The sequence below is a fragment of the Odontesthes bonariensis genome, chromosome 9, assembly GCF_027942865.1.
Source record: "Odontesthes bonariensis isolate fOdoBon6 chromosome 9, fOdoBon6.hap1, whole genome shotgun sequence".
NCBI classification, from domain to species: Eukaryota; Metazoa; Chordata; class Actinopteri; order Atheriniformes; family Atherinopsidae; genus Odontesthes; species Odontesthes bonariensis.
This window is the reverse complement of record NC_134514.1, coordinates 7,932,587-8,181,407: the sequence shown is the minus strand read 5'-3', so window position 1 is coordinate 8,181,407 and position 248,821 is coordinate 7,932,587. Positions and strand designations below refer to the sequence as shown.

Sequence of the window (248,821 nt, the reverse complement as noted above, 5' to 3'; positions counted from 1 at the left end):
ATGTCAGACGTGAGGATACACTCATGTGTTGATGAAGATTCTCGGTCATCCAGGTCATGGTAATCATAAGAGCTTGAATAAGGGCAACTGGACTTCTTCTTGGATCTTGAAGACGTTTCACCTCTCATCCAAAAGGCTTTTTCAGTTCTAAACTAGATGGTGGGGAGTATCAGCTTATAAGCAGAGACTGTAACCACCCTCTGTGCCAGTCATATAATATAGTCTTTTGATGAAAGGGAGTCTGAAATGGATGAGCTACATCTGCAGTTCAAAGTGAGACGCTGCAAAGCCAAAGGTTCTTTATTCCAGAATTGTTATTCCTTTCAAAGGCTTGACGAGTGAGCAGCATAGTGACATCTGCTTTGGGAAGACAATCTGTCTGTCTCGTGTTATTCTCATTGTCAGGGTTAGCAGATATAGAAAGTGTACATTCCAGCTTGGAGAGTTTTATTTCTTCATCACCTTTTTGTTTTTTTGCTCTGTGTCAGACTGGTTCTTGTTGTGAAGACTGGAGCAGGGAAAAGCTGCAGTGGAAACACCATCCTGGGTAGAAATGAATTTACTGCAGAGGTCAGTCAGTCCTCAGGTAACACAGAAGCTCCACTCTGCTTTGTGATTTTTATTTTTTAACTTCAGAATTGTTAATATACAAGGTGACCCAGAGGAAAGTAGAGTTGAAAGATGAGACAATTGTGTAAATTATTTGTGCACGTACGTTTTTAAATTGTGTTTTAACTGTCGACAGCCGGCTTTAGGATGTTCATGCATTTGGCAGACGCTTTTATCCAAAGCAACTTACAAATGAGGATAAAACAATACAGCTGACAGCAAAGCTAACAAGAAGGAAAACCAATAGTCAGGCTCAGTCAGAGGTGACGGTGTAGAAATAGTGCAGGCATAAAGGGAAGTACAGGTTAAGTGATACATTAATTGTACGTCATCTGAACAGGGACTTGAACCCTGGACCTTCAGATTAAGTCTGATGCTCTACAGACTGGGGGAAGGGGTTGACCAGCAATAGGAATGGGGCCATGCAAGTTCACTCCCTGCAGCAGGATGGCACATTCCTGCCCCTTCAGCAGTGTTGTGCCAGTTCACAGCTTTTCTGAACTAGTTCAAGTTCAGTTCATACATGCTCAAAGTGAACAGTTCACGTTCAAAGTTCACAATTTTAATTCTGAACTAGTTCAAAGTTCAGTTCATTTGACTTTTTTCGTGAGATATTCAAATAAATACTTTTTTTCACACTACGAGCTAGAAATCACTATATGTTCTTTGAAACTGCTCATTGTAGACATTTGCTCATGACACTGCAATTGTGGGTTTCTTACCAGGTGATGAAACTTGCGGCAGTACAGACAAGGTAGACCAGTTTCAAATTCGAGAAGGATGTTGTTGATGTCCTAACTTGTTTTTGCTGCGCAGGTGGACATATCTTACACAGAAAAGTAAGATTTTTTTTTTTTTTTAATTGCAGCGCGCTCTCTCTCTCTCTCTGTCAAAACCATTTATGTCTGATACATAATTTAAGTGGCACCAGCGAGAATATAGGAGTGAGGAACTTTCTCTCGTTGCGTTTCAAAAGAGAAAACAGATGTCTCTCAGTTTTCAATGGAAAACAAATTCCAACGTTCATTTACAGTGATGTCTGCCGTTCATGACACATAATGTGAACTCATTCACGTTCAAGTTCTTTATTAAAAAATGGGTTGCGTTCAGTTCAACGTTCACGAAAAAATGAGCGTGTTCAATGAACGCGTTCTTTTGAACTCGTTCACGCACAACCCTGCCCTTCAGCCGCCTGTTGTGCCACTGGACCAAAGTTGTTTGATTGACCTCAAACAATTGAAGGGTCGTGTTCTCCATAAGTCCCATTGCCCAGAACCAGTTGGCGGATCTTGCTGTAGTCCCTAAGAATTGGGGTCCACCTTGTTACCGCCTGATGTCCCCCTTTTTTTTGGGGGGGGGGGGGGGAGGGGGGGGCTCCTGTGAATATCGCACAGTTTAACAATGGACTCTACCAGACGGCAACTGTCTGGCCTCTGGGCAGGGGACCCCAGGACACAACGGGTCATGCTGTCAACACCAGGCGTGAATTCAGGTTTTGGTTTTGAGCACCTGTCGTAAGGCGTACCTGGTGCCGCGCAGCGTACGCCACTCTCCGCTGGTCATATGGCAGTAGGTTTTGCCATAGGGCAATTATATTGCTGGCATGCTGGTGCCTCAGCTTTTGCCGACTTTCCATGCGAAGCCCCACCAAGTAGCCAGACTGTCCACTCTGTCCATCCCTGGCACACTGCGCGCATCCACAGCCTGGTAAAATATAACAATGGATCAATGTCAAAAAAAGATACAATATCACAGGGAGACGAAAAACACAATTATCACAATGCAGTTGTCACAAAAAGTCTTGCCATCGGTTGCTCAGGCACCGGTTGCGCTGCTGGGGGTGCAATGGCTGCAGCATCAGACAGCAAGGGTGGTCGAGAGAGGAAGGATGGAGGTGGTTGTGGAGGATGGACCAGAGGTGGCGTAACGGCTCATTGTTGAGGTTGGTCCATATCTGGTGAATGTGGTCCTTGTAGAAGATGGACCATGGGCGGTAACAGTGGCCATCATGGATGATGGAGCAGAAGGAGCTTGGAGATCCGTTGGTCTACAATAGTGTTGGTGATGCCAGGGACACCTTCAAAAATGCAGCACGACATGCGCGCCATGACAATGGGGTAAAGTGGATGTCCATCCTTCGTGCAACCAGATGCCGCATGAAGTGGTAGATGTCCCGCTTCACCAAGTCTGGCCACCCACCAAATCGCTGCTTGAGCATGGTCTGCCCTCCCGACAGCAGTCACGGTCCACATAAAGGACTTGAGGTGGAGCCACACCTGCATCAGCGTAGCTCTGGATGAGGCCAGCTGCCATTCGGTCCAGGGCAGGACCCTCTTGAGCTGTCAGAACACTGATGAGGATCTGGCCCACCTCATTGCCAACAGATATCAGCCACAAAGCTGTCCCCTTTGCAAACCCTGACAGCTTCTTTGTGATCTGTAATCACACAGAAAAGACAGTGAGTGATGCTTAACTATCTATATATGAAACATTACTTTCATATTTTAGGTCTATACTACTACTACTACTACTTTATTTTCAATTATTTTAATATTAAAAATGTAAAAACAGTTACCTTTTTGGTGGAGTCCATCTTCAAGATGCCGCCATATGTGGACGTTATGCTGGCTTTAATGTAGTCCAGCCTGCCCAAGATATCCCTGCCATAAACGGCCAACATCCACCTGTGGGAGGGGATTGTTTCAGGCTCAGGTGGCTCCTGAAACCTCACAGGGAGCAAGCTTGGCTGGGAGGTGAAGTCGGAGCAGGCACCGAGATACCGGCAAACACGCTTCAGCCACTCCTCGATGTTGTTCTCCTGCAGCTGCCTCACCAGGCGAGAAGGGCTGTTTCCCAGGGCCCTCTCCCTCAGGAACCATATGACCCGCATGTCACAGGGATATCTGAATAAAACAAAGGAAAAGAGAGACATAAACATTAAAACCAGCTAATTTCAATTGTGCTTTACATGACAAACATTTGTTACACAAGCTAAATAATCTCAGTATTCTCACTTGCGAGTTACGATCAGCCTAAATTCCAGTCTGTGGGCTCGGTCCAGCTGGTCTAAGATGGCCTTGCTGGTGGAAATAAAGGCCGCTTTGCACCCACTGCACCAGAGCGTCTCTGTTATCATCAAGGCATCCAGAGTAGAAGCCTGTGTGTAAAGAAGCGCTCTGGAGTCGGGCCTTGATGATAAATCAGAGCTGGCTCTGGTGGATCATACCACAGCTTCAGGTCTGTACGAAGCCGATGCTGCTGAAATCCACTTCTGATCCTGTGGGGGTATGGTTTTCATCAACTTTGTGGGAAGCCATCCAGACTCTGAACCCAGAGCAGTCGCCATATCCTCGACAGATTGGACACAGGATCCAGCCGAAGATGAGGCAGCAGAGGGAACACAGATGGAGCTGATCGCAGGGGTGAGAGGAGGCAGCGGCTGACACTTCCTTATGATTTAAAATACACAAACAGAATTACAAGCCAATGTTTGTTTAAAATGTACCATGTTTATGTCATCCAACAATATTAGTGTGAAGAAAAAAAATCCATTAAAGAGTTTCTCACAACTCTAGAAGCAGCTCCTGATGCACAGGAAGCAGAGGTGGCTTCAGACACAGAAGAAAGAGGAAGAGACAGTGGGGAGACGGTGTGAATATGGAGCCTGGGACTGCGGGCAGGCGACGCAGATGCAGCAGAGGGAGGAAGAGACAGGGAAGAAACAGTTGGTATATCCAGCCTGGGATGGGCAGGCGATGGTGTCCTAGATGCTGGGCTTGAATGCGTCCTTGCTACACCCAGGTTTGGCTTCAAAGCTGCACCATGGGACCCACCATACCGCGGCTTTGTTAACTGACAGAAAGAAAAAAATAACAACGTTAAGCATTTTAAAATGTTATAATATATGATAACATAAATTTCTGAAAAGACACTTACCGATGCCAAAGCGGGCTTTACAGGTGCCTTCACAGATGGTTTTCCTGACTGCCCTGGTGTTACAGGTTGTAATGTGGATGTCTCGGGGGCCAAACTAGAAGCCTACAGTTTCACAGAATGGGAAATTAAATTAAAAAAATACACAATATACCATCATACATTAACATAACCATCAACCAATCAATAACCATCAACACTTTTTATACCTTCTTCATATGGAAACCACAATGGCATGTCTGTGTCCCCCCCAACGGAGACGTTTGCCCCCTTTGTTGCAGTGGACACATCTCAATCTGTAACATATGACAGTGAATCATCAGTGAATCAAGCTGGTCCCTCTAAATGTGACATGGCTTTCCTGTGTTTATATACATGTCAAAGTTTACCTTCTGGTACAGGTCATGCCATTTCTTCTTTCGTGGTGGCGGTCTGTTTCCCGCTTCAGAAGGCCAGACCGCCTGTGTAGCAAATCTGCGCTGGCGGGCCATCCATTCATCATCGCTCATAGCCCTCTGCTTCTTTTGATTGGAAGCCATCTTCCAATAGAAAATAAGAGTGTGGCAAAATACAAAGTTTGTCTATTCAGCAGAACTGAGTAGTTAATCTGTTCCATACATTTATTTCACATAGCACATATGCCATCTCAGTGTTTTTGGATGGGGATGGAGGAAGGAATAATGTGGTTTATGTGGGTATGATGTTAGAACACCGTAAAAATAAGATTATTACCAACTAATTTGGTTGCATAAGGTTACAATTTGCCTACATTTACACTTCTCTCCGTACAGACATCAAAACATGAACATGTCCCAGCTCAGGTAAACACGCTAATAAACATCCCCTCCCCCACCTAACATGTTGCAGACTACAGCACAATCACTGCCTCAAATCTTGCGCCCAAATCTATAGGCTACTAATTAACGTTAACTCTATTCTTGGCCTATGTATTGAATGACTGCTGAAATGGACAGGCAAAATTATTTTGCCTCATTTACCTCAGATAAGAACTTGCGCCCAAATCTATAGGCTACTAATTAACGTTAATTCAGACATATAAGGATGGTACGACTTCACCTGTAAGCTAGCTATATTAGCCAACTTAATTTAAGCATAACAATGTATTAATATACATCATGACTGAATGAGTTTGACATTTGGACTTCAGGAGATCGAAAACCCCATACCAGTCAGCCTGCATTGATGGAGGGGAGATAGAGACTGTTCACACCTGCAAATACCTGGGGGTGGTGCTGGATAATAAACTGGAGTGGTCTGCCAACATGGACGTAGTGTACAGGAGGGGCCAGAGCCGTCTCTTTTTCCTGAGACTGCTCCGGTCCTTCAATGTCTGCAGTGATATGATGTGCATGTTTTATCACACTATCATTGAGAGTGCACTGTTCTATGCTGCTGTCTGCTGGGGGAGTTGCACTACAGACAGAAACTGTAGGCGCCTGGACAAACTGGTGAAAAAGGCTGGTTCTGTTGTTGGCAGAAGGCTGGACCCTCTCGGTGCTGTGGTGGAGAAACGGATGAGGAGGAAGTTAGATTCTGTGATGGAGAATAATAAACATCCTCTCCACAGCATCCTGACAGGACAGAGGAGCAGCTGCAGTGAGAGGCTCATCTCTGCGCTGCAGGACTGAGAGGTTCAGAAGGTCCTTTGTTCCCACAGCCATAAGGCTTTATAACAGTGACTGCTGAGTTCTTCTCAAATTGATTGATTGATTTTTATTTATTTGTTTATTTTGCCATTTAGTCATTAGTCAGTAGTATTATAATTGTTGTTAATTTAATCATTGTAAATATTTTTAAAAAAATGTTGAGCTACTTGACGAATTTGAATTTCCCCCATTGGGGGATAAATAAAGTATTTTTCTATTCTTCTATGATGACTGTAACTTTATTTACAACGTTCATTAGAATGAATGAAACTGACCGCTATCCCTCGTACAGGCTAGGACAGGTAATACGTGACCACAACTAAACATAACAACATTGTCGGTTTCTTACCTTAAATAATAGCGTGAAGTGCTTTGAATTTTCAACTTTTTAATTCCTAAACCGCTGTAAACCACTTAACCTCCGGCCTCTGGCGAAGCTCCGTCAGGTAGATACTGGAACGCGATTGGCTCTTCGACTGCGGCGATTTATGGGATTAGGCTTTCTTCATTGGCTGTGAGCAAAGATGGAAAAATGGAAATGGTGAAACGTGATTGGATGTGAATCGACAGTTGCACTTTCTCCCGGCACTGTTACCCAGGCCCTATGAAAGTTTGAGTGACAGCGGACATCTGCAACACGTCCTGTGCCCAAAGCTGTGATGCTGTTTTTTTTTGTTTTTTTTTAAACAAATGCCTTGTGTTGCAGTCACTGAGCATAAAGAAGTAGGCCTCATCTTGAATACAAACTAAACAAAAGAGATGATGGTGGATTTTAGTAGGACCAGCAATCCGCTAAACACTGTCTCCATCCTCGGTGTGGAGGTGGTTGAGGATTACAGATACCTGAGGGTTCACTTGGTCAGCAGACTGGACTGTAAATGCAACACTGAGGCTGTCAACAAGATGGGACATTCAATAAACTAATCCTATATACAGGACTGTCTCAGAAAATTAGAATATTGTGATAAAGTTCTTTATTTTCTGTAATGCAATTAAAAAAACAAATGTCATACATTCTGGATTCATTACAAATCAACTGAAATATTGCAAGCCTTTTATTATTTTAATATTGCTGATTATGGCATACAGCTTAAGAAAACTCAAATATCCTATCTCTAAATCTTAGAATATCATGAAAAAGTATACTAGTAGGGTGTTCAACGAATCACTTGAATCCTCTAATTAACTCGAAACACCTGCAAGGGTTTCCTGAGCCTTGAAAAACACTCAGCTGGGTTCAGTAAACTAAATCACAAGTATGGGGAAGACTGCTGATCTGACTGCTGTCCAGAGGACCATCATTGACACCCTCCATCAGGAGGGTAAGACACAAAAAGAAATTTCTCAAAGAGCAAGCTGTTCACAGAGTGCAGTTTCAAAGCACATCCACAAAAAGTCTGTTGGAAGGGGGAAATGTGGCAGGAAACGCTGCACAACCAAGAGAGATGACCGCAGCCTTAACAGCATTGTGAAGAAGAGTCGCTTCCAGAATTTGGGGGAGCTTCAAAGACAGTGGACTGAAGCTGGAGTCCAGGTATCAAAAGCCACTGTTCACAGACGTGTCCGGGAAATGGGCTACAATAGCCGTATTCCCATGGTCAAGCCACTTCTGAACTCAAGACAACGGAAGAAGCGTCTGACTTGGGCTATGGAAAAGAAGCACTGGACAGTTGCAGAGTGGTCCAAAGTCCTCTTTTCAGACGAAAGCAAGTTTTGTATTTCATTTGGAAGACAAGGCGCCAGAGTCTGGAGAAAGGCTGGAGAGGAGCAAAATCCAAGTTGCTTGAAATCCAGTGTGAAGTTCCCACAGTCAGCGATGGTTTGGGGAGCCATGTCAGCTGCTGGTGTTGGTCCACTGTGTTTCATCAAGCCCAGAGTAAATGCAGCTGTGTACCAAGAGATTTTAGAGCACTACATGCTTCCGTCTGCTGAAAAGCTCTATGGAGATGAGGAATTCATTTTCCAGCATGATCTGGCACCTGCCCACAGTGCCAAAACCACCAGTAACTGGTGTACTGACCATGGCATTACTGTCCTCGATTGGCCTGCCAATTCCCCTGACCTGAACCCCATCGAGAATATGTGGGGTATTGTAAAGAAGAAGCTGAAAGACACCAGACCCAACAATGCTAATGAGCTAAAGGCCGCTATTGAAGCATCCTGGGCATCCATCACACCTCAGCAATGCCACAGGCTGATTGCCTCCATGCCACGCCGCATTGATGCAGTAATCCGTGCAAAAGGATTCCCAACCAAGTATTGAGTGCATTTATGGACATTTTCAAATGTTTGATTTTGTTTTGCTGTTATAAATCTTTTTTTTTTTACTTGGTCTGAGGAACTATTCTAATTTTTTGAGATAGGATATTTGAGTTTTCTTAAGCTGTAAGCCATAATCAGCAATATTAAAATAATAAAAGGCTTGCAATATTTCAGTTGATTTGTAATGAATCCAGAATGTATGGCATTTTTGTTTTTTTAATTGCATTACAGAAAATCAACAACTTTATCACAATATTCTAATTTTCTGAGACAGTCCTGTATATATATCTCTCTCTCTCGCTCTATCTATCTATACTAAGTTGACACGGGTTGGTGCACTAAACACATGCTACAATGTTTAATAATTTTGCATCTTTTAGTAGAAACAGTAAAGAATGAGTGTATATTTCCATCAGAATGCCCAATAAATCTGCTCTCATTCACATATTTTTCTGTTTCTTTTGTCAGACGGCTAAACTGAAAATCAGCCCATTAAGACTACGTGTCAACTCGTGGTCACTTAAAGCATGTCCAGGCTGTTGCTCTGCTCTAATAAAATCCTGATTTTTATAAACGCAGCCTGATCTGAGAAAATCACCCTTCAAGTAACTTAAAGACAACATCTTGGCAGCAATTTCAGCTGTACTTACATGCACCATGATGTCCCACAGAGAAAGTTGGAGGCAGCAGAATGTCATGAATGTTTTCTACAGAGTATCCAGCGCATGTACACTGGAACAGCATGGTGGTCCAGTTAAATGGACGAGTACAACTGTAGCTGGACTTACCTGTGCATGCAACCGTTCTGAATGTCCATGATCAAGATACAAGTATGTAGTATACAGAACAAAAGGCATACATCTCCAGCTGAAAACATGAAACCTGCATACTAGAAATAATGTTCCACTGGGGTGACCAACCCAAGTTGGTTATTAGGTGGAAATTTCTTCAGTGTGCAGACTTCAGGTTTTTAATTTAAGTTTTGTGCAAAGAAAATAAATTAAAATGTAACCTATTTTCAATGCATATTCAAAACTTATTTAAATCTCTTCCAGAAAAACTCTAGTTGTGATAATTTCCTTTAAAATATATATATTTTTTTCTTAAAAAAAAAAAAGGCTAATTGACCATGTGCTTTGTTTTACATTTAAAGCTCATTTAAGATAGCTGTCATTATTAGAAGAAAAAAAAATCAACTTCAATTTTATTTAGAGGTAAACAAGCAAAGTTAACATAATGAGGCGTTTCAAATAGATTTTTTTTTAGTTAAATTGGAGATAAAACTTCTGTTTGATAATTGGCTACAAGGTGTGTTCAATTTGAGACGTTTGCGCATGCGTTAATTGAAACACGTTGGTAACGATGCTAGCTCGCGGTTTTCTGTCACGGGAGTAACGAGTGATGACTGGAGGACGACCTTTAGTGAGTTCATGTTAACTTAATATGTTCTATTGTTCTTTTAGGTAAGAATGACTATTGTGTTAACATTTTAGATAGTAAAATATCGTTGAGTTGGTTTAATTTTTCATCGCGCGTTGTGAATGTTTGACGCAGCAGGGCGGTTGAGGTTAGCTAATTAAGCTAGCAGCGGTTTAATTAACCTCGACAGTTTGAAGGTGCGGACATTTTCAACAGGTCCATGTTTCTCACTGTTTCCCACTGGCTGTATCTTCGTCTAATAAATTGAATGTTAACTGTTAACAGCCTCATTAAGTTTTCTCTCTGAGAGTGTCGGTTAGTTTTAACTGTTGGACTGGTGGTATTAAGGTTTTAGCTAAATACCGTTAACAGTACACGTATTTAAGTTATTGTTGGTGTTTGGGTCAAAGTTGTGGAGCTCCTTAAAATTATTTTACGGTTATTTTATTATAAATAGTTTTTAGTTTGACCACCTACAGCACCAAGCAGGTGCGTTTGGGTATTCGCTGAGTAATTAATTAGGGAGCCGAGCATGAAGCGTGTTAGCTCTCTTCTCCATTAGAGGCCACCGCAGGAGCGTTGTCTGTTCAGTCTGTATCGATAAAACATTATTTTCCCTCAACTGCACACATTCGTTCGACATTATGAAGCTTAACTGAAAGACAATTTACACGCACATATTGACGTAATGCACATATTGTAACTTGTATGTGAGGAAATGTGTTATTTTTCTGGGTTTAAGTTTCGATGCTTCCTATTGGACTACAGCGTACCACGTGACCAGGAAGCGACGCGAAGCCGCATTTGTTGACATTAGTTAATTCAAATAACTTTTTAGGAACAACATCAGCGTAACAGGCGCTACATTATTCATTGTTACTGTTTTAATTGTGACATAAAAATCATTGTATTTGATTTGTTTTGTCAAACCGTGAGTTAGAATAACGTTGCGGAGAATCACTTCGTTTCCTCCGACCCTTCTCTGGTATCGCTTCTCGGCCTTTTGGCTAAGATCAAGTGTAGTATCTGTTCTTATCAGTTTAATATCTGATACGTCCCCTACCCGGGGACCATATATTAAATTGATTTTTGGAACAGGGAGATGGAATAGGGGCTTGCTCCGTCCACTCCACGCATCGACCTGGTATTGCAGTATCTCCAGGAACGGTGCACCCCCCTTACAGTGTGAAAAATAAAGCTGAATTTAGAGAGATACATATGAGATATATAAGTGTGCATGTGGACATGTTTTACATGGTTAAATTATTTAGTTCTACTCTAACTCTACATAACTTTTTGCATTCTTTAACAATATTTGCTTTAAATCTAAAGTATTTCCAACCAAGCTATTTGTCCTCTGCTTTGCTGGGTGTTTAATTTTTGTTTTGATTCTCTTCTCTCTGTGCTTGTATATCTGTCTTTATGTTGCTACTCTTTAAAACTGCATCCAGGAAACTTCTTGTTGCCGTGCCTGGAACAAGCATGTGATCAACATGGAGTGCGTGATGTGATTTTTACTCGTTGGTGGAGCACACATTTTAAAGGTAAATGTGAAAAGTAATAATTAAGATTGAGATTAAAATTTGATTGATTGTGCAGCTCTATACACGGCCACCAACAAACAACCCACTACACACTGGGCTGCAGTTTTGCTTATGTAAGAGAAGTAGATCAGCATAAAGATGCCCGTAGCTCCATTTTTATATTGTTTCAACTTGTTATTACCTTTTTTTTTATTTTTTTTTTTATATATATATATATATACATTTAAAAAATTTTTTTTTATGGTTTTAATTGAACTAAATAGAATATTTAATTGGTAGAATTTTAGGTTCATTAGCTGCAGTGTAGGTGAAAGCATTGTGTGTTTAAAGTTAACATTAGGACCATCTGTAATGAATGGCTCAGAAGTTTAGTTCATGGTTGAATCCTGCAGTTACCTCTGTTCTCCACCAGAGACCGATAGAGCTCTGTAAGCTGGTGTGGTTTTACAGCCTGAAAAAACTGCTACATGACTTTTTCTTTGTTTCAAGATTCAGAAAGCTTTATTTATCCCAAGGGAAATTGCTGTGCAACAGTTAAGTTACAAGAGGAAAAGTACTAAAGTAAAACAAAATAAAGCTAACATAAGTAACTGAATACAATATGCATTCGTCATACATGAAGACATAAAATCTGATGCCACATCATTTGGAACAATTCTTGTGGTTTTGATGTGTATTGTGGTAAGATCCCATTCATAACCATCCAGCCTTGTTCACACTCCACAACAACAGGAGGCAGCAGTAGCAGGGCTGTCAGTATCCCCCCACCAGTGAACAAAGAAACAGGAAGTGGTTGCACAGTTAGCAGACAGAACATGTTATCTGTGTGTTTTTATACTTTATCTGGATGTGAGATGTGAACAAAACAGTTTATGATTGTAGTTAGATTCACTTTGTTTCCCTTGAACTCCCTGTTGGGCTGTTGGTCATTTACAGACAGGCTGATTCATACAAAATGATGTGATGTTCAGTTAGCTTTTTGTGAGCAAGTACAGCAATGCATTATGGGAAACATGAGCCGTCTTTTGTAGGAATAAAGTGTTAATAATCTGTGTCGGTCCACAGATGAGTTTCCTCTGTATTCAGATCTTGTAGAATCCTCCCAGCCTCTGTAGCCTCTGGTTTAGTTAGCTTACAGACTGTTAGCACCATCAGTGTGCTCAGTATGTGTGTGAGTGACTCCCCCCTCAGTGAGCTGTACAACTCATACTTACCTGGCAGGGGAGACACCATGATCAAGAAGGTGGTTCACCCAGGGCGAGGCTCAGCCATTGCACTCCGGCTGTGCTGACCCCTGCGAATTCCCCAAATGTGGGAATCTCGACTGCATAATTTCTGGTAGTGGGGGACTGCGTTCGCGCTCTCCCCTGATCAACTTGTTCAAAGAAAAATATGAGTTCTAACTTAATGGTGCAAGTGAAGTATTGTATTTATTCTGAGATGGGTCAAATAAGTTTGTATCTTTGCTTTTTTCACCCCATGAATTTGGTTATATTGTGTCAAATACAATAAATATCACTTAAAGCACTTCAAAAATATAGTTTAATTAATAATATAGTTTAAGCATTCACGCTGTCCCCTGATCCACTTGTTCAAATGAATCTTAGTTTGGCACTTTTTAGCATTTAATTCAGTTGTCAAAGCACCAAATCACAACAAATGTCACCACAAGGCACTTCAAAGAGACACTTTGTGCTCTTTCAGCTCAGAAGAAGGCTTATTGAGACCCATTCATACACGGAAACGTGTTGAAACCAGAAAAAGTGAAAACCAATATATTCAAGCAAACTTATTTAAAATCAGATGTTGAGTTGATGTACAGCCATAGTCTAAAGTTAAATTATGTTGAAAGTTAAATATAAACCAAATAATTTACTTTTAATTGTACCATTTTCCTCAGAATTTTGTAAATTTTCATGTCAGCAGTTCCAACTTCAATTCTTAATGTCTCACAGTCATCAGCCTTTATCACTTGATGGAAAGAATGTGAAAAACAACTAAAAAGAAACATTAATGATAATGTCACATGTTTGACATTGCACAAATATCCACACCACGATGGTGTACGGGCCTCAGCGCGTACAAAGTGCAAAATCGGTTTGAGGCCTACATGGTGATGGAGACATTGATTATGGGTGAAATGACACACTGTTACCTCTGCAACAGTGTCTATTAAGTCAAGGAGGTGGAGGGAGAGTGTGTGTGAGATAGACTGACTGACCAGGAGCAGTGGGCAGACAGAAGAGCCATGTGGAGTATGTGCAACAGCAGATATGGGAACAAACAAGAAATCAAGTGTAAGTGAACAATAAAAATGAGAACTATATACATGTGCATGTAGGAGTGCAAACAAGAAACTATATACACAAACAACAACAAAGGGACATTAAAGATAAGAAAAAAAAAAGTTCAGACAAGTCAAGATCAGTCACTGGGCCTCAGTATCAGTCATTTCACTCTGAGGCCTGTGACTGTGTCTGATCCTCCCCCCCATGGAGTTCGTCCACAGCCTTTTGAAGTCATTAAATGACTCGAAAACCCTCCCAGACACCCCCTTTGAAGTGGACTTCTTGGTGGTGTCACAGAAGGTTTTTTTTCTTGTACTTTCTGTGGCCTTGTGTGGGTTGGCCACAGGGTGCACAGAGATGCACTTTCATGTCCTTCACAGTGGCCCCAGACAGCTCTAATCTTTCTCTTGTAGATCGTAGACCTGGCTGGAGACACCTGGCTGGCTTGTGGTGCAAGTGAGGGACCTTGAAGTGCGTGGTGAGCAGCAGCTGGGAGAAGCAACGGTGCAGCAGCTGGGAGAAGTAGCGGTCGTGGGGCTGGTGGAACAAAGGCTGTCAGCTGTTGTGTTGCTGAAGCTGCACTGGTGGTGGTTTGGAGGAGCACAGGGCGTGGCTGTGGTGGCGGTGGTGGCAGTGGCGCAGACGCACAGGGCGTGGCTGTGGTGGCGGTGGTGGCAGTGGCGCAGACGCACATGAATGTGATGCAGGTGGAAGTGGGGGTTTGGGCAAGATGGCGTAGGGCTTTCGCACTCGCCTCTGCACAGCCCTCGTCTTCAGTGCCCTGGTCCCTGCCAAAGACGGTGTGATGGCGTATTGAACTTGAGGCCTGTTGGTGTGAGGCGCTTGCTCAGACAGCTCTGGAGCAGGGGCTTGCTGAAATGGCATAGTAATGTAACATAGTGATACAGTACTATTAAGTTATAACACTATTCACATGGCGATCAAATTTAGTGTACCACACTTACTATTTGCAGTAGCCGACATCATTCTCGACCAGCCACTTGAAGCTCTTGCTGGTGTACTTGCCAAAGGTCATCACCAGCTGCCCCAGGACTTGCGCCTCAGTTGGAGAGTGTGTGATGATCTGGCATTTCTTCAAAGCTATAGACAGATAAATAAGGGGGAACAAAATGAAAGTAATCATGCCTAGACAGTAGTGCAGTTGTAAGCACAGGGTTGTGCATGCACTCTTCTCACCCTCTTTGTAAGCCTTGTCTGAGTCTCTCAGCCTACTGTCCACTGTCTCACGGTCCCGTGCATGTGCCTTAAGGAAGTCCTTGGCCTCCTTGGTCATCCCAAGCACACACTGCTGCCTGTCCTTAGGGAAGCTTGTGTCCAGGATGGACAGCACAGGCATCAGTGTGTGTGTGTTTACAGAAGCAAATGGATCCTCTAACACACACACAGCCTGCCTGTATAGTATAACCAGTTGTTTAGTTTACAAGTTAAAGAGGGGAAAAAAGCACAGAGGCTGATACGATTGCATTACTGTAGTTATAAATCTGTATAACTATAGGATATTAATAGTAAATTGTTACATGTAGTAATGGCATGAGACTAGTATAAAAGCTTTGTATTAGAATAGGATGCATATTATTCAGAAATCTGTGTCATACAATACATACCAACTGAGGTAAAATGACTGTACACTGAACATTCTAAATACTGTAGACTCTAACGGCGTGTGGGAATAAGCGTATGTTTTAACTAATTGAAGTGTCAAGTTATATTATAACAGATTAACACAACCAAACGGTACAAAAGCTCTCGTAATTGTGTCTATGTAAGCTTTCATGTCCGTCCGCCTTCATAACGGATACAATGTCGTAGTCGCAAAACAATACGTTGTAAGTCATTGAAGTGGCAACTGCGCAAGGTATTACAATTATATAACAAGTGTAATACAACCAAACAGTACAAAAGCCCTCATAATTGTGACAATGTAAAAGCTTTCGTGTCTGTCCGCCCTCATAAAAATACAATGTAGAGCTCTAGCAGCAAAGCAAGCAGCTAACAAGTTGTTTACCTGCAGCCACTGTTTTCAACCCCAAGTCACGTAACTTTAACACCGCGGCACTTATAAACAAACGACCGCTATCGGCACATTTTTAAACGGCAGTAGTCAACAAAGTAAATCGTAGTTATCTCAACATCCCGTTTGACACCAGCTACAGTAATAACAACAGTTATAGCGTAGCCCGTAGCCTTCAGTTGAATGACATCTGAATCTAGCAAAGTGAGGTAACATTACTGTCAATGGCACTTGGCGTCATTTGTATGACAGGAAAATAATGTACACATTATTATCATTAGACTTAGTGAGAAATAACACTCACAGAAAGGATATATTAAAAGCGATTGAATGATATCTTACCTTAGCTGAAGTTTTCGGTGGTCTCTTGAAGTGCTACGGCAGACTCCCTGCTAAAATCCACTGTTGGCGAAGCTGGTGCTCAACCTATTCACTATAATATTGGCTTTCAATGCTGGTGAAAATGTAAAGATAGCCAAAAAAGTGTGGCCGGTGTTAAATCGCTGTAAAGTTTGGTCGTCTCGTTTGTAATGTCCGCTGATCCGCCGTCTGACAGTTTTAAGCGCTGGCTCAATCCCACCTATCTCCCACTCCCTCCGATTTTCTGATTGGCCGAGCGGTTTCTGCCGCGGTTGCTAGGCTGGCTATAGACAGTTGGCCGCGCCCATTGGTCACAAAACGCCCAAGACAATGTGATTATGTAGACAATATGATTTTTTTCATTGGACAATAGTCTAAATGTCTACATGCGCCTTGGACAATAGTCTAAATGTCTACATGCGCCTTTGCACTTTACTCGTTCGTACCTCTGCGAACTCCCCAAATGTGGGAATCTCGACTGCATAATTTCTGGTCTTTGAGGTGGCGGCTGGCTGCCTGGTGGCGTGGAGGTTGACCAGCCTCTCCTGCTGGCGGATGAAGTCTCTCACTGTTTTTTTTATTTATTTTGGGGAGAAGGATGCCCACTTTACACAGGATGGGGTCCTCCACCAAGACCCGGTGCTGGATCCTCTCATTCGCCTTGAGGATGTTTACCTTCTCAGGGCTGGAGCGAGAGGCCTGAGGGCTGCGCAGCCACATCAGCTTGACCAGCACGTACATCAGCCGGTTGTGCTGCGGGCTGATGTCCTGCTGAGCTGGTGCGTACCTCTTGGCCATCTTTACACGCTGGACCATGGCGGCGTCAGCCAGGTCGTCCCTCTTGGTCCGACAGTAGAGCGTGTTGCTCCAGTGGGTGCGGTAGAGCTGGTGGTACCGCTGTGGATGTTTGTCATGCTCCTCCACCGCGTTCCAGGCCTGAAGGACCCTGTTCCGCTGTGCTGAGGAGCAGCTTCTGCTCTGTCAAGCCGACCTCCAGCAGCGCAGCACAGAAAGCCTCCAGCTTCTGGAACCCGGGCAGAGGACTGTCACTGCAGACGGCGTCCTGTAAAACACAGAAAATTAGGTAAGTGGGTACTTGACAAATTCATGTGAAACAGTATTTTTTTTTTACAAAAAATCTTTTATGAAATTCAAAAGTTCAAATCCTGAATTTTCTTTAACTGCTGGTGTTCAGCAGATATTTTTTCTTTTTTCCACTTTTTCATAAGCTTTTCCAAAGGCCTAGACATAAATTGTCCTGCGGTGTGACATCACATTACAGTAAAATAAAAAATATATATATATATTTTTTTAAGTACAGATTACTTGAATTTGAAGTTTAAGGATCCCTTTCTGTAAACTATCATTAATAATCTGTACATGCACTTATTTATAGCTGTTTTTCAATTCGATTCTTTAAATGTAGCCAGTTTTATTGCTCACACTAATGGAACTTTGTCATAAAATGATATTGTTTTGATGAAAATGCTCCATTTCTTTTTAACTTAAATTATACATTGTTTTTTTTAAAGACACCTCAGCACTGGATTAACTAAACCTTCATAAAAGCTTTTTAATTATATTTGAAGTGATGTCACACCACATGACATGGTGTCACACCACAGGACGAGACACTTGTAGTAGAAATTTATTAAGGTGCTACTAGGCCAATCAGAAATTAATTCTTGGAAATTATGTAACATACAAAAATGTAGTTAAAATCTTTGCTCTTACTATATGATTAATTAATTCATGTATTTTAATACAACTATCACATCAGATTTATAACTAAAGACTAAATCACAAAATCAAGGAATATCAACACATCAACATCTTAAGAACAATTTGAACAGCTTGGACACGTTTGTTTTGATTTCTCACAATACTTTGCAGCTAGAAGTTGAACATCAGCCAGTCAAGGTTTGATAATTTAGCTGCTCTACCACAGGGCTCAGGCTCTGAAATTGCCCCAATGATGTCAGCTCGAGAGTAGTAGATGGAGTCTTCCTTTTCAGGCCACCGAAAAACATTCTTCTGCCTATGCTGTGCCATACAATTAACTTGTATTCCATCCTCATGAATGCTCCAAATTTGGCCCACATATTTCTTGTCATCATATTTGACAATGATGAACTGCCCCACTTTCAGCACATCCTGCTCATCTTCATCCAATGGAGGCACTGAGCTTGCCTCTTGATTTGGAGCTGTACTGTGACATGCCATGGTAACTTTTGTGACCTTGAAGCAGCTGCACACTCTTGGATAGTTGCAGAAACAACTAACTGATCTATGGGAAATCTGTCCCGGTGATGTTGTGAAGATCTGGTGTGTGTTCAGTATTCCTTTGACAGCTGGTAGCACAGGAGGAAGCAGTTTATCAAATTCTTCTATGTCATTTTCTTCTATCCATTTTATCTTAATTTTTGTCTCATCTTTGGTGGACAGCAAGTCAAAAAGGGCCTCTGGAGTTTGCAGATCATTTCCATTAAGGACAAATTTATCCGCCATCCTTTTCACACATGCACCAACTCCATCGGGAGCACCTCTTCCATGGGCTCGTTCACTGTAATTCCATGTGACACTCTTGAATCCCCAATTAAATGGCACAGTACTCATAAAGAAACAGTTTGCCTTGTTTCGATATTGTGTTACAGGGCCATCACTGATAATGTGGAGAGACTGAAACTGTGTGCTATGCTGATTTTGCAGGTCTTCAATGACTGGCTTTACATGAGCCCACACAGCACGCTCATCATGCCTCAGAGATTTTGAGATTGTGGCATAGCTTTCAGATCCTTTTTTAGTGTAAGCTACCACTGTGTGGATGGTTGCCTGTTGCCTATTTCCACCAAAGTGGAAAGCTTGTATTTCTGAATTCAGCTTACAGGCATAATTCTCAGAGAAATCTATGTGTAAAACTAGATCATTTTCCTGCATTTTTTTCTTTTATCTCTCTGAATTTTTCAGCTTGGTGCTTCCAGTTAAACTGATGAGCAGCTATAGATTCCAAGTCATGCTGAAAAGTTTCAGCCAGTTGTTCCACTGTTCCACTCACCTGCTTCTTCACCCAGTTTTTGTACATTTTTTCTCCCACAGTCACCTCTTCCCTCTGCCACTGCTCCCAATTTGTCAGCTCACTTGGTGTGTGTGTGTTGAGTTGCACCTCCTCAAAACAACAGTCAGTACACTCCCTGCACTGTTGATGGTCAGAATTACAAGTAATACAACAAAGTAAATTAGACAGGCTCTTTGTTGAAAGCAAGCCTTTGTGGACCAAACACTCAATGAGCAGGCGCATGTTCTCGTGTTGATAGCATGCACAGGTGTTCCGATCGCTAGCCCTTGCCTCAGTGATATATTTTGGTTTGTATCTTACAAATTGCCTATATGACATTCGGTGCTCAAGCCTACACTTTTGTTGGTATTCAGAGTGGAGCTCCATCAAAGTTTTAGATAGAATACGACGCTGCATTTTGTGTTTCCGCCCCACTGTGTCTTTTTTTCCTGCCAAGAGCCTACTGTTCTCATCCCTGGATAAAAAAGCAATGACTTGACTTTTCTTCTCTGCAGCAGCTCTTTTCTTTAATGGTCTTCTCATATTTTGATGACCTATTTTCCTTTCTTTATTCCACCTATGCTTTTGAACTCTCATTTTACTAAATGCTTTTCTTTCGGCATCCAGGCTTGCTTTAAGTTTCTTGTTTTCTCTTTCCAGCCTCTTCATTTTAGCTCTTAATTTGGATTTGTGAGTTCTCCTGCGTTGATGGATAATGCCTGGGTTAGTAGCTGGCAAACTTGGAGCTGGAGGACTAGTAGCTCGAGAGGATGAAGAATGGGTGTGGCGTAGAGGAGTGCATGCGCATTCATGTGTGTGTTGGTGTGTGTGGTTGTGTGGGGAACCATGAGCAGAAGGTTCAAGAGGTGGACTTAAGGCATCAGCATACTGGTAAGGCATATCTATGCCTTCAGGTGATGGAGGAGTGTCATTTAAAATGGCTGCAAGATCCTTGTCCCTCTTCCTGCTTCTTGCTTTTGCCTTCCTCCATTGCTCACGAAGCTTCTCTTTGTGTTGCTTTGGCAGACAACTTGTATTTTTGTAATTTCCCCTTTTGCCTTTTCATTATATCTGTTGATAAAACAAATAAGACAGTCACATTTTATTTTTATGACAAAATGTTTTAATTAAAAAAGGCCTCACTAACTGCCTGTCCCTGTAATAGCTTATTTACTTTCTGCGTCTATCCCTAAGGATCTCCTCACGCCTGGTTTCATCCTGATTTATTCTTTCACGGTACCTCCTTGTTCTTTCTCTGCTCATTCCTAAGACACAAAAACAGTTTCAAAACAATTCTCAATGACCAATAACTTTCCATATACAACAAACAATAATAACACAGGGGAGCAAATGGCAAAGGACTGAGATACAAATTAGCGTTGAGTTAACTTTGAAATGCTTTAAATTGCAAAATGTATGCTTAAAATTGTACATGGTCCCTTTACAAAATAAAATACAATATAATAAAAATAGTAAAATGCTTAAAACAGCCTAAATTTGAAAAACAACAGGCTTGTAACTAGTAACACAACTGACTTGAGTGTGTCACACTGCAGGACGATGCTGTCACACAACAGGACATTTTTTACAATTGAGGCCATTTTGAATCATTACTATACATTTCTGAGTGTTAGCATTTTACTAGCTAAATGGATTTACAGTTTTTAAACTTATCAGGTGATTTTAAAAAAAAAAAAAAGAAATGTTTTAATATTCTGAAAGTAGAGCCGTCACACAACAGGACTAACAAAAGTGGACATGTTAATGACTTGACACAAAGTATGAAATTTGTAAATTAATAAGAGATTAACACTTACCTTTCAATCTTCAAATGACAATGCAATATTTGAGGGACTTCCTGATTCCTCTTGACAAAAGGACCCCTATAACTGTCTATGAAAATTGCCTGTTTAAAAAACTTCAACATTCATGTCATGCCACAGGACAGCATTTTCATTACAAAAATTAACTTACTGTGATTATTATTATGCAAGTCTTGTGCGTTTTAAACCTTTCTTTTAGCAAAGTGAATATATATATAAATTTAATGCTAAAAGCCTTTTTGAGCATTTATTTTGAGGAATTAATTTGTTTTATATATGTTCATATATCATACTTAATCTATTACAGTCACACCACAGGACTTTTTGCATGTTTACCATGCAATAAAAATAAGATAACACATATTTTTAATCAAAAAGTAAAACAGTTACATTAAACATCCTATTTTGAATTACTAAAATGAGTTATGTGGAGAAAGAACACATTCTAATAAATATTTTTATTTCATTACGGTAAAATCAGGCGTCATGTCAACCACCCAAGTTTTAATGTATACGATGTCTTGTTTTTTCAGTGGGTCACATGTATCGCTGTATTCTCTTCTATCAGTATGTATTGGACTCACAAAGGCAGGAGGGTTGACCGAAGCAGTCTCGCTGCTGGTCAGTCTGTGGGGCTCCACATCAGTGCGGTCCTCCTCCTCGCTCTGGTACGCCTCGTCGGCGTCTGGGTCGACCTCCCCAGGCTGAACGACCTCCTCCACCTGCCCAGGACCGTCGCTGACGATGCCCTCCAGCGAGAACGCCTCCCCCGTGCTTTGGCTGATGAGGTACTCCAGCCTGAGCAGCTCATCGGACTGGACATCAGCCGGGGCCCGGAAGTTGCGCTCCACTGGCTCGCCCAACAGCTGCTGGCAGCGGGAGTTCAGGCGGTCAATGAGCGGCGCAGAGTACACCCGGTACCCGTTTTTTTTTTTTTTTTGTATTTTTCCCCCTTAGATTACCTGGAATCATGTTTGGCAACGATTTATGGAACCCCTCCAGGCTGTTGCTCCCACACAGGCCCTTGTAATACGGGAGGTCCACACCGTTGATGGTGGTGGTGCGGGCAACACGATACATGACCATGCCTGGGGGGTCCTGGATGCACTCCAGGTGTCGCTGCTGGGCTGCCCACATCTCATCAATGGCTGCTGTAAACACACAAACATGTTGAGCTGTAGTCATTTTGCACGTGTGTGTGCGTGTTTGTGTGTGTGAGGTGTTTTTTTTCTTACCAGGGGACTTGAAGAGGCTGACGCCGCTCTCATCAAGCCCTGCTGGACCCTTCAGGTCCTCGATGAGGAGGTGGACCAGGCGAAACGTCTCCTGGGCCCCGAGGGTGACGCGCCGGACATGGTGCTTCAGCTGGTCCCGGGAGACGTCCCCCCGGACCACGTCCTCGTCACTCACCACCTCCATGGTGGCCGGGTCTCTGGCCCTGATGGCAGCGATGAGGAGCTGGAGGTCCTCGCGGTTGTAGGCCAGCACCGCCCCGACCAGCGCGGATTTGAAGGAGGCGTACTTTGAGTGAGCCTCCGTTCACAGAGCGGCGTCAAAGCGGTGGAGCCAGTGGAAAATGTCCAGCCTCACCACCATCCACTCGTCCACCCAGGACTGGAACAGGATCTCCACCGTGGTCGGACCCTGTGCTTTGCAGCAGTGTACAGGATCTGGGGGACGGGCTGGTTTGCGAGGCGGAACCGCTCCATCACCCCACGACACATGGGCCCCAGCTTCTCCACCGACTCCTCGCAGGTGAGCACAAAGCTGACGATCTGGGAGAGCTCGTTGCCGATGCTGGTGAACCACTCAGCCGAGCCCTGGCCCTCCCCAGACAGCTTCTTCACCACCTACAACAAAACAAACAAATACAGTTTAGCTTTGCATAACGTGGTGTTTCCCTGTGAGTATTTGTATGCAACACACTTTTGGTTAACTTGCCTTCTTCGTGGAGTCCATATTCAGCACTGTCCCGAAAGTGGACAGGATCTGGCTCCGATAATCCTGGACGTTGTCCGCCTCAGTCAGAATGCAGTATAGTTACAGAATGCAGTGTAGTTTCCTCTTTGTACAGTATATACTGTCTGACGCGTTTGAGTGACTTCGAGGTGATGTCACTCTCCCGCATCAGCAGCCACTGCTTGACAGAGCTGTGGGCCTCCTGCGCCATCCTCCGCTCCTGCGCATTGCCGGCTTGAGGGTCAGATTGGTGGCGCTTGTACCACTGACACATCTCGAGGAAGGTGAACGACCGGAAACGGCCCATGCCGTAAATGGCCTTGTCCACGTTCCTCTGGAGGTGGCAGGAGATGGGCGGAAAGAGCTGCACATACTGCAGCAGGCTGTCCTTCAGCCACTCCTCGTTTATGGCCCCGCGCTTCTCCGGCTGCCGGCTCTCTTGGAAGTGGCGGTCGACGAGACTGAAATGCGCACACACATCGCTGTTAGTTTCAGTGAAGGGAAAATTGTTCCTGGTTTGCTTTGGTTTTCTTGTAAATGCTTACTACTTGACGTAGCCCACGTCGTTCTCGACCAGTCACTTGAAGGTCGGGACCAGCTGCCCCAAGTACTGGGCCTCAGTCGGCCTCTGTAAGCTGCAGCGCCTCTTTGCTGAAGACGAGACATGTTATGACCTCAGTGAACAGGCAAGCAAAAGCTCTAGTGCACCACATTGTCATTACTTGTAGTATAAATGCAATGCCAAGATGTTTACCTTCCTCAAAGGCAGTCTTGGGGTCCCTCAGCTCGTCGTCCCTTGGACAGACCTGACCCCTCCCCTGCTGGTCCTTGGCTGCCTTGGAGGCTGCAAGAATGCATTGCTGCCTCTCTGCCGGCAGGCTGGTGTCCAGGATGTTTAGGGCTGGCAGCAAAGTATCAATGTCCTGAAATTGGCAACAGACTTTTAGCAATATCATGATCATTATAACCATTGCAATAGTCACTATTATTAGACAAATGGAGGCAAAAGGCATAGCATTGCCACCAGAATTGAAAATATACAATTGGCAAATGTAACATGTATTAAAATTCATACAAAAGAGGTGGATAGGTTTGGTTTTTGCATAAATAATGGCTCTGGGCCAAATCGTAGACGCACTTGAAAGAGTTGCAGCTTGAAAGAGCGCTTGTGTATTGTCGCTGGTGTCACTCGACTTTCATGTTACAACGCTAAAAACGTTATCTGTTGATGTGACATTCACAAAGTAGACAGGAAAACGATATAAATATAGCCACGCTGTATATTTATTTTTGCTAAAATAAACTTTACAGCGTTGATTAAACAAAACGCCCATGGTGCAACGCGAGATATTTACAGCGTACGGTCACCCAGCTTTAACATTACGCTAAAAACCTTGTATTACAAATAAACAGGTGATCTTCTTGATAAATTAGAGCGGTATATCGCTAGAATATGATGGCAGTAGGTAAGTGCAGGCCAAAATCTACCATCGTAGCCTCAAGTTCACTTATAATCTCCATTATTTAGCGATAAGCAAGCTACCTACGTCACTACTTAGTGGCTAACATTACAAGCTAGATCTACTTAAGACTGAATGCCCACATCAACCAAAGAAACCCTTTTATATCAAATAAATGCTGTAGTTGATCTTTTAAAGACCTCATGACACCTACTACAGGATTTGCTGTAGTAACAGAAGCTGAACTTTTTTTAAAAACCACTACCAAAAAAATTATTCTGTTCAAGCAGCTGAAATAGAAATAAACCATCAAGTGTTATGTGATATGCAAAAAAAATTTAAAAAAAACTGCTCCACAAACAGAAAGATAGTTATGGCAGAATAAAGGTGCCATTTACAATGCACAGTCAGACTTGTATGAATGACCGGAAGGAAAATATTGCCAAAAAGCTTGTTTAAATATGCTGCAGTGTTGAGGACCATGTCATGTCTCAACAGGAGGGATGGCAGCAATGATGAATAAGGTTTTTACAACATATGGTTTTACTAATTACTAAAAAAATACACTTTTGTCTAACAGGTCAAATATGTGCAAAACACAATCCACAGGGCAATATAAGACCAAAACGAAGATAATTCCCTAAACCAGACTACCCTGAACATATTTGTATGGATTTCATTGAACTAAATTAATGTGAAGGGAAACGATTCTGCCAAGTGATAATAGAGGATTTTACCAAATGGGCTGAAGTGTTTCCATCTGCACAGGCAGATGCACTCTCAGTAGTAAAGCCTAGATTTGGAGTTCCTGAAAAGATCTACAGCGATAACAGGGCAAACTTTGTAAACAATATTATCTCCCTAATGACGAAGAACTTAAGAAAAGACCTTAGAAACCACTGTGCATATCACCCACAGTCAGCAGAATGGGTGGAAAGACACAGTGGAATAATTAAGTCAAGGTTGAAGGAAATTATAGAAGAAACGGGAAAAATTGGGTTTACTGTTTACCACTAGTAGTCCTAAACATGCACATTACTCCAACTAGCGCAGGATTAACTCCATTTGAGATAATGTAAGACCATTTGTACTCCCACAGCTAAAACATGCATGGTCAAAATGTTAACAAGGAGAGAGATTTCTTCTGCCTGTTCCAGGTGAACCTGTGGAGGAATCTCTGAAGACAGTAAAACCTGAAAACTGGATCCTCATCAAAGTGATAAAGGAAAAGAAAAACTGGTCCAGTCCAAGGGGGAAGGCCCATATCTGGTACTACTTACAACACCTAAAATAGCAGAAAGGACTTCCTGGATTCACTTATCACACTGTAAACTAGTAAGACCACGACCTTCAGAGGAAGGGAAAGATTAGTTACCCACCACCGTTCTCTGAGGCATAAGTCTGACTACAAAGGGGGATTCTCTCAACAGGAGGGGGTTCATCTCAACCTCAGTGAAGAAAACAACGGCTAAAACGAGAACATAGGGTGTGGCTAAAATAAGACAGGAAAAATGGACAGACAACGGCCGTGGCATCCATTCAGGTTACCAGGATTTTGTGGGTTAAGAGGAACCAGCTGTGTATTGTTATTTATTACTCTTATTATAGTATTTCCAATTTTATGGTATGAAGCATGGATTAACAGAAATAAAGATGATGCTGAACAGAGTACCACCACTGCTCCCGTGACACAGCAGGTGCCACACTACCTATAACCTTTATTTAAACTCGAAGGTATGAGGAAACAACCTCATTTACAACATAGCCGAGACAAAAAAGAACTTTTGAAGACACGATCAAAACACAATATTTAGAACATACTGTAAGCTTAACAGAAGTGACAAAGATAGACAGCGAAAACATAGAAGTCTAATTAAAAACAGAAGATTTACAATGATAGAGTTTACCGCCCTCCAGAATTTTGTTGGATTTGAGTAGTAGTAGAATCACATTCAGATAATGATCAGACTTGGCCTTTCTGATTGCTGCTCTACATTAATTTCTAAGCTGCCTAAAAGCAAACCAATGACCTAGATCCCTCGTACGCCCAGCTAGCATCCAAGATTTATTTATTTTTTTAACCCTCACACCTGATTTAAAACGCAACTTAATTTCTGAAAAGGGACATTTTTTTTTCCCCTTTTAAAACAAATGTTAATATTTTTTTTCCACTTTTTTTCATAGGAGCTAAGGAGTAAAAGAAAGAATTTGGCAATCAACACATTGTAATTCAACTGTAACCCAATTCAAGATGAAAAATAATGATCTAATTAATGACATCTGACACAGTGAGAGTGAAGCAACCGGAAATAGAAAAACGAACCACTGATGACGACTTGACTCCACCTCATGATGCCATTTAGCATGTTCATTTACTGCAGCCACAGTCACGCACTGCCATCACCAGAGCGCCCTAAACGAATACTTTTCAACTGTGTAATGTTTGTCACTGTCGCGGTGCATCCCTTTTCTCTTGCACCGTAGTTAGCTTACGAGCTAGCGGTTTCCTCATCCGACCCGAGAGTGCTGCTGCTGGCCGTGAGTTTCTCCCGTGCGCCGCTATGGATGTGCTGTGGATGGTGCCGCTGCTGCTGTTCCCATTCCTGATGTGGACCAGCAGCAGTGGGTTAGGGTAGAAGAAAACCCGAACCAATTCCAAATTACAGAGGTGGATTTCCTCTTCTTCACCAGCTCGTCGGCTTGGCTTTCAGCCATGGCTGTCCATGCGTTTTCTAAGTTTTTACAAACACAACATGGAGGCGTGTAAGAAAGTGTCACGACGCACAGTTCGCTATGATTGGTCGGTTAGGTTAAGGACGCCCTACGTCTGCCGCATCGGCGGGAACCAGCATTAAAAAAATCATTGCGCTGATTGGCAAAGGCGATCTATACGGTTTCTCTACGATTTTATATCGTCAGATCGCGCACGCCTAACCCAACCTCAACCGGAAGCACCTGGGCACGCCAGCCACGTTGTACTGCCTTGGTTGCTATGTCGGAGTACTTCAGTCGTTTACGTTCATATGCTTCACCAGCTGCAGCCTCCCATGGTACAGTTAGTTCCACAATGAATACCAACTTCTGAGAGGTTGACCACAAGACCGGGTCCGGCCTGAGGTTAGTTCTAATGATCTCAGGTGGAAAGATGAGTCTCTGGTCTAAGTCAACCTGCATTCTCCAGTCCCAGGCAGAGTCCAGGAGGGTTGCTTCCACTCGTGGAGATGGATTTGCTGGGAGTTGTCCTGCTCTTATAAAATTGGTTGTGGATGTGGCACTCGGGGAGGGAGGGCATTGGTGGTAGTTCTCCTTCCTTCCAGGGTGATCGCCAATGTTTGTAGAACCTGGTTGTGTCTCCAGGTGTAGTGGCCTTGGGACAAACTGGTTTTGCAGCCAGTGAGGATGTGCCTCAGTGTTGCGGGGGTTTGACAAAGCGCACAAGAAGGATCTTCACCAAACCAATGGTTAAGGTTCTTGGGTGTGGGAAGAACATCATAGGTGGCTCTGATGAAGCTGATTTGGTTTCCTTCCATCTCCCAAAGATTCTTCCATGTGAGCTTACGATGCTCCAGGTTTTCCCAGCTAGTCCATTGGCCCTGTTTGGACTGTGAGACTGCCTTTGCGCATCTGTCTGCCTCTTCTTGTTGCTGCACCTGAGCAACCACCAGCTTTCTCCTCTGGGTTGATGTTGCCTTGTGCCATGTGGGTCGACTTGTCCCAAGTCCAAACCCACCTCTTCCATGCTGCACCTTTCTTACAATGTCTCCATGCCTGAGAGAAGATTTTGGTTGCTGTACGGCCTCAGATGTCTCATGCTGCTGACCCGTTTTGGTCAGGTCACCCTTGTGAAAGAGATCCTGATCTCAATGGGCTTTTATCTGGTTAAATATAAAAATAAAAGATGGGATCCATTTCCTCCCAGCTGCCAGTCTGGGAGCAGCCCCTCGGATCTTCTCATCTTGTGCCTCGGTCAGGGTCATATTCAGCCTCACTTTGGTACATTTTCTAATGCAAAGTGAAATATTCAACGGGGATTATTAGGTCTGGGATATGTCATTTATGAGCTACAACATCAGGTTTTATCAGCTTTTTAATTTTTCTGCAATTACAGAAACAGCTCCCATAGACGTCCATTATAATGAATACAGCATGGCACACACACACACACACACACACACACCAACCACAGGTGAATGAAATTGAAACATGAACTAGAACATGAACATCTAGAAAAATGACTGAGTCACAGTGTCACTGGTTCACGCACATGAGCTACAGCAATGAAAAGTGTGCTCTTTGCAAATTGGGTCTCCACACTTGCCGCACAATGTGGTTGTCTTCTTCTTTTTGCCAGCCTGGCACAAGATGCACCTTTGTCGTGTGGGAGCTGCGGCGCTGGGGGATGCACTGGACCTGTCAAACTGTTTGAAATTACACTGAAACTGACATTGACGAGGTATCCATTCTGGTCGTCCCCCACAGCCTCCTTCACCTCGGATGCCCGCATCTGTGCCCACAAGAAAGCTGCGAGGTACCTGAAGAATCGATACCTCGTCTTAGGATCCTTGGGCGGTGCCCAAGAAGAGAATGAGTGATTAAAAAGTATAGTCTGTATGGGGGTGTGTAGGGCTGTCGCGGTGAGGGAATTCCCACCGCGGTGACTCATAGCCGCTCAACAGCGCGGTATGCGGTGATATCGCATTTTTGTTCATTAGGCTACTTTCCACGACACGCAATGTTAGATGAAAATCGAGCGCATAATCCGTCTTTTTTTCCCAGCGATTCTGACATTTCGCTTTGCCTGTCATTTACTCGCTCACAGACCAACATAGCGGAGATCAAGCAGCGCATGCCCCAGTTCTGCATTGTTGCCAGTGCCACATGGCAAATATCAACATTGTTGCAGACCTGCGCACGTTTCGTTTAGTAATGACGGAGAAAAACGAAGCAGATCAGGGCAGCAGTTGAGCTCACATGTCTGGGATACTTTTTTTTTTTTTTTTTTTTTAAACAGACTGCCGCCGACCAACCAACCCAAGCTGAACTTTAACTGTTTCTGCGAAGTTGTTAGAGTTTATTTCTGGCACGGCACATTTTTTAAATGTTTTTTTTAAAAATAGTTTCACCTACACAGTTTTGTTGAAATGATCAGGTATTTCCCAACAGCAAATGTGCACACCGAGCTGTGGTTCTGTGGAACCTAGTTTATTGTTGATATTAGACGGTCGCATTTACAACGTTAAACATGGATAATAAGGGAAGATTCAAAGCCATAAAGTGTCCGGACTAGGCAGAGGAGTAAAGCCGAGATAAAGGTAGGCCACTGCATTTTATTTTAACTTCTATTGCTACGACACTGAGTAGGCATATTCTTGTAATATCAGCTGCTGAGGGAGAATGAGACCACAACGAGTAGCATGCAGACGCGTGTGCGGTGCCTATATGCAAAGATGACGACAGAAACGCGGCACCTAGCTGTGTTAATGTGTTTCTCCTGCCTTGCGGGGAATATACAATGTATCATTATTACTGTGCTGGCTTAAAAAAAGTATCCCCACTAACCCCCACATACAGAGCATTACAGTAATCCAGCCTAGTGGTCACAAAGGCGTGAATTACTGTTTCAAAGTGTTGCTTTGAAAGAATGGGTTTTATTTTTACAAGCTGCCTCACATGGAAGAAACTCAATTTAACAACCGAATTTACCTGAAAAATGGCAGCACAGAAAAACTGAAGGGTTAAAAACAACAAAAGGATTTCAAGCAGAATGGAAATAAGTGAAAGGTCTTGAAATTTTGGAAATGCCAGCTTAATTGGAACCTTAAATTGAATTGTGAAAGTGACACCTGAAGAGCATTTCAACAGAGATGAACAGTTCTCATGAATAAGGTCATTATTCTCACAAATGTGCAGTAAGAGTGGACCGCCATTTTTGTTAACCCAGTTTTCTCCTGTTTGTGTTATTTTAGGGAGGTAAGATAATTGTATTTTTGGTTTGCATTCTTTTGGTCAGGAAAGTTGACTATATACAAGATAGACCTGTTTTGTTTGTTATTTTGGCCGTGGTCCACGCCGATGTTACTACAGCCTTTGTTGAAAGAGGAATGTTTATGTCAGTGTCAGGCAGTTATTTTCAACCTATACCTTTTGTGCAGTTGTTCAGGTGTAATGGAGAAAAGCTTTATCTCCATGTTTTATTTAGGCTTCCTTTACATTTATATTTAGACATTTCCATATATTTTCATCACTTATTCCTGAAAGCATTTGGTCTTGTTGACATGGCCTACGTTTTATTGGTTAATTTGATTGTTACAATGGTTTGTTCTTATAATAAATTTAGCTTGATTTGAGTTACGTTTATTTTAGTACATTTCCTGACTTTTAATCCGCTGTTTTTATTAAATTTACCAAGTCTTTTTACTAAATGACCTTGGGTCTCCCCCATGATACCTTGAATATGAGATCTTTACTCACCTAATCTGAGGTGTCCCTGCAAACCTTCTAATAAGTTGTGGAAGTGGACCATCTGGCTGTCGGTGAATGAACTCATCCAGTGTCATGTTAAGGGCTTCTCCATTTGTGAAGAGCATGTAGGTGTTTCTCAGCTCCTGTTCTCCGATGACTGTGATCGCGCCTCTACTGCTGTGTTTTGCTCTGTGGTGAATCGATCGATTTTTAACCACCACCAGGAACAGATGAGGAGTGGCGGCTTCAATGAGCTGCTGACAGCGTTTCTTTATCTCCTCCCTTAACTCCTCTGATCCTAATATACCTGGAGTGTCAATCACGTTGATCCTTTGGTCAAACACTTGTCCTGGTACCTCAGAGATTGCAGTTGTTATCTGGTTAAAGTCACTTTTGGACTCAAAAGCTTAATTTCCTAAAATCGTGTTTCCTGAAGCACTTTTACCCACACATGAGTTTCCCAGAAGCATAATGTTGAGGGTTTGATCCATTTTTAAGGAATGTAGAACCTACAGAAGACAACAGAAGGATTCGGGGGAAAGGTCTGTAAAATGAAAACAAATTATTAAACTGTTGGAGTTCATATCATCCTTAATTTTTGTTTAGAAAGAATGACAGGAAGATCTTTAATCCCCCCTTTGAACTTGTTATGTTGCAGTGTTAAATTGTGTCACATGAACATTGTAACAATAATATAAATTGTGGCAAATAGTATTCAGCTCTCTGGCAGGCAGGCAGACGGTGCCAGATTTTTGAAAGCCTTCGAGTGAGTAGATATCCAGCGTTCCTTCTGACTGATCTTGTTCTTGACCACGTTCTGCCCAACAGATTTCCCTGCTCTGCCTCGCCCACGTTGGATTTCTCTGTTCTGGACACAGACCTTGTTTTCGCCTCTCGACCTCCGTCTCCTGCCTACTCCCATGAAAGGATCGTTTGCCTCTGCCTCCCTGGTTCTGACGCTGTTTCTGCCTCCTGGATTCTGAGCTCTGTTCTGCCCCTCCATTGAATCTCAAGGAGAAACTAGACCTCACCTTTGGTCCTCGCCCAACCGATCCCAGAAGGAACGGAAACTCAGCCCACAGTTCCACACGAGCTCCGAAAAGGTTAGTGGCAGTTTCTCAGAACTTTCGATCCCCTTTCTGAACCAATATAAGCCACTAATCTGTTTCTCCGTCCTCAGTGGTTCCTGTCCTTGCTGCTGGAGATTCCTGTCCAGAACTGTTTTATAATAATCTGATTAACACTTCGATTGTTGTCTGCCAGAAATTCTGGGTCCTCCATCCCGATCATTAGATGTCCATTTGTGAAACACAAAGTAGAGGGACAACCAGACTGTAATAGCTCACTGATATAGCTCTCAGCATTTATACTCGCTGTCTTTAGTTGGTCCTTGTTGGATCGGTTCCAAGTCTATTTATTTTCCTGTGTATCCCAGTTCTCTTTTTTTTTTTTTGTGGATTCATTAAAACCTGCTGCTCAGCTGCCAGCTACACTTCTCTTTCCTAGTTCTGCTTTTGGTACTTTTTTCATCTGCCATGTCGTGACAGTCGAGCTGTGTCAGCAGTTTAAAATTTAGGATTTTTTTTTTTTTTTTGCATTTTGAGAGTCTTGAGGAATCGTTTTCAGCCCTGATGAAAACATTAGCAGGATACCTAACCTGCCCTGGGGCACATTAGTAGTTTTCGTGATAAAAGATCAATTCTTGTAAAAGCCTCACCTGACCAATGAATTCTTAAAAAATTAAGATCTGCAGTGAGCGTTTCTGTCTGACTCTTAAAGGCTGATTACACTTTGTGCTCCATAATTTTATTTTTACGATGCCAGGCCCTTTTTTATCAATATTTTTAAGAATTATAAAAGTTTGTCTGTGAAACAACACTAACGTCTCTGCAGGTCTGCAGTTACAGTGTGATTTATCTAATCACTACTTTAATGATTCTGTTCAAGTATTCTACTTTTAGTAACTTTTATTCAACTCAAGTTTTTTCTGAGCAACCCTGTAACATTTATTTCTCTGTTAAGGCCCTGTCACACTGTTGCGTATGAGAGAAGCGTATGAGTTGCGTATGGAAAATTAATAATATAATTTTCATACGCACGAAAAGTCCTTGAAAATAAAGAATGACTAGCGTATGAGTAGCATATGAACTGCGCATGCCCAGCGTACGTTTCAACGCGCCTATATCAGCAGCCTTTCCACATTGCTCCATTATTGCAGTAGACGACGCGCTATCAACATCGAGACATTCATCTCGATCATGCCTCCCAAGAAGCAATCGTCGTTTGCCCGGGCCCTGGGCCGAGGAAAAGGCAAAAAAACACAAGAATCATTCTCACCCAAACCTGCTGAAATGCCTGATGCACCTGCGGCTGATGAGTTACATGCTTCTGAGCGATCAAGATCCCCAACTCCTCCTCCTGACCGCTCCCGTGAATCGTCGGTTGCCTGCCGCCTCCATGAAGGTGTACCGTACAGCTAGCGTATTTATAGCCTCCGCCCGTCTGCCGCCTCCATCTCCGCCAGACGGGCGGAGGCTATAAATACGCTAGCTGTACGGTACACCTTCATGCCAATATATGGCAATTTATGTCCAGCGTTCTCGACCTATCAGTAACGGACCTATATCGTACCTCTAGCGTATTCAGCGTATGCTTAGCGTATGCTTAGCGTATGCTTAGCGTATGCTTAGCGTATGCTTAGCGTATTAACCATACGCACAAAAGTTTTGAGCATGTTCAAAAAATTTTCTGCCTCAGCATATGCCAACGTATGCCAGCGTGCTTGAAACGTATACAACCTATGCCTAACGTTCCCCTGGCGTATGTCAGCGTATGAGTGATCATTTTCATACGCAACTCATATGCTTCTCTCATACGCAACAGTGTGACAGGGCCTTTAACAGCAACACCAAGACGAAGAAAAGGCAGTATGGATCGACCACTAGGTTTGAAACTTTCTGTCATCCTCTTTGAAGTTCTGTCTATTAAACTCATCTGTGTGACTTAACTTGATTTATTTTTATTTTATATATGGAAATGTATGTGCTGAATGAACTGTAGACTTTCAGTCTGCTTCAGGAGGCCCGTCTGTCTCGTCATGAATCCCTCTAGGATCTATCATGTTATTCTCATTGTCAGGGTTAGCAGATATAGAAAGTCTACATTCCAGCTTAGAGTTTTATTTCTTCATCACCTTTTTGTTTTTTTGCTCTGTGTCAGACTGGTTCTTGTTGGGAAGACTGGAGCAGGGAAAAGCTGCAGTGGAAACACCATCCTGGGAAGAGATGAATTCACTGCAGAGGTCAGTCAGTCCTCAGGTAACACAGAAGCTCCACTCTGCTTTGTGATTTTATTTTTTAACTTCAGAACTGTTAATATACAAGGTGAACCAGAGGAAAGTAGAGTTGAAAGATGAGACAATTCTGCAAGTTAGTTGTTCACGTATGTTTTTAAAATGTGTCTAACTGTCGACAGCCGGCTTTATGAAAGTATATATGTGTGTGTTCTGTCAGACATCAGACATCTGAAACTCCCTGTGTCCAAAGCTGTGATGCTGTTTTCTGAACTAATGGTTGATGTGTTGCAGAGTGAACTGTGTGTTTGTTTCCAGTCACCAGGCAGTGCTGTAAACGGGGAGGGAGGGTGTTTGGCCGAGAGGTGAGCATCGTCGACACACCCGGCCTCTTTGACGCATCGTTACCTGAACATGCTGTGAAGCGGGAGATCGCCAAATGTATCAACATGTCGGCCCCGGGTCCCCACGCCATCCTGCTGGTCATCAAGGTGGGACGCTTGACCAACGAGGAGCTTGATGCTGTGAGGCAGGTGGAGGAGATGTTTGGACAGGACGCCTGGAGGTACACCATCATCCTCTTCACTCATGATCAAACTGAGGCAGACGTCCAGAGACGGCTGCAGAAAGCTGGATCAAAGCTGCAGGAGGTCCTCAGGAAGGCGGGAGGCAGATATCACTGCCTGAACAACAGTAAGACCAACCATCGTGGTCAGGTTCTGGACCTGCTGGGGATGGTGGAGAAGATGGTTGATGCCAACGATGGACAGTGCTATACTAACTTAACCTGACTTCTTAAAGTCTCTCTGAATGTTTCTGACACTTTGAGATTAAATTTAGTATGACGAGGATAAGCCTGTCCTCATTTGCTGTCGCCTGTGCACTTTGTTTACTGTCATGTGTTGTTGGTAAATGTCTTGTCCTGTCTTCATCGTGGGATAATTAGGAGCGCAATTTCAATCTCTTTGTATGTCTTGTATATATGAAGAAATTGACAATAAACCTGACTTTAGACTTAAACCGACCGTCTTATATGACATCATAGTGAGAACATTAGTCTGTTAAAGGGCCAATGACGTGTTTTTTCTATGTTTTCCGGCTTATCTGCAGGTTTAACGCAGTTATTACATCGAGTAGTCTTGAACTCTCGACCGCAAGACGTTTTTTTTTTTTTTTAAATCAACCTGGCCGCTTTACTTCCTGGCTTTCCTTATATGGTTATATTCTCCAGGTAGTGTGCCTGAGATAGAGGCGTGTGCATTATCCATCCTGTAAAAGGAAGGTTTTTGCTCCACAAGGGACAAATGAACCACCACCACCTCTGAAAGGACAGGACTTAGTTTTTGTTCTGTAGACCTCTTCAAGAAAATGTGTTTTTGATGGCGAAAGTATCCATTTGTTGCTTCTGCCATCACTCAGAAACACGAAGGCGCTCACATTAGCAACCATAGTCACTCCACATATTGTGTTGACAGAAAAGCCCTTAGCAACTTAGCCTCGGTTGACAATGGGAGCGTCCGTAAGCATCATCACCTTTTGATCTTGGCAGGACATGTTTTCTGCTTCAGCTGCCATTTATCCACACTTCCCACAAACATAGTGTGTTTTTCAAAGTTTCTTCTTTGTTAATGAGTTGTAGCTTTCTAACCAGTATAACTTAGAGGAATTCGACCAATTAGAAGACACTCTCTCCCCCAACTCGTCTTGTTTTCAGTAAGAGACTTCCCTCAAGAAAAAAATCTTCCTCTTTCTGAAATAATTGCAAACTGTGTGTTGTTAGAATTGATGCAGAGCTTATCTACAGCTGCCCAAGATTAAGAATGAAATAAGTGGACATTATCATGGCATGTATATTTTAAAGGTTCAAAGTCCTGCAGCAGCTCTTTAATCTCTGTGATGACACTTAGTGGCACAAACATACACCCTCATACCATTGTTCATCTGTTAAACGGAGACAGCAGGTTAACACAAATCTGTGCCCAGCTCTCACAGTCATGTCTCATCACAGCATATTGGAAGTCGTTGAAAAGAAAGTCATTAAGCATAAAGAAGGGAAACGGGGAATTAAGGAGGAGTGTGAAGAAAAAGAGCAAGTCAGTGGCAAACTTACTCCAGCCTGTGAAGGTTTTTTTTAATATATTTATATATATATATATATATATTTGCTGAAGACGAGACATGTTATGACCTCAGTGAACAGGCAAGCAAAAGCTCTAGTGCACCACATTGTCATTACTTGTAGTATAAATGCAATGCCAAGATGTTTACCCTCCTAAAAGGCAGTCTTGGGGTCCCTCAGCTCGTCGTCCCTCGGGCAGACCTGACCCCTCCCCTGCTGGGCCTTGGCTGCCTCTCTGCCGACAGGCTGGTGTCCAGGATGTTTAGGGCTGGCAGCAAAGTATCCATGTCCTGAAATTGGCAACAGACTTTTAGCAATATCATGATCATTATAACCATTGCAATAGTCACTATTATTAGACAAATGGAGGCAAAAGCCATAGCATTGCCACCAGAATTGAAAATATACAATTGGCAAATGTAACACGTATTATAATTCATCCAAACGAGGTGGATATGTTTTTTTTGCATAAATAATGGCTCCGGGCCAAATCGCAGACGCACTTGAAAGAGTTGCAGCTCGAAAGAGCGCTTGTGCACTGTCGCTGGTGTCACTCGACTTTCATGTTACAACGCTAAAAACGTTATCTGTTGATGTGACATTCACAAAGTAGACAGGAAAACGATATAAATAAAGCCATGCTGTAAATTTTGTTTTGCTAAAAATAAACTTTATAGCGTTGCTAACACCCTACGGTCACCCAGCTTTAACATTACGCTAAAAACCTTGTACTGTATTACAAATAAACAGGTGATCTTCCTGATAAATTACAGAGCTAGAATATGATCGTAGTAACAAACTGTACCTTCGTAGCCTCTCGGTATTTCGCGAGTTGGTTTGGCTTGGTTTCGCGCTGGGGCAGCCTCCAAAACAAAGCCCAAACGTAGCCCGTATTACATTACTGTTGATTGGCATTTAACAACATAATACTTTACTGCACTACTACAAAACAGTTAGATTTCGCACATACCTTTGACGAAGTGGTCACCGCAGACACAGCATTTGCAGATTCAGCTCCTCCAGTCTGTAAACGTAGGTTAGCTATCCACTTTTGGCGGCGTTGTTCTGTGAGTTTTTTCCATTTCTCACCTCTATGGGCGATTACCTTAGGTACTCGATAGTAACCCTTTCCCTTCTCTCGGTTAGACCGATTGCTACATCCAAAAACGGCACAAAACTGAGGCATTTTGGGCAAAAAAAGTGGCAGACAAAGCACTGTTTTCAATGGGCTCCAGCTCCAGTTGCCCACCACTTAGGTTCGCGCGCTTAGAAAATACGGAAGTGACGTCAAGTGAAACCCAGCGATTGGCCTAGAGTCTCTCTGATTGGCCTAGAGTCAACGTGGCGAATTTAGACTCCTCTCTGATTGGCCTAGAGTCTACGTTAAATGTAGACTCTAGGCCAATGACGGGCCGTAACTGTCTACATGAAACGTAGAATCAAACTATTAAAATACAACCAGATTTAAAATGTTAACCAGTTGGTCTTAAAAACAAAAAGTATTCCATAAAGAATAATGGTGAAAAGTATCACAAGTTTAATCCGTAAATAAATGCAGAGACACAGTTTGTAAAAATAGAAAAGGAAGAATTAATTTGTGAAAAATACATAAAACATGTAAAAATATGTGTTAATAATTTGTGTTGAGGCTGTTGAGCATGTTACAACAGCCAAGAGTGGAAAAATAAGTATTTGTACTGTAGTTAAAGTAGTGTTTTAATATTTGGACCATGTTTTATGGATCAGATGTTTATTCATGGTTGAATCCTGCAGTTTTTTTTTCTCCACCAGAGACCGATAGAGCTCTGTAGGCTGTTTTACAGCCTGACAGATGGAACCATAACTTACTTATTTCTTGTTGTATGAAGACATAATTATCAGTTTACAGATGATCAGAAACAACTTGTTGTGGGTTAGATGTGCAGTCAGGCTCAGTCAGAGGTGACGGTGTAGAAATCGTGCAGGCATAAAGGGAAGTACAGGTTAAGTGATACATTAATTGTATGTCAACTGAACAGGGACTTGAACCCTGGACCCTCAGATAAAAAGTCTGATGCTCTACCGACTGAGCTATACAGGCCCTATGAACATGTATCTGAGTGACATCTGACATCTGAAACACTTCCTGTGTCCAAAGCTGTGACGCTGTTTTCTGAACGAATGTCAGTGAGCATAAAGAAGAAGGCTTTCATGGAGGGAAAAGGGAGTTAAGGAGGAGTGTGAAGAAAAAAGGAACAGAGCAAGTCGGTGGAAAACTATTTCCAGCAGAACAGTGTGAGGGATGTGTGGTCAGAGGAAAAGCTCACAGGCTTTGAGATAATGGGGATCAGACAGATGGGAGAGGTTTTTCCAGTTGGTTCAGTTCAGATAAACTCAACATGCTGCTGCCTCTTGTTATAGACCTCACATCCTCCATGTACCAACAGCTCCCTAATTACACCTCAGCACATTTACATGAAACTATAAAACCTATATGAAACTCAACTTTAAAAATGAAAAATCACCTCATCTTGCATACAAACAAAACAAAAGAGATGATTGTGGATTTTAGGAGGACCAGAAGTCAGATAAACTCTGTCTCCATCCTCAGTGTGGAGGTGGTTAAGGAAATGCAACACTGAGGCTGTCTACACGATGGGACATAACAGATTGCACTTCTTGAGAAAGCCAACGTCCTTCAATGTCTGGACCAAAGTGTTGCATATCCTCTGTCTTTGCAGCATCTGTTGGGGCAGCAGCATCCGAGCAGCTGCTCAAAGAAACTGGTCACACTGATAATGAAGGCTGCTTAGTGTTGAAAGAAGAATGTTGCACCAGGTGGTTAAAATGAAGAACAACACAGGCCATCCTCTTCATAACGCTGTGCTTAAACAAAGATGCATAACAACTAAGTTGACACGGGTTGGTGCAATAAATGCATGAAAGACAAAGTTTAATATTTTTGCATCTTTTAATAAACAGTAAATAATGAGTAAAGAAAATCACCCTTCAAGTAACTTAAAGACAACATCTTGGCGGCGATTTCAGCTGCATTTACATGCACCATGATGTCCCACAGAGAAAGTTGGAGGCAGCAGAATGGCATGAATGTTTTCTACAGAGTATCCAGTGCATGTACACTGGAACAGCATGGTGGTCCAGTTAAATGGACGAGTACAACTGTAACGGTAGCTGGACTTACCTGTGCATGCAACCGTTCTGAATGTCCATGATCAAGATAAAAGTATGTTAGTATACAGAACAAAAGGCATACATCTCCAGCTGAAAACATGAAACCTGCATACTAGAAATAATGTTCAAATTTCATCAAATATCCTCAAAACCAATTGTTCTCAGTGTGCAGACTTCAGGATTTTGTTTTAAGTTTTGTCCAAATAAAATAGATGTAACCTCTCTTCAATGCATATTTGGCAAATGCATATTCAGAACTTAGTTAAATCTCTTCCAGAAAAGCTATTGTTTTGATCATTTTATTTAAAATAAAGATTTATTCTTTAAAAAAAAAAAGAAAACTAATTGACCATGTGCTTTGTTTTACATTTAAAACTCATTTAAGCCAGCTGTCATTGTCAGTTAAAAAAAACCCAAAAAAACACCATTAATGAATTTTAGTTATAGCGGTAAACAAGCAAAGTTAACATATCAAAAGGTTTCAAATATATTTTTATGTTAAATTGGAGATAAAACTTCTTATTTTGATAGTTAGCTACACAGGGTTCAAAATAAGACTTTTGCGCATGCGCAAATTGAAACACGTTGGTAACGATGCTAGCTCGCGGTTTTCTGTCACGGGAGTAACGAGTGATGACTGGAGGACGGCCTTTAGTGAGTTCATGTTTACTTAATATCTTTTCTTTTAGATGATAACGACTAGTGTGTTAACATTTTAAAATTTGTTGTATTGAAAATATTGTTGAGTTTCACTTTTCGTCGGGCGTTGCGAATGTTTGACGCAGCAGGGCGGTTGAGGTTAACTAATTAAGCTAGCAGCGGTTTAATTAAAGCTGCAGTCTGCAAGATTTGTTGTTGTCATACGTAAAGTCCTACTTTTTGGCATTTTAAGAGTTTACATGATCTATCAGAACGCTTGAAGTTGAAAACGGTGACCTCCGTAGTCGCAAAATGCAAGAAATGCTTATTTTTGTAACCGAAAAATAAAAAGTTATTCAACTTCCTGTCCCGCCCCTTCAAAACACATGAGAACTCAGATGCGCCTACACGACTCCTCATTCATCAACTCACCTGTCATTTGCGATCATGGAAGACACAGTAAGTAGACTAGCCCGTAATGAAGTTCAATAGTCCAGATAAATAAGCGTGGGGACGAGCCTACCTTGTATCGCGCGTGCACAATCGATGATTGACAGGCAGCAGAGCCCAGCTCGTAACCTGATTGGTTACCTTTTACCGGTCCGGTCTGCAATTTTGTAAACAAACCTGCTGGCTTTGGAGGGACCTAGCGGGACATATAGGGGACCTAGAGAACTCATTTTTTTTGTATTGGGGTATTTAATGTACTACTTTCAGAATCCCCGGACAGTTCCAGGCATTATGCTTGAAAAAGAGTTGCAGACTGCAGCTTTAACCTCGACGGTTTGAAGGTGCGGACATTTTCAACAGGTCCATGTTTCTCACTGTTGGCCACTGGCTGAATTTTCGTCTAATTAAATTGAATGTTAAGTTATTGTCTGAACAGCTTCATTAAGTTTGCCTTCTGAGAGTGTCGGTTAGTTTTAACTGTTGGACTGGTGGTATTAAGGTTTTAGCTAATTGCCGTTAACAGTACATGTATAAGTTATCGTTGGTGTTTGGGTCAAAGTTGTGGAGCTCCTTAAAAATTATTTTGCGGTTATTTTATTAAAAGTAGTTTTCACTTTGACCGCCTACAGTACCGAGCAGGTGCGTTTTGGGTATTCGCTGAGTAATTAATTAGGGAGCCGAGCATGAAGCGTGTTAGCTCTCTTCTCCATTAGAGGCCACCGCAGGAGCGTTGTCTGTTCAGTCTGTATCGAAAAAACATCATTTTCCCTGAACTGCATTCATTCGTTCGACATTATGAAGCTTAACTGAAAGACTATTTCCACGCAAATATTAACGTCATGCACATATTTTAACTTGTGTGTGAGGAAAATGTTATTTTCTGTATTTAAGTTTCGGTGCTTCCTATTGGACTAAAGCGTACCACGTGACCAGGAAGCGACGAGAAGCCGCATTTGTTGACATTAGTTTATTCAAATAACTCTATAGTAACAACATCAGCGTAACAGGCAGTACATTATTCATTGTTACTGTTTGTATTGTGACATAAATAAATTTGTATTTGATTTGTTTTGTCAAACCGTGAGTTAGAATAACGTTGCGGAGAATCACTTCGTTTCCTCCGACCCTTTTCTGGTATCGCTTCTCGGCCTTTTGGCTAAGATCAAGTGTAGTATCTGTTCTTATCAGTTTAATATCTGATACGTCCCCTACCCGGGGACCATATATTAAATTGATTTTTGGAACAGGGAGATGGAATAGGGGCTTGCTCCGTCCACTCCACGCATCGACCTGGTATTGCAGTATCTCCAGGAACGGTGCACCCCCCCATACAGTGTGAAAAATAAAGCTGAATTTAGAAAGATTGACATGAGATATTTCAGTGTGCATGTTTTACATGTTTAAATAATTTAGTTCTACTCTAACTCTACATAACCTTTTGCATTCTTTAACAATATTTGCTTGAAATCTAAAGTATTTCCAACCAAGCTATTTGTCCTCTGCTTTGCTGGGCGTTTAATTTTTGTTTTGATCCTCTTCTCTCGGTGCTTGTATATCTGTCTTTATGTTGCTACTCTTCCAAACTTCATCCTTGTTGCCGTGCCTGGAACAAGCATGTGATCAACATGGAGTGCGTGATGTGATTTTTACTCGTTGGTGGAGCACACATTTTAAAGGTAAATGTGAAAAGTCAGAATTAAGATTGAGATTAAAATTTGATTGATTGTGCAGCTCTATACACGGCCACCAACAAACAACCCACTACACACTGGGCTGCAGTTTTGCTTATGTAAGATGCCAGATTCAAACAAGAGAAGTAGATCAGCATAAAAATGCCCCGTAGCTCCATTTTTATATTGTTTCAACTTGTTTTTGCTGTCTTTTTAAACTATATTTTTACTGGTTTTAATTGAACTGAATGGAATATTTCATTGGCAGTATATTAGGTTCATTAGCCGCAGTGTAGGTGAAAGCATTGTGTATTTAAAGTTAACATTAGGACCATCTGTAATGAATGGATCAGAAGTTTAGTTCATGGTTGAATCCTGCAGTTACCTCTGTTCTCCACCAGAGACCGATAGAGCTCTGTAAGCTGGTGTGCTTTTACAGCCTGAAGAAACAGCTACGTGACTTTTTCTTTGTTTCTTCATACATAAAATCAGATGCCAAATCATTTGGAACAATTCTTGTGGTTTTGATGTGTATTGTGGTAAGATCCCATTCATAACCATCCAGCCTTGTTCACACTCCACAACAACAGGAGGCAGCAGCAGCAGGGCTGTCAGTATCCCCCCACCAGTGAACAAAGAAACAGGAAGTGGTTGCACAGTTAGCAGACAGAACATGTTATCTGTGTGTTTTTATACTTTATCTGGATGTGAGATGTGAACAAAACAGTTTATGATTGTAGTTTGATTCACTTAGTTTCACTTGAACTCCCTGTTGGGCTGTTGGTCATTTACAGACAGGCTGATTTATACAAAATGATGTGATGTTCAGTTAGCTTTTTGTGAGCAAGTACAGCAATGCATCATGGGAAACGGGAGCCGTCTTTTGTAGGAATAAAATGTTAATAATCTGTGTGTGTCCACAGATGAGTTTCCTCTGTATTCAGATCTTGTAGAATCCTCCCAGCCTCTGTAGCCTCTGGGTTAGTTAGCTTACAGACTGTTAGCACCATCAGTGTGCTCAGTATGTGTGTGAGTGACTCCCCCCTCAGTGAGCTGTACAACTCATACTTACCTGGCAGGGGAGACACCATGATCAAGAAGGTGGTTCACCCAGGGCGAGGCTCAGCCATTGCACTCCGGCTGTGCTGACCCCTGCGAATTCCCCAAATGTGGGAATCTCGACTGCATAATTTCTGGTAGTGGGGGACTGCGTTCGCGCTCTCCCCTGATCAACTTGTTCAAAGATAAATATCTTGCCCTTCTATTAGTAGGTTGTCACACATGCACATTCAAAATAAGAGTATCCAGTCACTGAGGTGCTTTATATATTGGTTTGTCTTTATTTAAGTTATTTTATTTTCCAAATAACTATTCAGACACATTTATACACAAGTACAACATCTCTGTACTTGAAAGACTGCGATATGAGACTGCTCCTTCTGGTGTAGTCTGCTCTAATCTTACAAAGCCACTAATATTTCTGTAAGATGCTGAATTAAAATGCAACAACACCCCCAACTTTGAAGCTTTAACAATGAGCTCACTGCTCTGTAGTTCATTGTCTCTGCAGAAATCAACACAGATGAGTGGAAGGTCTTCTGTGAAAGAGTCCTCTGTTTAAACTCGGCTTCACAGCCCGAGTGTAATGCAGAGTTAAAAAAACATTAACTCGTATTCAGATAATTGTCATTGAAATAACTGCAGTTAAAGATTTCATAATTTATCTAAACTTATTCTATAAAGAATAACAGCTGTTTAATGAAGGTAAATGCAGAAATGTAAATGGAAAATAAATGTGTGTGTTACTTTTAGGCTCTCTAAACAAAGACCACACAGGAGGACAGATGTGACATGCTCACAGTTGGAGGCAGAAATTAAACAAGATGGCTCCATTAATAGATTGTAATCTGTCAGTCTGTCATCTGTCATACTGTGGAAATGGGATATTTCTGCTGAGTTCCCCTCAGTTTTCATACATGTAAGTGGATATGATTATGCTAACATTATTACAGTTTTGTCCAATTATTGTGATTACATCATTGACTAATTGTTACACTTCTGTTTTACTCAGAGTACCTTTTTCCTTTTTTTCAGACACTGAAACGGATGCGAAGAGTGAAAATCCTCACAGAAATCTTATGTGGACGTACACAAGGTGAGTAGGTGGTCGCTCAGTGAGTCCAGGAGACATTTTCTGTGATATGAAAGTGTCCACGTGTGCCAGAAAACCACAGACAGTGTATCCACTTGTGATAAGATTACATAGGATACATGTTTATAGAGTGTAAACAGCCTGTTGGTTGGGTTCAACAAATGTCAGAATTCATTCAGTTGTTTCCTCTAATGTAGTTACACCCTGACAAACAGAGTGCACAATGGCCCTCATTTATCAAACTTGCATAAGACGAAAAACATGCGTAGGTCGTGTGTACGTTCTTTTCTGCGCAAAGGTTGGCATTTATCAAATCCATCGTGAGCGCAGGAAAGATGAAATCGCCACGACAGGTCTGAAGCAGTGTACGCACTTTTCCATTTTGACTTGCGGTGACTGCAATAGCATACATAAACAGCAGCGTCACTAGTGCGTGCCTCAGGAGTCGCAACAAATCTCTAGGTTAAAATTACAGACTTATCACTTCAAAGAAGGCCCATGTTTTATTTGACTTCAACATAAATATAAACATAAACGCAAATTAAATAAATTAAACAAGTACAACTCCGTAATTGGAAGAGTGATGGCTCATTATTCAACCGCCTATTTAAGAGGTGATTCTAGCGGCGCGGTAATGGCGAAACGATGGCAGATCTGGCTTTGTTGGAGGACCTGAACGCGCGCATCAGGCGCGAGAGAATGTTCCGGGACCGGCAGGATTTCTTTCGGGAAAATGATGAGTGGCTTATGAGCCGTACAGGAGAGGCGCTTTAACACTGCGCATAGTACGCGTGCCACTGTGGAGAGGTGTACAGGGCTCCTAAAGGGCAGGTGGATCTGTCTCTCGGCTGCGGGGGGAACCCTTCTATATACGCCCGAAAAGGTATGCAATATTATTATTGCATGCGGAGTGCCATTTCCAGATGTACATCCAGAGGACCCCGTACCCAGAGATCCCTACCACCAGCCTGCACAGCCAAGAGCGCTCAGGAGGAGAGAGGAACTGATTCAGCGATTCTGACTTTTGGTAAGCATTCTGTTATTCAAGGAAAAAAGACGTAGCTCCGATCAGGCCAGCCACCCTCTCCTCCAAGGCACTCAAATCCAAACCTGGATCGGACCCCCCCCCGCCCCCCCCGTTTGTGACATGCTGCGTCGGAGAGCTCTGCGACCTTCTTTGGTGGCAAATTTCATATCGGACCACTTCTTCCTGATCTTATTGGAGAAAAAGTAAAACATCGTTCAATTTTAGATTTCATTTAATCTGGAGTTTATCACATTTTATTGACCATCACAGTAGGGGAAAATGCATACCTCGTCCGGTCTGCGATTTACAGCGTTGACAGCGTTTCTTTGCCGCCTTTCGTCTATCCATGTCGCAAATTCTAGAGGTGCGGCCTTTTGTAGAAGGCGTGGTTAGGATCATTACGATGGATTTCAGCCGCCGGATTTATCAGCAGCCGCTCGGTTTTACGATGGGATTGGTGTGGTACGCATGTTCTGTAAATCTCACTTGAGCCTCTGCGTACGACGAGTTCTCCGCTCATATCAACGATGCTTTCTACGACGGCTTGATAAATGAGGGCCAATGTGTATGAAATGAATAGCATGTATGCAGCGTTTCTCAGGTAGTAAATACTATTTATGTACATATTTAGGCTACATATGACATTTCTCCATCAAAATTCTGCTGTTCACATCCACAGTCGTCTTATTGGAGCACCTATAGTCACTTCTGTCTCCTCCCACATCACTTTAAATCACTGATTGGTGCGTTGAAATATTTTTTTTATTTAATAACAGATTTATAAAGTATGTTTTGAGGCTTTTTATTAAAAAAATTATCATTTTCTGTATTGCTTCACTGGTACAATTTTTTCCTATCTTTCAACATCAGTTAATTATCTTAAATAGATATATTAAAGTCTTTACTTTCGTTGAAATACTTCAGTATTTTTTCATAAATTAGATTAACAGTCATGTGGCCAGTTTACTATGAACATTAAACTGCAGTGTATGTGAAAGCATTGTGTATTTAAAGTTAACATTAGGACCATCTGAAATGACTGGATCAGAAGTTTAGTTCATGGTTGAATCCTGCAGTTACCTCTGTTCTCCACCAGAGACCGATAGAGCTCTGTAAGCTGGTGTGCTTTTACAGCCTGAAGAAACATCTAAGTTTTTCTTTGTTTATTCAGACATTAAGACATAAAATCAGATGCCACATTATTTGGAACAATTCTTGTGGTTTTGATGTGTATTGTGGTAAGATCCCATTCATAACCATCCAGCCTTGTTTAAACTCCACAACAACAGGAGGCAGCAGCAGCAGGGCTGTCAGTATCCCCCCACCAGTGAACAAAGAAACAGGAAGTGGTTGCACAGTTAGCAGACAGAACATGTTATCTGTGTGTTTTTATACTTTATCTGGATGTGAGATGTGAACAAAACAGTTTATGATTGTAGTTAGATTCACTGAGTTTCCCTTGAACTCCCTGTTGGGCTGTTGCTCATTTACAGACAGGCTGATTCATACAAAATGATGTGATGTTCAGTTAGCTTTTTGTGAGCAAGTACAGCAATGCATTATGGGAAACATGAGCCGTCTTTTGTAGGAACAAAATGTTAATAATCTGTGTGTGTCCACAGATGAGTTTCCTCTGTATTCAGATCTTGTAGAATCCTCCCAGCCTCTGTAGCCTCTGGGTTAGTTAGCTTACAGACTGTTAGCACCATCAGTGTGCTCAGTATGTGTGTGAGTGACTCCCCCCTCAGTGAGCTGTACAACTCATACTTACCTGGCAGGGGAGACACCATGATCAAGAAGGTGGTTCACCCAGGGCGAGGCTCAGCCATTGCACTCCGGCTGTGCTGACCCCTGCGAATTCCCCAAATGTGGGAATCTCGACTGCATAATTTCTGGTAGTGGGGGACTGCGTTCGCGCTCTCCCCTGATCAACTTGTTCAAAGAAAAATATGAGTTCTAACTTAATGGTGCAAGTTCAGTATTGTATTTTTTTCTGAGATGGGTCAAATAAGTTTGTATCTTTGCTTTTTTTCACTCCATGAATTTGGTTATATTGTGTCAAATACAATAAATATCACCTTAAAGCACTTAAAAATATAGTTTAATTAATAATATAGTTTAAGCATTCACGCTGTCCCCTGATCCACTTGTTCAAATTAATCTTATTTTGGCACTTTTAGTATTTAATTCGGTTGTCAAAGCACCAAATCACAACAAATGTCACCACAAGGCACTTCATAGAGACACTCTTTGAAAACCAATATATTCAAACTTATTTAAAATCAGATGTTTAGTTGATATACAGCCATCATGTAAAGTTAAATCATGTTAAATATAAACCAAATAATTGACTTTAATTGTACCATTTTCTTCAGAATTTTGTACATTTTCATGTCAGCAGTTCTTAATGTCTCAGTCATCAGCCTTTATCACTTAATGGAAAGAATGTGCTTAAACAACTAAAAAGAAACATTAATGATAATGTCACATGTTTGACATTTCACAAATATCCACACCACGATGGTGTACCTGGGATCATGTCGGGTAAAGCTTTGTGGAGTCTATCCTGGAGTGAGACACATCCACCTTATTCATGTCAGTAAGTAAAGTTTATTTATAAAGCATCTTTCTCAGATAACAAAATAAAAACAATTAAAGACAATAAAATGTATTAAAACTAATTAAAAACTAATGTAAAGCTGCTTTTAAAGATTAAACGATTGGTAAAAACAAGGGAAGTGCATCCCATAGTTGAAGGCAACATAGTAGAGTCCAGTTTGAACAAATCAGAAATATATCGAGGAGCTTTACCATATTTGATTCTAAGAGATGATAAAATCAGAGTCTTGTGTGATCGTCTGTCAGTTCCAGTTAAAGATAAAAAGTAAAGTGTTGAAATAAAAGCATCTATAACTGTCCTGTTCTGACTTTGCCACCAGCTATTTGAACTTTGAACTATTCCTACAAGTGAAAAAAGCAGTTAGTTTGGGGCGACGGTCTGAAGACAGCGACTGGGCAGCAACGCCTTCATTTCTTAGTGTGGAGAGGAGCCTAAAGAGCCAGTTTGTTGCCTGGTTTGTGAGCCACTCTGTCGGGGGCAGTGATCAGACTTTCTGTCTTATCTGACCTGTTGACCATTGTTTGACGTCTGGCCAGCACCTCGTTAAATGTGACAGTTTGTAAATTTTTATCTTTATGGCATCAGATATTAATTTAACTTGTGTGTCCTAGTGGAAGAATGTGTGGTTGCTGTAATTACACATGACAAACAGACATTAATGTTCAGTTAGTGTTTCACATGATTAGCATTCATGTCGTATTGACTCTTTGTGTGTCAGGTGTCTTCATCCAGCCCAGCAGGACCTTTCAGATCCTCCATGGCCAGGTGGAGGGAGGACGTCAGGCTGGCACGGTGCAGGAGGCAGCTGCTCACTGGACACAGACGCGGTCTTTGAGGTGGCGGCTGGCGTGGAGGTTGAGCAGCCTCTCCTCACAGTCTTTGTGTTTATTTTGGGGAGAGGGATGCTGCTTTGCAAAGGATGGGGTCCTACACCAAGACCCGGTGCTGGATCCTCTCATAGGCCTTGAGGATGTAACATTTAGCAAAAGCTCAACTTCTTCGTCAGTCCACACAAAATTGTCTGATATCTTCTTTGCCATTTTGTTTACTGTAGGCCTACTTCGCGCGCTAGGAGTGAACAGGTAGAAAGACTTGGTCTTGGTAGTGTTGCCACCTAGCCATCTGGCGTGTTTACTGCATCGATAAATATGAAACGTCACACACATTTGCGTTTCCGTATGCACGCAGAGTTTCACCCTAAAACGCTCGTCTAAATGCAGATTTAAAAGTGAAAACGAAACGCCACTTTAGGGTTTTGGTTTCAGATCGTTTCCGTGTAAAGGTGGCCTCAGTGAAGGGGAAACTGTTCCTGGTTTGCTTTGGTTTTCTTGTAAATGCTTACTACTTGACGTAGCCCACGTCGTTCTCGACCAGCCACTTGAAGGTCCGGCCGGTGTAGCAGCCAAAGGTCGGGACCAGCTGCCCCAAGTACTGGGCCTCAGTCGGCCTCTGTAAGCTGCAGCGCCTCTTTGCTGAAGACGAGACATGTTATGACCTCAGTGAACAGGCAAGCGAAAGCTCTAGTGCACCACATTGTCATTACTTGTAGTATAAATGCAATGCCAAGATGTTTACCTTCCTCAAAGGCAGTCTTGGGGTCCCTCGGACAGACCTGACCTCTCCCCTGCTGGTCCTTGGCTGCCTCTCTGCCGGCAGGCTGGTGTCCAGGATGTTTAGGGCTGGCAGCAAAGTATCCATGTCCTGAAATCGGCAACAGACTTTTAGCAATATCATGATCATTATAACCATTGCAATAGTCACTATTATTAGATGTGGTTATGTGTTTTTTTTTTTTTTTTTTTTTTTTTTTTTGCATAAATAATGACTCCGGGCCTAATCGTAGACGCACTTGAAAGAGTTGCAGCTTGAAAGAGCGCTTGTGCATTGTCGCTGGTGTCACTCGACTTTCATGTTACAACGCTAAAAACGTTATCTGTTGATGTGACATTCACAAAGTAGACAGGAAAATGATATAAATATAGCCATGCTGTATATTTATTTTGCTAAAAATAAACTATAGCGTTGATTAAACAAAACGCCCATGGTGCAACGCGGAGATATTTACAGCGTACGGTCACCCAGCTTTAACATCACGCTAAAAACCTTGTATTACAAATAAACAGGTGATCTTCTTGATAAATTAGAGCGGTATATCGCTAGAATATGATCGTAGTCGGTAAATGCGGGCCAAAATCTACCTTCGTAGCCTCAAGTTCACTTATAATCTCATTACATTACAAGCTAGATCTAGTTAAGACTGAATGCCCACATCAACCAAATAAACCCTTTTTATATCAAATAAATGCTGTAGTTGATCTTTTAAAGTGTCCACGTGGCTGAAATGCAGATAATTCTGTCCCACACAGTGATGTGCCAAATTGTGTTCACATTGTGACGACCCCGCCGCTCCACTAGTTGTCCCTGTTCTCTTTATTGCTTCTTCCCTTCTGCAGAGGAAGGCGGAGTGCTCGTCAGACTGATTGAGCCACACCTGGGGCTTGTGCTTCAAAAGCTCCCCTCTTGCTAGTTTCGATCCCTCCTGACAACTGACTTCCACGTTTCTTTAGTTTAGATTATTTTGTAAATAAAAGTTATTTTTGGAAACTTTCGTCTTTCTCCCATTTTTGTTGCAGCCTTAGAGCCGGGCTGTGACAACATTCATTTATAAATCAGTTTCCCAACGTCACCTCTAAGTGTCGCCAAAGAATCAACAGCTGTAGAAAAGTGCGTACAGCCCTGAAGCTGGCGTGAGGCACCGCACATTTCCAGTCATTTCGCGCTTGATACATCTCATCGTTGACGTGAAAACGTGCGTACGCCACTTTTTCTGTGCTTACCTTTGTACACGAGGCCCCCGGTCCCCGGTCTCCTGCAGGTTGTCGGCCTCAGTCAGCGGGGCAATTTAATTAAAAATTTTTCCCACTTTTTTTTTTTTTTTGGATTCGTTCATGACAGGTAAATACATCATGTCAATTCTTAAACACTTTTACATTTTCTTACATAAGAATTACAAACTTAAAGGTGATAGAGAATGGTTGAATGGGGCATTAATCTTTGTTCTGTGATGTGATATGTAACCCAAAAAAAATTGGTTGGGTCTGTAATGGCTCAGAACCTCCCTAAAAGGCTCTCTGAAACAGCTGTTACTATGATGGGTTTAGAATGCGTCTTTTTCCCTTATTGGCGTCGTTTCAGAGCTTATCTGGCAACCTCATTATGAAATGCAGGTAGGTGTTGGCGCTATTCGGTTGCCGATGCTTGATTGGCTGCTCTTGCTCTCACTGAAAACAGAGCTATAGAGTAATACACTGACTGAAAAAAAAGCTCATCAGAATCAGAATTCGTTTTATTGCCATTGTTAGTGAACAGTGTTCACTAACTAGGAATTTGCTGCGGCGTAAGGTGCAAACATGTAACATAGGATATAATAATAAAAAATATATGAATATAAAATGTACGAGGTGTGTACAACGATACACAGTATCCAATATACAGAGCAACAACAGTGCAGCTTCATTAGTGCAATTTTAATGACGGTAAAGTGACTGGGGCAGGTTATGAGGTGATTATGAAGTGTTCATAAGTCCAACTGCAAGGGGGAAAAACTGTTTTTGTGACGGGAGGTTCTGGTCCGAAAGGACCGAAGCCTCCTGCCCGAGGGGAGTGGTGCAAATAGAGAAGGGTCAGCTGTGATCCGACCTGCTCGCCCCATAGTCCTGGAGACGTGCACGTCATGGATAGATGCAGCCGATCACCTTCTCAGCGGAGCGCACAACTCGCTGCAGTCTGTCCCTGTCGGAACTGACCATGAAGCCTGCTCGGAATCGTGCAAGGTTTGTGAAACTGTACTCCGTGAAATGCGCAGCGCAAAGGAAAAGTCGGCGGTTGGGGATGCTGTTAAAAATAAATAAAAGCCATTGATCGCGAACACTGCTTTCCGGGGGAAGAATATGTAACGATCGTAGTCCGCTTTCACAGCCTTGGAAGGCGCACCTGTTCCTGTTTCTCGGCGAAGGGGCGTGTCTGAAACAGGGTGGATTTGGGTGCGGGGGGGATTGCTGAAAAAGTGACGTCACTTTTTCACAAAAACGGATTGGGGGATATTCAAAAAAGGGGAGTACTTGAAACAGAGGTTCTGACACTTGCTGGCACTTCGTGTGTACTCCCCACAGCGGGGAGACTCAGGACTAACACCAAAAACGGGAAAGACGATTTTGATTCTCTATCCCCTTTAATATTATTCAACAAAATGTCAAACAGAGGCTTTACTCATGTTATTTATACATATTTTGTAAGGATTTTGGTATTTTCCACACTTAGTCTGTCTAGTTTTACATACCTTGTCTCAACATCTTTCAACATACTTAAAAAGTTTTTGGTTAAATCAAAATCCAAGTTTAAGTGTGAAACCTCTTACAATATGAGATCATAAGCAGATTCTAATTGTTAAAAGGTTGATGTCCGAATAGATAATGTAAACAGTACCAAAAATATGTGCATTTGCAATAATAAAAACAATATAATAGTAATGAAAATTAAGTTGTAAAGACGGTGATGTTTTTTTGTTTTTAACCCATGTGTGCATTGGCCTAATATATTTCCTGTGTAAAGTAGTCAAAATACTTCAAGTGAATAAAAAGTTTTTGTAAGTCAGGTGTTCTCAAGTCTCTCGCCAAGACTAAACCTAATATAAATTCTGACCTTAGAGCTACACAATCCTCCTATAGGACAGTAAAAACTGATCAATTGTAGGTTCAGTGAATATAATCTACTGCAATGTGATTTTAAGAATTATTTCAATTTCATAACTATTTTCTTCAAATAAAATGACTATTTAAACAATGTTGTAAAACACAAAATGAACTATTATAGAATTTTTATTTTAATCTTTTCTCTTAGGTCTCTAGTTGGTCTTAAATTCTTTGTTTTTATAACTCTTTACGACACTTGTTCTGTATAATCATCATAATCGGCTTGTCAATCAACTCTCTGTAAACCACACTGCTGTATAGATAAAGTTTGATTATCACGTGGTTATGCTTTTTCTTTGGTCTAAAACTAACTTTTTACAGATTAGGCAACACTATGGAGACAGTACCTTAAGACAATGGCAGAGTCTTCTGACATACTGGTGAAAAGTATGTCACATTTGGCCAACAGCTGATGGGTTATTCCATCTGCCTGTTCACAGCAGCTCATAGTTTGCTGTGGCTAGTTTATTGGCTAATCGCTCATTTTAAAGTCTTTCACGTTAGCAAGTGGCTAACCGGTCCAGGTGCGTTTTCAGATGCCGGATGAAGTTCGATGTAGTTGAACCATTATCTTGTATCTTTGTGCCGCACTCTTTGCACACCGCTGACTTGTCGCACTCGCCATTGTCATACTGAATATGCGCGCTTCACACATGGCGCATGCGTGCCGTCGGTGTTTACATCTGAATCGGTCATAGATCGTACACAAACAAGACGAATGACGGCTAAAAAGCGAGAATAAAATAACATGAAATGACGGTTATTCACGAGTCTGAAGTCACAGTTTAGTGTGACTTAAGTTCAGCTCGAGTCCGAGTTCCCAGCTAAGGTGCGAGTGTATATACATATATTGCTGTTAAAATGCAAATTCATACAGCTAGAGCTTACAGTAAGACCTCCAAAATATCTATTTTTTCTGAATAAGGTAATTAATATTTGGTTTCTATAGAAATGTAACTTTAAGTGCAGGCAGGCAGGCAGCCTTGCAAGTCAGCGCCCTTAAAAACCGACTAGCAATTAAGTGAAACCATCATCTTAATTGATATAACTAGGTGGAGAGGGATCTAACCTGGGTAAGCCTCTCACATTCCCAGGATAGTTAATGCTCCCAGCGTTTACCCCAGTCCAAAACTATCTACTCCTGAACGCCCATCATTCTCCTTTAGTGGCACTATAAAGAGCACATGCAATGGATCCGACTAACCTCTGGCCGCCTTCAGCTCCACCTGAACACCAACTCTGTGCCCGATTCCCTCATTTTATCCATCACCACTGTCTTCCTTTTCACTCTAAATTACACACACCTGCCAGTTATCAGCCTCTTTCTACTGCAGTAAAGATGTAAGTCTCACCCAATCACACCAGTTTCTGTTGGCCCACTACCATGTGACTCGCATTAAGTTATTTAAGCACAAGATTCTCGACTAAACTTTAAAAAAAAAAAAAAAAAAATCAGAATGTAAAAAATAATTCACAATTTTATTTTTTTTATTTTTTTTTACCGATTTTACACAATAAAGAGCGAATAAATACGATGTGTTTTGCCATAATGGAGGAAAGAACTAAAATTCAGTTTTATTGAGAGATTTTGCTAATTGATGGGGATTTTTAGTGCACGTACCATTCAAATGAATAGATTATCTCCCAAGAAAAAACACGGCGTTTAAGTCCAAAAATATATTTTTCAAATTTTTTTTTTAACTTCCAACTTTGTTTATAGATTAATTAATGAATTCTTGACAAAAATATCTGTTTCGCCCACTGGCTGGTACCACAACCGTCTGTTTTGATTGACTGTCTGGTGGATCCTAATGTCCACAGTCAGTTAAGTCAGCTGTAGACTTAGTTTGTGCCACTTTAGACACAAGTTTGAACTCTCTCCTGTTATCAGCTGTTATTATCTCCTGATAACTTGTACAAAGAAAAGTTAGTGGTATTTATTAAGTGAGATTAATTCTCCATAGAGATTCTTATTTATTGACTTCAATAATTTCTTAGAAATGATTAACCTTGTAGCACCCACAGTTGCAGATATGCAACAAGCTTTTTATTTATTTACATAATTTATTTACATTATATTTTTATTTACATTACATTATTTGATTTTTTTTTTAAATTTACATACATTATTTACATTCATGTGTAATATTTTTTTACATTACATTTTATGTAAAAATGGGTGGGAATAAACCAATATTTTTGGTTTATTGGCAGTTGCATATCTGCAACTGTGGGTGCTACAAGGTTAAAGCTATTAGATGTAGTGAACCAGTTTTAATTTGAAGGTGTCACCGGATGTGGCGATTGTTGTAACTTGACTGCTCTCCTTGGTTAAAAAAAATTGGGCCTGGAAAGTGTGTGTGAGATTGCAGATGGGAGCGGGAGATATTTAACTTGCATTTAGCTGCTTAATCGTACACGTTTAACATATTAATTGCAGTTTTTTCGGATACCAGCTCGCATATCAAACTAATTCAAACGACTGTGCGGTGTTCAGATGGCGGCTGTGAGCAGTATGAGCAGGATGTATGGGCTCTGTTACAATGCAGTCCGTCAAACGGCAGGACTTAAAGCATCGAGGCTGCTTCAACGAAGAGCCTTCAGAGTCTGTGTAAGTCATAACGGTCATAACGGTTTTACTGACTTCAACAGAAAGCTAAGAAACGTTTTAAGGTCGTTTTAGCTACAAAGGTTATTGGATGAAGTCTAAGTTTGGCCAGGCTAAAAGCAAGGGCAGTGGAAATATTACCCGAATGTGACAAAGTACAAGAAACAGTACAAGCACAAGAAAAAGCGATGATTAAGTGGAACTTAATCAAACGTTCGCCCAGAAGTCAAAGATTCACAAGAACGCGTTGTTTGACTTATTCAGTTATCGCGATGTGTTGTTAGCCAGCTGGCTATGCTAACTACCTCTCAGAAAGAAACGTACTTTTAATTATATTCGGCCTCTTCAGAGCCGCCATGTCAAATCAAAACTGATGTCCCAGTGTGTTTCTCATATGTCTGCAAATGGTTAAGTTGAACTTATAAGTGAAACGTCAGCTTAATTCAAAAGGCAAACGTTGTGTTGTGACTCTGAAGCTGACAAGTTAGCCAGCCGGCTAAAGGTTTAGCTAGCTTCATTCCTATTGGTCAATGAAAGGGGCGTTGAGGACGAAACCGGTGTGCTAACCATTTTGTTCTTTACACCAACAGATTACACAACAGTGCAGTGATGATTATGGTCGTATTTAGCTCAAGTAGAAAAAGTTTGAGTGAACTGTGTTTACATGGAAGAGAATGTAGTTTGTGGTGCTGTTAAAACTTTGTTCTGTAGCTTTATATTAGCCTCGCTGTTTTAAAATGAGGTGATCAAAATAAACATTTCACCACAAACTGTAGCCTTAAAAAAATTACTTTTGACTTAGCGGGTTTGTAAATTAGTTTAAACACTCAGATTACTAGTCCGCTGGTTTATAGTTTTTTTGTTTTGTTTATTGTTTGTTTTGTGTGTAAATAAATGTCTTTAATAGTTGAAATGTTAAACTATACGATTCATGCTGGCTTTAGTTTTAGTGGTATTATTTCAACTAATGCATTAGTTGTGTGATAAATCAGGATGTTTTTGTAGTGATGCACATTTAAAAGAAGAAGAAAAAAGTGCTAAATTTTCATTCGACACAGCATCTCTCCTGTTAAAACATTCCAACATGCAGATTGAATCTGTTCCGTTGCCGAGTGTTTGTATGGGGTTCCATCTGAGCCAAAAATATGCTCACGTGTCATGTATTGTAAGGTGGTTACAGAGGTCACTTCCCCAGCTGCTGTTATGATAAAGAGTCACCGACTGCCAAGGTAGTTGTACCCCCCCATAACTTGAGTATTGATAAAATAAGGTTCTGTATGTGCAAAATAAAAGACTTTATGGTGGGGTAGCGTCTGTGCTTTATAGAGAGGGGATACAAATGAAGGCAGACTGAGAAATCCAGCCCCTGTCCACCTCCATCTTTGATTAAAAAATATTCATTGGAGTTATTGAACATGATCTAAAGCATAAGCTGGATTTCTCTGTCTTCTAGAATGTATATCTTCATCTAACTTTAACAAACAAAACTTGTAAATTGAGTTATTTCGATTTGGGGAATAAAAAGCATGTAAAAAATCAAACATCTGATGATATGTTACAATCTCGGCTATACAGACAAATCCAGGGAAAGTAGCTTACAGAGCGATTGTCTGAGCGTTTCAGTACGCCTTCTCAATTGGTTCAAATGAACGAAGTTCAAGAACACGTTCAGAAAATAAAAGCGTGTATATTGCTTCTCACAGATAAAACAACAAACCTCAAACAATTCATTAAAGGGCAGAAATGAGCGTTTATTTCAGTTTACATGGAGAAAACTAAGCATAATACTGTGGATCCATCTCCACTGAGTGAAGAAGTGACCACTCAAACTACCCGAGACACTACAACAGGGTGGCCGCGGGTCCTTAAAAAGTCTTTAAAAGTCGTAAATCAATTTTCCTGAAAGATAAGACCTTAAAAAGTATTAAATTGTCTTAAATTCAGATTGCATGGGTCTTAAATATTTGTGTATTTTTCTTTTCGCTCTAAAGGAACAGTATTTTTTTTTAAAATATATTTACTTGATTTTATAAGCATTTGTTCATGGGACTTAAATGTTCTGAAAATATTGTAATAAATTTAATTTAGGACAGTGATGACATTTTTGTGATCTTTTCGCATGACACACATTTAGCCGATGTTCTTAAACTTAACCGTCATTTGTCATTTTACCGTTTTACTGTCAGTGTGTTTACTTGGAAATACTTTTCCATCGTACGTTTGGTCTTAAATTTCATTTAGAAGTGGTATTAAAAGGTCTTAAAAAGTCTTAAATTTAACTTGTTTATACCTGTATACACCCTGCTACAAGAATTTAAACATCAGAATAATACTTAAAATTGATTTATTGATTAAAAGTGTCCTTTCTTATAGGTGTCACTGAATTGGAGTTTAGCCCGTCGAATGTCGGGTCATCCTATCACTACGTGAATGAGGAAGTGTGCAAATTCAAAAGAGAACTGGAATATTTCACAGATGGAAACCGCATCAGGAAGACATTTATAACGACATTCAAAATGACACGTCAACATGCTGATTACAGAAGTATAAACTAAGGTTGAATCGGCACAGCCAGATGTTTTACCGGGTTAGCAATCTACAAACTATGTAGTTGTCAAAGTCGCTTGGTCCCAACTGAAGTGCTGTGCAGAGTCTCATAAACACGTCTGAGTGTTTTGCTGCATCCTCTGTGAACACAAACGGTGAGCATGGGCGCATACTTTTGGCACAAATGGAACCCCGCAATTTTGAAGTGGATGCTACTGAAACTGGAAAAGTGCAACAGCTTCAGGAAAAACCTCCGAAATGCTGGAAAAGTTTCCTCTGAGCACTTAACCGCGCTTTGTGTCATTTCATTATGGTAAAGACCGATGCATTCAGCTTAAATGCAAAAGGCTTAATGTAAGTAGATGTGATAAAGTGTTGTAATCGGCCAGTTACTAAGAAAGTCCCAAAGGAGAACATCCGCCCTGCAGATGTATTTATGTACAGACTCAACAAAGATCTCATAAACATTGTAAATCACAATATAACCATAATCTCGACTGTTTTTAAAAAACAGTACTCCGATGAAATCGTTCATCGTGAGTGACATCATGCAGAAAGTCCCATTCAGAACACCTGCTTTGTTCTTTTTGTTTAGTATTTAATTGGATGTTATAATAAATAGAAACATGAATCCTCCTTTGTGGCTTTTCCCGCACAGGCCCTATCGTCTCATTAATAAATAACGCTTGCGTTCGATCCTTCAGGCCGTGCAGCAGCAGCAGCCCTTTGACTCGCAGGAAAAACCACAGTTCCCCGGAGCCTCGGCAGAGTATGTTGACCAGCTGGAGTTCATCGAGCCCAATGTGATCTCTGGGATCCCGGTGTACAGAGTGATGGACAGGCAGGGGAACATCATCAACCCCTCCCAGGACCCCCAGGTACAGCCAGCCTGCCCGTGCCCCCCATAATGAAACGTGTCACTGTGACCTCCTGCACTGACAGTAAAGTTTGTGGGTGTGTCTTCATTGGTCAGCTCTCCAAAGAGACGGTCTTGAACTTTTATCAGAAGATGACGCTGCTGAACACGATGGACCGCATTCTCTATGAGTCTCAGAGACAGGTACGTCTTTCTGCTCGCATTTCCTGCTTTAATCAGCTCAAATATGACGTCAAAGAGTGACGACTTGTTCCTGTTACAGGGTCGAATCTCCTTCTATATGACCAATTATGGTGAAGAGGGGACACATATTGGCAGCGCAGCTGCTCTTGAGCCAAGTGACATTGTTTTTGGTCAATATAGAGAAGCTGGTAAGGATCAATCTGCAGGCTGGCTTTGATTGGTTAAATAGATTCAATTTGTTACTCGTAATAACATTAAAGCATAAAGTTATTGCTTCAAACTAGTAGCCAACATTTTCAAACAAAGAATATAACATTTGTTGTTATCTTATATTCAACACAATATTTTAATTATACATGTTAGCTGATAAATGGTCTTTTGTTTTCTGTACAGTGACCGTTAGTGTGTCTCATCTTGTGAGTAATAATTTCTTTGTGGCCCAACAGGAGTGTTGATGTACCGCGGTTTTCCTCTTGATCTCTTCATGGCTCAATGTTACGCCAACGTGGACGACCTGGGGAAGGGCCGGCAGATGCCCGTCCACTACGGCTCCAAAGACCTGAATTTCGTAACCATCTCCTCTCCTCTGGCCACGCAGATTCCTCAGGGTGAGCTGCACGTTGTCCGTCTTTCAGGACTTCCATGCAGGTGGAAGTCTGCGGCGTGTTCATTCGTGCCTGTGTTTTGTCTCAGCCGCTGGAGCTGCATACGCCGTCAAGAGAGAAAACATGAACCGTGCCGTCATCTGTTATTTCGGGGAGGGAGCGGCCAGCGAAGGGGACGCGCACGCCGGCTTCAACTTCTCAGCCACCCTGGAGTGCCCATTGATCTTCTTCTGCCGCAACAACGGCTACGCCATCTCCACCCCCACCAACGAGCAGTACAGAGGAGACGGCATCGGTAAGCCCGGCTGTCGTCTTCTGTTAAAACCATTTGAGCTCTGCGGCTCACACCCTTTCATCCTCTTCTCGAACAGCCGCTCGTGGTCCAGGTTACGGCATGCTGTCCATCCGTGTGGATGGTAACGACGTGTTCGCCGTGTACAACGCTACGAAAGAAGCGCGGCGCCGAGCCGTAGCTGAAAACCAGCCTTTCCTTATTGAGGCCATGACTTACAGGTCAGTGAAGACGCTGCTGGCGGTTCTCCATCATAACTTATTCATCACTGAGACTTTGTAGAAATTAAACTGGGTCTTTTTCTCCGTGTAGATATATCCGCAGGAAGTAAAGTAGCTTGAAATCCCTAAAGTGAAGATGTATTATACATCATTTACATTCAAAAGGTGTAAAAGGAGTCATTAATGGCGTCATTAATGGTCAGAAACTCCAGCTTTAAAGGGATAGTTCGCCTCTTTTGACATGAAGCTGTATGACATCCCATACTAGTAATATTATTTATGAACATCTTCTTACCCCCCGCTGCGTCCTGTGAGCTGAGTTACAGCCTCTTTTTGGCGGTGACGTAAGTAGTCCGGCTAGTTGGCTGGGGCTTCACAAATAAAGCGTTTTGCTTCTGAAAAGAATATGCATTCAAAAGAGTAATACATTTGCATCACAAAATCTTATCTTCCGAAGAAGTTACACCTCACAATCGCTTGGCACTAGGTTGCAGCATCAATGCGCGCTGCCGACAGCTGCGCCTGTTTCTCGGTGTTTACTGCTCGGAAAGTTAACGTAATCATGTCTGACTACGACTCCGATGATGAAGACATCCCTTTTACCACAGAGCTAAAGGGATATCTTTATGAACCAGAATATACAGACGCCGAACTTCACCAGAGGGAGTTAGAACGGGCAGAGAGAGAGAGGAGGGACAGAGAGGTGGTCCCAGCTGAAGCTGGAGCCACAGCTGTGAGACACAGGGTGACCCACAAATGGTGGGGCACTTGTTCGAAGCGCCCAGTGATGCCAACGGAGGTGGAGAGCTGGCCTGGGTCGCTTCTTCCAGTTAATTTTGGGAACGTGCAAAAAGGTCCAGCATTCAGGATTGCGGGGAAGTCTTTATGATTTGTGATGCAGACAGAAGCTGGTACACCGGCCTCTTCATCATTTGAAAGGTCTTGCATCTGGGGCATGATGAGTTCCCATTCGTGGCAGCAGTAGCGCTCCACCTCCGTTGGCATTACTGGGCGCTTCGAACAATCCATTTCCTTGTCAGTGGTGGACAAAAATAAAATAGTTGCACCTTGAAAGTAACATAAAGAGAGTTTAAGAAGTAGCTCAAAGTCTCTTTAATTTGCAGTAATGACACTCGAGGGAATCTGGTTCCCTCCCACCTTTTGATGGGATTTACTGATCTCGAACAAATTTTCTTCCTTTGGAGACTCGTAGATTTATCCAATTTCTCTTGTTTGTGTTTTTAATTGAGATAACTTTGAATTAAAAGAAGACAATGATAGTTAAAATGAATCTCATTGGAAGACGGAAGAAGCTGTAAAATACTAATCTAATAATAACAAGTCAACAAACGATATGTTTGCCGTATTTAACATGTCGATCATTAGACTTTCAGCTCATCAGGTGACCTGTTTAGATATTTATGGAAGTTCATCCAATATGATAGCTTTGTGATAAATATAAGGGGGTTATAGATTACATTTTTGGGGATATTAACAATTTATATGAGATTTTCTATACTTAAAGTCCAACTAGAAGTAATCACGGTCAGATTTTTGTTATTTGAGGACATTGTGCTTTTAGAAATGAGGTTTTAGGGAATCAGATTAATGATTCTATAAGTTGATATTGACTCCTAAGAAATGGGGCTGTTGATTTAATCTGATGGTAGAAGTTTACCGCTGGTATCACACCAATGAGATTCTGTACTCTAACAGAAGAGATCTGGTGAGAGTCTTGTAAAGGAGGCCTCAGAGTAAATGTATGGAAATGTGTGTTTGAATAACAAAACACTTTGAATGGGATATTTAAAAGGATTGTTCATGTAAATGTTCTCACGCTGAAATATTTTCGACACGAAGAGTCAACTTAGTAAAAAACGATCTCGTCCTTTTCTCAGGATCGGCCACCACAGCACCAGCGACGACAGCTCGGCGTACCGTTCGGTGGACGAGGTGAACTACTGGGACAAGCAGGACCATCCCATCTCCAGGCTGAGGCACTACATGACCACGCGAGGCTGGTGGAGCGAAGACGACGAGAGGAGCTGGCGGAAACAATCCCGCAAGACCGTGATGGAGGCGTTCGAGACGGCCGAGAGGCGCCTGAAGCCCAACCCCGAGTTGATGTTCACTGACGTGTACCAAGAGATGACGCCCAGCCTGAACAAGCAGAAAGATTCCCTGTGGAGGCACATGCAGCAGTACAAAGAGCACTATCCTCTGGATCTGTTCGATAAATAAATGCACCGATTTGGTGAACAAATACTGGATCGGATGAGGACCGAGAGTCACTGTTGCACACACACGAAATGTGTTCATAAGATGGAGGTTTGATGTGTTGTTTCATTCTGCACAAAATCTTTCAAATGTATTCAGTTTCTATGGGATTCTGGTGCCTTAAGTCAACAGGAAATGCCACATTCACACTTGTAGATTAGAAAACATAACGATTAACTGAGCGATAGGACCTGGAGGTGTGACCCACTTTGTTCCTTTTCAGTGGTATGTAATCGGTGTCATTGAGGTGACTGTTTTAACTGTTTTAATCCTTCCTTGTATCAGTACACCCAAATTTTAGATGGGTTGGTTTGCTGAAATGTTGTTACACAAAATTCCAAGTACGAGAACTGAACATCTGTTCAGCTCGGTTGATGTGTGGAAAATAAACTGTGGAGCATTTGTCGTCATCGTGAATTTTTATTTGGATAAATGCAAAATGGGTGATAAACTTCCTCCTAATTTTTCTGCATAAATCTAACAAATAGCAAGAGAGACACTCGGGTGGCAACTGACACAATATTTGGAGTTTAAAATAAGGATATTATTGTGATAATAACGACTTGTAAATATATAAAATGCACCAAACCAGACAAAGCGGTGAAGTTTTGCTCTGCGTTTCTTTCTGCTTCATTTGTGAGTCTTTGGTCAAAACAGCCTCGAGTGCAACTCATCCTGCCGCAGGACAACGATCTGCAGGCGGAGTTCAGCGTCCCGTTTGCTAGTGCAGGTCAACAAGTCAGCAAGGGGCTGCTGATGCCCCTCCACATCCTCTTTATGTGCTGCGGCGAGCGTTGGTGAAGCAGAAGATGCTCTTTGTGTACGCACAGGTTCTCACGATCCTGCTCCTTGACGTCAAAGGTCTGAAACCTCTGGTGGGCTTCAGGGGAAACCTCTAGCGCTTTAGTGCACAGCCCCATGTACACGTCATCGATGGGGAAGAAGGGAATGACCCGTGAAATGAAATACAGGGGCTGCAGCAACGACCCAGAGATGACGAAGCCTCCGCCACCAGCATACGGAGGATAGGGGCCGTCGTAGAAGCTGGGGGGAATGTAGTACTTGCTTTTAGGGTCCCTGAGGGGGCTTGCTGAGCTTATTACGTGTCCAACGTACAACTGAGATGCCTTTGAAGCATCCAGAGTCTGCAGGTAAGTGAGCAACGCGGCCGTGTTGACAAAAACGTCATCGTCCCCACTAAAGACGAAGGAGGCCTGAGGGCAGTGTTTCACCGTCCATTTAAGAAGCATGTTCATTTTGAGGGTGAGGTTCAGCAGGGTGTCCTGGAAGTCCCACTGCAGCAGGTCTTTGTAGAGCGCGGCTTCATGTGACAGCAGTCTGCTGAGGTCGGGGTCATCCTGCGAGGAAGCACCAAGGAGGAACACGATCCGCACTCTCAGTCCATGTTGATAGACCCCCTCTCGCCCCCAGGTCTCCCTCACAGCCTGTCTCTGCTCAAAGTTCGGAGGGATTGATTTGATGGCAAAAAGCAGGAAGGTCTGGTTGTTCCCTCCTTTGCCACCGGAGCTGCACCGGTCGGGCTGACTGATCAGGATCGGGGGGGACCTGCAGTTCATGCCCTGCAAAAAAGCCTGAAACAAGACCGGGTAGGAGTTGAAGTCGTGAACGTTGATTCGAAGAAGGTCTTGGTTCTCCTGCCTGCAGACAGGCCACGGGTACTCGTTCCTGAGCGGGTTTTCACCCTCATCCAAACTCCTCAGGGCGGAAAACAGCAGCCGGTTCCAATACGCTCCATTTTTAGGGATGACCCGTCTCAGCTCATCGGAAATAGAGATACCGTGCACGTTTAAGTCAGTCGTAGTAAAGCCTTCCGGCGTGGATGGATGTTTAACATCACTGTCCTGAGCGTGGAGGTCGAGCTGCTTCGGGGGTTTCTCTGAGGCGACCCTGAGAGTGTTTGCCGTCTGGAGGTGTAGGGTCGAATAAAAGAAAATCAAAAATAAAGAAACTAGAAGAATCATTGCACTGAAGGTTTGAATACGTCTCATTGGCTTGAGGTAAGTAAACAAAGCTGCGTGCAGTTTTGTTCCAGAAACGGATCATGTATCAGGAGAGATGATCGATGGGTTGTTCTCGGGTTACGCGCTCTCTGCCAGGAGGCGACGCAGCGGTTGTACCTGCCGACAGAAAGTTAGAAAACACCGACAGGTGACTTTAATGGAAATCAACAGTCGTCTTGAGCAGAGATTAAATAGAAACTGACTAATTCTGACAGGTCTAACCTTGATGCATCTAATTATAGATTATCTGATTAAAAAGAACAAAAACATACTTCTTGTTAAAGGAGACTGAGGCACAGATGACTTTACATTCTTCCCCTTTTGTCACAAGCAGCAGAGATAAAAGAGAGAAACATGAAGAGCAATAATTTCTGTCTAATAATAGCATAACCGGCAGCCACAAACTGAACAAAGGTCACAGGAGTGCCATTATTTTATTATCTATTGTCAATGTTTTGCAGTGTAGTGTGCACATTTAGTTAACTTTCTTTGGGTTTTCTCCAGTAAAGTAGTTCTTAATGCACACAAAGTTGGTATATTTTAGTTTGAGTTACCGTGCTCTGGACGGGTTGCTGCTGGAGTTGCGTGCTAAAGTGATTTGCTCATGTTTCCCTCATGTCTCAGTTTGATAAGTCACTTGGTGCCGAGTTAAAATTTGTTATGTCGGCCTTGACAATGTCCTGTTAACAACTGAGGTGCTTAGAGACCTCAATGTTTCCAACATCCAGGGGTCAAAGTCCACAGATTATTTCTGAGAATCAGTGAAGGACTCCAAAAGGGTTTGTTTCATACCGATGCCCCGTTGGAAGGTCCAGTAAAACGCACCGATAGCTTCACATTATTTAACTGAATGATGTTGACCGAAGGCTTTTCATAAAAGTCAGCAGGTCTAAATCCCAGCCTAACACAATCTTGAGAGTTCTCCCAGTGTTGAACTACTGTACATGCTTTGTAGTTTATCAGCTGTCATTTAACATTTCATAACATTAATTTATTAATGGATAACACAGTAAACCCACAATGTTAAAAAACAATTAATTTAAGATTAAGATGCTCTAAAACGGTGGTTTCATCAAATAACCCTGATCAATAACACTTCAAAATGTGAAGAATTTAATTTAATTTGATCCAAATTGTGCTTTATTCTTTTCGTAAACGAAAGGAACTTTTAACTAATCTTTTTTTGCTTAAACATGTATATGTTTCAGCTTTATCTGGCGGTTTGTTTTTGGTCTTTCATCTCATGCTCTACAACACCAAAGCGAATTCCTTGTTCATGATAACTATATTTTCCATTTATTTCTCATCATTCCCATCTTTGTAGATAAGTTAGTAGAAGTAGATGGTATCTGAGTATTTCAGCACATCTTGAAAAACGTGGAGTCTGATGATAGAATTAAGTTATATTACTTTTAAACCAAATCAGTTAAAATAAAATCCAGTTGACGAGTTCAATGGGCCTGAGAGTTTAAATATGTCATAGAAACTGTATCACTAATAAAACTCAAACCAGAAGTCCCTTTAAAATGCAAAACTGATCCAAATTTAGTGGTTGTAAACAGCTTAGTAAGTCACATCAGCTTAAACTACTGATAAAAAGCAAATGTGCTCCTTCAATAAAACAAATGAACGCATTTTGCAACATTGCGGGTTACTTAGTCTTGCGGGAAAGTTGCCACCAGTCCAACTCTACTGGGAATCACTGGTAAATAACCAGCTCCCCACGGTACAATTAAGACAATCGACTGAGTGCAAATAACATGAGGAAAATCCCGAGGTGCGCCGCTGATTAAACCGTGTCACAGTAGGTGAGGAACACACCTGCGCTCAGTGAACTCAGGTGACAGAAAAACGTAGAATCTGACATCTCCGCCGAGTTTTGAGTCATTTTTTAAAGGCTCGAGGTGTCGTTTACATTTAATTTACCTGCATAAATGTAACAAATAGTAAGAGAGACACTTGGGTGGCAACTGACACAACATTTGGAGTTTAAAATAAGGATATTATTGTGATGATAACGACTTGTAAAAACAATAAAATGCGGTGAAGTTTACCTGAAGCGCGAGGGGAACAAACTCTTTCCGCGGGGGCTCGACAGGTGAGAAAAGCCGCATCATTCGCTTATTTCCTCAAGCAGTGAACACAGAGGGCACACACGCACCTGAGCACAAACACACGCAGGTGGAGGCCACGCCCAGGATGCTGCACCGACACTTTATTCAAACGTTTGACAGGAAGACATCACAAAATGATTTAAGACCAAGTGTCTGACAGAATCACCAGGATGCATGAACACAGTGTTCAGATCAGTAAAGCTTATTTTTATTTGACATATTGCATCTCTCGCTGGGCATAAAAATAGATTTTACTCAGCCTAGTTACAAAGATTTAGACAATAATAAGAAAAAAAAACCCACTTCTACACAGTGGAAAACTCTAAATTCCTCATCCAGTCCAAAGCAGGCAAAGTGTTCACAAAGAGGACGTCACTGTTCATCTTCTTCTCTGGAGTAAAAGCACTTTCAACGCAAGTGAGAAAAACAATTAGTAATTCATCATTAATGCTTCTAAAAGCATTTTCATCATTAGTTATCTTATCAAATGTAGCCGTCCACATCCTGAGAGCAGCGTAAGGCAGAGGTGGTATTTGCTGAGGGGTAAATAACCTCAGAGGGTTTTGGCCTTTCTGCTCAGAGAGGAGCTCTGCAGCTGAGATGAAGTGCGGTTCCTCTGATACGACCTACAGAGCTCCCGAACCAAAACCCAAGCTGACAGTGTGGCTCATCATCCGCATTTTGGTTACTTTAGTTTATTCGAAAACACTTTCTGGAAAAGACAAGCGTCATAACTCAAATTCTTGGCAAGTTTCCATCATCTAGGAATGAAAATAAAATGAAAAACCGCTATAACACACGTCTGCTTCTACGAGTATCTGGTACCGCAGCCCAGTGTGACCAATAATGGGCCGATACCTGTAGCATAAGAAGATAGAACAAACATACGGTGTGCAGAGTGCACTCAGGGAAGTAGTGTTCATACCGAGGGTGGGGGGACTTTAAAGGAGGAACATTTGGAGTGGATTTAAAGGCAAGAAGAATACTGCAAACGGCAGGAAAGAACCAGATTCTAAAGGGTCAAAAATCTAGAAATGCTGTTAGAATGGAAACGAGAGGGTCAAGGCAAAAAGGAGGATGCAGGGATCGAAGAAGAGATGGGACGCTAATCAGCGGAGGTCGCTCTCATCGTCCTGTATGGTTTTCTTGATGCGGAGAAGCATGGTGGTGAGCCACTGGTCCAACCGAGAAATGGTGTCGAATTCTTTCACCTGGAAATATTCATAAAATCACCCCAAAATGTCAGAAAATTATTACAAAATAACCTAAAAGTGTGGAGCAGTTAGGAGGAAGCAGAAACCAGTCATTCTCATTCATGCTGTTATTTTGTGGGGCCTGAAAACTTTGGGAATCCCATCTTCACTGTTGGAAATGTGCAGAAGAAGAAGAGCTTTGGTTTCCGAGCAGGAAACACTGCTGCTGACAGGAAACTATCCACTTACCGAATCAGTATAGGCCTCCACATTCTGTTCTTCATATGCATCTAGAAGTTTCTGGTTAAATAAAATAAAATAAAAAAACACCTATTAAAGCGCTGGAACACGTTGTAGTCTGTACGATTACAAAAACAAACTATTTTAAGTTCTTATAAACCAAAGTTTTATTCACAGAAAACACAATTAATGTTAAAAGTGACTTCGATTTGATGGCAGCAACACGTCAAAGATAAGATGCAACAAAAGGCTGAAGAATTAACGGCTGGGGGAACAAAAGAGCACCTGAGAGAGGCAGAGTCACTCTGCCTCAGATTAATGTTCCTCAGTGTCAAATTCAGAGAATGTTGAGACATCTCTGTGAGCTCTGCATTAAAAACCGAAGTGATTCTGTCATTAAATCCTACTGCATGGGCTCAGGAACACTTCCAGAAATCCCCGTCTGTGAACACAGCGCACTGCAACATCCACAGATGCAGGTTAGAGCTCTGCCATGCAGAGAAGAAGCCAGATGTGAACACGCAGCCGTCTTCTCTGGACCAAAGCTCGTTTAAAATCGACTTACAAAGTGGAAAATGTTCGGCTTGTTATCGGCTCACAGGATCAAAGCATCTCTGATGGTATCGGGGGTGTTTTAGTGTTTATGGAACTGGAAACCTGCACATCTGGAAAGGCTCCATCAATGCTGAGAGGTTTTAGAGCAACACATGCTCCCATCCAGATGACATGTTTGTCAGGGAAGGCCTTCCGTATTTCAGCAGGACAGCATTAAACATCCTGCTGCATCTATTCCAACAGCTTGGCTTCGCAGTAGAAGAGTGACCCGCCCGCAGTCCAGACCTTCCACCTTTAAGACCCAGGACTGCTGAGCAGCTGGGATCCTAAATCAGGCAAGAATGGGACAACCGTCCTTTCCAGGGGGTCCAACATCTGGCCTCCTCAGATCCCAGATGTTTACAGACTGTTGTTAAAAGGAGAGTGGATGCTACACAGTGGGAAACATGTTTTTAGAGCATGTTGCTGCCATCAAATTCAAGATGAGCTCGTATTTTTTAATGAAATAGTAAAATGTCTCACTTTGAACATTCAACATGTAAAATGTGGGTTTTTTCACAAATCACTGGATGTTTTTTAATTAAAAACAACAACAAAGATCGAGTGGAAGAAAACAGAAAGCAAGTTTAATCTCTGGACTGAACTTTTCTCCATCTCAGACGGGCCGTTTTGGTTCCGTTTAAAGGAGAACTGCGGTATTTTCAACATTAAGCCTCTTTTCTGAGTCGTCTGAAATGTTTTAGAACCCCCCTCACCGCTTTTTTAGATGTTTACTGCTGTCTCCGGTATTTGCCTAATTTTGATTCATCTCAACCTGCTTCAGAATGGCAAGTCATGTGCATGTCCAAAAAGGTCCGTAAAAGCACCATAAACGTCCGTTTTCAAAATCATCAACTCACCGGAGTGGTTACTGGTGTGCACTGGTAATCCATATCACATTTCGTTGTGAAAAGTTGCTTCTGTCGTGTTTTATTTGGCAGCTCGTTCATGCTCAAACTATTTTCTTTGCGGTGGCGGAGTAATATCAACGAACATCCAGTACAAAATGTCAAATAAAACACGACAGAAGCAACTTTTATCAACGAAATTTGATATGGATTACCAGTGCACACCAGTAACCACTCCGGTGAGTTGATGATTTTGAAAACGGACGTTTATGGTGTTTTTACGGACCTTTTTGGACATGCACATGACTTGCCGTTCTGAAGCAGGCTGAGAAGAATCAAAATTAGGCAAATACCGGAGACAGCAGTAAACATTAAAAAAGCGGTGAGGGGGGTTCTGAAACATTGCAGACGACTCAGAAAAGAGGCTTAATGTTGAAAATACCGCAGTTCTCCTTTAAGGATTTGTGGAGCTCAAATGAAACCAAAGCTTACCTTCAGGAGCTTGCACTCTCGAGCGTCTGAAAAAGCTGGAAACATTTCTTCATACTTCTGCACTGCGAGCTGAGAGACAACAGAGGAATATTAAAGCAGCAGCTCAGGTTACGCGCGCTCTGCAGAAGACAGCGGTTACACCTCACGGGTTACCTTTGCATTCAGCATGTCTACACAGAAGTGACACAGCGCTGCTTTGAAGAAGTGATCCTTAGCACTGTACTTCAGCAGCGTACTGTCCATGGCGTGGGTTCCCACCTAAAAACATCAAATAAAGCTTATGTTTGTGCTACTGCTGTGGTCCGACGGTGTGTTAACGAGCAGGATCTCACCTGTTCGTAGATCTCTATAGCTTTAGGGTACTGCTCCAGCTGAGCTGCGTAGGTTGCTACTTTCAGAAGGCACTTGTTCGCTGAACTAAAAAGAAAAATCATTAAATCAAAAGCACAAATGTCAAATAAAAATATATTAATAAAAAACAGAACTTTCTAAAAGCTGAAAGGAAAACATCCAATCCAGCTTAATTTATAAAACACTTTAAAATAACCACAGTGGACCAAAGAAGACATAATAAATAAGTAATAAAAGACCTAATAAGTAGAAGAAAACATAATAAATAAGTAATAAAAGACCTAATAAGTAGAAGAAAACATAATAAATAAGTAATAAAAGACCTAATAAGTAGAAGAAAACATAATAAATAAGTAATAAAAGACCTAATAAGTAGAAGAAAACATAATAAATAAGTAATAAAAGACCTAATAAGTAGAAGAAAACATAATAAATAAGTAATAAAAGACCTAATAAGTAGAAGAAAACATAATAAATAAGTAATAAAAGACTTAATAAGTAGAAGAAGACATAATAAATAAGTAATAAAAGACTTAATAAGTAGAAGAAAACATAAATAAATAAGTAATAAAAGACTTAATAAGTAGAAGAAGACATAATAAATAAGTAATAAAACACCTAATAAGTAGAAGAAGACATAATAAATAAGTAATAAAAGACCTAATAAGTAGAAGAAAACATAATAAATAAGTAATAAAAGACCTAATAAGTAGAAGAAAACATAATAAATAAGTAATAAAAGACCTAATAAGTAGAAGAAAACATAATAAATAAGTAATAAAAGACTTAATAAGTAGAAGAAGACATAATAAATAAGTAATAAAACACCTAATAAGTAAAAGACATAATAAATAAGTAATAAAAGACCTAATAAGTAGAAGAAGACATAATAAATAAGTAATAAAAGACCTAATAAGTAGAAGAAAAAATAATAAATAAGTAATAAAAGACCTAATAAGTAGAAGAAGACATAATAAATAAGTAATAAAAGACTTAATAAGTAGAAGAAGACATAATAAATAAGTAATAAAAGACCTAATAAGTAAAAGACATAATAAATAAGTAATAAAAGACCTAATAAGTAAAAGACATAATAAATAAGTAATAAAAGACCTAATAAGTAGAAGAAAACATAATAAATAAGTAATAGAAGACCTAATAAGTAGAAGAAGACATAATAAATAAGTAATAAAAGACCTAATAAGTAGAAGAAGACATAATAGATAAGTAATAAAATATACAATAAAATAAGAATGAGATAGTCAACAACTCAAATGGTGTCAAAGACCAAGGAGAAGAGACTTAAAAGCAAACACAGAAGAGGCGTATCTAATGTGCAAAGGCAGCTCGTTTCCCACTAACGCACTGAAGCTGCACACTAAGCGCAGCTAAAGCTCGGCCCCGAACATTCGGGAGCAGCCGATCAGCTGGCCTGAGAGAACGAGTGGGTGTATAAGGGCAAAGCAGCTCAGAGCGGTCGGGTGGAGCAACACCACTGAGAGCTTTAACAGCAAATCAGAAGACTTTAACATGAACCCTAAAATGTATGTGCGGCCAGTGGAGCGAGGCTGAAATGGGGGAAAGATGCTCACATTTTCTCCTGTCGTGCAGCAGCATTTTGAACCGTTTGAGGCAGAGTAATGGAGGAAACACTAACCCCAACATAAATTGCATCACACTAATCTAGCCGAGTTGTGACAAAGGCGTGGATTACTGTCTCAGAATGCTGCTCAGACAGAAAAGGGCTTTATTTAACGACTGCTCTGATCTGACTGTCAAGCTTAAAGGAGAATTCCGGCCATTTAACAAACATATCCCATCTGTTGGAGACCCAGGGAAGTTGGCCAAAGGGAAAACCGTGAGAAATTTTCATGCCTGCTGTGCAAATTTGTCCAATTGCGCTGATTTCCATGAAAGTGGGCTCTATCGGGCAAGCTTTTAACCTTTCCTGAGGCTCTTAACGTGTATCAAAATACTTTTGACCGAATTGGCCGTGGTGTCAGTAGCAATACAATTAAACCCAGGGGCTAACCATACCGTTAGCTAGCACAGACATGATACATTTTGAGATTTCAAAAACAGCGCACCTACCTCTCTCAGCTTCCGTGTTCGACAGATATTCACAATAAGGAAATAAGGTGTCTTTTTTTTCCAATACCTCCCAAGCCTTGTGACCTAGTGAGTGTAGTACCAACCACACACACCTTTTTGTACACCAATTGAATGCACACTCTATTTTATATTCATTTCTGTCGAATAAAACCAACTTCACCACGGTCTGTAGCGGCAGCTGCAGCAGCAACATTTCCGGAAAGGTACTGGCTTGATTAAAGTCATTCTGGACTCTATATCCGACCACATGAAGACCTCGGGACACTTCGGTTTGGCTTTAGGGACCCTCTACTCACTACCATGTAAGTGTTATGTTGTTTGGAGCTGTAGAAGAGGTATAAAAATAGCGTTTCGTAGCGGCGATACGATATGCCCTCATCACTTCCAGGCTAACGACTTTTGGCTAAAAACGGTCAAATCGAAATTCTCAAAACACATCCGAATGACATGATTTTGATGTCAACTCAACGTATGTACTCCCAACATCCCGTAAATTGGTCTAAAGTGCATTTTACTCCGGATTATCCCTTTAACAGCCATCCAGGCCTTTTTGTCATCTGCCTAACAGTTGAATGAAATGAGAAGAGGAGGGGGCCTAAAACTGATCCCTGGGGGACCCCACAAGAGAGGGGAGATGAGGAAGCTAACACAGAATGTTGGCTCCGCCCAGTAGGATCTGAACCCCTCCAGTGCTCCACCCCCATTACTACACCACAGCATTGCTCATTCAAAACAGTTACCTTGTGGATTCTTCGCCTTTGTAATAATCCGCTGCCTGCTCATAATGAGCTATGGCCTGAAACAGAAATTACACAAAAAAAAAAGAGTCATAAATCATAAACAGAAAGTCACCAAAATCATGCTTAACAAGATTTAATGTGACAGTTCAAAGGAAAAACAAAGAGTTACATAAAACACATTAAGCTGTTTTTGTTTAACCGACCTTGTCGATGTCCACCATCTCTGTCTCATATATCTCAGCAATAGTGATGTGATGTTTGGCTGCAATGGTGAAACGCCCCTAAAAACATAAACAACAGATAGAAAGCCAACAGATCAGATGCAACACGTAAAGTTGTTTCACATTGAAAGCAAAGAACTCCGGGTTAAACACTCACCATATCGGTGTAGATCTCGATAGCTCGGTTTAGGCAGTTTATGGCCTCTGTTGAGAGAAAACAAGCCATCGCTATTATTCTATAAATGTTTAAAAAAAAAACACGAACGAGGTAACAACAACTTAGTTCAATGTCAGACTTCTGTGCCTAAAAGATTGTTTCCATTTTTTTGAGCTGTAATAAACATTTAAAATCAAAGAAAGAAAGAAAAAGTTAGATTTTACACTATATTTACAGTATTTTCTCCTCTCTACCTCGACGTCAGGCAAACCTTTCCAAAGCGCAGCTGAATTTCTAACCATGATGTCTCCAAAGTGTGAGCTACTGGTGTATGGCTGCCTCTGTCCGTTAGTGTTTTAACATGTGGAACTAAAACTAAACCTTTAAACATTCAATTTAAAGCAGAGGGAAAGCAGCAACAAAGCAGCGTTCAGAGAAGTAAACGGGTGCTGCGAGGTACAGCTTGTGGCTTTAAAGAGAGAGATACAGCTTTAGAGGACTGTCTGACTACGCAATAAAGCTGCTAAAATATCATAAATATAGAAAGGACTTCAACTGATATTGATCCTTTTTAGTTGGGACTTTTTTTTTAGGCGAATAAGGAAGTTTTACTGTACAACATAACATTTCTGAGTACAGTCTTCTCCAAACTGGGAACATGACGACTACAATTAAAACTAATACACTGACTGTATGATAGAAAGAAACGCTGCATGTACAGTATAAACGAGGAATGGTGTGTGAATAGATACATGTGAAGTGAAAGCAGTCTATCTACCTAATTTAGATTCTTATCATGCTATATATATATATATATATATATAGAGAGCGAGCCTGGATAGGAGCCTGAAGATGAAGGCAGAATATTAAAGAAGATTACCAGGTATCAAGAGCAGTGAGTAACAGAACAGATGCCCTGATCTGCATGTCAGGGATCAGTCTGGAAAAAATCAGACCCAACTCAAATGCCTTAAACCCACAGATGAACAGTGGCAATTCAGGACCACAACCTTAAAAAGGAAACCAACTGTGTGTAACCACACTGGTGCTACCAAAAAAGAAAAGTGTTAAAATGATATTAATCATTATTAGTTTTAAATCATCCTTTTTTACTTCCAGTTCCTAAAGCCTTTCCCAAAATACTCCACAAGAGGTGTCACAGCAAACCATGAAACAGCTGTGAAATAAGGGGGCACCACTGGTTAAATACCCCCACAGATAATAAGTGGTGATTACCTTGTGGATCTGCTTTTTTGAAGGCGTTTCCAGCATCTATGAGGTTAGTTGCTGCATCATGTTTGCTCTGCATTTGCAGGTGAAGATGAGCGGCTTGGGAGAATGCATTTCCTGCAGCTGGAAAGAAAATGTTGCACGCTGAAGGAGTGAAAGTATTTCCATTATAAAACAAGGTAAGAGGGGAATCATTGGACACTTACCACACCAGTTTTTGGCCATTTTGTACATGTTGGCAGCCCTCACGTACATGTCACAGGCCTCTTCCAACTTGGAGGAGCCCCTGTGTGAAGAAAAAGGATGTTATTAAACACCTTGAGACAGTGACCCATGTCAAAGTGTAATCGCTGTCGCTGAATAGAATATCAGGAGCACAGTTTTGGATGAGTGGACACGGTTTTTCCATCATTTGTCAAATTGTAATGATGTTAATAAACAACCACTTTTAAACTTTGTTATTGTAGTCATGGCCAGTTTTACTGGTTTGTAGAGGCTAATTGTAGGTTTAACGTAATCTGATCCAACTCACAGATCTGTTTTAGGTTGCAGCTGTAAACAAATGTGATTGACACGTGATCTGCACCGATTGATTTTGCCAATAGGTGGCGCTACAGTGAAGAAACCCGTACGAGTGTTTTAACGCTTACAATTTCACCTCAAATGTTGCCGTTTGAATTCAATCCAAATCAGACCCCAATACAGTAGTTTATTACCGTATCCAGTCCAGGCAGAGTAGCAGGTGGAGGCATGTAACCTGTCCCAGCTTAATGCTGCAATCAGCAACATTTCACGGTACTTTATCGTTTCCAGACGTGTTCACCAGTAATACGGCAACATCTAACCTTACATTTATGGATAAACCGCAGCGTTGGACACACAAACACAACACGGATCACGACAGCTTAATAAAAGAGTTGTAGTGATGACATGTTATATCTGATGGTAACCTTCCGCATAGCTGGCCCTCAGCTTGACAGAACTAGCTCAGCTAGCTAACGTTAGCTAACTGACACACTCACCCAAACATCGCCCCGAAAAAGGACTGAGACGACTTCATTTTCTTATCCGCCTCGGCCACTAAGGCCTTCGCTTCCTTTTCTTTCCCGCTATTGTCCATTTTCACGTGTGTTGATTCTGAGGAGGAACGAATGATAGCAAAAGTTTAAAAAAAACCCTGCTAACCAGTGCTAGCAGCGTTTGTCACATCACCAGCAGCAGAGCAACCGTCTCCCCTGTCACGTGACAGAGGAGAAAGGAAACAAGTCTGCTGCGTTCATGTCTCCTCGTAAATAACTACACTTCCAAGATGTTACAAACAATTACCACCAGCCAAGTCTGTATGTAAGGTTGTTACACTACGAACTAAATTACAATCAACTAAACATGGATAATTTACGATGTATAGAGTTAAAAAAAAAATTTAAAAAAAACGCAAAAAACTTTTGAGTTGCATAATTTGTGAGTTTGACTTCAATAAAAACCATATTTAAGAGACCACACGAATGCGTCTCAAAATAAACTGGTGGCCTGCAGAAAATAATGTGGATTTGTACGGAAGAATATTAGGGCCAGGCATAAGAAAAAATAATAATATTTTGCCTGTCGAAATTAAAAAAAAAAAATTGTATTTTGCCTGTCAAGAAAAAAGTAGCCATGTCGAGAATAAAATAATCGACATGTCGAGAATAAAATAATCGACATGTCGAGAATAAAATAATCGATGTGTCGAGAATAAAATCGAAATGTCGAGAATAAAATAATCGACATGTCGAGAATAAAATCGAAATGTCGAGAATAAAGTTGAATTTTCGAGAAAAAGTCAACTCCTCTGGTCCATCATCTAATTACTTTATTTTCGACATTTCGACTTTATTCTCGACATGTCGACTTTATTCTCGACAGGCAAAATATAAATATTTTTTATTATGCCTGGCCCTAATACTCTTCCGTAGATTTATGCGCTGGTCTTAACTAGTTATGTTACATTTGGCAATAAACTATAAAAATATTTTCCCTCAATTACTGGTGAAATCTCATAAACATCACACCACTACAAGTATGTGTGCTATCTATTATTCAAGATGCTCTGTTGTTAATACACACAAAGAATAAACTATTACAATTGTAGTAGTGGTCACTAAAATCTCACCCTACACAAGACTTTAAAAATATAAAACTGTGCAAGTAGATACCAAGTTTTAGTCAAGTAAACAGGAAACTGAACATCTCTTGAGGGACTATGGGGGTTAAACTTTCTGACTTCCTCTTCACAGTCCATATTTTGTGAATCCAAGGCCTGGGACAGTGTAGCTGAGTACTGCTGTGATTGCAAAGCATTTCCTTGATTATCTAACACTCCATTATTTTGTTGGTTGTGATGCCTTTGAATGTAAATAATATTTCGAAACGTTATGGAATCTATCTTATTTTGTTTAAACTTTATTCAACAAGTAAAATGTAACTCTTGAGAATTAAAATCTGTTTTGAGGGAGTATCCTGGCCAAGACAGGTCGCAGCGCTATGAGCAGAATGCATATAATTCATGTACAACAATATACAGAACGTCTAACAGCATGGAAAACTATAAAATATCAAACTATACTTAAAAAAAGGTAATTGTGAGTCATCACAGGTCTGACACAGGCAGTTATAGTCAGCCATAACATTCATAGCAAACAGTTGCTTTGGGTTTGTTCTTTGAAACCAGTTCCCTCAGGCTCAGCTGTTAGGAGAATACTTAAATTCCCTTTTCCCCAAGTCAGAATGGGCTCCAGGGATGTTTAGAGAGAATAAGCCTTGAGAGCAAAGGTAATACCTTCCTATATGTATATTCATCCTGCCGTTCCATTCTAAATTGCTTCAGATAAATCAAATAAATAAGACCAATCAGATTAATTAAACAATCACAATCTAGCTGTATTGTTTCTTAAACACAGTCAGATATTTCATTGCTAACAGAGCAAAAACTGTAAACATTTACAATTACGCAACCGTCTCTCTTTCATGCAGATTTTAACCAATGTTATAACTTGACAGACATTATGAGCTTTTTTCTTTTGTTTTTCTTGTTATTAATAATTAAGTTGCTGGCTGCTTAAAGCTCAGTGATGGTTTGAGTTTGTGGTTATTTTACATTATTTTGAAAATAAAACGTTTTACTTTTTTATGGTGGTTTACTTTTTTGGGTTCTATTTATTTTTTTTAGTTAGGATGAATGTTTACCATAATCTGTAGGTTTTTGTGGTATTTCATCGCTACCCACTGCAAACTTGTCATTTTACACTCTTACATTCTAGCTTCAAAACAAAGAGCAGCATATGAAACTGGGGAAGGTAGACAAGGCTGTAACGCTATAACGTTAGGGAAAGTTCAAGCCTGGGAAACATACGTTACGATAATGTACACATATTTTAATCAGGCAAAACGGAAGTCTCCTGTTTCCTGGCTGTAGTTGGGTCCTGAACAGCAGCCCGTGCGAGGCTGTCCTGGAGACCCCGCGCTGCCTGCACCTCTATCGTCTCGGGTGAGTTTGTTACAATGTAGCAATTTCTCTATTAATCCGAATAACTGTAACAAAGCTGCAATATGAGCTAACTGCGGAGAAGCCGCAAATTGCACCGCGATCGCAATCGAAACGCCACACTGCCGCACGACCCGGCAAACATGTTCATTTTCCAGCGAATTCCCAAGCATACCCCCCTCATCCAAGAGTATTCCAACATTAACTCATATTTTGCTTGCAATTAGCGATAGCTAGCTACGCAGTTGCGTTTACACTTCTGAGCAGACGATGCCGCTTTGTCTTGGCTGAGTTGTGACACCGCTTGGCAACATGAGTGTTAAAATTGTGACACTCGGTGGTTTGTTTTGAATGTCAAAGGCTCAAGCTAGCTGTACGTCTCAATATTGTTGATAGCTGGGTTAGCGGGTTAGCTTTCCAGGCTAACGAAAGTCAACCCAGATGCATCAAAATGACTGGAAATAGAGGTGAAACCGGGTGTTTAAATCAAACCTTTATTTAATTTTGAGGTTTAAGTCAGCTATGTGGCTGTCAGATGTTATGCGTGGCGAGTAATTGGTAAAATACGCCTGCAAAGCTTTTTGAAAACACCAGCTAGCATGTAGCAATCCGTTTGCAGTCTCCATTCATATCCTGCGCACTGGTTCTGCTCTAACCGAGCAATGGCTACGATCCGCTACCTCCTCAAAGCGGCGACCGGGTTTCCTTCATAACTGTCGGTAAATATGTCTGCATGAAAGTGGAGGAAATTTGCTGTGTTCGTGTCGTAACAGGCGATATGAACTGTTGTTGTTACTTGTGGTGAACTCTGCGAGAGCCCACACGAAATCTTTCGAGACGGTGCGAAAACCGCGCGTTTTCAGTTTGTTGTTTTCTTGCTGTTTCTCGGTGTTTTGCAAATGTAAGTTCAGCCTGATCTTTGGATGACTTCATGACCGCATCAGGTTTGTTAAAAATTATTATTTGGTGTGTAAATGAGAAGATGACATGTTGGAAATCATAATGAAAATGGGCTGATGTGTTGAGCTGTAAACCTTGCGGTCATTATTTTACATATATGCATATGTATATATATTTTATATGTATATGTAAATATACATATGTATGTGTGTGTGTGTGTGTGTGTGTGTAGTTGTTGTTTTCTTCTTATACGACCTACAGATTTCTGCCGGCAGTAGGTGATGTTATGTTACTAGTCATTACTTTCAATGTGAACGTTAAAAAAAAAAAAAACAAGCAAGTTTTTTTTAAAGTTTTTTTTATATATCTTGTCATCAGTTGTTAGTTTTTCTATATTTAATGTGTGATAAATGTTATTTGGACAGTTATTTGATTACAAAACTATTTTAGATCAACATATGAAAGGGTCCCTTTAAAGAACAAACATTTTTGGAACTGATGGCGCTGTAATTAAAAATCGTACTTAAAATCTACTTTATATGTAACTTAGACGCTTGTGATACAGAAGACTTGGAAGTAGAAATCTTAAAACAAGAAATGTAAACATTTGTTGTCTTTTTTTGTGGTTTTCTTTAGTTTTATGTGTCGTAGAGAATCAACACAGCAAAAATTATCCCCTTAAATGATTGTCCTCCATAGAAAATGTTTCACAATAGATACTAGTTGATCACTATTGGCTTTTCAGTGGTTGATGACTGTTATTGTCTTCATTATTATATTTTCCTGCTCGTGGTACAATTTAGTAATCATTTCTCTTATTTGTATTTCTTTAAATTTGTCCTCAATGTCACACTGACACAGTTGCCTGCTGAAAGAATCCAATGAATATTTAAATTTTTGACAACAAAATGGTTGTTAATAATGCATAACCATATGATATTAATCATTCTAAGACAAAGAAGCATTCGGAAAACATCTGGAAGTTAAACGGTACCTTTAGTTGTGCTCAATTCCTGTTAGAATAAAACTAGAAATTTAAAATAAAAACAATTCTAACCACGTGATGTTGCTATGATAACCGTATAATAGAAGTATAACTGTACACATACTTTAAAAAGCTTTTTTTTTTATCATCAACAGTTGTCATGGATGATGAAGACGGCAGGTGCCTTCTAGATGTAATTTGGTAAGTCAGCTCTGACACAGTGAAAGATCAGTTTGATACTTTAACGAACTGTTCAGTCGTCTCTCGTTTTGATTCTAAATCACATTGTTTTCTCCTACAGTGACCCGGAAGCTCTCAATGACTTTCTTCATGGATCTGAGACCCATGTAAGTAATAAAGGGGATAAAGAGTGAAAGAAGTTTGCGTTTGTATTAGAGGTGCTTCTTGTTCATGTTTTGATTTTGGTGCTTGCGTGATTCCCTACTACAGTCACTTTCGGGTCACATGTCGACGCACACTAAAACCTGCATCCCTCACTGCTCTCATTTACTCTTTTATGGCTTTCTCTGCTTAATTAGTGTCTTTGCTTTTGGACTGCATTGTAACGCTTATTCACAAAATGAGAAATGCTAATACTAACGCCTCCCGACTCCTCCCGAGTTATTCCTATCATTTTGATCCTCTGTCGCTTATCTCTTTACCGTTTCTTTACGTTTTGGGTTCTCTAAACTCTGCCCTTTCCTTGTCCTCCTCTGTTTTGATGGTCTGTATGTTTCTCTGTCCTGGTTACTTTTGCCTGCTGGTTTGGGTGCCTTTGGTTTCTGTCTGTCCTATCCTTGGTGGGTGTGTCTGTAGTTGGACACTGACGACCTTTTGGATGGTTCGAGTGACCCCTCCAGCTCGTTCTTCTCTACCACTGGGGTGAGTAAAATCCCCCAATCTTCTTCCTGCTGCTGTCTATCCATCTATGTTGCATGCATCTCTAAATCCCCTCCCTTTCCACTAACATGTTTTCACTTGATGAGGTTTGATTTGCAGCCATTCGACAAAACGTTTTGGTGGGCTTTTCATGTCTGTTTCTGCGTTAATTCAGTTGCAGTCCTTGCCACATCTAATCATCATCATTCATACATCTCCTGGCTTCACTTCTTTCCTCTTCTGCTGTGCTTGAAGGGACACGTTCCAGAGGTCCAGCCTGCTGTCCAGCTGTCGGCCAATGAGTCAGCAGGCTTGCCCAGGGTCAGTGTTGACCTGGACTTCCTTGAGGATGATGACATCCTGGGTGGATCCCCAAGTGGAGAAGGTGGGAGCAATGGCATTGGGACAAATCACGAGCCATGCGACATCCTGCAACAGAGCTTGGCTGAGGCCAACATCACAGAGCAAAGCTTACAGGAGGCAGACGCTGAGCTGGACCTGGGCTCCTTTGGGATTCCAGGCCTCACACAGGTGGTTCAGGCAATGCCTGATCCCAGCCTGGCTGGGGTTGGAGGCACAGCTGTTGGTGTAGGCATTGGAGTTGGGGGAACAGCAGCGATTTTCCCTGGGTCAGCCCAGAGCACTACGGCGACGCCTCCGAATGCCACAGCTGACATGCTGGGGTCGGTACTTGCTCAGCAGGGCCTTCAGCTCCAACCCCAAGTCATGAACAAGGCCATCAGTGTTCAGCCATTTATGCAGCAAGTTGGCCTGGGAAATGTGACGCTTCAACCCATTTCAAGTCTCCAAGCTCTTTCTAATGGGAGTCAGTCTGGACATTTGGGTATTGGACAGATTCAGGTTGTGGGTCAGCCTACAGTCATGATCAATCAGTCTGGGCAGCAAATACTGGCTAAAGCTATGGGTGGATACCAGCTGCACCAGTCTGGGTCAGAGGTATCAGGTGCTGCTTCTCAGACAGGGCTTGGAGGTTCAGGAGGTGGACTTCTGATCCAAGGCAACAAAGCCACTTTGGGATCTCCAGCTGTAAATGGACCAGCTGTTTGTGTCAGCAGCACAAACAGCAGCAGTGGTGGTACAATGACTGCTCCAGCTGGGCTTGTGGGCTTTGGAAGCACCCCTCTAAGTTCAGGAGTGGGACCCCAGACGCAAACTCAAGGCCAAATCATGCAGAACGTGATCATCCAACGCACACCAACGCCCATTCAGCCTAAACCTCCCCAGGGGGGAGCCATTCAACCCAAACTCTTCAAGCAGCAGCAGCAGCAGCAGCAGCCAGCACCCCAGGCCTTGCAAAACGATGCCCACAAGGCTCTTGGGCTGCAACAACTTCCAGTTTCTGCTGCTCAGAATGTAGCCTTCCTGACAGGAAAGCCAGGCTCCAACGTCGTCCTGAGTACTCAAGCTACAACGCAAAGCCCTCAGTTTCAACAAACCCTATTCAAGCAACAAACGGCACAACCATCTGGCAAGCCCCTGAGTGTACACTTGTTAAACCAACCAAACAGCATCGTTATTCCATCTCAGACTGTTCTTCAAGGTCAGAACCACCAGTTTCTGCTGCCTCAGCTGCAGGCGGGTGGGCAGATCCTGACCCAGCACCCTGGGGGCCACATCATAACAAGTCAGGGTCCTGGTGGACAGCTCATCGCAAACCAGATTTTGACTGCAAATCAGAACATCAACTTGGGTCAGGTGCTGACGTCGCAGGGCCATCCTGGGGCCGCCCACATTCTCTCTGGATCCATCCAGCTCCAGTCTGGCCAGATGGGCACGCCCACCCTCTTTCAGATGCCTGTTGCCTCTTTAGCTCAGACTCAAAGTCAGACACAGACACACACTGTCTCAGGTCATGCCCAGACAGTTATACAGGGCATGCCCATCCAGAACTCCCTGACCATGCTGAGTCAGGTGGAGGGACTGAGCCCCGCTGTCAGCCTTCAGCAAGCCCTGCAGCCCCAGCCGGGTGGAGTCCCCAGCAGTACAGGTGCAGCAACAATGGCTCAAGGCCAGCCTGGAGAGACTGTTGCTGTGCTGGGAAGCTCCACAGACCAGGCTGCTCATCCCACTCAACAACTTGTACCACAGTCCTCCATCCTTACAATGCAGCCAGCTGCCACTGTGTCCACTGCTTCCACAGTACCCTGCTCTTCTCCGTCCATGTCCGTGTCTACCTCCTCCTCTGTCACAGCGGTGGGGCTGGTCCCCCCTCAGGCTCAGCACAGTCCAGGGAGGCTACTGTTCACCAACCAGGGCTCCAGCATGATCCTGAGCCAGGAGTCTCTGCAGATGTTCCTACAACAGGTCAGTGTACCTCTATTAGCATTTTTTTGCTTCTCTTGTGTTAACATTGTCTTAAAAAATGAATAACATGCATGGAGTGATATCTTGGTTTGACCTCTTTGGTTTACTATTTTACTCCCCATTCCCTCCAAACCCCTTCCTCCCTCCCCTCCCTCCCCTCCTCATCCTAAAATGGTAATTGTACTATCAGGAGCAGCACCACCAAACAGAGAATGAGTCAACCCCCTCTGTGGGCGTACCAGCGTCTGTAATCGTCAGCAGCAACAGCATCACTACTGCGGCCCCCGCTGTCCATGACAGCCAATTAACTGACTCTTGGGTGGGTCAGAGCCACAGCCCTTCCCCTGGCCCCTCCCACATGACATCTGTGGTAAAGGTAGAAATGCCCCTTTATGTTGAGCCCCACCCACTTGCTGCTGCCGCTGCTGCCACGACAATGTTAGGTTTTCTTACCTTTCCCCATCACGCATTGCTTCCACAGCTCTCACATACGCTGCGCAAAAAGTGCTAAAATGATTCCTTTGCTTGCGGCATCTGTGCTTTTCTGACATTGCTTCATTACTTGTTATGGCATGATCATTCCAGTTGTCCACACCTTTTGTTTGTCAGCCACTGTCATTTGGATTTTTTTTTTCTTTATGAACCCCTGTGGAATTTGGGACTGGTAATCGGGTGCCTTTAAATGCCTGTCTGTCTGATTTCATGTGGTTTTCATCCATTCTGTGTGTTTTGCAACAGCATACACAAAACACGCTCCTCCTTAACTGAAGAAATGTTTGAAGTCCTCGGTGCACCTCTGCACTAACTGCTTGGTCAAATTCAGTCAACTCACCTTCATCTCCTGCATTACTGACAGATGACTAATCGATCAATCTCTCCTCGCTATCTTGCACTTCCCATTTCGACTCATTTTACACTGTCATCGCTCTCTTTAATCCTTAGTTTGACCAATGCAATGTCCCCCAAAACAAGAATTACACGGCCCCCTGACCCTCCTCCTCAAAGTCTCCAGATCACCCTCTAATTTACCATCACACTCCCACAGATCTTGCTTTTGTCAACACTATTTCCTTGTGGCTCACGAAATAATCATTGCTGACTTTAATGAATAATCCGCCTCAGAAACTCTAGAAAAAAAAACAATCAGTGAGCTTCTACTACTTTTAAATCAGCGCCTTTTAGATTTTTAAATCTAACACTTTGCTTTTGTTTTGTTTGTTGTTTGAGCTGTGTCTGTGTAACCTGGGGTTGGGCGATACTTTTAATAAAAGTCTATTCACCTTTTGGAGGGGGATTTTACCCTTAAACAAATGCATTTTTTCAAGCCAAAATGTATGAAATTTACTCTAAATGAAATTGTTAAGAAGCCATGTCGCCCAGCCCTGTTAAGTCTTGGATCCTGTACTTGAAACATATTTATTAGAATATGTATGCCTGCAAAACTTTAAATGTGTGTGGTTTTATGCCTCTTGTGTTGTTGAAATATTCGCATTCTTCAAACAACAACTGCAAACTGATGTTTTGTGATTCCATTTCAGGCCTCAGGTGGATCTCAGCAGCCTCTAAAGATCCAGAGCATGTCCCCCTCGCCGGCTTTGACCACTCATGCCACAACACCCCCGGTGGCAGAAAGTCCTCAGCCTTCCCAGTCTCCTCTCACTCTGAGCCAGCAGATCCAGTCACCGCACCATCAGCAGCAGTCACGTCCTCCCTCTCAGCCTCAGCCCCAGTCTCAAACTCCCTCGCGCTCATGCACACCCTCATCTCACCCTCAACTCTTCATTGTCCACAACCAAATCGCAGAGTCCCCCAAACCTGCTCCGCAAGGTCAGCCGCAGCAGACACCACCCCAACAGGCGCACATTCAAGTTCAACTTCAACCTTTGCCACGGCCGGCCTCGCAGCCCGCTCCCTTTCAACAGGAAATGCCTCCAGTGTCGCAGTCACCCAAGCCTCTTCCTGCACCACCTGCACAGCACCAGTTTACTGCGCCTCCTGTTGGTGCTTGTGCTACTTCTGTAGTGAAAACCCAGGTTCCCATTCAGGGCCTTACAGCAGGGCAGCAACACCATCTGCAAGTAGTAGGAGCACAAATTCAGACCCTGTCATCCATCAATCAGCCCTCGCCGCAACAGAAGCAGCTGCTGGAGAAGCTACACCAGGTACCGTGCACGTTTCACTGCTCTTATTGAAGTTGTGTTGGAGAATTTGCATGCGGTAGACGATTTTGCCTGTTAAATCACCTTCAGTACTTTGGCTTTGTATGCCGCTTTTTCACCCTGTGCAGTAGGGGTGGGTAGTGGCAAAGAAGTCACGATTTGATTCGAATCACGATTCACATGCCACGATGCGATACTATCACGATGCATCACGATACTTGAATTATTGCGATGCATTGTGATATTTTCACTGAACATACTTAAAAAAAAAAAATACAGCCATTACCAGTGGCTGACTGGCTGTGTATGATCTGGATAGTGTCTTCGATTGATGCATAACTCAAAGCAAATCAATTCATAACTGTATTTATTGAAACAACTTTTGGAGGTATTGCCATTAAAACAAATATTACTATTACTGGACACACTCATCACAAAAAGTGCATAGGATTTATAAAACTTAGAATAACAAAATAGGGATGATCAGTACAGACAAAAAAAAAAAAGTGCATAGGCTTTATACAACTGTAAAAAAATAAAATAAATATTGCAAACATCCCTTGCAGCTAAATGCATCTATTGCATGTGTCCTATCATTAAAGGCATAAAAAGCCCCCCCCCCCCAAAAAAAAAAAAATAAAAGTCGATACTTGGCGTAAAGAATCGATGCAGTAGATCCCGAAAATTAGAATTACGATGCATCGTTATGACGATTATTTTGCACACCCCTACTGTGCAGGTTGTTTTTTTTAAATATATTTTTATTACTGGTGTAGAAGGAAATAGATGTGGTTTATATAGAGAGTTGCTAATTTTCTTAATGTTTGATTTAGTTAATTGTTTTTAAAATAATGCAAAACAGCTGACAGGTCACCTCTTTCCATAGTGAGTCAATTTTTTTTTCAGTATTCTTTTTACATTCTTATTGAAAGCTTGAGTTAAATGCTTTATGATCAACTTATGGGTGTAAATTGGGGGTCCAAAAAGGCTTCAAAAGCAACATTGTCTTGGATGTGTTCTTCAGGTCCAGCAGAACATCATGCTACAGGCCAAATCTCATCCTCAAGCCACCAGTCAGTTCAGTTCACAGCAAGATGTGCCTGTTGAGAAAGTGGTGATTGCATCATCAGCCAGCACCGATTCACCGGTTCAGCTTCCCTCAATCCTACAGCCAACATCGGTGCTCGTCAAAACTCCCGTTACAGGTTGGACACCGATTACAGCCAGTGATGCAAAACAAGAGGCCCGAGAATAAGACTTTCCCCTTTTTAATCATTTTTTTTCTTTCTTATTTTAGCAACAAGTGACTTACAGATATTCTCAGGAGGCCAAGGGCCAGCTGGAGCAATGGTAAATCAGCCTGTCACTCCTGCCAGCCTTACCCAGCCTGCACAGGTAGGTAACATTACAGAGCCAGTCCGTTCAAAGGTGTGTCTTGTCGAGCTATTATGCCTTTCCCCACTGTTCAGTACAAAATTCAAAGCAGTCGTTTAAAAAAATCTATATTTTTGTGTATTTTCAGTATGTAGTAAGTGAATTTCTTTCTAAATTTCTCTACAGGTTCAGCCAAAGCCAGGAGTGATCAGCTCGGTTGGAGGGATGACCCTGGGGAAAGGTGGGATTAAGATACAAGTTTTAGGAGCTCCTCTGACTCAAATGCCTGCTCCTCAGCCCCCAGTTCCGGTCCAACCTCAGGTAAAGGGGCCGTCGCTCCCTGTTAGTCGGACACTGAAAGATTCCCTCTGATATTTGAGCTTTTAAGTTTTAACCGGTATTTTTCATCTGTTTGCTCCCCTGACAGATAACTACAGTGAATATGCCTTTCAGTGCAGAGCCCAGTAAAGAGGCCAGGTAAGCGTGTTCTTAGGACTTATTTCTGCCATTTTTCTTTAGTATTTTCTTTAAAACTAGTTTTGTGTACCCGCTCCTCGCTGCAGGATGCTAGAACAGCTAAGGAAACATCAGGGTTCAGTGCTTCACCCCAACTACAGTGCCCCTTTCCACTCGTTTGAGGACACACTGCACAGACTGCTGCCTTACCATCTCTACCAGGGAACTGCCAACTCCTCTCAAGATTATCAGAGAGGTAACGCGCCGCACACTTTCCTGGGCTGCAGACACACTGTTTAGTTCACGTTGCACAGTCTTCATAAACATTTGGGCTCGTTGCAGTGGATGATGAATTTGAGAGGGTCTCCTGCCAGCTGCTAAAAAGGACCCAGGCCATGGTGGATAAATATCGTTACTTACTCTTTGCAGAGTCGAAAGTAAGTTTATAAACTAACATTTTCACTGTGAGCGTCATTGTTATCCTCTTTGTCCTGAATTGATTTTGAACTGAATATTTTGGGCATTTAAACATGAGCAGAGACTTGGCCCCTCGGCAGAGATGGTGATGATCGACAGGATGTTCATTCAGGAGGAGAAGATTGCTTTGAATCAGGACAGGGTCCTGGCCAAGGAGAGACCAGGTACCCCGGCGCTGTCTGTGGCTTCACATTTTTGTGGTTGTCTTGGTATAAAGTCGGTGTTTGGTAATGATATTTACTGTTTATGTCCTTGCAGAGGAGTTTGTGGCAAGTGTACGAATGTTGGAGAGTGTAGTTTCATCCCAACAAGAATCGTCATCTGCTGAGCTTCCATCATTGAGTGGAGGTGCTTCTACTGCTGCCCCTGCTCCAGCACCTACAGCTCCTGCCTCAGCCCCGCCTCCAAACATTACCCCAAACCCTCCTCCTCCTGCACCTCTGCCTGCACCTGCACCTGCACCAGCTCCTGCTCCACCTCCACCTCCTGCCCCTGCCCCGCCCTCCCTTTCCCCTTTCCCCTCTACCAAACTGGTCATAAAGCAGGGTGGAAGCGGTGCGTCCGTGTCCTGGTCGACCAGCTGTCCTCCGGCTGCGCCGGTCAAGCCAGTGGCAGAATCCATCAGCCAGAGCTCCACCTTCAATCGCGCTCCAGCAGCTCCATCCTCTTTCCCCTCTCCGACCTCAAACTCTCAAGCAGCTGATGATGACGACGCCCTCCCGCAGCGAACCAGCAAACCGCCCATGAAGACCTACGAGGCGCGCAGGAGAATTGGCTTGAAGCTAAAGATCAAGCAGGATCAGACGGGTTTCAGCAAGGTGGTGCACAACACCGCCTTGGACCCGGTGCACACACCACAACCTCAGCTGAGCAGTCAGTCCACGTCCCAGCCTCAGGCTCATCCTCAGTCCGAAGCTGCTCTGCCCCATGCAAAGTCCCACCCTTCATCCTCTCTTCCTTCCACCGTCATCAGAACTCAGTCCCCCGTATGCACTCCTTCCTCTGGCTTCTCAGTGGCTACAGCAACCACTCAATCTACCCCACCACCGAGAGGTAATGTCCCCCCTAGTACAGCCCCATCATCCTCCACCTCCGCCTCTTCTTACACTTGGTCGTCATCCACCTCCTCATCCTCCGCTCAGATGAACGGGACGTTGGATCACCACAGCTTGGGTGGGGTGAAACACAACCCCGCCTCCACTGCCACTCCCTCTCAGACAACCTGCCGCCTGCCCCTTCGGAAAACCTACCGGGAAAACGTTAGTCCGAGGGTCAGACCTGGCGTCCCAGGTGGAGGAGATGAAAGTTTGTCCTACCCCAGAGCCACGCCATCACCCCCAAGGCATGACGCCTCAACGCCTCCCTCTGAGCGGACAGTGATAGCCAGTGTGAAGGTAGAGAAAAGAGACAGGGAGGCCTTAAACACTCACACAGAGCTGAGCCACGAAACCGGCCATTTAGGGAGTACAATGCAGGGGCTGGACAAAATGAATGAAATGTTTCACCGTAGTATCAAAACCACACCACACCATCATCTCCCACTGCTTCGAGACAGAGAGGGGGCAAAGGATAGAGGGGAGGAGCACACAGACCAAGAGACAGATGTAAGTAAATACAAGAGATCGAGTGGAAAGAATAAACATAGGACAGGAGGGACATTCAGAATGGACCAGCATGCCCCCGGGCCTCCCTCTCCAGAGTCCTCCTTTACACGTGACTCTTTGCTTCCTGCCAAACGCTGCAAGTCAGACTCTCCTGACATGGATAACGCCAGCTTCTCCAGCTGCAGCCCTCCGGATGACTCTCTGAATGAGCACCTTCAGTGCGCCATAGACAGCATCCTAAACCTGCAGCAGGAGCCCCCTGCCCGCGGGCATCACATAAAGGGGGGCAACAGCAGGTCCCACCAACACCAAAGTCAGCGCCCGGGAGATTTGGCAGCCTCGTCCCACAGACCTTCAGTCCCGCCCCCCTCCTCTGCTTCTTCGTCGTCCTCCTTGGCCCAGCACCCTCAGGTCGGTGGCCGTGGCCACAATGGCAGCCTGGTGCCCCAGACTCAAAGCAGATAACAGCCCCTCAGCCCCAGGCTGGACTGACAAGGGGTAACTAAAAGATGGATTAGGAGGCAGGGAAGGAGGCACTGTGAAAACAGTATCACTGTACTGCTCTGCCAAGCTGCGTTGGCTTTGTTTGTCTATTTGAATTGTCCAGACATTTCTTTGTCATTTACAGTCTAAAGTATCCCTTTTGGTGGCATAAGTGTGGTAAAACAGTGAATTACAGACTTGAATATGCCCTGACATTTTTTGATATATTCTCTCAAACACACACATTGAGTGAAAAGATGAAATTGTCAGAGGTTGTTCTCAAATTCTATCTTTCTTTTTCACTTTTCTTTCTTCCTTTTTTTTTATTTCTTTCAGTATTTCTACATTCCTTTCATGTGGCCTGAGCACCAGTCTCTACCCACAATGGTTCATATTGGTTACGGTTTAAATTGTGTCCCACTGAGCGTCAGGCAGCTTGTTTAAACAGTTACATACTGTAAAAGGTTACCATACATATAGTGTTCTTGTACCTTGCATATTTGACTCTTATCACAAAGATAGTGCTGCTCTACAGATACAAACAGCCCATGTTAAATGCATTAAAACTCTTTCTCTGGACTACTTTCTGTATGTAGTTGAGGTAAACCCGAAGCCTCATTTACACTAGACTCGAGGAGCTCTTTTTCTTTTATTGAGTAGCCTCAGCCTCCATCATGGCTGCATTTCATACCAGCGTCATCTAATATTAAGTAAAACACGTTGAGAAAATACATTTTTTGGCTGCTCTCTGATACTGTAACACCATGATGTCAGGATGTCGATGAACTTGTAAGGAAACTGAGTTGTTTTCAGCTCCCAATGTCAAACTTTTCTAGGTTTTTGTTTTCAGATCACACACACACACACACACACACACACACACACACACACACCTGCCCTGTTGTTGCTTAGGATGCCACATGACGACATTATGCATTTCAGTCAGCAGGGGTCAGGCCAGTTTTCACTGCTTTCCTGTGAACTTCAGTCTGTTTTCTTCAGCTCTCTGCCGCTGTATCCCTGCCTCCTGTGACTTTAGTCTCTTTTAGGCCTGGTGGACAATTCAAACACAGCACAAGCATCGAAATGGAAAAAAAAAGGAACAATAATAATGTACAAAAAAGACCGGAAGAGAATTTGAAGTATAGTATTACAGATTAATTTTTGTATTGTATTTATTGTGTATAATGACACTTTTTAAAAAGAAATGTACATTTAGTAAAACTGTAAATTAAACCTTGCTTCTTTTATGAAACGATTTGAGTTCTCTGATCTTTTCCTGCAGTTTAGACAGTGATTCCTTGCCTTGAGGGCACATTCCTCTGGATGACTAATGATGACCAACAGTGCTGTATGATAGTCAGGAGGGGATGGTGTAAATGGTGGCCACGGTGGGTGTGTTCTCCAGCAGGCAGCCAGCAGGTGGTGCTTGAAAGTGGAGCTGTTTTGTATGTTTCGTTGCCCAGAGGGTTCAAAACATTTGGGAGGAGCAACAGAGTTTTAAATGGGAGGGAAAATACAGTCACATCTGTAAATATCTGGCATGTTTAATGATAATAATTAAAAAACAAACTTGGATAAGATTGAGGAATGCAGCATAGCGGTCATATGATTTGAAATATGCACGAGGCTGGTTTGCCATTTTAAAAAGGGAACAACTCCAACCAAATTATTTATTCACAACACCCCTCCTCTAGGTCCACGCCCTCCAGCCTCAGCTCAGCTCATCCCTGCCCTGTGCACAGTGTTACTGCTGCCTACAGTATCGCCAGGCATCCCTTCAACAGGAGGTCTGTTAAACTAAAAGAAGCAAGCAAGCAAGGAGAGAGAAGAATTAACCTCAGTGTGGTGCACTTGTATTCCTTCCAGTGCAGACTGAAGACCCTTGCCAGATTTGGAGCTCATCTGAAATGTATTAAGCCCCGGAGAAAAAGGATCCTCTGTAATCTAGCTGTGTTGACGCTCCACAGAGGGCTCCTATTTGCTGCCAGAGGTACACCCATACATGTAGCAGCGGCTCCTCCAAGAAGTTTTTGTGTCCTTGTGTCAAAATATTTTCCAGCCTTCCAGAGAGCAAGATTGGAGAAGGAGTGAACAAGGTGCTTTGCGGAGGACTCCACAATATCTTGGTAAATATTCCATTTCAAACTCTGAAAACGGCTAGAATGATAACAGCATCATTGCATTATTGCTAGAATGTAACTCTGTTATATTTGTGATTGTGTTTTCTGAGAGAAAACTGAGCTGAAGTTGTTTGTAACGATCGTAGCTGATGAATCAATGTCGTAGGAAACTTTCAACATTTTTCTACATTTTAAAGTATGATTCCTCTAATTCTTGTTCCAATAGCTAAAACATTTCTTTCCTTGTTTTATATCCAAACCTCTGTTGCAATTGTGGCGCACAAACCCACAAGGCATTTTCCACCATCCTTTAAATTGATCCCAGAGTCTTAAGCAAACCCCTGACTCACGCAGGAATCCCATAAATCAACTTTTATTCCTTTAGCTTTGCTGGCACAGAACTTTTGTTTGTGATGGAAACGTTTAATGTCTCTCTAAGCTTCGCCATTTTGACAAGAACTCATTCTTACACTGATCTTGTGACATGTCAGGACTGTGCTGCCTATTCTCCTCTGGGCAGACTTTTTTGAACTCAGTTCAAATGGTGTTTTGCAAAAGCAGCTCTCCACAGATGAGTTATCATCTACTGACACGTTTCTCACCTTTCTGCTTTTGTGTTAGTCTGCTGCTGAGCGTTAAACCTTATATGGTCCACAGTGATTCAAAAAAAGACTATTACTCAAGGGTCTAATTTGTTTTTCCATCTAAAGGCTACCCTCCAAACGTCATTTCCTCACATGAACAAGCAGTGCATGTATTTCATGTTCCACTGAGAGGAACTGCAGGGGATAAAAGGAATGTCTTACTCATTTCACTGCAAAGAAATGAGCTGTGCCTGTGCAAATCCTGACGCGGGGTTGGGTTTGCAAGTTTTCCAGCATGAACACCAACTTTTTCCAGGCGTAGACTGACAATGCTTGGCAGACTCCTGTGGGCTGAAGTTTTTGCTTTAGATTCCACATCCTTACTCTAAATTGTGGCAGGCTTTGATCACCAGCTGCGGGAACACAAAGATCTCTTTCACTATGTTGATTATCTCCTATTTGTTTTAACCTTAACCTGCTCTTTTTTCCTGTCCACATTTCAGGGGCTAAAGGTTGCCAGCGTGGAGGCTACTTTAAAGTAAAAACACCCCACTTCAAACAAAGCCTCAGCCCTATCATTCCACTCGGTGTGCGCAGAAGACATCTCAAGGACAAGCGAGGAGCCCTCGCATAAATACAGGAAGCACCCGAAGGTTAAGCCACAGGAAATACAGCACCAAAAAACAGACATAACTGACAGTAGTTTTTGAAAGAGGCTTGATATTATCTCATTAGTTAATCATAATGTCACGCTGGGGACGGAAAAATGTGAAGAAGGCGCCTGAGGTGATCCGCACTGTGACAGAAGGGCTGAAGTCTCTGTATCGTAAGAAGCTGCTGCCTCTGGAGCAGTATTATGGTTTCCATGACTTCCACTCTGCCGGTCTAGAGGATGCAGATTTTGACAACAAGCCCATGGTCCTGGTTGTGGGACAGTACTCCACTGGCAAGACGACGTTCATCAAGTACGACCACACAGCTACGCAGCATTCATTTCATCACTCGCGGATTTGATTTAATTGCTAAATTTTTAATCAATTCAACCAGAAATACAAAAATAAAAACCTTGTGCATGTGGCTGACAGGTATCTACTGGAGCAGGATATTCCTGGGAGCAGGGTGGGTCCTGAACCCACCACTGACTGCTTCACTGCCATCATGCATGGGGAGGTGGAGGGAGTCATCCCAGGGAATGCCCTCATTGTGGACCCTAACAAGCCTTTCCGCAAGCTCAACCCGTTTGGAAACACCTTCCTCAACAGGTGAGAGCATTGCTTTTACTCTCAGGGTGTTGTGTAATGTTTCCACTGAGGGTGCCAGTTAGATATCAGCATACACGGACTGTGGGAGAGCCAAAGGAGGGAAAACAGGGAAGGACGCTGAAAGTTTATGGAAACTGTTTTAGCTCTTTGGAATTTCAAGTGCTCGTGCCAAATTTCATGAGTTAGGAGGCACTTGCCTTATTTGTGGAGAAATGGGAGGAAGGGAGCGATATCACCCGAGATGGTGATGAAAGCTAACGGACTCAGACATGAACCGCAGTGTACACAAGTTCAAAGATGAGGTCAGAGGGCTCTGCAGGCAAAAAAAAAAGAAGAAGAGTATGACACTGTATTTACTGAGTGGGCTGTTAGATATTTGCGCATGTTTTTCCGCTGCTGTAAACCACGACAGGGGTCTTGTGTTTTGCACAAGCCCATTGGGGCCAGAAGAAGCGACATGAAAGTACAGTCCTCCTGTTAAGTGGTCACCATCCGATGCAAGTTTTCCAGCAGGCTCCCCGTTTCCATCAGCAGGGCGTGTTTGTTAACACATTTGCGTCTCCCCTTTTGCGTTGACTTCCTGTTCTGGGAACCGGTCGGCTCGTTAAGCTCTTAAACTTCAGGAAGTAGTGTTGTTGTTCTAAGCCACACATCGTTAGCAGGCCTTATTGTTTGATTCTGGCAGTAATGGTCATTTTCCCTCAGGAAGCCCAGAACACTGCAAGGTCTGCTTGCACACAATGGCCTTCAGTGGGGGAGTGGATGTGTTGAGATGTGCAAAAAATCCAATCTGCTGCTTAGATAACGCCGGCTTTTTAGATAAAAGTTGATTATTTCCACTTAATTTAAGACTATTTCCATCCTCCATGTGACTGTTTCAACCAAAAATGACACTTATCAACTTTGACACGACTCTTATCCCGCCTGTTGATTGATATTCCAGATTCCAGTGTGCCCAGATGCCCAACCAGGTCCTGGAGAGTATCAGTATTATCGACACACCGGGAATCTTATCCGGGGCCAAGCAGAGAGTGAGCCGAGGTGAGCGAAGCAACAAAGGTAAGGAGAGGGCATGGGGGGGGCTGCAGAGACACACAACCCTGATCATCAGCTCACCAACTCATCTCCTTGGCACGCCTGGCTAACTCATGGGGCCAGTTTGTTCTGCAACAATAACACTTGGCAGAAGGGCAATAAACGTCTCTGCAGTACATGGAGCAACCATAAACTGTAATCAGGACCAGAGACAGTAAAAGAATTCTGTCAGCACATCTGGAGGAATGTACTGTTGAGAAATAACTACCCTCATCATCATCATCATCATCATCGATGTCATCTCACAGCAATTCTCTATTTAACCAAGTAACCCATTAATTAAAAAGGTCTGCATGAGCATCTAACAAGTTTAAAAAGTCGGAACATCCAAATCATTGAAAACACATTTCTTTATTTTCTGTCGGTGGTGACTGTGGAGATGCTTTTAGTTTTACTGGCTTAGACTTCAAAACATCCAGCTTCAAAAAACAGAAAGAAAAAACGGAGGTAAAGGGAATGTTGTTTGTGGTTCTGGTAGAAATGAAAACGGGCCTTTTCAAAAATTCTGCAGGTTTTTGGGAACTGTGACCCAGTTTCTCTGATCCTGTTGAAAATGAAACAAATATCTACCTTTCTATGGCAGGAAAATGAGAAAATATATTTAGTTTGGCCATTTGAGCGAACTGGCCCTTTTAGTATGGATTCTAATATGGATAATATGGACTTTATTAGGTTACTGGATCAAAATATCTTTAAACTTAATGTGTAAAAGCGGAGCTGTTGTGAATTAGGAAGGAAGGAAGGATTTGTGTCTGTGTTGACCTTCTCTCCTCTCCTACCCTTTATTTTACACTGTGTGTGCTGCAAACTTAGCTTTTTGTGTTTTTTTTTGTGTTAGTTATCTCTCCGTGCTCTGCTCAAACAGGCTATGACTTCCCAGCTGTGCTGCGCTGGTTTGCAGAGCGCGTGGACCGCATCATCCTGCTGTTTGACGCTCATAAGCTGGAGATATCCGATGAGTTCTCCGAAGCCATCGGTGCCCTGAAAGGCAACGAGGACAAGCTGCGTGTGGTGCTGAACAAAGCAGACATGGTGGGCACCCAGCAGCTGATGCGAGTGTACGGCGCTCTGATGTGGTCTCTGGGGAAGGTGTTCGGCACCCCGGAGGTCCTGCGGGTCTACATCGGCTCCTTCTGGTCAGAGCCGCTGCTAGTTGCAGACAACCGTAAGCTGTTTGAGTTGGAGGAGGAGGATCTGTTTGCTGACATCCAAAACCTTCCTCGCAATGCGGCTTTACGCAAACTCAACGACCTGGTCAAGAGGGCCCGCCTGGTCAGGGTGGGTAGCTGAGACTGATGTGTTTGGGACACCCTCATGCGGTTGTATTCATTGACAGGATGACATTACTTTGCTCAGTTCGTGTGAGGGAAATAATGAAAACATCTTTTACTCCAGGTCCATGCTCACATCATCAGCTATCTGAAGCAGGAGATGCCTTCTGTCTTCAGGAAGGACAATAAAAAGAAGAATCTGATCTACCAGCTGCCTGTTATTTTCTCCAAGATCCAGCTGCAGCACAACATTTCTGCTGGTGACTTTCCAGATTGTGCTAAGATGCAGGTCAGTGCGAGGCATTATTCTTCTTCCCTGTGGCCCAAGACTTTCGGTTACATTTATTCAATTCCAGATTGGATTAGAAAACAACTGGTTTATTTTTAACAACTGTGTTATTGTTCCATTTTTAAAGGAGCAACTGATGGTTCATGATTTCTCCAAGTTCAAGTCCCTGAAGCCAAATCTGATGGCGGCCTTGGACGAGTTGCTCGCCTCTGACATCGCCAAACTGATGCCCCTCCTGCGGCAAGAGGAGCTGGAGGCGGGCGATCAACCGGGTGTGCAGGGCGGCGCCTTCATGGGCACCCGGGTCGGACCCTTCTCAGAGGGCGACCCCTTCGCAGAGGTGAACGGGGAGGGATGTGAGGAGGAGGAAGACTGGGTGGTGACCAAAGACAAGCCCAAATACGATGAAATCTTCTACAACCTCGCCCCCGACGAGGGGAAGCTGAGCGGCACCAAGGCTAAGGACTGGATGGTGAGCTCCCGCCTGCCCAACTCTGTGCTGGGTCGTATTTGGAAGCTGTCAGACGTCGACCGCGACGGCATGCTGGATGATGAGGAATTTGCCCTGGCCAGCCATCTGATTGAGGTCAAGCTGGACGGCCACGGTCTACCACCGGAGCTGCCCAACCGTCTGATCCCACCCTCCAAACGCAGACAGAAGGGTTCTGACGCATAGACAGAGTCCACCTGCTCGCACACTCATGCTACTGTTTGTATTTGCTCTTATTTCTCCCTGACCCACAAGAAAACGTTGTACGTACAGCTTTTTCTCTGAGACTGATAATACTCTTGCACAATTAGATATGCTGTATTTAAGTGTGGTATCACTTTAACAAGGGCTTTCTGCTAAAGACCGCTGCTGCTTCTTCTCTTTGGCTCCTCACGTTTGCTTTCTTTATGATGAGCTTTTAAAAAGTTTGGCCTATCTACTTGTGTTTGCTGAGCAGAAGAGAGGAAAGGTTGCCACCCTCTTAAGGGGGGCAGTTTTCCACGCCGCTGTATTGAAACCTTTACATTTAGCATCCCATCAGCGCTTGGACTTTATTGATCTTGGAGTTAATTTGCTCAGTTGGACCAAGCCTTTTTTTTTCACGTTTGGTCGTTCCAGTCAAAGACCTCCTCAGCTCAACTGACGTGTTTATAGTATTTTCTACTTAAAGTTAGCCTGGGAATTCCCATGCTGCTTTGCGCGCGATTTCATTCTCACTGCAAAGTCAGCCTGGAAACCACCGCCCTTATTTTTGCCTGAGTTTGGGAACCAATCACAGAACGGGGGGAGGGGCAGCAAGACGATGACGATGTCTATGCGCTACACCGAAACTTGTAGAGTGTTAATCCAACATGGCAGCGGACACAACGTTACTGTTCGATTCAGCCTTAGAAAAGTGTTTTAAGTAGCTTAGAGCGCAACTTTACTTTTATTTTACTGTTTTTTCTTCTTCTTCCTCGTCGAATTTCTGTCATCATCTGGTATAAGTGATACAATTGGCTATGAATCGCGCGCAAAGCAGCATGGGAAGAACCAGACGCCATTTGATAGACATTTGTAGTGCCCAATAAACGACTCTAGGCATTCGTAAACCACGCCTCAAATACGAGAAAATGCACACCTAGTTCCCAGACCACCATCTCATCGAGATGTGGACGCGTCAGCCAGGCTAACTTAAAGTAGCATCACAACCCTAATAACCCGAATGCATTTCACTCTGATGCTTTACATGCCACCATTTTGTGCATACTTTATATATTATTTTTGTAATTTCTCTTGTTGTTTTGTATGTGTAGGAGCAAGACCTCAGTTGCATAAGAGAACATAACATGCCAAGATGAACTTTTCAAACTAGACAGAATGACTGACATATTACTGACTACTGTACACAGCTCCACAAACTGATCGTATGTTTACTGTTTTTTGTAACCAAATAAAATTCCCTGACTGTGATTCGTCTCTTCAGCAAACTTTTTGTTGTGTCGTATGAAACAAAAACTAAAACTAAGAGCCGAGTGCGGCTCATTTAGGACTTCATTTAACAAGATTTTCTCTTTTCTATCGAGCTCTCTTGGTCTCTTGGTGACAGACCAGATAAACAGTGACTCACTCTCTCCCCTGCCAAGTCCCCATACCACCATTTTCCGAGGCTCCCTCTCACTCCTGCCATCTGAAACCTTTTTTTTAAGTCTCTCTCTCTCACACACACACACACACATATGCAATCTCTTTGTTCCCTCTTGTCCCAGTTTAGTCTCGCGGTTACGTTCTCATGAGACTCTCTCTACATATTGTGTGGTTTTTGCGTAAACTGCGGCATGAGCCTGAATGTGTGTCCCATGTACAGCTGCGTGCGTTTCAAGGTTTCCTTAAAAAGGGGTGGCCTCGGCGCCTCCTTGTTCCACTCCTCCATGGAAAGAAACACAAATGAGAAACAGAGGCAATCCAGCCCTTTCCTTTCCTCCCTGCTCTCAAGCTTACAGTGACTCACATGTGAAGAATGTGGTGGGCCGGCCCAGGAGTTATTAATATCTCCTTTCCTAGGGTCCGCTAAGTTTCCTCAGGATCTAAACACTGTACCTTTATGAAAGACTCTAACACCATCCCTCTGTTCGGAGGCTCCCCTGAGCAGTACCTGCAGGACACCGCACCCCCTCCTGCATAAATGAGACAGAAAAGCAGAGGTAACGCGTGAAGAGAGTCTACATTCAGTGAACAGACTTTAAGAACCTATAGCTTCTAATTTGTGCATCTTAAAGTCACTTCTAACAACGCCATTTTAGAGAGGAGAACGAAAAAAAAAAACCATGGCAGTATGAACAATGCCCACCTGTTACATAATTAGGCAACGCTTAGTAGTAAATCACTTTAAAAATTTGCCAAAGCGACGGGAAGGGAGCGTGCGAGCAGGCCCAGATTACAGCAGATGACCCCGGGAACATCAGAGATCCCCAACAACCAAGCTTACTCAACAAAACTGGGGTCTCCTCGTACGTCACTGGGTGTTTATGTGGGGAATTCCTCACAAGGAAACTTTAGGTGAAAACGGAGGCCATCAGCTCTGCAGAGGGGTGACATCTGGTGGATGCTGGATTCCAGGTTGTCTTGCAGCATGTTGCAGTTTTGAGCTCTAGATGGCAGACTGGCACACATTAAAGGATGTGAAAATGAAGCCCTGTATGAGAAGAAATATCGCTTGCTGATCAATCGGTTCTGTCTTCTGAGCCTTCATATGAGCCACAATTAATAAGATGTAACACGCACATCTGGATATCACGAGGAGAGTCAATTCAGACCCACAAATCCTTTCAATTTCTGAAGCAAAACATCATAATCACAATGATCAATATAACGAATGCAATTTATATCATATAAACGTCATAATTTATTTTTATCTTTTCAGTGTGATTCTCCATTAAAGGAGAACTGCGGTATTTTCAACATTAAGCCTCTTTTCTGAGTCGTCTGCAATGTTTTAGAACCCCCCTCACCGCTTTTTTGATGTTTACTGCTGTCTCCGGTATTTTCCTAATTTTGATTCTTCTCAACCTGCTTCAGAACGGCAAGTCATGTGCATGTAACAAAAAGGTCCGTAAAAGCACCATAAACGTCCGTTTTCAAAATCATCAACTCACCGGAGTGGTTACTGGAGTGCACTGGTAATCCATATCATATTTCGTTGCGAAAAGTTGCTTCTGTCATGTTTTATTTGACATTTTGTACTGGATGTTCGTTGATATTACTCCGCCACCGCGAAGAAAATAGTGCGAGCATGAACGAGCTGCCAAATAAAACACGACAGAAGCAACTTTTCGCCACAAAATCTGATATGGATTACCAGTGCACACCAGTAACCACTCCGGTGAGTTGATTATTTTGAAAACGGACGTTTATGGTGCTTTTACGGACCTTTTTGGACATGCACATGACTTGCCATTCTGAAGCAGGTTGAGAAGAATCAAAATTAAGCAAATACCGGAGACAGCAGTAAACATCAAAAAAGCGGTGAGGGGGGTTCTGAAACATTGCAGACGACTCAGAAAAGAGGCTTAATGTTGAAAATACCGCAGTTATCCTTTAATTTACTCCAGATTATTCCTAAATTCTCACACTGTTAATAGCTGAACCTTGTATGTCCAACAATATTATTTTTAGGGAAATAAATACAGAAACTTGTGCTCGTATAATAAGTTCATGAGGTCAGTGCTTACCTGCAGCTCTGTGGTGTTTGGTGTCACATTAAAGGAGCGGGTGGGATGAAAATGAGGTTTTTTAGGATTGAAAAGGATTTTACGTTCAGTTGGAAGCCACTTTTCATCGGTTCGATATTTGTAGAATTCACTTACACTGAAATAAAATATCTGCTCATTCTCATGCATCTTTATGTACATATTGCATCTTCATTCGGTTTTTCTCTACCTCAACTTTTTAATTATCTTTTTGTTTCAATACATTTTTGTTACTTGTATTTCCATCTCTATTTCTACAATGTTTACAGCATTTCTACTTCATATCTGGCAACGACGACAGCCTAATTTTGCTTTGGGATGAATAAAGTCAGCCGTTTATCCATCTAAAATACGAAGATGACCTTTACTTTTCTGTACTTATGCATGTAAAAATAAATAAAGAGCAAGCGCTAAACACCATCAAGCCGATATGAGATGTGCTAAAAAACATCAGCTAAAATGGACATTTTCACTTCCACCTAATCCAAACCGCTGTTACTATCAGCCGTATAACAATGAGTCACCGACTCTGATCCTGCTGAACCTGCTCTTAAAAATTCTCAACAACTCGACTAAATTTGATGCACCAGAAAAGAAACACATCAACTCAGCAACTATTTTAGTCCCAGTGATAACCGGCAGAAGCAGAATGTTGTTTAAAGCACTGGTTAAAGATAAAATGGCTGACTTGTAATTCATTCTGTGCATCTTTGCTGAGCTTTAGCGAGTTTAGAATCACTGGCACTTCAGACATTGTCAAATAATTGGTTGATATGTACTGTTGATGATAAATAAATGAGTAAAAACAGCAATAGAGAACTTTCTAATTTATTTTTCGTCCCAAAACTCAACAAACTGTGTCAAAAATATCTTGGTTTAATCCTTAAATGAATCACAGTGACTCAAACAGTTCAAAGCGACCATATAGTCCTTTTAAGAAACAATATGTAGTTGTATCAAAAGAAAACTCATACGTGTGTGTATGAAATATCTCTCAGTTCAGATACCCACTCCACAAATGGCACATTCACTGAAAGAAAATAACATCTGATTTACTGTAGAAGAGAAAAAAGAAAAATCTAATTCAATAACTGACAGAGAATCTGAAATATTTTCCCAACAAAAGATTTTGGGAACTTCTGAAGTGCTTAAAAATTAAAGTGGTTTTTTATGTCTTTCATTTGCTTCATCATGTCGCCAATTTGCTGTCCCTGCTCCTTGAGGACGTCCTGAACGACCCTCTTCTGGTGGGCGTTGAGTGAGACCGTCGTCCTGGCCGCAGGCGCATCCTTGTCCACTTGCGTCTTCTGGTATTCCGTCTTCATTTTCACCTGCCTGATGCAGTTGTCCAGGTGTTTCAGTTGGTCGCTCATGGTCTGCAGCTCCTTTTTCATATCCTTTTCGCTGTTTGACAGTATGGGCAGCTGGCTTTGCAGGCTGCACAGAACCTTTTTCACCCTGTTCATAATGGCTTCCTGACGATACTTAGCATCTTCATACTTGTCAGCCAATCTCTCCGCCGCCTCTCTTAAACTCTTCTTCTCCTCCCTGCACAGAGTCAACTCTTCCAGCTGCTTGTTCTTCTGGCCTGTGAGTAGTTTTACCCTCCTCTGCATCTCTTCGCGGGCCATGTCCTGCTTCAGAATGTACTCCTCACGGAAGACCTGCGTGGCTCTGCTGAGGAGCTGCAGACACTCTGGAGGAGGCGGCGACGTGTTCTTGTCCCCGGCCTTGAGAACGAGAGGATTGGTGGAGCTCCGTGCCAGTATGTTGCGAATGTGCTGCTCGAAGGAGTCTTCGGCCAGCCCGCGCAGAGGAGAGCTAGCGAAGCTCGGGCCTGGGTGGGAACAGAGCAGTGGAGGGGAGGGAGGCCGAATGGAGCTCAGCAGGGGCAATATGATACACTCGTAGGTGCTGGTGATGCAGACCATGGTGGCACCCAAGGAAAGGTCGGACACTATCAAAAAGCCAAGAACGGGAGCTGACTGACTGGTCTGCAGCGGTCTGGTGCACACAATGTGCTCAACAATGCAGCGCTTCTCAGCTGCCAGCTCCTGGAGACTGTCTTTGTCCTCCTCGTTGGACTGAAGGAAGTTCTGCAGCTTATTGACCCAGATCAGCCCCACGCTGTGCACGCCTGCCTCATGGGTGCAGTGAAACCTGTGCTGACACAGAGGGTCTCTGTGCAGTCTGATCGGACAGGTGAAATCGAACTCCTGAGGCTCCTCGTCATCCCCCGTGGCCACTTTGAGCGTGAGCTCGAGCTCAACGCATTCAAACACGTAGAGAGCCGGCGCCGCGTCGGTGCCCCGGATCCACTTCTCCACCGCCCCGGACTCTTCCTCCTCGTCAGACTCCAGCACCACACAGTGGTACAGGGTGCCCGCCTCTGTGGCGATGACCAGGATGCTGGGAACACAGGGCAGGCACAGGATGGCACAGGCATCATAGCCATAGTTATCCTCCGCTGCAGGATACATGGGGAGGGGGCCGGTGGGTTTACTTAGGCTCGCACCATTCGCCAGGCACGTGTAGCTCACGTAGGTCTCACCGTTTTCATAGAGGATGTAAAGAGGGTACACCAGCTGTCCTTTGGACCTCTGTGCCGCCAGCTGCCGAGGAGGGGGCGAAACTGGCCCGAAGTCAAACGCCACAGCTATTTCTCCAAGAGATGCCGCATAGGATCGGACCGGGGGGTGGACGCTGTCATCATCCGACTGCGACACCGGCAGGACTTTGGCCGGCGTCTGGGGCGACTTCAAGCCGTAAAATCTAATCGTGTTGTCGGATGTGAGCAGAACCAGGTGGGGCTCATCGGTCTCGCTGGGGTACCAGGCAGCCTGGCGCAGGTTCACGGACGGTGAGCTGGTGAAAAAGCGCTCCGCCAGTGGGACGGTTCTGCAGTTGATTGTGTCCCGTCCGCCCTCGAACTCGGACTTTTTGCCCCACCGCTGAGGCAGCTCCAGAACCGAGACGCCCCGCTGCCCGACGAGCGCGACGTGGTGCTGCGTTGGGCTCAACAACACCTGCCACACTTCGAACAGAGGAGGGTTGATGCACAGCAACGTCTGATACTTCCCGCTACTTTGACTCTCGTTTGAGTTCAACTGTCGCAAGTTGGTCGTGTAAAACACGCGGTCTACGTCGTCCCACACGAAAAAGTCCCCGCCTAAACAAAACGTTAGGTTTTTAGTGATCCCTCTCTCGTTTGCTTTGGATTCCAAATCCAGCTTCTCTCTTATTATTTTGAAAACAGCATGGTTTGATAAGTCATTTAGCCATCGCTCTTCGCCGAACGCCGCCATCTTGATCAACTGTCGAATCTCTGAGGAAGCAATCCATGGCAACACAAGAGTTTTACGACAGCAGTTTAACGTATTACGGTGGCCGGTGTCGTACATTTTGCAGAATCACCATGGCGTTGAAAGAGACTGCTGGGCTGTACGAGACGCTCAAAGCGGAGTGGAACAAGAAAAACCCAAACCTGAGCAAATGTGGAGAACTTCTGACTAAGCTTAAGGTAGAGTAATATATCTGTTTGTCCCCTTTTTGATCGTATAACTTGAATCAGGAATTATTTCCACTTGAAAACACTAGCGCTACTAGCAAACGAAGCTAAGCTTGCTAACTCAGTGTAGCTAGGCCAGCGCTCTGTGTACAGTATTTGTTAACGTTAGGAGAACTTTGGGTACTAATAGTGGTTTTCATTTTAGTATAATTGAAAGTTTCTATACTAGTTTAAAAATACCAACTGTGGGTAAGTGTTTAGGTTAATATATTCGTATATTAATTTTTATAATTTCTTTTTGGACAGTCAGGAAACAAGTCAGTTATTGTTGCTAACGTCAGTTTAACCTAAATAATTAAACAAGAAGTAAATATGACATTTATATTACTTCTAAACTCGAATGTTTGCGGTTGAGAAGTTAACGATAACTTCGGCTGAATCGTGTATATATATATATATATATATATTTGACATTTCTAACCGTTATGACATAATTAAAAGTTAAAAGTTTCATAGAAATTACAAAATTATTTTTACAGGTTTCATTACTGGAGCTGAATTTTTTGCCTACTGGTGGACCAGCGCTCACCAAGCAGCAGCTCATTTTAGCTCGTAAGTACAAGGAAACCATTCAATTTCAATTAGCTGTTTGTCAAATAAAACTGATATCCCCTGTGTCTGTTTTAGGTGATGTCCTTGAGATCGGAGCCTTGTGGAGCATCCTCAAGAAGGACATCCCATCCTTTGAGAGATACATGGCCCAGCTGAAATGTTACTACTTTGACTACAAGTAAAATTCCTTTTCTCTCTTTCGCAACATGACAGTTTGTTACACAATATTGGCTTGGTTACTCTAACACTTGTTTAAAAAAACCTTTTTCATTAAGGGATGAACTGCCTGAAGCTGCCTACATGCACCAGTTACTTGGACTGAACCTGCTCTTCCTGCTCTCACAGAACCGCCTGTCTGAGTTTCACACAGAACTTGAGAGACTGAGTGCACGAGATATTCAGACCAATGTATATATCAGGCATCCAGTTTCTTTAGAGCAGGTATTGTAATTTTCTCTCGTACGGAATATATACACATCTTTCATCTACAATTATCTGTTATTTGTGATACTTTGTGGTACACGTGTCTGATCAGGTGCTTATTATTTTGAATTATCACTCTTAAAAAGTCGGTTTAGATTACCAAATAACTCTGATTAATGTTGTTACAGCAGTAGGAATGGGTTGCAGGTTGTTGCGGCTTGACTACTCAGGGAGGGAATCCTGTGTTGCAGCTTTGTTTTGATGTAGTGGCGCTCTGGAATTACTATCATTATCGTTTACTTTTAATGAATATTACTATAATGTTATATATATGTCTGCAATATTTGCACCTAACTTCTTGTTAGAATTACCCAACCAGCTACTTCTTAGTATCTCCATTAATACGAATACAGCATTTAGGAGATAATACTTTATACTTTATTCTGCTGACCTGTATTACTACTATCCTGTCACTCTGTAATGTTGAATATAAGTCCAAATATACGCAGTATTGATGTCAGCACAAACATGTTTACGGATATGGAGCCTCATCTACCATTATTTATGTGCTGTAAACAAAGCACTGATATTTCCTCTATATGCTTTTGCTGTGAACGGACACATGCAGAGAAAGTTCACACCTATTTCTCTGCATTCTTCTTCAGACTATTAGGCAAGGCAAGTTTATTTATAGAGCACAATTCGTACACAAGGCAATTCAAAGTGCTTTACAGCTACATAAAATCACAAGAAGGCAATAAAATCATTCCAAAAAACATAAAAAATAATTCATTAAATTAAAAGTGAAGAGTGCAGATAAAATACTTTCAGGTGTCATATGCACAGCTAAATAGAACTGTTTTCAGCCTGGATTTAAACATTGTCAGAGTTGAGGCCTGTCTCACATCTTCTGGAAGGCTGTTCCAGATGTTAGGGGCATAAAACTGAAACGCAGCCTCACTTTGTTTAGTCCTGACTCTGGGCACCAGCAGGTGACCCCTCCCTGAGGTTCTCAGAGCCCGAGTTGGTTCATCTGGCTTTAACATGTCAGAGATGTACTTTGGCGCTTGACCATGAAGAGACTTGTACACAAGCAGAGCTGTTTTAAAGTCTATTCTCTGAGCAACAGGAAGCCAGTGCAGAGACCTGAGCACTGGACTAATATGGTCGTATTTCCTGGCTCTAGTCAGGACTCGAGCAGCAGCGTTCTGGATGTACTGCAGCTGTCTTACAGCTATTACTGGTGTTGATGTGTACAAAAGGGTTGTGGTTGTAATAGTTTTAGTCTGACTTTGGCCTGAGGTTGGCAGATATGCTCTATGTGTGTTTATGCTCTTATCTGGTACAATTGTCTATCAAAAATATTTCCTCAGATTCATGCTTGCTAAAACTGTGTCACTGATCATTTCTTTGTTTGAAAAAAATTAAAAAATAATTCTTGCTATTTCAGTACTTGATGGAGGGAAGCTACAACAAGGTATTTCTTGCCAAAGGCAACATCCCTGCTGAGAGCTACACCTTTTTTATAGATATTCTGCTTGACACGATTCGGTAAGGATCAGTACTATAGTTTGTGAACTATAATCAATAGACTGGTTTTGTTTGTTCAGTTTTATTTCCATGTTAGAATATCTATGTTTTATGTCTTATATAACACTATTGCCATGGAAAATATTGGCTAAAGCATGCATTGCAAAAGCAAATTGAAGACGATAAATAAGAACTACTCCTCAAACATTGAGAAGATGTTTGGAGTCGGGTAACAGCACATCAACAAAGCAGTTGGCTCATGCTGTCCTTGTTCTCTCACTTGGATGAAAGTAAAAACATGTCCTTCCATCAAAATTAAGATATCACGCTGTGTTTTTCTTTCTTTCTTTCTTTTTAAGATAACTTGAGTTTGAACTCCCATTTATTATTCTTTTGCAGTGATGAGATTGCAGGTTGCATAGAGAAAGCGTATGAACAGATCCAGTTCAGTGAAGCGACCCGAGTGCTCTTCTTCAGCTCCCCAAAGAAGATGACGGAGTATGCCAAAAAGGTAAGTGTGTCCTCATTAATAAGCCAAATGGAAGTTACAAGGTTAGTGATGAACTGATTCATTTAGAGTTTTACATTTTAAGTCACATTTCACTTTGTGGATTCATCATATTTGTGAGATTTGAAGAGCTTGTAGTTTGTAGGTACAGTGTATGAAATTCCAGGACTGTAAAATATGAAATGTCAGGACTTAAATGGTAAAAACTTTCTAAATTCAAGGCATTAAATGGAGAAATGGCCAGACAACCAAAGCTGACTGTTCGTCTCATTTCATTTCAGAGAGGCTGGACTCAGAGCGCAGATGGCTATTACTCTTTTACCAGTCAGCAGCAGCGGACAGAAGAAGTGACCATCCCCTCCACGGAGTTGGCACAACAGGTCATTGAATACGCACGACAGCTGGAAATGATTGTGTAATCCGCCTCCAGGAACACTCAACCCTGTACAGACACACTCAGACAAACACGCCACCGAGCCAGCACACATCCAGTCAGCTCAAACTGTTTCTCGAAGGGATGTGACTTCATTTATTGCCAGAGTGGTTGATTTATTCCCCAAACATGAAAAATCAATCAACATTTATTCCTCTGATTTTCTTAAAAGTACCTGCAGGTCTTTGTGTTTTTTTTCCCTTTTTTTTTTTTATATAAATAAGGACATCTGTCTTTATTGACTACATTTCAGGGTTTCAGTGGTAATTGTTTCCTTCAAATTGCCTCTGTTAAACATTCAAATGTATCTTTTTATCATACATCATACAGATTGGCCTCACTCGTACATTAAGAAAAGTTAAACTTATCAGCACGTGACTTCAGTGTCTGTCAACTCAACATTTTTTGTATACAAAGTTTACTCGCAGAGCAATTGCAGAAATGTTTTTGCCTTGCTTTGTATCCCAAACTGAAAGAATTGCCATTAAAGTTTGCCGGTGTTTTTAGGTCGTAAAGCCACTCCCTCCCTTGATTGTTTGTTAATCACTTGATCTTATAACACAATTCTTTGTCTGCAATAAATGATTCAGAAAATGAGACTTTTTAGTTGCTGTTTCTTTCTTTTTCTTTACAACTCTAGCCTTCCCCTAGGAAACAAGCCAGTTTCAGTTGCTTAATATTGTCTAAATTGTAATTATTATTGCTAAAACTATTTTAAAAGACTATCTTCCTTCCACCGGAGTCTCTCAAACTCTCAGGAGGATCATGCAGGTAGTTGAACATCCATCAAATCTGCTGCCGTGAATGTTTCAGTTCTTATCTGATGATGTGGACACGGACAAAATGCATGTTTGCATTATTGAGGCAACCTGTTGCTCTTTACCCTCTTGAAGTACTGTTATGTTCATTCATAAAACAAAGGACAATATCTTAAAATGCTGAGAAAAACACTGAAATAGGGGAGGGTGATTTTATTCCAGCAGTTATACTGTTTTATAAAAACGTTTCTATATATAATGTGCTAAGAAATCAACTCACCTTCATTCTGTCTGAGCCAAGGTGTCTTTGTAGAGCACCTGTGCTGGTGTGAAGACCGAGGGGAACATAAAACATATTTCAACTATGCAAAGCAGTCCTGCTGCGAAGTGAAATGTGACTATTCAGTTATGGAGCGCCTGATTTGGAGAGCAGGTTTTAAAGGAGATTCATGCTATTGAGTCATTTTTACAGCTGATGCATGGTGTGGGATGTATTATACTGGGGCACCATCCTGTAAAATATTCAGTCTTGTGAATGTGTCGTCCATATTTACTGCCTTTAACAGAAGGAGCATCCTCATCAGCAGTGCTTCACAGCATTCACTATGTTCCCTTAAGAACTATTAGTCCTCGATCAGTGCCGGTTGAGATTTCCAGGCACTTCTTGATTTACCAGATGAAGTCAGTCTCTTGGTCAGATGTTCTTATATACTTTCCATTAAGCTCTACAGCAACACACTCTTAATGGGTAGTCTGGCAAAAACAAGGAAAGAATTTATTATTTTCAAACTCCATTAGGAGATAAACATGTAGTGGCTTGAAATGGTAATTGTATTTCTAAAGATAACAAGACTGGCTCATCTTTAATTGCTTTTGTAAATACCACAATACCTGCTTTAAAGTACAAAATATCCCTTAAAGAGAAGACGTTTGTAATCTGATTGTATAATTATATTGGTGTTACATTTGAAAAATCATACATAATGACCTGATACCCTTTGAGGTAGAAGAATAGAAAAATACTTTATTTATCCCCCAATGGGGGAAATTCAAATTCGTCAAGTAGCTCAACATTTTTTTTAAATATTTACAATGATTGAATTAACAACAATAAAACAACAATAATAATTCTACTACTAACTAAATAATAATAAATGACTAGATGTCTGAGTTGTTGTTTTTTTTTTTTTAATGAAATAGTTCATATTTTTTCAAATTTGGATGAAAGTAGAAGCTAACTTTGCAAACTTACGCCAACTACAACTTTAATCAGGACAAAGTACGGCAAAGTTTGAGCTTGTTTGCCCACAAAATGAATAAATATTAGATAAAATAATAATAATAATAATAAAGTTTGGTAGATGCTTGAGAATATTCCGAGAGATAATCAAAGATATTATCTACGTGATTTGTTAAGTTAGCTAACGTAAACATAATTTTCTGAAGCTAATGTTAGCTCCCGTTAGCCATTTCTAACCATTAAAGTTAGCAAAAAAAAAACAACAACCGTCAAGCTTAATTCACACGTCAGTATTAACTTGCCTGTTAACATAAGTTATGCTTCACGTGAAAGTTTATTGCACTTTAAAGTGTATTAACGTTTCCACACTTGATACATTTCTGTATATATCTGACCTAAAACAATATCTAAGTGCCTAAATTAGATAAGAGAAGTTAAACTGGAAAACCTCTGAATAAAGTACGTGAATAATCTGATTTTAGTATCCAATGTGACTTATTGTGTAATATTAACTACCACAAAACATTTCCAGTAACTGCCAGTCAGTCCTGAACATAAGATTAATACTTTTACAGAGCAGATTGGATGTTGGGTTTTCTTATATTAATTACATCCTACAGATTCTTCCACAACATTTCTATAGGACTGAGGTCAGGACTTTGACTTGACTATTCATAAACCTTAACTTTAGTGTTTTTTAACCTCTATTTGGCCGAGTGCTGAGGGTTGTTTCCTTGCTACACGATCCACTTTCTCTTTAAATTGAGGTGCAGAACAGATGACAGTAAATTATAAAATTCGCTGGTATAATCCAGAATTCGTTACTCATAAATGACAACAAGCTGTGCAGGCCCAAACCATAATACCACCAGGTTTCACAGATGGTATGAGGTTTAGTTGCTCAGAAATGACCTTTTATGTTTCAGTGACCTATTTTTCCATTAACAAGGTAATTCCTAGAGTTATACTTGGCATATCTACAGCAGATGAACAGGATCTGAAAGTGATGTCCTTAAGAAAGAGGAAAACATCCAGCAAAGACCTGACACAGGAGCTGAGAGATGCATCTGGACCTTCAGCTGATCCATCTGCTGTTGGCCCAAGCCTCATCAGAAATGGGCTCCATGGAAGGGTGGCTGTCAGGAAGCCGTTCTTAAGGAAGGGAAACAGGGAGAAAAGGCTGAGCTGTGCCAAAGGACACAAGAAGTGGGCTGAAAATCAGTGGCAGCAGGTCTGATGGAGGGATGAATCCTCCCCAGAGCCCGGAGCTCAACATTACTGAAGCAGTGTGGGATCATGTTGGCAGAGAACGGAACAAAAGGCAGCCCACATCCAAAGAAGAGCTTTGGGATGTCCTTCAAGAAGCCTGGAGAACTATTCCTGAAGACTCCTTAAAGAAAGGACGGAAAGCTCGTCTGAGAGGGTTCAGGCTGTGCTGGAGAATAAAGGTGCTCAGAGCATATTGATTTTGGAGCTCGTTAAAAGTGTACAAACTCTGTTTTTTTTTTTTTTTACCCAATATATGGTATTTCCATTTATTTTTTCCAGCTTCCCCGGCAGTATATAAAGAAATGATGGGTGGCTCAAGACTTTAGCGCATAACTAACTTGGCGCAGCCGCAGTATAACGCGCAATTGAAAGGCTTTTAGGGAACAGTTGCTGTCCGTGGTGCTGAAGCGGCTTGAGTTTGCTGTAGATGGGAAGAGATAAAGATTTTTCCTTAATTTGATTTGCAACTGACTGTTTTACACTGTAAAATAATATATAAAGTACGTGTAGTGGTAAAAATGCTATTTCTTACGGCTGAAAAAAATCTTCAATTGATGCATTTAAACGTACAAAGTAGAGCAACTCTATGAGAATTCTACCTTTACACAGACAATCTTTCCCCAGTATTTATGAAAGGATGAGGCAGAGGTCATTGATGGTTTTCCCGGATTTTCATTCACCACCTACAGGAACGAATGTAACAGGACCTTAGCACGCATTTCAATGATTTAAACTCGCATGGGTACACCGACAAACCCTATGGCCCACCTAAAGCCGCGATGCTGTCAATGATTAGTGCGGATGTGCTGGCACAGGGCAGGTGGAGTGAGAGGAGGAATAAGGGAGGGAGGGAGAGAGGGAGGATGCTGCCAGCGGAAAATGGCTGCTGCAACCTCAAGCCTATCCTGATACACCGAAACGACATCAAGGTGGAGAGAAAGTGAGCCGGAGGAAGAGAGAGGAAGATTAGAAAAATGAGAGCAGATGGAGAGAGGATGTGTATGAGTCTGAGTGTTTCCTGAAAGGAGGATAAAAAGAGGGAGAGAGGAGACCCTGGGGTGGGCTGCTGCAAGCGGCGGGCAACACCGAGCCATGGAGGGCGAGTAAGTCCTTACATTTTCATTTTTAACACTGCACATATATATTCAGCAATCTGCCAGAACGGATAGAAAGAACGCCGCCACCATCAGTGTTACACCAATCCAGTAACATGGACTGTTATCACAGTCGGTGCTCTACAGCTTAGCAGGCTGCCGAGAATAAAAACACCATTACGTAGTCTTGAATCAACAGCATACACCCCATTTCCGATATATCCATGCCAATATGTGATAAATGTAAAGCCACATCCATGTGGAGCAGTGCTTTTAGATGACTGGCACTCAGTATGCACGCACAGAATTAAGAATGGACACGGACACACGTATTTGAAAACACCTGGAACATTGCAACAATTCAAATGCGTGGTTAGCGATTGGTAAAAACAATCACGAAATCAGTCAGTGTGTAAAATGTATGGGGGGGTGGAGGGGGGGAGCGAAATATGGCGAGTTTGAGGCCAGCATCGCGTCATTCAGGACAAGGCTACAGTAAAATGAGGGAGGGATGGAGGCGTTGTGATTTTTATCAACGTGTCTCGGGGTTTCATTATGATTTTTAAAGCCAAACTTTATGAATGAAATGTGATTTTTCTCTCCCTCTCTCGCTCTCCCTCTTCCTCACCCCTCCTCTCCTTCTTCCCTTTTCTAATCGGCCCCCTCCCCCCATTTCTCGTTTCCTCTCCATCCTCTCACCCACTCGTTCTTTTCTTTTCTTTTTTCCTCTCACCTCTTCCCCATATTTTCCTTCTTCTCCACGCGCGGTTTCATTGTATTAAGGCCCTAAAACTCATTCCGGTGAAATACAGAACGCGCACTGCGAAGTCACATCCAGTCTCGTTCCGTCCCATTCATAAAAAATATATAACATATTATTGGGGTGTGTTAATGAGTGCGCGCAGCAGGGGCGGAATGGAGAAAAGAGGGAAATAATTGCAATAATAGAGATCCAGTGTGATGAGAAAATAATTTTTTTTTAAAAAGGATGCTGCTGTGCATGCATTACATGCACATGCCGAAATGCGGGGCTGAATCATGCAGCCGACGAGAAATGCAGCATGTTTTATTTCTATTTTGGCAAGAATGCCGGGGCCTCTGATGGCGAATGGGTGCGTTCATTGATACGTCTATGTGGGAAACACTCATTCTTCCTCCCTCCTCCCATTTGGCTATTTCTCTCCTTCTCAACGTTGGCTTTCTTTCTATCAAATTGCTCCGTTGTTCCATAACTCTCAGCCCATATAGCTCAAACCTTCCAGCCATGCTGATTTTAATTATTATTTTTTTTTAACTTACTCTTAGCGGAATAACGCGTCAAATTTACCTCTGTCACGTGAGAAATCGCCTTGAATATAAGTGCATGATAGGCCTGTGAGCTGTCATGTTGCAGCGCTTCCAGGCCAGGCTGTCAGCTTTGTGCTCTTTGTGTGAATCTCACCATGTTGCACTTCCATTCACACAAAAAAGCCCAGCTCAAAGAACTGGATTCCTCCCGGCTGAATGACTGTGTGACTTACATGTGTGTGTTTGTCATGACGTTGTTTAATCTTGGTTTCCCCTGACAGTGTGCGTGTTCGTGCCGTGGTGATGACACGCGATGACTCCAGTGGCGGCTGGGTGCAACTTGGAGGTGGCGGCCTCAGTCATGTGGTCATATGTAAGGGGCGGAGTCAGGACGGCAGGGGGCGGAGGGAATACATCATACGCGGAGAACGGCTGCGAGATCGAGCAGTGAGTGTGTGCGTGTGTTATGGCTGTCTTTAGTGCCACGTTGCTTGTCAACACCACCTAAAGACTGTAGTTATGTAGGAGGGGTGGCGTTACAGCAGGAAGAGCCTCATCTATGCTCATCTTCTCTCCTCCCATGCGGATGTCTGTGTGTTCAGCCGGTGTTGGAGTGTGCTGTGCAGAGGGGCTTAGTGTACAACAAGGTGAATCCCATCTTCCATCACTGGCGAGTAGAGGACCGAAAGTTTGGCCTCACATTCCAGAGTCCCGCCGATGCCATCTCCTTTGAGAACGGGCTGCAGGCTGTCATAGACAAGCTCGACAGAGGTAGACAAACACAACCCAGAAACCAATCTCACTGCTCTGTTGATACTGGTTTTAGAATCCCCTCTTCTCATGTTATCAAGGCTCCGACTCGCCCTCGTCCTCTACCCCAGAAGAGGCCGACACTGAGGATGACGGACAAGCTGTGAGTATCTGAGCAGCTTCAGCATTTACTCATGCAGTCTTTTCTTTTTTTTTTAAACACGTGGGGTGACATTTAACCTGTCAGTCCCATACAGGAAGCGAGTCTTCATCCAACAGCAGAAAGGAGATGCTTCCCAAACCCATCACCATAGTGACAAGCGAGTCCTCGTCGACCTGTTTCGTGCGGCCGGAGGAGTTTAGCTTTGGATCCAGCCATGCTGTCACCACTCACACACCTGCCCAGGTAGGGTTAGGGTTACCCCAACAACCTTCTACTCCAATTACACACGTCAGGATTTCATTATCAACTTATTTCTTGTGAGGGGTTCCCACCAAAAGTAGTTTAATTTTTATAAAATGTAAATCCAGATCTACAGATGAGTCGTTTTTTTAAAATCAGAATAATCTGCTGGCGTCCTACAGGGCGACATTTAGTCAATATTTCGGTTCTCTCTCTCTGTTGTAGTGGAAAAGAAAACCTTCTGTATCCGCTGCCACAGCACACGCTGTTCCCGACTCACTTTGTAATCCTACACCCTCTCCACAGATCCACACCAGGCCGGGACAGCACCAGCTCTCACAAATGACAACCGTGTTGAATCCCCCCGCGCCTCCGCCCCCACCCCCTGCTCCACCCACTCCTCCTGTGGGCCCCCCAGCCTCCTCACCTCTGTCCCCCCTGTCGCCCACGATTTCGCTGCTGGAAGAGGGAGACCTGCGCAGTGTGGACCCCTGCAAAGATCTGTGGGGCTCTCGAGGTTATGAGGACTACAGACGCGCCGGGGCAACAAGGACTATGGTTGGGGGGCTGACGGGGGGTGTGGTTGTTGGAGGCGGAGGGAGCCTGCAGGACAAGTCGGAGCTGTGCGTGGTTCGCTTCGAGAAGGAGCTGGCAGGCGTGGGGACCGCCGGCTGCGAGGTGACCGTGAGCCTGGACAGTAAAGCCTCCCAGCGTCTGTCCTCGTCGTCGCCCACCTGCGTGTCGATGCCCAACGCCGTGTCGGGGGTGTCATCAGGCGCCGGCTCGCCCCAGGAGACGGGCAAAGGCTCGCCCTCTCCCTGCTGCATCCACACCTCGCTGGCCACGCCTCGTTCGCGGACTCGTAAGAGAGGAGGAGGGGCCAGCGGCGGCGGCGACCCGGGGGTCATTTCTCCTGACGACGACAGTCCGTGCCCTCAGGCCTCATCCTCGTGCTCGTCTCGCTGCGTGTACTGCCGCTCCGTTTTCAGCGCCTCGGAGAACGGGCGGGGCCGCTGCAGGGACGCCCCGGACCCGGCGCTGCACTGCCTGCGCCAGTGGACCTGTGTGTGGTGCGCAGAGAGTCTGCTCTACCACTGCATGTCGGACTCTGAGGGAGAGTTCTGGGAGCCTTGTTCTTGTGACGACTCTTTGGGGGGTCACCCGCACCCCCTTTGCTGTGCCCGCTGGTTGGCCCTCGTGGCCCTGTCGCTCTTCGTGCCCTGCATGTGCTGCTACCTGCCTTTGCGCGCCTGCCTGCGATGTGGGGAGAGGTGTGGCTGCTGTGGGGGAAAGCACAAAGCGGTCCGATGAGGCCAGGCTACGGGGTGGGAGGGGCTCCCTGGACCGAGGGGGTTCGGGTATCAAGAGACGAGGGCATCTGTGGGGATGGAGGAGGCATTTAGCAGGTGGAACAGAGCTCTCAGCAGAACCAGACCTCTGACGTGGCCCCCCGAAGCCCCATAGCCTTCCGCTGCATTCAGCTCTTTCTCTTTCCAACCTGGGGCCTTCCTCACTGGTCCATGCCTGCTGCCGGTGCGCTGCACTCAGACCAGGCTCTGTGGGAGTCACCTGGAGCCTCCATGGTGGATTTACTGAGGGACGGCTGATCTAGAGTTAGCTGTATCACAGAAAGAGGGTGGCAGAGGCAACAATGATGTGTACACTGTTTCAAATGTCCGTTTGTTTCGTTTTTTATTTAGAAGGAAAATCTAAAAAAAAAAAAAAAAAAAAAAAAAAGAAGATGTTTATATATATGATTGTTATAATTTTAATTGGTATATTTTATTAAATGTAAAACACATTCACAGAATCCCCAAATGGCACACACATTCACGTTATTCACAGACATGAGATCTTTGGGGAAGTTATTTGTTTCATGTTGGCCTGTTTGTCGGTCAGATGAACAGATGTCACCCTTTACCTCTAATTTTACCTCAGATGTTAACTCAAACCTTGGTTACGTTAGGAAAAAAGGGAGGAGAGGACGGCTTAGAGCGAGCAAAGCCAAAGTGTGTGCAGCCTTCAAGAATCAAGCATCTGAGACCACAAGTATTGTCTAATTGTTAAAGTACCACAGTGAGAGACAGGTCACCGAATGCAGAGACAATTAATGTTTAGGGAAGTTGCAATGACAACCACAAAGACTTAAAAGTCACATTGTGACTCGTAATGGTCCTTTGTAACCAAACTTATTTTTGTTTTTTCTGGAAAAAGAAAAACAGAGAATGTGTGTCCAGCAGTAAACACTCTCACTTTGCACATACCCCCCCCCCATTTTTCCATCTATTTTTAAAATGAATCATAAAAACATCAAACACCACCACTGTACTTGTTGAATCAGACAAGGTGCTTGAAACTGAGGCCTCTGAGTGAGTCTATTCTATCTAATATACACAGTGACCGTACACCCCAAAGAACAGGAAACCCCCCCCCCCCCGATAACCAACCGGGTGATGCGTCGAAGCCTTTAACGGAGACGCCACCAAAAAAAAAATTAAGTGCAATGAACAATGTATTAAAAGAGTATTTTTGTACCAGTTGCTCGAGTCGGGAATGAAATGGAAACGTGTTGGAACTGGAAAGTGTAGTGTGTTCCTGTGTTGGATATCAAGCAGCTCTAATTGTGACTGTTGAACCTGTGACGAGCAAAGAGACGCAGAAACCTGAGAAAGATGAAAGCAGGCAGCTCAGTGGTGCCCCAGCTGTGTTGGCTGGGTGTTGCTTAGAGTAGAAAATCAAGACGCTGCCGTTTTTAATGTTGCCCGAGACGTTTCAGCAGGGTCTGAAACAACCCTTAAAAGTTTTTAATCCTCCCGAGATTTTGTTTCTAAACATGTTTGCAGCTAAGATTAAAGACAAAATTCACCCCAGAATATTCTTTTGAATACTTCTGCTGATGTACCTCGGATTTCGGTGTCATTTTCCTAATCTGTGGATTGTTTTTTCTCCACTTTCAGTGAAAAGCAGATGAAAAAGGATTTTAAGTCACAGCTCCGACATATATTAACAAACATCTTAAACACAAAACGTTGCCGTTTCCCTCCACATATATCACAGAAAAGGAAAAGGCAGAGACACTTGTTTCTCCACAGAAAGTTGCATCATGCCAAAAACTTGGTGCACGGCGATGACGTGAAGCTGAAGAAGGTTAATACAGTATTTTGGGCTGATATTGCTTCAGCTTTCACGGCCTCTTCATCTACACAAACTGGCCAAAGAAAAGCAACCGACTTCAACCTTGTTTCTTGTGAGATGCTTAAAGATTTAATAAAGAAATGAATGAATTCTGGGCACACGGTGATTATAAAAGCAGGTGGAAGTGGACACGTGGATCAAAATCAAGGACAGGACATTCACAGATATCCAAAACTAACGAGCATCACAGATTTTACCATCACAGCTGGTAACATCGTGGTTAAATTACGGCAGAATGAACCTTTCAGAAGCTTCATCGTATTATTTACGTTTTAGTTTTAGCCAAGAACTTCTATCCAAAGTGACTTAAAGGGAGTGAACAGGCAGCAGGGTTCAGACACGACACGACACGGGACACGAGGACGTCGTCTTCTCCTCCAGCCGACCAACAACGTTGGTCCACTTGAAAACACAAAGATGAAAAAAAACAAAAAACTTTGTCTCAACGGCAGGAAACTCAAACTCAGTTGGTCACCAGACTGCCATCCCCTGGACCTAAATTAACCGTTTCTACGACACACACGGAAACGCGTTGACGTGCGCACACACAAACTAGAGACAGGCGTTCACTCGACGGTGCAGATATACAGAACTAGTAAAGCCATTGCACACAATTTGCTACTTCTGGTTCAGAAACGGTGTTGGAGATCATGCGATCACAACTGCAGGCCCATTCTTACATCTTAATAAATGTGCCTTTTGATTTGAGTAATCAATAACTTATGATTTCCAAGTAACTCTGTATTAAGTACTACTTACTTTTTTTGGTTATTGATTTCTGCCAATGTGCATATTTTCACATGTACGTATTTATTAGTTTCAAAGTAATTAATGAGATATTACCTGTTTATTTATTTATTGAGATATTTATTCTGACTCTTTATTTTTTTGAGACAGGTTTTTATCTTCTGTGCTGTCTTACTTCTGACTTTGTGCCAATGTGCTGCTTTGAGGTGTTACATATCGTGGGTTTGTATCATTATTAAACCCTCACTCTATATTTTAAATCTGTGTTTTCTTCTCTCCGACGTCATTAATTCACTGTGCCTTTTCCCAAACGCTGTTTGAAAGTATTCCCCAGTGCCATTTAAGGAATTGAAAATAGATTCGTTCTATAAATGGTTCTTTTGTTATTTCTTGCCTCTGAAAAATAACTATTTTGGGAAAGTAGTTTTTTGTTTTCTTCTGGAAAAAAAGGCTTCTATTAGATGAAGTTCATGTCCACATGTACAAAAGGGAAGAAAAGGAGGACAAATGTGTTGCACTAAAGAGATTTACTCCACAAACGCAGCCTCAGGACTGCTGTGCTCCAGGTGCTGCGCTCAGTTACCTGGCTGAATACATGTGCTGCCTTTTATGTTTGAGGATTTCAGTGGAGGTCAGGTTCAGGTCTTCATTACAGATGTCACAGTGATAAACTCTGGTGAGACTAGACACCGAGGAGGAGCCCGGCTTTCCACCGTCTGCTTCTGAAATCCAACAAAAAAAAAAAATCCCCCCCACAGTTAGCCTTGATTTCTTAATGAAAGGTGCACGTGTTAAAGTCACCTTTAAAGAAATGATGATCCAAATATGAATTTCCTGACCTTCCTCTGGCTGCTGCTTTTCTTCAGCGGGCCTGCAGGAAGCTTCGTGGTGCATGCGCTCCAGCGGGGTCAGAGGCATGTAGAGGTCACAGTTAGGACAAGTCCAGAAAGCGCGTAAACATTCACTGTAGAGATCCTTTGAATCCTGCAGTTTGAGTCAAACGAACAGTTAAAACTTGTTAGAACTTGTTTTATTGTCTGTTTACATCTATTGTTCAGTTGTTTTCATTAAACTGAGCTTTTACTTGGATGAACTGGTAAAAAAAAAAATGTGGAAAAGCACTGAAATCTCTGATTACTTTTAGATTTCACCAACAGCGTAACCCAGCGAGTTGATATCTAAGGCAAGCAAAAGGCGACCCCACTCCAGTTCCTGTAATTCCCTTATAAATAGGCCTACTACTTTAGCCGCTTTTGGACAGAGCCGTTCTAAGAACGCAGTTATCCGAACTGTCCTACTCGAATTTCGTTCTGATAACTGTCCTTCTGTTTCAGTCTGCATTCGCACATGAGTCGGGACCTGATGGGGACTGATGCGCCGCGCGCAGCCGTCTGCGTCAGTGACGTGTTACTTTAGCGCCACATTCAACAACAAAACAGAACCCGGTAAAAGTAAGGAGAGAAGAAAAAACACCACCAAGAAGCTAATATGGAGAGCGGGGAGGCCACCGTGTTCATGGTCTGCATGATGGTGATATTAATCATGGACGATCACATCAGGCGTCTAATATCGAGGCTGGAAATGCTCACAGAGAGAGTCAGGAGATACTTTTTCATTTCATGAAGGAAGGAAGGAGAGCAGAGCGCCGCAGACAAATGAGACCAGTGTAAGTTTAACTTATTAAACACCCGCCGGTTGTGTCTGTGTCGTATGAGGAAACATTTCAGCCGTGATAGCATGACATGGGGCGTAGCTACCGACCACCACACACCTCCGTCAGATCGTTCTACAGAACCATGAAAAGACCCGACCTCGGAGAAGGAGCTAAATAGTTATAGGAACTCAGGGAGAAAGCCCCGAGTTCCTGTATGTCCGAACACGGGAGAAAACGGCCCCGAGGATTAAAAGGTTATTAGAACTGCCAAAGGTTCCTACAGTCCGAAAGCGGCTAATGGTTCAGCCTCCAACTTCCCAACGACGCCATCTAGCTGTGCAGGTGACAACTATCAAGCTGTTGTCGTCATCATGCAATGCACTTTCCCTGGCTGTGTGAGAATTTAGTCCAACCAAAACATCTAATATCTGCAGCGTGTGCTCGTGATTTCACATCCAAGTAGTTTGGTTCAGTTAAAAAAAACTGATCTGAAGTCTGTTAGTCGGCGTCTTTAGCCGAGACTTTTTAGTTTTCCTCATTCAGTTTGAACAAAGATCTGCTTTACTTTGGCTTTAAGATGATGCTTTTCTGACAAACTCACGGTCAGACAGTTGTAGGTGAAGAAGTTGGTCACACGCAGGCCTCCTTTGATGGGGTCTGGTTTGGCCTCCACTCCTGGACACAGTGGGTTTAGACCCGGGGCCTCGGTCTCACACTGAGGGCCGACGTACAGGTTCTGGGTCTGGAAAGCTGCGAGTCTCCGTAAGCTGTAACTAACCTTAAAGGGTCGGGGAACAGGTACAGAGAAAGTGGATTTCAAGCTGAAACAATCAAGGTGAAAAGGGCTTTCTCAATCTTTAACTAGTAGGTATGACCAAGCGCTAGTATTCTAACTGAAACCAGATTCAAGATTTTTGTTTATTTCTTTTCCATTCAGAGTGTTTCGGATCTCTTTTAATCACTCCCTGAGTAAAAAAAAAAAAAAAAGCTCCCCAAAGCCAGAAAAGAAACACATTTTTGCTAAACTTTTACATATAAAATGTTTAATACATCTGGATGATATGTCACTCTGGTTGTGTTGGAGGGCTCTGCCGCTAAGTGCTCGCTCAGAGGGAGTTGCTGGGTTTCTGTATGTTGGAACTAGATAAACTAAATGGAACCAAATTAAAACCCCTCAGAATATATACGGCGTAAATGAGTCAGTACTAGTCAGGCTCTGTCAGAGGTGAAAGTGTAGAAACAGAGTGCAGGCATAGAGGGAAGTACAGGGTAAGTGCTCGGGTAATGCGTAATGCCAGCTCATGAAAATCTGCAAAGTTCAAGAAAACCAACAGATTGCATCTCACAAAAAAGGTACATGAAGATGGGTGTGATGGACTCTAACCACCCTGCATGTGTACCTCTGTGTAGAGCAGGAAGCGGACCAGCTCTCCGCCCAGCTTCTCCGTGTCTCTGCGGGACATCCCCTGGACTGTGGGGTCCAGCTGGGTCTGCAGCAGCCGCTCCCACTCAGACCTGAGGGTGAGGGCTGTGGACAGAATCCTCAGGGCCTCCCCCGGCTCCTTCAGCTCCAGCTCCAACCAGCCGTCCACCACCAGCCGCGTACAGTCTGCGTTGGTGTCCACAGAGTTTGCAACCAGCATCACAGCCTAGAGACAAATTCAGGATCAGAGGATCAATATTACCCCAGCAGTGATGGTGACGCATAATGACTTAAACTTGTTAACAACCACTCCTCTAATAACTTCTCTAATAACCCATCGCCTCCACCCTCACTTACTGTCCCTATGCGATTCATAATTGGCAAAACCATTACGTGACTCTGTACCTTCACCATCTGTAAACGTTCAAAAAGGGGAATGATGTGGGAGCAGGGATGTCCCACATCTGTTACTAACCTGCAGGGCTGGGACCCGCACGCAGTTGGACAAATATGGCCTGTTGGTCTCCAACAGAGTGACAAAGGCTAGCAGCTGGTGTCTGCTGCTGTCCTTCCTATCAGGTCCTGCAGGCAGGAAGCAGCGAGATGGGATGAAAGATGTACAATAATCAGAGTGGACTGGGGGGGGGGACACTGCAGTGGAACTGGGGCACATTTTAGGGGAATGTTTTTAGTTCAATTCAATGTATTTTTGAAAACAAACAGAATGGCCACTGTTCTTTAAGTGCAAAATGAGCTGAATTAAAATGCTGATTTTGAAAAGTAATCACAAATAAACTGAGATAATGATTTTTTTTAAATCTTAAAATGATCTCTATAAAGGCAGTGCTCACCAACTGCATAATAACTCGCTGCACCGTGGAGTTAAACTGGTAGATTTTTATCAAACCTTGTCTTCAAGTGTAATTTGAAGTCATTTTTGTGTTTTAACACTGTTGAGCTACAAGTTTAAAATAAAAATGGTTCCGTCCAATTAACTGAAAGGGATTGTACAATTAGTCTTAAAGGAGAACTCCGGTATTTTCAACATTAAGCCTCTTTTCTGAGTCGTCTGCAATGTTTTAGAACCCCCCTCACCGCTTTTTTGATGTTTACTGCTGTCTCCGGTATTTGCCTAATTTTGATTCTTCTCAACCTGCTTCAGAATGGCAAGTCATGCGCATGTCCTAAAAGGTCCGTAAAAGCACCATAAACGTCCGTTTTCAAAATAATCAACTCACCGGAGTGGTTACTGGTGTGCACTGGTAATCCATATCAAATTTCGTTGCGAAAAGTTGCTTCTGTCGTGTTTTATTTGACATTTTGTACTGGATGTCCGTTGATATTACTCCGCCACCGCTAAGAAAATAGTGCGAGCATGAACGAGCTGCCAAATAAAACACGACACATCACAACAACGGACGTTTATGGAGCTTTTACGGACCTTTTTGGACATGCACATGACTTGCCATTCTGAAGCAGGTTGAGAAGAATCAAAATTAGGCAAATACCGGAGACAGCAGTAAACATCAAAAAAGCGGTGAGGGGGGTTCTAAAACATTGCAGACGACTCAGAAAAGAGGCTTAATGTTGAAAATACCGCAGTTCCCCTTTAACAATGGCCTCATTCTTAACTAATATCTGAACTGATAAAGTATCTTTTTGAAGAGGCTTGTAGTCCTTCTAAAGGAGGTTTACCCATCTCTCTGTTCTCATCCTCCGGCACATGCAACACCTCTGGATCACTTGCGAACACACTGGTCGGGTGGATCACCACTCCCTGCTTATTCCTCGTGTGAAACACCTTCAAAGAGGAAAAAAAAATTTTTTTTCACCCCTTGTTTTCAGTCACATTTCATATAAACAATAGATTTCCCTGATGGAGACGCCCGACCTGCTCGGAGTCTTTGCGGGTGGAGTTGTGCTCGTCGGGCAGAGCCAGCTGAGGGTAGAGGCCCCTGCACAGCAGCAGCTTCAGCAAAGCCTGCTGGCGGGAGGACAAGTCCTGGCTGACGTTGACCGCCTCCTGCAGCTCCGACACGTTGTGACGCAATTTGAACTTCACCTCCTATTTCAGGACAGATTGAACCACAGAAAGTTCACTTAAGAGTCAGATGGTCTAAAACTTACACAAAGACACGAACATGCAACCTAACCGACAGCAACTAAGCTCAGTTTTAAACTAATTTAACTGAATTTATATATTCATGAACATCAGGGAAAAGAGTTTATGTTGAAAAAAAATGTTTTTATTCCATGGGTCCTTCTGAGTCTGAGAATTAATCAGGAAAACCCTAAGTTTTATGATACCTTGCTGTATCTGATGCCACGCTGCACTCTGACTTCACCTGAATGTCCACGTTCTGTCCCGGTCCCTCCTTGTTCTTCTTGCCTTTGCCTGTTGTCTCGGTGTCGGATCCCGAGGAAAACTCTCCATCCTGGCCCTCTTCCAGCCTCAGGACTTTACGTTTGCTCCCCTCCTGCTGCTCGTGATCCCTCTTCAGCTGATGGAGCTTCTTCCTCTCAGTCAACCTCCCCCTGCGATGCCAGCGGTCACCACCAGAGGGAGCACTGTCCTCTGATTCCAGGAGGCCATGGCTCCTCAACAAGTCCTAAAAACAAACAGAACATCTATGAAAAATGTAACAAAAAGTAAATTTTCAGTGCATGAGCTGTTGCGTCAGGAGGAGCCTGCCTTGAACTGTCTGCGTAGGTTGACCATCTCATACAGTCGCTGCTCCTCCAGGCCTCTCCTCCTGCACCACTTCCTTGAGGCCCCACCTCTTTCTCCTTTTACCTGTGCAGTTCAAGTCTTAAATGTTACAATATAAGATCCATTTTACATTAAAAAAAAGCCACTGTCATGTTATGTTTTCCCTTACTGACCTCCACCCATGCATTGAAGGTGTTGAGGAGAGTAAAGGGGTCTCCTTGGTTGCTGTGCAGGGGCTGGCGGGCGGTGGCACAGTCTGGGTTGTGCTGTGAGCTGCGTAGGAACGGTGACTGAACACTGAGGGCGGCTGCTACGGTCAAAACGGGCTCCACTAAGTTGAACACAGAGCCGAGCACCAGCATCTTTCCTGAGACAAAGCAAACACGCACACGGCCTAAAACTAACTGCTGGAGGAACATGGGAGCACCGTCAATGTGCACAGGTCCTGATCCACACCGCAGTTCTTTATGTTTCTTCTAATCTTTTAAAGTTCTCCAGGCTTTCTGAAGGTCTTTATAAGTTTTTCTTTGGACATCGGCTGGTTTTTCACTCATTTTCAGTCCTGTCTTTTTACCTGACCATTTTCAGAGGAATGTGGGTTTTTTTTATTGTCAAGAAACCTCCACGCTGACCTATGAATCATTCAAGCATCAAAAAGGCTCCCAACTCAAGGGACGCACCAGTATTGTGTCGACACATAACAGACAACTTAGCAAAGAACCGATTTTAAATTGGATCTTTAGGCACTTTGTTACCAGCAGCCTGTCACAAAGACACATAATTTGTTCCCATTTCTTTAGTTTCCTCTAGGGCCGGCACGGTATATGTATTCGTGCCGAACCGTCACGGTTCGGGGGTCACGGTTCGGCACGCGCATTGCCACGCAGAATACACACGGTACGGAAGTTTAATATTGATCTGAACGCGGAACTGTTATTTTGCAAGAGTTTCCTTCAGGACCCATTTAAACACTGCCACATGCAAGCTCTGATTGGTCCGTAGAGATATATATGCATGCCTGGATTGGTCTAGATAGCAAACTCCACCTTCAAATACAAACTGTACTCTGTGGGAAGGTACCGCTGTTGGGCTGATGTTGCGAGAGAGAGCTAACAATGGCGAGTGGCTAAGAATAGGAGACCCACCATCATCATTTAAGTCAGTGGTGTGGGATAACTTCGGGTTCCCTGTGAGTTATAATAGCGATGGAGAGCGAGTGGTTGACAAAACAAAGACGGTCTGTCGTCGTTGTTCGACACCTGTTCATTACGTGAGTGGGAACACATCAAATATGTTAACACATATCAAGCGACACCACCCAGAAATCCCTATCACCGGGACGAGAAGAAAAGTGTCCAATTAGCCTACAGCTCATGTTCACTGAGCTATGTGAATGTAAAAGGGCACTTGTGTATTGTATGTTAAAATACCTAGAAAGGCCATGTGTGGCACTGTTGCACCTATCAATATACTCCTTTCTTGTTTATCAATGTAGGCCTACGACAATGTGGTGCTTGTTCACTTGTTTTACAGAAAGTTCTAGCTATCTCAGCTGGGAATTTAAATAATAAAAAGCTGCCTTTGAGGATAGCCTTTTGGTTGTGTTTTTTTTTCTGCACTGTACCGAAAATGTACCGAACCGTAGGGTCCAAACCGAGGTACGTACCGAACCGTGAGTTTTTTGTACCGTTCCACCCCTAGTTTCCTCTATGAAAAACAGCAAAGATAACACAGTCTGACAGACAGAAAACAGGATTTCTGCAGCAACAAGCTGATTCCCAAAGAGCTGTTAGCTGAAAACTTGGCATATCTCAGCATGGTGTGCAGTGTGTCCTTAAAACATTTGAGGAAACTGGACAAGTGGAGGACAAAAGAAGAAGTGTCAGGCCTAAAGAACTATCTACAGCAGATGAACAGGATCTGAAAGTGATGTCCTTAAGAAAGAGGAAAAACTCCAGCAAAGACCTGACACAGGAGCTGAGAGATGCATCTGGACCTTCAGCTGATCCATCTGCTGTTGGCCCAAGCCTCATCAGAAATGGGCTCCATGGAAGGGTGGCTGTCAGGAAGCCGTTCTTAAGGAAGGGAAACAGGGAGAAAAGGCTGAGCTGTGCCAAAGGACACAAGAAGTGGGCTGAAAATCAGTGGCAGCAGGTCTGATGGAGGGATGAATCCTCCCCAGAGCCCGGAGCTCAACATTACTGAAGCAGTGTGGGATCATGTTGGCAGAGAACGGAACAAAAGGCAGCCCACATCCAAAGAAGAGCTTTGGGATGTTCTTCAAGAAGCCTGGAGAACTATTCCTGAAGACTCCTTAAAGAAAGGACAGAAAGCTGGTCTGAGAGGGTTCAGGCTGTGCTGGAGGAGAAAGGAGCTCAGAGCAGATATTCACTTTAAAGCTCATCAGAGCTGTATAAACTGTGTAAAGCTGAATTTCCATTTATGTTTGCACAGGTTTGAACAAATCCCTGCTCCTACTTCCTGTTTTCTTGTTAATATACAAAGAAATGACAGGTTGGCTCACAACCTTTTCCCAGTATGTCATCAGACGAGGCCTGAAACTGTTGACGGGCTTGTTAAAAGTTAACATGTTATTCTAAAGTACTTAAATGTATTCTTATGGGCGCCTCTTGAAAAAAATAACCAGAAAAACAACTGAAGAACAAGTTTCAATAAAACAGTCTTACCTATGACCACATCAACAGGCAGCTTTGCCAGCAAACTGCCAATAGAGGTCAGCTCACCACGGCTGTCGAGTGCTCCCTGTTCCTTCAGATAAGTAACTGCAGTCTGGATGCTAGCAGCTGGAGGTGGATCAATAAAGACAAAAGAAAGTGGATCTCCAAGATCCATGCTCTTCATCTGTGGAACAAAGCTACCATTTTAATATTGGAAACAGAAAGTTAAAGCGGAAAACTCTGCTGTGATCTACAGAATGTTCCCACCTGAAGAATGAGGGAGTCCAGAGCCACTCTGTGGATTTCAGGCACAGGATACGGTGCGAAGGCATCGTAGTCCGACTCGGCGTACAGGCGGTAACACACACCTGGTCCCGTGCGACCGGCTCGACCTTTTCTCTGCTCAGAGCTGGCTCGGCTGATCCAGAACTCTTGTAGACGCTGCATCTTTGCCTTAGGATCAAAACTCATTTCCTTCACCTTTCCTATGAAAGAAAAAACAGATTTAATGGTATTTTTTCAATTTCTTTTATCATATATTTTTACAACTAGCATCTCTGCGTCCCAAATACCAGAATCACTGGAACATTTGAGATATCCACTTGTTCATCCTGCAGGTTTAAATGAATGGACTTGTTGGTAGGTCTAACAAACTGCAGATGTATGCATAGTTCCATACCTGAGTCAACAACAAAGCGCACCCCATCTATTGTAACAGAGGTCTCAGCAATATTGGTAGAGATGATGCACTTTCTCACACCAGGAGGAGCAATATCAAACACCTGAGGAACAAAATCCTAAGTTAGAGGAACTGATATTTCATACCCACTACATCTAATTCAACCTTTATATGTCTGTTTTAATCCAGTCAAAGACAACTGTGCCTTGTCCTGCTGAGCAAGCGAGAGCGTGCTGTGCAGTGGTAAGACTATCCAGCGACGGGTGTGAGTGGCATAAATCTGACAGGCCTCCTGGATGGTGGAGATCTCCGCCACACCACTGAGGAAGACGAGCAGGTCTCCACGCTCCTCTGGAGGGTAACGCTGATCGATGCCCTGCAGGATGCGCAGGTACGGTCGGGGATCCAGTTTCTCTGAGCGTGAGGGCTGCTCCTCAGCTGGAATGGGCTGGTACGTCACCTTAGCGACAGAGACAACAATAAAAGAAAATCTAAAGTTCTCAAACACTAAGAAAATCAACAAATGTTACTTCTACAGCTTAATCATCTTATTTAATGTCTTCGTTTTAAATTGGAACTGACCATTTAAAACTTGTAAAAAGAAATCAACCACTAGAACAAGAATAATACCATCAGTTTCTGTCCCTTTGTGTAATTTCTTATCAACAAGAACACTTAATACACATCTTATACATGCCACACTTATATAAGCCACAACACAAATTTGCACAATATCTTTGTTATGTTATTTTGTTTATATGTAAGCTCCATGTTTCGGTAAAGTGAAGCAGTTGGACAAAACCTGCATTCGTATTTGTGGCAGCAGGCCAGAACATTTAAGGTTTAAACAAATCTTTCTATAGAAAAAACAGTAGTTTTCAGTAGTTGCAGTTACGCCTCAGTACCGTTGTATCTCTACATCGATCGGATAAGTAACTCTTGAACACTAATCGCCCATATTTACACGTGTGATTACTTTTGTCCTCTGCTTACCTGAATGGGAAACAGCCTGCCAGGTACCTGCAGAACAGGAGCACTATTAAAGTATTCAGAGAAGAGTTTGATGTTGATGGTGGCCGACATGAGGATGAGGCGCAGGTCTGGGCGGTCAGCCAGCAGAGAGCGTAGGACCCCAAGGAGGAAGTCACAGTGTAGGTGTCTCTCATGGACCTCGTCTACGATCATGACTTGGTACTGAGCCAGCGTCTTGTCCTGTTGGATCTGCCGGAGCAGCAGCCCCTCAGTCAGGAAGATCAGTTTAGTGGCTGTGGTCCGAGTGGTCTCAAAGCGGATTTGGTACCCCACCTGAAGATTAGGAAAACAGTTTGTTAGTGCTAAGATATTTTCCATAAATATGTATCTAACGCATTTGAATTTCTCTGAGCAGTTGGCTTTGCTGTGTGCTTTGATCATCCATGACAAACCTTTGAGCCGTACTGGTTCAGGCTCTCAAAGCTGACTCTCTTTGCGAGGGATATGCATGCAATACGCCGGGGCTGAGTGCAGGAGATGTGGCTGAAGCCAGCTGAAAGAAGATACTGAGGTACTTGGGTGGATTTACCACAGCCTGTGTCCCCTGCCACCACCACCACTGGGTTAAGTCGCACCAGTTCCACGATCCGATCCCGGTACTGGAAGATAGGCAGGTTTTTCTGATCCCGGCGAAGCTTGGCCAGCTTTCCAAAGCTCTGTTTCTGACTGAAGTCCAGAAAGTGCAGGAGAGCCAGGCGGCAGTCTGAGATCTCCTGAGTTCCTGGCCCCGAGGATCTCCGACTGCTTCTATGATCTGATTTTTTCAGACGCTCCTCTATGTCCCCGGTGCACACGGATACGTTAATCCGGTAGCGAGCATCATACACTGTAGGAAGACCTAGATCCACCGCTGCAGCACTTGTCCTTCTCCGCTCTTTCTCCTCCACTCTCTCCTCTTTTCGGCCTGCACCAGGCATCTCCCTCTTTATTTTAAATCTCTGAAAGCGGTCAAAGAAGGCCCAGAACTCTTTGTGTTCGGTGCTGCCGGCCTGGATGTAGTCGTGCTTACGGAAAAATATCTCATCAAGCTGAGCTCGGCAATGCGGCCTGTCCCAGTCCCAGCTCCGGCTGTCTCTCCTCCTGTCTGAGTCCATATTTACTCAAAGTACTGTTACCCACCTCCACCACAGGCAAACCGATTCAGTTTACTACTCATAAATAAATAAAAAAACTTATATAAACGGCTTTACAAACATGCAGTAGCTTCATCAACCCCTTTATAGATCAGCTAACACGATTCTGTCCATTTCAAACCAAAGTTTTGTGTTAGTCCATAATATCTTCATAAACTTCTGATACTGAGACCCCTTCACAGTAATATGTAAAAAGATTAAGAAATAAAAAAAACTGCTCAAGAAAAAATGCACAAGGAAATCGCAAATGCAGCGAAAAATGGGGGAATCATAATATGATAGGACCGCTTCCGGTCCGTTCTTTGAAATCGTCCGTCGCCGCAAACACCCGCTATTAAAACTAGTCAAGTAAATAAATAACTCGTTTGTTTCAAATATCTTACTACGGTTATTTAGTAAAATAGATTTTTTAAAATTAGAATATTTAAGTGATGTTCATATGACACACCGCACCATTTAATGTGAATGTTTTCATGGTCACGTTACTGTTTTACGATGCGTCTGAGTTGCAAAACACAACAATCATAGACAATAAATAAACCGACAAATAAAGTCCCTACAGAAATCTAAAAAACCCCACCAAACCTGACAACACAGTATATGACAAAGATAGATCAATAACTTGTTAAACTTTTATTTTCTAATAAATGCTTTAAACATTGTTCATTGTCGTATATTAACTTGTATTATGCTCCCTTTAGGTCAGATATTGCAGAACTTTAACATCAATTATCACAGTTATGCAGACGATACACAACTTTATGTGTCTCTGTCACCGGACGACTGCAGCCCAGCAGACGTACTGTGTCAGTGTCTGGAGGAAGTAAACACCTGGATGAGAGAGAATTTTCTACAATTAAATGAAGACAAAACTGAGATCATTCTGTTTGGTAGCAAAGAGAAGAGGGTCAGCGTTGGTAAATATCTTGAGACTCGGGACCTTACAATCACTGACCAAGTTCGTAACCTCTGAGTGTTGATAGACTCAGATCTGACTTTCAGCAGCCACATCAAAGCTGTCACCAAGGCAGCTTTTTACCACCTCAGAAACATCAACAGAATTAAAGGTTTCCTCTCCCAAACAGACCAGGAGAAACTCATCCATGCATTCATCTCCAGCAGACTCCATCACTGTAATGCTCTTTTAACTGGACTTCCCAAAAAGAGCATTAAACATCTGCAGCTCATCCAGAACGCTGCTTCTGGAGTTTTAACCCGGACTAAGAGATCTGAACACATCACAGCAGCTTTAAAATCTTTACACTGGCTTCCAGTCAGTTACAGAATAGATTTTAAAAGCCTGCTGATGGTTTACAAATCCCAGAACGGTTCAGGCCCAAAATACATCTGTGATATGTTCAGAGAATATAAACCCAGCAGAGCTCTTAGATCCAAGGACTCAGGTCAGCTGGTCCAGTCCAGAGTCCAGACTAAACATGGAGAAGCAGCATTTAGCTGTTATGCTGCAAACAAGTGGAACAAACTGCCAGTGGAGATTAAATTTTCACCAAATGGAGACATTTTTAAATCCAGGTTAAAGACATTTCTGTTCTTATGTGTCTATGCATGAAATCTGCACGATATCTTTGAATTTATCTGGACTGTTGCTTGTTTTAAATTCATTTAAATTATTTTATTTGTTTCTCTTTATATTCTTTTATATGTTTTAATGCTTCTTACACTCCCTGCTGCAATGCTTTTATTTTATGTGAAGCACTTTGAACTGTTTGTACATGAAATTTGCAATATAATTAAATTTGATTTGATTTGATTTGATTTTCTAAAATGCCAAAGTTTCGGATTAGGTGTTATTTTATGTATGTTTCCTGAAATCAGTTGGTGTTAAGCTTTATTTTTTTTTTAAATTTTTAAATCTTTTATTTATCACAAACCATCAGCTGGGTCAGGACCACGACAAGCACAACTTTCTGGCATCTGAAACACGAAGCAGATCGTGCTCAGTCTCTCCATAAAGTCTGCTTTTATCTTGAACATCCTGTTGCTTAAATTCAATAATGAATATAGTTTTAATTACATCAAATCTGGAAAGTGGCTGAAAAGCAAATTCATTGTGAAAGAAATGTAGATGCATGCTTATGTTGAAGGTTAATAAAATATTTTATTTAAAGACATCTGCTATACAAGACACATTTACATCTACTTTCGACTAAACTGTGGAGCCTGTTACCAGCATTTTACAGTTTCATGCTCAAAATGGGCAGTTCATAGGTGTGGAAATAAAATGGCATCCATGTTGTTAACTCTTCAAAAAGTGAACAATCGGATAACTTATTTGTCAGGGATGTCTGTTGGACTTAAGATACCGATCCATAGGAGGTAAGATGGAATGAGCTTGCAGTCATTTTTGCTTGTAAATTGACATATTTCAGAAAAAGACAACAATAAACAGCTGTGAAAAATTCTAAAAACATCAGCACATTAAAGAGGGCAAGAGAGTAAAAATCCACATTTCATTTGTGTACTCATGTAACAATCACACCTTGAAACTACTTCCTGTGTAGCATATAAAGTTCTCCATCAAAATATGGTAAAAACAAATAAAGTTATGTACATTAAAATTGTTTCATCAACCCCATCGTCACAAAAATCACAGTGGGTCTAAAAAGTGTAGCAGTTGCTGTTGAAGCCCTCAGGGCAGTCTCCACCCGGCATCGATTGCATCATTGGTCCGAGTGGTGTTGTACTCGAGCAATAATCTGTACAGTGGCAACATGTCATCAGTCTTAGTTTTTGACTTTATCTTTGGGCTCGTTTGAGCACTTCACAGTGGACTTTACACTCCCGTCTTTTCTTTGATCCAGCCTCGGAATTTGGTGACTGTCGTGTAGATGCCTGGTTTGTTTCTGCGAGCGCAGCCGTCACCCCAACTCACCACTCCTGCCAGGAACATACCCTTTTTACCTGGACTGGATAGAGGGCCGCCAGAGTCTCCCTGAAACATCCAGACAAACAAGGACACACGGTAAGCCACGGTATGAAGGCTATGTGGAGCATAATTAATAATTCTCATTATTTCCTTCTTTATCTGCAGCTCATTTAACCTTTTCATCAAACTTCCCGTTCTACTTCTTTTCTCCATTATTAAAGGTACATTTTCAAGAAACCATGTTTTCAATCACACTGTAAATCAAATAGAGAGCAAATAACTGGTCAAAGTATCATTTTAAAAGTATTCATTTTTTAAATTTTAGTATTAATTTATTCCTAAAAAAAAAAAAAAGGCAGAGTTTTTGCTCACTGACCTGGTGGCAAACGCTCAAATAAAACGAGCCACTTTGACAATAGTAATGCATTATTATGTCTTATTTAGTGACCTTAAAAAATATCTATATCATAACTATCAGGCCACTCCAAATGCTTCTGTTTGTTTTTCCTTTATTAGTCTTTTGTGGATACTGAGGACTACTTTAAGTTTCCCTCTTTTGACTGAAAGCATGACATTTACATCCAGAGTTTACTGGTGTTTAGCTGCATCTATTCTTCCCTCTTTTTGTGCAACGTTGCTGGTTATCACACAGCCTCAAAGCGAACATTTTCCATCTTCATGCTTAAACGTCTGGAAAGTGCGGATCTTTTTCCCAAACTTGCATTTGGTAACAGTAGGGTGACCATACGTCCGTATTTCCCGGGACATGTCCGTATTTCACTTCCTGTCCCGGGCGTCCCGTGAAATACGGACATGTCCCGGGAAATACGGACGTATGGTCACCCTAGGTAACAGAGACTTAGTTTAAACGTCAGCTTGACACAGACAACTCAAGACGCTTCTTACTATATTTCAGATAGTCTTTAATTGTATCAGGACATGTGGTAATCAGGGGTCCACATGAAGAAATTATTGTTAAACTTGTGAAAACGTTTAGTTTTGGATTGACTGCACTCATGCAAGCATGAGCAGTTTCATCTCAGAGGCAATCTTTCTGCAGCACAGTATCAAATACTTGAAGTAATTAATTAAATCAACACTATATTAATATTACACTAATATTACAGTATAACATTACACTTTTTTTTCCATCTACAAACATCTAATTGATATCGGCACACATATGTTGTCACTATAAATGAAGTCTTAATGAGGATTAATTATTTAAAGTTAAAAAATAGGACCAGATGGAAGGCTGGATCATGGTAACTGTGTAAAACTGCACAGTCAGCAACGTTCCCACAGAAAACAAAAAGACAGAAACGGAGAAAAGAAAAAGATGTACAGAAGGAAAAAGTTATAATAAAGAAGAAAAGAGAGCGAGGGCCTGCCAGCTGGAAACCGGCCTTTTATGTGATTTAAACTTTTTGCTTGGGACTGTGCTTTCCCCGACACTTTGCTCATATGTGTCACTAAGCGTGTTTTTAATCGAGGCGGCTGAAGCTCAGGAGGAAAAGTGGTTGTCTGCAAAGCTCAATCAGACGGGAGCTAGTTTCTTTCCATTAGTCCAGTCCACACGTCAAAGAGTCTTCGTTGCCTGTGATGTCCTTTATTGCCCATGTGTTCATTGGTGTGTGTGTGTGTGTGTGTGTGACAATTTATAAATAAAAAAAAAAATAAAAGACCAGAAAAGTGTTGTACAAACGCAGCTCATTCACCACCCGTCATGGCGCTCCTGCACCAGATTTTGTCATGACTGAGGTTACCTTATGTTAGCGTGACTCTGGGCTGTTTGTCACACTGGAAAAAATGCCCCTCTAAAAATAAGTAAAAAAACAACAAATAAAAGACGTTTTTGCTTGAAATAAGCAAAAAAAATCTGCCAGTGGAACTAGTGAAAATCGGCTTGTCAAGATTTCTTGAAATAAAATGTGATATTTGGGACTTTTGAGTTAAAAGTGATCTTGAAAATAGTTTAAAAACCTCTTCAAATGAAAAAAAAAAAGCTTGTTTCATGTGAAATATGACTCAAAACAATTTGTTTTCAAGACTCTTTCACTTAACAAGATATTCAAGATGTATTGTATTAAAACAAGTCCCTATATCTGGCTGAAATGGTACTTGTTAGGCAGTTGTGTCTCATATCAAGTGTAATGAGATACTCAATGAGACAAATATACTTGGTAAGATTTTTTCCAGTGCAGTTCTTCTCTGCTGGCTAATATATTCTAATCGATATTTGAAATGTTGAGTGGCAGGTGGTAGGTCAAGAGGCTAGAAGAGGGCAGGCTGCAGACTGAATAATAAGCTTAATATCATTGTGCATAAATGAGGCCATTACAGACCCAGTTTGTAACAGTGTGTCAGCTAAATCTTCCCGCAGCTCTCCAGAGGTTTTGCTTTTGTTCTCCTCACAGCAGCTGTTGGGTCAAAGTTTTATTTACTTATTTATTTCTTGCTTTGTCTTACCTTCTAGAGTTTCCATTACCTAGACAGCTTTAATGATGACATATAGTCACAAAAAAGGTATTTACCCACAGTTCCCATAATTTTCTAAACTGTTTTGCGAATTTTTCTTTTGTAAAATCCAAATATAAAAGAGAGAAAAAGAGTAAAAGATAAAATGGATTGAGAGAAAAATAAAGACAAAAGGAAGAGACTGAAGGGCTCATACCTGACAAGCATCCACTCCTCCACTCAGCACTCCAGCACACAGCATCCGGGATGTGATCGCCCCGCCCATTAAGTCGTTACACACAGAGTGGTTTATGATTCGGACCTGGGCCTTTTGGAGGGCTGTTGCAGCATTTCCTGAAACCCAAACACACACAGTGGAGGTCACCATCCCACCCATCTTTAGCTCTAAAAGCCACGTCATCACGTTGGGATGCAGCTGTTATATAAAGCTTATTGTGGATGAATCAGATTACAGACACTACAGTTTCAGTATGGGCTGGTCAACATATAAATACATGAAATCCAAACTAAACCAGGCTGTTTTCACACATTTAAATTCAAACAGAGGAAATACATGTTCTATCATTTGCGTGTACTCACCTCCTTCTCGTGTGGCGCCCCACCCTGTGATCCACACAGTCTCACTAGCTGGAAAATCATGCTGGGACGATGGCAGGCAGATGGGCCTGATGTGGTCAGAGTACGCGACGGGACTGTCCAGCTCCATCAGGGCGATGTCATTGTCAAAGGTGAAGGAGTTGTAATTTGGGTGGGGAATGATCCGTATCAGGTTCCTCTTCACGACGTGACTCGCTGTCTGCCGCTGGATGTGAAGGCCGAGGTAAGCCTCCCAAGTGCCGGGCTGCGAATATCTGAAGACGAGCACAACAAAACAGCTTTATTCTGTTTTTTTATTAGATTATCTCTAATAAAAAACAGGCACATTATGTAGCAGTTTATTGTTACAGCTGATTTTAGTGATGACTCAAACTGCTCGGATAGTTTTAAAAACACTTATTAAAGTTACAGGTTGTGATTAAAGTCCAAATGAAAAAAGTTACTGATCAAATAAATAGAATATAGCATTATAATCATTATAATGATGCATTATAATGATTATAATTCATTATAATGATGCATTATAATGATTAAGCATTATAATGATGAAAATAACTTAAAAAAATACATCAGGGATTATAAATAAAAAAAAAAAAAAAAAAACAGCTTTTTTTCCTTCCAAGACAAGAAAACGAGCACTTTTAGTTAGAATAAACATATATTCATCAAAAAATGATGAAAGTAACTCTCAGCAGGAATACACTGGCAGAGAACCTTAATGTCAGTTTATTGTTGCGCTCCGAGAACATCAGAGAAATACAAATGTTGTGTTCTCAACTCACATGAATCGGAGAAATCTGATGGGTTCAGAAAAATAAAGAATAAAAAGAACTGCAACTTATCTTAGATTACAACCCCCAAGACTTCATTTGGGCCCAAGTTTTTGTTTTATTTGACTCCAAAAGACGTGAAAGATTAAGAAGTGTTTTTTTAAAGTGTGCCACAAATAATTGAATAACTTGAATCAACTTCATGTCTCATGATGCTCGACTCCAAACAATCAACAACCACAACAACTTCAAGCTAAGTCAAAAGGAAATAAATATAAAAGTTCAACACACTTAAGATGTTACCCTGTTGTTTCAGTGGAGTTATAGTTTGGTTTAAAGCGCTTTGTGACTTGTTTAGGATAAGAGACCCAAAGTCTCAGACTTGCTTTGACTTGGAGCTTGAACTGAAAGACTTTAATCTTGTTTGAATCATCACATATTTTGACTACAAGTCCTGATTTGTCACATTACTGGCATGAAAATGGATGAAGTAAGACTCTTTACCTCGTCTTGGGGTCATCTTGCACACAGTGGGCAGCGGTGACCAGCCATTTTGGACCGATGATGGTCGCTCCACACACGTGGCCGAAATTTTTGACATGGAGGCTGACCTGCCACGGAAACTCTCCTTCTTCCGCATTCTCTCCGCCCACAATACGCGAGGTTCTGAACATCCTCATCCCACAGTCTGCAAATCAAACAGTCAATGACAGGATGGGCTTCATGAAGCTCGATGGAGTTCGAACCCGTTGGGTTGGACGAGCTCAACATGTAGTTTATCTTGTGACCTACCGCAGTTCTCCTCATCAGATCCGTCTTCACAGTCCTTATTCTCGTCACACTCTGGGTTCACTTTACTGATGCATTTATCGTTTTTACATCTGTATGTCGTATCGCTGCAGAGCACGTCAGAGCCTAATAAGGCAGGAGGAAAAAAACAATCAATAACCACTTCTAAATCTGTGTTTGAGTCCATATAGATACTTCTTCTTCTCATTTATAGACACACACCAGTTCTGTTACAATCGTCTTAGAATAGAATCAGATATTTTTGTAGACTGGGGGAAATCTGCTCTTACTTCCTTCACAGTTGAGCTCGTCGGAGCCGTCCCCGCAGTCGTCCCTTCCATCGCAGTGCTTCTTCTCAGACACACATTTGTTATTCTTGCAGGTCATCTCTCCAGCTTTACATCCACCTTAAAAGCAAAAGAAACAGCTCTTAGAAAGCCGACTGAATAGACTGTTGGAATAGACAGTCGGGAATATTTACGGTATGTTAAAGTGTTTAAAAGGGTCTGTGTAAATGTGATAGTAATAAGATGTCAAATGTGAAACGGGACATAGAGTGAATTGTGTATATGTGTAGCGAAGGGGAGTAGAGTTGCACCGCCGGGACTCGAACCCCGGCCTTCTGGGTACTAAACTGGGGCTCTGACCACTACACCAAAGAGCCAGGCTCATTGGCGTGACAGTCAGAACACACCCACAACCCTAGTGATGGTCACTCCATCACAATATGTTTGTATAAAATGGTTAATGGAAAATAAAAAGTTCTAAAAAAAAAAAAAAAAAAGAAAGCCGACTGAAAAACCTGCTCGTATTAAGAAAAAAAAACTAAAATAAAATCAGTCAGTGGACCTTACCACAGTCCATCTCATCCGTGCTGTCACCGCAGTCATCCACGCCATCACATTTCCAGAACTTGGGCTTACACAATCCATTTCTACAGTTGATACTCTTTGAACTGCACTCTGGAGGAGGAAACCATCACAGAAAGTTCTTATGATATAGATAGATAGATAGATACTTTATTGATCCCGAAGGAAATTCAAGCATCCAGTAGCAGACATAATAAAGCAATAAAAATGTTTATACAATTATAAACCCTTTAAAAACAATCTAATAATTTAAAAAAACAATTTAAAAAAAACAGTTTAAAAATATAAAGTGACCAGTGAAGTAAGACGAAAGTGAAATATAGTGACCAGTGAAATTCAGAAGGAAACGTTCACTGAGAGCTGAAGAGGGATATGAACAACACGTGGGTAAACGGTACTTACTGCATCCCATCTCATCGCTCATGTCTCCACAATCATTCCAGCCGTCGCACCTCAGCTCAGAATTGATGCAGTTTTGATTATTGCACTGGAACTCTTTCGGACAAGCTGTGGATGACGCCATTAACATGAGAAACTCTGTCCCGGTGGCCACCAACAACCTGCGACACACGGATGTACTCACGGTCTGTGACGTCGATGGCCTCGAACTCTGCAGTGAAACCTCTGTCCACGTACGAGTCGTCAGAGTAAAACGTCACGCTCATTTTGTTGGTTTTGCTGGTTTCAGTAAGTGTTTCAGAGAATTCTCCACACAGCCTGAGGATGAGATGCACAAGCACTGATGCAGCTGCTCGCTTATGTGACCCCCATCGCTCTTTTTATTTCAAACATTTAAAAAAGCACCAAACTCTCTACAGTGACCTGACCCAGTATGAACCTTCCAGACCCCTCAGGGCTTCTGGATCCGGTCTTCTATCAGTTCCCAGAGTCAGAACCAGACATGGAGAAGCTGCATTCAGCTTCTATGCTCCACATGTCTGGAACAAACTCCCAGAAAGCCTCAGATCAGCTGAAACACTCAGTGTGTTTAAGACACACCTATTTTCAGCTGCATTTGAATAAAGCTCCAAATCTGAAGCTTGAGTTACAAAACTTAATCACATTTTAACTCCTGATTTGATCTATTGTTCTTATTTCTTTCTTTTTTGTTTGAAATTTAAATTATGCTTTTTATTTCTACTGTTTTCATGTATCTGTAAAGCACTTTGAATCGCCTTGTAGTTGAATTGTGCTGTACAGATAAACCTGCCTTGCTTTACTTACTTCTTATTGTTGATTTCCACGTAGTCTTTGCGGCAGTTCTTGCCGGTTTCCTGCCCAGGCTCAGCCAAGAGGAACTTTTTAAAGGTCACCTTCACCACCTTATCATTGTTGACCTTAAACAAAGAAAGTCAGGTAAAAGCTGTGCGGCATTGCAGCACGTGAAGCACCTGTGTAGCTGTCATCGAAGTCAGAATAAATAAATAAATAGTAGATTAATAAATATTAGGTTAAAACATACAGAGTTCATGAATACATACATTTGTAGTAATAGTAGTTTAATATTAAAAGCATCATTTCATATAAATTGTTTGTTTTGATATGGGGAACAAGTCTTAATTAAGGGGGAACCAAGGTTGCTGCCGCGGGTTGACGGGTGTTACTTTTGAGGGTCGCTACCTGTAACATTCTGGACCAAGCTAGCAGGCAGACACCTTGCTGATTTCTCTGCCTAAGATCATCAATAATTAAGGAAGACTGGATAAAGTGCATAGTTCATTGAAGGACTGAAGATTTCTAATTTTCTCTCAAGGGAAAGCGGCCAATGAGGTACATTTATGTTTGTTACTGTTATGTTTGTAAGACTGTAAAGATGTTAGTGACGAATTTCTGTTGAATCATGTAACAGTCGTATTATCCTTTGATGTCTTTACGTGGGAGTAATTTGGTTTATTTTCTTTTCTGTCTGTATGTCTAACAGTTCTCACGGCACACTATCATGCTCCTTGTGTGATTAAAGCCCGTAACTAAAAGAACAACTTGGTTTCGTGATTTCGACTTGAGAGGGAATTACAACCTGAGCTCATCAGCAATGCCGACGTCTCACCTGGATCGACCACTGACAGGTGGTTTGAGGAGGATAGTAGTTTGGGAAGTTTGGCGACGAAAAGCTGCCTTTCTGACCCGACAGCTGGCCACCGCAGCTCATTTCTGTAAAAGAAATTTCACCAACAATAAACATTTACATCAAAACAAACAAAAAAAAGCTTACGTCATCTCTCACCAGTCCTTAACTTTACCTCCACGTCGAATTTGTGAGACTTTTGCTCGAAAACCTGGGTAGTTCTTATGTTGGTTTGTGACCATCGTCACCAGCATGACGTTTCCAGAGGACAGAAAAGTCAGGGGTTCACTGGGAGAAGAATACCCACACATCCTGCAGAAAACACACGTTTACAGCAGCCACCATTTAATAACTGATTCAATCTGAACATTATCTGAGAATCAGCTGCTAGTTAATACCATAGAACAAGCTACTTTTAACAGTAATGAGTTAAATAAGAGACAATTAAATTATCCTCTTGGAAAGCAGTTTGTTGCATCATCTGTGGTTGCTAAAAAAAGTTTCCTGAGACTCTTAACCTTTCGACAAGAATGCCACCAAAGATTTTATCATGTAGTTCCTCCTTCAGGGATGCTGTGACATTCTAACATTTTCAGCCGAGTTTGTTCCAGACTTTGGTTAAAGTGCTACTCCTCTAACATTAGGTTAAGATTTCCCTTTTATGTCACAGCATCTGACCAGCAGAGGGCATCACATACAAGATTAAAACCAAGGAAAAACCAGCACAGTTTGTCCTCAAGGATAAACTCACTCTTCCATAACTCTGCTCTCGATGGCCACCAGGGAGTCGTAGATTTTGACAAAGTCATTCTTGCAGTCCTCTTCCAGATTTATGGTATCAAAGTCAAGCTTGATGACGTAGCCGGGGTCTGCGCGCAGCTCCCACTGGATGAAGGTGTTGGGCGGATACGGGCTGTCGGGGAAGCCGGGGGACTGGATCTGCCCAATGTAATTAGTCCTTGTGTGTTCTGAGAACCTAAGAAATTCTGAGGCAGAAACAGTGGCGCTTAGAATAATGAACATTCAGCTTTGTAAATCACACGTTTATCAGCAAACTCTGCTGATAACAACTGTACAGTCAGTCAAGAAAATATCTGTTTTTAATAAAATGACCAGACTACATGTTTATCTTGTAAGACAGATGAGCTGCTGTGGTTTTAGTCATAATATCTGAACACATCACAGCAACTTTAAAATCTTTACTCTGGCTTCCAGTCAGTCACAGAATAGATTTTAAAAGCCTACTGATGGTTTCCATCTGTGATCTGTTCAGAGAATATAAAGCCAGCAGAGCTCTTAGATCCAAGGACTCAGGTCAGCTGGTCCAGTCCAGAGTCCAGACTAAACATGGAGAAGCAGCATTTAGCTGTTATGCTGCAAACAAGTGGAACAAACTGCCAGTGGAGATTAAACTTTCACCAAATGGAGACATTTTTAAATCCAGGTTAAAAACATTTCTGTTCTCATGTGTCTATGCATGAAATCTGCACGCTATCTTTGAACTTATCTGGACTGTTGCTTGTTTTTAAATTCATTTAAATTATTTTATTTGTTTCTCTTTATATTCTTTTATGTATTTTTAATGCTTCTTCCACTCCCTGCTGAAATGCTTTTATTTTATGTGAAGCACTTTGAATTGTTTGTATATGAAATGTGCTATATAAATAAATTTGATTTGACAATGATGAATCCTCTTCTTGGCCCTGGTAACATGCTTTATAGCTAATGACGCATGTCACAAGCTCCATGTGATTGTTTCGTTGTTACTGCTGTTTTCCAGGCATGTAGAGTATTTGTTGAAGGTATTTCTGTTCAAAAGATAAAAGCAAACCAAACACTTACTGTTGAAAGACGACTGCACTATTCGGGAATCAAGCGCTGCGAAATGAAACAAAGAACACAGACAGAACTTAACAAAAGAGAAAAACAACCACACAAGGTGTGGTTACTGATTTTGCAACAAGCAAAACTGCAGAACTGGTATGAAGTCTACCTGAAGACATCATGTCTGTAAGGACCAGGGAGTTAGACGGTCTCTTCAATGCACGTTTCTCTTTTTCTACCAGAGTTTCCAGCGAAGACATAATTTTGTCAACAGCTGCCTCTTGGCCCACGGGGACTGTGAACTCAGACAGGTAGTAGGCAATAACGCTGCCTTCACTAGGAGCAGAAGGATAAACACTAAGTCACCATGTTCAAAATGTATTTTACAGGCATGTATGCTGATAAATCTGGCTTCTGTTTAGACATACAAAACGACTATGCCCTTCAAAAAGCATCAAAAAGCTCCTGTTGTGTGCAACAACAGGAGCAAAGACATGGCACCGAGTTCCTCCCAACCTCTCTGCCGTACCTGAAAGCCTGAACTGTAGAGCCAAAATAGTATTTGGCCAGCAGTGGACTTTTGGTGTAGATGGCTTTAAGCTGAAAGAGATTACAGAAATATATAAGATATAACATGAATGACGGCTGCATAGAAAAAAAAACTAAAATAACAAGGAGTGTGTTGTGAAAAGCAGGCAGGAGGAGCAGTCTTACCTGTTGAATCACCTGCTTCGCCAGCGCCTGAAACTCGGAGGAGTTGGAGTTCTCGTAGGCGTTTTCAAACGCTTGGTTGGTGATCCGCATGGAGCCGCTGTACATTCTTTTGACCCGCACATCTTTACGGACTTGAAGAAAACAGACACAGAGACTGAACATAAACTCCTCAGTTTTCTCAGACTGTCACAGTGGCAGGTTTGCCGTTACTAACTTTTGGTTACCATTTTTTCTTCCATCTTTGAGCTGCGAAGTTGTAAACTCTGAACTATCAATGGTTCCTCTTAAAGAATGTTGTCTCTACAATGACTGCACAAACCTTTACTTTATCTTTGACTATTTAGATGCAAGTCTAACGTACAACAAACAACAAATTCCAACAAATGGAGGATTACAGATTGGTAGAGATGGTTCGTCTGCAGGTGTTTTAAAAAATATATATTTCTATTTTGTAAACAAAAGCCAGTCAACTTGCATATGAAAGGTGAAAGCAGGTTGATAAAATAATGTGGGGACATATTTCTGGTTGCATATCTACGTTTGTCACTGATTACGTCACTTCAGCATTAGCAATAAGCTTTTTTCCTTATTGTCCAACTAAAGCACAAACATTCACTTATTAAAGGAGTAGCTGCTTACAGTGGAAATGCCAGACCAGCAGTCCGGTCATAAGGGCAATAACAGCAGCAAATATCACCACGCCGACCACAGCGCCAGCCTTCCCCGGACCCTTTTTCTTCTCAAACTTTTTGTTATCGGATGCTGGCAGGAACTGCACAGAGGATTCCCACTGTTTGTCCTGGAAGACAGGCGGTTAAATTCATGAAAGAAAGATCAATACGTTTACGCATACGTTGAAGACATTTAGCTTTAAAGGTCAGTCTTCCTTACTGACAGCTGATTTGGTTCAAAGAGAGAATAAAAGCAGCTGTTTTAGTACACAAACGTCAGGAAATGTGCGACATTGTTCTGGAATATGAAAAAACACTTTAAGATAAGAAACAAAAAAAGATAGGACAGTTTCAGGCTCTGGTACTGTTAATGAATTAGGAAGGAACTTCATGAGTCACAGCTCTGCAGTTACCTTTGAAAGGTTAAACATAGAGGGAGAGGGTGTGTGTGTGTGTGTGTACAAAGGTTTCACCATATAAAATCCTGTCAAACCAGCTTGGAGCAAACATACTGACAGACAACAAGTTCCTGAATGTTTACTGTAGCACATAATAAGACTAAAAAAACCCTCCACAGCTTCACAGGCTATTGAACACATGAATAAAATGTTTGTGATAACATTGAATCTCACAGTTTTAAGGTTACAAGGTGTTTACCGAGGAGTACGCACAGTACAAAACTACGTCACCGCTTACTGTTTTAGAAAACGAGGTCAACCCTTTCTATCTCTGTGAATCTGGTACAGAACGACAAGAATGCACGTCTCCTCACAGGGCACGACTCACACCTGTATATTTAAAGAGCCGGCTTTACATTTGGTGTGTTGAATTCTGATTTTTAGGGTTCATTTCAGAGCCAGTGGAGCAGATATTCTCTCCAATCTTCCAATAGACATCTACTTTATTCTAAATTATATTTTGCAGATGGAAAAGAAAAAAAAACCTCACTGCCTGGGGAGGTTTGTAATAAATCAATAGGAAGCAGAGTGAGCACAGAGAGAGGCAGAAAACCTAACATCACACCCCATTTCATTAAGAACAATCAGAGGTTTAACTGGTCTGCTAATCCCTCTGAGAAGAGAAAACAGCTGAATTATTTTAATCCTATCCTCAGAATGTCAAATATAAATTTGCTGGTCTTCAAAAGAAGCCTGCTTTTTATTCTCACGGACAGCATTAATGTAAATATCAACACACAATCATACTATTATTAAAATGGCACCGAGATGTTGCATAACAACGTCTGATGCTGACTCCCACAGAGATCCACTGTGCCCCAGAGGGCAAATCCTCTGAAACCGAAGGACAGTTTTTATATTCAACTTCGTGCCGTCATGCTGTGGAGAAACTTCAGTTGTGTGTTCTTCTAAAGAAAAGCAAACAAGTCACAACAGGGTGGAGGAACCTAGAGGAATTCAGGCGGCGGCTCAACAGCATCTGGCTGCCTGTTAGAAAAATCACTGCTGGAAAAGCACTTTTTGTTTGGGTTGGTTTGGAGGCGGGCAGTGAATGCAGCTGCAGATCATGTTTTCATTGTTCTTGATTCTTGGAAAACGGTTACGAGACAGGACCGAGGAATGTGCAACCTCCCTGTCGCCTGGGCATGTTTTCTCTGCCTCACCTAAATATAAGCACCTAGATCCGAGATATGTTTCCTGGAACCATCTCACTGTATGCAGGTAAGAAACTTTATCTGATTGATAATGACGAAAGCCTCAGGAGACAAGAATCAAGAGATGATTAGGACGAATAGCCAAGTTAAACTCTTCCCAGTCCAGATCCTGAAGGCTTGTGAAAGCCTTTTCCACACACGTTTGTCTTAAAGTGAAAGAAAAGCCCTGATCAAGTCAAATGCTTTCTGTGTGTTTACATTGAAAACACAACCGACCTTTATGTCTGTCCACTTTGCTGAGGTTTAACATCCAATTAAACACCCGATCAACACCTAAAGAGGAGGAAGAGGAAGTAGTACCGCCACCTGTCGCCACTCACCACTTTTGGGGTGTATCTCAGTCCACTGTCCATGTGGTCCATTAAAGATCAGACCTGGAGCAGGCCGATAAAAAGACGATAATAATAATAATAATAATAAAAAAACCTCCAAAGAGCAGAGCTACCCCCCTTCTGCACGCCGCTCCTGTTCTCGGGATGATTTTGTTTTTCAGAGGTGAACCTGCAGGCCTGGCAGCCAGCAGATGAGTCCTGGTTCTTTCAGTTAACCTGAGAGCAAAAGTCCGAATAAAAAACGGCTTGAAAACGAAGCGAAGCGTCTGATACTGTACTTTACAAAACCAGACTCCAGTCGAAGTGTTGGTGAGTATCTATCCTAGCAGCACGAAGGAGGAGACTTTCTTCCGGGACCCGCAGTTTCTGCGGGCGTGTCTCCACCCCATATACACCTGCAGCCACTTCCTGTTTACCTGCCAGGTGAGAACAAAGGTGAACTAAACCAAGCAAAACAAAACGCACAGAGCAATTAACTCGACTGTAATGCAACCATCAGGAGAATTGAACCTTCTATGTAATGCAACTCTTTGTAGGATAAATATTCAGACAGTTCAGGTAAACTTTTCCATTAAAGACAAGGCGGCATCATCTACTGATCCTCTGCATTTCAGCGGACAAAGTTTTAAAAAACACAAAAAAGGTTTTTACTCAGTCAGTAAGGGATGCGGTGACGGTCTTACGCAGCTCATATTCAGTATCAGTCAGGTGATCATAACCCGCTGAATCTGAAACGATGATGACTCATTCATGTCTCACCTCCATTTTGTTTCTCCATATTCCACTGTGAGGCATCAGTTTCACTTTAAGAAAAAACGGTCTTCCTCTGAAAGGTTTAGAGAAACCCTGTATATGTTAAACTCATGCCATCACAGAGATGAACAGATGATTAATCAGTGGGATGCACAGAAAACTGGTGACGTTTACCTTTTCATATTCCTTCAGAGCACTTCTGACAGGATTTCTGTTTGATTAATGGAGAAAACAATCCGCTGATTAACACAGAACTACAGTTAGGGTTTGTTGCCCCCGGATAAATACATTTTACCTAAAAATCATCATTTGTCATTAATACTCGTGTAATTATAATGTATATAATCAATAACCTTACAACAGTCAACGGTGACATCTTTTTATAGTGAGTACTGTAAGTGCTGTTGAATTTATGTTAAAAATAATATTTCACGATTTCATCTTGTTGAATAATTTAGATTGTGTTATTTAAGTAAATTCATATGTGTGTTATAAAATGGTTTAATTTCATGACGTATTTAATTTTGTTTATCGGTGCAGTGGTGTTTTGGCCCGGAACCAATGTTTATTACCTGTGTGTTGCCGCGGCAGATTTAATTTGAAACTTAGGCTGTGTTCGAAACCGCCTACTTCTCCTACTAGTCCTACTTTTTTAAGTTCCCGGATGTACACTAGATGCATACTAGATTCGCCGAAATGTTGAGTATTCACACAGATTCTATAATATGATATTATATTCTATAACATGAGGTTACTTGTCACACTCAAACTACCCAAGATGCAACGCAACGTGACGTTGCCCATCGCCATTTGAACGGTCAAATTCCGTTAACGGGACGAGAGCAGTCAAAACGGCATAACCGGAAGTGCGTTGCTCACTGCGGCTAGCTTTAGTAGCGCCGAATTTGTGGGAACAAAATTGTAAATAGCTGGTATTTTGTCAGATTTTCAACACCTTGGGGGTCTAAATAACTACTTTCTCGCCTGAAAATGTTTCAAATGTTGCTAAAGTTATATATTTACAGAGTTTATAGCTTAAGCGAAATCAGCTTTTCAGGCTGGCTAATTTCGGCTCGGGCAGGAGTGGAGTGCACTGTGTGTAAACGTTCTGCATACTGTCTGATCGATGAGTACCGGTATGCCGTTTTCAAGTATGTAGTATGTAGTAGGCGGTTTCGAACACAGCCTTACTGTTAAGCGTGGCTGAAGACATCAAGAACCTCTCTCACAGCAAGCGGCTAATGAGGTATTTTTTGTGTGTAAATGAAGCATTTTGTTTATGTTTATAATTCGTGACATTGTTTCTTTGTTGCGAACCATATATGTATGTTTGTACCGGCAGTTCTCACGGCGTGAATTGGAGAATAAATGCCAGTAAGAACCACGATCCGTGTTTGCGTTGTGACGAGAGCTACAAGTACTTTAAAGCGATACTTCGGAGTAGATTCACCCTAGGGTCATTTGAACCGTGACATCCAGCCAAGTACCCCACCCGCAGTTTTTTCGATATTGGCTGAACATCAGCTGAGTTACTGAGTTATCCCGAATAGCTTCGTACAAGGGTTAATGGAACCTGGCAGTATCTCCAAAATTACCACACTAAAATCACATGCCATGACACCAAACTTCTACAGTAGTACAAATATGGTCTGTACTCACAAAACGATGCATTTGTAAGTTTGAAAATAGTCCAGGAGTTTATTATTATCAACACAAGCCTGATAGCTTTTCTGCTGCTAAAGCTGCGGCGACGTCATTTCTGGGAGATGGGAGCTTCAAAGTAAGATGAGGGTTGATCTACTACTGTAGACAACAAAGGATATGCTATATTCTACATGTTTTTTTTTTAATGAATTTTTATGTTGTAGAGTTGTGAAATTATTTTATCAATGGAGAAATTGAGCAGCCTTGCTTTGTTGTCTACAGTAGTAGATCAACCCTCATCTTATTTTGAAGCTCCCAGCTCCCAGAAGTGACGTCGACGCAGCTTTAGCAGCAGAAAAGCTATCAGGCTTGTGTTGATAATAATAAACTCCTGGACTATTTTCAAACTTCCAAATGCATCGTTTTGTGAGTACAAACCATATTTGTACTACTGTAGAAGTTTGGTGTCATGGCATGTGATTTTAGTGTGGTAATTTTGGAGATACGGACCAGGATCCATTAACCCTTGTACGAAGCTATTTGGGATAACTCAGTAACTCAGCTGATGTTCAGCCAACATCTAAAAAACTGCGGGTGGGCTACTTGGCTGGATATCACGGTTCAAATGACCCCAGGTTGAATCTACTCCGGAGTATCGCTTTAACTGTAGAGACTTGAAGTATATTTTCTGACATTACTACTTTTTGAAGCAGGACTTTACTTGCAGTATCACAATGATACGTTAATTTTTGGATGTGAATACTTCTTCCACTGCTGAAGTCTCCTGTCATATTGAACTATATTTTAAGATTTTATGTCAAAATCAGGCAATGAAAGATCGTGAGAGGTACTGATTTTCCCGAGGTTCTGTACAATATCATGCAAAATTCAGAAGCCCAAATTTCTTTCTATTTTTCCTCCAAGCAGCCTGACTTTCTTCTAATCTAAAGTGGTCTTGATCAATAGTTCTTCAGGCTTTCTGAACGTCTGTCAAGGTTTTTCTTTGTAAATTGGCTGCTTTTTCACTCATTTTCAATCCACTCCTTGAACATATTTTCAAAGGAATGTGTTTTTTTTTTTGTTTGTTTCGTTGGGCCACTTAATGCTGACCTATGAATGATTCAAGCATTAAAACTCAAGGGAGACCAGCAAAGACCTGACACAGGAGCTGAGAGATGCATCTGGACCTTCAGCTGATCCATCTGCTGTTGGCCCAAGCCTCATCAGAAATGGGCTCCATGGAAGGGTGGCTGTCAGGAAGCCGTTCTTAAGGAAGGGAAACAGGGAGAAAAGGCTGAGCTGTGCCAAAGGACACAAGAAGTGGGCTGAAAATCAGTGGCAGCAGGTCTGATGGAGGGATGAATCCTCCCCAGAGCCCGGAGCTCAACATTATTGAAGCAGTGTGGGATCATGTTGGCAGAGAACGCAACAAAAGGCAGCCCACATCCAAAGAAGAGCTTTGGGATGTCCTTCAAGAAGCCTGGAGAACTATTCCTGAAGACTCCTTAAAGAAAGGACAGAAAGCTGGTCTGAGAGGGTTCAGGCTGTGTTTGAGGAGAAAGGAGCTCAGAGCAGACATTCACTTTAAAGGTTGTGAGAGCTGTTCACGACTTCTTATTCCAGCAATATAAATTTATAAAAATATACTAATTAACATTTTTTTCAGCCCAATTTTAGTCCCACTCAAAAAAAAAAAAAAAAGAGATAAAACCCGACACATCCATTTGTAAGTTGTGAGTTTATTGATGTGTATCCCCCTTGTAACCATAAATCTGTTGCTCATTTGTGTTGATCAAATTTTTAAATCATTAATATGCATATTACATTAGTCCCCTCCCACAATCAAGCAGGCAGTTACAAGATCGAAGCTGTTTGGGTGCATAGTGAGACAGTCACATACAGAGATACTGTCACAGGAAGAGAAAAAAATAGAAAACAAGAAAACAAACTTAAAAATATATATCATATTATTTCATATAACAATGCACACCGCAGGTAATCCTCTGAGGAAAAAAAGCCATGATTGCAACATCAACTATACAGGCATACAAAGACAATACTAAGATAGAGAGAAAAGGGTTCTAGGATTTACTTGTGTCACTCTCTACCTGTAAAAATACTCGTCGGCTTTTTGTATTTCAGAAACCAGCTCTTCAAGCCTCGTTTTTCTGGGTCTCTGTCTGCCTGCACAGCCCTCCAGCTCCAGTTACACACAGGTGGCTTTGATCCAGGGCTGGCTCAAGCCTTTCAGGGAACAAACGCATCCCCCCAAAACTCCACAGCCAAATATTAATTTGATTCTCACAAATCAAACCAGTAGTTTTAGTACCAAACAACTTTGTCCACTGTTTGGGCTTCCCAGCAATCTGTTTAAAAGTTAATTTAGGGGTAAAATCCATCTTTGGGCCAGCCCTGTATTGATCTATCAGACTGCTGAATTAAGGTAAATCCAACTGGAACATGGTTACACATTATTCCCAAATATGTTTTTAAGTAGTTTTACTGGTTCTTGGTTTTTGTTTTGGATAATGTGTGCAAAAAAAAAAGTAAGAAATATCCCCCTTTGAATAAAAAAAGGCAGTTGGGATCCTACATTAAAATCAAAGCCTTAAGGGAACCTGTCATAATCACAACATGGAAAAGAGCTTCCACAATACATTCAGCGATGTAAACACATGGCAATCTACTGATTTGTACAGTTTCCTTCCTGATAAAAGGTTGTGTTTGTCTGTGTCGGAGGACATAAATGGTCACATTCACTTCAGTAAGTGAGATGATGTTTGAGCTGGGGGCCTGTGCACGTCTTCACCCTCCCTGACCACCAAGCTGAGAACCCTAAACCAACTCATAACCTCTTTCCTGGGAGAAAAGTGGAATAAAAACATCTAATCTCATATACATTTATATATATATATATATATATTCAAATTGTATATGTATAATTTGTCTTTTATCGTAACAAAGAGGAGAAAGGAAATAATTAATGATTCAATTTTTTTTCTCATTTGTTTCACTAAACATTTTAATTGGTACAAAGAACCTTCATATACAAGCAATCTATCGAGATTAAAAAGAACAAATTAAAACACCAATTCTTTTTAAGAAACCCATCAGAAACTGCATCAACGACACCTGTATGATGGAACACAAAAGCGTAGCGCCGGTTTCATGACGGCTACTCGAAAACATTAGTTTGATTTGCCTTTCACTTAAAAAAAAAAAAAAGAAAGAAAAATGGCAGAAGAAATGTTATACATCTTGATCCGTATTGATAATTACAGAAAAATCTGCAGGATCACATTTCCAGATACATCACCTGCTTAAAAGAAACATGATCATAAGAGAGCTCTATAGTACAACAGTAGCAGTAGTAGAAGTAGTGGTAGTACTTAAGGATTGCTTTGAACAAACCAGTAAATGGAGTTTGGATGTATGCAAATGATTTTAACAATAGCATCATGTGTTATTGGTCAGTAGTATGTTCCCCCTCTGCTGTCCTCTGTCCGGCTCCACAGCGCCCCCCTGCAGGCTCTGATTAGATCTGCATCTGCTCCAGGTATTTGTAGGTGGGGTTTTCGTAGCCGTGGTTCTGCATCTTGTTGAGGTGTCGCTCCTCTGGTGTCAACATGGGGTCGACCTGCGAGGACAGACCACGCTCATTAACAAGGACGCTACGAACGCAAGCTTCTCCAAAGAGGCCGCAACACGCTGACTCAGCTAAATGCAAATGCTGCATGAGCAAGAATCTAATTTGCCTCACATTAACTCCTGCTCCATCTACATAAGAGCCCATAATCTAATATAATGTTGACACTTGTGAGTCGGTGGGCAGCAGTTCATCGAGAGCACGACTGCGTGTACATTTCATCGTCTCACATAACAGGTGGCTTACCTCCACGATGCCGTGACTGATGGTGCCGTACTGCCTTTTCCTCAAAAGAACCAGGCTGATCACAATCACAGTTGCTATGGCCACCGCGATCACCAGCAGGCCAATCAGTGCACTGCTGCCAAAGCTGAAGTCCTCTCCCAGGGGGCGGTAGGACTCCTAACAGGCAGAACAAGCAGGAGGAGGATACAGAGAGCAGTGAGACCAGACAAAAAGAGATTCTGTTTGGCTGGCAGAGACAAAGACCTGTTAGTCGATGCGACCACCCAGTCACCCAAACATGAAAATGACATTTTAAAAAGAAATTTCATCACTTTCCATTATAACCAAAGATGAACTACTGTTCGAAATCAACTTTTATTCTTTCGGAAACCATCTTCTTGTGTTTGCTGCTACTTTTGTAACGAGCACCTGAGCTGCATAGAGAGAGAGCTTCACACCAAAGATTTCCAATCCCTCCTGCCGCCGTTTCCGTTCGATCGGACACACATTTGTTCGCAGTGATCGCTGTTAATTAGATCCTTTTTTTTTTTTTTTTAAAGGAAAGTTTTGTTGGCACTGCTTCCTCCAATCAATGCAGCGTGATCAATAAAGTAGTTCTTGCTGGAAGCTGTGTTCTCAAAGCTCAGCAGCAAAGGAGGTGAATAAATTGTTATCATGATCAATAGTAATAACGGAAAGATATGAGACTTGTGCAGGTATTTCAACTTAATACTTTAGTTTATTTAAAAGGAAAAATGACTCGGATGGATTTCCTTTGCTCTGTGAAGGAACTGGGTTTTGATTTGCAAATCTGAGACGGTGAAAAATATCAGGTTTACAGATCAAAGTTCCTTTAAGTTGCTTTGAAGTGGGGAGATAAATTGACTGGAGGAGCTTTGATGCACAGTGTATCAGAAACACCTTTCCTTATGGCGGGGAGCTGCATGACACAATTCATCTGTAAAGTGTGCACACATTCATGCAACATGTCCGTGTGGAGGGTTGTGTAACATCTCAGCCAGTTCAGTTCACACCGATCTGCTGCAACATTAAAACCACCGACGGCTGAGGTGAATAAAATGGATCGTGCTCTGCAGGGAAACCAGGTGCTGCCATTAATGTGGATGCTACGCTCATACAGACCACTCCCCTAATGCTAAAAATGATATACAATCCATGGCATTAGTGGCCTCAAAGAGCTGGACCCACCCTGAGAGTCACATTCTGGACTCATTTGGGCAACTTTTGGCTCCGTTACGGCAACGAGAAGTGTTATGTTGGCCATGCACGACCAAAAAGTCATGCAGTGGGCCTGATTTGGGTTACAGCAAATTTTATATGGGCGAAAACGTCACAAACCAACTGACACAGGTTACGGCAAATGTTGTGAAGACCGGATGTGGCCCCAAGCCCCCCCCCCCAAAAGAGATTAACGGCTTAATTTGCAGGATGTACGACGATGAACATGGAAGTAATAACAATGCCAGCCACCCTCTGCACAGTCATCAGCAACCAGAGGAGCCTGTTCAGTGAGAGGCTGCTCCCTCCCAGGTGCAGGACCAACAGACTGAAGAACTCCTTTGTCCCTCAGGCCATCAGGTAACACTAACCACCTCACATCACAGTAAATAGTTTTGTTTTTCTTTATTCAACAGCAATACCTATTTATTTATCAAAAATGGTCATCTTATGTGCAATAATCTGCCAAACACAGTGCAATAACTTCATTTAATTTAACTTCACTAAATACCTGGTCAATTATCCACTGTTACTTCTATATTTTCTAAGAGTGTATATTTTGTTATCTAATTTTTGTATTTTTATATATATATTCTATTTCTTTTTACCCTCTGTGTGCCGACTCTTTCCTATTGTATCGTATAAGCTGCTGGAGACTGAAGGGAGTCATCCCAAAGGGATCAATAAAGTTGAGTCTAAGTCTAATAACGAAGGTTAGAATTAGCCCCTTATATCATTTCCTGATTTGCACACGCTTTCAGCTCTTCCATTTAATTTTAACCCCTCCAAACAGAGATGTGAGCAGAGGAGGCAGGAGGACATCGTTTTAACTAAATTAACCGCCTTGCGTCAGAGCTGCCACTTTAAACAGATGTTGGTTAACAACGACATGTGAGAAAAACTTTGTTGTATTGTTTTGTTGCAACACACAGCTGTATTTATTCTCTTCTGTCGGATCAGTGTTAAATCTGTTTGTAAAAATGTACATATTTAGTTTTAATTAAGCTTACTGTGTATGACTAATATGCCATCCCTTCTTTTCAGAAGTGGCAGATGCTGAACAACCTCTGCTAAAGATACATCTGTGTATCTATAGCTCCTCTGGTAAGGCCTTACTCTCCTCTAGGTGCATTTTAGAAATTGAGACATCCTTAAAAATATTTGGGGGCGAGTGATTTGTGGGTCACAGGCAGGAAGGAAGAGGAGGAAGCTAAATTTAGACACAGGAGATTAACCTCCAGTTGATGCTAAGATAATGCCAGAGGAAGTGACAGCTGGTATTTAAGGCTCCTAAATAAAGGATGTTGGACATCCGGTCACATTTGTCTCAATGACGCCACTTTGAATCATCTCTATATTGCATCTTACATGCGTGTTGGATTCATTTGTGAGGACGGGCCGAACCGAGGCTCTAAACAAACGCAGGATGGGTGAAGTAGCCATCAGAAACAACGTGCACACACATAAATGAAAGCAAGTATATTCTTGGTCCATTTCAACGTTGTAATTTCAATCCAAATGTGAGCCAAAGAAAAACCGCATAATGTTTAGATCACAGTTGGGCCAAAAATTCTTTAATATATGGGAAGCCAAAATGCAAACCCCAACAGGTCGGAGCTGTGGTTTTAATGTTGCATCTGATCGGTGAGCACACACCGGCCTCCACTCGTCCTCAGCACGTAGCCTGGCACATATGACACAATCTGATCATATGTGGACACTCTAACCGAGCTTTCTCAGTTTGTGTGGATTCACATTCATCGTATGAACTGAGACTTTCAATGTGTACATTCAGATACATTCACATAACAAACATGCACCCATGCAGATATAACCAAAATGTTTTTAGCCTGAACAGAAAACTTTGAAAGAAAACATAATAGAGGGGATAAGGGGGTCTGTTCCAACACAGCGTCTTTGCACACTCCCACACTCCCTCCTTCTGTCACCTTCTCCCCACTACTGGTAACTACAGTTCCCCCAAGAGCCCTGTGGAGGGCGCCGCTATACTCACCAGCTCATCATCATGCATAACGCTGACTCTCTCTGCACTGTAAACCACTTCTTTAACATCCAGAGACTCATCAATCACCTGTCAACACAGACAGGGGAGCCCGGGTTACACTCACCGCAATGTGTGTGTGTGTGTGTGTGTGTGTGTGTGTGTGTGAAATCGTCCGTGTTTGAGACAGACAGAGAGGAAGGTAGGCTGGTGGAAAGAGTGAGGAAGTGAATGTGCAGCGAGGTAAACTGGAAGGATTATGTGTGTTTGGGTGATGACACACTTGAAGCTGTCTTGTACAAACTGGAAGGAGAGTGGGAGGGGGTTGCAGGCATCAAAAACACACTTTCTCCTTGACACACATGAACATTTTTTTCTAAACAGACTGTCCGCCTCTCATTACAGAGGGCTCTAAGTCTGTGAGTGGAAGCGGGTGTGTTCAGGAGGCAGAAGCTAAATCTGCTGTTTGTAGAGACAGAGCAGTCCTCAGTGGATTTCTCACACATTTCAGGTTTCGCACCCATCTGTTGTTTTTACCCTCAGACTGCTCTGTCTTAGAAAACCAGCATCACCAAAATGAAAAAAATGCATGCACTTAAAAAACAAAAAACAAAAAAAACCCTGCACGGCACACGAATACACAGCTTTGCACTTGGCGTTGGATTAGCATGCAACAAACAGGATACATTCAGCAGCCAAGCGTCGTTTGAAAATCCGTGAGGACGGCTGATGAGTCTGGCAAAGAAAAGTAACATGCGATGACTGCCGAACAAAGCGTGGAGCTGAATTGCGTGAGGGTCAGTTGGCAGAAGCCACACACAGACACTCGAATAGCCCACAGTGAGACAGCTGTAACTATGACAACATAGTTACTGGAATAATCCATCACATTAAAAGCTGAACTTAAGAACACGATGTGAAAGCGCTGTGTGTACTCCTCATTAGTTTGAATCATGAGCACAAGTGTTCCAGACTGAAGTCGCAGCTATCTGTCAGTATCTGCAGAATTTCTGTTGTTTAGCTTTAATAAAGCTGCTCTCAGTTCACACGTTAAGCCAGTCGGAAGCAGAAAATCACAAGGAGGACTTACCACATTTTCGCCCATCTTGGGTTTGCTGTTGATGATTCTCTCCTCAGCGCCTATCAGACCGTCTAAACCAGCCATGGCGGAGCCTGGAGGAGGCGAAGGAGCTCGGTCAGTAACAGCAGATTAGCACAAAATAACATAAAAACGGACGAACGGGGATGGTGGTGTTGGTGGTGGACAGCTGCACAGAGATATCCAGCTCCTGTCCTCATCCCATCAGTCTCCACAGTGCACTGGGGACAACAAAGCCCTTTCTTCTGCTCAGCACAGTGTGAGCACTGTGAACGTAACTCCGACCTGCGACAAAGGCCCTCTCAAAGTGGAGTTTTGCATATTGTTGAGAAATCTCTGTAAATATCTACATCCATGCATTCACCCAAAGAAATGAAACCCCATCCTGGTAGTTCTTTATAGACACATCTTCCAATATGACTATCAGGCTGTATTTTTTTCTGACAAGCAGAGCAGTGTACCATCATCTTATGGCAGATCAGATTAGATGAACCCATTCAGAATCAAAGCTTTGTTCACAACAGCCTTCTAAAACCTGAGGAAACATTAATTTCTCAACCTCAAAAAATCATTTGAGGGGTTAAACCTTCAGCTTTATTGTTAATGATGGACCTTGCCTTCATGTTTATCAATATTTTCTAAAAATTAGAATATTGTGTCTTGAAAATATTGATACTAAGTATGCGTCACCTCAGGTTTAAAAGATCGTAACGGGTTAATACAACTGCCCTTTGGATTAAATGACGAACAATGATGTGCGTTTATGGGCCTCACTCAGCAGAAGTGATGTCAGACCGCAGGGTGCATGTGGTGTTTCAGTGAGCCATAACGGCACACTGACCTCTATCAACACAATGAGAGCACTCATTTAGGTAGGTGTTAAAACAATTAAGTCTTTAAACTGATTTTTTTTTCAACTAATCAGTGAAGTCATTTATCAACCAAATGTGCCAAATGCAAACTAATAATATTGTCATCCGTTTTTCTGGCTCATTTTCTCTCAACCTTTTCAATCAACCATTACATAATGTAGATTCACAGCAGTTAGTGGGAGGCGTCTCTGGAAACGAGTAAGATGAAAGTGGTTTAGGACAAATTACAGCAATTTATTTTGTGTTGTGGGTCAGCAGCAGAAACACTGAGCCTCAGACGGGGTCGTTTCACAGCTCCTATCGGGAAAAGGACGATTGATGAGGAGAGCAAGCATGTGGTCGGTGGGATAATTACGTAAGGTGTTTTGACAAATGCACTGAGGACAGGATGACAGCCAACACTCGACTGAATTTTCTCTCCGACGGAGGAGAACTATCGCTTAAAAACTTGGAAGCTACTGGCTTTTCTATTAAGCATGAGGTGATAATCCTATTATGATGAAAGGCATAAGAAAAGTCACAAAAAAGCAGATAATTAACTCGAGAGAGACAGAGAAAAGATCCAAAGGGAGAGGAAAAGCAGAACAGTGGAACAAAGCAGTAGATGGAAATGGTTTGGAAGGTTGGAGGGTGGCAGGAAAACAAGACGCAACACAGGCACCAACCTTTCTTGAAGGCACGTGGGGAGTCTGATAGATCACCTTGGTGTTAGAAATGAGCAACAGAAAAAAAGAAAAGGAAAGAGAGAAGAGAGAAAACTTAAGTAAGAAGAAGAAATGCAGGATTATCAAGCTGTGTTAATTGATTAGTGAAAAAAGTTCAGCAGGAAAGAGTCTGAAAAGAAATTTGAGAGCCCAACTCAAAGAACAAGGGAGCCATTTCAGAGCTGGCTGGATCTGTCCGAGCACTCTGGGCTGCTGGCATGTACATTAAATGTTCCTTCGGGATTTAATTGTAATTTGCCTTTCATGTCGCTGGCAGCATTGCATCCATCATATTTTCTTTCTCCTTAAGAATTCAGTCTTTTGTTTGGCACAAATGTGATGAAGAAAAGCACCATAACTGCTCATTTTTCCCTCAAGCTTTTGGCTCCAGTTGAGCTTTATCTGAACTGTAGTGCTGTGTTGAAGGCTTGGCCTCAGGGAAATGTGCAGGCACAGATAAGTTCCACCCCATGGCTCCACAGCACGTTCACATCAACGTACAAGTTGAAAACTATTCTTTCTCGTTGTGTGCAGCGGCTCTGGCGTGCCCCGTCACCAGTGTCTTTCAGACAGATTTATGTGTATGACCAATTGTTCTGCACACAGCCACAGTGTTGTTCACGATGCTGCCCGTGAATACGTGTGAGGTCACAGCTGCTCACCCTCTGGCTCTGAGCGAGACCCCAGGGATGTGACCTGGATGGGCCGGTAGGGCTTTTCCTCCGAGATGGGGACTTCCACGCTCTCCTCGGACGACACGGTGACATCTGGCTGCGATTCAGAGATGGACGACAGGAACTGGTCCATGTCAGCTTTCTGCTCCTGAAGCAGCTCGTCTGCAGAGAATGAGAAACAACAGTTAGAGACACCCGCCGCATGCCAACATCAGCCAACATCAGCCAACACAGCACGTGGCAGCTGAGCGCTAAAATGTTAACATTCTGAGAGACGCCTGCTCCTGTTGCTGCTAATGACCAATTAGTACTTTTCTGAAAGCTATTTCCATGTAAATCTACACATTTCCCAAAAGAACGCAGTGCGATGAAAGCTTTGACCCACTTCTGTCATTACACTAGCTCCACTTTCATGAAGCAGAGGAGAAAAAATTGTACAAATGTACAGGACATCTTGAAATAGGTACTGGACACAGCTGACTTAAATTGTACCAGTAGATGTGCACTCATCCCACTGGGTATAACTAAAAATTAGGGCTGGTGAGCAGAAATCACATAAAAGCAGAGAGAGGAGACTGTATAATTTTTTTTTACTACAAATTTAGCCTGAAGAAGAGCGAATACTCCTTCTCAGGCTCTGAAAGACTGTTTAAAGTATTCACTTGTATTTTCTGTCTTTCATGGTCTTCATGAGATACAGAAAAATAAGAAAAAAAATCCCTGTGAATCAGAGAAAATGGGATATATTGGACTTATCTGTCCATCACAGTTTTCACTTATTCTTATTTTACTACACAATCATCCCACTCTCACCGCTGGGCTACCGGGGTTTGCCGACTGAAAACCACTCACCAATTTCATCCTGAATCTCGTCGGCCACATACGGTACTTTGTAGAGCAGAGATAGACTCTGGTTCATCCTCTCCTCGATCACCCGCAGATGCGTCATCACCTGTCATTGGAAAACAGAAAAACCGGGTGTCAAAGTAAACTAAATCCTGATATATTCAGATTTATTTGTCTTCAAGTTAAATGATAAATCTAAGATCCTTAAGCCGGTGGTACTGCTTTCTAATTAAAAACACAATGAGAGAAATGAACCATTGCTTCATGCTTCATGTGAAATAGAAATAACTACAAATCAGTGCTTTTATAAAATCAGTATAGCCCATAATTTTCCCTTAGTCTAATTAATCCGGACACAAGAGAAACACTTTATTCTCTGCCTGAGTCTAAAGACTCGTTCATTTCATTATTTTAAACAGAGCTGTCAGAGAAGTGCTTTTTCTGGGACAGAACACATTCATTAGGATGAACTCAGACTCGCTCAGCCATCAAACAAGTTGCTGCATGTAATATTCCACTCAGTTTAGAGGCTGTGAACTGCCTCGACAGGATCCACTGCCTGTCAGCCACAGTCATCACCACCACCTCACAGTCTGACAAAAACACGCGCAAAAAAAGAAAAGACACAAAAGTTTCTGTCTGTTCTGTTTTTTACCTGATGGTGTGATAGTTAGAGGAGAAATATTTCCGTATTTAAGCAGCCAAAATGGTTGGCAGAATATGAAAAACTGCCTCTAACAAAGCTGATCGGCTCTTGGCAGGTAACTGGTGTTTATTTCCCACTTTGACGGTTGAGGGTTTTAATCTTCCCGCACACGACTGCAGTGCACCACAAACAGCAACAGATGGCAATAATGCACCTCTCCCACTGGAGGTGTGCTGCAGCCCCTGTGGCTGCTTCCTGTCCACATCTGACAAACAATCCTCATTACATAAAAACCACATATCTCAGTGCTGGAACAGCAACTCTGATGCATCAAGCGAACACGCTGAAGCTAGAAAAGTGAAGCTGGTGGAACAACCTTTTTAATGCAAGTCACAGGCTGCCTCTTAAACTGGTCCCTTTAAAGCTCTTCTAGGTCACGTGTCAAATCCACTGAAAAACTGAAAATGTAGATCTGAACTTGGTGCAGGATTGGCTGACACTCGAGACAAATAAACAGCACAGACTGGCTTCTCATGACCGAGGTTCACCTCCTAGATCCCGTGATATGTCTACAAAGAAACCCTCCAGTCCTCCCCACTCCCCCTCCTCCGGCTCTGGGTTGTTTCATCCGCCTGCTGTGTTATCTGTAATGGTGGAAGAAAACTCTAAATGGTGTCGAAGGGCACTGTCACACACATAGGCAGGTGCATCCAACAAGAGCTTCCAGGCAAATCCCTGTGCAGCACAGAGCTCAGAGTCCAGCGTTACACAAGAACTGCTCGATGTTAATGTTCAGCTGAGGCTTAAGTGAATGAAACAGTCGCCCTGCCTGCATCAGACAAGCCTGCTTCCTCCTGGGCTTTAAACTCAGAGAGAGGCACGCTTTCTCTACCGCCTACACACTTACAAACAGGGCAGATTGGCATGGATTTTAAAGTGGCGAGGCTTTCAAATAAACTGACGCAGCCTCTGTATGGAGTGCCTTTAATGTCAAAAGCTTGAACCAGTCTGAGCTGAAACAATACACATGGCACAAATCCAGTTTGGTTCATTTTTGTTGGCAGGTTCTTGAAAGTGATCTGTGCTTCTTACTATTGCAATTTAAATGTTTTTCACTCTTGATTAGACAAAACAAGCTAAAAGATACACTTTGGGAGCTGGCTGTTTTCATTGTGTTCGAATGAGGTGAATTTCAGTTCGGGAACTCCAGGTTAAAAACACCGACCTGCGACTTCATCTGAGCGGCCTTTTCAGGATCCACAGCCAGAACGTGCCGGTAGTGGCGGATGGTGTGCTGGCGGTCTTTGTTCTCGGCACGGACGTACCTTCTGAGGGCTTGCAGGATGCGGTGGGGCTGAAGAGGACAGGGGGTGTTGGTACAGTGTGACCATGTTAGTTTAATATTTACACTTTTAATAAAGTGTTATGCAATGTTCCAGACAGAAGTTTCTTCTTTGATGTGATACAAAGCGATTGCACGACTCTGGGTGAAAGTGATGCTTATTTCTCATGTCATCTGTTTTGTCACACCCGGTTTCTTTTTTTTTAAATCTTGAACAATTAACCAAACTGACCAAACTCACTTTGACCTTTAGTCGTAAAAACAAACGAGGGAAATTCTACCTCCAAACCTTTGAGCAGGAGAATTAAAAGAAGGTTGTTGCAAAGCAACCCACTGCACAGAACGATGATATTTTATTTATGACTGACTTAAACCATCACCACATACAGTGGCCAATATCTGTGTTTGAAGTATAAATAAGGAAGGATAAAACCAAAAATGACTGCTTCTCTTTATGGTAATGTGTGGTCGACCAGCACAGCGCCAGACGGCGTGCTAGCTAAAGGATCAAAAGACAATTAGATAAAAGGAATAAAAAAAATAAAAAAATGAGGGGATTACAGCTGTGGGTTCAAATGTGCTTATCAAGGATTTTGAGATGTGTTTGTTTGGTTTTTTTGCCTTGGTGCAGTAATTCCTTCTCCTGATGATGAACTGAAAGTTAACAGAGGGTCTTTTGACAGGATATGAAATTAGCCACAGGCCATATGTGGTGTAAAGCTTAGTGTGGTCTGACAGAGATGCGTGTCTGTGAATTTGTTCCAGGCGAGGAGAAAGAAACAGGTGGAGGCAGTGGAGGAGATTAAGGATGTTTGTGTGTGCCGTCTCACCCTGGGGGGGTCAGCCTGCTGGGCAGCCAGGTAGTTCTCCAGGGCCAGACGGCGCCGGTCATTCAGCATGGCCTCCACTCGGGCAAGGTGCGTCTCCACCAGCTGCTGCTTCTCGCTGGCTGCCTCCTCCTCAAGGGACTCCACCATTGCTTGGAAGTGCTTTAAACACATTCATAAACACATAAATATGAATATATATAAATATATACACACCTTAAACTGTGTGGCAATCATCCAACTTCTATTTAAATAAAAACACAGCTCTCAGTTTCAGGCTTGTCACCGTCCAGGCTTTTCAGGGGAGTTAGGAACTCATTTAGACATCTCCCCACTCAGACAGTGCCTTAATTTAGCCTGAGAGCAGTAAAGATAGAGCAGCCAGTGAAAGGGATATTTAATGGAGCAGGGACCGTGAGGCCTGTAAGCCGTCATATCTCATCCAAACTAAGGGACAAAGGGGGATTCCCTGGAGGACGGATGAGTGTCTTACCTGAACCAACGTCTGCCTCTCAGCCTTGGGCAGGTTCTTAGCCTGGTGATCAGCCTCTTCCCACTCTTTTCGTACCTGGAGAAGGAAATGAAGTGAGATGGAAAAGTCTTATTGCATCTGTCAACGCAAAGTGAGCCAGAAAACTGAAGACAGTCGTTTTTGCAAATGGTGGAAAACATTTAATTGAAAACAAAGACGGGAGAGACTTAAAGCACAACCACACTTCCTGCTCCTGCTCTCTCTCAGACAGATGAAACTTTATATGATTTTATTGCAACGATGGCAAAACAGTCCACAAAATGCACCAAATTTGCTGATAGACTAATCTTACTTATGGCCTATCTAATTAGTGTCCCTACCCTCTCCATGCGGTTGCGGTGTCTGATCTCCAGCTGCTCCTTGGCTCTCTGGAAGCGACTGTGCTCCTTGTCGTCAGCGGGGGTCTCAAAGTAGATGTCCACATCATCAGTGGGCTGAGGAGTCGGAGGCAGAGCTGCCAATTCAGAAACAGATGGTGGGTGGTCAGGGATGCAAACTGGCAATTAGGTTGAAACAGACAGACAGACAGGCGGAGCGGCTGATCCGAGCAGACACAGGTAGGCAGCATGACGAGGACAAACTGGGCACAAAGAGAAAGAGAGCTGAGAGCTGATTGAAGCTGAACCAAAATCCTCACAGAAGCTTTCCTCTCACTGGCGCTCTTCCACTTCGAGTAAGTCTGATAAGTATGAGAGAATCTGACAGTCTTTCTCTTCAAATTTCTTTTCGTCAGCTTTCTGCTGACAGGTTACGTCTCCGACACTAATGGAAACATCTCCGTGTTTGACAGCCGGGTCAGCGGCGGCGGGGCCAGAGGGCTCCGTTCTGGGTTCCTCGGCGTGCAGTCACACAGGACTGCCTGCCTGCATCGCTCAAACTTGCAAAAACAATAACGCTCCGGGCTCGCAAACAGGAGGAGGCCTCATTTCCCACGTCACCATCAAAAAGGCCCGTTTAAAAGATAAACCTACAGTCTACTGTAAATGTTACGGTTTCAGCTGGTTGTGAATATGAACTACATCTAATGAGATGAAAAGTGAATCACTGCAAGATGACGAAAAACAAAGCAAAACAAAAAGGAGGTGCAAAATCACATGTGTTGGGTTTCCAGTAAAACCAGTGAAGAAAACAGGTTGTTTTTAATATAGAAACTAAGACAAATGGCAAAAGGAAACACAGAGAAGCAAACAAAAGAAGACTGGGAACTTTGGAAAGTCTGTTTCAAGTACGCATGCGTGAAGGTGAAGACAAATAAGAAAAAGAACACAAGTTATGCAAAACTACATTAAATTTGGCTCAGTAGTGGGTCTGATAATGAGCTTCCGTTCACTTTATAATACTTTTACTAAATATGCTTTTCAACATAAGCATTTTAACAAAAGAGGAAAAAACTTAAAGATTACACATTATGGTAATATATTCATACACACACACATATACTGTATATGTGTGTGTGTGTGTATGAATAACACTCGCAGGAGAGAGAAAACTCCCATAAAAACATGTGTACATTATTATTATATCTGGAATTTGATGGGAGGGTAAGTAAAGCCTTTAATCTCAGCTTTATAAACACAATTCTTATTAGACTCAGAAGTTTAATGTTCAGCTGTAACTGAATCAACCTACATTTGACCAGACAACTTAAAAAAAATCTTATTCTAACACATTTTTCTTTACTTAAGCTGCTAAAGAAAAATTAAGACCCTAACCAGAATTTTTATCTACAATGACAAAAAAAGTGCTTTCTGCTTTATGTCTTAATCCATAACTAGTTATGTTTTCTTCAACTAAAACCTGTTAATTTAATTTAATTCATTTTTCTTGTTTTTGCAATAATTACTATTTTAACAGCTCTGATTTTGAGATTTAATGGACCAGCGAGTTTAGAAAATACTAAATATTACAATAAACTGCTTCACAAGCAGCTTTGGAAGTATGGAAATAAATACCAGACAACATTACTGATAAATACGTTGCTGAAGCTGCTAATTCATTCATACGCTGAATCAAACAAATAAATAACAACTCATCTAATCTAATTTGAACTTATACAGAAAGACTTGATTGAATAATATAAAGTAAATACTTTTAGCTGTTGGAGTGACTTGACAATTTTTGTCTTTAGCTTTGGGAATTTAATCTTTAAAAAAATGACGAAAACAACTATTAATTGTTGCAACGGACACATCAGTGAACAAATGAAACAAAAGCTACTAATTTGGAGTGAATTCAGCTGCTGTGGCTGATGTGGTGGAGATGACATGACGACATCTACAGGGAACTGATCAGTGATAGCTGTAGACTGCATAACAGGTGTTCTTCTTTCAGGTCAGTCACAGATTAAACCTCTGTGATCCGAGGTGCTATCAGCAGGGAGCCTGCAGCAAAGACACGGACAGATAGAGGGAGAGGTGCAGTCACACGGGCCTCCGTCACGTCAGACTTACTCAGGCGTTTGCACACGGCCATGCAGTACTCCTCTGAGTCGAAATTGTTGCGGTTGCCGGCACAGCCTCCGTATATGAAGCGCACACACTTCCTCTGGTTTTTGTCGAAGTGCCAGCGAGGCATGGAGGCGCGACAGGGGCCGGTCTCAGCCTCCAGGGTGCACACCGCTGCCAGGGGACAGCTTGTTAAATCATCCGGCCACTAGGGGCAGCACTTTATTCCGGTCTCAGTTAAAAAAAAACAACTTATGAAAACAACCAGCAGATGCATATCATCCTGTCTAGATCTACAAATATGATTAAACTGAATGCTGGAGAGGCTGTTTTGAGGATGATAAGTAGGATTTACCAGCAGTTAGGCTAAAAATAAGGTGGGTTGATCCGTCTTTTTACTCTGATAAGGGAGAACAGTACATCAGGGTGTGTGTTGTGAGATTAAAGGGTAAAAACTGATAGATATCCTTATCTATTTACAGATAAAGGAGGATAACATCATAAAAACACATAACAAACCTTTGACTTCCTCTAAAATCTTGTCCTCATCCTGGTTCTCTGACACTTTACTGCTGTCTTTCTTCTCATCCTCATCCTCCTTATCTGCCTCCTCATCCTCGTACACATAGTGGTACTCCTCCTCATCTTCCTCCTCCTCATCTTCGTCGTCATCGTCCACCAGCTCCTCCTTCTGTGTGGGCTGCTCGTCAGCTGGTGTCTCGCTGTGGAAGAAAGGCGGTGGTTGAGTAAAGCGGTAGGAAGCCACAGCTCAGCGTCACTAAACTTTAATTCACCCGATATTGCTCACCTGTCCTCTACTGCCTCATCCTCACCCAGGTCGACCTCCTCGTCCTCTACCTGCTCCTCTTCGTCATCCTCCTGGGAGGGCAGGGAAGGCGGGGTGGAGTCCACGCTGTGAGAGGAGGGGCAGCAGACGTACTCTGTGCCGTGGAACTTGTCAATGCCGCAGGGCAGCAGCATGCCGTAGCCGTGCAGCACCATGGAGCTCCTGGCACAAGCCTGAGAGAGTTTCACCAAGGAAAGACGGAAGTGCAGTCCATCAATAGCTATATTTCAAGAATAATTTACCCTAACTCATCTATTCTCAATTCCTTATGTAAGTCTAACAAATAAGTCAATAATGATGGACAAATTCATTCATTGAGCCTTCACATATTCAACATATATTTAGTTCTAAAAATAGCCACCCTTCTTTTCAAGAAATACACCGAGCCTCTGACTTTGTCCAAAATCACAAATCACTCACTATACACTGAACAACCATAAGACTGTGACCACCGGGGGTGACCACTCTGAAAAATGTTAAGTAGTAGCATCCATGTGGATGTCAAGATGCAGTTTTTCCCCGCAGGACACTGCATTTTCACAATGTGAGCAGTGTTCCTCACTTTACCCATCAGTGGTTTTAATGCTGCGTACTACAGGGTGACTGACATTTTGCAGTGCTGTCAGGATGCACTGGGAGAATTTATTTACCCTATATACTGTCAAAAGTAGCGTGTAATTGATGGTCCCCACCCCTGCAAATGTCGACCATAATACCCTATGCTAAGAGAAAGGTGGCTCATGATCGGGTCGGCCAAAACCTGCCAAACAAATGTGAGAAGTATCAAAAGATATGTTAAAATGTGTTTTACCAGTTTCCCAGCAACATAAATTATGGATTTATATTGTGATTATATTAAAAGAGTAAGGATTTTATATAATAATAAGCGTATTTGTTTTCAAATATTTGATTTGTCTTGAGGCATGATGGTGATCAGCCTACAATACAGTCCTCTGCAGAGTAGCCAATAGGGATTAACAAATAAGAGAGTCACTAAGTTGACATGAAACCAGGCAAAACCAAATTACAGCACAAGTCCAACCTTCCCCCACTCCCTCTTCCAGTCCACCTGCTGTCAAAGACAGGCCAACAATGCCCCAAATACCCTTTGGTAAAAAAAAAAAAAAAAAGAAGAAAAAAAGCATGTACCCATGTTAGTCTAATAAAATCCTGACCTCATCTGAGAAAATCCGCCTTCAGTTAACTTAAAGACAGCATCTGTACAGTTAATTCACCTGTTCTTCCAGAGAAAGTTGAATGGCTTAAACATTTATGCAGATAGTCCACTGCGTCGGACATACAGTCAATAACTCCCAAGCATGTAAACTCAGACAAGTGAGGCTTTGTCATGTCACCTTAAACACAAAATTCTTATAATTAAAAAATAGAATTGAGCTATTTCAGCTATATTAGTGTGAGTTAAATGTATTTTTTGTCTCAATTTATCCTGAATATCAATTCAATATGACCTGAAAATGACAAAATACAAGTTTTTACGGTTTGGAGTTTTAATCTAGATCAGGGGTGGCCAACCGGTCAGAGACTAAGAGCCGCATTTTTTAAGGTGTTACCACAAAGAGCCACATTATTTTTGAAAAATGACCGAATTATCTCCGTGCCATCCGTCTGTTCTTGACTCTTAACTCTCGTCTCGGTCACGTGACGCATCAATGCTGATATTAAACCCACGAACCGAGCAAAATGAGTCAAAAACAGACGTGTTTGGAAAGCTTCTTCCCAGCGAGGAGACGGAAGAAGAGGCTGTGACCACTAAGAAAAAGAAAGCTGCATTTTGAAGGCATGTTTAAGCGTTACCATAGCGACCAGAGAGCGTTAGGAGGCAGAGAGGATGTTACGTCAGGAGGACGCTGCTAATAAAGTTACACACAAGTACACAGTGGATTCAAGTTTATTATTATATTTACTAAATACCACAGAGTCTGTGTTATTTTATTTTGTAGTATTGTAACGACCCAGAATTAAGGTAAAAGCACACGGACTGGCTTGTTTCCTCCTCTCCCTGTCAATCACTGGACCGCAGGTCATGTCACTCAGGTGTGGGCTGGTGATTGGGGGAGAGGAGTGGGCGTGGGCCAGTCTGTGTGCAGGTCTGGTGCTCTCCTGGGGTTGGGTTGCGGAGCAGGACTGAGAGTCACCCGTGTTCTTTGATTGTACTGCTAGTGTAAAACTTAATAAAGAGCAGTTCGGCAACCGCCGGTCTCAGAGCCTCCGTGAAGTCATTTCAGTATTTATCCGCCACACCTGAAAGGCCGGTCTGTGAAAACATTATTTGACATTAAACCGGTCCATCGAGCAAAAAAGGTTGGAGACCGTTGCCGTATTGAACTCAAACGAAGCGGAAAATTATTATTTTTTTTATATGAATGTAAGAGCCGCATGAAACCAGACAAAGAGCCGCGGGTTGGCCACCCCTGATCTATGGGATGAAAATGATAACAGAGAAGAAATCCCTGTTTCAATATTATCTTTAATTTCAATAATCTTGGTTGTGCACAGAGTAGGAGAAGCATGTCCGTCCTTCAGAGCTGTTTCACTGTCGTACACTGACAGATGATTCATTCGTCACACCTCCACAAAGTCACGCTGCCCTTTCATTGACCTGCTATTCTCTAACAGTGCTTCCCCTCATATGGCAGCTAAGTGGTATCAGATACAAGCTCAGTTTGATGGCTGCTGAGAAACTCCACTGGAGCAGTTGGGGATTAGGCTCCCTGCTTAGGAACATCTTAGTGGCAGGTGTTGAGGGACGCACATCGTTTTCCCACCGGTGTGAGTTAGCAACGCTTTTGTTTCACACTGCAGCTCGCTGGCACCTCTGGACGTCTCAGCGACGGCCGCAGATGATGATACTCGTGCTCAGACATGTTTAATATGTGGAGGAGGCGAGCTTTCATCAAGCTGCTGCTCTCACTGTCGTGGTCAGAGTGGCCCCCTAAGGCCCGGCTCTGGAGCTGCCCACGGGGGATTAGCTGCATTACAGCCACAACACTAATCTGATTAGAAGCTGAAATGTGAGGGCTCCCAGTCGTCCTGTGATCAGAGGACCTCAGAGACTCAGATAGACAGGTGGAACGATATTTAAGAGGGAACATTTGTGAAAAGTAATAAAAAGTATGACCAGTATGGCAGAAATAAGGGTTTAAAATTGAATGTTTCTACGCTGCAAAAAGTTAAATCTAAGTAAGAAGAAATATCTTAGATCAAAGGGACATATGCTTATTTTTTGTCCGATAAGATAGTTCTTCTTAGTAAGCAGTTTTTATGTTAGACTGCTTCACTTGTTTTAAGTGTTTCTGTCCTTAATTATCTAAATAAGATATTACAGCTTGTTACTGAGATGTTATGACCTGTTTTGAGTAAGTACATGCTTGAAGCTAGAATATCGACAGTTTCAAAGCTGGTTTCAAGAAATACAAGGCCTAGTGCATACCACTATGTCAAGATAATGGCTCTAGCATTTACTTAATTCAAGAATATTTTTCAATATATTGAGAAAATAGGCCTGTGTATTTAATTAGAATCAAGAAAAATGTACTTGTTATTAGTTAAATTACACTAATTATAAGATATTTGTGGGTTAATTGAGATTAGATATTTTTCCTTGTTTTGAAAAAACTTGACAAGCCACATTTTCTTGTTCCATTGGCAGATAATTTTGCTATTTTTAAGCAAAATACATTTTTGTACTTTTTTCCCTTGCTTTTGAAAGCTGGCTTTTTGCAGTGTAACTTCCACTTCAGACTGACGTGCATCCTCCTACTGTTTCCTCTGAAGTAATTCCGTCCTTACCTCTTTGGCAACGCTGTGCCACTGCTGGTGGCTGACGCACATGTCCATACGCTCCTTGTGGAAGAACTTGCACTTGTCTGGGACCAGAAGAACGTCGCTCACAAACTCGCCCACTGTAGAAAAAAAAAAATCACATGGATCAATATGTCCGTTAGTCACGCCACCAATCTGTCCCCCACAGAATAAAAAATAAATAAGCTGTTCCTCTACAACACTGCCAGAGTTAGAAGCAATAAATCACTTGATGGGACTAAAAAAGGAATAGCAGATGAGATGAGCAAAAAAAGGGAAAGCTTTAATAATTCATCGCTGCCTGGTCCTTTTCGTTTCATTACAGCGCTACAACAGAGCAGGCGTTTGACACTTGAACACCTGTGTGAGCACAGGGGGGTTCATCCACGCTCTACTGAAGCTTCAGTAGCTCAAAGAAAATCGGGTTTCACACTGCGACTCCTTTAAGGTATTCAAAACTCCTCTCGCGACTCAATGATATCATTTGCTTGATGATTTAAATTCAGAGATGTTTTATTCATGGAGCGAGTTGACAGAAAGCAGATCTGGGGGAAATAAATGGTTTGAACGGCGTCTTGTGACTTCCTATGAATAGTTTTCGGGTTGAAAACGACAAAGATCTAAATGTGGTGCGGGGTTGATGAGGGAGATTAAAAGGGGCTGTGACTGATGGTTGGCTGGCAGCGTGACACGGTGCTCAGGTAGAAATACCTCCATCAGAAACAGATCGAAAGCCAGGTGGAGGAGAGAGGAACAAAGAGGAAAAGGAGGGTTGGATAGTTTTAGAGCAAAGTCCAGGCTGAGATCAGAGAGGGTGGAATGAAAACACACAGATGAGAGTTTAGAGGTTTCACGGCGAAGGCTGGGAGCTGCCATGCAACTGCTCATTTAGTGGTTGGCCATAAGTTGGGCCTGAGGCTGCGCGGCTGGAGCACAGGCGAGGCGGGCGGGCAGGCAGAGGGTAAAAAAGCAGTGTTTTGGAAAATGAGAGGGTAGGATAGGAAGAAGAGAGAGCTGGAAATAGCAGAGGACTCAACAGCTGCTTCTCATCTCCGCCCAGGAGGTACAGTGACAGTAACACCCCCACCCCCCACAGACCCAACGTCTGTCTGCTCTGTGACCAACCCTGCTGAAAAAACACCACACAGTCCAACGTTATCAGCTCAAAAACAACAGATTCATTAATTAACCCAATAATCGTGTAATCTGTTATTGACTGCGCTTATCGTCTTGTGTTATTTTAGTAGATTTGGTTTTGAAATCTAAAAACAGGGACTGTAGTTTCAATCCTATTCCGTTTATTGTTTTTAAATGTCTACTTTCAGTTTTTTGGGCTTTTATTTGACTTTGGATTTGTGGGTGGACAGGAGAGGTGGCAGAAGGAGTGGGGGGCGCCTGCTCACCCAGCTGAGCTAAACGCCACCCGATTGCTCTCCTATTTCTAATTCAGATCATTTTATCACAGCAGTATTTCTTCCTCATTAAATTTCCACCTGATGATGTTCATTATGCTGCACAGAAATTGCTCCCAAGTGACTGACAATAATATACTTACAGAATAACCCAATTTTGACTGCATAAATATAATCACATCACTTTAACAAAGGACATTCTGTTGTATGTGATATTTGAGTTCATTTTGTCTTGCACATCTATTTTTCCTTTAAATGCACGACTTTGTTTAGCAGTAAAGTAATTTTACATTCATTTACAGCTGCTAAGATTAAAATGAAACAAGCATTTTAACCCTCAGCTCCATTTCCTGCACACTGGACGCTTCCGTCCATCTCGTCCACTCACACGCTGACATTCCTTTAGTTGTGAGGCAGAAACCATCTGCAGTGGCACTGCGGCGGGTGATGGATGTAGGTGTTTGGACAGCAGCTGCGCCTCATTCACAGCAAGCAAATCCCACACCGTGTATCCCTGTGCATGTGTGTGTGTGTGTGTGTGTGTGTGTGAGTGCATGGACTCCCCTTTCTCTGTGACTCCACCTTTTCCATTCACCCACCTCCCTTAACCTTCCATCTATCAGATAACCTTGCCAACACCATCAAATACGCAGACTTTTGGAACTGCAAGCGTCTGATGCATGTGAAGGTAAGAATACAAGCAATGCACCTCGGATTCCTTCAGCTCTGCGGCACAACTATTGCGTTTCATTGGCTCTCCGGAGTAAACCTGCTGCTATCAGTCAAATCATTAGAATATCTCTAGAAAAGATTTCCAAGATCAGAATGATTAAAAAATACTAACGCTCCTGACCTTGATAAATATTAAAAGTGGTAAAAAATGAATGAAAAACACCAACAACGCTGAGTTCTCTCAGTGTAGCGAACCTTTTGTTTACATTTGAATGATGGATTGTGCAGAAATCTGATCCGCTGCCATGCCGTTAGGATTATTTGGAGTAGGTATGAATAAAACCAGGAGGTAGCTGGAGGTCAGTGTTGCATAATGGAAACAGCATTAGACTTTAAATCCTGGTATTAAATTCCTGCTCATACAGAGAACTCTTTCATTTATTTATTTTAGTAAATATTTATCACTTTTACACTTCATTTTTCACTGTCCATTTTTAAAACCCATCTTAAAACCCATTTTTATTCCCTTGCTTTTTACCCAGCATGAGACTGTTTCTTTTGTTGTTTGATTGTTTTTAATATGGTTATTGTTTATTATTGTGTTTACATTGTTCTTATGTTTTATGCCTTATATTTCGTGTTGTTATTCATGTACAGCACTTTGTTTCAGCCACGGCTGTTTTAAAGGGCTTTATAAATAAAGTTGAGTTGAGTTTTAACCCCGATTCTAATTATTTTCCTCAGACTGAGCACTACCTAACCTTCACATAAGCTACATTTGTGGTAAAAAAAAAATGCTGACAATGTTCAATTTAACTTAAAAGCCTCAGTGCTGAACTTTTCCAGAGAGGTGAAAGGAATGCAAACATCCAGAGGCGTGGTGCTCCGAAACAAGCCTGAATTTGTTATCAACTTATTCACTCAGCACATCTGATGATAGCAGGATTTGTCACAGAGTGCCTTGCCCTTTATTGAACCCACAGACTTAGTCAACAGGAAAAGTAAGAAAATGCTAAAAATACTTTGTTCCTCAAAAGTTTCTGAAGTGGAAAGTCGCTCAAAGGAGAAGAAGACAGTTAGGAGTACAGCAGACTGTGACCAGCAGCAATAAAATATAAAGAATTATACAATAAAATGCAGATTCTCTTTTATAAAGACTTACACATCTGTATGTATTTACCCACAGATAATACTGTCTTTGAGCACATGTTCTTTTGGGCAAGAGGCTGCTGCAATCTGTGTTTCCCAATCATTTAATCACTCTTTGGAGACAGTCTGCACATGAACCAACACCCTCGCACACACACAATAATGAAATAATCCAGTGGTGTTTCACAAAGACATCACACTACAGGAATTAGAGAGCCATGGAACAAGAGTCACATTCATTCGCAAAGCCATTGTTTGGTGTGAGGAAACATGGAGGGATTGTGGCTCTGCATGAAGAGATGAGCTCTTTCCTTAGCACCTGCATTATTCATCTAAACCTATTAACTTGACATGGGTGCACGTTTGGCCCTATTAATCATGTCCTCCAAGCTCCAGCCCACCTCCCTTTGATATATTTCATCTCTTTTTCATTTGACTATAATTACTCTACAGTGATGAATATAAGGCAGAACGTCTGATGTCCATTTCTCTAGTAGATTAGGTGAACATCTTAAATAATGAATAATTCACAGGTGCTTGTCATCGCGTTTGATGTGAAAGAGAAGCCTGACAAATAATGGAGAGACATGGTGTTTCATGGCGTAGGATCAGAGCCCTCCAACTAAGCCCCTAACATGCTCCATTACATAATTAAGCAGAAGCCCTCCTTCTTGCCAACACCTTATGTTTATCTCTCCTTCTCCATCTGTCTCCTCTGTTCTCTCAGTTCAGACTCCTCATTTGCAACCCAGCAGAGCGGCAGAGGCCACTGTAATTTGACAGGGCACGAGAGCAAAGACCTTCAACGAAAAATGACAGAAAATGCGCAGGAGCCAGCAATAATGCCACTTAATTAGTCTGGGGGAGGTAAATGGGATTATTCTAATTGAATGGGAGTCATGTCACTGTAGCTGAACTATAAAAAGAGGTCTTGGGTTGTTGAAGGAGGCGGCATTCGGCGAACAGGTGTGGGAGGCAGAGAGATCATCCAAAAAGCCTTCAAGTTTCCTATATGTTATGTTTCAGATTCATCTTAGATTGGATTTATGGGGGAAGTTTACACCGACACTGTGGCTTTCTGGTGAAAAAAAAAAAAAAAAAAAGGGACATTTTGGGGACCGGTTTTGCCTTCTCATCCGTTCTCTTAGCTCAGCTACCAAGTAGTTACTCGAGTTGTGCGTTTGCTATCCAGTGAGTTTCCCCCAAACCTCCTCTTCTCTACATTTGCCAGAAATGCTCTTGAATGGTAGCCCATTTCACAGTCCAGTGCAGCTGCTAATGGCTTTTTCATCCAAGAAACCGGCACAGCTCAATCAGCAAGAGGCTTCTGGACTAACGAAGGGGTCCAGAGAGTGATTTTCCCTCCTCATATAGCTGGACAAATGCGAGACTAAGCTTTGTTTCAGCACTCCATTTCTCCTGTTATTGCAGTCCTCAGAGAAACAAGGAGCGAGTTGTGTTTTTGTAAGTCAGGGGTAAAGAGGCTCGCGGCCCTACAACGTAGGAAGCTGTATGTGACATTCCATAAAGCAGAATATTACCATGTTGCCACTGCTGATAACAGTGATGTTGCGGGGCACATAGGAGGGAGGAAGCCGTTTGTGACAGAGCAGGCGAATGGAGAAAAGAGGAGTAATAAAGCAGCTTCCCTACAGATCCCTCTGCTGCTGACCCTGTGTGTCTGTGGGAGTTTATGGCCACGGTTGAGGGGGAAAATAAGATTGTGCTTTATTGCTCAACAAGCCTCCCCAGCAATAATAATGCTCAATCTAAAGCTCAAGGCCAGAATTAGTCACCTAATTCAGATTCCAATATTACTCCGTGTCACCTCTGCCTTAGGCTAAGATGACCTCAAAATCTCTTCTTTCTCTGCATTGAATAAGGAGAAAACCTGATTTTAAGGCCCCCTAGTAACTATCTAAGTGTGTTTTTTCTTCCATCTTTCAAACAAGTAATCCTCACAAACTTACCTAAGCATTTGTAAGGCACCACGATGTGGGCGTGGCCTTTGCACACCTTCTTCTCCCTCCTGCACCAGTTCTCAATGCGAATTGGCTGGTTGGCTTCCACCACGTTTGTGATTTGAAGCTCTGGGTACATCTGTTGGAAAAAGAAGCAGCAGAGTGCGTATTAAACAACAATGACTGAGTTTTATCTGTGTGTGTGTGTGTGTGTGTGTGTGTGTGTGTGTGTGTTGGTTGGAGAAGGAGGGTGCGCTAAGTGGAGCTTCAATAGGATCCTTTAATCCGTGCTTTATACCCTCTAGATGCCATCTGCTCAACTGTGAAAGAGCACCCAATTTATGCTTTCCCCAAATGCCATCAAAATGTCATCAGGAAATGAAACTGAAGTTTTTGAGGAAGGCTGCTTGAAAATGTGCTTCCCCTTTTGAAAAGCTGCATACTAACCGTGACTGTATCACCAGCAGCCTCCTGGGTTTGCAGATACGAGGGAGGAACCAGTAAGTAAGAGTGAGGATATCCTTATTGTGGAAAAACATGTCCTTAATTTTAGAGGCAGCCAAGAAAATAACAGGCAGAGGTTCTGGTAATTGAAACACCAGCCACCATACTGTAAATAATATCCATCTGCCAGGAAGAGCTCAATTGCCTCTGATGACAAATCACAGTGAAATGAAAAGAGACTTTTTCTACCTTGCTAGCTAATGTCTATCAAAACAAGACAGACTTATTCAACCTGTAAACATACTTACTTGAAATAAAATGTATCATAACAGTGTGAAAGTGATGAAATTACAGACTAAAACAGAGAAAGAGATGCAAAGTATACTTTTACTGCGTCCAATTAATAGTAATGTAGCAATAAAATGAATAATGCAACATGATGTAAAGCCATGGCCAGCAGTAAACTGAATAAAAACCAGCTGTTCTGATGTTCACTAATTAGGACACAATATCTTGCTTGTTTAATCCATTGTTTCTTATTTATCCTCAGACAAAATACTTGTTTTGATCTTCTCGTCTAACTCTCGGCAAAACAGCGAACACTGCAGTATAATAGTGTCCAAACGTCATGATTCACCCTGATTTCTTCATATTTCCTTCCAAGCAGCCAGACTTCCTCGGAATCTTTTTAAATGGCCTTGAGAAATAGTTCTTCAGGCTTTCTGAAGGTCTTTCAAATATTTTTTTTTGGATATTGGCTGATTTTTCTCTCATTATCAGTCCTGTCCTTGAACTATTTTCAGAGATATCTCAAGATAATATGTTACTAGCAGCCTGTCACAAAAACGGATAAATTATTTCCATTTCTTTAGCTGCATGTGTGAAAAACAGCAAAAATAACACAGTCTGACAGACAGAAAACAGGATTTCTGCAGCAACAAGGTGATTCCCAAAGAGCTGTTAGCTGAAAACTTGGCATATCTCAGCATGGTGTGCAGTGTGTCCTTAAAACATTTGAGGAAACTGGACAAATGGAGGACAGAAGAAGAAGTGTCAGGCCTAAAGAACTATCTACAGCAGATGAACAGGATCTGAAAGTGATGTCCTTAAGAAAGAGGAAAAACTCCAGCAAAGACCTGACACAGGAGCTGAGAGATGCATCTGGACCTTCAGCTGATCCATCTGCTGTTGGCCCAAGCCTCATCAGAAATGGGCTCCATGGAAGGGTGGCTGTCAGGAAGCCGTTCTTAAGGAAGGGAAACAGGGAGAAAAGGCTGAGCTGTGCCAAAGGACACAAGAAGTGGGCTGAAAATCAGTGGCAGCAGGTCTGATGGAGGGATGAATCCTCCCCAGAGCCCGGAGCTCAACATTACTGAAGCAGTGTGGGATCATGTTGGCAGAGAACGGAACAAAAGGCAGCCCACATCCAAAGAAGAGCTTTGGGATGTCCTTCAAGAAGCCTGGAGAACTATTCCTGAAGACTCCTTAAAGAAAGGACAGAAAGCTGGTCTGATTTCAACACATCTACTCCGACAGGACGGAGATGTGTCACTGTGACTCACCTCCTGACAGTACTGCAGCACACCCTCTTTGGTTCCTATGCAGCTCTTTGTTCCAGACGGGTCGGGCTCCCAGCGGCCAGTTTGAATGTTGACGTGCATGTTGAGTTTTCCACAAAACATGGCCACCTGGGGTTCGGCCACAGCAAACCCTGTGCCTGCATTGGCAGCTAGAGCCTGCAAAAGGACAAAGAGAAAGAGAGATATGAGTGTTGATGCACTCAGTCATTTTACAGCTCATGAAAACTGTGAAATATTCCATCTGACGGACTTGAGTAAATGTCCGCCCTGCCTGCTTTTTCACAAACACCTCTCTGTTACGGGTAATCAGGGCACATAAAGCAGATTCTGCTCTTGTGCTGCAACAGATAACCATACAAGATGTGATGGGGGCAACATCAGTACTGCTCAATGTGGCAGCTGCAGCAGCTGAATGCTGCAGTGCTGAGAGAGCAGAGGGATTCAGACAGGAGACAAATTAAATGCACAGAGGGAATGTTTGGCTAGGCTGAGGGTGAAAGGAGTGGAGTTTTGATTGGATTTGTGTACAAGCCTTTTTTTTTCCCTTTTGCTCTGATGCCCACTGAGTGACTGCAGAAAAAACAGCAGTCCGTCATGCCTCAGAAAACAGGACATTCCTACTTTAGGGCAGAGGTTTGTTTGTGCATAAAAGTCTTTCCACAAAGGATACAACATTTATTCTTCAAAGGAAACAATGAGGCTGAATCTTTCTACTGTCAGCTCAGCTGTGCAGACACGTAAAAACAACAAGACAGGTCCAATGTAATAAAAATGTTTGTTGTCTAAGGATTTATAAACACATTTCCATCTCTTCCTACCAGAATCTTCCATCTTTGCTCACCTCCTCCCCCAACCTTTGAACCTGAGAGGAAATCTGCTATCTTTGCAACGTCCTCCCTGTCATTATTTACTGAGCAATGCGGTCCCTCCCACTGCAATCAGGAAGAATGAACACTGGGTCTTCAAGTCCTTCGCTGCTCTTTATAGAGAGCGTACGCATTCAAAACTACTGTGTAATCAGCTTTCACATGACTTGCTTTCAAATGACTCGGTGATGTGCTACCATCAGCTCCTGACTGAGACAATAAGTCACGGCCTGATGCTGGGGGAAGCACAACATGGGGATCTCTCATTATCCGGTGAGGCGATGCATTTCTGTATTCCAAACCATCTCAAAACACCCACTAGGGAGCCGCTAGACAGGAAGTGGAATGGAACTGATCCCCTCTTGATTGTCATAATGTTATCAGACTGAATAAACGGGCCTCAGGCCCAGAGAGAGAGATCAAGGGAATGAACAAGAGCTGTCGGACAGATGTCTGACCATTTGCTGGGTCCTCAGCGCAGACAGAGGTGTCCTCTGTAGCGACGAGCCAAGGACGAAACAGCCGAAGAGGGAGAGTTGAGCAACGTTGTGCTGGACAAAGCTCTCCGCTTAATTCTGCGCAGGCTCGCGTGCTGACAATAGGTGCAGAACAGAGCAGAGCGAGGACAAAACAAGTGCTGTGTAATCAGCAGTTGGCTGTAGTGTGATGAGCTGCAGAGCCAGCCAGAGCTGAGTCTGCACGCACACATATTCTGAGTCCAGCTTTAGCCACATTCTCTCACACACACACACAATTTGAAGATTTTCATCTACAGACACAAGTAAACCAAGAGGCAACAACCTCCCCTCTGTCTTTAATCTACACAGATCCTTTTTTTTTGTGTCGGATATGTCATACAAGTGCAAACACTGATTGATTTCTTTTTATTCTAAACTGAACCTTAGAAAAGACGGTTCTCTCAGATAGAAAATTCTGCATTTAAAAGGAATCCAATTAAATGTCAAATAAACAGTCTTGTTTTCTCTCTTCGCTTTGTGCCAGAAGAAAGAGCAACAATGGAGGTAGCGACAGCCTTACCACAACCTTAACATTAAAAAAAACAAGCATGGGGCAGTCCCAATACCCCTTTAACTCCCTCTTTGTCCAGGGATGGCTTTAGTTCTTCCAAGTGCAACAAAAGAGGGGGAGGCAGAGTGCAGGAAGTTAATACCGCTGCCTTTAATCTGGAGTCACATGCCTGTTTAGCTGTTGAGAAAAGAGCCGCTCTGGGCCAGACTTGAACAAAGAGAAATGCCATGTGAGGGCATCGGAGTGCTTAAGGAGTCAGATGTAGAGGGAGTTAGGCGGAGCAGCTTGTTCAATCAGCCCTGTCCAATCATGAGAGTTACCTGAACCAGAGGAATGACCGCAGGAGATATAATCGCCTTTGTTCTTGGACAGCATGTTACGAGTTTTGGTGTCATGCAGCCTCACCAAAATTTCATTTCCAGATCAGTCAAGTAGACAACTTGAATGTCAGTGCTCTTTTTTCCATTCATCCATGACGGGCTGGGCTTGCTGTCCAGTGACAGGCAGCGAAGTCGAATAAAGAAAAAGGGTGCAGAATAAGCACAAACTAGACCAACCTGGGTATATTTTTAACTGTGATTTAATGCAATGAAGTAAGTAATTAAAGTCGCGTTTGTTTTAGATTGTAATCACCTTGATAAATGTACCGTTGTGTTTTTAGAGCTTAGAAAGAGCAATTTACATCTATCAACATGCTGCACGTAAGAATGGCCACATTACCGGTGTTAAAGGTACATGGAAGAAAAGTTAAGGTTAGGCAAAGGGAGAAAACATGACTAAAGACTGGTGTAGTTATCCCAAAGGGAAAACACTGATAAAGAACTAAAGAGTTGGTGGTGGGTTGATGGTATACAAGTTATTTGCCATCACCAACTGGACCATGAGATATCAGTTGCTTTAAAGGTCTCTGAGCTGCCAAAAACACAAGGTTTCAACAAGGATCCACAACAAACGTTGTGTCCTCAGCTGAATACTTTTTGAGTTTTCTGTTTTATTTACTTGTTGTTCCCATTGTTTGCTTGTTATCGTATTTCTGTACCGAGCTGTTGCTTTTGTACCTCGGGGCAACCGTACAAACTACATGAAATAACAGTAACTTGCCATCATATTAACAAAAATGACATTGATGGTGGCCCTCGAGGATCACTGATCTACCAGTTCAGTCGGTCGATGGAGCTGCTGATTGTTCGATTGATCCCAATGAAAACCAACAACCTAAAACACAATTTAGGACTCAAGCAGCCACTAGTGTTACTTTAGCTTAGAAGGAATTGAGATTTTAAGATGCAGGAAGGCTGAGTGAGAATGCCCTAAAACCTGCAAGTTGAGTCATCAACGACGTTTTGTCAGGAGGAGAAAAAAGGGTCAAAATATGGATTTTAATAAAAGCGTTTTAAGATGCTCAAGAAGATATTTTCATCCCTTTTTGCTGTTATTATATACCACCATCATGATGACAAAGGTTCAATAAAAGCACCTAAATAACTTATGACTTATGAGACAGAATGGGCTCAGGTTTCCGTCTCTACTGCAGCGACACACAAACAAATACTAAATGGAAAATTTATCACCACACCTAATAAGCAGGCCTCCTCATCTCTCATTACTGACTCACTGTGAGATGTAATCTCATGTGTAAGTGTGAACACCTGCTGCTGTGTGTAGGCTTATCTACAGAGGGGGAAACAAAAGACTGAGAGTGGGAGTGGAAGTTGGGAAAAGGGAGAGGCACCGAGACGGAGGCCAGCTCGGGCAAACATGGTGAATGGCAACAGCAGCAGGGAACATGCGCCGATTGGTTTGGAATATCATTCTCAAATAAAATGCAGACTGAAACGCAATAAAGAAAGTCGAGAGGAGAGAAAGGGGAGACCGGCCCTGCTCCCACAGACACTTGTCAAAAGCTGCGTGGGCTGAGGATCATTTAGCTCGTTTTCACTCTTTACTGCAAACACACCGGCATGCTGCTGCATTCCCAGTCTGCCTCAAACACACAAACATGTTTATTAGGGCTGCTCGGTGCGGCCTGAGCCAAGTTTGGCCTAAAACAAGCAGAGCCACAAAAAGGGCTCGTTGTAAAATAACAAATGGAGCACCAGATGTAGCAAACACCCCATTTTACCCTTGTAAGGGATAAAAATACTATCCGAGTCCGATTCTATACTCTGTCGCCCTTTCTTGTGTTAAAGGTGACCTGGTAATGCTTTAGGCAGAAGAATGATGATCCGGACTGTAATTAATTGTAATTTTATTAAACTTGTTAACTTTCTCTTTATAGAGCTTTGAAATTCATTTTGTTGCCTATTAGCATTTTATAACTAATCTAATCTGAACTGAACTGTATAGTTTTATTGTATATGCCACATATTTCTAAGTTTCTGTCATTGTTACAACCTTTTTAATGTCACATATCTTCTGAAAAGAATTGTAAGAATGTAAGAAAAAAAGTCCCAGTTTTGCAGGATAGTACGACAATGAAAGTGGGGGGAAATGGAAGTGAATGTGTTTGCAGAAAAACTGCTGTGAAAAAGCTCTGAATTCCAGGAAGTGAAGCCTGATATCTGCAACAATGCTGACTGGATGCAAACCAGCAAAAATACGAAACCAAGAAAAAGCAACAGAGACCTCCAGGAAAAAAGGCTAGTTTTCCTTAATGAGGTTTCTATGGCGGAGGTCAGCTATTATATGACCTACCGCACAGCATCTGGGCAAGGTTCAAACCCTTCTAATCCAATTTGTGTGTGTATATAAACAAGTGTGTGAGTGTGTGTGTGTGTGTGTGTGTGTGTGTGTGTGTGTGTGTGTGGTTTCAGGTTGACCACTCAGGGCAGATTAATCAGCAGCGCGTGAGCTCAGGACACACACCGAGAGGATGGGGTGAAAGGGGAAAGGAATACGTTAGAGACACAATGCTTAAAACAGCAGGATCCGAGCCCAACCAACTGATGATCCTCCAGCAGAAACACACAGGTTGTGACGTAAAATCCCCCCAAAAACAAGCGGAACACAACATTTCTCTGTGAGCAGACAGGCTAATGAACGTGGTGGCGCCCGGCTGACATTTCTGACACATTTTCTGGTAAATTGCCCATGGTGCATATAAAAACAGCCACACTGCAATCAGCTCCAGTGTCAACCGGTCTATAAAACTCGCAGACCTCGCTGAGCGGTGGCAACCGGTCTAATTTTGGCAGAGGTATGGTGAAGCCGTGCTCGCAGTAAAAGCAGCTCCAGAGTGAGGCACCAGTCAGGATTCGTGGGCTCCCAACATACTTAAAGTCCATGTGACTGCAGAGAAATGCCTGGCATCAATAATCCACCTAATCCTTCCCTGTGGTGACTTAAGTCTTAAACAAGATGTAGTTGTGAGAAAGTTGTGAGAAGAAGTAGGGGAGTACGAGCTAAACGCACAACAATCAGGCAACGCTGATCTCTTATTGCTTTCAACATAAAGTGCTAATGAGAAAACAGCGTTTACTGTAATCATTACATAACGCGTTTACGTGAAGTTAAAGCTATTATATCCTTATATTAGCTTTTATAATAGCTTTTATATCACTGCTTTTAGCGGAGCATGTGCTCTTTTACTGCATCCTGTGTTTGTTTCCTCACAGTGTAGCAAACGATATAATTAAATTTACCTCTTAACAACACAACCACACGATGCATGCAGAGGGGGATAAGCCACTGATTAATCTGATCGATGAATATGTCGCCAGGTGCTCATAAATCTTGTCTCGAAACATTTAAATACCCCCATGAGAAGGAGACATTTTAATGCTGGCACTGGTGCAGTGGGATGTCACGAAATGGAGCTCAGCTTTCATCATTTTCTCACACCGACTGAAAAGTAGACATTTTCCAGACACAGCACTGCATTTTGGTTCACTTTCTATCAATTGTGGAGAAGAATCAATACGAAATAAGGAGAACGAATCAGGGCTGCTTATTCAGATTATGAGTTTACTGCGAACAAACGAAATATTGAGACATATAAAATAAAAGTTGATTTAATTTGACAGTAAGAAAACATCAAACTGCTCTGTTCATTAGTGGTCAACAGATGTGGTTTCTAATGTGCATTCTGTAACGGGGAATGGTGATCATCAAACTTTATTTGTATGGCACCTTTCAAACTAATTAAATGCAATTTAAAGGCACTTTAAAAAGATGGATTAAGAACACAGAAGAAGTTAAAGTTAGCTGCATTCAACAATAATAAAAAATGTCAGGAAGTTATGATAAAGGATGAATCAGATGAAACAATCAATAAACCAATTACAGTACAACTGCAGAAAGATAATAAATAAAGAAGAAATTAAAAAAACAAAAACATTTTACCATAATAAGAAGAATAAACAGGTTTTTAGCAAACCTTTTATAACGTTTAGTCAGTGATATTTTTGGGATTTTCTTTCTTTCGCATCTGATCAAATCTAATTATCTAATCAACTTCTACTAAATAAGTGTTCTCAAGTAATCAAAAACATTGTTTCATGGCAGCCACACTGACGAGGCTTCCTGCACTGCTCTCTGGCCTCTCGTAGTAATCAGCAGCCAATGCTGATTATCCCTTAAAGGGCCGATCAATCAGCCCGACGATTAATTGGTCTTTCTGTGTGATTGTTGCATTTATGGACTCGTTTTGCCTCATCAAATCATCTACGTCTCAGAAAACTTTTCCCATGATGAATTTTGCCCTCTGATGCTCTGAATCGGATGTTACAGACAACGGAAGAAGCATCCGAATGCGTTTCTCTGCTTGGAAACATCAGATTTCTGTAAAATATGGCAAACATGCCCAAAGCCGAACAGCCAAAAAGTCTGGCTGCATTTCTCTAGAAAAGATCCCTGAACTGCAACAAATGTTTCAAAGAAGCTGCTGACGTGCTGGTCAGTCACAGGAGCTCATTCAGCCAGAGACTCTTTCCACCTCGGAGCACCACAGGAAATCATTTCTACCTGTGGCTATCAAGCTCTGTAACTCCTCCCTATGACAGTCTTACTTTGAACCGACTGGGCAATAATTAATAAGTTATCATGTACACACACATAAACACAACATAAACACAAAGTAAATAGTATATATGTATATGTATGTACTTAGTTGATCTATTTTTCTTGTTATTGTTATACATTTTTCCCATTTCCACTTCCATAATCACTATGTAGATGTATAACTGTGTTCTTTTTAATGTGTGCATTCCTAGCCTTCATATTAACACCGTTACACCGTCAAAGAATTTACCCATAAGGATTAATAAAGTATATCTGAATCTGAACATGTTGTTCAATAAAACCTGGTTTACTCACTCAAAGGTTTGTGGCTTAACGTTACAATAAGGAAAGGAAAGAAAGTATAATTTAGTAAAATCAGAGGTGGAATCTACATCACATGTTATAAAGGTATTTCCATAACATACAAGCATCTCTTGGCTTGTATTCAGACGAGCTCTGTCTCTTCAAATTTGTAAGTTGAGTATAAATAAATCTTTCAGATATGTAATGATGTCTCATGCTTCATGTTTTCGTACAACGATTACTGCGAATCATGTCAGCAATATACTGTACAAATGTGTGCAGCCACACGTACTTTTGACAAATTTGGCTAACTTAAGACCGCTGGAGGAGGCACTAAGTGAAGAGCCGTTTGAGAGCCGGCTCTTTTTGGTGAGCCGAGCCAAATGATCTGGCTCTCTGAAAGGAGCTGGAATTAACATCACCAGAAGCTAATCAGGAGACATTTCCAGACAAAGTAAACAAGGTCATTTTTCTGCAAAAGAAATGTTAAGATTGATTTAGCTTTGTATTTTCTATCATTTTAATTTGCTAGCTGTTGTTCATTTATTTATGTTTGTCTATTTGTGTGGGAAAATAGTCGAAAACATTTTTAGGACTGAACATCTTGCTTCTTTTCAAGCACAGATTTACCTCAACAACAATAAAAAAAAATATTGTCAAATGTCACATTATGACATTTTGACATGAAATAGGACAAGCACAGTTCAATTTATGATGGGCTGCATTCCATTTAGTGGAAGTTCTACCCCTAACTACCACGTGCAGGTGCAGAAGTGGAATGCAGCCCTCAATATATACTGTTTATCAAACGTTTTCCTGATTTCTTGTAGCCATCGATTAAGGCTTCATGTTGGCACTGGTATACCTAACCACAATGACAAGCTCACAGCTCAAAAGCAGGAACACTCAGGTGGCGATTAAAAGTACCCAGAGCCCAAATCAATTCTCCTGCACTCAGCATTAGTGATAAAGGTGAGAAAGCAACCCCCACAGCCGCAGACTGCTCTGTGTGCTGCTCCTGGTGGGTGATACAGAAGGATCTGCTGTCACACCACCAGATTTGAGAGCAGCTTGTATTGTGTAATGATGCAAAAAGGCTGTAAATAGCTTATGTCTTCTTTTGAGAATGCCACTTACATGTTTCTTACGTTAGCTGTCAACATGCCAAACGAGGCTGTGTGGCACTGTGTGGCACCGATCCTCCAGTCGGGAAGCTGTGGGAAGGCCGTGGCCTGAGGCACCGACACCATCACAACTCAAACATCTCAACAGCAGATAGCAGATGACAGAGTGGAGGGTGATCAGTGACACGCTGACATTTTCCTCCTGACCAAACACCTCCGCCACCTCCCACCTTTTGGAAGAGTAGCGCGAAAAACCAGAATAATTAAAAGAAAGAAGGTGTCATGTTCTTAGAATTTGAATCAAAAGGGCAACCCCCTCACTGCAATGCAAACGAGCTTCCGTGTCAGGGCGAAGTGGCCTTTTGTCTTCCCCAGCTGAAGTATCACGAGACTACTCTGGAGTTGCCCTTTGAGTCACTTCTCCAAACTCGCAGAGTGAAAAATGCACCCGCAGTCTGGAGAACAGTAGATTCCAGTAAATGCCACTTTCTAAACATAAAACCCAGAGTGGTGAAATTTACAGTTTCACATAAAACGATGTGTGGGATTCTTTCTCCGTTGACCAAAGAAACACCACTCAGTGTCAGTGTCTATTTCCTTTAAGGAAAAACAGCCTCTTGCGTCAAGTTATGTGTGTAAATCAGTATTTTTTCCCCCCATTTAATGTTGAAAGTACAGAAAAACTGGGCAAAAAGTTGTGTTTCTGAGTGCGTCTTTGAGTTCGGTTGACACGACGATGCTCCTCAGGGAGCTGAGCATCATGTTTCTGTTCACCAGCGGTCACCTCTGCATGGCTCATTAACCTCATTGCCAGACAGGAGAGAACCGAACTGTCACGGGGGAGCAGAAAAACACTGTCGCCACATCCTCCAAAACTCCCACCCTGGAAGACAGTGATGTGGCCATGACAACGGTACCAGGCCCAGCTCAGACTGCGGGCGTATTTGTAATCCTCTCCAGGCCTGATAGTGCCACTGACTGAGCGGTGTCTTATTTTCCATCAGCTTTACATTGCAGGTCTAGAAGAAATTTAAAACAGATGCAGGGATTTGAACTCCAACAAAAAAGAAAAAAGAAAAAGATTGACTTTAATATTTCGTTGGACCCCTTTTAGTTTAGATTCCGGCTCACGTGTCCACGTCCTTATTTTAATGAGCTCATCAGTGTTAATTTCGTCAACCAGGACGATGACGAAAATATTTCGTTAACGCCCCTTTTTCCCGTGACGATGACGCACAAAATTGCTTCCAGAAAATAAAAATATGACGAGAATAAAAAATGATTTTCGTTAACGAGACTAAGACAAGACGAAATTTACAAGACATGGACGAATGGACATTAAAAAATGTAATTGTTTATAATTAATTTGTAATTTTTAATTGTTAATATAAGTGTTTCTTGAACTTCATAGAAGATTACGCGCTGTTGCCCTGTTTGTCCCTGCACGGCGCCTGTCCCACAGTGCCTCGCGCGGCTCAATCAGTGGTAGTTCAGTTGAGTTTAGGCCCTTCCCATGTCAAGTAACATAGCCGATAGCTAGCTATAACTTAACCGTAGCAGGGCTCAGTAATACGGGGTTTGTTTACCATGCAATACACACCCCAAAGCTGTAGGGGGAGCTCCGTAGAAAATAGGCGACAGTCTAGCCAGACTGTCGTAAACCCACCAGAGGCAATTTACGGTTTATTTTTCAAGACACTGGCAGAGAGTTGGAGAAGACGACGGAGGTTCGCGATGCCTTCAAAGGTATGTAGTAAAAGTAATTATCAAAGCAGTATAAAAGCAAAGAATGAATTGTAAACCATATGTGCATGTTTGTCTTGTACTATATCATTGTATGCTCGGCTCAGAGCCCTTTACGACCTGCTGTGAAGCAGTAGTTCTCGGCTCTCGTGTGTCGTGAGACTTCCAGAGCTAAACAAAGCACGCGGCGCCACAGGCAAAGTTGCAAGCGCTGTTTCGGGCTAGGGCCACCAGATGGAGATGGAAATGTCACCGTTTTCATCGGAACGGGTCAGCCAAGCAAACTGATGATTGCCAAGCAATTTTATGACCATGAAAAAGTTGCATAACATGTCTTTAACTTTGCAATCCAGTCATGGCGTCGGGCTTGGATACCGGTATGCGGTTTGTTGGAGCTGGGCAGTGTGATATATGTAAAAAAGAGAATTAGTGTGTGGAGAAGTTCTATTCTGCACAGTGTTGACTAAAATGACTAAAATTTGACTAAGACTAAAATTGATTTTCGACATTGTGACGAAGACTAAAACTAAATTAACAAAAGCTGACGAAATTAACACTCATGAGATGTTACAGCATTTATTTCCTTCGAGAGCTGAGATAATTTTTCTGCCGAGATCTTTTATTAACAAAATAAGCGTGGGACCGCTGCGTAGCTCTCAAAGGGTCTGGACTCCGTGTTGGCTTCTCCATGTGTGAAAATCACTCTTTCGTGATCTGAGCTTGAGGAATCCCGACACTGCCATCTTGGAATATCAGAGAAGACAAAGATGCATTGATGGAAAAATCTAGTGATCCAGTTTATTCAGGCAATGCAAATAATTTTTTGATTAACAGAACGTTGGTGAAACAAATTCAGATCATACAGCCGCCCCTAAAGGTTTGTATGGTGGGCACAAGACATGATGGGTACAGGGTAAATCTGGACTCATAAGCCCACGTGACCTTTATCTATTGCTTTAGAGTCCAATCGTTATGCTATATGTCGTCTTTTTTTTATTGATAAGTGGTTTTCCTAAGGTCTTTTTACTTGTGTTAACAAACCAGCTTTGGATCGCCTTCAGACTGTGCTGCGTTAAAAGCTTTAACTGGCAATCACCTGCTGTTTGTGGCCGGAGTTTTCCCAGATATAACATCCCAGAAATGAGCAGAGATCAAAGCCATTCCAGTGGAAGAATTCTCTCATGGATGACCAGCGCAGTGTTTGTTGTCATTGTGTTTTTCCTCTTAAGCCAACAGCTGTGGTTTCTGGTTAGGACAGTAATTTCTCTTGAATGATAACATGCCACTAAACCTTCAAGGTTTTAATAGCGCATTGGACCATTTTGAACCCATCTTTTGTAGTTTAAGCAGTTTTGTTTGTTTTCTTTGCTTGATGCAGACCAATAAGTGAACCTTTCTTAGACAGAGACGATCATGGGAGATGTCCTCAACACGATTGTTGGATTGAGAAGCATCAGTTAGGGTTAAATAACCTGTTATTACACGGCAGTGACTTTTTATTTTCTAACAAAAGTAATAAAAATTACAAGAGAATTATGCAATTATTGCAAACAACTGCTCTGCAAATGATCTTTGCTATGTTTTAGTGAGTTCACTTGCTTGCGAGAGAAAAAAGGAGCTTTCATGAAAAGTTCAATAAGTTATGGTTTAACTATTTTTTTTGTAATTATTCACCGATGTTAATCATTTCCTTGTGCCTCGGTTGAAATAATGCTGTAATGCTGAAATGCTCAGTGAAGGGAGGTGAACGGTGCCGTTTGTAATTAAGCTCCAACTTTAAGTTGCACAATTTGCTGGTTACAGTCTGTTGTGATTGAGGGGCGCAGGTCTGCCTGTGTGTCGGGGGGAGATAACATGGCCTCTCTCCAGCTTACAGCAAACGGACGTGAATGACGACTTGTTCAAATGGCCCGTCTCTATGGAAACCATCTACAAAAGCATCCCAGCTATTCACACAGAGGAACACTGAGGCTGCAGAGGAAAAAGAGGGGGAGAGGGAAAAAAAAGAGAGAGGGGGGAAACAGATTGTAGAAGTGGAACAGGACAGTGTGAGGGGAGGGGGAGGAAGACAAAAGTGGGGAGATAGATCATCAGGAGCCCACAGCGACAGAACAGGGGAGAGGAAGAGAAAAAAAGATTAAAGGAGGAAAAAGAAATAATGGAGAAAAAGGGAATGAGGCCACATTATGAGAGTCTGGCATATGAGACTGTAGCTGAGAGGACGACACTCACAATAACAGTTGCTCTGCTTGGTTTGTTGCATTCAGCATCATCATGTGTCCTGGCACACAAACACAGGAATGACCCTCAGCTCTGTAGGTTTGCACGCATTTTCCTTAACACACACACAGCAGACATACAGTACACAAAGCCACGTCTGTACTCAGCAGACAAACCCCCCCCCCCCCCAAAAAAAAAAAAAACTGCCTATTGCCATGGCAGAGTGCGTCAGCGTGCTCAGAAATGTCACTCCCCATTACAAGCAAACAGTGCACCGACCACTGCTGCTGCTGCTTCTGAAATATTTACCAGACAGTTCAAGTTCTGGGAGAAATGCAGATCAGTGAATACTGTATGAAAACTAACCACTGATATGTTAAGACAAGTTAGGGCCACATACTCTGTGGTTGTAGTTCAGGAGGTAGATCAAGACACCAGCCTCAGATCCTTAAGTTCTGTCCCCTTATGCCTGGAAAAAATAAGACTCAACACCAAAAGGCCTTTGGATAAAAACGCTGCACACACCTCAGCAGTGTAAACCTCAGTTTCTGACGCATTAAGAGAGCTTCTTTAAAAGGTTTGTAGAGAGAATAGTAACACGGTGAACTCTAAAGTTCAGTGAATTTGCATATATAAACTCAGTTTTGCAGAGATACGGTATCCCTTCTCTAATAGGTATGAAGGAGGATCGGTCATCTAGCCATGCAAACGGCATGTGATGTTTCGGCTGAAGGGCAAGACGACCCGTACTCCCTGATCCCTAAAAGAGAAGAGGCGCCCAACCTCTGCAAAGCAGAAGGATAGAGCCAAGGGGAAGAACTGAGATTGGGCAACAATCACATGAGATGAATATGAAAGATGAGCAACGAGCAAGCACCAACCGGGACTTCCCTTAAGTTTTTAGTTGTAGGTTTAAAGAAAGTAAAGTGTACAAGCCTGTGTAATGAGACCTACACAAAGACCATGAATAAGGAACTTTACAGGCTTTGTGCAGCAAGACACTTCCACTATAGTGGGAGTAGCTGTAGTTTCCAGTCATGTGAAATAAGAAATGCTTTGGTGCTCATACTAAAGGGTTACAGCTGCTCCAAAGGAGGAGCGTTCCTCCGCATTTCTAATATAAGCAACATAACCCGAGGTGTGTTCATTATCACAGCAATGACTGCCTAGCTCTGGGTGTTAAGCCACAGGTTCAATTCCTTTGGGAATCACAGTTTCTTCTGTTACTGTCACAGAAGAGGAATTTATAGAAATGAATTTCAATATAAAGTCCAGGAAAGACATCCAGCAGCTAATGGCTTTAGGTTGTTTTGAGTAAATTAAAGTAAACCTCACTTGGAGCTCTTTAACAGCTGCACCATTAGTGACTCGTCTTATCACTCAGTTTGTGGGACATTTTTTCTTTTTTCTTTCTTTCATGCACTAACATGCATAAACAGCCACAAAATAGAAAATGTGTCTTTCTTCATGTTAAAAATCACACAAATTAAAAACAAAGACACTCCTCAAAACCTAGGTTGGTTAGAAAAGGTGCCAGGAATGATGTGGATGAAAATAAGTGAAACTGAAGTTCTTTGTCTGTCATTTCAAAATCCCTTCAGCTGTCGAAGTGAGGGCAGGATTTAATGGAATTGGAAAGAGATCTCAGGTAGTCCAAGTTTCATTCATGTGGTTATCATTAGCAGACAGTTTTCAGGTTTTACTCGGTGCTGTTGTCTTATTTTTTCAGTTAATTTCAGTCATTTTGTGAATATGAACGCGTCGCAGCAGGGACTCTGTTAGCGTTTCAACACGTCACATTTGTTTTTGTTCCAGCCTGAAAATACATCTCCTCCAGATGAACTCAATCAATCGATGTTATCATCTTATTACTCACACTTTCTTTCACAGTCTTTCTAACAGGACCGCATCTCGAGAAAACTGTTGAAAAACTGCCACCTCTGCCCTCCGTACGCAGGCTGCTTGTTATCCTTGCCTGGTAATTATTCCGTGTGTTATTTTAAGTGGCTGTGGACACGAGCTCGCTAAAAGCCTGTAAATGTAGGTGAGTGGAGAAATACTGGGGCAAAAGAAGAGCAAAACACTGTTAATTACAGCGAGGTGTTTTTCTTTCCCAACACTTTCACCGGAGAGGAGTGTCTGTGATTTTTATAAGCAGCTCCAGTCGTGGGACAGGTGGGGATTGCACTGGCTAAAATAGCACACTTAGAGAGAGAAATAAACACCTGAAATTACAAGGAAATTGCTTTTTGTCAAGTGATATCCTAATTAAAAGCATATTACTTTTTAAGAGCTTTTATGCAATTGAGGGGGATTGAAACGAAAAGACAGATTTAAAGTTAGAACACTCAATTTTCTTCAAAATGAAAAGTACAATCAAGAGACTGATTGAAATAATTCGATAACCTGCTTATGTGGGGTTTGATCTACTTTCATGTGAAATTAGGTATTTAAAATGACTCAAATGTGCATGGTGTGCTGTCACAGTGGGTTCACACTGCGAGTAACCTGGTTTTATGTGGGTTGCACAAGAGCCTGGCGAAATCTGTGTCACGCATCCAGATTTGGGCTCAGAAACATAAGCAGCGCATGTAGAAAAATCATTTCTCCCAATAACTAATCAAGAAATCTACTGTGACACTCCTATCTTTATCAGATCTTTGTCAAACTTGGGGAATGTATTGCTGAGGATGGGGGATGAGGTTTAGATGAGGGGTTGGCTCATTCTGGAGATAGGAGAACATAACCTGACCTGTGGCCTCACAGATTTTGAGATTTTTACAGTGCAAAATATACAAGGAGGTGCACTTTTTAATCAAGTAATGGGGCATTCAGAGCAAATTGATGAGCTGCTTCATGTACAGATGACATTATGGACATGAATCCAGGAAATCTGTGCAACAGATCCATGACTCTGATGGCTAATAGGCATGAAAATATGGCCCTGGCCCCATCATCCCTCCCTTTATGTTATGCCCTTTCTAATATAAAGGACAGGGCCTTTAATCCGAATGTGAAGGGTGTGTTTTGTCATGCTGGACTAATGTCAGTCTGAACGTGGCCAAAGCGGTGTGCAGCAGCAGGGACGCGAGCCCTGACCTGTTTGCAAGCTGCGACATGACGAACCAAGTCTGAGCTGCGTCTGCTGAGAAGGGAGTTAGAGTTCAAAGTTCTTGCGTCGTCTGCACAGTAAACTCTAAGTTAAACTGATTAACGTCTTTGTGAGAGACTTCCTGGAAATTTGAGTTCCTGTGACTTTTATAAGTATCTGTTTTTACACAGAGAAAAACCAACGAACCCATTAACTGTTGCAAAGTGCACTTCATGTATTTATGATGTAGCAAGTGAAGGGCAGCCATCCGTATGAACAGCTCCACCACTCATAACCGCAGAACAAAGGTCTTCGCTTCTCCTCATTCAAAGCTCCACACAGTCTTTCTCTCAGACGGGCCGTGGTGTCAATACTGTGTGCTGTCACCATCTTTCTCTGTGCTGTTATCTGCAGCAGACAGACAGAAACAGAGCTGCTGCTTGTGAACATGCGCTCAGAGCCTGACGGTCGACATCAGGAAGCCTGCTGCACCCTGTGTGTGATTTTTCTTTTATCCTGACAGCAGAGGCTGCCTGTGAAGCTGGAAGCAGGGCAGAGCAGGAGGGGCCCGGAGAGCCATTTCCCCCACAGCACACTTATGACACAGATTTCACACAGGATGTTTCAACCTGGTTTCACTTCTCAAACACAATCACACAGTGCCTTGAGGGTCATTCACAGCAATCATAAAAATTGTATTTGGCTGTCCCAGCCTACCTGGTTAGATCAGGTGGCTGAGAGGTTTCTGTCTGGCTGAGGAGCAGCAGGCCAGAAGCACGGGGGTGAAGGGAATGAAGGCAAGGCAGCAAATTTAGTTTGAGTCTACATCGTGAGAGCTATTTGGGGGGGGGGGGGAATCACAGTTTTATTATTACTCCAAGAAGTGTCAACATATCCTGTGAAAAAGTAACACAGAGGAAACCCGGGAGGTTAGAGTTAAGTAGAAATGGCTGTGAGAGGTTCAAACAAACATCCAGAAACGAATAAACTGTGTCCAGCAGTACTTTTGTCCAGAAGTATAAACACATTTCGGACACAGGCCATCAACATCTTGTTCTCTTGTTCTCTCTAAACTAGCAAATGGAAACAGAAGCTACGACTCTGTAGAGATGGATTTTACAAACATACTGACACGTCCCTCCGGCAACAGCAAAAAAGACAAACTTATGCATGAAAAAAATACTAACAGGCCTGAGAACATTTTGACAATGTAGTTTGTCTAAGGTAATGTGTACGTATTAATGGTAGTGTGTAAAGAGCATGTAGAGCTGTCAAATGTTGTCTGGCCGTACTTCATCACATCAGGCCTGACTTGCTCTAAAAATGTGTGTATTGAGGTTCTATATTATGTGAGGTATGCAAGCCTTTGCTGCACATTCCTCCTATAAACATACCTGCTTCTGTGCATACAGATCATTTACACAACCGACCCCTGATTTAATGCAGAACCAACAGGCACCATCCTGATTTGCATTTAGAATAAATGAGGATGAAACCAGCCTCGTACTAACAGATATGTGCAAGGATATATAAAATTGGCTCGCATGTCCATTTAAAGTGTCAATTCATCCCTTTTTAATATCCCTCATTCAGAATTGTTTACATTTGTTTATCTCAGTTAAGAAAAGTGCTGCTTCAGTCTGTGTCATCCATCAAACACAATTGTTTATTATGTGAATTTTGTATTAAAAACAAAGCTGAAAAAGATTAAGTGCTGATGTCTAAAAATGAAGAGGGTCCGAGGGAAGGCAGGAGAATAAAAGATGGACTCTGCTATCTAGATCACTGAATTACCTCAATAATGCTCCTCTCCTGTGTCGGCTCATAAAGAAGAGCAACAAGTTGTCACAACAGCTGAAAGAGATAAATAAAAATAGCACAAGCCTCTAATAAAGTGTTGATTCCTGTTTAATATCTGCAGTTCTGACTGAGGCATTTCTAGAATGCTAATTAAATTTGATAGATTATCATCAAATGTCTTACAGATATACAACCAAACAAGCCCAAAAAATCTGGGTGTGAGCTGCCGTGTGCAGAGAAGGTTTGTGTGAGAAATAGCTGATAAGTGCCTATGCTGCGGCGATAAGGAGATAATTACACACAGGGCTTTATCCACAGCTTGTTGTCTGGCAAAGCCAAGCAGGTGCATGATTGCATAAATAGGTCGGTGGAGTTTGAACTATTTCTTCCAGGATTTTTGTGCTAATGACACTGAAGACTCGGGTCAGTTTTCAGGTGAATATTTTAGCAGCAGCATCACAGGTCTGAGCACGCCGGTGTCTTCTGCAGAGCTGCATTCTTCCCCTCTGGCCACTAAAACCTCTCAGTGTGAGCAATCTATTCAATCCTGCACCTCCCTCCTTTCATCTTTATTCACTCTGAGCACTCGGGGCAGCTCTGTACGAAGCCATTTCCTGTTGCCTCGGCTGTCTCGATGCATTCACTTCTCCACCTGCTCATCTGTCTCTCAGCCTGTCTCATTGTCTCTCTGATCCTTGTGAGCCGGCGACCCTCTCGGAACCTCTCTATCCAGGCTTATAGTCCACGTGGTGTGGAGCGGATTACATTCTTGACATCACTGTGCCAGATGTTTATGACTAAAATAGACCCAACAACAAGCCTCACCTTTAAGTCAAACAAAGCATTTAGCTTTGACTTGATTCTGTGCTTAGGCTCGAGTAGTTTCCTCTGTCCTTCCACCAAGAGATTCAGCTCCAAGCTCTTTCCACTGAGCCAGTATGGTGATCAAATACCCGACGCAACGCCCACTGTAACATACACATTAGCATGATTAAATTGGCCACTGCCTGCCCATTTATTAAAAGCCTCTCTATGCTGGGTGGGAGGTCTATTTAGCCGGTGAATTGAGTGGGAGAGAGGATTGTGCTGTGAGTGTAGAAGTGTCACAAGTGTGTCTGAGCCTGACATCACCCGGGCAGAGAAGTTAATGAGGGTTGGAGGGGTGTTTCTGAGACTGTGCTGACTTAATTTCTGCCGATGTGATGGAGGGAGAGCGTATCGACAGGCAGGAAAATGCGGTGGGCTCTGGCAGAGATTTAAGACTTAGGCGATTGTTGGACGGAGCTCCGTTTGTTTTGAACTACGCGCTTGTGTTTTGCACAGGCCACTTTATGTGGACACAGACTCTCACCCCACTTTGTACTGCACTCTCAGCAGTTTAAAAGAGGAGGATTAGACACAGGAGTGTGCCTCAGTCTCTCGTCTTGTTGGAGAGCACAGGCGTCTAATCTCCCATGCTGAGGAGCGGGGATTTGGAAGAAATGACCTGTGCTCAATTCTCCATCTCGTCCTTCTCTTCCTCTTATATCCTAAAGTTGAGTGAAAACATACTGCTGCATCCTTTCGTCACTCCCACTTGTGCGTTTTTCATTTTCCTGCCGGATGACTCCACGCTCATCAGCATGCAGCACCACACAGCTGCTCCTCAGGACCAGGCAGGCTGGCAGACAGGCGGGCTGACTTGTCAATAAAGGAACCACGGTAACAGGCCACCTCCGCGAGGCCTCCAGCCCTGTCACTGACATCTCTCTCAGCCACCTGAACTCCCGCGGTTAATGAGCACGTAATTGTTGAGCAAGCAAAAGAGGAACTGGCAACGCGATGAAGCAAAAGTGGCCACGAGGTGAGAAATGTAATAGAGAGGTAGTATATTGAGAGGAGATGGAGGTGAGAGGAGCACAAGGACAGACTGTTCCAGTGCACCAAGTAAAACATAAAATAGCCAATCTGTGCTGCCATATGTGGTGCAGAACAATCAGTGGCGAGAGAAGAAGGGAGGAAGAACACGGTGTCTAAATCAGAGGAGCGGTGGGGGGAACTGCGGTGGGAGGTGACATTGAAAGCGTGCAGTTTCAAGGACAACATGGAAATATCACATAGAGTCGCTACAAGACAGAGATGAGTTGTGGTGGGGCCACGCTGGAGCAGGAGAAGAGTCTGCAGGAGATAGAAGGAGATCAAGGACGCAGAGCGGTGTTTCCAAATGATCCGACAACATGAGATGAGAGCAGGTGGCAGATTTACCGTTTACCGAAAGAGGAGAAAGTTGACCTGACCGGTTTGACTTTGAAGCCACAACTTCTGATCACATGTTCGGATTCTATATCACAAAAACACAGCAAGCTGAAAGACACTGTGGTAAATTGTCCACCATTTTAGTTTATTAGCATACATATTTCTGCTGTGCAGATTACCCTGTTAGTGTCACCCAGGAGTGGTCGGATTTGCTTAATCTTCCTGGAACAAAAACCCTCATACACTCTGAAACTCAGATTTAGTGGAAATTTCCAGGTTGAGTCTGAATTATTGTGGGTTGTTTGGCCAGCAGTGCCTAAAATCAATTTATTTAGAAGATTGTATTAAGATTATACTTAATCTTCGACATATCAGCTGGAAAGATAAAAACAATTTTTAATTAACTTCGCATCACCATTCACTACAGTGAACTTTTATTCAACCAGGAGATAAAAACTCTTAAGGAAGGTCATTTTCAGTCAAGATAAGCAGTTGAGCTCAAATAACACAAGACAATATATACAGTACATGCAAATATATGATTCAAAGGAGCTCTAAAATATGACAATTTTAAACTTCAATTGTGAAATTAAAAAAAAAAATTCTGACATATTTCCTCCCAGTATGTTTCAAATTAGCTTCAATTCCTTGAAATAAATTGGCTTCTTTAGATTCGGGGTTGCAGCTGATTCCAAACAGGAAACCCTTCACATTTAAATGCCTTCATCCTAATGCAGCACTGACACTGATGATGGATCAAAGGAATATTTGTTTTGGAACAGAAATATTAACTTCCTGGACTTATTTGAATGATTCCGGTCCGTAGATAAGTTGGAAGCAGACCAAGAATAGCTTTATAAGGGAAAATATTCCTGTGGGAGGACAAAGCTGACCATCCAACCCGAGCAGACACATGCACAGCAATGTGAGAAGGTTTTAAGGTTTGATTTGAACCTCAGAGCTCCATCACAAATAATCCAATGCAGACAGAAAAGTCATGGCAACAAGTTTCCTTTTTTGCCTCAAAGGAAAGAAAAGATTTTAAGATCTTACTGACTCAGTCTCAGATTCAGGTTTAATTTTGCATTTGAGAACACGATGAGTTTTGTTTTACTGGCATTCAAAACAAGTTTCAAGTCACACAATGTTTGCTGAATGGTATTAAAAGCTCATATCACCATCTGCTCAGCTGTGATAAGTACTCTGCGACATGTGCTGCACAAACTACTGAGGGGATTAAAAACACTCTGCTCAACAAACTTCACGTTACCCCAAACATCTTCTTTTTACATTCATTATTACAGTCAGTGTTAGAATATCAATGATCACAATGTTGCTGGAAAGTTTGTGAAACTTTTCCAAATGTCTGGTTTCCTGTGTAAACATGGCCCACAGAAAAAAAAGCATCATGTATTCAGTAATCTATTGAGGAAAATGGTCTACTGATCTGGGATTCAGATCTAATGTATTGTGCAGCATCATCGATCACACAAAGCAGATTTCTGAGGACCTCATAAAATGAGTCCTTGGTGTTCATCAGGCTGGAAAAGGTTATGATCCACCAATCCACAGCGAGACAGTTTGAGTCATGAAGGAAATTCCCCAGCAGAGTTCAACCAACTGAAATCATTCCAAGAACAAGGTGTGTAAGAGTCTGTGAGGTCATAGAAAATCCACGGTTACTTATAACCAACTAAAGGTTTCGCTCATATTGGCTACTATTCATGTGCTGACCACCAACATCGCTTTGGGACTAAGTGGTTCAAATAGCAGGGCTGAAAGGGAAAGCTACATTTCATTTTCTGCTTCTGGAGAAAGGAAAACCCTCCCAGCATAAGAACTGAATCTGTAGCATCATGGTTAGGACACGTCTCGATGCATCTGGGCCAGGGAAGACAACTATCATTAATGGAACAATGAAATCTGAAATATAGCAGTGAAATCTAAAGGAAAATGTGAACCGAGTCTCAGGTTTTAATAAAGTACAGTTAGCAAAGAATGATATTAATGTTTTCCAAAGCAGTTTGTAGGATGAGACTCACCGACACCCCAGAGCTGAGGAATGGGCGAAAGAATCCTCACAGATCATTACGATGTCATTCTTTTTCATATATTTAATAAAAAGAAGACGAATCTTTTTTAAATTTCTGCAACTGGACCACTATATGTCACCTCCAGTCACTGGATATCCGTTATTTTTAAATTGAAAAGCACAACTTCACACAGATCCAGACAAGAGGGAAAAGAAAACTGATGACCAGCAAATATTTCAACACCTCTTTATATAATTCATTAAAACACGACTGTTTTCATCCAAACGTGCGTCACAGGACCATTTTCAGCCTTGAAAACTGTCAGACAGCCCCCATCAAATTTGCATGTCCTCAACACTCATCAGGAGGGATTTTTTAAATTAGATTTTCAACTGAAGAACAAATTTTTGTGAATATATTCAAGGTTTAAAATTTTCATCACCATCTTGCTGAAGATGGATTTAATGGCAGGGACTGACAGAAAGCCACTGAGCATGACTCTGCTTCCTGTACGCACTCCCACGACCACCCATGATGATTTTAAATGAATCTGTGCTCTGATTGCAGAGCTGGCGGCTCCTTTCCTCCCCCCTGCAGAAAGTGAGCAGTGGAGCAGAGACAACCCTCTTCTCTGATTTGGCCTGCGATGCTCCAGGCATGACAACGGCAGCAATTCTTTCTGGGGAAACATGGATGATGGATGTAACGTAGATATGCTTATCTGCCGTTAAGCCCTGCCCTGCCCTCCCTTGGCCTCTCAGCAGGGGGAGGGCAGAAGAGTTTCTATCAGATTAGTGAAGAATATAAGACGAGTGGGACATGCTGAGGCCAACAGCTAATCAGTTATGTCTACATGTAGAAGACACGGACTTCCCAGCAGGAGCATCCATCTCAAAGCCAGTCCAGTAGACTTCTTCCATCAGTCAATGGTCTGACCTTGCTCCCCCACCTCCTGTTTGGCTCCCTACAGTGTGCAGCAGGAGTCAGACCCCTCTGCAGCTTCCTCCTTCTCGTCAGGAGGATATTCCTGTATCCAAACTGGCACCATGACACCAACTATGTGTCAGCCCATCAGCTCCCAGCTCCTAAATAACAGCACAGTGACGATTAATATGAAACACAGGGGCGATATGTGATGAACAGTGGAGGGTAGGTGAGGAATGAAAGGGGCGAAGTCCTGCTCACAAGGCTCTATAATTAGTCGAGGATGATCAAATGACTTTTAATGGGTTTGTCTGAAAACAGCAGACTATTTCAGATTTACGCTGGGAGCCATATTCACATCTCATCAGGCTAATGGAATTCTCTGGAGTGCTTTTATCGCAGATAAAAACGCTGATAGAGGTGTGTGCAGCTGCAGCATTCATTAGCTGCTTTTTTGTGACAAAAAAAAAGAAGCAAAAAAAGCACAATGTTCTGACAGTATTGCGCAAAATTGGAAGAGGCTGAAACAAAAAGTGAATTTACAGACCTTCGACTCATCCTCTCAAAGCTCTGAATTTGTGGTTTGATGCACGATCGTTGTGGCTTTAAGAGTGAGTAGATGTGAGACAGGGCGTGTAATAATTTCTTGTGACAGATAAGTAACCCCTACTGGTCACTAGGATAATATGAGGGTCATAGCTGAGCACTGCCAGATCAGAATGTCAAACATGCTGCCTACAATCAGGCTTTGAACATGATTAATGTACAGAAAGAGTGCAGTGAGGTGCTTGAAGGGTGCAGAAACTATTAGTTGATTGACTTGAAAGCAGCTCAACAGAAAATTAGGTATTAATCTTGAATTAATAAAGCCAAATTTAACCTGTTTTTATTATCAATTTGACTATTGATTTATCATAAACACCCTGCTTCTTAAAGACAAGTAATAATGCAGAAATGGCTCCTTTAAATGTGATCATTTCTGCTCATTTAAATTCCTGCAGGATGGAAAGTTTCTTTATTCGATCTCAGGGAAATTATGTACCGCATGCTCCTCTTTGTTTATTGGCGACTTTTCACTGCAGCAGCATTCAAGCTCCATTAATTTTTCACATTCCATCATTTCAGACCGTGGAGATTCACTTTTGTTTTTTCATCACATGAAATCATATGATGCACGAACATAATTTATTGTATCTGTGAGGGCAGGGAGCAGATCTGCAGCTTGGCTTTGGGTCTCCATCCTGCATGAGCACCTATAATTGAACTAAACATGGTGCTGGAAGGAATGGGCTTAAAGATGATTAGGGAGTAGAGCTCAAAGGAAACATTTTCTTCTATTAACGTACATAAACACTGTTTTTGCCTCAGAGAACCAGCTTTTCTCCCTTTCCTTTGAGAGTGAAATCTCGCCTCGTTGTTTCCATGTCCCAAGTGGACCGTCCTACGCGGCTACTGTTTGTCCTTGGCCACCTTCTCCTTGAGAAAATGCTGTATCAGACAGGCTGCTAACAGGGCCATCACACAGTCTGAACACCGACAGCAGCACAGGCCTCTCTCTGGGGGTATACAGTTACACTGCAATGCTTCTATCTCTTACTGCACTGACATTTTCATCCCTCCTCTCCTGAGGAACCAAAATAAAAAAAAGATGATAAAAACGAAAGACACAACATGAAGTCCAAGTTGCCCTTGGTAGCCTGGAAGATACCGATTCTACAACAGGAACGGAGGTAAAGAGGGGAGTGATGTGGAGGAAGCTCAGCAGGCATTCAGACGGACAGGGAGGCAACTGGAACTAACATGTTGTGTTTTCACTGGCAGAGGATGGCGTATTTGTTCAACGTTGCTCAGCAAAACAGAAAATGCTGGCCAGTCATGCGGCTTATCAAGACAAGAGAACCATCTCATTCCTCACTCAACCACAAAACCACAGGCCTCTGCTTTTCTACATCTGAATGAAGATAAGTCAGAGCGGACAACCTAATCAAACAGGACTTCTCGTGCATTTCAAATCCTTACAAACAACAAAAGAACAGACTCTCTGTCAGCAATCGTCCTAAATGACAAGACATGTCCAAGATGACACAAAGGTGGAAAACATTAGAAGGCCCTCTAGTATACTGCATGTACATCCAGAGAAAACAGACAGATATATGCAAGACAGACAGATAAAAAAAGTTTTTAAAAAAACTATAACAGGTGCTGAAAAAAGTCACATTAGTAATAAACTGCCTGATTTAAATAAGCTTATTTAAAAAGAAACACAAAAATAAGCTGAAAATGGGTTGAAAGGAGTATAAAGAATGAACCCGGAATAAACGATGTTCTTTTATTATCTGGAAACTGCAGGAAGCAATCTCAGGCACAACTGCCTGCCTCCATCTCATTCCATGTTGTGTTACCTGTAGTTAAAATATATATATATGCAAATCAGAGCAAAGGCCTCACCCGGGCCCGAGTGTGACTCACTGGTCTTCCAAAACGAGATCTTACACACATGGAAAAACCCAGGAGGGAACATCAGTGGAAGTCTTGCTCACATATGGACAAAGAGGAACCGAAGACGAGACAGGCGGGGCCACGAGCCCAGATACAAGTGCACTGTAACTCATAGATAGCACAGCAGATATTTTATTCATAGGAAGAAAATTTGAGGCAGCAAGAGTGACTCACAGAGCCACAGGGACTCTCTCTCCACACACACACACACACACACACACACACACACACACACACACACACACACACACACACACACACACACACACACACACACACACACACACACACAGCGAGCAGGGGGTTGACAGGGTTTAACCCACCTACACTGACAAACAGAAAGCACATTAAAAAATAAAGTCTGCAATGGCAGGGCTCCTTTTAAAGGGATTAAAGAGGACACGTTTCTCTATTGAATTTGCCACAGTGCGTCTTTATTTTCAGTGCTATCAGAGGAAAGGAGCTGCTCACAGCACAATAAAGGACCATGTTTGCACTTCAGGCTATGCATTCCTGAGCATAAAAACGGACAAAGGAAAGTGCTGCACAGCCGTGCTGTTGGAAACGCACCGGCTCAGGTACAGCAGCATTCACCTTGGCTGCATGCACACGGGGAGGATTGACACGGCTGTGCAGATTGTCCTACATATGATGCAACTTATGAGATGTGCAGTCATGGGAGTGCTGATCTGAACTCACTCACTCCGTCCAAGTACCCGCTGCTTTGGATCTCTCACCGAGAAAATAACGACTAAATATGTGATGAGCTGTGAGAGGATCCACAAAACACATTCGTACACAGACACACAAGCAGTTCAAAGGGGAAAAAAAGGAGACGACTCCCTTCACATTGGATAATTAGAGTGCAGGCAGAGCCTGAAAGACAAAGCCCGGCATCGTGAGAACAAGGCTCGCCTGATGAGGCCTCTCTATTTAAATCCTCGGGATGAGCCGAGAGTGTGTCTGTCGATGGAATCACTCCAGGAGACATGCACGAGCTTGGAGGAAGAAACAGCCGAGGCAGTTTAGGGAGGAGACGGAGGGATGGATGGAGACAGAAATCTACCGAGTGGCAGGAAGGTATCTTTGAGGGAATGAAAGCTCAGAGATTAAAGGCTTAGATTCAATCAGACATCCCTTCCTACTGTTAGTCACAGAGCACAGATCTGACTTTAGTGTGGAGCAAACACCACTGATGTTACACATAGGTGAGTCACTGAGTTCTGTGCCACTTTGAAGTCAGTTTGCCTCTGCAGGGTGTGGAAATGAGGGTTTGTCTGAGTGAGTGGGTGGGTGGGTGACGTGAGAGAGAGAGTGTGTGTGTGTGGCAGGGCTCTGGGATTAGTACCGTTCTCTTCGCAGATCTATAAGCACCCAGTATTTCTTGTTGCTAAGAGGATTCACGAGATACGGGGCAGTCCCAACAACTCAAAGCAAGGTTTTAGCCTCTAATCTACAAATTCAAGGGCAGACTCAGGCGGATTCTCTGCAGATGAAGCGCACGTTCACTCCTTCAACACGGCTGAACCTGAAAGTCAGAAGGCAATCTTTGCAGCTGGAGAGAAAAGAAACAGCCGGCGGGAGGTTTGGACTGTGCTCCTAAACTCACAAGGATATGTTAAGAGATCTTTATCAAATTCAAGTGCTGCTGATTGTTTGTTTTTTTTTACCTCCACGAGTGAAGCGTTCCCTCCTTTCTGGATCACCCCTGCGAGTTTACAACACCTTGGGTTGTCTCAGGCTATTCAGGGGCACACAAAAGGCCCTCAGAATCAATTCAACACCTCCATCAAGCCCACCCCAATAAACACAACCAGTTGTTCACCATCACCCAACGTATCCAGAGCAAATACAAACATAAAAGCACACAGCAGCACGCCTTCATATCAATGCTCGCCGACAAGCTCACACGCAGAGAAGCACACACACGGACTTTGGATGATGACAGGAAAAATGCTGCTGCAACAGGGCTGCAACCGAGGAGCATTAAGCTCAACACCAGTTTCTTTGCTGCACAGATCTTTCACAATTATCCGGCCGCTCTGCTACAGCCGCTCTGCTACAGCCGCTCTGTCTGCAGCGTGTTTACAAGAAGACTAGAAGACCAAAGTTCCTCCATCCGCATGAGTTAACGCTGCAGTCTCTACCATACGAGCTCAGTCATGCCTCGAATTTAGACACATGTTGATATAATTGGCACTTCAATTCAGCTGGAGGGAAATGACCATATTTAAAATGTATTACCCTAACAAAAATGATGTGGTGTTGCAAAACACTTTTTCATGGTTGTGATAATTTCTGCTGCTTGAGCCAGCAGAGATAATAAACAATGCACCGTATGCATGAACTGATCCAGATATTCTGTACTCTATTAATCCAGTGGGAGCCATATCAGCGAATGCCTCGAAGTGATGCAACTCTCTGGGTAGACCTTTTTGTGGTTCCAGCACACGCCTCATTTTCAAATTATCTCCAGCAGAGATCCAGCTGCTCACTTTGGATTTTCCATGAGTGAGTGAAATTGAAATGAAAGCCTTGATTGTTTTTTTTATCCATATGAAATGGTCTCTTCTGTGGCCACTGCTGCCTGCAGCGCCTGTGACACAGATGCTCAGACGACAGGGCTAAAGCCCAGCTGAAGAAACAAAAGCTCAGAATCTGGTGCTCTCACAGGTATCTGATAAAACAAAAATGTTTACACAGCTGAAGTAGCTGGCTAATCTCAAACCGCTTGGAAAATAAAGAGGAACTACAAGAGCAGGGACGGTTACAAAGACATGAGGAACAATGGAAGGTGGACTCCCACCAGCTCTTAAACTCAAGCTCAATGACCAGGGTTGCAACAAATCCACCACAGAAGTCTACACAAAGTCGCACATTCACTGGCAAAAATCAACAATCTGTAGTTACTGTGCTGAAAGTAAGACAATCATGCAGTTTTGGCTTCATTTCTGTCATGTCTAAGAAAGGAAAACTTTCAAATTTAACATGATGTTAAGGTAAAAACTTAAATCAATTAAAGATTAGATTAAATCATGAAGTTAAATCACCAATATTGGGATTTGAGCTTTTCAGTTCCCAACAAATACACGTGGGTATCGGTTAAGTATCAATCCAGAATAAAACCTTCTGCTTCTTGCTGTCAGTGTATTTGCAGACAAAGAAGGCAGATGATGAATATCCACACTTTGTATGTGGGGTCTTACAAGAAGTGCCCAACAAAGAAAAAGACCCCGTCCTTCAGCCATCGATTCATCCACGGCGGGAAACCTCAAAGTGCTCCTCACAGTCAGGATGCACAGCAGACACCATAAATTTCTCAATTTAATCTGGGTGAATGATCAGGGAAAATTCATTGATCTCCCCCATTAATCATCTCAGGAGGGTCCGTAAAGTATCGACCAGCAGGTCTGTGCGGCTCTGGAGGCTGATTGAGGAGGAAATCATTTCACAGGGGACAAGCCTTTTGTACAGAATGCAGCAGCACAGATTTTTGTTGGGGACATAATAACCATTATTTCCCTCCACACAATGCCAGCCAATACTGCCTCAAAATGGCCGAGGTTTTTTTTATTTTTTTATTGCAAACGCAGAGTGGGGGGAAAACATTCCCTGATAAGTAGTTACTTTGCACGGCACAGCGCGGTGCCAGGAGGAGACGTCTCATTAAAAATGTTTTGTCGTGGTTAAGCTGAAACACTTGGGTTTACCCTCTGGGGAGTGTGTGAGGCTGTGGGGCTTCTTTGCTCTGAAAATGGGTGCATTGTTATCCAATGACACACATGTGTGTGACACCGCAGGCATCAGAGTCCAGGAACAATAACTCTTAAGCCAGCGAGAAAATAGGCCATCAGGTAGGTTGACTGTCTGACTGGGCGTGTTTTAGGATTTGGAAACCAAGAAACCAGCTGTTGAATGCTATTTCAGTCGTTCTAAATGCATTATGGACTACAAGCTAATTAAAATGAGACCCACTACTAAGCAGGGACTGTCTGGTGTAAAAGGAGGCCATCCTGTTGAGACAGGAAAAGCCCCAATTTGAGTGCGTAGATGAAGGATTTCCTCTTCTAAATGATGTCCAGCAGGTTGCACACATTTGGTGATCCATTGCAGAGGTTCTGTGTGTCCCCAAAGGCCTGACTAAGCGCCAGTTGTCTTTCCTCTGATCTCTGCAGCAAACCCTGCTATAATTCAAGCTTACAGGACACTCTGGCTGCCTCACTGTAAAAACTCAACAACAAACTGCAATCACAGCTCAAGAGTGAGGTGTACAATGACCTGGAATCAAGCGGATTAATATTTAACTAGATCTAATATGTCTGATAATATTTTATGCGTTTAAAGCTGTGTGGAGGCAATTATACCCTACAGACACTCAATGAAATGATCAGTTCCGCTTGTTAGTGGGAATCTTGGCAGCAGACTGATCAATACATTTCACATGAGGCGACATAAATCATTCCTCAGGAAATCAGAGCTGAGCCGAGAGTGCCTCACGGGAAGAGAAGACCAATAATGAGGTCTAAAAACATTTGCCTTTCCATTAGAAACCACTCTGATGATGAGAGTTAAGGTAAGAATGACCTGCCACACAATAAATCTGAAACATTTCACAACGCCTACCTCAATATAGCCGGCCAACGCTGGAACCACAATGCCCAAAACGAGGACAGATACCGCCGGGACTGAACCCATCTTCCAGGAGCTCCGGATCTGCTGCTGTAAATAACTTATATCCTCTCTGCTATCTGCGCGAGCTGACGTCCAGGAGAATGAGCAGCAAACCAAGTCCGGGCAACAACTTCAGAGTCGATCACGGAGAGCTGCGGCGCTTGTTTGCTTCACAGAGCTCGACAGAGAAAGGTTGGAAGGGACTGAGTGTCGGGCTCCTGTGGAAATGTGGACTGTGGCGCGGCTGCTCTGCCTCAGCTGCCTCCTCCCTCCTCTGCCTCATCCGATCCGAGCTGCAGCAGAGCGCCGCCAGGCGTCCGTCCACAGACGCACCGGTGCGGGGGATATTTACACATGCAACACTGAAAGCAGTAGCTGATGGGCACCTGGAAGGCAATGCATTTGCGATTTCTTTTATTTTGTGTCAGTACGTGATTCTGCTCCCCCAGGCAGGTTTATTAGAGGGTTAGGGTTTGGTATTTATGGATTTTGGTATGTTGGTGGGGTTGTAGTTGATGTTTTGCTCAGATTCTTGTTTATTATTTGCCTTTTTCTTGGTGTTATGTTGTGATTATCATCATTGCTTTGCTTTTTGTTCTTTCCTCTGGTTTATTTATCCTTTGGTTAGTCTCCTCTGTGTTTTGGTTCAGTTTCTGTTTGAGCCATGAAGCCCTTTTTGTGTGTATTTCAGTCTTCTGTGTTTGATTCTGCTATATTCTCGTTTTTGGCAGAAGGGTTTGTATTCTGTTTGCGTCCTGTTTAGTTTTTAGCTTTCTTTAGTTTAGTGTCGTCATGTTCATGTTTCTCCTGAGTTTGTACTCCATGTATACTCTGTTTATTTTCTAATTCCTTTCAGCCTTTGGTTTAGTGTAATTTCTCATTTACTTGTCTTCCACCCCTAGATATCCCTTCCCCGGTTGTCTTGGCGTCTCCATGCATACCTGTTTACTGTTAACCCCTAACCTCCCAGTATTTATAGCTCTCTGGTCCTCAGTCAGTTGATAGTTTGCTGTTGTTGCTACCCCCATGGTGACACAGTCTGGTTACTTCCTTGAGTCTTTAGTTTGTTAGGCTGTTTACAGTTTCTTGTGTGATCTCATCATTCCTTATTTGGTTTTGTTTATTAAAGACTTTTTTGATTCTTGATCAATGCATCTATCTGTCTGACAGTCTACTTATGCTCTGTGACATGACCCTTTTGTTGTGAAAGGGTTTTAAGGTCCATGTTGATATTAATCCATGCTAACATAACAGAGAAATACTACTCCACTGTTAAAAATCCCTCACAGCTTTACCAGCAAATGTCCCAAAATCTTTGATGTTCCTATTTTTTTAACGACCCTAAAAAGCAATAATGATAAGAATCTAAATGCTTTTAATCTAAAAACATGTTGAGATGTCAGTTCTTGGTAAAAGTATCAACATTTACTCCCTTTTAGTTTACTCCAATAAACACCTCAATCAAGTGGGAGACGTGTACAATTTTTTACCAAAAAGTAAAGAAGGAGATTAAAGGTTTAAAGCCCAATACCTTTACTTTTTAATATACTTTCCCTCTGATTATGATTGATCATAATATACTGAATGACTGTAATGTTTTAAAAGTACAGCATGCTGATGAGGACACATCACCCCTTAGAATATCTTTGCATATCACATAGTTTCAACTGCTCAAACATATTCAAGCTCAAGACATTACATCAAGTTTCTTCTTGATCACTGAAGTGTGAATGCCAGGTTTATATTAATAACTGTGTAGTGTAACTTTGTGGTATAGCTTCCATTAGTTCGGTAAAAGACCTGAATAAGGCTTCTGCTTAAATGAAATGTTTTACAGTCTGTGTGCAGAAACTAACAGGAAACTCATCTGATTATTCATTTCACTCTGTTTTTTGGACTTTTTGGACTTATAAATTGCACGGGCTGAATGTGCATGTTGGATAAGCAAAGATGACCAGCATTGGAAGAAAAATTCATATCTCAATTATAGAAAAAGTGTTTCTATTTCAGACTGCAGAAGAGACGAAGATTACACGGTCTTTGTTCAGCTAGTTACATAAATATGGTCATTACATGAACTCTCTCACAATTAATTAAACTCAATTAAACTTCTGTGATTTGAATTTTGTCTTGCAGGAGTGTAATTTTCTCTGATTACACATTAAAAGGAAAACTTCATGTTAATTTGATCTTTGCTTCAGGCAGCGTACTCAGAGTATCTATTCAACATTAGTCATTCAATGTTTTTAAAACTAGCTGAATCTCATCTTTGGAAGTGGAAGTTTTCCCCCCAGATCACCTGAGGAAAGTGATTTTGCTTTAGGTTTTATCTAGAAACAAATTCTTGTTTTTATTTACATTTTTTGTTTATTCATTTATTTATTTTCAGCAAATATGAAACCAGCCGATTGGAAAAAGTTCTTTTCAGTCTCCACTGATGAGGGCGGAGGCTTCTAACAGTTCTGAAATCATGACTTATCACGACAGGTGACCAGACCTTTGCTGTTCGCGCCTCCCATCTTTGGAACTCTCTGTCTAATGAGTTCAGACGAGTCCTCTATAAAATCCATTCTCAAAATTCCCTTTTATACAAATGTACCTTTTTAACTACTTGTTTCATATTTTGCTTTTGCTTTGATTATCTGCACCACCTGTAAGATACTCTGTAATGTCATTTTGTAAAGTTTCTCTGAATAAAAGTATTAAATATTATTATTATTATCCCCAACCACCACCACAAGTCACTGCAGATATGGTACATTGTAAATGTGCCTGGTGTTGTGGTGACAGTGTGCTTGGAATTCTGCCTAAAGTGTCTCATTAGATCAGATAATCTTTTTCGTCAAGCTTTGGTGGTCCATTAAATCCCAGATTCAAAACTCTAAGTAGTTGTTGCATCATGCATTTTACACAGCTTCCTCCAGCTGCTCCATCATAAAGGCTGATGATGGAGGGCTGTTAAGTTGGACGTCCTTTTGTTATCCCCGCAGAGGACTTCCAAAGCTCTTTTATGGTGAGCACTGAGGGGTTTGTCACATCAATGACCAAAGACCCTTTGCTCAGTTTCTCAGTCTGGCAATTTTACCCTCAAAGCTTTCAATCTGCTTTCATAGTTTTACCTCACAGATTGTCATTGGAAATTATTGGACCTCACACATGTGCAAGCCTTTATAAACTACATCAAATAAATTCAGGTGGTGCACGGTGGTGTGATGGTTAGCACCATCACCTCACAGCAAGAGGGTTCCTGGTTCAAATCCTAGCTGGGGCCTTTATGTGTGGAGTTTGCATGTTTTCCCCGTGTATGGTTTCCTCCCAACGTCCAAAAACATGCATGTCAGGTTAATTGGTGACTAAATTGTCCCTAGGAGTGAGTGTGTGTGGTTGTGTGTCTCGTTTGTCTCTGTGTGGCCCTGTGAATCGGACTACTCAATTCCATTCAAGTCCAAAAGCAAATGGGTTAAAACTCTGTATAATAAATCCAGTTTAAATACATTTACAAAGATGGATAGAACCACATCTATTTTTTGTTATTGTTGACTATTTAGAGTTGAATGGAGAAGAAAAAATGGGATTTCTTCTGTTTGAAATCAAATTTACAAGACACACACAAATTCAATAGCAATACGTAGCATTGAATGCAGAGTTGATTGATTCCGTGGATGTAAGTGAAAGTTATTTATTCAGTTGATTTTAAAGCTTTTTTTTTTTTTTCAATCTGTATCTGTCCTGGGCTGCACGGTGGTGTGGGGGCTCGCACCATCGCCTCAAAGGAAGGAGGGTTCCTGGTTTGAATCCCACCTGGGGCTGTTCTGTGTGGAGTATGCATGTTCTCCCCATGAATGTGTGGGTTATCTTCCTCTGACCTTCCCAAAAACATGCATGTGTAGTTAACTGATGATCTAAATTGACCCTAGGAGGGAGTGTGAGGGCATGGTCGTTTGTTTCTGTGAGGCTCTGTGTTGAATTGACGACCTTTTGAGATGAGATGAGATTCAACTTTATTGTCATTACTCATGTAGCATAACAAAAAGTAGGTTTTGGCATCTCACCAGAAGTGCAAATAGCAGCAATAAAAGTGCATTTTTACAGATGAATAATTACAGATGAATGAAATACAGTGCAATGAAATACAAATAAATATACGGTGTATATTATATATATATATTTATATATATAATATATATGGTGTACCCCTGGACGGTGGGGGGGGGGGGGGGGGGTACATCCCCAATGGCAGCTGGGATAGACTCCAGGCCACCTGTGATCATGAATTGGATTAAGCTGGTATAAAATGGATGGATGCATGTGTACAGTAAAGGTAAAAAAAAAAAAAGAAAAGAAAGCAGAGCTGTCTCCTTAAAACGTGATTGTTTGGCTCCCTTTAGTGGTCACAGTGAAAAACAGGAACTCAACTTCTCAAAGATCATTAATGATTTCCAGCTTTTTCGTTATCATTGACCAAATACTGAACAAACCTAAACAGACGAAGAAAAGCAACAGCTTTATTTGCAGACTATTAATAAGTAATAATATCTGTATTATTTTTACTCAAGAGTATACACTCGTAGATTATAACGTATACATTTTGTATTTTTGCAATATATTGTTTTTTGTTTATTTATTTTAAAAACATAAATACATCAAATATCATAACATTAAGATTGGTGTCTTTGTCCGCCATGTTTGACTTATTTTGTAAATATCCACCGGAAGTGTGAGTAAACTCGTTCAGAAGAACACACAACAACAGGTTGTATTCGATTGGACGACCACAGAGTCTCATTTTTCTGATTGGCTGTAAATGTGGCAACTTCTTTTGTAGAATGGACAGCAACATCGTCGTGTACATCACATTAAAATATTACATTACATAAACAGACTGAGTAAGTAAACCGTTACGCTAAAACACAGTTTTAAAATAGAATGCATAGCTTTTGCGCCAAAGGGAATAATCACCAATCGGAGCCCACGCTCCTGCGTGTTACTAGGCAGATTATGTTAATATATGCAATGCAGCCATCTCTGCAGCTACCATTCTGAGGTAAGAACAACTTGTACGTTTTCTACAAAATTTAAGAATACCAGGGTTTGAATAGCGACTAGTACTGTTTCTTAACTGTCCTTTGGTCACGATGTTAGTGTAAATTAAATGTATGGGTCGTTTTGTCGCATATATGTCGGTAGAAAATATATTTATTTTCTGTAGGTCTCTTTGGATGTAGCCGTTGTTGTTAGTCCCACCCAAAATGGAGCCCGTTCTTCCTTGTTCACAGTAGACTTGAAGGGCTGGGCTCAACTAGAAATGGGGGACGGGTGGGTCTATCCAAATAATTCGGATATGTAGCGCTTCATTATCGGTATTGTTAAAAATTGCAAAATGTGGCTCTTCTTCTACGATGTGACAAGTTGAGTTGGCCTCACCGTGCGGCCTCACAGTGGGACTACACGGCCGTATTGCTAATGTTGCGGTGCAGTAAATGCCCGGGTTTCTACAGCGCTCGTTTTTGTGGTATGGTCCGGTTGGGACTGAGAACCTGCGGGGTTAAAATAGGGGGGGAACGATTTTCTTATTGATTATACCATCTAGGATTTCGGAACGAGTGTACAGAATCGTGATTCTTCGTCTCGGCTTTTGTGCCGGCGTGCGGTTCTGTTCAGGCGTCGTTCTCCAGGCGGCCTCCTGAGCGTACCGGCTTTTGCCTCGTACCCCCGCTGAGAGTCCTGTGTGACCGCTCTGTGCACGAAGTGACATGCTGGTTTATTTTGGCTTGCGTGTCCCGTCAGCCGAGTGAAACTCTACAGTTTAATGCATAAATCTCAGCTTCAGATGACTTCGGTGCCGCTCAGCTCAGAGATTGGCTGCCGCAGTGCCTCATTGTTGCCACATAAGCCCAGTAATAAACTATGTCATTGATAAAAGAGAGTGATAGTAGAGGCGTCCATTCTCACATTTTCTTTATATCCACAACTCTACTGAAAAGTGTTCGTGTTAATCCATTATTTGCATCTATAATTTGTGTCGGGTACTAATACCGTCATAACAACTCATGTTATTATAATGAAAATGACTTAAATGATCTTATCTCTGTGCCTCCCAGGCATCATTAGCTGTCTCAGGAGAGAATTGACGTGGCTGGAGGCAGACTTGGCGCCCTGCTGTCATGGAGACGAAGCAGGAACCATCGGCTGTGTGGAGTCAGACTGTTAACAATGATTCAAGCAACGCCACACAGGTCTACATTCCTGATTGAACTGTATTTGAACGATTAGGTTGAAAGTGATAATTTAGGCTAAACTTGACCTGAAACTTGCTTTTTCCATTGACCATTTTTGCTGCTAAGTAAAGTAATTGTGCACTGAAGTTTCAGTGAATACTAAAGAGTTGTACCTCCTAAAAGGCGATTAGTTACCCACTAAAATTGGGAAAGGATGTAATGATGCTGCACGTGGCTCACAGCCTTTGTGTTATGTATGCTCATGTTTCAGGTGCATTTTGAAGGCAACGCTGTGGCCCAGATAGTGTACAGTGGAGATCAGGCGGACAGGGGAGAGCAGCAGGTGGTTTACACAGCAGACGGAAACTCCTATACTTCAGTCGAATCCGCAGAGCACACACTAGTCTACATACACCCTGCAGATGGGACTCAGGTAAAGTTCTGCTTTAGAGGGTTTCTGTTAAACATTCAGAATCCATTCATCACCAGAACAACATGCTCTGATGTGCAGGTGGAGCTCAGGGTTTAAAACTAGCTCCCTGCTTACATGAGACTAAATGACCTATTGGACAAAAAACGTTAAAAACCTTGTTCTTTCAGACTGTATTTGCTGATCAGCCACAGGTGGCTTACATTCAGCAGGACGGCACAACTCAGCAGGTAGGTTTAACAGGCATTTCCATATTGCTAGCTCACTGTGTGCCACATTGTTTTTATTATATGACCCGCAAAGCATACTGAATCTCACCTGCAGGTCACAGTTCTGCTGCCTGGTGGACAAAACGTGAATGCCGCCAATCTGCATGTTCTCAGTAATGTAGCAGACGCCCCACAAGCCCTCCTGGAGCCAGTTTCCCAGGTGAGGACACGCTGTTTTTGTGCGATATGGCAGTCATCTATGTTTTCTCTTAATGTATATTTTAGTTTTCTGTACAAATACCAGAGGTTTAGAATTTGTCATGGTTGTTCTCAAAAAGATAAACCGAACATTGACTTTGTAAAAACCCCCACATACAGGAGCAGCTGTCTGTGTCCAACTCGCTCACGGCCATGGCTGACATCACAGACCCTCCCACCAGCCCGCTCGGGGCCACGGACTCCACAGACGACTCTGACGAAGATGAGGATGAAGACTCAGAGATGGATGACTGGGAGCTGCGGCAGCCTCAATCATTCAACCCTCACAACCTTTGTGAGTAAAGTTCAGTGCAACTGAACATGTTGGGTAAAAATCCAATCAAAAGTGGCACATATGTCATGTTTTTTACGGTCAAAGAAACAGTTCCTCACCAACAATGTAAAGTCAAATACTATTATTCTGGCAGACTTCAATCATTTGGATTTGGACCTTTATGTCTATCCGTGTTACGTAACCATCTTAACATCTTGAGGCGCGTAACTGATTGCATTTGTCTCAGGGTGCGAGGAGTGTAACAACGCCAACCCCTCCGTCTGTCTGACACACGGTCCTCTGCATCCCATCCCCAACCGGCCGGTGATGTCAAAGGCGAGGGCCAGCCTGCCTTTAGTCCTCTACATCGACCGCTTCCTCGGTGGGGTGTTCTCCAAGAGACGCATCCCAAAGCGCACACAGTTCGGTCCTGTGGAGGGGCCACTGGTTCCACAGAGTGACCTGCAGGACCACTACATTCACCTGAAAGTAAGTCAGCACTGTGCAATGCTAATTTCTGTTTGATTGTTGACTGTTTCAAACTGATATTCTTTATTACCAGAAGCCTTGTACCTTCCCTGTTTGTTGGATACCATGAAAGTTTCAGGAAGTAACAGCTTAAAATTCAAACTGTTACATTAAAGTTACTTGAATTTTAATTGCATTGTCTTTAAAAACCCTTTTTGGGAATTAAATATTTTACAGGAAAGAAATGAGTAACTTTCAACTGGATCCCATCATCGTAACCAATAAGCGCATTTACGTGACTCTCGACCTCTAAAATGCATGTATGAATGTGTAAAAACGCACAAAATTGAGCTTCTTAAAACCAGACTAACACACCCGGACAATGCAGTGGGGATGTATAAAATAAGCCGAGGTTCCATCATTTTGCTACGTGTCAACTCCCGATCGCTTAAATCATTTCCAGACTGTCACCCTGCTCTCAATCAATCAATCAAACTTTATTTATATAGCCCTTTACAACAGCCAACTGGTACTCAAAGTGCTTTACAACAGGATAAAAACAACAATACATAAAACAAAACATAAAACACGATTCAGAAATGGTAAAGTGCTAAAAGTGCTGCAGGGCATTAAACGCCTTCCACGAGTGCAATAAAATGAATTGAATAAAATTTGTTTTAATTTAATTAAGATAATTAAAAAAGAGGGGATAGAATGAGCATAGTGGCCCTAATCAGAGTTCGAACGCCAGTCTAAAAAGGTCGGTCTTAAGCTTCGATTTAAAAAGGCCGAGATCATAAAATCATAAAATCCTGATTTTTATAACTGAAGCATCAGCTGAGTAAATAATTATTTGAATAGCTTAAAGATGACGTCTGTGCAGTGAATTTGGCTATGCTTGCAGGTACTGTGATTTCCTCCAGAGATGGAAAGAAGCAGCAGAATTTTTTTGTCCACAGCTTCGTGGTGTCGGACATGCTTTGGTTTCGAACTCCATTCTGCTTCCATGCGTGTATATTTGGACAAGGACAGCGGCCCAATTGAATGACCAGGTAACCATAGCTCGAAATAACTGTTCATGTAACCGTGCCGTATGTCTTAGGTGTGCATGCTGGATGCAGAGAAGGCCGGAGAGAAGTCTAATGACATGTGGCTGGACCTCTCTGATGAAGACAGCTGCAACTGGATGATGTTTGTGAGACCTGCTCAGAATCACCTGGAGCAGAACTTAGTGGCCTATCAGTACGGCTCAGAAATATTTTACACGACCATCAAGAACATCCAGCCGAAGCAAGAGCTGAAGGTCAGTGAGCGTTGCTTTAAATTGTCTCGTGTCTGCTTCTTAAAGTGGTACATTCCAGTCAAACTGGAGCCAACAAAGACTAAAATGTTTTTTTCTTTTTGTTTTTTTTGCAGGTGTGGTATGCGGCCTCATATGCCGAGTTTGTAAATCATAAGATCCACGATGTTACAGAAGAGGAGAGGAAAGGTAAGCACTTCATGTTTACTTTGTCTGCTATCAACACTGTCCATACTATACTACACTACAGTCTAATATAGTGTTTAGTAGCTGTGGTTGTTCCTGGTTCTCACTTTCTCTTGTTTTTTGTTCAGTGCTCCGGGAACAGGAGAAGAACTGGCCTTGTTATGAGTGTAACCGCCGCTTTGTGAGCTCAGAGCAGCTGCAGCTGCATCTCAACATGCACGATGACAAGTTAAGCTCTGTTACAAGGTTGAAACATTTTTCACCACCTCAGTTCATGTTGTAGGTTTTTATTTCCACCACATTCATGTAATCCGTTTGTTGTCTTTCTGCTCCCAGATCCAGGGGCCGAGGCCGAGGAAGGGGCCGGAAGAGATTTGGGACAGGAAGAAGACCTGGGCGGCCGCCTAAATTTATACGTTTAGATCCACCAATTGATGCCAGTGTGGACAAGACAACAGTTAGGGAACATTAATTTGTGCTGTATTGGCTTAAGGATTAGGGGGGGGATTACAATTTTCTAATTACCTTTTTTTTATTTAGGAAATGCTGGAATTGACAGAGAAGCCGCTTGAGGAACGGGTGGAAGGAGCTCAGAACGGGCTGAAGGAGGTGGAGATGGAGACGGATGGGGAGGCTGGGACTGAGGCTGAGGGTCAGCTCGAACCTCCTGCTGGGGAACCGGTCCCAGAGTCCATAATGCCACCCTCCATTACAGACCTTCCTGTTTTATTAAAGGAGGATCCGGCACAGAGCAGCCAATCAGATGCCCACCTCACATCGCAGGAAATGCGTCGTGCAAAGAGAATACGGGTAAGACTGGAGACGTGATGTTTTTCTGCTGAAGAGAGGCTGTATTTGGTGTCATCGTGCTTTACAACGGTGTGTCTCTCTTCTTCAATGCATGCTTTCCTCACAGATGGACGTACAGGTAGGAAAACCTCGAGGATGTTAGGAAGGCAGAGAGTTTAATGATTTCTTTTGTGCTGTGCAAATGTTGATGTGTGATCATGGATCCTCTGACACACTATATTGCATCTATTGATTTTTTTTCCTTGTGTCTCTTCAGATAAATTGCCATTAAACATGTTGTGGTTTTCTCCTAGTGAATCTCTCTCCATTTTCCATTTCAGAATGCGGCGCTGCAGCACCTCTTCATCAGGAAAAGTTTTCGTCCTTTTAAATGCACCCACTGTGGCAAAGCCTTCCGGGAAAAAGACAAGCTGGATCAGCACCTGCGTGTCCACGGCCGAGACGCCTACGCCTTTTCCTGCCACATTTGCAGCAAAAGCTTCGTGAGTGACTCGGCCCTGGAGGAGCATCTTCTGGTGCACACAGAGAACCGCTCCTACTCTTGTCTTTTATGCCCAGAAACATTCGAAAGGCTAGAACTGCTGAAAGACCACGTCGAGGTGCATTCTGTGGACGGCTGCTTTACTTGTCCCTCCTGCAAGAAGACGTTTAGTGACTTCATCCAGGTTAGCGGTTACTGTCCTAACAACTGCAGTAGTGACGAGCTTGTGTGTGAATGACGGCTTCCTTTGCAGGTTGCAGAGCTGAAACACAGCAGAGAGGGAGAGGGGAGGAACCGTGAAGTTTTATTGATTTAGGTTCTCCCATGAAGATATGTTGACGAAAAGAGGAGTTGGAGTTCACACGACTAAGTCCAGAAAGCTTGATCTTTGAGTCGTTTTAGGAAATATGTTCATATATAAATCTTCTCCTCCTTAGGTGAAGAAACATATTCGCTGCTTTCATTCAGAGAAGATCTTTCAGTGTCCAGACTGTGAAAAGGCCTTCTGCCGACCAGACAAGCTGCGTTTACACATGTTGCGCCACTCGGACCGAAAGGACTTTCTGTGCTCTACATGTGGCAAACAGTTCAAGGTAAGATGACTTTGGATAACAGGCATTGTGTTACTTAATAGGGTTGTGAATTCTCACGTGACTTTTATTCTCCTTTGCAATTCAGAGGAAAGATAAGCTGCGGGAGCATATGCAGCGCATGCACAATCCAGATAGAGAAGCCAAGAAGGCTGACCGTATCCATCGATCCAAAGCCCTCAAAATGAAGGTCCCCACCACCGACTTTGAGAGCTTTGTGTTCAAATGCAGGGCGTGCATGATGGGATTTCGGCGCAGGGGAATGCTGGTGAGCTTCAGCTCTCATATTTTTATTGGATATTGAATTCCAGGAGACTTAGGCTGCTTTTCTGGTTGCAGGTTAATCATTTGTCCAAGCGTCATCCAGAGATGCGTATTGATGACGTGCCTGAGCTAACGCTGCCAATCATCAAACCCAACAGAGATTACTTCTGCCAATATTGTGACAAGGTTGGTGTTTCTTTCCTCCTTCTGTCCTCTTGAGTTTGGGTGCAGTGTTGGTGTGAAAATTCATGCCTCGCATTGATCTTCTGCTTCCTTTCAAACTTCAGACAACATGTTTATTTAACCAATTTCTGTTTCTGCAGGTGTACAAGAGTGCTAGTAAAAGGAAAGCTCACATACTGAAAAACCATCCCGGGGCAGAACTGCCTCCCAGCATCCGGAAGTTGCGTCCAGCTGCTCCTGGCGAGCCTGACCCCATGTTGAGCACGCACACCCAGCTTACTGGTACCATCGCAACAGCACCGGTCTGCTGCCCTCACTGTGCCAAACAGTACAGCAGCAAGGTAAGTGGAACTTTATTAAAACGAGGAATCTCCTCATTCAGCTTTTTTTTGGTAATAATTTGCATAAAAAAGATCGTGTTCTCACCGTGTTCCTGTTTCTCAGACTAAGATGGTGCAGCACATCAGAAAAAAACATCCAGAGTTCGCCCAGCTGGCCAACACCATCCAGGCTCCTCTGACCACAGCTGTAATCAGTAGCGCTCCTGCAGTCATCAGTGCAGACGGTACCACCGCTGAGGCTGTAGTGGTAAGAACGCATGCCTAAAAATGACTCAAATATTCTTTAAAGATGAAAAACACATTGGCGTCAAATCAGAAATGACAGATAATTGTCTCAGTGGACTAAAAGGATATTATATTTGTCGTAGAAACGAGCATATACAACCTTTTGGAAGGTCCTCTAATCAGAGGTGGGTAGAGCAGCCAAAAATTGTACTCAAGTAAAAGTACTGTTACTACAGAATATTATGACTCAAGTAAAAGTAAAAAGTAGTCATCCAAATAATTACTTGAGTAAGAGTAAAAAAGTGCTCAGTGAAAAAACTACTCAAGTACTGAGTAAATGTTGAGTAACGTCTGATTTATTTGTTAACACAAGCATTCAATCAGACAGACAAAAATACTAAATAATCATCTTTAGGCAAATTAGAGTTCATCCAATCAATAAAATTAATTAAAATTAATTAATTAATTACAAAATAGCTTAAATCAAAATAATCCTGGTAAATTCAAGTACTTCAATAAAAAATAAAAGAGACTTAGGAAATGTTTAAAACATATGTAACCTAAAAAACAAACATTCACCTATCCATGGGGGGAAAAACGAGTTTAGGAAACTTACCGCTACATGTTTCCTCAAGTTAGATGTTGAGTTTCTGCTGAAGTGTGCGTTTGTTTTGGTTGACACAGAAGACACATAATGTGGCTGCTGTTTCTCACTCTTTGTAAGGTAAACATGCTTTCAGTATGAGGCCTTGTCTGCGTCTTCATTTCCCACCGTTGGTTCTGACATTTTTCATCTGTTTCTTTGTTTGTTTGCTACGACTGCTAATGCTAAAGCTAACCCGTCCCGCCGCTGAGATTGAGTATGGTCACGTGACCAGACTGCACGGCTGCGTCTGATTGGTGGAACACAGTCAGGTGGTAGAGCCTTTGGCGGAAGTCTCTCTCTCTGTCAGAATAAAACATTAAAATGAGGCGTACGCGGGGGGATAAAAATAATGAGGTGTAGAATACCAAAGAGGGAAGAAGAAAAGTAACCAGCTCATTGTAGCCTAATGTAGCGGAGTAAGAGGACAGTTTCTGCTGCACACATCTACTCAAGTAAAAGTAAAAAGTATAGAGATTTAAAACTACTCCGAGAAGTATAATGTTTTCAAAAACTTACTCAAATAAATGTAACGGGGTAAATGTAACTCGTTACTACCCACCTCTGCCTCTAATATACAACAAATATTATATCTGTATGATATTAACTGTGTTATGTATTTCCCTTTCTGCACAGACCACAGACCTGCTGACCCAGGCCATGACAGAACTTTCTCAAACACTGACCTCAGACTACCGAACAGCACAGGGAGACTACCAGAGAATCCAGTATATCCCCGTCTCTCAGGCAGGAGGCAGCCTGTCCCAGCCGCAGCACATTCAGCTCCAGGTGGTCCAGGTCGCTCCGGTAAGCTCCTCAGAGCGCAGAGTCTCTGCTGAAAGGAGTGTTTGAGTTAGTATGACACTTTTTAGCAGTTCTTTAAAAACTTTAACGTTTGTTATGTTGCTTTACGTCCATTTCCCAGGCTACCTCCCCACATTCCCAGGCCCCAACAGTAGATGTGAGCCAGCTCCATGACCCTCATGGTTACAGCCAGCACTCCATCCAGGTACAACACATCCAGGTCTCTGAGTCCTCAGGCACCGGACAAGGGGCCACACAGGTAAACCCGTGACTTTTGGTTTAGGCTGATGAGTAATTTCAGAGGCCATTGGTTAGTGTTTAAACTTTATAGGAGGTGAAGAACCTCTACACACTGGTGAATCCCTGCAGTCTTGATAATGGAGAACTTAAAAAGCATCCTCTCTCCCTCTTTCAGGGTACCAGTCAGCCTCTTAGCCCCACCTCTCAGCAGCCCAGTCAGGAGCTGAGCCCCTCTCAGCTGACCCCCGTCACTTTAGCCCAGAGCCACACCCTCCAAGCAAACAGCACCCAGCAGCAGGGCGCTGTGCAGCACGCTTATATTCCTGGAAACTGGAACTACCGTGGCTACCGTGAGTCCTACATCACTCTCATATCCAGTCAGGCCGTGTGTCTTCTGATGGTTCTATGCTGTATGATTAGTGGACAGGTTTACATGTCAACTTCTTACTGTTCCAGCATCTGAGATCCAAATGATGGCTCTACCTCATGCTCAGTATGTGATAGCTGAAACTAGCACCCCTGTGTCTGGAGTCAGCAGTAACCAGGTGAAAACGGTGAGTGGATGCAGAGCGGAGTGAATATTTTATTTATTTATTTCTTTATTTATTTTTACCTCTGTGTAGCATCCCCTCTTCTTTTTTTTTTTTTTTCTTTTTTTTTTAAACCCTTGTCCTGTCCAGCATTATGGCAGCAGAATTGTAATCTGAATACCGTTTATGCTAAACACATTTGCTATGCCAAAGGAAGCTTTATGAATGTAAAGCTCCCCTCGATGCCTATCAACTCCTAATTTTTATTTATTAATTTTTGTTACAATATTTAACATGATGTGATAATAGTGCCGAACCGGACCGGGGGACAGAGAGAGAGAGAGAGAGCGAAGAAGAGAAAAAAAGAACAGAAACATAAAGAGACAAACATAAAAAAAACAATGAAAAATCAGACAACCAGCTGCTACCCCTGTAAAAACAAAAGTGAAGACAATTCACGGCTTTCGTGGGGAATCCAACCTTAGAAGCACCAGTGAATATTCACCTAACAGTGAATATTTGTTAGGTGGAAATAACTAATGTTTTGGGGGGTTTCGGAGCTCCCCGTCTCCCTGTAGATTAATGCAGAGTGAGAACAATGTAGATGTTAGGTTCTGAACGTAGCAGCGATCCAGTGCAACTGGAGTTGAGTTGTTTTTTTTGTTATCCACATAAAAAAAACATATCTCCTGTAGCTTAGTACAAGATATAAAATCATCATTTTACCTTTATTATTTACCGGTTTAGGTGTTCAGCACATCGATCTGTGAACAATGTCTGTTTTTGTTCAGTAGAAAAAATTTGAAGGCAAACATAGAGTGCAGATGACCTGCTGTGCCATCATGTAATCCTGCACATTTCATTTTTTTTTACATGTAACTTCAAGCCTGGAAAAAGTTCCCTGTGACATCCTGCAGTTGATGCAGGGAAACGGCCTAAAACTTGAGATCTGCATCTAATGCATAGTGTAGTTGTACGGTTTTATTAAACTAACTACTTTAATCTAATAACTCCCACCGTAAAGGGTGTTCTGAACTGATGAAACAGTGTCACACTCAAGCTCAGACCTCCGATCACTGTATTTTTCGTGGTTAATTTTTGTATAAGCATTTATGCTTTACATGCTATGCTGACTAGCACCTATACAGTAACCGTGGCGTTCGCCAGGTAATCAACTGAAAATGACACAAGTATAAAACAAAACCACGACATTGATTACACGGACATATTAGCCACTGTATAATCCGCATACATGAACATATTTATGGTATTTAACGCAAGTTTTAATCACTTTTTATACATATATCTTAACTCACCAGCTCAGCTTCACCAGTCAAAACAACGACATCCATAAAAAGGAAAATCCGGCAAGTTACTACATCCGCTCCAAATAAAATGAAATCACCACAAATGTAACAAATGGTAGAAAATAAACCAACATGTTTGGGGAGAAAAACGGGAGAACTTCACACGGTAGTGTTCCTGTTAGAGCAAATACATGCCAAATGGAAGAATCAATAAACTGGTTAAGGACGTGCTGCAATCCAGAAACATGCATTTATCAGTAAAGGGCAACGGTGTGATACCAGTTTTTACCTCCATTTTTAAGGCTTTGTGCACCATTTAAAAAAATAAAATAAAAATAGTGCTGCATGTCATGCGTGTGGCCATGCTTGCTAAGCATGCTGAGACACATTTTCCCTTGGGGACCGCTGCTTCGTAGGGACTTCAGTAAACTTTCATCTTATTGATAACAGAGCCCGATCCAGCACTTGTGAGCCACAGTTTTAAAAATACCGATTTTAGAGACCCGTCCTCATCGTTGCCAGGTTTACATTGTAGTCAACAGACAAAGAGAGACGAGAGCTTCTGTTTTGTAACTTGTAACGCTGTCGTCCCTCCAGACGCACTACGTTATCTCCGAGGGTCAGAGTGAGCTGGAGACCAAACAGACCGCCCCCCAGAGCGCAACCCAGGCCCAGAGTGAACATCTGGAGCAACCTGCGAATCAGCAAGCCACCACACAGTACATCATCACCACAACCACCAACGGCAGCGGCACCAGTGAAGTTCACATCACAAAACCATGAACTGTTCAGTGATGAGCTTTGCAAGTCCAGCGCAGATCTACAGACTGATCATGCACGAAACTCCCCCCCGCGCCCCACCCGGCAGCTTGTACGCACATGAATGAGTACGCCATCAAATCCACAAGGGTATAGATTTGAGTAGCCTAGCAAGCCAGACCCGTACAGCAAAAAGCTGCACATGGCCCCGGAGCAAATTCCATTTGCGGCCGCTAGGGGCGTCTAGATTTCTAGGCTAAGATTTGTGTGCTTTCAGAGAGGAAATGGATCAGCACAGTTTTATGTGTCTGGGTATTGAATGAGCTGTTGCTTTGCAGGCTACCAGAACTTTGTGAGAAAAATAAAATCAGTCGACAGAAAAATGTGAAGTTTTTATTCTGAGCAGAATTATATGAATATTAAAAAAGATGAACTGAACACTAGTTTTGAATACATGCACTGGAGACTAGAACTAGAGAATAGAATTTTCTAAAATACTTTCCTTAAAATTGCTTATTGATGTAGTAATGATGGAAAGCTGAGTCCCACAGCTTCGGATGTCAGTTTGGCATTTTTGTTATGTTACATTTAAGTATTGTATTTGTAAATTACTTGAAAATGTGGAGAAATACAGTATAAAATGTCAAAAAAACGGGTCATGATCTTGTCTACTGCACACCATCTGTTGTATCTTATGATTCATTGATGCTGATATGCGATGTTGTCTCCCTCCATCAGTTAATGTGCATTAATTCACAAGTTGGAGTCTCGTGAGTTCATAAAATTCAGAGTGAGCTATTTCAATATTGAAATCGTTGTGTTTGTTGCCACCGCAGTCAACTCCATTCTTCAAAGTCGCTGAATAGTAACCAGGTCACCTGCTTTGCATTAGGGATCCTATAGTAAAGGTCATGGAGACTTTCTGTTTTTAGGATTGTTTTACTTATTAAAACCCATAAAGACTGAAGTGTGCCAGAGGACTAAACCGCTCTCTGCATCTTAAAGGTTCTGTTTCATTTCAAGAGCTGCGAGTTGGTGGGAAATGTGTTTTGTTTCATCAAACCATACCTAACATGATGTTAAAAGTACATCATCACAGCAAGAAAATTATAACGTTGGAAGTTCGGGGGGAAAAAAAAGAAGAAAAAAGCAAGTCTTTGTCTAATGCTGTTCCCGACGTCAAACTTTGAACAAGGCTGTATTTTAGCGCTGTAAAACCTTCCAATCATCATATCTACCAAAACTATATATTTACGGTATACATTTTAAATTTCAAAATCAGTTACGAACTCTGAAAGCTCACAGATGCACTAAAGCTAAAAGTTTCATGATGCCCAGGATCAGATAAACTTGAAGTAAAAACAATAAAATGCTGCTTATATCCTTCCAGTGACTAATTATTTATCAATCAGTAACTAGGTGTCACTCAATTAGAAATGAAAAAAAACCTGTTTTTAAGATAAAACTTGGATATTAATGAACTGGGGCCGGATTCACAAAACTATTCTTAAGATAAATCTTAGGAAGATTCTTTAGAAAAAAACTAGGAAGTTCCAAAGATTTATCATAAGTGAAATTCCTCAATATTTTCGTAAGAACAATGGCATTTCTTAGGAAATTCGTATTTTTTATGACTTAGGAACTTCTTAAATTGGTAGAGACAACAAGGTGAGTAATCAATTAATGTGTAGGCCTCTACATAGTCATTAAAAGTCAGTCAGTGTGTACATTATAGTCATTAATAAATAATCCACACTATACGACTAGCGTAATGAAATGACTGTGATCCAAATGTCATGAAATGACTGATTAAATTATTAACTTAAATAGACCTTGGCCTCATGATCTATGGTCAACATATCTCAGTGCTGTGGGCTACATTCAATAGCCTATATACTAAACACAGTGCTAAGGCCCATTGTAAATAATAGCTAACTGTAAGTTGGAGCCTAATGTATATAACCTACCCAATATAATTAATAAAACATACACAAAAACATTGGTAACAAACTTACATAACATAAGTTTAAACAAAGGTTCTCTCTTTTTTGTAGAAATGTGTTAAAATAAATAATATTAGAGGCTTACCTTTTTTCTGTTGCTGTGTTAAGATGTGGTGAAGGGTTGTCTTAAAGTTAAGAGGAAAACTAAGAAGAATCTTAAGAACTAAGCTTTCAAGAATATTAATTATTCTTAACATCGTTCTTAAGACAAAAGATAACATGAAAGTTAAGAAAAAACTTAAGAATTTTATTTGTGAATATGGAATGTTCTTAGCTTTTTTCTTATGACAAAAGTTAAGATAAAAGTACCAGTTAAGAACTTTTTTTTTTTCTTAAGAATGCTTTGTGAATCCGGCCCCTGGACAGTAAGTGCGATTTTTGTTTGGATTTGGTGCATTAAACCAAATTGAACATGAATGACATCAGTAAGAGAGAAAAAAGATTTGTTTTTAATGTTCACAAGCAGAACAATAAAAAAGACATTCATTCATATACCCATTCATAGCAACAGCATTAGGCCATTCTAATTATTCTAATCAATTTATAGATTAATAGACTTTCCCAATTAATCCATGGTTTTTAGAAGACGGGAACTCTTATCTAAAAAGAAAGAGTTTCTCTTTATGTGAATGAATATTGTAGAATATACACAAGTAACCTAGAATTGCTTTAGATAAAGTCCAATGATGTAAAGTAGGCTACCTAAAAACTAAAAAATCCAACAGTGTTTTTCGTTTTGTTGAGAGATTAACAGCCGATTTAAAACAACAACAACAAAACGTTTTAAATCCTTGTAATTGTAAGTAATGTTTGGGAGAAAAACGTAGATTCCATTAGGCAGAAAGATTCTCAGGAAGAGGTAAAGACAGAAACAATTAAGCTAATCATAGTTAACAAGTACGGAAAGCCGTTTCCGCCACTTAATTAAAAAAAATTAAGATGTATATAAATGATGAGATACTAAGTCAAAATTTTGAGATAGTATCACATCATTTTGACAGTTGAAAAGCAGTTTAAAATGTGGTCTAAAAATTATATTTAACCGATTAAAGTGTCAGTGGAAACTTACTGTATGACATTTGTTGATATAACAGGAAAAATGATCAAGATGATAGCTGGTGTCAGTTAATTCTGACAGTTAAAACATTTTCTAAAGAATGTAATTTAGTTAACTGACACTAACCTGAACTCACTCGCTGAGGTTATGTAAAGTTTTTAATTAAGGTATTTATAATGAATGCAGTATTGTAATAAAAAACATTCTCCTAAGCAGGCTACAGTTACAGACACGTTAAAATGCCAAACAACTGGCTGGCTTGTGATGATTGTTATTTGTATAACTTGCCTCAGACAAATGTCTAAAATAGTCTACAATTCATCTCAAAAATAAAACGTTCCCAATTGAAATGAATGGATGGTTCAGAGCTAGAGTGTAACTGACGTTCAATAGAGTTGGGAATGCTGAAAAATTCTTTCTCTAAATGCTAAATGTGATCTTGATTTCCAGAGAAAACCAAACTTAACTCACCTGTGTGATAACATATTTTACACCAGAAACACAAATGTCACCCTGATGTGTGCGGGAAGGACTTGTGGTACTCGTGGTAGTAAAACTTTTTCATCAGGAGTTACCGTTTCTTTTCCAATTGGAGGTTTTCAAGGCAAAGTTTGAGTGAATTTTCAGTTTGAGCCAGATTACAGTGTTGCATTTGCTCTCACCAATCACCTTGGCAACCCAAATGATATCCAGAACAGCTGGGGTTTACACCATAGACATATAAAGATGTATATATATATATATATCTTTATAATGTCTGTGGTTTTATCTGATTAGATTCAGATTAACTTTTCAGCAAATGGCAACGGACAGGCAGTTGTAGCAATCCCACATGAAGAAGCGTAATGATTCCACTCATATATGTACTTTAAAGAAAAAAAAAAAAGATCAAATGACATAATGCATGCCTAAAAGCTGCTTTAAAACCTTTATGGATTACAGGATGGGAACACAGTTATGCACAAAACAAAGAGGGAGCTCCCAGCTCAGTGTGCACTGCAAGTAAGACTCTGCAATCCCAGAGATCCTCATGCATGTGCTGCATCTTTGAAGAATTCTTTCATGTAAAAAAATCTTTCACAAAGAAAATCCACATAGTTTTTGTATTGGTTTCCTTTAAAGTTCAGGGTTTTCATCTTAGTCGCAGAGATGTGTTCCATTACTGTCATTTTAAAACCCATCGCCAATGGAACGGGTTTAGCCTCAACTCCCATTTAGTCCCGTTTGTTTGTTGTTACATAAGATGAAATACGATAGTAGTTAACATATCATTATCTATCACAATTAAACCTTTAATTTCCAGTAGTGGAGGGTTTCGAGGTGTGTTTTGAGTTTATTGTGCTGCTGCAGTTTGGAAACCAGGGGGTGTAGAGTGTCTCTAAAGAATGGAGAGCTACTTTCTTTGGTCAAAGCATGTGTCCAACTCCAGAGGACAGGTTTGATTGTAGAAAAGCAGAGGTGTAAATGTAAATAAGAACCAAGCAGTACACTGATTACCACACCTTTTTAACCTCATATTTAACAGGAAAATGTACAAAGACAACGAAAAAAACATGTTAAAAAACTGTGTTTATGCTGATTCTGGCAACATGCTTCGAAACATTAGGTGCACGTGCATGTTTACTCCAGCTGAAGACCTAAAAACACGTACCTGTTTACACATTTTCTGGATTGTTCCACTACAGACGCTACAGCATCTCCTTTTCCATGGTGGTGCGAGGAGACATTCTTTTTACCACAGTTTGACAAGAAACAACAATATTAATCAGTAACAGAGAGAATGCATCTTTTCATAAATCCTATAGAATCAGTGATCTCTGAAACTGCCCCCAAAGTACCCCCAATCCTCTCTACCAATCGTAAAATTATAGAGGGAAAAACCAAATGATTATAACAGTCAGGGCAGGAGCAGTGCACTTCCAGTTTTTAAAGCAAATGTTGATTAATTAAAGGTACTACTAATGAATTAGAGGTATAACTGGGTCCTAAGTCTTTAACCTTCTATGGATAAACTAATCGATGGAGAGATTGAAGACTTTATTTCTTGTTGATGTGGGAACAGATGCTGCTTGGGTCCAGTGGACCTGATCAGCTTTAGTGGGTCTTAACTCGTTGTTATTCTTGATGTTATTCTCGCTCTAATTGCTAGATGGCAGCATGACCTCAGAGAGCTGAAATGAGGTCCACAGCATTTTAAACTGCGATTGTTACCCGTTCCAGGTGAATGGAAGTGCCAGCCCAAACCATGTGCTAATGGTTCAAGTCAGTGGCCTGACTTCTGGTTGTTAACTTTCAGCCTTGAAGGAAAACATTCATGCTGCATGGTTTATAACTCGATGCTGAGATTGCTCAAAGTTTGTGACTGTGGGAGGGGCTGCTGCTGGCTCGGGGGGGGGGGCTGGGTGGAGCAAGGTTTGTTATCTACACTGTTGTAATGAGTGTGTTTAACACATTCCTGTATGAGTGGAATGTTGGAAAAGGAAAAAGGCACTACCTTAATAAAACAAATCTTCCAGTAGAACCAGTTAAACAAGCTTGTCATGTTGCAGGCCTCGTCATATTTTGAGTGGACGGACTTTGTTCATTTCATGGCTCTGCTGCAGTTTCAGCCACCATGTTTGTATCGGTGTTGCTGCCATTCTTTGGTTAACAGCCGAAAGGTCAGAGGGTAGCTGGACAGGGTAAGATGGGGGACTGGGACTGGGCCAGTAAATGGATGGAGGATGTGTGGGAGGACAGGAAGGGAGAACCTGCCGCGAGGAACCCACAGCAGCAGAGGTAGGCAGACGCTTGTATATTTCAACAGACAGCCATTCGTTTCAATCAGCTTCTCAGTGGCAGGTGGCTGATTATGTGCTGCTGCAGGGAGGAGAAGCTTGTGTTTAATGATGGATTTACAGCAAATGTTTTCCTGCTCTATTGGGTAGATATCTGTCAGCACCGGTAATGGTAGAGCTCAGTTTAGCGTTACAAATAGGCTGAAAGTTCTGAGGTGACTCTCAAATAATTTAAGGATTAACCTCTTTGGCTCAGCTGGACATGACGGCTCGTCCGTCATTGTAAAAGCACGTTGTGTGGCTAAACTTTATTTAAAGGGATAGTTCGCCTCTTTTGACATGAAGCTGTAAAAACATGTCTTAGATTTTAGTCAACGTCTGACTGATGTGATATTGAATTACCTAACTGTAGTGCTGATTTCCAGGGACAGTTTTCACAAGAATCACAGTGCAATTTTACTTATAAGCTTTCCTTTAAAAACAACTGGTGTTTCCTTTTAATCCTTAGTTTAATCCAATTGGTTGTTGTCTCTTTCTTATAATTGATTTCAGTCCAAATCAAACCCCAGAAGAAGGTCAACCTCCACACAAATTTTGGTCCCAGGCTCTGAGGACTTTGCGACCCTGGTACTGTTTCGCTCCTGTTGGTGTAGTGTGGTCAGTCTGCCAGCTGGAGGCGCTGCTGCACCCCTCACTGTCTCCGGTGAATGTGTGCTCCGGGCTGCTGTTAGTGTGTCTGCTGTCGATTGTTCTGGTGGGCTGCATCCATGCCCCGAAGTGTTGCCTGTGGCCAAGACAGACCCAGGTGAGCACAGCTGCATGAGCTGAGCACCTGAAGAAGCCTTCTGCTTTATTTCATCGCGTTATGTTTATTCGGTGTATTTGCTTTAATTTAAGGAGGAGACGCCACAGAGGAAACAGCAGGAGGCTGTGGCTGAAAGCAGGAATAACCAGTATTCATGGTGACGCATAATGATTTCCCCAGTTTGATTTTCTTCATCTGATTTTAACTGCAGAGAGAAAATAAACTTGTTTATTTTAACATATTAAAATATTTCAGAATGTTGTTTTTGCAAAAATAAATTTACAAAGAAGCTTTCAAATCTTATTTCTCCAGCATGTCCTTGACTAGGAAGTGGGACCTCCATGTTCCTCTGGCTCTGGCTCTGGCCGACAGCCTGCTGCTGTGTGTTCTCCAGGAGCCCCTGCCAGACCCCAGCGTGCCCCACATCCAGGCTCACCTCTGCAGACTGGAGGTAAAATGGAGAAAACCGCCTTAAAGAAAGAAAATACAGCCTCCAGTAAAATTCCTGTTTGCATGTAGGTCAGTTTGAAGTCTTTGGTGGTAATATTAGAAAGATTCGGCGTTGCTCTCAGGAATAAACAGATACTGTGGCCGCAGGCAACACATACAATAACAGATCTGCTGCTTTCTGAATTAACGAGGCTGCCAGAGGAGATGAATTTAAATGTTTTAAATTGTTTCTTTCTTTTCTGTCAACAAACCACAACATTAACCCCACCATCCCAATCATCTTCTTCCCCCTGAAGGCTGTGGCTCACACACTTGAGAAAGCTAACATTGGATCGGTGGTGATGCCAGAGGAGGTGGAGCGAGGCACCACGCTTACAGTCAGACTGAAGCTCATCAGCACCTATCTGCAGCAGAGGTGAGGTCCGGCCTCCAAAGGACACGCCGTCTGCTGTAATTCAGCGAGATTAACGTCACATGCTCCCCTCTGACAGGGTGGAATCCCTGCGTACTCTGGTCCAGGTGCAGGGGGATTTTGAGGCCAGTGTGAAGGACATGCTTCGGGGCATGGAAAGCCTCTGGGCTCAGCTGGAGAAGCTGCACACTGGGGTCACGCTAACCAGACAGGAGGGCCAATGCCACAGAGACCTGGCTTTGGCCCGGACAGGTGCAGAGGTAAGCAGGTATGAATGCCTGTCTACAGATGGGCCAAGAATCCTGTCCAGCATACAATTAAAGTGATTTATTTCAGTTGAGTTTTATTTCAAGCGACAGTTGTGTTTTCCATGACTTTACCAGCTGTTTAAAACACTGTGTGTGTGTGTGTGAAAGACTTTATTTGCAGTCTTGGATCACTACAGGAACAGACTTCAGTCCTGCCAGGATCATCTGAAAGACAGCACACAGCTACTACAGGTAAAGTTCTAACTCCTGTTAGATACGATTCTTTAATTGAAAGCTCAAGAACAGACCGGAGTCATTCAAGTGAAAATGAAGTCTTTATTTCTGGCAACAAATGAAGTATTTCAGCGCTGGACTCGGTATGACAGAACTCTCGCAGGAATCCGTCAGACAGAGTCTCGATTTCCGGTAACATTTTGTATTTGTATGTCTCATTGTTTCACACGTTGGATCCCTTATTGATCAAATATGATTGGATACTAGTAGGTTCTTCGTCATAAGCCAAATAATGTCTCTGAGTAACCCAAACAATGTGTGTGTGCTTCTGCACCTGGTTTCTCAGGGTTCCCTGTTTTGTCTGGGTCAGTCTCAGTTAAGGTCATGTCTCGTGTCCATCCTGGATCACTTTAGGTCATGGAGAATACAGTCATAAGGTCTACGAACAAAGCCCATTTTAACACTCCTCTGATATTTTGCTGCTCTCCTCATTCTGAAACGGCTCTGTCCTGTTCTGCAGGAGTTAACCTGGAGTTACACTCATATCAGCAACAGTGTGGGCGGCAGCAGCGAGTCCGTCTGGCCGGAGCTTCTGCTTCAGTCCAACATTGAGCAGGTACTTTAAAACGCTGCTCTGTCGTTTAAATACGACCAGACAGCCGCGAGCACTGAAAACATCTCTGTCCCTGCAGTTTGACCAGGTTCAGGAGAATTTCAGCTCCCTGGAGCAGCAGACCGCTACGTTCCAGGCTCACCTGGAGGGTCTTGGAAAAGGAAATCAGGGCAGACATGTTGGGTCCCTCGCAGGCAGTGATGTAGGCCATTCAAACTCAGCCTCTCCACAGACTTCCCTGCATGTTAGTGATGCGTCGCCGGAGAGGTCGACCTCTGAGGACTCTCCTCTGACGCTGCGTGAGAGGTCGGCGCTGCAGCTCTCCTCCACCTTTGGACGCCTGCGCCTCTCTAGAAAGAAGAAGTGATTTTGATCACCCAAAAAGGTGTCTCACACACAAAGTTTGAGGTATTTTCAAATGTTGATCATTTGCTGGTTGCCTCAGAATTGAGTATTTATTGTTTCTGATTGTGATATTTAGTGCACTGCCTCACAGTCCCCACTTTAATCACTTTTAAAATATTGTTTTTCATCCTCCCTCTTTGATCACGGTGTTGGTCATTTAAGTCATTCTCACCTGTGTTTACCTGCCCGAATGAGCATGTTGTGATAATGTGGCTGTTTTTTTTTTTAATTGCCTGGGAATAAGATTCAAGGCTACATTGTAGGTGCTGGGAAACTTATATCTGAGACCCCCTTCCTCTGTTCAGAGATGATTTTTCCAGTTGAACATGACATCAAACCATCTGTCTTCTCTATCATTCCTGTCTTCAAAGTGTCTCCCATCTCCTTAAGATGTGTTTGAGCTCCTAAATCTTGACCTGAGGAGCTGGATCTCCTGTGTTGTGCCATGTGCTTGTGACATGGTTGTTTAGCTTCTCCTGTATAAAAACGTCCGTACGGTCCTCATGAATCCTCTGAGAATCTACCCCAACGCATTCCTCTTCATTGGCTTTTGAGAAGGCGAGAAGATTATTTCAAACACAAGGGGGCACACTTTTACCAGTCATTAAAGAATCAGCAGCTTTTGTTTTAACCTCCTGACCGTGTCCTTCTCTCTTCTCTGCATTGTAAATATGTGATTAGAGGTTGGAGTAGTCTGCATAAAAGTGTCTAAAAAGTATCTGAATGAGTCGTATTTTTCAGGTGTTTTCAATTTTTAAAGAAACCTTTTACAACGTTTCATACTTGAAGGGAAAATAAAGTAACAGTGGATATTTGATGATATATCTTTTTGAGGATCTCTTATTTGCATTGAAGTCTTTTTGTCAGTCTGTGATTTTAAGGAGTTTTATGTTTCTGTGCTGCAGAAATAGGTTATAGGTTAAGAAATCCACTTTTTTTCCTCTTCCAAAATGATTTTCCATCCTCTTTTTTTTTGTGCTTCTGTCAGACTAAGTGACTCCAACAGCCTGAATATTTCAAAGCAGGGATTTCAAGTTTAGGGCAAAGTGGGGGAGAAAAAGGTAGACGGGGGCAGTGGAGGTCAACGCCAGAAGCGTTTCTGTTATTACTAAAAACTGAGCAGCTCTCTTGACCTTTTTGAAAGGCATGAATGTCTTTGATCCGTATTCAATTACCCCGCAGCACCACATCATCAACATGCTTGTCCACATAGTTTGCTCAACCAGATTTCTGACTTTTCAGTCCGAAGTATTAAAGAGTTGAAGAGGGAATCTGATCATTAATGGCAGCCGTTAAGCGCCAGTTGTGGGCATGCCATCGATGTCATTTGACCATGGCCTTGCCTGCCATCTGCCAGATCACGCATCTGTCTGATTCCCTCACATTGTGGAAGTGATTGGGAGAGGTGGGGCAGACTCCTGAGGGATCTGGGATGAAAGGAATGCGAGCTGAACACTGCGGGATCCGAAATGTCAAAACACCAAAGACACATGCGCTCCATGTCCGCACGCTGTTTGTGGAGGGATGTGTTTTCTGTAATTTGAATAGAGGAATGATCTGTTGTGACATGCCCTACGAATATTTAACTTTCTCCAAAAATCAGTCAGGAAAACACAGGAGTGTGGAAGCCTCAACAACGGCGAGCACGTTCAACAGTCCAAAGACGAAGAAAAACATTTCTGATCTGATTTGATAAACGAGTAGCGAGAACAGTTGATTCCGTCGGACCTGGAGGGGAAGCAGCATGTCACTATAAAACAAGCTCTGCTTCACGAGCTACTAGAGAATATCCTGGGCCTGTCCACATGAACCCTTGCCTCACCTTGCTGGTATGTGATGTCATGACCAGCAGAGGGACGGAGGCTGGGGGGGGGGCAGATGGCGTCGGCTATCGGCTTGCTGTGAACGTACAACTGAGCAAACGAAATTACCACGGACTTTGTTTAGCTACACTAAAAACTTGATGACTGGCTTCCTCGTGGGCCACTCTGGTCCAGCAGAGAGGCTATTTCAAAGCTAGCTCAAGTGTGTGTTGTTTGAGAAAATATGGTTCGTGGCAGAGGTCAATCCCTCGCTTTATCCTGACAATTACTCAAGATCAGGTTTCACCTACGTACACATAGCACACATTTGTGCTGATCCCTCCTCTGATGGCACCATGCAGCCGTTTAAGTGACTGCTATCGGATATAAACAAACTCAAGACCTGGTCACAAAACTTTCTTGGGAGCACAGTTAGATAAACAGTTTAAAATCCACTTTTAAATCCCATTAGGGTTTAAAATCTCTTTTCCTTGGAGACTTACAAAACTAAAGGTTTCAGACGAAAACACACAAAGTAAATGTGAAACATTTGATCCAATAAAACGCATTTATGTATGGCTTTACACAGCATGTGATCCAGTTTTTAAATAACATCAGTGGCATTTAACCCTTGTGTGGTGTTCATATTGTTGTTACTCAGCCAGTGTTTGTGGGTCTGGTGGACCCCTAGCATTTTGTGGTTTTTAATGCCTCACAATCAAGTATTTTATGTTAAAAAACTCAACAGATGTTTACTTCATCCCAATTACAAGCAGTATAAACAGTATATATGGTTAATATTTGCCCTTTACCTTTGTTAGATCACATTTATAACTTATTATTTAAAACGTAATAAATAAAATCAATTAAAATCAAGATATGATTGGAAACAAATTCACAAGTGAAGCAAGGTTTTTCAAAACTACTGACTTTTATTTCTTTGAACTCAGAAAATTAACCCATTCAGGTGCACAACACAACCTGAACACATGAACACATAGAGTAAACACATCAGTCAAGACAACACATGAGCCCCATTGAACACATGGCCTTTAGCCACTAGCCTATACGACACATGAGGGGCAGAGTTTTACTGTGTGTGTGTTGCAGATATACTTTTTGCACTTGATGCATGTATATTGTGTTTTTCTGTCCATCTTGGGTCCGCACACTTCGCACCGCTTCTTCTTGTTGCTGGTGTTCACAACCTAGAATAATGAAAAGATCAGGAATTTTTCTAACACCTCTCTCTCTCTCACAAGACATGAGTGCCAGACATGTACTGCAACAGCATAACACACTTACTTCAGCTTCTGCAGATTGTGGTTCTGTAGGTTGGGTGGACAGGGCACCAGCATTCTCCTCCTGAATCCTCCTCAGGATGGCTGCAGAGGCTGGGGTTCTGGGGACATGTTGTCTTTCCTCAATTTGTGGTCTCACCAATGCTTTTCCCAGATCCTCGAGAAAGAGGCGTCTCTTCTGGAGCTTCCCTCTGTTCCACTCTGGGTTAAGTGCCATCCAAATGACAAAGGCGTTGTTTGCTGAGATGTCCAACATGTCAAAGAATATCACCAGTGGCCAGCGTAGAGTCCTCCGTTTGCAGCTGTAGGCCGTCACCAGCTTGTCCATGTTGTCTACCTCTCCTTTTGTGGCATTATAATCCATGATGATCTCTGGTTTGTGATGTTCCTGGTCACAGATTCTTCCATCCCCGTGCAGTGTACTCATGAGTACCACATTCTTGTCTTTCTTTGGCACATAGGATACCAGGGATGTGTCAGCCGTGTAGGCAAACATGGAAGACTTGACAGGCCTGTTCTTTGTAGTCAGCAGTTGAGGTGGGAGCTCTGACTTGTTTTTCCGTATTGTTCCCACCATGGTCAGCTTCTTCTTTAGGAGCTCCTGTCCCAGCTTGTGCGAGGTAAAAAAATTGTCGCATGTGATGTTGTGTCCACTGAGTCCCTGAGACATGTCCAGGACAACTCTCATTCCTTGGTTTTTCTCGGGTGCTCCTCCATCAGGTTTCCCTATGTAGACTTGTAAGTTCCAAGCATATGAGGAAGTGGAAACCTCTTCTTGGGAATCCTCTCCCTCTACATCATCATCAAAACCTTCTCTATCTTCCAAAATCACTTCCAAGGCCCTCTGCGCAGAGATCCTTTTGGCCATCTTGATCGGTTGTGATAAGAAACCACACTGGCAAAGCTATATTTATAGTGTCCCGCCTCCAATTTGTAGCAGATAGAGTGGGAGAAAATAAAGATTCCCGCAAGACAGAGGGTCAAATGTGCGGGAAAACAAGAGTAGATGCTTGATGTGTTGAGTGTTGATGCTTGAATTTTGCAAAAATGTTGCAAACTTGTGTGGGAACCGCAGGTGCAGAAACTCTCTCTGTCACTCACACGCACGCACGCACACACGCACACACACACACACACACACACACACACACACTAACAGCAGGCCCAGACAGGAGGTGGACAGAGTGTAGGTACACAGAACATAAATTTCCACACTTCTTTTAGCCCTTGGTACAGTGGACCCGAACATCTTATATGTAATAGAAATGTGTAGGGGGGGTGTACGGTGTGTGGTCATTAAAAATTTATTCTGATATATGTTCTTCACAGAAAATGAGCCAAGGCCAGTGAGTCTGAGTTTTAAAAATTAATTAATTGTATCATTTTTCTTTTGATAAAAAATGAAAACGGGTCCCACAGACCCGAACACCACACAAGGGTTAATGAGATAAGATCACTGTATCAAATCACACGGTATGGTTAGAGTGGTAAAAAAGTAACACCAACTCATGGATTTACATTATTTTCTAGGTTCTGTCATCATAATTACAACCATTTCTCAGAAGATTCCTCACACTCTTTCAGAAATGAGACTTTAGTTGTTGTTTTCAGGACTATGTGAATAAAATAATCACAAATGATCTAGAGATTAAACTTTCACCAAATGTAGACATTTCTAAATCCAGGTTAAAAACATTTATTTTCTCATGTGTCTATGCATGATATCTGCACATTATCTTTTAAGTTATCTGGACTGTTGCTTGTTTTTAAATTCATTATATGTTCTTTTATGTATTTTTAACGCTTTTATTTTATGTAAAGCACTTTGAATTGTTTTGTACAAGAAATGTGCTATATTTATTTAAAAAAAAATTATCTTGAAAGAATGCAATTTTTTTTACTGGCTGTGATAGTTGTATCTGTACAGCACATTTAATTAGACTTAAACTCAATGACAACTAACAAAATGTAAAAAATATGGGCAAAACACATGAAAAATAGTTTTTTAACCCTAATCACTCAATTGACTTATGAATGATGTTTATTGACCAAAGTGAGGGGCTGAGATGGTCTGCAGACAGGATTAGAACATGTAGCTCTTCAGGTGAAAGTTTTGCATCTAGGTTGAAAATCAAAACGTTTACTGACAGGATGAGTCTCCTTCATAACTGTGAGTTAGTAAGTTTAAGTTGGGTAAAGCAGAGTGGCTTGAATAAAAGGGAAGGGATGACTGATTTGAAGAGAACTCCAGTCTTTAGGAGAAAAGAAGTTAACGGAGTCGTCTTCCTGACGCAAAGAGGAAAAAGGAACAAGTTTACCCAAACCGATCGCCACTGAGCATAAGACAAAACCTGTTGGGCCAAACTTTACCACATGTGAGCGGACGAACTAGCACCAAGCAAAGAACAGACCCAGGCTTAAGAGCAGGAGGCGATCGGCCATCACAGGTGAGTTGCTTAAATAATCAGCCACTCCAGGAGCCACGAGCCATGTAGGATTACTGGGACGGTAAAAGTCTGAATTAAAAGTCTTTAAAGTCTAAACTGAATCTATAAAAGTGTGGGTAAATAGAAGAAGGATTGGAGAAACTATTGATAATCAAATGTCCATCAGCTGTAAGGTAGAAGTGGGATTATAGGTTGCCATGGCGATACGCCACATTCTATCTGACTCGAACTCAAATTCACCAAATTTTGTGTAGAAGTACTGCTCCTTCAAGAAAAACTGTGAATCCTAAAGACATGCAGTGTCCACAGTGAGCAGCTCAAGGCTTTCCTGCACTTATCGCTTTGACGTTTGTTCTCATGGAGTAAAAATGTATGAACGTTTTTAACAGTTAAATACAGCGACAGTTGGTGTTATCGCCCAAAGGTCCGCTCACTTTGCATTGGAGTCGATGAAGCAGCTGGGCTTTTTATTGTCATTTGGACACCTGAAGCACAAATAGTTTAAGTCTGATGGCTTCCAGAGTTAAATTATTGGAAGAAAAGACACATTGTGGAGGAAAAATATTCAGCTTGAGTGAAGATTAGGCGCTGGCATGAGGCGTTTTGGTATCTGATCCACATTTTCAGGTCAAATGTTGTTATTGGACGGAAAAAATGTGGAAGAATAACTATTTTTTGGTAACAACTGATAGCGGGATTGAACTTTAAAGAGCCACCAATAAACAAAACGAACATAGATAAAAGCAGAAGTAAAATAATTACTTGATATGGCTGAATTTTAAGAAAAAAATCCAAATTTTCTTTTATAGTAGGATTGTGTTCACCTGCTACAAATGTGGGTAAACCTTAGGCATAATCCAAAAATATAAATAGGAAAAGATAATTTTTTATTAGGGCTGTAACATACGCAGGAAGTTACATATTTAATATGGTTGAGATGCAGCAAAATGTTCCAGAGAAAAGACTAAAGTTTGAAGTTAAAACCTGACATGTGTCTGTTTGTTTCAACACTAAATGAAAGCATCACATAGCTGCAGGCTTATTTTTTCTTATTTTACTTCTGATGATGGAGCTGTGCTGTAAGTTGATTTCAAGACTTTGTAAAAAAAGTGATCACATACTGCATGTATGGCTGCTATTAAAGGGCTGGACGCAGAGAACGGAGGGCTGTGCCACTTCTGAAATGAGGCTGTTGGAACGGACAGCTGCACATTGAGACAAAACATCAAAACACCAGTCACAGATGTACGCAATTAGCAACATGGTAGACATTTGGGGAGCAAAAGGTCCATAAACTCGCAACTTATTATGGTTGATCTAACATGGCTGGAGGGAAGCCTGAACTCAACAAGTTAATGGGCTTTTAGTTCGGCTTCAAACATTCCACCATCCAGACTTTAATGTCAAAGAAGGCTTAACTCCTCTTAAAATCTTTCTCAGACCTTTAATGGCAGTTCTCTATTCTGACAGAAATATCATCCCAGTCAGTCTGTGTGCACGTGCATGTGTGTGAGAATGGGGGTGTGTGTGTGCACGCTGACACAATTAGTCCGGGGGGAGGAAGCGAGCACCACGCTCAACATGTTTCCAATCATTAGGAAATGTTAAGCTTCCTGTTTGTGTAAATATTGTCTTTCTTTGTTTTCCAAGAGAGCGGGGAAAAATAATCAAGCGTGACCTCTGTGCCCTCCTGTTTTTCTATCACACTGATGCAGCTCACCTTCTGTGTTAACACCGCTGAGGCCAGAGGTGGAAGCCAGTCCTGAGCCGTCACCGGGAGCTGGGAGGGGCTCAGAGAGTCAGGAACGGGTGGGCTTTCCAGGGGCCACGAGCACCAGCTGCGAACAGTGCAAACTGCATTCAGGTCAAACTGTGGGCGCTAACATCACCCCGTCTCTAATTAATAATCATTCACTGTAGTTGCTTGGTGAATTTTGGAACCTGACTTATGCAACACGTGAAAAGATAAGTGTCACAATGAGTTAAATCAAGTTGAAAATCTCACAAACATATAGGCACATTCCACATGCAGCTGTCCACAGCTTTAAATATTACACGATAAAACGTTCAGCCTTTGGCTTTTTGGAACGATGCTGTTATATCCTCGGCAAACATTACATCACCTGTCTTTTATCTTCCATTTATCTTTTATCAGTGTTGCCAAAAGAACTGACATTTTGATTTCTTAGCATTCCTCTCTAAGGAAAAGGTTTTTCTTTTTGGAAATGATCTGAAGCATCTGCAGATTAGAAGGTTTAAACGATGGATTTCCTGCCTTTCGTTGCTGCATAAATTCTTGATTGTAAAGCTTTTCTTATCCTGAGTGACTCTGTTTATGGAATAATTCTGGGTTGGGTAGAATTTTTTAAATTTTGGGCCATATTTTGTTGCGGTGAAAATGTCAGGATCACCAAGTAAACGTAGGAGTTTTTAAACGTTTTTATAATCCACTGTTTTATCTCAAAATAGCTTAATCAATGTATATGTACTGTAGATGTTTCCTTTTTTTTAGATTCAGGTTAAAGGGTCACAGAACACAGCAATGAAACAGAAAATACAATAACATCTCATAAAAACAGTAAAACAAAGCTCCTTGACAAAAAGACTAAACCAAGAACAACTTTTTTATAAAAATGTAACCAAATAACCGAGTTTTTATTGTGATGTGAGCCAAATAAACCACAGAAATGTCCTAATTTTGATACCGTGATGTGCTACACTTATTGTTTTACACTTTTTGGAACATCTTTTGGATTTTGGGTATTAAACTCATCTTCTTTTGACTCAACAACCCAAACACAGCAGTAATCAGAAAACACAACGACCTTTTATCAGGAAACAACTCATCTTACGATTTATTGTGTTTTCTAAAATGCAACAGTTGTTTGTTGGAGTTGTCCCCTTGTTTTCTTAAATGGTTTGTTTTGTACCTCAAAGCCACCGCGGTTTGAAACGATGCTCAGACTTACAAACATGAGATCCATGCTGCTCGAAGCTCCAAAGTCTCCTCTGGTCTCTGGATGAAGCAGCGATGTGTGAGGCATTCTGAGGAAAGGCTAAACAAACAGGTTGGCCCGAGCACAAAGAGTCCGCCACTCAGAGACATGTGGCAGCAAAACCCTCTCAATCCACGTCCCCACCCCCAACACACACAACCGTGAACCCCTCACACTCCCGCTGGAGACGCACCAACTCTTCCACCTACCCCGAGCGTGGAGCCAGGAGAAGTAAAGATAGAGGAGGGGGAGCCAGTTCTGATTCCTATTCAATGAATGTCACCTCCTCACAAAGGCGACTGCATGACACTGCCACTAAATCAGAGTTAATGGACTCCTTTCTCAGTCCTGAGAACATGACAGGGGGCGTGTGTGAGAGGGACAGGGGATGGTGAAGGTGCCTGTTTGCCCCTTTGAAGGGGCACATGGGCCAATGAGTCTTGGTTGATATAGTGAAGTGTTTTCCAGGGGTATTAACAGCTGTCTCATTCAACACTCATTTGTTTAAGCAGTCCATAATTCAGACAACATAGCTACTTTCGCTAAATTGTTAGTGATTCTACAAAGATGAATGTTAATCATACGGTTTGTTTGACTGGTGTGTCACGGCTCTGTCAGCGCTGCAGATTTGTGTGTAAGAAACAAAACAACAAAACATCAATCATGTGCTACTATAACAGCAAGTCCTGCGCAACACAAACCGCGCTGATGCACAGGCAATCAATCAAAGCCCAAAAATGAAGGTACGGGCAGCACCGTGCACCGTGCATGTGAGGGGATCGTCAGTTTGCATGTGAACATTCATTTGACAATGAGGAGCCAGACCGGGAGACGGCATTTCTGGAGCCGTCTTTTATCCTCCCTGCAGTGCGGTACCCTCCTGCCTGGCGCCCCATCCTGGGCTCAAAGTGCACAGCTCAGAGGCCAAAGCGGAGATGAGTGAAGATGGCGTTGGTGTCACTTGGCAGGCATTCATAACTACCACACCCCCCCCCTGCCTTTGGCTACACAGGGGAGATGCAGAGAGAAAGAGGAGGAGAGACACGGAGCCCCAGGTATCGACCTCATTAGCAGATAAAAGCAACCTTTCTCTGCGACCCCTGACCCTGGAGGTTGCCATGGAGCCTTTCAGTCAAGCCATAGATGGAGCATGCAGGGGTTTCCCCCAGCAGGGTGGGGGGAATATGAGCTGCTGTGAGAATTATTAAGATCCCACCCCCCCACGCCCCCCCTCGCTCACACACAAATCCATATTTGTCTGCTGCTCGATCTTCTGAACTCACCTCTTGAGGTTGCGCCGCAGCTCACGTCTCTCCTGTTTCCTGCTTTGTTTCAGTGGTCTTAATGCCAGTCACAAAGTTAAGCTCATTACATCCATGAGTTCTCCTTTGATGTGCAGGGATGAAAAAGTGTTGCTCCAACGAGCCTTTTTATCTCTGCTTGTGTGGCGTTTCCACTTTTATCACGTGGGTGAAATCCTGCATTCTACTCGATGTTTAGATGTATGGATTTATGTCTTAAGCTGTTAAACGTGTTTTAAATCTGTTGTCAGGGGTCCCAGCCTCCCTGTTTAAATTGGTCCTCTTTTAAATCTTCCCTTAAATAAATCTGACACGTGATAACTTTGTTTTAAACAGTGCTACAAACACAAACACTGTTATTGTTACAATTATTTCATGAAAAGGATAATATACATTAAACCCAGAAAGTCTTGCTCCGTGTTGTCATACTTTGTGGTATATGTCATGTCAGAGAAAGTGTGTCAGTATAGGGTGTGTGTTCATGTATGCATTATATGGAAGTGCGTGTGTGCGTGTGGTTGCTGAAGAATGAGGGGGGAGGGGGGGTTATATCTTGGTCATGCTGACTGAGTTTTATAAGCTGTGGCTAACCCCACTCCCCACAGCTGACTGAATATTAAATAAACAGAGCCAAGTGGCTGAATTCAGCGGAGTGAGTGTTCAGGCTGGAGAAACACTATTTCACCAGTGCCGGGGCCTCCCTCATGGGGCCCCCACATCAGCTTGTCTTATTCTTGGCAGCCGCGGTGGAGAGAGGCAGGCTATGGGGTGGTGTGTCTGAAGTAGTGTACAAGGGGGACGCAGGGGGAGTCAACTAAAAGGGAGGAGGGCAGGGGGGGGTGAAAGTTGGACGCAGTGAGGAAAGAAGGCAAAAGAAAACCGGAGGCGGGAGTTTGTTGTTGGTGAAAATCACAACAGCAGCTGAAGAAAAACGAGTGTAGCGCCATCGCTGACTGAGTTTTCTTGCGGTTTTGAGGGGAGTCGGTGGAATCTGTTCTCAGTCAACGTGCACGTCCGAGTCGGAGTGCGTAAGTGAGGCAGCGTGCCAGTGTCAGACAGTGAAGTACGAGCAAATCTCACAGAAAAACAATAGCACTGCACGCTTGAATCCAAATGAGATGCGGCAAATGTGAGCATTAATAAACATAAAGCTTAAAGCAGCACAACAACAACTGATAAGAACAACTAATTCCCCTTTTTAATTTTTGGTGAACACAGGTGTAATGAATAACAATACTGAAAGCATGATTGAAATCACACTTACATGGATAATTAAAGGGTACACTGGTATCATCCATCTTATTAATTGGCCTAAATGATTGTAATAAAAGACCTGTAGCTTGAAGCCTTTTCCTCAGAATATTGAAGTCAATGATGACCACACTGCAGGTTAATCTGCTGCCTTAACACAAGAGGGTCGGAGAATAAAAAGTCAAGATTGCATGTGATCCGAATGAATTGAATACACAATAAGTCATTAAAAACAAACTACATTACATTGGAAAAGTTGTAATTAAACTGAAGATCAATGATTACATTGATTTTAAGACAATGGAAACTTTGTCACAATATGCTTTAAAATCATGAAACAAACTGAGCCATTTGATCCTTTTAGTTTTATGTACATGTTTTTATCTGTGGATGTTTATCTTAGATGTTTTATTCAAGGCATTGTTTCAGTGTCTTTTCAACCACTACAAAATGGTTCATCAGACAAAACTGTAAAATAAAGGATGTGCACTGTTAGACATTTGAATATGTAATAATGTTTTTGACATATATACCACAGCCAGTCAACATATAGCCAAGAAAAATGATGAATATCAGAGCTCAAACATAGATGTAATGTTGAAAAGAAGTATATTTGAGTTTAAAGTTAGTTCTTAGGTTGTAGGTTTGTTGATGGTGACTTAAAGCAATACAATGTAACTTCTCAAAAAGCCCTTTATGGAGCTTCCCCTACAGGCTTGGAGGTAATGTACGGTTACACTGTCGTAAATACAACACCCTTTCGCTTTCACGTTTCACGTTTGTTGACGAACCGGCGAGGAGTCAGAAGGTGCAAGCTATGTCGACCGAGAAGGTAAGAGTAATCAAATGTACCTGGGAGCGTGAGAGGGGTCTATTTGTTTTTGCAGTAGGTGTGCCAGAAAGCAAGTCGAAGTACTTCCGCTCAGCTCCCGGGCCGGTCCAGCAAAGTTACATAGCGCAGTTATTCCAACTCAGACCCCCGAAGGGCATAGGAGACAGGCCAATCGTAATATTAAAACTCATTCTAGCCGCACAATTTTTTTCAAGCTGTTATTTTAAGGTAGAAATGTTACATAGTATTGCTGTAAAGGAGAATTTTTTAATTTTTTTATTATGCGTCTCTTGGGATGACGTCATCGACGCGTGCCGCTGCAGCACAGCTCATTCACTCCGGTAAGGACGTCCTTCCTACTCAAAGTTGTCGTCCAAATAGTCAAAATCTGATAAATATCCTGCCATGTTGCACAAAACTAGCAGCAGCAAACTCCATGTGAAGTTAGCCGACCGTCACAGAGCACGTAAATAAGCTGTGCTGCAGTGGCCCCCCGATAGCCCCCAATTACAACAACACGGCAGCTCTGAGCTAACAGTGCAATAGTACGCGTTCATTCATTCATTGGTTTTAAAGTATCGGTGAAATAAAGACAGATAATGCCTTATTTAGAGGCTGTATTGTCTCTGCCCTGTTCTCTCCCGTTATAAGGATATACGAGGATCTCAAGTGAGCTAAATATCGTCGGAAGGACGCCGACTTTCACCAAACTGTTATCGGTAAGTAGAGGAACGTATTTTATGCCAGAAATAAGGTCCAGGTTTAAAAAAAAACCCAAAAAACTTTCCCTTTAATACAGTCACATGTCTTTTACCAACTTTAAAGGTTGACATTTAGTTTACTTCTTCAAAGTGTTTTGAGAAGTTTGCAGAGAAAAGAAAAACTGTTGTGGTTCCGTCCACACAAGGTGCTTCGTGTTCGATTGGCTGAATTTGAAGTAATCAAAAATAAATGCCGGACGTGCAGAGATGGCTTGTCTGTAAGTTTGTTTTCCGTCTGTCCCACTCTCATTTGCAATTAATGTCGCCTGAGAAAAAGCCACAAGCAGCATCACCAGCATACTGACAGTAACCAGCATACTGTCTGTTTACTCAGTACCTGAGTAAACAGACAGACCCGTGCAGCTGTACAGAGATGGTGTCACTGAAAACGAACAAAGTGCAAGCGGTTGCTGCATCTTATGTGAAAAGTTTATGATTGTGGCGATCAGTGTGTGTGAGTCTGAAAGACTGAAATTGTCGGTGGCTTATATGGTATATTCATAGTGCCCACCAATGAATGAGGCAGAAGCTGGAGAGTCAATCACTATTAAGGCCACAAGAGTTTTTTTTCTTAGAAAAAACTTGATACAAATTTCTCACAGAATCTGGGGAAGCTGCAAACCCACTAGTGTCATCCTCTCTGCAGGATTTAGTCAAACACACAAACATGCATTTCTCGGTCCGTTCTCAAATGTCACCTCTTCACTTCAAAGACTTTCCACAATCAGATTACCCACCACCACCATCCGTGCACACACCTGTGCTCTCCACGCACGCGCACACACACACACACACACACACACACACACACACACACACACACACACACACACACACACACACACACACACACACACACACACACACACACACACACAAACTCAGTCTTTAGGGAAACCAAAACCAACCGTCCCAGACTGCGAGATCACCCATTCCAGACAGGGAATAAAACTAATTTGATATCACAGCCCTGTTTGATATATATATATATGTATACCGCGGCCCCACATGAACGCTATCGAGTCACAGCGAGCATCTGGGCAGGTCATGGGAGCCATTTTCTGGATGGAGTGAATCTGCAGGGCTTCAGCCTCCCACACCCTGCTCCGTAAACACAGCTGTCAGTCTTGTGTCTCCTGTCATTGCAAACTCCCGTGTTTTAGTCTCTCCTCTTTCATTTAATTTAGGCCGTAGGGCTGAGCAGGCAGGAAGCCCTCCGTCAGCGTCCTCTGGATGTGGGAGAGTTTGGCTTACTTGCTGACTCAACTGATTACGCAACACAGAGATATATGTTTGGGATGCTTCCATGTGTTTACAGACAAGCCTTTGCATACTGCTGCGAAACACTGGCCATCTCTAATTACTCACACCAAAAAAGAGCAACGCACATGTAAGAGTTCGGCTAATCGAAGCCAGCGCCTGTGTTTTTTGATGAATTGTTGTCCTCTTCATATCCCTCCCTGTGCGTCTCCCACACTGTGCTTCAGACCTCCCACAGAACACTACAAACAAACACTACACTCACACATATGCGCACACCAGGGCAGGTAGGGACTGTAGCCCAGCAAACGCTGTTTCATCTTGACCCCAGAAACTCTGAGGCACACGAGTGCAGCTCATTGGTTTTTAAAGGGTGAATAAAAAAGGGAACAGAGAGTTAAAGACAAAGGGGGGAAGAATCTGTTTGTGTGTGTGTGTGGTGGAGGAAGACAGAATGAAAGGAAACAGTTAGATGCAGAAGAGTCTCTGAAAAGTCTCCATGCTTCCCTCTCCTGCAGCTCCACGCAGGTCGGCATTCCCCTTCGCTCTCCTTGTGTGGTCCGGAGCTCCAAGTCATTCCCAAACAATCGGCATTAATCCAGGGAGCTGGGGGCGCTGCCAGACTGCCAGAGCACCCTCAGCCTGGCCTGTACTGACGCATGCTACTCAACACCCTCTGCACACACAAAGACACACACTCTCGCTAATAGACTCATGCTTGCTTTGATCAGGCTTGGTAAAGAAGTGTGTTCTACAATGCGGTCTACAAAGCAGTCTTTGACTAAGCAACAGCAACAGCACACCACCAAGCTTAGGATTGGTCACAATGATAAGGAAGCACCGCACCCGCACCTTTGATAAACTGTTTCTCTCATGAATGGGCCAATTTTAATACGTCATGCTCCAGTAGATATATTATTATTAGATATATTCCAGTTTGTTTTTGAAGAGCGGCTGTGTGAGGTACTTATGCTGTGCTCCATTTGCCTGGAAATGATGTCACATCCCAGTTGACAGTTTTTCCAGCGAGCAATGCAACACGATAACGCCAAATGATCCTGTACCGGGTGCATTCAGGGTTCATAGCAATTTGATAAATGATAGGGTTTAGGCAGAACTGTGCGTGCGACTGATTTAATGAGACACAAACTGACGGAAGTGCTAATAAACTACAGCTATTTACACTTTTGTGTGCAGGATTGGTGAGATTCCTGCAACCCTCTCAAGTCAAAAAACACGACTTCAGTTGATTTTTCCGTCTTGAAGCTTGAATATTCGACTTCCAAGTCTAAATGGAAGTTGCTTACTTGCAGTAAAAGAAAGTCAGAGGGTTCTCAGTTTGGAAAAGTATGTGAGGAGTAACCTATTTGCATAGTCTCTTCCACATTCCACGTCACCCTGCTCAATCATTTCCAGTGCTGACCTATGTCTAAATGGCTCTCCATTTATCCATTTTCTGCCACTTATCCAAGAGCGACCACAGTGTAAGCAGAGATCCCCAGACCTCCTTCTCCTCAGACTGTAGGCTTTTTACTTCAAGACGTACCCAAACTTACTGTACTCAAGATTATTATCATAGACCTGAAGGACTTCCGAGTATATCTTTCAACCCACATCCATAACTACAAAGAAAAGCTCTTTACATTTACATTTATGCATTTAGCAGATGCTTTTATCCAATGCTACTCACAAGGAAAAAGGAGAATTTACAATCGCATATATTTAAAAGAACAATTTACACAAAACAGTTACAATGTCAAGAAGCAGCAGGGGGGCGGGGGGGTCAGTGGTGTAGTGGGTTAAGCGGGCGCCCCATGTACAGAGGCTACAGTCCTCGCTGCAGCTGGCCCCGGTTCGAGTCCCGCATCGGACGGCCCTTTGCTGCATGTCTTTCCCCCTCTCTCTGCCCCCTGCTTCCTGTCTCTCTTGAACTGTCCTGTCCATTAAAGGCATAAAAAGCCCCCCCCAAAAAAATATATAAGAAGCAGCAGGGGGGAGAGTACAAGTGTTTGGGTTAGGTGAGTGCAGTGGAAGAGAGCAGGAAAACAAATGTACGACAAATGACAAATTAGCCATGGGCTAGATGAGGCGAGCGCCATGTTATTAAGGTCATAAGTTTCTCTGAATGTCAGAGTGTTGTGACGGGTCGATGAGGCAAACAAAGATTTTATTCTTTAAATGAATAAAAAACACTGCAGTGGCATGAAAAACTAAAGCCTCACACTGACATCCAAACAAATTACAGAACCAGAAACACACAGATCACTTTCATGCACTGTTTTTTATTTAGCTTAAAGGATTCTGTAGATGTTTGAAATGATACTCCAAATACTGTAAGCGTGACACGGTGATGCAATAACAATCAAATCAAATCAAATCAAATCAAATCAAATCAAATCAAATCAAATTTATTTGTATAGCACATTTCATGTACAAACAGTTCAAAGTGCTTTACATAAAATAAAAGCATTGCAGCAGGGAGTGCAAGAAGCATTAAAAATACATAAAAGAATATAAAAAGAAACAAATAAAATCATTTAAATGAATTTAAAAACAGGCAACAGTCCAGATAAGTTAAAAGATATTTCATGCATAGACACATGAGAACAGAAATGTTTTTAACCTGGATTTAAAAATGTCTCCATTTGGTGAAAGTTTAATCTCCACTGGCAGTTTGTTCCACTTGTTGGCAGCATAACAGCTAAATGCTGCTTTACAATAAAAACAACAGTGGTCCATTTTTGCTTGAGCTGAAAGACGTATGAAAACTCAAGTATTTTCTGATTCTTTTTTCTTTACAGTTCCATTCGACATCCTCACAGATGGGCTTAACGAGTATCTTTTTCTGCTCCTATGAGTTCATTTTAAGCTTTTAAGGTTTGCTCCTCTGTAAAAGCCTCACATGGACTTGAACTAGCAACACACCAGGGATCTGGGATCAGCCAGCAAAGCGTGCTGCACCCTAGAATGTATATATTCCTGGCAGCGCTACAGCTGAAT

At 42.3% G+C, this 248,821-nt stretch overlaps 14 protein-coding genes, 1 long non-coding RNA gene and 6 other non-coding genes across 33 annotated transcripts; 14 read left to right on the top strand and 7 right to left on the bottom strand.

Annotated features, from left to right (window-relative positions):
- Nucleotides 1-10,877: 10,877 nt before the first annotated feature.
- Nucleotides 10,878-11,068, top strand: LOC142389078 (U2 spliceosomal RNA). The gene has a single exon (XR_012770385.1). It is a non-coding gene; the product is annotated as a U2 spliceosomal RNA (small nuclear RNA).
- Nucleotides 11,069-12,640: 1,572 nt separating this feature from the next.
- On the top strand, nt 12,641-12,804 carry LOC142389091 (U1 spliceosomal RNA). Its single transcript, XR_012770393.1, has one exon. It is a non-coding gene; the product is annotated as a U1 spliceosomal RNA (small nuclear RNA).
- Nucleotides 12,805-33,605: 20,801 nt separating this feature from the next.
- LOC142389014 (GTPase IMAP family member 4-like) lies at nt 33,606-35,097 on the top strand. The gene is made up of 4 exons (XM_075474565.1): nt 33,606-33,641; nt 33,757-33,818; nt 34,093-34,190; nt 34,484-35,097. The coding sequence occupies exons 1-4, from the start codon at nt 33,606-33,608 to the stop codon at nt 34,954-34,956; spliced, it is 669 nt and encodes a 222-aa protein (XP_075330680.1). The 3' UTR covers nt 34,957-35,097.
- A 3,191-nt stretch (nt 35,098-38,288) lies between these two features.
- On the bottom strand, nt 38,289-38,364 carry trnak-uuu (transfer RNA lysine (anticodon UUU)). Its single transcript has one exon. It is a non-coding gene; the product is annotated as a tRNA-Lys (tRNA).
- A 3,316-nt stretch (nt 38,365-41,680) lies between these two features.
- Nucleotides 41,681-41,871, top strand: LOC142389077 (U2 spliceosomal RNA). The gene has a single exon (XR_012770384.1). It is a non-coding gene; the product is annotated as a U2 spliceosomal RNA (small nuclear RNA).
- Nucleotides 41,872-42,094: 223 nt separating this feature from the next.
- Nucleotides 42,095-49,808, top strand: LOC142388770 (uncharacterized). The gene is made up of 4 exons (XR_012770328.1): nt 42,095-42,220; nt 44,027-44,192; nt 44,309-44,369; nt 48,732-49,808. It is a non-coding gene; the product is annotated as an uncharacterized LOC142388770 (long non-coding RNA).
- Nucleotides 43,279-43,442, top strand: LOC142389080 (U1 spliceosomal RNA). Its single transcript, XR_012770387.1, has one exon. It is a non-coding gene; the product is annotated as a U1 spliceosomal RNA (small nuclear RNA).
- On the top strand, nt 47,157-47,320 carry LOC142389068 (U1 spliceosomal RNA). Its single transcript, XR_012770376.1, has one exon. It is a non-coding gene; the product is annotated as a U1 spliceosomal RNA (small nuclear RNA).
- A 5,263-nt stretch (nt 49,809-55,071) lies between the features above and the next one.
- Nucleotides 55,072-62,776, top strand: bckdha (branched chain keto acid dehydrogenase E1 subunit alpha). The gene is made up of 8 exons (XM_075472943.1): nt 55,072-55,375; nt 58,624-58,797; nt 58,893-58,979; nt 59,059-59,167; nt 59,426-59,587; nt 59,673-59,879; nt 59,956-60,097; nt 61,996-62,776. Exons 1-8 carry the CDS (start codon nt 55,262-55,264, stop codon nt 62,336-62,338), a joined length of 1,338 nt encoding a protein of 445 aa, XP_075329058.1. The 5' UTR covers nt 55,072-55,261; the 3' UTR covers nt 62,339-62,776.
- A 10-nt stretch (nt 62,777-62,786) lies between these two features.
- On the bottom strand, nt 62,787-66,562 carry b3gnt2l (UDP-GlcNAc:betaGal beta-1,3-N-acetylglucosaminyltransferase 2, like). Its single transcript, XM_075472945.1, has 2 exons — nt 66,450-66,562; nt 62,787-64,512 (listed from the first exon to the last, which is right to left on the bottom strand). Exon 2 carries the CDS (start codon nt 64,381-64,383, stop codon nt 63,106-63,108), a length of 1,278 nt encoding a protein of 425 aa, XP_075329060.1. The 5' UTR covers nt 64,384-64,512; nt 66,450-66,562; the 3' UTR covers nt 62,787-63,105.
- Nucleotides 66,563-66,695: 133 nt separating this feature from the next.
- napab (N-ethylmaleimide-sensitive factor attachment protein, alpha b) lies at nt 66,696-75,943 on the bottom strand. Of its 2 annotated transcripts, XM_075472946.1 has the most exons (11): nt 75,710-75,943; nt 74,894-74,973; nt 74,694-74,810; nt 73,458-73,504; nt 73,283-73,360; nt 73,080-73,135; nt 70,209-70,293; nt 70,030-70,134; nt 69,877-69,945; nt 67,952-68,002; nt 66,696-67,720 (listed from the first exon to the last, which is right to left on the bottom strand). In XM_075472946.1, the coding sequence occupies exons 1-11, from the start codon at nt 75,805-75,807 to the stop codon at nt 67,619-67,621; spliced, it is 888 nt and encodes a 295-aa protein (XP_075329061.1). In that variant the 5' UTR covers nt 75,808-75,943; the 3' UTR covers nt 66,696-67,618. The 2 variants fall into 2 exon arrangements, with proteins under 2 accessions (XP_075329061.1, XP_075329062.1); XM_075472947.1 differs by lacking the exons at nt 66,696-67,720; nt 67,952-68,002 and adding an exon at nt 68,145-68,927.
- A 2,216-nt stretch (nt 75,944-78,159) lies between these two features.
- bicra (BRD4 interacting chromatin remodeling complex associated protein) lies at nt 78,160-91,099 on the top strand. Of its 5 annotated transcripts, none has more exons than XM_075472940.1 (15): nt 78,160-78,213; nt 80,251-80,296; nt 80,397-80,442; nt 80,912-80,977; nt 81,230-83,299; nt 83,490-83,675; nt 84,838-85,461; nt 86,483-86,663; nt 86,756-86,853; nt 87,019-87,153; nt 87,260-87,309; nt 87,396-87,544; nt 87,631-87,725; nt 87,824-87,929; nt 88,024-91,099. In XM_075472940.1, exons 2-15 carry the CDS (start codon nt 80,256-80,258, stop codon nt 89,832-89,834), a joined length of 5,658 nt encoding a protein of 1,885 aa, XP_075329055.1. In that variant the 5' UTR covers nt 78,160-78,213; nt 80,251-80,255; the 3' UTR covers nt 89,835-91,099. The 5 variants fall into 5 exon arrangements, with proteins under 5 accessions (XP_075329055.1, XP_075329054.1, XP_075329053.1 ...); XM_075472939.1 differs by lacking the exon at nt 78,160-78,213 and adding an exon at nt 78,225-79,154 and having other exon boundaries at nt 87,827-87,929; XM_075472938.1 differs by lacking the exon at nt 78,160-78,213 and adding an exon at nt 78,225-79,154.
- A 480-nt stretch (nt 91,100-91,579) lies between these two features.
- ehd2b (EH-domain containing 2b) lies at nt 91,580-98,418 on the top strand. 2 transcript variants are annotated; one of them, XM_075472937.1, is made up of 7 exons: nt 91,580-91,981; nt 93,063-93,524; nt 93,645-93,821; nt 94,765-94,862; nt 95,782-96,194; nt 96,312-96,476; nt 96,604-98,418. In XM_075472937.1, exons 2-7 carry the CDS (start codon nt 93,304-93,306, stop codon nt 97,150-97,152), a joined length of 1,623 nt encoding a protein of 540 aa, XP_075329052.1. In that variant the 5' UTR covers nt 91,580-91,981; nt 93,063-93,303; the 3' UTR covers nt 97,153-98,418. The 2 variants fall into 2 exon arrangements, with proteins under 2 accessions (XP_075329052.1, XP_075329051.1); XM_075472936.1 differs by having other exon boundaries at nt 94,765-94,880.
- A 3,102-nt stretch (nt 98,419-101,520) lies between these two features.
- Nucleotides 101,521-104,019, bottom strand: nup88 (nucleoporin 88). The gene has a single exon (XM_075472934.1). It carries the CDS (start codon nt 103,997-103,999, stop codon nt 101,843-101,845), a length of 2,157 nt encoding a protein of 718 aa, XP_075329049.1. The 5' UTR covers nt 104,000-104,019; the 3' UTR covers nt 101,521-101,842.
- psmd8 (proteasome 26S subunit, non-ATPase 8) lies at nt 104,020-108,307 on the top strand. Its single transcript, XM_075472935.1, has 7 exons — nt 104,020-104,214; nt 104,742-104,814; nt 104,890-104,992; nt 105,090-105,255; nt 106,688-106,788; nt 107,167-107,278; nt 107,557-108,307. Exons 1-7 carry the CDS (start codon nt 104,035-104,037, stop codon nt 107,692-107,694), a joined length of 873 nt encoding a protein of 290 aa, XP_075329050.1. The 5' UTR covers nt 104,020-104,034; the 3' UTR covers nt 107,695-108,307.
- A 3,614-nt stretch (nt 108,308-111,921) lies between these two features.
- On the top strand, nt 111,922-118,711 carry spred3 (sprouty related EVH1 domain containing 3). Its single transcript, XM_075472933.1, has 6 exons — nt 111,922-112,078; nt 113,638-113,803; nt 113,959-114,127; nt 114,208-114,269; nt 114,354-114,512; nt 114,816-118,711. Exons 1-6 carry the CDS (start codon nt 112,068-112,070, stop codon nt 115,818-115,820), a joined length of 1,572 nt encoding a protein of 523 aa, XP_075329048.1. The 5' UTR covers nt 111,922-112,067; the 3' UTR covers nt 115,821-118,711.
- dhx34 (DEAH (Asp-Glu-Ala-His) box polypeptide 34) lies at nt 115,993-130,018 on the bottom strand. The gene is made up of 17 exons (XM_075472932.1): nt 129,020-130,018; nt 128,589-128,900; nt 127,801-128,055; nt 127,596-127,698; nt 127,184-127,401; nt 126,926-127,100; nt 124,412-124,605; nt 124,221-124,322; nt 123,874-124,137; nt 123,420-123,593; nt 123,224-123,329; nt 122,004-122,110; nt 121,506-121,754; nt 120,707-120,883; nt 119,291-119,435; nt 119,035-119,173; nt 115,993-116,127 (listed from the first exon to the last, which is right to left on the bottom strand). Exons 1-17 carry the CDS (start codon nt 129,719-129,721, stop codon nt 116,124-116,126), a joined length of 3,426 nt encoding a protein of 1,141 aa, XP_075329047.1. The 5' UTR covers nt 129,722-130,018; the 3' UTR covers nt 115,993-116,123.
- Nucleotides 130,019-131,854: 1,836 nt separating this feature from the next.
- Nucleotides 131,855-145,798, bottom strand: st14a (ST14 transmembrane serine protease matriptase a). Its single transcript, XM_075472930.1, has 19 exons — nt 145,417-145,798; nt 143,393-143,552; nt 142,754-142,884; nt 142,569-142,639; nt 142,209-142,375; nt 142,058-142,093; nt 140,967-141,201; nt 140,391-140,527; nt 140,198-140,301; nt 139,375-139,487; nt 138,734-138,867; nt 138,553-138,657; nt 138,136-138,243; nt 137,572-137,688; nt 137,285-137,407; nt 136,997-137,180; nt 135,705-135,976; nt 135,322-135,458; nt 131,855-132,713 (listed from the first exon to the last, which is right to left on the bottom strand). The coding sequence occupies exons 1-19, from the start codon at nt 145,456-145,458 to the stop codon at nt 132,555-132,557; spliced, it is 2,535 nt and encodes an 844-aa protein (XP_075329045.1). The 5' UTR covers nt 145,459-145,798; the 3' UTR covers nt 131,855-132,554.
- Nucleotides 145,799-149,544: 3,746 nt separating this feature from the next.
- Nucleotides 149,545-206,588, bottom strand: aplp2 (amyloid beta (A4) precursor-like protein 2). Of its 3 annotated transcripts, XM_075472927.1 has the most exons (18): nt 206,299-206,588; nt 176,793-176,966; nt 174,796-174,925; nt 169,581-169,693; nt 165,732-165,943; nt 165,443-165,645; nt 164,930-165,097; nt 162,800-162,933; nt 162,441-162,515; nt 161,951-162,109; nt 161,004-161,132; nt 159,139-159,238; nt 158,275-158,448; nt 157,574-157,609; nt 156,028-156,110; nt 154,950-155,027; nt 151,718-151,873; nt 149,545-151,462 (listed from the first exon to the last, which is right to left on the bottom strand). In XM_075472927.1, exons 1-18 carry the CDS (start codon nt 206,368-206,370, stop codon nt 151,361-151,363), a joined length of 2,298 nt encoding a protein of 765 aa, XP_075329042.1. In that variant the 5' UTR covers nt 206,371-206,588; the 3' UTR covers nt 149,545-151,360. The 3 variants fall into 3 exon arrangements, with proteins under 3 accessions (XP_075329042.1, XP_075329043.1, XP_075329044.1); XM_075472928.1 differs by lacking the exon at nt 157,574-157,609; XM_075472929.1 differs by lacking the exon at nt 164,930-165,097.
- A 4,532-nt stretch (nt 206,589-211,120) lies between these two features.
- prdm10 (PR domain containing 10) lies at nt 211,121-223,670 on the top strand. Of its 5 annotated transcripts, none has more exons than XM_075472924.1 (23): nt 211,121-211,232; nt 212,448-212,582; nt 212,836-212,997; nt 213,165-213,224; nt 213,319-213,423; nt 213,582-213,756; nt 213,983-214,224; nt 215,306-215,506; nt 215,620-215,692; nt 215,818-215,935; nt 216,026-216,146; nt 216,230-216,499; nt 216,820-217,164; nt 217,418-217,573; nt 217,659-217,838; nt 217,910-218,020; nt 218,158-218,358; nt 218,462-218,605; nt 219,863-220,033; nt 220,152-220,289; nt 220,446-220,620; nt 220,727-220,824; nt 222,705-223,670. In XM_075472924.1, exons 2-23 carry the CDS (start codon nt 212,511-212,513, stop codon nt 222,888-222,890), a joined length of 3,504 nt encoding a protein of 1,167 aa, XP_075329039.1. In that variant the 5' UTR covers nt 211,121-211,232; nt 212,448-212,510; the 3' UTR covers nt 222,891-223,670. The 5 variants fall into 5 exon arrangements, with proteins under 5 accessions (XP_075329039.1, XP_075329041.1, XP_075329037.1 ...); XM_075472926.1 differs by lacking the exon at nt 211,121-211,232 and adding an exon at nt 211,244-211,390 and having other exon boundaries at nt 215,818-215,917; XM_075472922.1 differs by lacking the exon at nt 211,121-211,232 and adding an exon at nt 211,245-211,390.
- A 4,833-nt stretch (nt 223,671-228,503) lies between these two features.
- On the top strand, nt 228,504-232,588 carry LOC142388769 (uncharacterized). The gene is made up of 9 exons (XM_075474318.1): nt 228,504-228,704; nt 229,256-229,508; nt 229,601-229,665; nt 229,821-229,959; nt 230,255-230,373; nt 230,450-230,630; nt 230,787-230,870; nt 231,373-231,468; nt 231,545-232,588. The coding sequence occupies exons 1-9, from the start codon at nt 228,613-228,615 to the stop codon at nt 231,830-231,832; spliced, it is 1,317 nt and encodes a 438-aa protein (XP_075330433.1). The 5' UTR covers nt 228,504-228,612; the 3' UTR covers nt 231,833-232,588.
- The last annotated feature ends 16,233 nt before the right edge of the window (nt 232,589-248,821 follow it).

Excerpts from the sequence above, each read along its gene's own strand:
- LOC142389014 (XM_075474565.1), top strand. The coding sequence starts at position 33,606 with ATGTTCAAAAAATTTTCTGCCTCAGCATATGCCAAC. Across the intron at positions 33,642-33,756 it reads CTGCCTCAGCATATGCCAAC|TGTGACAGGGCCTTTAACAG; the intron begins GTATGCCAGCGT and ends CATACGCAACAG. Across the intron at positions 34,191-34,483 it reads AGAGGTCAGTCAGTCCTCAG|TCACCAGGCAGTGCTGTAAA; the intron begins GTAACACAGAAG and ends GTTTGTTTCCAG.
- bckdha (XM_075472943.1), top strand. The coding sequence starts at position 55,262 with ATGGCGGCTGTGAGCAGTATGAGCAGGATGTATGGGCTCTGTTACAAT. Across the intron at positions 55,376-58,623 it reads GAAGAGCCTTCAGAGTCTGT|GCCGTGCAGCAGCAGCAGCC; the intron begins GTAAGTCATAAC and ends TCGATCCTTCAG. Across the intron at positions 58,980-59,058 it reads TCTATGAGTCTCAGAGACAG|GGTCGAATCTCCTTCTATAT; the intron begins GTACGTCTTTCT and ends TTCCTGTTACAG.
- b3gnt2l (XM_075472945.1), bottom strand. The coding sequence starts at position 64,383 with ATGAGACGTATTCAAACCTTCAGTGCAATGATTCTTCTAGTTTCTTTA.
- napab (XM_075472946.1), bottom strand. The coding sequence starts at position 75,807 with ATGGACAATAGCGGGAAAGAAAAGGAAGCGAAGGCCTTAGTGGCCGAG. Across the intron at positions 74,974-75,709 it reads TTTTTCGGGGCGATGTTTGG|GGGCTCCTCCAAGTTGGAAG; the intron begins GTGAGTGTGTCA and ends TTCTTCACACAG. Across the intron at positions 73,361-73,457 it reads TCGAGATCTACACCGATATG|GGGCGTTTCACCATTGCAGC; the intron begins GTGAGTGTTTAA and ends TTATGTTTTTAG.
- bicra (XM_075472938.1), top strand. Across the intron at positions 85,462-86,482 it reads TGCTGGAGAAGCTACACCAG|GTCCAGCAGAACATCATGCT; the intron begins GTACCGTGCACG and ends TGTGTTCTTCAG. Across the intron at positions 86,664-86,755 it reads CGTCAAAACTCCCGTTACAG|CAACAAGTGACTTACAGATA; the intron begins GTTGGACACCGA and ends TTCTTATTTTAG.
- ehd2b (XM_075472936.1), top strand. The coding sequence starts at position 93,304 with ATGTCACGCTGGGGACGGAAAAATGTGAAGAAGGCGCCTGAGGTGATC. Across the intron at positions 96,195-96,311 it reads AGAGGGCCCGCCTGGTCAGG|GTCCATGCTCACATCATCAG; the intron begins GTGGGTAGCTGA and ends CTTTTACTCCAG. Across the intron at positions 96,477-96,603 it reads CAGATTGTGCTAAGATGCAG|GAGCAACTGATGGTTCATGA; the intron begins GTCAGTGCGAGG and ends CCATTTTTAAAG.
- nup88 (XM_075472934.1), bottom strand. The coding sequence starts at position 103,999 with ATGGCGGCGTTCGGCGAAGAGCGATGGCTAAATGACTTATCAAACCAT.
- psmd8 (XM_075472935.1), top strand. The coding sequence starts at position 104,035 with ATGGCAACACAAGAGTTTTACGACAGCAGTTTAACGTATTACGGTGGC. Across the intron at positions 105,256-106,687 it reads ATCCAGTTTCTTTAGAGCAG|TACTTGATGGAGGGAAGCTA; the intron begins GTATTGTAATTT and ends TTGCTATTTCAG. Across the intron at positions 107,279-107,556 it reads TGACGGAGTATGCCAAAAAG|AGAGGCTGGACTCAGAGCGC; the intron begins GTAAGTGTGTCC and ends ATTTCATTTCAG.
- spred3 (XM_075472933.1), top strand. Across the intron at positions 114,270-114,353 it reads CTGAGGATGACGGACAAGCT|TCCCATACAGGAAGCGAGTC; the intron begins GTGAGTATCTGA and ends TTAACCTGTCAG. Across the intron at positions 114,513-114,815 it reads CCACTCACACACCTGCCCAG|ATCCACACCAGGCCGGGACA; the intron begins GTAGGGTTAGGG and ends CCCTCTCCACAG.
- dhx34 (XM_075472932.1), bottom strand. The coding sequence starts at position 129,721 with ATGGACTCAGACAGGAGGAGAGACAGCCGGAGCTGGGACTGGGACAGG. Across the intron at positions 127,402-127,595 it reads GCGCTTTGTTGTTGACTCAG|GAAAGGTGAAGGAAATGAGT; the intron begins GTATGGAACTAT and ends TTTCTTTCATAG. Across the intron at positions 119,174-119,290 it reads AAAGCAGCAGCCAGAGGAAG|AAGCAGACGGTGGAAAGCCG; the intron begins GTCAGGAAATTC and ends GTTGGATTTCAG.
- st14a (XM_075472930.1), bottom strand. The coding sequence starts at position 145,458 with ATGGACCACATGGACAGTGGACTGAGATACACCCCAAAAGTG. Across the intron at positions 143,553-145,416 it reads TGAGATACACCCCAAAAGTG|GACAAACAGTGGGAATCCTC; the intron begins GTGAGTGGCGAC and ends CCTGTCTTCCAG. Across the intron at positions 140,302-140,390 it reads CTCACAAATTCGACGTGGAG|AAATGAGCTGCGGTGGCCAG; the intron begins GTAAAGTTAAGG and ends TTTCTTTTACAG.
- aplp2 (XM_075472927.1), bottom strand. The coding sequence starts at position 206,370 with ATGGGTTCAGTCCCGGCGGTATCTGTCCTCGTTTTGGGCATTGTGGTT. Across the intron at positions 174,926-176,792 it reads TGCTGCAGTACTGTCAGGAG|ATGTACCCAGAGCTTCAAAT; the intron begins GTGAGTCACAGT and ends TTTTTCCAACAG. Across the intron at positions 161,133-161,950 it reads AGCAGGCTGACCCCCCCAGG|CCCCACCGCATCCTGCAAGC; the intron begins GTGAGACGGCAC and ends TGTCCTCTTCAG.
- prdm10 (XM_075472924.1), top strand. The coding sequence starts at position 212,511 with ATGGAGACGAAGCAGGAACCATCGGCTGTGTGGAGTCAGACTGTTAAC. Across the intron at positions 216,147-216,229 it reads CCAGTGTGGACAAGACAACA|GAAATGCTGGAATTGACAGA; the intron begins GTTAGGGAACAT and ends TTTTTTATTTAG. Across the intron at positions 217,839-217,909 it reads TTCGGCGCAGGGGAATGCTG|GTTAATCATTTGTCCAAGCG; the intron begins GTGAGCTTCAGC and ends TTCTGGTTGCAG.
- LOC142388769 (XM_075474318.1), top strand. The coding sequence starts at position 228,613 with ATGGGGGACTGGGACTGGGCCAGTAAATGGATGGAGGATGTGTGGGAG. Across the intron at positions 229,666-229,820 it reads AGGAATAACCAGTATTCATG|CATGTCCTTGACTAGGAAGT; the intron begins GTGACGCATAAT and ends TTATTTCTCCAG. Across the intron at positions 231,469-231,544 it reads TTCAGTCCAACATTGAGCAG|TTTGACCAGGTTCAGGAGAA; the intron begins GTACTTTAAAAC and ends CTGTCCCTGCAG.